Genomic DNA, 288,358 nt, shown 5'->3' with positions numbered 1-288,358 from the left:
GCGTGGTATTCGCAAAACGAGTGCACATGTTCCCATTTATCTGTATCGTTTTAAATTACTAAAGCAGCCCAATTCAAAAAATGGTGAAATCCAGAAGCAGTTTTTCCAGAAGGAAAGTCACCGCAGAATAATTTTAATAACTTTTAAATGGTAAATTATTTCGATGAAGCAATCACGTGACAGTGTTCGTAACTCTGTACATAAACAATCATGAAATGTTACTGCAATTTTAATATGATTTGCTAATAGTTTAATACGCAAAGGGTTAACTCTTGTGGCTGTAAGAGATAACAAACAAGGCTGCTGATTTAGCACTGCAATTATTGACCTTGACATAGTGGAAATAGCAATGGAAAGACTTGAAATGGTGTTAAAAGGAATGAACCCCAAGAACTACAAGCTCGCAATACTCTATTCAGAAAACACCTGGCTGCGAGTTTGAAAACATGACCGAGACAACCTTTCCATTGTGGCCAATTGAATCTGTCAATTCTCAGCTCATCACTAACATCATCTGGAGGCCAATTGGGTGTGAGAGGAGCAGTAATTAGGTAGAAATGGTACTTGTCGTTCCTTGTGCCTGTGACCCATCACGACCTTTCCAAGAGCATTTAAGATCATTAGTTAAATAATTAAAATGTACGTGTATATAGATGACCGAGCAGCGTGTCTGGAAGAGGCTTGCCAGTAGTACCTCTCATCTGCATAATAATCTGTTACCTCTGTTGGCTAACTGTGTTATACGCCTATAATTTTATATTCAGAGAGAATAAAAAGAGTTCCAAGTATTTGCTTCCCTCTTTCAGAAGTCGGGCATTGTCTAAAAGGCTGGTTTACATTCGGACTCTTTACATTTACAAATTGCAACTTACTACACCTATATCCAGCGACCACGCACGACCCCTCAACAGGCAATCATTAATAGAATACTAATGACAATGTAAGTTTCCTAAAAGGATATAAGTTCCTACCATTTAAAAATAATTTGCAATAGCATATTTTTTATTAAATATATTTTTTATTAAATGTTAATCTGTATATTATCCCTGATAAGTTCACCATATTTGTTTGATTAACTGGTTTAATTTTCTGCAGCCAGTAAACATACTACCACTTTTATGATGCATATGTACTGAGATCTGTTGATATTGTATATCTTCTGCTAAGTCCAAACTTTAACTGCCCTGTTTAGAAGAGAGCTTTGAACATGCCTATGCAGCACTCTTCTCCAAAAAATTATGCATTTAAATGTTTAGATTGTGAGACAGAGAGAATCCTTCTTCTCCAAACATTCAAATTAAGATAAGGTAGAAGGTCCCAACAAATTTGATGCTGCACTGGATTTAAACACCATGCAGTATCAAATCAAAGCAATGCAAGACTATCCCTGTCGAGGAGTCTCACTCTGCTCCAGAGAAGGTTGCGCCCTGATTCTGTCTGTAATAAAACAGGGGAGCTGGACACAATCATGCATTGGGGGGAACCAGACATAGTAGGGATTACTGAGACATGGCTACAGAAAAATCAGGACTGGGAATTAAACATTGCAGGGTATAACATATCTAGAAAAGATAGAGAGGGAAAAAGGGGAGGTGGAGTAGCTGTAGTTATTAGGGATAACATAATGGCAGTAGAAAAAAGGGATGTATATATCAGCAAAACAAAAATGGAATCCATATGGATATAGATAAAAGATAATAAAGGATAAATCATACTAATGGGTGTAGTTCTCAGACCACCTAATAGTGGAAGGGAGGTGGAGGAAGAAATATGCCGACAAATGAGAGAAATTAGTAAGAAAACATAGAATAATAATCATGGCGGATTTCAACTACCCCGATATTAATTGGACAGAAGAGGTAGGTAAAGGGGATGAGGGAATAGAGTTCCTACAATGTCTACAGGACTCCTTTCTAACCCAATATGTAAAAATCCCAACAAGGGAGGGTTCGCTATTGGATCTAGTAATGGGGGATGAACCAGAGCAGATAAGAGAAGTAAAAGTAGGGGAACATATAGGCAATAGCGACCATAATATAATATGCTTTAAGATGATAATAGAGAAGGACATAAGTATGACAAAAAAACAGGTTAATAGATTGGAGAAAAGCTGATTTTGAGGGGCTGAGAATAGAACTTGGGAAGATAAAATGGGCAACAATATTGGTAAACAATGATATAGAATGACAATGGGAAACATATAAAATGGTGTTCAACAGAGTGCAGGAAAAATATATTCCGCCAGAAGGAAAGAACAAAATAAACACTAATGAGACTCCATGGATGAATAAAGACATAAGGGAACAATTGAGGATAAGGAAAGAAGCATACATTAAGTACATAGACAGCAGAGGAGTACACGATAAGAGAGAATACGAAGGGATTAGGAGAGAAGTCAAAAAAACAATTAGAAATGCAAAGAGTAACTATGAAATTAAATTATCAAGGAACATAAAACAAAATAGTAAAATATTTTACAGGCATATCAATTAAAAAAGGAAGGTTGGGATGGGAATAGGGCCATTAAGGGATAGTCAGGACAATACCACAGCTAACGACAGGGAGATGGCAGAATTATTAAATCATTATTTTGCTTTGGTATTTACCAGGGATATAGAACAGGTGGACATGACATTGGATGATGAGATGAGTAATGAGATAAGTGCATTTAAAATAAAAAAGGGGATATATTAAATAAACTAATCAAACTCAAAGAGGATAAATGGTAACAAAGATACACAATGGTAATGCAGTAGATGTAATTTATCTAGATTTTCAAAAGCCCTTCGATAAGGTACCCCATAATAGTCTAATGAATAAGGTCAGAGAATACAGAGTCAGCGGACAAGTAGCAGAATGGATTGCTAGCTGGTTTCCAGACAGAAAGCAGAGAGTGGGAGTAATGGGTAGCTATTCACAGTGGCAGAAGGTGGGTAGTGGTGTTCCACAAGGATCAGTGCTGGGACTATTGTTGTTCACAATTTACATTAACGATTTAGACTTTGGAATCAAAAACACTATTTCTAAATTTGCGGATGATACCAAATTGGGTGGGATAGTCAATACTGAGGAGGACTGCAACAAATTACAGGAGGACATTAATAAACTTGCAGAATAGGCAAATAATTGGCAAATGAAATTCAACACAGATAAATGTGAGATTACATTTTGGTAGGAAGAATAGAAAGGTCACTTATCACTTGGAGGGTGCGAGTCTAGGTGGGATAGAGGAACAAAGGGATCTCGGAGAACAAATACACAAATCACTAAAAGTTGCACCACAGGTTAGCAAGGCCATTAAAAAAAGCAAACCAAGCACTAGGGTTAATTTCTAGAGGGATAGAATTGAAAAGTAGGGAAGTTATGCTAAACTTGTATCGAACCTTGTTTAGACCACACTTAGAGTACCACGTGCAGTTCTGGTCACCATATTATAAAAATGATATAGAGGCACCGGAGAGGGTGCAGAGAAGATTTACAAGGATGATACCAGAAATGTGAGGGTATACATATCAGGAAAGGATGAACAGGCTGGGTCTCTTTTCTCTTGAAAAAAGAAGGCTGAGGGGTGACCGAATAGAGGTCTTTAAAATTATGAAATGCTTTGATAGAGTAGATATAGAGAGAATGTTTCCACTTGTGGGGAAGAGCATAACTAGAGGCCATCAATATAAGATAGTCACCAAGAAATCCAATAGGGAATTCAGAAGAAACTTCTTTACCCAGAGAGTGGTGAGAATGTGGAACTCGCTACCACAGGGAGTGGTTGAAGTGAATAGTATAGATGCATTTAAGGGGAGGCTAGATAAGCATATGAGGGAGAATAGAGGGTTATGCTGATAGAGTTAGATGAGGAAAGACGGGAGGAGACTCGAGTGGAGCATAAACGCCGGCATGGACTGGTTGGGCCGAATGGTCTGTTTCTGTACCGTATATCCGATGTAATCCTGTGTACGCTGCCAGTTTAGGTTTGGTACAAAGCTGAAATCGCTTCACATTGATTATAATCTGGCAGTGCACATGTGGTTTCAGACGTGCATCTGTGTGAAAGTAGAACAGACTGGAATCTGACTCCCCACCACTCAAACCAGGGGAAACAAAGGTGCATTTATCCTCCAAAATAACCAACTGCTTGTGAATCGCTCCTGACTTTACTTCTGGTTTGGAGAGGCAATTTACACTGTAAATTGCTTCTTCCAAATCCAATCTTCAAACCCTAGTGGTGAAATCTGTTCTAATCCTTTTGACATTCTCACCTCAAAACATCATCATATTTCGTGTCGCTGACTGCTGAAATATAGTGAAACATAATTATTAAAACAAGACTGTTAATTTGGCAATATTTCAAAATGTGAATTGGTTTGACAGTGATATACTAACGGTGCATTTACACTGTAGCTGTGGTTCTGAGACCAGTTGACTCAGGTCGGGTTCCAGCCAAGTGAAACTGCGGCTCCTGCCTGGCTGGGCCTGTGGCACTTGCCTCGGAGAGAGTTGTGTGTCTGACTGGACACAGATGTGGGCACAGCTCCCTCCTAACAGTTAAAAAAAAACCTTAGAAAGTGAGGAGGAGAGAAGCCCTGATCTTTAAACATTTACTTTGAGATTAGGTGTATTTACAAAGTGCCTAAGGGTTCCACGGCGATGTCAGACCAAAGCAGTGTGAGACGATTCCACTTCCCACCCATATTAAATGCATCCTAAAAATTATGCGTGGGAACTGCGGACTCCACCTACAACCATGTATTTCTAACCCAAAACTGCGGAAGGCTTTTAAACTGTGGCAACGGGAGCTGCGGTTTGGGCACGATACCGCTCCCCACCCACTCACAAACTGCTGGGGTTCACGTTCAGTCTGCCGATACCGACCGTCGTGAGACTGCTTGGTAAACACCGACTTTATTGCCTCAGCAAAGTTGGTGTGTAAATGTCCTCCAAGGCCACTTAGTAACACCAGATGCAGTAGGAGTCCAGCCTACTTAGAAGCCGCGTTTAAAAAAAAAAATAGCCAGGCGCTAACCGGGCCTCTCGGGAGCTCTGCAAACTTGTTTTTTTCTCTCATCGTTAGATAAGTGCTGCTTGGATCAGGTGTAGCGTCAGATTTCTCATAAAAATTAGCAAATCAGATCTCCGTTTATGCTCAATGCCTGTTTGTGTGGCTGAGCTCACTGCGACCAAGGTGGAGCTCACAGTGCAACTCTGCTCGGCCCTTTTGCTCACGCAACTGTAGCCCACCGTCTTCTCCAGCCAGTAATCTACTAGCAGTCTAAAGATTCCACTTCATTTATTTGAATCGCATTTTGCCCTTTCCTGGAGATACAGTCCCCCTCCCGCTCCTCTCCAGTTAAAACTGCTGTAAGGGTGGGGGAGCGAAGGGGGGGGGGTGGGGGGGGGGGGGTGGAGAGACACCAACAGCTGCATCGAGAGCTTTTAGGCTAGAATGCTTCAGGATTAGCCCGAGACTAAAAAAAAAACTAGCTGAAAGTTGTCAGAAATTGAACCGAACTTAAAGCATACATTGGCCTGAACCTTGATGGGAGGTGGCCGTTTTGACCTCTTCCAATCACATGTCTGTCCCAAGTATAGTTGTGTGGTATTGCCTAGAATCTTTCCAGCTGTGTTAAGTATTGAAAAGCTGTTGCTTCCCGCAGTGTCTTGGCACATTTTCTACTAGTGCTCCCACTGTGCCCACAATGACAATGAGGGAGATTTAGGCCTATTAACTGCTAGGGGCAGACACCAGTACAGCCTTAAAGTCCTTGCATCATTGTCTGGAGCTGCTCACTGCAGCCCCTATATTCCCTTAATGAGATGAAGTCTTTCTCCCAGAGATTTAAGTTGATCGCTTTGGTTACGTGTGATTGCTCGAATGATCAGATAATAATTGCCTGTAAATCCTTCATCCAATAACTACTCCACGACTGAAAATGTCACAGTAATTCAAAAGCACTTAGTAAGAATTTAAGGAAGAAGCTTCAAGCAGCTCCCCCACTCCCACCTAAGTGCACATCTTTCATCGAGGCATAGGTTTGAAGTCCGTTTTAGAAGTAACGTGGCGTTCTACACAAAAATGCAACACATGTACTTGTGTGGGTCTAAAAAACGATTTTTTGGGGGGTTGGGTGGGGTGGGGGGGGGGCATAATTGAACCCGGACTGCATATTTAATATCCTAAAGCATCTCTATAGAAATCTATAGGCTGTCCCAGGAAAACTATATCTGGCATAATTTTGCAATAGTTCATGTCAAAACTGACAAAACACTTTACAATAATACAGCATGCGCGCTGGCATCACAGAGATCGTCCTTTTGCTATTTATTATGCCCCTCACTGAATAGTGTGTCTTACACTCACACATCAATGGGACCAAATACAGTACTAACATGGACCATGGGATGGCAGTATAACTGTGTTATATCGGCGTTCATAAACGGTCAAATTACATTTGTCTGTCTGCACTGATTTGTCCACGTTGTGTCGTCTTCACCTAATTTACTTCTACTAAATTTACCATAGATGAAATATGGTAAGAAATCAATGGCATAGAAGAATTTGTACCCGCATCAGGATAGACAGAGTAGATATTTTGAATTAACATAAGAGGTAAAGTACACAAGCCTTCATTATTATACAAGTGTTTTAATTGGGCGAAAGAGTGTTGTTAAAGTTAGTTAAAAGAAAGAACTTGCATTTATGTATCGCCTTTCACAACCTCTGGACGCCCCAAAGCGCTTTACAGCCAATGAAACGCTTATGATGTGTAGTTACTGTTACACAGTGCCATTTCTTGCAAAGGTCCACTAACTGGATTCATCCATACATTTATGGTTTACTCCTCGTTATCAAAAGTTGCTTAATTCTGAATATCTGTTAAATTCCCAGTTTGTTGTGCTATTTACATTTCTGAATTCAAATTATTGAATAATTTAACTTTTAGCGCAAAAAACGACCTGGAATTATTCGGAGTAGACCAATCTTTCCAATGCCAGGCACTCAAATTTCTCACATTAATTGATGATTAAATTGATGATGGAAGCGTTACACAGGCAATTTTCATATTTGAGACTTTTGAATTGCATTTTGTGTTTACTTTTCCTGAAAAGGCAATACTGTACTGTAATCCTAAACGTGTTTTGACGCCAAATTCGTTTGTAACAATGTATGGTATTTACATGTAGTGGGCATCACTATGACCCGTGACATTAATCTAATACTACTAGTTTTTTCACCTGCTTAACAACAACGTTTCATAAAGGTGTAGGGACCAGTTTATTTATAAAACTAGAGTACTTCCCCAAATAACCCTAACCTGAAACAATTAGCCTGCAATTCTCTTTCAGCACGGCGACATAATAAGTGTGTTGTGTTTATTTACCTTTTGTGCTGTCACCGTATGGGCGTGACTGTAAAGACAAATCTGTTTCCAAACTGGAGTCCCAGCCACACCCACGTGGTTGAATACCAACTCTATAAGGTAAAGTATAAACGTTTTACATCACTACAACTTCAGTAATTGAATAGAAATAGGCCCTGGCATGTTCAAATTGAGGTTACTTTGGAAACTAGTTTAAAATAAAGTTAATGTAACGGTATGCACGTTCAAGGCCACTGAAGATTGCACGGAGAAAATGAACAGAATGGCAGAACACCATTGTGAAAAACATCCCCATGTTACAAGGACAGAATTTGACTTGTTTCGTCATCATAACCCAATGGATTTAAACCGACCAGTCGCCGAATGAAATCCCCAAAAGCACCAGTAAAACTCTTGAATCCCATGTAATAAATAAAAGCTGATAGTTTTAGCCGCAGTAAATCAGTGGTCCTATTAACAGCTATGATGAGACCCCATATTTAATGTAGAACAAAATGATTCATTAAAATAATAAACCTTAACACTAAGATATTGTAATTAGTCACAGGCGTAAATAGCAAAAGAAAGCGACAAACATCCTAATTTAATCATTAAAATAAACTCCATCAAAGTTCCTTGATATATTGCAGTACATTTTAATTGTCCATACTCTAATGTGGCGTCCGTAGACTTATTGTTGTTGTTTTACTAAAACGTATTACCTTGTCAAATGTTACATGCAGACTCGTTAAAATGCCTCCGATATTTGTTAAATTCTATTTCTAAGACTCACGTAAAAGCATAGGAATGTGCCTGACTTCTTTTTAAATGGTTAACTTCTGATAAACAAAGGTAATTGCAATTTTTTAAATGCCAAAAAGCCTTTCTGTCCTAATTTCCCTTGGAGATAATTTCTAAGGAGGGATATGAATTAGACTTACAGAATTGCATGATGAGGTTTATTCTTATACACCGTGAGAGCGAATTACGAAGCTGCAAATTTTTATTTGTGACATAAAGAAATTTGTTGGATCACAAAAAACAATTGGTTCTGCATTAAGGCAGTTCCACTTGTTCGTATGATTTAGAAGTTGTTACTGCTTTTAGCGTTGTATATTGTGTCATTACTTTAGGGTATTTGGGTCGATTATTTTGTAGGTCCCAAAGCGCTGCGGAACGTCCAGAAGTAAATATGGGGGAGGATTTCTTCTATGCTTACAAAGAGGTTTAGGATTTGGCAACACAAAGTTCGAAGGTGAAATATTCTCCCATATGTCTCAGCTGCGGAGGAGACGAGAAAAAAACGAAATCAACAATTCTCTTCAACGTAGAGAGATACTCCTGACATTTACTACTTCCGTAAGTCGGTTTTCCGATTCCAACTATTTCAGAAGCATTTGCAATTGAAATTAATAACGAATTCAACAAAATCATGACCTTTCTGTAACAACTGGCACAAATTAAACGAAGATAAATAAAGTTTACTTTGAAAATACAGACTGCATAATAAAGTGAATTGTAGACGGCTTTAACGCAAATGATTCGTGTTGTTGTGTCGGTTTCTTTCTTCGATGATATAACTATTACAAATTCCGTCGCAGCAGTGGTCAGCTGTTAGCTTTTTAAAAAACAATTACAATCTATAAATAGGTAGAAGATTAATGGGAGTCTAATTGCTCAAAAACTAACTTTTGCTTACTATATTTGATTATTTAGTGGGAGTGAGGAATGATAGTGTGAATGGAGGCTGACTCTAGATAAACAAACCCATCTCTAGTCATATCTATACACAAATGGTCTGAGAAAAACAATGGACCGCAAACACAACAATCTGCTCAGACGAAGAACTTCAGCCTTCGAGTCTCTATCCTAACTCAAGGCATGTGGGCGAACTCTGGTAACCATTTAAAAAAAGTTATATGGGGTTCAATTCAACAGCAAAGAAGCTGCCAAATAATGGGCGAAGACACCAAATCCTCTAAAGAAAACTAGTAAATTGGGAAGTATAAACTTAATCTTTGCTAGTATTAAAGGAACTAGCTATAATCTTACTATATACTTTAGCTGTCATCTTTCCTCGTTCTCCTCAATTAGTTTCAAGTAATCCATCATTTGTAACATCAGAAATTTATGTCACCTTGGTTACAGTGCTTCCTCTTGTATATAGGAATTGACAAATTAAAGTAAAATTATTTTAAAAAGATACAGCTCTCTGGCTACGACTGGTTTTAATAACGATACGAAATTGTCCATTAAATATCACTGTATTTCATAATCACCTACTGCAAATGTACAGCACAATACCTATGCTCGTTTGAAGTGATTTTTCACAAACGCAGACTCAAAAGGCTAATAACGTAATTTATATCCAGAACATTATCAAATAGGTGTTATTAAACTAAAACAGTTGACAATAGAAAAAGTAAATCTGATTTGTTAAAAAAAAATCCACATCAATAACAATTAAATGCTCAGAACCGGCACACAGCCATTCCGTACAGTGGTGTAGTTAGGAAAACCGCAAGATACAAAATTAAAACGCAAGCATCTTTCATTATAAAGTGGGATAACGCAGTTGTTTACATAAGTCATTATTTTTTTTAAAGGCCAATCTTTTCCTTTAGTTTATCAAGTCGCCCTCTCTTAATAATCAACCCTGCTCGACCACCGACGCACAAAAACAGGTTAGATCAACTGCTTCGACTGAACAGACTTCAAACAAAAGAAAATTGAATGCGAAAGCAACGGATGTACACATAAATATTGCCGATGCACAGACGGCAAGAATTTACCTGTCCTGTGTCTTAATCACAATTCAAACGCGCAGGTCCACCTCCACGTGCAGTAAGTTATAAACATCAGTTGCTCTGTGATGAAAACGTGATTATTTTCTTTCGGTACTTTGTTCAGGGCAAACTTTTGTATGTTTACTCAGTCTCAAACAGGACAACTCACCTCTTCCTGCCTTTGCCTTGCTGCTGTCCAAGCCAGATAAAAGAGACAATTCTTGGTGTGTTTGACCAGCAGGTGCTCTGGAACAACACATGCTTCCCCAGCTATTCAGCCGTTCCAGTATATGATGAAGCCAATGTTCTGTAATATTTTGATATTGACATATTCCACTTTATTTCCCCCTGCGCTGGTCCCATTGCAGCATTCATTCACACAATGCGTTGTTACAATACTGTCCGCATTTTAAAGAAATCTATAGCAAATAAGGTTAAGACATTTGATTTTATTTCATTTCAATTATACCGTACAAGGACCAATACATTACTGTTTAGTACTCCCTAGGTGGCAATGATACTAACACAAGTTCAACTAAAAACAAACGCAGATTTTTTAAAACGCTCCATGTTATGAATCAGGACGAGGTTAAGATTATTGCAATTCCTCTCAATCCTGATATATAATCAGTTGAGAAAGCGCAAGGAGCTACATTGGCATTTTGGAATCATCTCTACCGTGACAAATTGACTAAGCATAGACTATGCAGACCGGTTACGAGCAGATAAACTGGCCAACTCGTTTTATTCATTTCATATTATATTTTATTTCATAATCCGGTTGTACAAATCGACGCTGTTCTATATGAGGTGTTAGTGATGTGCTTTAGGCATTTACATATCATAAATTTGAGACCTGTAAAGGGGGGGGGGCGAGTACAACAGCAACAACTTGTATTTATATAGCGCCTTTAACGTAGTAAAACTTCTCAAGGCGCTTCACAGGAGTGTTAAAAGACAAAACATTTGACACCAAGCCACATAAGGAGAAATGAGGGCAGGTGACCAAAAAGCTTGGTCAAAGAGGTAGGATTTAAGGAGCATCTTAAAGGAGGAAAGAGAGGTAGCGAGGCGGAGAGGTTTAGGCAGGGAATTCCAGAGCTTTGGGCCTAGGCAACAGAAGGCACGGCCACCAATGGTTGAGTGATTATAATCAGGGATGCTCAAGAGGGCAGAATTAGAGGAGCGCAGATATCTCGGGGGGGGGGGGGTTGTGGGGCTGAAGGGGATTACAGAGACAGGGAGGGGCGAGGCCATGGAGGGATTGGAAAACAAGGATGAGAATGTTGAAATTGAGGCGTTGCTTAACCGGGAGCCAATGTAGGTCAGCGAGCACAGGGGTGATGGAGAATGGGACTTGGTGCGAGTTAGGACAGGGGCAGCCGAGTTTTGAATGACCTCAAGTTTATGTAGGGTAGAATGTGGGAGGCCAGCCAGGAGTGAGTTGGAATAGTCTAGTCTAGAGGTAACAAAGGCATGGATGAGGGTTTCAGCAGCAGATGAGCTGAGGCAAGGGCTGAGACGGGCGATGTTATGGAGGTGGAAATAGACGGTCCTAGTTATGCTAGTACTGGACCTAAAAGCTCACAAACGGTACTGGACGAGATCAGCGGAATTTCAGCCATCCTCTACAAAATTATGTTTCACCTGTCTGTCGACCAAACAGCGTGAAACACGACAAAAAATCCAACTAAACGAATATTTTGTTACAAACAGACAAGTTCGAATCGATGTTTAGTGGTTCATGCACTTTGACAGCAATGCTTCCCAACTGGAGGTTTTTGAATCGCTTCACATAAAGTAATACCACCCGCCGTACAAGCAGATTATGCTGAGTTCTTACTATGTGCCACTTGGTAATCAATACGGAATACAATCGTAAATATGATTAATAAACACGGTTAAACATATAGTCAGATAAAATTCAGTCAACATGGAGAGCCATTAATTATAATCAGGCAAGTTGTAATGTTAATCGTTTAAAGTTTTTTTTCCAAAGCAAGTGCAAAGGCTGCTTTTCAATTCACGATTACTGGTGGAATCCACCTCCTGTGAAATTACAATCATATCATGCTCATTAGAAAACTGCATAACATCAAACCTAACAAATGTACGTTTACACATCAGTAACGTGTTGGCCTTTTAGGCCTACAAAGTGCAACAACCGTGACAAATTTTGGGGGGGGGGGAAATGTCTGCCCCCCCCTTTAAAAAAAACATGCTAATCAATGTAATCGAGACAGCCATTCTCGGATCTTAGAATTTGCTGAAAAGTCTCAAAATGACAAGTCCGTTTCTCTGCAGATGGCGCAACAGTGTTCGTGACAATGATACGGGAACGCAGTCTTGCTTTGAGATAAGGAATGCATTCCATTAGCCTCAAACATGGCCCAGAACAAGGGGTTAAAAGTTCATGGCACGTCGCATGTGATCAGGGTCATAAACTTTGGATTACACAGCGGAAGAAATGCAACACTGCACAAGTGAATGCCTTTATTGTTTCAGGTGCTTGCATCAATGTAGTTTTAACCTTCAATTTTAATCCGCGGTCCATTATAATATGATATACTTAGCTTAACTATTATAAATTTAGAACCCATAGTGTGAGGTTTGTTTTTCGTATTAAAAAAAAAACGGATTTAAAAGCGGCGTTCAAACGACATCGTAAAGCAGACACGATTCTCAATCCTAATCGTCAAGTGGTCCTGGTGTTAATGATACTTGTCGATCAAGTAATTTACCGATTATCGCCGGTATTATAAAACACCACTGTAAGATGTAAAATTGAGAATAATAGCGATCGCCCTATAGATGCGCATGTATTATGGGCTACTTTGATTTAAAGCCGCCTCTGGACACCGCAGACCTCTCACTGGAATTTCACAAGAGATGGATTTCACCTTTAAGCCCACGAAATGCAACAACCGTGAAGCATTTATTTGGGGGGGGGGCGGGGGGACATCTGTTGCCACTCATCGTAAAAAAAAACATGTAATAACCACTGTAATCGAGACAGCCATTCGGGGGTCTTGGAATTCGCTGTAAACATGCTATAATGATTACGGAAGAAATAGCCGCTGATGATGTTATCGTCAGCCTCTGGGGTTCATTGGCCCGTACACTTGTTTTCTTTCAGGAGTCACCACGAACCCCAGTGTCTCATACAGTTACCACCATTATCTCAGACTGCTGCCGTCCACATAATAATTAGACTTTCGCAAAAGAATGGGACGGGAGGAGATTATCGTTTTAACAGACCTGGAAGTAAATGTTCCCGGAAAGCTCACAATGATTAGAAAATCCAAAGACCAAATTTTCCGTTCCGCTAGCGCATGCCCGTACATGGAATCACAGCCGTGGGCAGCGGGGCCAATTTCGGTCCGAAACGGAATGTTTTCCTGTGGGACACTGGAAGAAACAAAGGAATATATGCCCATGAATGTTACTGAGAATTGATGACTATTCAGGTTACCTGGATTTACAGAAGGCGTTTGACAAAGTTCCACATCTGAGGATTTTGAAGAAAGTTGAGGCTCAGGGAATTAATGGAAAATTAGCTAGCTGGGTTAAAAGTTAACGGAAAGCAATACACAGAAGATGATGATAAACAGAAGAGACTTTGGGCAGTGTCTAATGTCATTCCACAGATGATCTGTTCTGAGTTTTCTGCTGCTTAAACAATTATTTCAGTCCCGGAATTTGCAGTCCGGATGACGGTGAACTGGCAGCATTCGCCGTCATTCCTCCTTTGAAACCCACCGCAACTTTGGGATTTGGCACATGCGGAAATCCTGAAGTTGCGGTCTGTCATTGACTGCTCCGACACAGGCTGCGCTGTGCGCCCCCACCCTCCAATGTGAGAGCTCCAATCTTTGTTTTACTCTTAACATTTTTTGAAAGTTAGAATTTTAGGAGCTTACCCACTTCCTGGTTTGCTGTCTGTGAGAATTCTACGTTTGGATTGGCTGCTTAGACAACTTGTTGACACCACAGCAGCTTGCACTTGGGGATCCCCACTATACTTGGTTGATTTGAATTGAACGTCGGAAAACCCAAACTTCTTGACACAGAGATTGCAAGATCTTTGTGCAAAGCTTGCTTGGGGCCAGCGGTGAACACCTTTGCTTCACCACTGACCGCAAATTACAGGCCATTATGGGTTTGGTGGTGATATCAAGCTATACTGCCAGGTAAATAAGATATAACATTCAGATCCAGACATTTTTGTTGTTGAGTGTGGAAGCCAAAAAATATGCTTAGGAGTCTGCTGTCCAAGCTGTTGAGAAATACATACAGGTAGAATTTCTGTTTGATACAGAGTGCATAATCTTTCCCCACAGGATCACATCCCACTGGCATAAATCAAGAGAGTTTAGGATGCAGATTGGCATGAGCAACTCAGAACCTCTACGTGTACACAGGAGTATTGTTGGAATTTAGCCAACTAAATCCATGCAGACTTCCAGCAGAGAACACTGGTAAACTTCCTGCTGCTTCTCAAGCTAGGACCAGCCATGATCGCGTTGAATGGCGGAGCAGACTCGAGGGGCCAAGTGGCCTACTCCTGCTCCTATCTTCTATGTTTCTATGTTTTTATGACCATCCTAACCACTAGACCATTAGTTTGCAGAGATATCCGATGGTGAATAGAAAGAATTCCAGCCCCCCGTGGTGGGTCGACCCTTCCAGGTCTCATTACTGGTTAGCTATCAACAGTGCCGGGGAGTACTGCAGAGATGGCTACTTCAGGTATTGGGTGTCAAGTCTGCCACAGAGGGTTGATTTACCTCCAATCTTCCATCAGCAGCATTCCAGTTATTCATTCGACAACTCACAAGTGCAAATTTAACCCCTTGTTAAATGAACATCATGTACACAGAATTTCTCACAAGCAGCACAGTGAATCTCAGAACCCACTATAAAATGTGATTATGTGATTGGACTCCATCCAAAACTGACCATGGCATGGATACACACCATACCCTTTTGAAAACTGTTTCACCCTATGATGTGGTGCTTCATTACTTGCCTCTCCACAATGCAATTATAATAGGCACTGAAATCTCGATGTAAAAGTGTGTGTTCTCTTACCTGGCCACGAGGTAATGGTCCCAGAGTTTTCTTATCAGCTATACAATAGACATTTACCTTCAACGTGGTGGAAGGACATACACATGACAACTTACAATGTGCTAGCTACCTTGGTCAAAATTGCTAGGCCAAAACCTTATTAAAAATCAATGGAAGTGGGTTTCTCCAGAGCCTTCCAAAATTCCACAACATCATAAAGGCACAACAAAAGACACAACTTGTCCTACATGTTCACGACAGGACCAGCATGTAGTCTTTTCCTTTCTGATTGCTCAAAAGCAACCAATATAGTTATTGTGATGACTTGAAGAATCACTTTAAGAATGAGTAAGAAAATCAAGGTTCTTTGGTTGCACTAGGATCCCCTTACCTGTGGATTAAAATTACAATGCTGCTCTGGAACACTGTGTGCATGGCTCAAATTAAATCCTCAGAAGGACAGCTCCAAGTTAAAGAATAAAAAAAATCTTCCATCGTGGATGGGCTAGAATAGCAGATGGATCTTTAATGCGAATAAGCATTAGCTGATGAAGTATGTACATGGCAACGGTGGAAAAGGAAAATAATTTGGGTGTAGTTATTGACCAGCTACTAAAAGTAGATCAATCCAAAACTAATATCAACAAACATTAAATATATCTTAAGGTTATTCCAGTGTATCCAATGGCCAAGCCAAATGTTGAATATTGTGAGCAAATTGGGAACCCTCCCTTCAAAAGGAAGTTGTGCAGTGGAGTGGGTATGAAGAAAACAGCAATAATTATTCTGGAATTTCAGGTTCTGGGTTATGTGAAATAATGCATAGGGCTGAACTGTTTTTTACTGGAGAAAAAACAATAGGGACGTGACTGATGTCTTCAAAATGATGAGACATGTTGGTAATTTAGTCATAAGGAGGTAATATAACTATGGCTGTGAACACATAACTACAGAACAGGAGTTCTAAATTGACAAGCCTCAAATGAGACTTGAGAGTAAAATCATTTTTGCTCACAGAGTAATAGTTATGAGGACTAATCATCAAAAGCAGCTAATGCACAGTTAACAAACTTGGATTAATATCTCATCGAGAACAGGAATGAAGTTTATGAGGATAAATAAAAACATAGATGATCCAATATTCAACCAAACATGATAGCTCCTCTGCTGTTGGGGCATCTCAGCAATATATGTTCAGGGTTGATAATGTAGATTGTAATGTTAGTTTGATATTGCAGAGCTTTACTAGAGTAGTTAGGAGTTTAAGAAGAAATGCAAAAAGCCTTATTTCTGGATAATTTTAATTAGACAAGTAGGAATTTTAAGCTATTTATTTGATAAAAATTATGTAACAATACAAATTGGTTCATGGACGAAATAGGCTTGATAAGTCAAATGGCCCTTGTTCTTGATCTATATTTTCTTATCTTGTTGTAAAATATGCTTAAGTTGCAGTGTGTATGCCAATGGAGGAAAGAGACAAAGTTGGAGAATTTCCATAGGGGTTCTCCAACCCTCCCACCGAAACTTTGGTGGATTATCAGCAGAAACTTTGGAGACAAGGTATGAATGTTTATGCCATTTCTCCGGGGTTTCCGCCAATTTTCTGCCAAAGTTACAGTGGCAGATTGGGAGAACCCCAGCAGAAATTCTACCCCCAAATGTTTTCTCCTGTTATGACCAGTTCAGTAAAGCTTTTCTTAAGATCTGCTAACCAAATCACTTAACTTCAGATGTGGAATCCCAATTTTCTTCTATATCATTAGTGTCTATCAAGTTCCCTAAATGGTTTTCCTTTTCTGGCCATATTTGGTCAAACATTCTTCCTCTGTGTATTGATCTAAAGATCAGTCCTTTTATATTTATATTATATAGCAAAGGATCTGGCATTACTGAGAAATATAATATATGGGATAAAGAACTTAATTTCCCCATGTACAAAATACTCTTGAAACCCAATTTTCCACACTTATCCTTAATGGAATGATTGCTACACAAATGCAGACAATGGCATAATAAAGTCTTTAACAAGCATTAAAACCACAACAAGAAAACCAGAAAACTGTTGGGACAATTAAAAAAAATACATTTACCTGGCTGTTCAGATTCTGAAGTGATGCCATCTCTATCATAGAGTTGATTGGAATGTTTACTAATCATCTCCTCCGGTCAACTCAATCTTTTTTTCACTTTTTGACTTAATTGGCATGATGATGATAGTTGTTATTGCATTCAGTTTTCATTGAGATTTTCTTGAGGTCATTGACATTTATAACATTATGTTGGATTTTTGAAACGGTTGAATTTAAGTACTGTCATGATCAAAGCCTTCTAGTGCATTTTTTATGGTGGATAAGTTAGATTTTGTACTAAAGAAAGCATCTTACTACTTGATCACTGTTTGACAAGTATATACAGTTCAGCTTCAGAAAAAACACAGATTTTGCTTTGGTCTATATTTTCTGCCTTTTACATTCCTACTCATTGAAGTGATAAATCTGAATAATTTAAAGTAACACTGTCAGTGAGATGCTATGTATCAGAATATGCGGTGCTGATGGTTGGACATAAGTGTATGAATTTATGTGCTACATAACTGTCTAAAGTGCCTAAATGTCCAATAGTCCAAAAATAGTCTGTCAGTAGTCTGAAAAGGACTAAATGAGATGGTGATGAGCGAGTGACTGAGAGTAAAGTGTCATTTTAGAGCATTATTATACCACAGATACCTGTTTGAGACTGACACCTGCTGGGAGTGCTCTAGATCTAGCTGAAGTAAGTTACACTACCGAATGCCAGTGACATTTTAATATTAACAGTCATTTGTCATATAAGGCTCTCTACTGAAATTAAAAAGATTTTAATGTAATTTTTAAGGTATCAATGCAGCCCAAACCACCTTAACATTTTTTAAACATTACTTCCCATCAGGCTGCATTTATATTACAGTTGTTGTGAAGGTGAAGCAGCGTGATTACCGCCTTGAGCCGAGCTTATACCTTGTCCAAATGTGCTTTAGGTGACTTCACACCCAAATTATAGTACGCATTTTGTGTCAAGAGGAAGCTGAAATTAATTTGTGTAATAGCTCACTCTTTAGAATTCTCATAATAGGTTGAGCTGAGGCAACATGTTTGTGATTTTATTGGAATGGTTGTTAAAAGCTTTATTGTGTCTAATTTGGTTTATTGTCCAAAGGCTGAGTAATCTGTAACATATTGTAAGTGCATTTTGTAGTGCAGGTAAAAAGGAGAGTTAATGTTCTCTCACCTATGTATTCCTTATTTCAGTAATAGGACAAAGGAGGCATTGTCTAATCAAGCAACCTTTCCTATATCCAATACAAAAGCAAAATACTGCGGATGCAGGAAATCTGAAATAAAAACAGATAATGCTGGAAATACTCATCAGGTCAGGCAGCATCTGTGGAGAGAGAAACAGAGTTAACGTTTCAGGTCAATGACGAAGGGTCATCAACCTGAAACGTTAACTCTGTTTCTCGCTCCACAGATGCTGCCTGTCCTGCTGAGTATTTCCAGCATTTTCTGTTTTTATATCTTATATCCAATATTGGATGAGTTGCACTTTCCTCCAGTTAAACATTGGAAAGACTGAAGCCATCACCTTTGGCCCCCATCACAAATTCCGAATCCTTGCCAGCGGTTCCACCCTCTTCCTGCTATTGTCTCAGACTGAACCAGATGGTTTGCAAACTTGGGGTCCTATTCGACCCCGTGCTGAGCTTCTGACTTTATTTGCTCTCCGTCGCAAAGAGCACCTATTTCCACCTCTGTAACATTGCCTGTCCCCACCTCGCCTTAGACCATCTACCGCTGAAATCGTCATTCATGCCGTTGATACCTCCAGACTCGACTATTCCAAAGCTGCCCTGGCTGGCCTCCTGTCCTCATCCAAAATTCTGCTGCCCGAGTCATATCCTGCACCAAGTCCTGCTCATCCAGCACCACTGTCCTTACTGATCTACATTGGCTCCTGCTTCCCACGATGCCTCAAATTTTAATTTCTCATCCTCGGGTTGAAACCCCTTCATGACCTTGCCCCTTCCATCTCTGTAACTTCCTCAAGTCCTACAACCCCCACCCCCGAACTCTCCATTCCTCTGACATGGGGCTATTGTGCATCCTCCCTTCCATTCACATAGAACCATAGAAAGTTACAGCTCGGAAGGAGGCCATTTCGGCCCATCGTGTCCGCGCCGGCCAACAAAGAGCTATCCAGCATAATCCCACTTCCCAGCTCTTGGTCCGTAGCCCTGCAGGTTAGAGCATCCCAAGTGCACATCCAAGCACTTTTTAAATGTGGTTAGGGTTCCTGCCTCTACCACCCTTTCAGGCAGCGAGTTCCAGACCCCCACAACCTTCTGGGTGAAAAATTTCCCCTCAAATCCCCTCTAAACCTTCCACCAATTACTTTAAATCTGTGCCCCCTAGTTTTTGACCCCTCTGCTAAGGCCCTTTCTATCCACTTTATCTATGCCCCTCATAATTTCACACACCTCAATAAGGTTTCCCCTCAGCCTCCTCTGTTCCAAGGAAAACAGATCCAGCCTATCCAGTCTTTCCTCATCAGTTTTCTACTCCCAGCAACATCCTTGTAAATCTCCTCTGTACCCTCTCTAGTGCAATCACATCTTTCCTGTAATGTGGTGACCAGAACTGCACGCAGTACTCTAGCTGAGGCCTAACTAGTGTTTTATACAGTTGAAGCATAACTCCCCTGCTCTTGTATTCTATGCCATGGCTAATAAAGGCAAGCATTCCGTATGCCTTCTTAACCACCTTATCTACCTGGCCTGCTACCTTCAGGGATCTGTGGACATGCACTCCAAAGTCCCTTTGTTCCTCTACACTACTCAGTGTCCTACCATTTAATGTGTATTCCCTTTCCTTATTAGCCCTCCCCAAATGCATTATCTCACACTTCTCCAGATTGAATTCCATTTCCCACTGTTCTGCCCACCTGACCAATTTATTGATATCTTCCTGCAGTCTACAGCTTCCTTCTTCAGTATCAACCACACAGCTGATTTTAGTATCACCTGCAAACTTCTTAATCATACCGCCTATATTCAAGCCTAGATCATTGATATATACCACAAAAAGCAAGGGACCTAGTACTGAGTCCTGCGGAACCCCACTGGAAACAGCCTTCCAGTCACAAAAACACCTATCAACCATTACCCTCTGCTTCCTGTCTCCGAGACAGTTTTGAATCCAACTTGACACTTTGCCCTGGATCCCATGGGCTTTTAACTTCGTGACCAGTCTGCCATGTGGAACCTTATCAAAAGCCTTGCTAAAGTCCATATACACTACATCAAATGCACTACCCTCATCTACCCTCCTTGTTACCTCCTCAAAAAATTCAATCAAGTTTGTCAGACACGAGCTTCCCTTAACAAATCCGTGCTGACTATCCTTGATTAATCCATGTCTTTCTAAATGAAGATTTATCCCGTCCTTCAGAATTCTGTCCAATAATTTTCCCACCACCGAGGTTAGGCTGACTGGTCTGTAATTACTCGGTCTATCCTTTTCTCCCTTTTTAAACAAGGGTGCCACATTAGCAGTCCTCCTGTCCTTTGGCACCACACCTGAAGCCAGAGAGGATTGAAAAATGATGGTCAGGGCCTCTGCTATTTCCTCTTTTGCTTCGCTTAACAGCCTGGGATACATTTCATCCGGGCCTGGGGATTTATCCACTTTTAAAGCTGTTAAACCCCTTAATACTTCCTCTCTCATTATGTTTATTTCCTCTAATATTTCACACTCCTCCCTGATAGCAATGTCTGCTTCGCCCTTCTCCTTTGTGAAAACAGACGCAAAGTATTCATTAAGAACCCTACCGACATCTCCCGCCTCCACACACAAATTACCCTCATGATCTCTATTAGGCCCTACCCTTTATTTAGTTATCCTCTTACTCTTAATATATTTATAAAACATCTTTGGGTTTTCCTTGATTTTACTTGCCAAGAATTTTTCATGTTCATCTTGGCTTTCCTAATATCCCTTTTAATTGCACCCCTTTCTGTACTGCTCTAAAGATTCTGGAGTATTTAGCCCTCGGTATCTGTCATACGCCTCCCTTTTTTTCTTTATCCTACCCTGTATGTCCCTAGACATCCAGTGGGCTCTAGATTTGTTCGTCCCACCTTTTTTCTTTAAGGGCACATATTTGGTCTGAACCCTCCGGATCTCCTCCTTGAATAGCTCCCACTGCTCTGACACTGATTTACCTTCAAATAGCTGTTTCCAGTCCACTACAGCTAAATCACCTCTGAGCTTAGCAAAATTTGCTTTTCCCCAATTTAGAATTTTTATTCCTGGTCTATCCTTGCCCTTTTCCATAACTACCTTAAATCTAACAGAATTATGATCACTAGCACCGAAATGCTTCCCCACTGATATGCCTCCTACCTGTCCAGCTTCATTCCCTAAAAACTAAGTCCAGAACCACCCCCTCCCTTGTTGGGATTGCTACATACTGGTTAAAAAAGTTCTCCTGGATGCATTTTAGGAATTCCGCACCTCTATACCCTTCACACTAATTTTATCCCAGTTAATATTGGGGTAGTTGAACTCCCCTACTATTACTGCCCTATAGTTTATGCACTTCTCAGAAATGTGTCTACATATTTGTTCTTCTATCTCCCTCTCACTGTTTGGGGGTCTGTAGTACACTCCCAGCAGCGTGATCACCCCTTTTTGCTTTTCAATTTGACCCATATGGCCTCGTTTGATGATCCCTCCAACATATCATCCCTCCTCACAGCTGTAATAGTTTCTTGAATCAATACCGTGACCCCCCCTCCCTTTTTACCTCCCTCTCTATCCCGTCTGAAAACCCTGTAACCAGGAATGTTGAGCTGCCATAACTGCCCCTCTTTCAGTCACATCTCTGTAATAGCTATAATATCATAGTCCCAAGTATCTACCTGTGCCCTCAGCTCATCTGCCTTGTTCGCTATACTCCTTGCATTGAAATATATACCATTTAGTACAGGCAAACCTCCTTGTTGACTACTGTCTGGCCCTTGATTCCTCTATCCTTCCAATTTACTTTCTACATTTTTGTTTTCCAATTCCAGTTTTTCTTCCCTCCCTATTGACTCTATACTTAGGTTCACATCCCCCTGCCAAGCTAGTTTAAACCCTCCTCAACAGCACTAGCAAACCCTCCCGCGAGAATATTGGCTCCGTTCCTGTTGAGGAGCAACCCATCTGGCTTGTAGAGGTCCCACCACCCCCAGAAACGGTTCCAATTCCTCAGGAATCTAAAGCCCTCCCTCCTACACCATCTCTCCAGCCACGCATTCATTGGCTCTATCTTCCTATTTCTGTACTCTCTAGCACGTGGCACTGGTAGGAGATTACTACCTTTGAGGTCCTGCTTTTTAACCTCTTTCCTAGCTCCCTAAACACTGCCTGCAGGACCTCATCCCTCTTCCTACCTATGTCGTTGGTACTAATATGGACCATGACCTCTGGCTGTTCACCCTCCCCCCTCAGAATGCCCTGCAGCCGTTCAATGACATCCTTGACCCTGGAACCAGGGAGGCAACATACCATCCTGGAGTCACGTCTGTGGCCGCAGAAACGCCTGTCTGCTCCCCTAACTATTGAATCCCATATCACTATTGCTCTCCCTCTCCTTTCCCTCCCCCCCCCCCCACACCTGTGCAGCTGAGCCTTCCATGGTGCTGTGGACTTGGCTCTGGCTGCACTCCCCAGAGGAACCATCGCCCTCACCAGTACTCAGCACCGAATACTGGTTGGTGAGCAAGATGGGCTCAGGGGACTCCTGCACTACCTGCCTGGTCCTGCTCTTCTGTCTGACAGTCACCCATTCCCTCTCTGACTGCACCTCCGCTGTCTGAGCCCCACATTCTGTAATTCTCTCCTTAAACCCCTTTCACCGCTCCACCTCTCCTCTCTTTTAAAGCTGTCCTTAAAACCCACCTCTTTAGCCAAGCTTTTGGTCACCCATCCTAATATCTCCTCCTTTGTCTCAGCATCCATTTTGGTCTGATTACACCTCTGTGAAGTGCCTTGGGATGTTTTTCTACATTAAATATACAATTTCGACTTTGAAATTAAAAACAAAATTTCTAAATTTGCGGACAACACCAAATTTGGAGGGATAGTCAATACTGAGGAGGACTGCAACAAATTACAAGAAGACATTAATAAACTTGCAGAATGGGCATATAATGGCAAATGAATTTCAACATAGATAAATGTGAGCTATTACATTTTGGTAAGAAAAATAAGGAGGTCACATATTACTTGGAACATAAGAATCTAAATGAGGAGCAAAGGGATCCGGGAGTACAAATACACAAATCACTGAAAGTTGCGGCGCAGGTCAATAAAGCCATAACAAAAGCAAATCAAGCACTAGGGTTCATTTATAGAGGGATAGAACTGAAAAGTAGCGAAGTTATGCTCAACTTGTATCAAACCTTGGTTAGACCACACTTGGAGTAGTGTGTACAGTTCTGGTCGCCATATTATAATATAAATATATAGAGGCACTGGAGAAGGTGCAAAAAAAGATTTTTAAGGATGATACCAGAACTGTGAGGTTATAACTATCAGTAAAGGATGAGCAGGCTGGGTCTCTTTTCTCTTGAAAAGAAAAGGCTGAGGGGTGACCTAATAGAGGTCTTTAAAATTATGGAAGGTTTTGATAGAGTAGATACAGAGAGAGTGTTTCCACTTGTGGGGAAGAGCAAAACTAGAGGCCATCAATATAAGATAGTCACCAAGAAATCCAATAGGGAATTCAGAAGAAACTTCTTTACCCAGAGAGTGGTGAGAATGTGGAACTCACTACCTCAGGGAGTGGTTGATGCAAACAGTATAGATGCATTTAAGGAGAAACTAGATAAGCAGATGAGGGAGAAGAGAATAGAGGGCTATGCTGATAGTTAGATGAGGAAGAATGGGAGGAGGCTCGAGTGGAGTATAAACGCTGGCATGGACTGGTTGGGCCGAATGGCCTGTTAATGTGCTGTATATTTTATGTAAATCTATGTAAAGGTGCTGTATAAATGCAAGTTGTTGTTGTCTTGGAAATCGTTTTTCACAGGGACACATGTACACCTCATAGGGCAGACATTTTATTGTAAGGATTCCTTTAAGTCCTTCACCGGCTGTGGATCGAACCTAGGATTTTCACCCTCTGTATGGCTTATTGAATACTCATTGAATAAGAAAGAAAGTCTTGCATTTATATAGCACCTTTCACAACTACTGGACATCTCAAAGCGCTTTACAGCCAATGAAGTACTTTTGAAGTGGAGTCACTGTCATAATGTGAGAAACGCAGCAACCAGTTTGCGCATAGCAAGCTCCCAGAAACAGCAATGTGATAATGACCAGATAATGGCCTAGAAATTCAGTTGGCGCCGCGCCAGGGCTTTAGCGCCGGAAATTTAGCGCCGGCGCTAAGTCCCCCTGCGCGTGCCAAAAATTCAGTAGCGCCGCGCCCAAACGGCTGCCGGCGCTACAGGAGGGTGTCAGCGCCTCGAAATGGGCGCTGACTGCCGCATTGTGGCGCAATTCCGGCACTGCGGCACCCGATGCGGTGCGGCAGGCTGGGGAAGTGCAGGCCTCCTCCTTCAGTTAAGGAGGAGCTGCCTGCACCCGCCCGCTGGCCGTTGAAATCTTGAAAAAAATGAGCCCGGCACCTCGGAGAAGTGCCGGGCTCGCAGGCCAGACGCATCTGTTCCGCGGGGGGTGGGTGGAGGAGTCCGGGGAGGGAGGTGCGGGCAGGCGGCCGGCGGGAAAGCGGCCGGCCGCCGCGCGACCTTAATGCGCCGGCGCTAACTCGCGTAGGACTCTGCTGAAACATCGTTAGTTGCGGCTGCCACGGGCGAGGCGGCCGCAACTCAATTTCGGCGTTGGGGCCCGTCACCACGGCAACCGGGACGCTGTGCACACCGATGACGTCATCGGTGCCGGCGCAGCGCAACCGGTCTAACGCCGATGGCAGGGCCCCACTGAATTTACAAACCGGCCATAACTCCGGCGCTAGGCCCTCTAGCGCCTCAAATGGGGCGCTAACCCTACTGAATTTTCAGCCCAATCTGTTTTTGTTATGTTGATTGAGGGATAACTATTGGCCACGACACTGGGGATAACTCCCCTACTCTTCTTCGAAATAGTGCCATGAGATCTTTTACGTCCACCTGAGAGAGCAGACAGGGCCTCGGTTTAACGTCTCATCCGGAAGACGGCACCTCCGACAGTGCAGCGCTCCCTCAGTACTGCACTGGAATAAGCTCACCAATCCATTGGGAGAGCCCTAAAAGTTGGTTTAATTGCTGGCAAGGATTATTAAAAATTAACTCTCATTATTCGGAAATTGAGGAGTGTGATTTATATTGTAGGCTTGTGGTTCAGAAACTTTACAATGCGCTCTGCCAAGATAAACATTTTGTACTTTTAATTTTAAGTCACTTTAAATGCAAAATGATACAGGCAGTTTCTTTAGCCTTTCTTCAGTGACATTTTTGACTTACATCAGCAAATTACTTTTTATTGTACTGGAAACAACCAATAACTTAGGGTGAAAGCCAATTCTGAAAACATTTCATGGTTGGCAGTGTTTTTACTGTAAGGTGTGAAAAGCTTTTTGCAAGAAAAGGTACCATTTGATGTTGCTTTATAGCACATTGTACAAAAGCTATCTGTACACTGAAAGGGTATTATAAAGAAGCTCTTATTTTTGCCTGATGTGGATGTAGAGCCAACATATATGGAGCATGTTTTCCTCTGTTTGCTAATTTTAGCAAAAAAAGTGAACATAAGCACACATTAATGTTCTCTGCTTTATACTCACATCTATATTTCACTACCAGGAAAACAGAGCCATATAATGTAACTAGTATTTCATTGATTGTGAAATGCATACAAATCTTGTGACCTACATAAAGGATATTGCAAGAACTGTAGACTAAAGAATTTATTCAATGGCAGTAAGAATCTGATAAACTTTGATTTATGAAAGTCTTACTTGTTAGTGGAATAAATACTGTATTTCATAGTACACCGTGGAGTATTCTATTGGTACATTGCAACTGAAAACCTGCAGGGTTTCCACCAGACTTTTGGAATGTACAACTATTAGATTTAGAGGTAGAAGGTGTTAGCAAAACTATTGGCAATATGGGGATCACAGAAAAATAGGTGTGAGCAGAAGATGGACAAGAGACATATGGCAAGAATGTATTTGTCAAGCTAGGCGGAGGAATAGGAATAGCATACTTTCTGAAAGCCTAATAATTTTAACCTAACCCGCTCAGTGGGAAACTGCTAATAGCAAGGGACCAAATGCCTGAAGGACTTAACTTAGTGTGACCATATTTTCTAAACCGAATCCGGGGACACACAGGGTGGGAGCACAGCAAAGTAGCCAGGACGCGTTTCAAGAAAACCGGCATGACAACTTTGTTGCTTCTGCTAGTGGAATACGCGTAGAGACAACACCATTTTCACTTTACACTGAATCTCGAAACTTGCATGTGTTCTGGCAATACTGTTGTAGCATCTATACTCACCCTGAAGATCCTAACTATTAATTTTTCAATTTTATATCTGTTCCAAACTGACTGAGATTTTCCATATAAGGTGTGAAACACTCTCTGTCTCAGAAGGTTTCAGAATCCTCTTCCCGGTGGGAGTATTTAGAGCTTGTCTTATTCATTAAAAAAACCCATGATACTGATCTCTGAGGTAAAGTAAATCCACTCACCCACCAGCTCTCACCGCGCCCTCAGCTTCTCCCGCGCATTTTAAAGATTCCGCCCTCCAGTCAGTCACTATTGGCCGAAACACAGGGTCAGGTGACTCAGAGAAACATAGAAACATAGAAGATAGGAGCAGGAGTAGGCCATTCGGCCCTTCGAGCCTGCTCCGCCATTCAATGAGATCATGGCTGATCATCCAAATTCAGTACCCTGTCCCTGCCTTCTCCCCATATCCCTTGATCCCTTTAGCCTTAAGAAATATATCCAACTCTTTCTTGAATATATTTAATGAACTGGCCTCCACCACCCTCTGTGGCAGAGAATTCCACAGGTTCACCACTCTCTGGGTGAAGAAATTCCTCCTCATTTCAGTCCTAAATGGCTTACTCCTTATCCTTAGACTATGACCCCTGGTTCTGGACTCCCCAGCCATCAGAAACATCCTTCCTGCATCTAGTCTGTCCAGGCCTGACAGAATTTTATAGGTTTCGATGAGATCCCCTCCCAATCTTCTAAACTCCAGTGAGTATAAGCCCAATCGACACAATCTCTCCTCATACGTCATTCCTGCCATCCCAGGTATCAGCCTGGTGAATCTTCGCTGCACTCCTTCCATGGCAAGAACGTCCTTCCTCAGGTAAGGCGACCAAAACTGCACACAATACTCAAGGTGCGGTCTCACCAAGGCCCTGCACAATCCCCCAGTGTGCAGCGCGGTGGAGAAAAGGCCCCATTGAGTGCGGTCCCAGCTATCAATGGGGCCTTTTCTCCACCGCGCTGCATTGTGGGAAGGTGGAGCTGCCATCGTCACCTCCGTTCAACCGGTTCCTCGAATCCATTCCTGAGTGCAAACCGTCTGCGAATGGGATGAGAAACTTCCCCCGGGATTTCTGTACAATTCGTGCTTAAAAAAACAAAAGTTGAATTTTTCCAGTTTATCCAAAAATAAAGTTAAAATCCAACTCCTGCCGACCAGCGGACCAATGAATATGGCTCTATTCTGGGACGAATTTCCTGAACCGGAGACTCAACCAGGGATGTTGTTTGCTCAGGGACACAGTAACTAATCTGGGGACTGTCCCCGGAAAACGGGAATGTATGGTCAGCCTAACATAACAAGCCACTCAACCTCTTACTCTCCGTCAAAAAGGAGTTTTTCCCCATTCATGAACAGCCCCAACTTTAACCTAATTTTAACCTGGCGGGTGGGAGGGAGTTGGATCGGCCACTCATTTTACATTCCACCCGTTTTTACTGAAATTGTTTGTGTGTGTATGTATGTGGTCTTCCTCACAATTGAATGATTTGAATGAATGTCATAATAAAGCAAGTTGTACATGATCTCTGGACTGAATGGGCTTGGTGGACCTATTCTCAATTTGCATATTATGTAGTATGTTTCTGTATGTATCACATTCTTCTACCATGACCCACTGCTCTAACACAATTGGGAAAACAGAAATCTGATGCTTACCGATATCATGATAGTGCTTCTTTACCCATCTTTATCTATATAATATATTAAAAATCTTACATTTCCATATACTTCCTGTCAGGAGTGTGATGGAATACTCTCCACTTGCCTGGATGAGTGCAGCTCCAACAACACTCAAAAAGCTCGACACCATCCAGGACAAAGCAGCCTGTTTGACTGGCACCCCATCTACCACCTTAAACATTCACTCCCTCCACCACCGGCGTACTGTGACTGCAGTGTGTACCATCTACAAGATGCACTGCAGCAACTCGCCAAGGCTTCTTCGGCAGCACCTCCCAAACCCACGACCTCTTCCACCTAGAAGGACAAAGGCAGCAGGCGCATGGGAACACCACCACCTCCAAGTTCCCCTCCACGTTACACGCCATCCTGATTTAGTAGTATATCGCCGATCCTTCATCGTCGCTGGGTCAAAATCCTGGAACTCCCTACCTAACAGCACAGTGGGAGTACCTTCACCACACGGACTGCAGCGGTTCAAGAAGGCAGCTCATCACCACCACTCAAGGGCAACTAGGGGTGGGCAATAAATGCTGGCCTTGCCAGCGACGCCCAGATCCCATAAGCGAATAAAAAAAAACTTACATTACAAATTCCAGTGTCCACATCTATAATGGAAAATGCCCATGAATTCTTGTAAGTACCCCCTTACCTCAGTGCAGGCACTATAGCACCACCACAGACTGGAAGGTGTAATTACAGCACGTTTAAATAGGCAGTTTTCATTATAAATGTCGATATAGGAGTTTATTATAAAAATATAGACAAAATGTATAATTTTAAATGGGGAATTGATTAAATCTGCATGCCCTGGTCCAATTATACCTGACCCTCTAATCCTGCTACATCTTAAGAGTACACTAGGTCTTGACAAAGAATATATACAAACATCTAAATTTTCTTTCTTTTAATTTCAGATTGGAAGGTGAAGCGAACAGCTTTCTCTTGTGGTTTTCAGATTCCTCTATTGGCTAGCTCCATAGGACAGCACCCACATGGTTCCACTTGCACCTGTCCAAACACAGCTAGCTCATCTTGCAGAATGGCGTCTGTTCCTACCTCTGCCCAGTCACCTGTGGAATCCCTAGGGAACTATTCTTAGCTCTCCTCTTCTTCATTTCCATGCTGCCCCTTGGTGGCGTTATCCACAGGCATAGGGTAACTTTGCTACACATGGTGATGACACCCAGCTCTACTTCTCCATCGCTTCCTTCACCCCCCACAACAGACTGTCAAATTACCTGTCAAAGATGAGTCAAAATTTCTTCCAACTTAACATCAAGTGATCATGAAGCTGTCGATTGTCATAAAAACCCAACTGGCTCACTAATGTCCTTTCAGGAAGGAAACCTGCTGACCTTACCCTGCCTGGCCTACCTGTGACTCCAGTCCCATGCCAACGTGGTTGACTCTTAATTGCCCACTGAAGTGGCCCTAGAAGTCACTCAATTGTATCAAAAACCAGTTCAAGAAGAAGGCCCACCATCACCTTTTCAGAGCAACTAGGGCAATAAATGCCAACCTTGCCAGTGACGCCTACATCCCAAGAATGAATATTAAAAAAACACAGAATTTCTGATTGGCTCATCTTTCCTCACAAGCAATTATACACTGGAAATGATTAATTGTTTAACTTAGCTATCAGAATCTAGTGGTATCATTAATTATAATTTTTGCAAGTAAAGAAAATAAATAATCTTTAATCAGAACAGTCATTAAATTGAAGCAATTGGACTAAAGAACACATTATTATATAGTTTGATATGCCAGACCCAACTAGGAAAAATTGTCATATCCTTCTCTTAATTGATTGACCCCTGTCATTCTTTGAAAGATTTACACTTAAACAGAAACCAGATTAAATAGCATAGTATCAAAACATTAAGATTTTTAGCCTGTAATGTTTGTCCAGTGAGTGTTTGTGAAGACAATGGGGTATATTTTTCTGTTCATTAATGTTAGCACAAAGTCAGCATGAATACAAATAGAAGACAATACTTATAAATGTATTAAGCCTAGAAGCTACACAGCATGATACAATATTACACACTATGATATTAGTGTATAAATGTTTAATGTGCACATTCAAAATTACTTAGTATGCAATTTGAAAACAGCTTATCTTATATGGGTTAATAGAAAACAAACTAATTTCATATGAACACAAGCATTTGTACAGCAATATCACGCAGCATAATTTCTAGGTATTACTTCTGTCCACTCTGTTCTCTAAGAAATTCTGTGCTTAGAGGCTCATTTTCTGATTATAATCTAGCAGTCTCATAAAATGAGGTATAATGTCCCTCATTTGCTATTGCAGAATCGCATCTTTCTTGATTCTTTATACATGTGACCTTTCTGGGCTCCACGTGTAAACTCCTTCACTGCCCTCCATGATTGAGGTGGATATAATTTACTTGGCTTTTCAAAATGCATTTTGATTAAATTCCACATGCTGTGCTTTTTTAAAATGGTCAAGGTCATGGGATTAATGGCAAAATTATCTGGATAGAAAAATGGGTTGGCAATAGGAAGTAGGAAGATTATGATGAATGGGAAAAAATGTGCCCAAATCCAATGCAATCTGGGTGGAATTGGCTGAACCAGAGCAAATGATCGGCAAATTTAAAGCATAGGTGAGTTAAGGCCAAAACCACTTAGTTTTGTGTTTTCCACAATCTTTCACGCTGGTTCAAGATTCAATTCACTCGAATCAGGCCACGCCGACAAAAACTGGCCAAAAATTGCGAGATTCCACCGATTGCGTTAGTTCGGGAAGGCTCTTCAAATTGCCTACATTTCTTAAGCACACAGGCATTTTTTAAAAAGTTTTTTCATATCAATAAATACTTAATTTACTAAGAACCGGACTAGTGTAGACCAATGAAACTATTAAATGGTTCAGTATAGTTTTTTTTAGTGAGTGATTTTAAATCAGGTTACTCGCAGGCAGAGGACTGGACGCCCTAATTAAAAATGCTTATTTTTGGTGATAAACCTATTTCAGCTGTATTAATAAAACTGCACTGGGTTACAACTCTTAAATACAAAGAGTATGGTAGGGTTTTTCATTCATCATCGCTGGCACCTGAAGCTACCTAATTCTACGCATTAGGGACATGCGCACTTTCAGTCAGCAACAGAATAATGTTGTTCAGTTTAGCCTCTTAACAAAAGATGAAGGACTACAAGAGCACCTCTGCCCTCACCCCTGCCCCTCCCTCCCGGAACCACGATAGGGTTCCCCTTGTCCTCACCTTTCACCCCACCAGCCTCCACATTCAACGGATCATCCTCCGGCATTTCCGCTACCTCCAAAGTGATCCCACCACCAAACGTATCTTCCCCTCCCCTCCCCTTTCAGCATTCCGCAGGGACCGCTCTCTCCGAGACACCCTAGTCCACTCCTCTATCACCCCAAACAGCCCTTCCCCTTCGCCTGGCACCTTCCCGTGCAAGCGGAGGAGATGTAACACCTGCCCCTATACCTCCCCCCTTCCCACTGTCCAGGGCCCCAAACACCCCTTCCAGGTGAAACAGCGATTTACTTGTACTTCTCGCAATCTAGTATACTGTATTCGCTGCTCACGATGCGGTCTCCTCTACATTGGGGAGACCAAACGCAGATTGGGTGACCGCTTTGCGGAACACCTCCGTTCAGTCCGTAAGGGTGACCCCGAGCTTCCGGTCGCCTGTCATTTCAATTCACCGCTCCATTCCCACTCGGACCTCACCGTCCTTGGCCTCTTGTACTGTTCCACGGAAGCTCAACGTAAACTCGAGGAACAGCACCTCATCTTCCGATTAGGCACTCTGCAGCCTTCCGGTCTCAATATCGAGTTCAACAATTTCAGATCATAACCTCGGCCCCTATTTCATTTTCACTTATATTTTTCCACTCCTTTCCTTTCCCCCCCCCCCCCTTTCCTTTTGTTTCTCTCTCACACCTGGCAGCTATCTTTTGCCCTGCCAGTACACTTTACACCTAATCACAGCCTATTACCATCTCGTCTAGCTTCTAATCTCTTTTACTTCTTTTGGTTCTTTTATTCTTTTGTCCGATCGCAGCCCTGCCTTCGATCTAGTTCCTTTTCTCTCCAGTTTTGAAGAAGGGTCAAACCCGAAACGTCAACTCAAATTTCTCTCCACGGATGTTGCCTGACTTGCTGAGTTTTTCCAGCATTTTCTGTTGTTATATAGAATAATTGGACCACCAGCCAGATAACAGCAGCGTATGTTCTGGTGTGAGCTTTGAGCATGAATTGGACTAATGCTGCAGTTGTTTCATTTTTAAAGTAAGTGTCTGGTTCAACATTTATTAAAAACACAAGATTATTTATGCAAGTTGGTAACCTCACAATTTATATTATCTATATACCAATATGTACATATGCTGGAAAATCCAATCAGTTAAGTTTGGAGGTAACAATTGTTTTAAGTGAAATGTTATTTTAGCTCCCTGCAGTTTTTGTTTCCTCACAGTCAATGCAAATAAGTCAATGTCAGAATGCAGTGATGCAGCAAGGATTTTAAAACGTCAAACAGATTTTACAATCAAAAAGAGCAGTTTAAAGAATAAAATTTGCTATTTGATGTGCTTTTGAAAGTTGTGCAGATTTACATACACAGGTAGTGATCTAGCAAAATACAACTACTCTATCATGGTTTGTTATGTTTTCTTACATGTGCCAGTCATTATGTCAGCAAGACAATGTAAATCTGGTGGTGAAACCAATTTTGAACTAAATAAGCTTTACAAATTGCAACGGTTATTTAAATACTATGGGGGAGAAATTCAGTATTGCCCTGTTTGGGGCGCAATTATCGGCCGGGCGCGATGTTTAGCGCCTGGCGCTAATTATCACCTTCGACTGCAAACTTGGCTTTTATCGCCCCTGGAGGTGATTGGAGCGCTAAATCAGGTGCTGCACACCTGTCTTAAGGTGCAAAGGCCGAGGAGCGAGGTGCTAACTCAGAGCGCGGGCGCAGCGCAGGTGATGTCAGTTAGCGATGGAACACAGACACAATGGCACCGGACAGTTCTTAAAGGGGAGGGTCGATCTTGCTCTCCAGCCACACCCTGCTCATTGGAGCCTTGAATCTCGACCTGGACAGACCTGTGACTACATTTTCCAGCCAAGGACTATGGAGAGGGTAAGAGAACGAGCTCAGTGCTTCAGCGAGCAGGCCTTGGAGGCTCTGGTTGGTGCGGTGGAGCGCAGAAGACCTATACTCTACCCTGAGAGTGGCAGGAGGCCTTTGCCACGCGACTACAGAAGAGTGTGGAGGGAGGTGGCTCAGCACATCTGCTCCAGGAGCATGGTGACCAGGACCCAGACTCAATGTCGAAAAAAGTTCAACGACCTCACTCGGGTCGTCAGGGTGTGTGGCTTTTTTTCAATACCTCTCCATCCCTCCATCTCAACCTCGTTCTATGGCCAGAGGGTCTTAAAACCTCAATGCCCAACACTCATCCAACACCTAGGGCCCTCTCATGAAACATACACGCACATTCCACACTTTGCATACATTAAGGGCTATTCAACTATGGGAGGCACATCAGGCAAGACCATGGCTGCATACATTAAGGGCTTTTCAACTATGGGAGGCACATCAGGCAAGACCATGGCTGTATATTTACTCAGATGCCGTCCTTTTTCTTGCAGGCCAAGCTATCTCATAATAGGAGATAGCAGCAACGGATGGGTGGAGGGCGGCCTCAGCTGCAACCCCTCAGCGATCTTGAGGCGCGCATCCACAGGATTGTGGCAAGCCAGGTGATTGGCCCCATCACCCCTGGAGAGGCCAACCCCATTCTGGACAGCAATGGTAAGGTCATCACCTTTTTATCCTCTTCATTCCCCTTGGCCCTCACAACACCAGCCTTTGACACTTTCAATCCAACTTACTAAATCACTGCACTCATTCCTCCCTTGCTGCCCCCCTGTCCTCACGCTAAAGCCACTCTTGTACCTCCCTGCTTTCAGATGGAGATTCACCAGCTGAGGAGATGGGCCCTCAAGCTGCCAGTGGGAGTGAAGCTGCAGGTGATGAGGAAGAGGAAGCCGGAGCATCAGTGCCACCCTCTCTCGAGGAAGCCCATGCCCACACTGGGAACACGCCTTCCCTGGAGGGGAGCAGGTGGAGAGGGTCTGATGAGGGTGAAGCTCCAGGACCCAGCGGGCTGCAGCAACGCAATGGGGGTAGGGAAGCTCGGGGGCCTTCTCCCCGGAGGGAGAGTAGGCCAGCGAGTCTTGCTGCACTGGACGCAGAGGAGGAGTGGCTCATCGCTGAAATGAAACACCCAGGCAGTGGGCATGCACACTCAGCTCATGGGTGCAGTGGGAAGGGTGCCCGAATGCATTGATGGACTGGCAAGGAGTGTGGAGCACTTCACTGTAGCAGAGGCGGATACCATGCTAAAGCTTAGTGTAAAGTCTGTGGGTTGTGCAGTTAATTACGACACAGACTTCAGGAGTAACATACAACAGGACTTTACTAGTCGAAGGTCAGGGCGAATCTGCCCTATAAATCATGCCACAGCACTTATATACCGGTGTGGTCACCGTCGGTATTACCGTATACAGAAGCCAAACAAGCAGTGCCACACCTAAAATAGTTCTCTTAAAGGTGAACGGTTACATACAATAGTCTCTTAAAGGTAGACGGTTACATACACTACAATCCTCCTTTTTTAGCTTACAACATACTATTTCTCTTAACATACATATATTCAACTTCAGATAAACAATTTACAGATATAGTCTCTGCGGAAAACAGTTCACAGGTTCAGTCTCTGTGGGAATAGTGTATAGATTCAGTCTCTAGTCTTGACTCAGTCCGAACAACATCGCTGTGGTGTAGCCGGTTCACATTGCTAGCGTGACTCCTCCACTAGTATTCCCCTTGACGTAACAGCTTGAACTTTTGTCCTGCTGAACCAGCAATGCTGACTTTTACAACAGCTGTATTGCCTTGGTAATTTTCCTTACTTTCCAACTGATTTATCTCCCTTCGTAGGGCCCACGTGCATGATCTGGTAGGAGTGATAATGATTTTGATGGTTATCATCTTCTGCTTCTTCTTTTTCTTTTCTGCTTCTTGGAGACTCTCGGGGCTCCCTTATCAGCTGCCAGCTGTAGCGCCACCATCTCTCTATGTTCCTTAGACTTTAAGTGCTTCATCCTGATTTCTGCACTTTGGGAGTTTTCATCACAAGCTGGGCAGACCAGATCCTCGTAATATTCAGTGTCACTCAACAGGTCATGGTAATATTCGGGTTCGTCCTGAGTTAGGCCGACGAGAGGACCTTCTCCTTCCTCCTTGCCCATCTGGACGTTAGCCGACTGTTGTTCCAACTGTTGTTCCCTCCCTAGACATCTTTCTTGAAGAGACTTCTTCATGCGTTCATATTCATCCCGCTCTTCCTGGGTTTCCTGCAAACCCTTCACTACTGACCTCATTTGTGATTTCAATACCTTCCCTTCCCTCGGGGATTGATTGATCGGGCTATTCAATCCTTCTACTGAAGCAGCTGTTTCAACATTCTGTTGTTCACATAGACGTGATTCAGCGTACCTTTGGCATCCCCGTAAAGTCTGTGTTGCAACCTCAGCTATTTCCCTCACTTTTGAGAGCTCCGAACTCCTTTCCTTTGAAGATTGAAGCTCGTGTTCCGATTGTTCCCATTGCAGAGTCTTGTCCCTCAGCATATGAAGGAGTTGGCTGACCGTTAACTCTTCCACGGGAACACTGTGGATCAGAGTCTTCTCCATTTCATCCACCTTTTCCTCCAATGTTTTCACCTTCTTTTCCTCTTGTACTTTGGCTTCCAGCGCTCGGAGAAGTTGCGCCTTGATGCTCTCTAACTCATGTTCAGGGGCCATTCTTACAGTCTCTGTGTTTCTTACAGTTTCCTTTTCTTCCACTGAAAGGATTCCCGGTTGAATCTGTTCTTCAAGTTGTTGAACCTCGGTCATTGCCGCCTCATATTTGTCTTGGGTTTCCTTCACTATTTTTATGAGTTCTTGGACATCTTGTCTTCCATGTTCTGCCATGTCTTTCACCTCTAATTTCTCATCTATGGATGGAACTTCTACCGATGAGTCTGTCTTGGTCTTGAGCTCATCAAGAATTTCCTGCAGCCTTTGGACTTCTTGTTCATGTTCAACCTTTAGTTGCTCATATGCTTCTACTGAAACTAGCTTTTCGGAGGTTGCCAAGTTAACCCCCTCCAGAATTGTAGCCTGGGCCTGTTCATACTGTTCTTTCAGCTTCTCACACTCTGCTTGTAAGGAGTCGTAGAGAAGAACTGGAATAAAATCCTGGCTTCCTGAAGATTCCTCTTCATTTGCTTCTTTCGCAATTTTCTGTTGGAGTTCAGCCAAGGCTGCTATGCTATCCACCTCTCGAAGTCTCACTGCCATCAAATCTTCTTTATTCTTGCGGTCTATCTCAGCCATTTCCCCTTTACTTTCATTTAACTGAGTGAGTAGTCCCTTATTCTGGGCTGAGAGATATTGCACCTTCTCCTGTAGACCATTGCACTCCTTCTCTGCTCGACATAGCTGGTTACTGCTGATTTGGTTCTGTGTTTCAAGTTCCAACATCCTTTGCTTAGCTTCTTTCAGTTTCGCCCCTATAAGCTCCTCTTGCAACATGGCCACATTATTCTCATCAGGTAAAGAAGCGTTTCTCTTTTCTATGTCCAAGATTTTTCTTTGCATCTCTTTAAGTGCACACTGCGATTCAGCTTCTCTTAACCTTGCCTGCACTAGCTCCGTCTCCAATTGCAGAACAAAATCCTCAGTGTAGCGTGGTTTGCCTTTATGCTGTATCTCTAGATCATGCAAATATTCTAACTCTTGGACATCATAAGGGAGATGTGATCGGTAATTGGTCATGATGGCTCTATGGTCGCTCTCTGCCTGAGCCAGCAGGTGCTGTTGTCTTTCCAGACTTTCCCATTCGGTGTCATAGAACTTTTTCATTGTTTTCATCTCTTGTACGAGACGGTAACTCAATTGTTCTAATTGTTGTCGTACTTTGAGATAACGTTGAGTCCGAGCTCAGTGTTCTTCCGTCATGGATATGTCCGTAACTTGAACAGGCTCAGAATTTTCTGTCAAACTAGGTTGTCGTTGTTCGGTGGAGTTCTGTTCTGAAACTTTGTTCTTCTCTGGAGCATAAGCCTTTATGCATGCCTTCGTTTTTCCAACCTTCGTCGGCAAGTCCATTTCAGCCTTGTCTTTCATATTTGGGTTGGTCTTATCGTCATCCATTTCAGAATCTGAGCTGCTTGTCTGCACCGAGTTCTCACTCGTTATGGCTTTTAGATAGTGCCATTCCATGTCTATTTTCTTGATCCACTCCCGTCCTAGAAGTGGTGGTCCTCCCTCATGTAGTACGTATAAGTTCATTCTTGGGTGTTCTTTACCCCTATCTCTCACTTTGACTCTTATCTTTCCCATGGGGTATACTTTATGCCCCGTGTATGTCTGCAATACGAACTTGGTATCTCATAAGGGTATATGTGAGAATAGCCGGTGGTAATCCCTTCGATTTATGACTGATAGAGCTGATCCAGTGTCCAACTCCATTTTCACTTGGATTCCAGCTATTTTTAGCATGACCCAGATAGTTTGTAGGTCAGCTTCCTTACTCACATTGTGAATTCTCAGGCTACCCAGCTCCTGGCCGTTTGGGTCTGAGTCTGAATTCTGTTCGTCTGAACTCTTCTCAGCCACCTTGTGTACCTTGTTGTACTTTTCCTGTGATGGCTTCCTTTGGTTGTTGGTCCTTTGGTTGTTGGTCTTCTTCCCTGACCGGCATACCTTAGCTATGTGACCCAGTTTGCCACATTTCCTACATTCCTGGTTCTTAAACCAGCATTGGTTCTGGTCGTGTGTTGTCTTCCCACAACGATAGCATTTTGTTGTTGTCGAGGTAATTTGATCCACACTTAGTGCTGCTGTCTTTAGCTGCATTTCCGCAGTTCCCTTCGCTGCGGCTTCGTGTGATGCTGCAATAAGGACAGCCCTGTCAAGTGTAAGGTCGTTCTCTTTGAGTAGTCGCTTTTGCGTTCCTTCCTTTGCCAACCCGCACACGAACTTGTCTCGCAATGCCTCTGTCAGATTCCCTCCAAACTGGCAGTATTTCGCTAGTCTACGCAGTTCGACCAAGTATTCTGCGTTGCTTTCGTCTTTCCGTTGCGTTCTCACATAGAATTTGAATCGTTCAGCCAACATCAATGGTGTAGGGTTCAAGTGGTCCTTCAGGACAGCCACAATATCATCGAAAGTCTGATCCGCCGGTTTAGCTGGTGCTAGTAGATGCTTCAAGAGCCCGTATGTCTTTGCGCCCATCGAGTTCAGCAAAGTTATAGCTTTGTCATCTTCTTCTATTTTATTGGCCTCACAATAGATCTCAATGCGTTCCACGTACGTGGCCCAGTCTTCTACCTCGGAATTAAAATCGTTGATGTTACCACGCTTAGGCATCTTCCTCTCTTTGGGAACAACACAAGTATTTCTTTAAATTATTATTTCTTTTTTTTTCTAAGATGGCAGTTTTCCCGCGAAAATGGCGGTTTCCCGCTCTTATCTTCTCTCCCCCCCCACTTCAATGGCGGTTTCCCGCTTCTGTCTTCTTCCCCGCCTAATGGCGGCTTCCCGCGTTTCTTCCCTGGCGGGAGGGGCACACTTTCCCCACGGGCGACGGCCGCTGGCTTTCAGGTTCACAGCCTGCACGTCGGCTTCAAGGCTTTCCCTTTTTTTTAAATTTTATGGCAGGGCGACCGGCTCTGGGTACCCCGTTGCCGGCGAACAGGTTCAGCCGCTGGGCTGGCTCTCGCACAGTTCCCCTTGCTCGGCTCTGTCTCTCTCCCGCTCGCTCGGCTCTACTGGCGCTGGGTACACCCCGTTGACGGAGGACAGTTCAACCGCTGGACTGGCTCTCGCACAGTTCCCCTTGCTCGGCTCTGCCTCTCCCGCTCGCTCGGACCCCAATCGCGCCTCCCAGCCCTCTCGCAGTCCGGTGCTTCTCTCCCCGGCTGCAGCTGAGTTTCTCTCTTCCCGCGCCTACGCTCCCGGTCGCAGCGCACCGTGGCTTCGGTCACCGCCCAGCTTTTCCTGCCGGTCGCGGTCTCTCACGACGCCGTTGGACCTGACTTTTTGTCCGGCTCCTTTTCCCCCTCGACCGTGGTCGAGTGCCCAGCCCTTATCCTCCGGCTATTCTTTTCACTTTCCCTTACTCACAGTCACCGTGGCAGAAGGGACAGTCAGTGCCTGTTGCTGATGGAAGTTTTTGTCGCTAAAGTCTTCCTCCTTGCTATTGCTGCAACCTTGAGTTTTCTCCCAGCCGAATGACGAGGGCGGTTGCCTCTTTTCGACGCTCTTTCGTTGCTTTGAAATTATTGTTGCCGCAGGGTACGATCGGACTCGTCGCCACTGTAAAGTCTGTGGGTTGTGCAGTTAATTACGACACAGACTTCAGGAGTAACATACAACAGGACTTTACTAGTCGAAGGTCAGGGCGAATCTGCCCTATAAATCATGCCACAGCACTTATATACCGGTGTGGTCACCGTCGGTATTACCGTATACAGAAGCCAAACAAGTAGTGCCACACCTAAAATAGTTCTCTTAAAGGTGAACGGTTACATACAATAGTCTCTTAAAGGTAGACGGTTACATACACTACACTTAGTGCTGCAATTCAGTCACTGGCTGCCATGATCCCATCTCAGACTGCTCTCATGCAGACTCAGATTGAGGCCACGCAAGCACTGACTGCTGCCTTCGGACACATTTCCCCGGGACTCTCACCGCGCTGCAACAGGCTAGTAATCTGTGCTCCAGCAGATTGCTCCGGATGCTGATGTGCTGCCCCGTGGGAGTGCCAGTGTGTTGGTCGAGCAGGGAGTTGCTGTCCTCTCTCAAGATGACAGCATTCCTGCTGCCACCACTGTCACTTCCCCATTGCACTTGCCACTGCCTGTAGCCCAGACTGCTGCCGCCCATGCAGAGTTGGTGCAGTCTGCAGCCAGGCCCTCCAGGCCTGGAGCTGGTTGAGGCCATCCTTCAAGGGCATCTGCAGTCTCAGGTTCTGACAATCAGCAGCCTTCCACCAGCCTTGCTGCAGCCAAGGGGTCCCATTACAGAGGAGCAGTAGGGTGGGAAGGGGGGAAGTGCGCAAGGGAAGGAAATCACCCTCGAAGGGCAAAAAGTAGGAGGTGTGACAAAATGTTGGTCAATTTTTTATTAAAGGCCGAGGTTCGTGTTCAAACTTTTGTTTAGTGGTTTGGACATTATCTCCAGGTTGTGAGAACCAGTTATGTTAATGAATGATTTTTTTGTGTTTGTTTCTATTAGTTTGTCATGAAGAAATGACACACACAGAGTTTGTAAAATAAATAAGTTTTTGTATTCAAAATGTACGTGTTTGGTCTTTGGAATCATTGCTGCCTTGGCCGGCTTAGGGGTTGCGGGTTGGTTTCATTCATGTTGTTCTCCATGGCAGAAGCCATTTCCTCAGTAGGGTCCTAGAAGCGGCTTGCTATCAGCCGTTGACGGACAGCCCTTGCAGTTTCAACATTGTGGGCCTCCCTCCCGCCTTGGTGCTGCTGATGATCATCCTCTTCCTCTTCCTCCTCCTCTTCCTCCTCCTCCTCCGGTGGTGCTCCAAGGCCTGGTGGCATTGGCTGGGTCCTGAGGATTGCCAGGTTATGCAGCATGCAGCACACAACTATGAAGAGGGAGACTCGCTCAGGCGAGTACTACAGGGCTCCTCCTGAGTGGTCCAGACAGCGGAACTGTTGCTTGAGCACGCGGATCGTCTGCTCAACGATGTTCCTGGTGGCGAGATGGCTCTCATTGTACCGCAGCTCAGCAGGGGTGTTGGGGTAACGGAGTGGTGTCATCAGCCAGGTGCACAGTGGATAACCCTTGACCCCGAGGAGCCAACCACTTGGCTGATGCAGTGCCTGGAAAAGTTCTGGCACAGCAGTCTGGCACAGGATGAAAGCATCGTGGCTGCTGCCAGGATAGCGGGCATTGACAGCGAGTATCAGCTGTCTGTGGTCACAGACCAACTGGACGTTTAAGGAGTGGAACCCCTTGCGGTTGCGGAAATCCTCTGCATTCTCATGCAGTGCCTGCAATGCCATATGCGTGCAGTCAATGGCGCCCTGCACCATGGGGAAGCCCAATATCCTCGCAAAGCCCAATGCGTGTTCATGCTGTTTGGCCTGGGTCATTGGGAAAGTGATGTACTGGCGTCTCCTTTTATAGAGGGCATTTGTGACCTAACAGATGCAGCAATGGACCGCGAACTGGGAGATATTGGCGATGTCCCCAGTAGCTGCTTGTAAGGAGCCGGTGGCATAAAAGTTCAGAGCCACTGTGACCTTCACTGCCACTGACAGAGACGTCCTGGTCCTCAGTAGATGCTGCAGATCTGGCTGCAGCAGGTGGCAGAGGTCAGTGACCACCTCCTTGCTGAAGCGCAGCCTTCGCCAACACTGCTCCTCAGACAAATTAATGTAGGAGAATTGTTCCCGGAATAGCCTGGGAGGGTAAGGTCTCCTGTACAGAGGCCTGTTGGCCCTCCTCCGTTTGGCCATGATTGCCACTCTCTCTCTGCATCTCTGTTGCCTCCGATTCTGCAGGCGCAGGACGACACCCCGAATCAGTGCAGCCCCCATTGTCTCTTGGTAATCAAAGTAATGAAGGTCAAATCCAAAAGTACCTGCAAAGTGATGCTCAGTAGCCAAAACTACTTCACACAGCGTTGACTCTATGCAGAAGTTTCTCCTTCTCTCTCTCAGAATCTCTCTCTGTCAGAATGAGTGGTGCAAAAATGTCTCCCACAGAAAAAGCCAGGAAGAGGCCACCTTTAAATAGCGCCCCCCCAGTCCCACACCGACTGGGAAACATTCCAGTCTACCTGTCGTTGCTTGCGCCAGGCAGAAAGGAGGGGGGCGCCACCCAATATCCGGTCCAGGGCGCCACAAGGGCGTTGCACGCTCGACTGACGTCAAGATCTGTGGGCACAGGAGATCGTGGCGATATTGTTTAGCGCCGCTGCAAAATGTCTGGTCAATTTCATGAGCAGCGCAGACATCGCCGCGCCCGAGCGCTAGTTCCTTTGCGCCCCATTAGCGCCCTCTTAAGGCGCTAATGGGAGGCGCAAACCAACCGAATTTTTCCTCCTATAACTATAGCTTGCAGAGGCTCTGGCCACAATCTTCCAATGCTCCTTAGATATGGGGGCAGTGCCAGATGACTGGGGGATTGCAAATGTTACACCCCTATTCAACAAAAGGGAGAGGGATAAACTACAGGCCAATCAGCTGAACGTTGGTAGTGGGGAAACTTTTAGAGACAATAATCCGGGACAAAATTAATTGGCACTTGTAAAAGTATGGGCTAATAAATGAAAGTCAGCATGGATTTGTTCAAGGAAAATCGTGTTTGAGTAACTTGATTGAGTTCTTTGATGAAGTAACAGAGAGCGTTAATGAGGGTAGTGCAGTTGATGTTGTGTATGTGGACTTTCAAAAGGCATTTGATAAAGTACCACAAAGTATACTTGTTAGCAACATTAAAGCCCCTAGAATTAAAGGGATAGTGGCAGCGTGGATACAAAATTGGCTAAGGAACAGAAAACAGAGAGTAGTGGTGAACGGTTGTTTTTCAGACTGGAAGGAAATATACAGTGGTGTCCCCCAGGGGTCGGTTAGGTCCACTGTTCTTTTTGATATATATTAATGAACTGGACTTGGGTATACAGGGTATAATTTCAAAGTTTTCAGATGACACATAACTCAGAAATGTAGTAAGCATTGTGAAGGATAGTAAAAGACTTCAGGAGGACATAGAGAGACTGCTGCAATGGGCAGACACATGGAAGATGAAATTTAACGCAGAGAAGTGTGAAGTGATACGTTTTGGTAGGAAGAATGAGGAGAGGCAACATAAATTAAATGGTACAATTTTAAAGGGGGTACAGGAACAGAGAGACCAGGGGATGTATATACACAAATCTTTGAAGGTGGCAGGACAAGTTAGAAGACTTCTAAAAAAGCAGGCAAGTTCCTTGGCTTTATTATTTTTTTGATAACACTCCTGTGAAGCGCCTTGGGATGTTTTATTATATTAAATGTGCTATATAAATACAAGTTGTTGTGTTGTTTATTAATTGAGGCATAGAGTACAAAAGCAAGGGAGTAATGCTAAACCTTTATAAAACACTGGTTAGGCCTCAGCTGGAGTATTGCGTTCAATTCTGAGCACCACACTTTAGGAAGGATGTCAAGGCTTTAGAAAGATTTACTGGTATGGTACCAGGGATGAGGGACTTCAGTTATGTGGAAAGACTGGAGAAGCTGGAGTTGTTCTCCTTAGAGCAGAGAAAGTTAAGAGGAAATTTGATAGAGGTGTTCAAAATCATGAATGATTATGATAAGAGTAAATAAGGAGAAACTGTTTCCACTGGCAGAAGGGTCAGTAACCAGAGGGCACAGATTTAAGGTGATTAGCAAAAGAACCAGAAACGACATGCGAAAACATGTTTTTACGCAGCGAGTTGTTATGATAATGGAATGCACTGCCTGAAAGGGTGGTGGAAGCAGATTCAACCGTAACTTTCAAAAGGGAATTGTATAAATACTTGAAGGGGAAACAAAATACAGGGCCATGGGGAAAGATCAGGGGAGTGGGACTAATTGGATAGTTCTACCAAAGAGCCAGCACAGTCACGATGGTCCAATGGCCTCCTTCAGTGCTGTATCAGACTGGTTTAGCTGCAGTTTTTTCAAGATATAGTTTCAAGAAGTGGTGATAAAAAGTATGAGTTCATGTAACTTTAATAAATAATACATTGATCTTTTTCAGCAAAAGACTATTTAATTGCAGCTTCCAAACAAAATCAATCATTTTGATACTAAAATTATTTGGTACTGAAGAAAAATGCACCAGTTTTAGTTCCATAAAATGCCATGTAAGTTTTATATCAAACTATATTAAACATTGTTAGCTTAAATGTTATTCTTGGCCTACTCCTATTTCTCATATACATGCTGACCTGCGGTGACATCATCTGAAAATACATCAGGTTTCACATGTATGCTGACGGCACCCAGGTCAACCTCACCACCACCTCTCTCGACCTCTCCACTATATCCGATTTGTCAAGCTACTTGTCTGACATCCAGTATTGGATGAGCAGAAATTTCCTCCAACCAAATATTGGGAAGACCGAAGCCATTGTCTTCAGTACCCGCCACAAACTCCGTTCCCTAGCCACCGACTCCATCCCTCTCCCTGGCAACTGTCTGAGGCTGAACTAGACCGTTCACAACCTTGGTGTTGAGATCTCTGCGCTCCTCCAATTCTGGCCTCTTGCTCATTTCCAATTTTAATCACTCCGCCATTGACAGCTGTGCCTTTAGCTGCTTAGGCCCCAAGCTCTGGAATTCCCTTCCTAAACGTTATTGCCTCTCTACCTCTCTCTCCTTCTTTAAGATGCTGCTTAAAACCTACATCTTTGTCCAAGCTTTTGATCATCTGTCCTTATGTGGCTCAGTGTCAAATTTTTGTCTGATAATCACTCCTGTAAGTGTCTTGGGACATTTTACTATGTTAAAGGCACTATATAAATGCAAGTTGATGTTGTAAAAATGTTTTAATATACAGGAAACTCTCGATTTAACGGCACCTAAATAACCGGAAATCTCTGTTAACCGGCAAAATTCAGGAGTAGGTTCAGGTAAGTTTTACTTCATATTAGTGGCCGTTCCTGGATCTGTGGCTGTGTAACCGGGGTTCCTGCACCTGTTGCTATGCAACAGGGATGCCTGGATCTTGTGGCCGGGGTTCCTGCACCTGTTGCTAAGCAACAGGGACGCCTGGAACTTGTGGCCAGGGTTCCTGCACCTGTTGCTAAGCAACAGGGAAGCCTGGATCTGTTGCTGTGTACGGGGCTCTCATACGTTTTACTATACCTCTCTGTAATCTGGACTTTTTGATAAACCGGCACCACGCCGGTCCCGTCGGTGCCGGATAAAAAAGAGTTTCCTGTAGTAAATAAACCTAAAATTCTTTTAAAATCTGTTATTCAGTGTTTTCAATAATTATTAAAACAGGAGCTCAGTTACACATATTTAATGAGAAAAATTGTCAGAAATGCTCTGAAAACAGCATCTGACACACTGGAAACAGATGGATCCCAACAACTCCTGTGTATTTCTGAGGCAGTATCTTTCTATCCCCACAAAGCTTGACGATAATTGATTTCCTCTTTGAAACTTTAAAGGCCATGAAATTACCCCATAACATGTTAGAGTACAAACGCTTAACATATTCATTTGAAATTCCTTGCTCTGTAATTTTAGTGGAGGTGTTTAAAATAAATAGATTAGCGTCTTTGCCAAAATAGTATCTTAAGGAGGCAAGGCCAAAATGCCCTGCAAGAGCTGAAGCAGGAAACCTTAATGGTCTTTTTTCTTGTCTCTAGAACACTACTTTTCGTAGCAAGAAATGAATAAATGTCTCAAAAAAATCATGAAAATGGTCCCAAGGAAGCTTTTGGAAATAATTCAAAGGCAGTCTAAATGGGATAAAGAAAAAACTAATTGAAACTTATAAAATTCTAACAGGACTAGACAGACTAGATGCAGGAAGGATGTTCCCGATGTCGGGGGAGTCCAGAACCAGGGGTCACAGTCTAAGGATAAGGGGTAAGCCATTTAGGACAGAGATGAGGAGGAATTTCTTTGCCCAGAGAGTGGTGAACCTGTGGAATTCTCTACCACAAAAGGCAGTTGAGGCCAATTCATTAAATATATTCAAGAAGGAGTTAAATATATTTCTTAAGGCTAAAGGGATCAAGGGATATGGGGAGAAAGCAGGGACAGGGTACTGAATTTGGATGATCAGCCATGATCTCATTAAATGGCGGAGTAGGCTCGAGGGGCCGAATGGCCTACTCCTGCTCCTATCTTCTATGTTTTTATGTTTCTATATGTAAAACACCAATATGAAACTGGCAATGGTAACTTTATGTACTTAAAACTTTATCCATTAATTACAATTTTGACATTTTGGCTATAAAACAGTTTACCACTTTAGTCATTTTCCTGCGCCTACTGAAAACTTTATGGAAAAAGGGAACTGTAGTGGCGCTTCTTAGTTTCCAAACAGGCAGGCCACTGGGCTGTGGGGCTTTTAACATCGAGTAGACGCGTGTCGAAATAAAACGTTCCCAAACGTAGCTTTGTCTTTTAAACGGTTTACTATAACACTTAACAAACAGAATTACAAAGCAAACACGTATAAACGAACACGGTCAAAAACTGTACTGCTCCAAACCTCACAGCTTCTGCCTCTTTCACCACGTGCAGTTTAAAACTGTAAGATGGCTGCACCCATGTGTGGCTTAGGGACTGTTCCATTGTGGCAAGAATGAAGGGGGTGTCGGACTATACTACTGGAGCAAGAAAATAGGGGGTTTCTTAATACAATAAGTCGTTCAGGTAAATTAACTGTATTATGCCATTTAGCCACTATTTTAAAGTATTTTCTTAAGCTTTTATGGCTCTTACATTCCGACCCCTAATTGACTAGGCACATGAAGCATATCAATTACTCAAACATTAAGAGTCATAAACTAATGAGTTCAACATATTTACAATACAAGTGTCCACTTTTTTCTTTCGTTCAGGAGCTTTTCACGCTGCTTCTTGTAGCAGGCAGAGCTTTGTGATCGGTCTCTCCAGGGTACTGGTCTTGGTTTGCAAACAGACGCGATGAACGACGCCTCTGGAGTCTGGCATGGTCTTAATTATTTTTCCCATCAACCAAGAATTTCTAGGGGCTGAATCATCCACAATTAAGACTATGTCTCCGACGATGAAGTTCCTCTTTATTTTGGACCATTTTTGACGCTCCTGTAGCAGGGGTAAGTATTCTCTTGTCCATCTGGTCCAGAAGAGGTCTGACATATACTGAACTTGCCTCCACTTCCGACGGGCATACAGATCTTCCTTTTTGAAGACTCCCGGGGGCATGGCTGGCTGTGTTTTCAACAACAACAGGTGGTTCGGAGTCAGGGCTTCGAGGTCATTGGGATCATCTGATGTCTTAGTTATCGGTCGGTCATTAATGATGGCTTCGACCTCGCACAGAACGGTTTGGAGTCCCTCGTCGTCCAGCGCTTGCTGCTTCAGTACAGAACTGAGTAGTTTTCTTACGGTGCGTATCTGTCTTTCCCAGACGCCTCCGTGGTGGGATGCAGCCGGAGGATTGAAGATCCACTTAATTCCTGTTTGCATCATGGCTTCCTGTATTTTAAGCTGATTCCAACCTTCAATAGCTTCCCGTAGTTCTCTCTCCGCTCCGACGAAATTAGTGCCATTATCAGAACGCATAATGGACACCTGTCCTCTTCTACAGACAAAGCGCCGCAAGGCGTTAATACAGGAATCAGTGTCAAGCGTGTGTGCCACCTCAATATGAACTGCTCTGATGGTCAAACAAGTGAAAAGCACACCATATCTCTTGACAAGGCTCCGTCCTCGCTTTACCTCGAAAGGCCCGAAATAGTCCACCCCTACGTTTGTAAATGGGGGCTTGTCTGGTAACAAACGGTCTTCAGGCAGGTCTGCCATTTTCTGCTCCCCAGCTCTAGCGTGTAACCGTCTGCAAACAATACATTCAGAGAGTATTTTTCTTATTACGGAATTAGCTCCTGGAATCCAGTATCTTTGTCTTAGCTTCGCAAGCACGTGATTCCTCCCACTGTGTCCAATACTCTGGTGTATATGCTGAAGAATGAGAGTAGCAACCCGGAGGTCCTTAGAAAGGATAGCAGGATGCTTGGCCTCCTCTGGCATAGCAGATTTGTTTAGTCTCCCTCCCACCCTCGGTACTCCATCTTGCAGTGTAGGGTCCAGCTTGTAGATATGACTACCTTTCTTGATTGGAGTATTTTGCTGTAGAGCTTCGGTTTCTTCTGGGTATCTTTGTCTTTGACTGAAGCAAACTATCTCCTTCTCAGCCTTGGCCAAATCCTCCACGGTCAATGAATTCTTGCTCAATGTGGTCTTGTGCTGATGCATATACTGCTGTAGAAGCATTCTCTGCTTATCAGGGTTACTTTCAGACTGACTGATAGTGGCTCGGTACTCTTTTCTCTTACCGCTCAGGTGTAGCAGCAACTCTTTCAACCTTAGAAACCATGCAACTGCTTTCCTCAACTGGTGCCATCCTGAGAAATGGTTAACAAGCTTGTTCACTGTGTCAAAGTTCTCTTTCGTAGTTATGAAATTTACTGTGACTGATCTCTTGACTTCGACGTCGTCTTCAGTAATCTGACTTGGCATATCTGGTCTTTCTGGCCATGATCTCTCTGTTTCCAGCAGATAACTTGGGCCTTGTATCCAAGTTTCACTCCTCATGAAGTTTTCAGCCTTCAATCCCCGTGAGGCTTGATCTGCTGGGTTTAATGAGGTGTTTACATACCTCCATTGAGATGGTTGTGTAGCTTCTCTAATGGATGAGATTCTGTTTGCTACGAAGGTCTTGAAGCGTATCTTCTCATTCTCTATATACTTCAGCACCGTCGTGCTATCCGTCCAGAAGACAGATTCTTCTAATGGGAGCTGTAACTCTTTACGCATCACCTGGTCAACTTTAACTGCAACAACCGCTGCCGTCAATTCCAGTCTCGGGATGGTGACCTGCTTCAGCGGAGCCACCCTGGATTTTCCCATGAGGAAGGCACAATGTTTCTGGCCCTGTTGATTTGTCAGCAAGAGGTAGGTAGCCGTGCCATAGCCGTCCTCACTGGCGTCCGAGAAATGATGTAGTTGAGCCGTCTTTGTAACTCCAAAACTCGTGGGCTTGACGCATCTACTGACGTTGAAGCTAGAAAGTTGTTGCAAATCTGTCAGCCATCTGTGCCATCTCTGAGCTTGACCTTCTGGGATATCTTCATCCCATCCTCTCTTGTCTCTACACAGCTCTCGTAGCATCAGCTTCACCGGCAGAATGAGTGGTGCCAGGAATCCGAGAGGGTCGTAGATGGAACTGACCACGGAGAGAATCCCTCGTCTTGTGGATGGTCTTTCGTTCACCATTATCCTGAAGTTGAACGTGTCTGACTCGATGCACCATTGTACACCAAGAGCTCTCTCGATAGGAAGGACATCGTGGCTCAGGTCCAGATCTTTGACTTCAGTGGCTCTTTCCTTTTCTGGGATAGAAGCTAGAACTGCTCTGCTGTTGCTTATCCACTTAGTCAGATGGAATCCTCCATTCGAACACAGAGTTCTAAGGTCTCTTGACAGTGCGATGGCATCGTCTTCTGTTGACACGGACTTCAGACAGTCATCGACATAAAAGTTTCTGAAGATTGTCTCCACAGCCTCGGATGGTGCTTTGCCCTTGCCATCTTCTGCAGTTTTTCTGAGAGCGTAGCTTGCACAGCTGGGAGATGATGTGGCTCCAAACAGGTGTACGGCCATTCTACATTCCACCATTGCTTCACTAACGTCGCCGCCTGGCCACCAAAGGAAACGCAGAAGATCAGCATCTTCGTCAGGGATTCTGACTTGGTAGAACATTGATTCTATGTCTGCCATCATGGCAACAAGCTCTTGTCTAAACCTACTCAAGACGCCAATGAGGGTATTAGTAAGATCAGGACCTTGAAGCAGCTGGTCATTCAATGAAGTTCCTCTGAATGAGGCGGCGCAGTCAAACACTACACGGATCTTTTTCTTCTTTGGGTGATACACCCCGTGATGAGGAATGTACCAGACCCTTCCATCGTCTCTGTTCAACTGTTCTTCGGGCACTTTTACAGCATAGCCTTTCGCTATGATGTTTCTCATGAAGTCTTTGTAGTCTTCGTGAAAGTCGGGGTTCTTGTTCAGCTTTCTCTTTAGACTGATGGCGCGTTGCTCTGCTATGCAGCGATTGTTCGGCATCTTCGCGGTCTGTCTTCTCAGTGGCAAACCAATGTGATAGTGGCCATCAATGAACTGTGTAGACCTTGTCATCAAACCCATGAACTGATGGTCTTCTTGTGACATCTCTGTCTTTTCCTCACAGCTGCGTTCTGAGAAGTCTGCGTTGAACTGCTGTATCAACAGCTCTTCAATGCTTAAGATAGAGATGCGATTAACTGTGACGTTTTGTCGTTCCTCCTTGTTCGACTTGTGGCCATCATCTCTCCTTACCGGTCCATTGATTACCCATCCAAGGGCTGTCCTGACGGCGTAGGGTCCGTCATCCTTGCTGTTTATCACCTGCCATGGCTCCATAGTTTTGTAGGCATTGGTTCCAATTAATAGGCCAATTTCTGCTTCAATGTATGGGAGACGCACCTTTTCTAGGTAGGGCCATCTATCCACATCCTTCTGCAGGGCTAGGTTCCCTATTCTAACAGGAATCTCCCTGTGTGTGAAAACATTAGGCAGGTCTATGAAGTCCTTCTCTTCAAGTCCACACACTTCTAGGTCTGACAGGATATAGCTTTGCATTGACTTCTCATGACCCATGGTGCGTAATAGGATTTCTGTTCTTCTGCCTCTAACGTTCAGCTGTCGCATGAGTGATTCTGTGCAGAACGTTGCTGAACTACCTGGATCCATGAAGGCGTAAGTCTCCACAACCTTCTCACTCCTCTTAGACTTGATCCTTACTGGTACGATGGCAAGAATACAGTCACTGTCACCGGCCCCAGTGAGTCCACAAGTCTCTGGTTCTAGCGACACCAGAGCACTTGAAACAACCTTCTCGTCGGTATTGTTTTCTTCACTCTTCTTAGAGACTTGTTCTTCTTTATGGATATGCAGCAGACTGGGATGTTTCCGAGTGCACTCTCTGCATGTTGTTCTTTGCTTACAGTTTCTACTCAGGTGCCCCTGAGAGAGACATCCAAAACATAGGCCGTTGTACTTCAGGAATTCGATTCTGTCCTTATGTGGCTGTGCTTTGATGTCGCTGCAGAAATCCAATGTATGATTCTTCTGGCAGAATAAGCATGGCTTCTGAAAGGCATTAGCAGGCGTCACTGTGCTGCTCTTTTTGGGAGATGAGTTCTGGGGCCTTTCTTCCTCGGCCTGAGTGACGATAGTTGCAAAGCTGCTTCCCCTGGAACCACCTTTCCTGAGAGTCTTTGATTCAGCAGGCTTGGCTTTCACTCTTCCATCGGTGGTCGGGCTGACATCCTGGATGTTTCCAAACAATGGGTCCCTAGCAATTTTAGCCTGTTTGTCTATGAAATTCACTAAGTCTGCAAACCTGGCTCTACTTTTCCGTCTCTCCATTATCTCAAAGGCTGTTCTTCTCCATTGTTCTCTCATCCTGTAAGGAAGCTTAGAGATGACGATTCTCATAGTCGTAGGATTGTCCATCTCTTCCATGAATTCAACATCCTCCATGGTGTTGCGACATCCTATGAGGAAGAGAACATATGCGTTCAATGCCTCTCCGTCTTCCGATCTGATCTGTGGCCACTTGGTAGCCTTTTCGATATATGCAGTGGCTATCTTCAGCTCGTTACCATAGTGCTCCTGCAGCAACTTCCTGGCTTCTATGTATCCCCAGTCCGGTCTCATGTGTTCACAGCTTCTGACCAGGTCTTGTGGTTTACCACTGGTGTACTGTCCCAGGTAGTACAACTTATCACTGCTGCTCTCTGTCTTGGAGTCAATGGCTTGTTCAAAGGATCTGATGAAGGGCTTATACTTGAGTGGGTCGCCTTGGAACACTGGTATGTCTCTTTGAGGGAGTCGAAACAGATTCTGTTGTTTTACAAGCATCTCTGTAATTTCGTTCTGACGTTGCATCACTCGGTATAGGCTTCTCCCTGTGTCTTCAGGCCTCTGGTGGTCATCAGCAGGGTCTAGTCTAGACCGTCTGACGTCTGGGGTAGCATCACGTACTCCTGTTAGTGGAGAGGCCACTCTTCCACGCTGTAATGCCGGGGAATTGCTTTCGGGCTCTGTTGTAACTCTTGAAGGTGCCCTGGATCCAACTCTATGTGGCAACGTTGACTGGCAGTGGCTCCCGCCGTCCCGTGAGCCTTCATAATCTTCGTACGCACTCAACCTGGCATCTGAGACCTCGGTAGCTGTTTTCATCTCCAGCCGTTCTTTCTTTGCCTGCACCTGGGCCCGCTGGGCCTGCACTTGGGCCTGCAGTTGAGCCTGCAGTTGGGCCTGTTGGGCCTGCAGTTGGGCCTGCAGTTGGGCCTCTTGGACCTGCAGTTGGGCCTCTTCCCGTTCAAGAGCTTGCTTCTCATCTAAAGATGCTGCGCGCGCCATCAACGCCGCCCGTTCAGCCTCCGCTCTCATGCGTCGCGCCGAGCTTGTGGTAGAAGCGACTGACCTGCGTCCAGAAACAGAGCTACCTTCTTTTCGATTTTTGCTCGGTCTGGCGGAAGTCTCTGAAATGCTATCGTCTGGTCCGACTTCATCGTCAACCTTATCTTTCTCTGCTGTATCAGCATCTTGATGAATTTTTAACATCCACTGCTCCGTGGCCTTGATATAGTCCTTAATGCTGGTTGATTTAAGATCAAGCCAGTCGTGCTGATCGGTGTTTCCCTCTTCTTCAGACAGAAGTGCTAATACATCTTCATTGAGTATATTAAATTCTTCATGCAGCTTGGAGAAATCGTAATACATCATGTCTTCAGCTTTCTTAATATTAGCATTATCTTCCATGAGACGATCAATTATCTTCATTTTTCCAGTTATCTGAACTAATTTAGCCTTCCTTGCACCTATGCTTCTATGTAACTTCTCTTCCCTTGCCTTTGGGGTGAGCTTTATTTCCCTCTTTTGGCCAGCAATCCTTCTGGCTGGGGGAAGCTCCTGGCTCCTTAAGGCCTCGGCCATTTTACCCGCAGCTCTTATTTAGCTTCTCAACAGAATGAACAAAGCAAGTAACAGTCACTGTACCTTCGCTTTCTTAAATTGTCGTCTGGCTCCGTGACCATTCATGTATACGTTCGCCGACGATTCCGTCCCTTCCTTCTTAGGGAGCTAGTTTTTGACTAATGTAGTGGCGCTTCTTAGGTTCCAAACAGGCAGGCCACTGGGCTGTGGGGCTTTTAACATCGAGTAGACGCGTGTCGAAATAAAACGTTCCCAAATGTAGCTTTGTCTTTTAAACGGTTTACTATAACACTTAACAAACAGAATTACAAAGCAAACACGTATAAACGAACACGGTCAAAAACTGTACTGCTCCAAACCTCACAGCTTCTGCCTCTTTCACCACGTGCAGTTTAAAACTGTAAGATGGCTGCACCCATGTGTGGCTTAGGGACTGTTCCATTGTGGCAAGAATGAAGGGGGTGTCGGACTATACTACTGGAGCAAGAAAATAGGGGGTTTCTTAATACAATAAGTCGTTCAGGTAAATTAACTGTATTATGCCATTTAGCCACTATTTTAAAGTATTTTCTTAAGCTTTTATGGCTCTTACAGGAACAGAATAGATTGACACAGCAACAAAAATGCATTCTATTGACAACTTCTTTTCTTACAGTAGGCTAGGAAAGGCAAGTGATCTTTGATCTTCTAGGCCTTATATTATATATGGAATTTGAAGAAGTCAGTGAAGCAATTTTCACTTACTGGTGTTACATTTTTAGCCAAGGACATAGTTAAGACAGCAAAAATGGTGCAATTCGGGACCAGTGCCTTCACCTTAAAATTGACAACAGTAGAACAAAGTGATCACAATTATATCAAGCTGGTCATCATCACCAAAAGCAACAAATGGATGATGTTTTACACTTTGTGTACTAGCCAGGCATGGTCTCATCTGATAGTAATACCACAAAGAACATATGCTTTATTTAAGATTAAATGCAATCTGGAATGAAAAAGTAAATCTGTAAAATACGTTTTTCAACATGACGCATTATTATTAGACAGTATACAGTATACCAGAGGGCATAAGGAGTAGTCAGCATAGCTTTAGAAGCAATTGACCATGCTTCAGGAATATAAAAGTTGTATTTATATGGTGCCTAATCACAACAACAACAACTTGTATTTATATAGCGCCTTTAACGTAGTAAAATGTCCCAAGGTGCGTCACAGGAGTATTATAAGTCAAAAAATTTGACACTGAGTCACATAAGGAGTAATTAGGGCACATGACCAAAAGCTTGGTCAAAGAGGTTTGGTTTGAAGGAGCGTCTTAAAGGTGGAAAGAGAGGTACAGAGGTTTAAGGAAGGAATTTCAGAGCTGAGGGCCATCTCTTGCAGAAACATCACAACGTGTTTCACACAGTCACATTGAAGTGCAATCACTGTTGCTGTATGGGTAGGCACGTCAGTCACGTTGTGCATGGCAACGACCAGTTAATTGTGTTGGTTTAGTGTTGACCAGGGCACTGGGCGAACCATAAATGTCAACCTAGAAAACCAGCACCTTCAAAGACGCCACCTCACTTGTGTGTGTGTGTGTGTTTTTTTTTGGAAGAACAGCCCACCCTTTACATGGTGGGGCAAATGTGTCAACGTTAAGGTTGGATAGGTCGACGGCTGACTTGTTGTTTAGCAGCTCCTCCTGCACTGGGCAGTCAAGCTGAGATCATCTAGTTGCAACGCCTGCAACGCAACTGGATCTGGAAGCGATAGCACCCGGAGCGCCGGACCGTGACGTCACGCGCGGCCCGGTGCGCCGGACCGTGACGTCACGCGCGGCCCGGTGCGCCGGACCGTGACGTCACGCGCGGCCCGGAGCGCCGGACCGTGACGTCACGCGCGGCCCGGAGCGCCGGACCGTGACGTCACGCGCGGGCCGGTCGCCCAGCAACGGGAAGGAAGCGGCGGGAGGCGAGAAGGGCCGGACGGCAGTTTGCTTCTCGGACACTTTTCTGCCGACGGCCGCCTTTAAAAAAAACCCAGCAGCGACAGGGGGAAAAAAAAACTTCATCAAAAGTCCTTCGTTTGTTATTTTAAAAAAAGGGATCAAGTAGTTGAGGGTTGATGTCTCTGGATGGAGTCCTCCCCGGGCCCGGTGGCGTCCCCAAGGAGGCTGGCGAGTTCTACCAGCTCAAGCAGCGCGCCGCCGAGTATTACCGGAGCAACGCGGTGCCGCACCGAATGCAGCAAGTGCTCAACACAATGTTTTATGACAAACCCGACGATGTTTACGGGCACCTGGTGGGTATTTCAAAGGGCGCCCTGAGGAGGGAAAGGTGGTGGGGGGGAAGGAAGAGGCAGAACTTCCATCCATATATATATATTTTTTTGGTCAGTGTTCAGCCGGTGGCTCAGTTGGGCAGCACTCTTCTCGCCTCTGAGTCAGAAGGTTTGTGGGTTCATAGGCCCGCTCCAGAGCACAAAAATCTAGGCTGACCCTCCAGTGCAGTACTGAGGGAGCCGCTGCACAGTCGGAGGCGCTGCCTTTCAGATGAGACGTTAAACCGAGGCCTTGTCTGCTCTCTCAGGTGGATGTAAAAGATCCCATGGCACTGCTTCGAAGAAGAGCAGGAGAGTTATCCCCGGTGTCCTGGCCAATATTTATCCCTCAAATAACATCACAGAAAACAGATTATCTGGTCATTATCACATTGCTGTTTGTGGGAGCTTGCTGTGCACAAATTGGCTGCCGCATTTCCTACATTACAACAGTGACTACACTCCAGAAGCACTTCATTGGCTGTAAAGTGCCTTGAGAAAGCATCCAGTGGATGTGAAAGGTGCTATATAGAATCATAGAATGATTACAGCACGGAAGAAGGTCATTCGGCCCATCGGGCCCGTGCCAGCTCTCTGCAAGAGCACTTCAGCTAGTCCCACACCCTCCGCCTGTTCCCTGTAATCCTGCATATTTTGTTTATTCAGATACTTATCCAACTCCCTTTGAAAGCCGTGATTGACTCTGCCTCCACCACCCTTTCAGGCAGTGCATTCCAAACCTTAACCACTCGCTTCATAAAAAAGTTTTTTTCTTATGTCGCCTTTGGTTCTTTTGCCAATCACCTTCAATCTGTGTCCTCTGTTTCTCGACCCTTCTGCCAATGGGAACAGTTTCCCTCTATCGACTCTGCCCAGACCCCTCATAATTTTGAACACCTCTATCAAATCTCCTCTCCAACTTCTCTGCTCCAAGGAGAACAACCCCAGCTTCTCCAATCTATCAACGTAACTGAAGTCCCTCATTCCTGGAATCATTCTCGTAAATCTTTTCTGCACCCTCTCTAAGGCCTTCACACCCTGTCACAGTACTCCAGTTGTGGCCGAACCAGTGTTTTATACAGGTTCATCATAATTTCCACACGTATGTACTCTGTACCTCTATTCATGAAGCCCAGAATCCCATAAGCCATTTTAACTGCTTTCTCAACCTGCCCTGCCACCTTCAACAGTTTATGCACACATACCCCTAGGTCTCTCTGTGCACCCCCTTCAGGATTGTACCATTTAGTTTATATGTCCTCTCATTCTTTCTACCAAAAGGTATCACTTCACACTTTTCTGCATTAAATTTCATCCGTCACGTGTCCGCCCATTTCACCAGCCAGTCTATGTCTTCCTGAAGTCTATCACTCTCCTCCTCACTGTTCACTATACTTCCAAGTTTTGTGTCATCTGCAAATTTTGAAATTGTGCCCTGTACACCCACGTCCAAGTCATTAATATATATCAAGAAAAATAGTGGTCCTAGAACCGACCCCTGGGGAACACCTTCCTCCAGTCCGAAAAACAACCGTTCACCACTACTCTCTGTTTTCCATCACTTAGCCAATTCTGTATCCATGCTGCCCTTTTATTCCATGGGCTTCAAATTTGCTGGCAAGCCTATCATCTGGCACTTTGTCGAACGCCTTTTGGAAATCCATGTACACTTCGTCAACTGCATTACCCTCATCAACCCTCTCTGTTACTTCATCAAAGAACTCAATCAAGTTAATTAAACGTGATTTGCCTTTAACATATCCATGCTGGCTTTCCTTAATTAAGCCATACTTGTCCAAGTGACTGTTAATTTTGTCCCTGATTACTGTTTCTAAAAGCTTCCCCACTACCGAGGTCAAACTGACTGGCCTGCAGTTGCTGGGTTTATCTTTACACCCTTTTTTGAACAATGGTGTAACATTTGCAATTCTCCAGTTCTCTGACACCATCTAAGGAGGATTGGAATATATGGCCAGTACCTCTGCGATTTCCTCCCTCAATTCCCTCAGCATCTTAGGACGCATCCCATCCGCTCCTGGTGACTTAGCTACTTTAAGTACAGCCAGCCTTTCTAATACCTCCTCTTTATCAATTTTTATCCTATCAAGTATCTCCACTGCCTCCTCTTTTATGATGTCTATGACAGCATCCTCTTCCTTGGTGAAGACAGATGTAAAGTACTCATTTAGTACCTCTGCCTCCATGCATAGGTCTCCTTTTCGGTCCCTAATCGGCCCCACCCCTCCTCTTACTATTTTACTATTTATATGCCTATAGAAGACTTTTGGATTATCTTTTATGTTGGCTGCCATTCTATTCTCATACCCTCTCTTTGCCCCCCTTATTTTTTTTCACCTCCTCTGACCTTTCGATATATAGCCTGATTCTCAGGTGTATTTGCCACCTGACATATGCTTCATCATATTCTCTATCTCTTTCGTCATCCAGGGAGCCCTGACTTCAGTTGCCCTGCTTTTCCCCCTAGTAGGAATGTACCTCAACTGTACCTGAACTATTTCCTCTTTAAAGGCAGTCCATTGTTCCATTACAGTTTTGCCTGTCAATCTTTGATTCCAGTTTACGCGGGACAGATCCGTTCTCATCCTACTGAAATTAGCCTTTCCCCAGTTAAACATTTTGGGGGGGAAAATTGGGTCACGCCCCTTTTGGGGCGCTAACATCGCCGGGGCGCTACTTTTAGCACCCCGAAAAAATTAGCGCTCCCATGCCCAAAATTCACTGGTAGCACCCCAAGAGGGACGCGGGGCACTACTGGAAGCGCCCCGCCTCCCTCTTGGGGCGCTGCGAGTGAATATCGCGGTGCTATGCGCGGTACTGCAGGCCTTCCTCCCCTTATATTAAAGGGGAGAGGCCTAGCGCAGCGCGACCCAGGGCCCAGCTGGGCCACCAGGGATCGGAGTACCGTCAAAAGACCCCGGCACTCGAGAGTTGCACAGAAGGCCGGGGACAGCAATGGGGGCCAGCCACAAAAATGGCCACGCAGCACCTCCCCTTTAATTTGCGCCGCCCCGGCCGCGGGTAGGCCCCCCGACCTTGTCGGACATAGCGTCTGCCGGTAAGTCAGGGGGGCTACTGAAGATTGCGGCCGGGGCGCTGTTCACGGCGATGATTTCATCACCGGCGGCACAGTGCCGCGGGGTGCTAACGGTTACTGAATTTCACGGGAGGCGTTGGCAGCGCCGTGCCCAGGCGCTAGTTGCTTTGCGCCCTGTTAGCACCAACAGGAGGCGCAAATCAACCGAATTTTTCCCCTTTTTACTCTGCTACCTGTCCTTTTCCATAGCTAATCTAAATGCAAGTCTTTCCTTCTTTTGCTCAAAGATCTCCAAACCAAGCTACTGAGTATTCCATAGGACAAAAAACAGTTTCCCATTTGCCTGATGCCCAGTGCTCTGCATCTGTCCTTTTCTGAACCTGCTGATGTAAACGTATTTTTTAATTTAAAAAAGTGTAGTCTTGTCTATTTTAGAACACATTTAACAGTTAATAGATTTTTAATCTAGAAAAGAATGAATTTATGCAAAAACTGTGACTATCCCAGTTTGAGTCTTTGACCTGGGTTGAGTTAGCTAATCTTGGCCTGGGGGAAAAAAAGTCAAGGTTTGACCTCTTGTCACTGTCCAATAAACCCCTATGTACATGTACAAATATGAATGTTGGATGAGGACCAAATCCTGGCCAGCTGTGATATCTTCTAATGTTTAATAGCCTGACTGCAGTCACAATAAATGGTGACTTGGGCAAGGTGCCGAATTTAGTGGAATAATACCCCAGCATGAATTGTTGCTGTCAGAAAGAAGGGTAAGGAGAGAAGTTGTTTTGGGCAGGGAACATTGCAATACCTTTCTGTGAAGATAATTATATCAGTTATGAATCTTGCTGTTCTACCTGGAATTTAATTGCAAATGGTTCTTACTGGAAGAGATAATAATTCTAGCTTAATTCCATACACTGCCTAATTTTGGTCTCATAATAACTGCAGATTTAGAACATTATGTACAGAATGATAAGAAATGCTGTGTTCATTGCCTTCTATTTGTTACATTGAGTGGAAAAACACCAATTACAAATTCTTGTATAGTTTATAGAGCATAGTAGTCTCCGGGGGGTGGCTGGGCGTGAGTGCTGGTTCTTCAAATTTTTGTTCAAAAACAACCGGTCCTATGCCTAACTGCAAAAATTCCAGTTTATTGCTAACATAGAAGTACCTCTGACAAAATTGTCTGTTTAACTGTGACAGTACAGACCTTTTTTTTAATGTAGGGGGTTTAGCTGACTAAGGGCCAAATGACCTTAGGTCTGATGTTCCTGTTATTGCTGGTTCCTTAGTTTATGGTGTAGAACTAAAAATGTTCAGATTCTTACAAAAATGTATCTCAACTGAAAAGAGATAATTACATGTATATTATATTTTCGGTAATTGTGCATGATTTTTAGACTAGCAAAGATTATTCTTTTTTTATGGAAATTTAAAGTTGTGTTTACTTTTTTACAGGCAAATTACTTTGCCGGTTTTGCAAAGCCAGCTGCAATAAGCAGGATTGTTGGAAAAGAAGTAGTGGATGCGAACGGTCAGCCAACAGTTGAAGTGGAAGTATTATGTACTATTAAGAATTTTGAGAAGGTTTGAATTGATCTTTTCATACACTGGATGTTTTAATTTTGCCTGTGATGCCGACATTTTTCAGTTGTGATTATTGATGTTCATGGTTGTTTAGTAATAAGCTTTTTATAAAGTACAGTACGTTGATATTCTGTATTAAGTATTATAATACCTTGATATTGGGCTCCCTTGATAGCTCAGCAGTAAAGCATCTTTCTGCAGACCAGGATGATTCAGGTTCAATCCCCAATTTTTACCGTGTTAGATGATCTCACCTGGGCCACAGCACTCCTGGGTCAAAGAGGGGAAAAATGGGCAAAGTTCTCATTCTCAGACCTACTGCAATGCATGTGGATAGATGCCAGTTGAGGATAGGATCTGATGTCCTCTGCATTCAAATAGCACTCTCAAGACTCTCACATAAATAATGGCACTTGGGTGAGGGCAACTGCCAATAGTGAGGGAATCAACATCTGCACGAGTCGAGGGAAGGGCAGAAAAATGGAAAAGAAAGTCAGGAAAAAGAATTGAAAAATGATGATACTGCCATAACTGGTGCTTTCTTACTCCCAATATTGCAAAGTGTAAGGGAAATTCAGAATGTTTCATACTACGGTACTGTGTTGGAGTTGATTGATGTGATGAATTTGAAAATTCAATTATGTTGTTTATATTGTTTGTCGTTCTATGGACTAGTTCATTAATTAGTTACTATCAGAATGTGTTGCCTGAAGGCTGTGAACAAATACAATTAACCCAGGCTGTAAGCTTCATTATTTTATGCAATTTGAAGCTCAACATCTGGGAGAACAAAATAATGATGGAGAGTTTTGGGGAATATCTATGGAATATTTGCCCAGTATGTCAGTCTGCTTCTTTTTCTGCAAATATATACTTTAATTTTTCTTTTTCGTTTTCACTTTTAAGGTGAAGAAAAAATAATAATACAAAATTTAGACATGTTAGTTGCCTATAAAACATCAGCAACTATAGGAACTTTTATCCTCCTTTTATTTCCCATTGTTTAATTAAGATTTCAGTTTGTATACTATAATCATGAGAACGCTCCTGATTTTACAGAAATAATTGTGCTCAGAGGTAAAAAGTAGTCATTACTTTAATATTAATGTTCTTTTAAAATATACACTTCAAAATATATACTTTTCCTCCAAATATTACATTTTACAAATATTTTATTTTATGCCATTTATTAACTTTTCTTCATTTTTAAAGTTTATAAACGTACTTGGTTTTTAATTCCATACTATTCTGTTAAGGGGCCATTTTCAAAATTTAAAAGGAAGTTCTCCACTCCCAATTTTCGGGGATCCAGGCTCCAACCCCGCTCCACCAGTTTCAGCAAGGTATGCCTGATGGCATCAATGTTATGTCGGGTTTTGACTGAGAGTAACAAGCGAAAACTCCCAACTTAGGCAGTCCCTCCCCCTGACCAGTCCCCTCCACGCCAGTGTCCTAGATTTGGGCCAGCAGAGCAAATAAGGCCACTGGGATGGCAGGAATGACGTATGAGGAGAGATTGGGTCGATTGGGCTTATACTCGCTGGAGTTTAGAAGAATGAGAGGGGATCTCATCGAAACATAAAATTCTAACAGGACTGGACAGACTAGATGCTGGAAGGATGTTCCTGATGGCGGGAGAGTCCAGAACCAGGGGTCACAGTCTAAGGATAAGGGGTAAGCCATTTAGGACAGAGATGAGGAGGAATTTCTTCACCCAGAGAGTGGTGAACCTGTGGAATTCTCTACCAAAGAAGGCAGTAGAGGTCAATTCATTAAATATATTCAAGAAGGAGTTAGATATATTTCTTAAGGCTAAAGGGATCAAGGGATATGGGGAGAAGGCAGGAACAGGGTACTGAATTTGGATGATCAGCCATTGAATGGCGGAGCAGGCTCGAGGGGCCGAATGGCCTACTCCTGCTCCTATCTTCTATGTTTCTATTTGTTCTTGAGATGTGGGTAACATCGGCAAGGCTACAATTTATTGCCCTTCTTTGGATGCCCAAGGGCATTAATAGTCAATCAGATAGAGTGAAGGAGTGGCAGAGTGCCTTCCTTGAAGGACATTAGTGCATAAATGATCAGATTTATTGAATTCAATTTCATAACTTGCCATGGTGAGATTTGAACTCAGAACCTCTGGGTTGCTAGTTCATTGTCATACCCACCAGCCTACTGTCTCATGCAGCCAAGGATCCAGCATACCCGAATCGTGCTGGAGTTTCTGGCTGTTCCAGTGGACTTGCAGCAGAATTACAGCAGGACTCTGCTGGAATGGCCGAGCAATTTTGGGACCTAGTCTTCAATTGAAAATGGCTCCAAATGCTGGTTCTTCAGTAAAATGTGTCGACATTTGACCTACATAAGTATTGGAGTGACTAGGTCAAACTTATAAAAAGGAAAAAATGTAGATCTGCAAATAAATGCTGGAGAGGCTGAATTTTCCGGGGTGGTAGCGGGCGAGATCGGTGGCGGGTTGGGTGGGAAAGTTGTTATTTTAGACAGCGGGTCTGGAACCTGCTGTCATCTCGCTCCCACGCGCCTTTCCCCCAGGCGCGTCTGTCATCACGGACCTAACCGGCAGCAGCGGGGAACCCAATTGAGATTATTATCAGGTAGTTTACAGGCACTTTAGAACCTTTTTTCACTTACTTTTTAAATTTCCCTGCATGGCGGGAGTTCCGTAGCCATTGCTCCAGCTGATTACTTGACAACATGGAAAACAAACCAAAATAAAAACATGTTGATTACATCAGCTAACAGATTGATGGAGATTCTGTTCTACTTGAAAAGCTACTAGTAAATGTTAATTCAGAAATTCCTGAAGGGGTGTGAGTGCTGAAGACTCCCCTCCTACCCTGGATGGTGAGGGAAATACATTTTTCACTGGCCATTCTCGGCTGTTGCCTTCCAATTCAACAGTAATTGCAGTGAATTGGTCTGCACTATAAAAAATGACACGTACCATTTAAATACATTTTTGCGTTTCTGATCAAGTTTTTCTCACAGTGTACTGTGATTGTCCAGTTACAGATTAAATCAAGTCATCAACCATAACAATTTCATCCTCATCACTCATTCCATTGGTTCAGTTTTCTTTCAGTCCCTGAATATAACTAATTTAATTTTTCAGTCTGAGACTTTAGGGTAAATTTCTGCAGAGGTTCTCTCACTTGTCCATTGTTAACTTCAATGGAAGTGCTGCAGAAATCCCAGAAACACATAAGCACCACTTACACTGTTTGTCAGGGTTTCCGCAGCTCTTCTGCTGAATTTGCATAAGATTGTAAATCCACCCCTTTACAATTACATTTAAAATCTACTTAATTTTATTTATTACCTATACACACACACATCTTTTATTTGTACCAGCTACTGATACAAAAGTCTATGGCTGGAATTTTCCAGGGGGTCAGCAGGCATATTTGGCAATGCACCTTTCCCAATGGTGCATCTGTGATCTCGGATTGGGCCCGACCTGCAGAGGCCGGCGACCCAATTAAAGCAATTATTGGCTTGTTGACAGACCCTTAACAATGGTTTTAACCGTAACCATTTAACTTTAACTGCTCGTCCACGGGGTCCACGCTACTTGTGGACCACGTCTGTTAACCTGAGGAAGGAGTTGAATGGCCATTGAATCAGCTGATTAGTTGACGGCTTGAAATGTACTATAAAAGCTCCCACCTCACAGCTGTTCACGTTCCAAGTGCAGAAGCTGTTGCTTACTCCATTTGGAACACAGATTGAGCTTTATGCAGGCTGCAAGTGTTTGGAGCAAACTCTCCATCCAGTGTCACCTCATTGGAACAACTTCTCTCACCATTGACAGATTGCATCTGTCATCTCAACTTCACCTGCCATCTATTCCATCAGCCTGGGCACTGTTTATACTGTTTCACCTTGGTCCTCAGATTTTGACCACAATCAGCCCCAACACCGGTAGCACCAGGCACAACAGCAGCACCAACAACAACAACAACCTTCTCCGCAATCACCTGATGCTGCACAGGACAGAGGGCATCAGCACCCAAGCACATTGCTGCCTGGGTGCCCAGGAATGGCCTCACCATGGCCAGATTTACTTCACTTGATGCTGTACACCCTGGTTGCCACATGATGCGCCAAGTTGGCACCACCCGACACCAACACCATAAAGCATCCCTACAATGTCCAAGCCATTCCTTTCACACTCATGACCATTGCGGGAGGAACAGTTATGTTTCACCATTCACTGCAACTCACTAAGCCACTTTGGTGCACATAAATCTGTCCAAGAACGCAAAGTGTTGAAAAAAAGGTTTCAATGTTTGACAGCACATTAAGAGAAAGGGACGAGGACCTCCCTGCGTGCTCTGACTCCCTCTATAAGCATATGGAGGGAGTCATGGGAGAACTTGGGTGCAGCCCTTTGCCTCTGTGCAGTGATTGTCAGTGTTTGCAGCACTTCAATGCTGTAGAACACTGACAGCACAAACGTCAAAAGTAAGGTGGCCATGGTCACTTTAAGGAAACTGGCTCAAGACACGTCATGAATGATGTCACCATCCCGCTCCATCTAATTGGGCCGTGAAATGCGCCGGGCTGGCTTAACAAGCCCCATTGAGGTAAGTTCATTTTAGGCAGTGGGATGGAGCCAGTAGCAGGACCACAACCCGACACCAACACCGGCCGCACCGGCCCCGCCAAGGTGAGCAAAATCTCAGCATATAGATTTGTGACTAAAGCACCAATAACTTCCCAATTAATGTACTTTTTTATTATGTTCTTGATCGTATTTGTAGATGGCATCATAATGATAATATTATTTTAACATTTCTTTGTCACTCATATATAACTTTTATTATATTATTGTAGAATAAAGATTCAACACCCACTTTGTTAGATTAAACTTCAAATGTAATGTGGCCATGGTCCCCTTAAAGATCCCGGCTGAAAACGCGTCATGAATGATGTCACCAGACCAGCTCCATGTAATTGGGCCAGGTAGTGCGCTGGGCAGGCCCCATTAAGGCAAGTTCATTTTCAACAGTGGAATGGAGCCAGCAACGGGATTGGGACCTGACATGGCCACCGCCCGCACCGGACCCGCCAAGGTAAAGACAATGCCAGCTGTAGTTTCTGCTTGTGCGCTCACCAGCTTGCTAACTTTTACCTATTAAATCGAATAAACAGAAAATCACAAGCTGGCGATGGCCGAAGCAGAAAAACCCAGCCAGTAAGTCCATCAACTTTTGTAAAGAGAAAAGAGAGGTTAACATTTTGGGTGTTGACCCTTCATCAGAACTCTAAATTAATGTGCACTAGTAGGTGACAAATGTTACTAGTCTGCAGCAAAATCCATTGAGATCACTGATGCAGTGTGGAGTTATTTTATCAGCCAATATTCTCTAATGTTTCATATATATATAAATAAACTTTATAGTCTGTGTACGGTCCACTGCCTTGACTTTAATCAGCTGCTTTGTTTACGTTCATGGCTGGACAAACATACTTTACAATTTCTTCATGATATCCTGCTGTTACAAATCTGTCTGCTGCCTAAAACTCATTTCCCCTCAAGACCTCTGTTATATCAGCTCAGTCTGTTTAAAAAGCATGAAATACAGCTGTTTTCCACAATGTCCAGATCATTTCCATTATTGTTGTTAAAATAATTTCCCCATGGATCTCTGCTGAAATTGCATTCGCAAAACTAACATTAAAGGTGCTACCTGATCATTTTTGCTTTTAGTAAGTCTCCATATTTTTCTAATTTGAGTTTTCAGCCTCACCCCATTACAGTACATCTCATGCAACTGCTTGTATGTTGATTGCTACAAACTCTTAAATATACAATTTAAAAAAATATTACCATCTAAAACAACATGAGGTGTTACAAACATTTTTTAATTTAAAACTTTTAAAGTGAATGAAAAGAATCAAAAACTATAGGGAATATTCTGCTTCTTTAACATCTTTGATGTGAAGGCAGACAGTTTTTTTGTTTGTGTTTAATGTCGGGACATTTGTAACGCAATTTAAGCAGAGAGCTGAGGGGAGATAAACAAAACCTAAAACAACATTTAAAATCTTGGGATTAAAACTACATATATGTTTCTTAAGTATTGTAGTTAAAAAAGAGATTAAAGCCTGAAATTGCAAGGCTCCACCAGCAGCACGGGTCTGGAAATTGGCCAGGAGACCCATATGCTTGACGCCCGGCACGTTGGATTTTGCAGCAAAGAAACTAGCCAGCTTTCAGGCGGCTACACCACAAGCTAGCCCAAGCTTCATTACAGCCTCAGAAATTATGTCATTGGTTCATTCCAAATTTCACATTCTTCTACAGAGCCCTGGCCCTAATGGTCAACCTGTCCATGTATAACGGGTGCATGACTAACCCATGTTCCTGACTTGCAGTAGCTGGACTTTAAAGCTAGGTTTGTGTTGTAAAAGTCAATCTTAAACATGTTTTTAAAATGTTTTTTGAAGAAACATTGATGTTTAGTGTAGTTTGCTTCATGTATTAGTTTCTGCTTCTATTTTAATGAGATTTTCCTCCAGTATCATTGCTTGCTTTTGCCATCAAAATTGTAACAAGCAAGGTGCTGAAAATGGAATGCCTTTAGGAGTCACTAAAGCACGACACAATTTAGGTAAAGATAGTGGCCGTGAAATTCGGCCCATTTGCACCGGTCATTAAGGCCGATTTGGATGAAAAAATGGTGGCCGCCTCGCTTCCGCCCACTTTCAGCGCGGAATGCGACGGCTGCCATTTTAGGCAGGTTAGCAGCGCTGCCGTTGCCTGCGCTCGCACCAGATATAGAAATGAGTCAGATCGTGATGTCAATTGGTGTGCAACGCTGAATTGACGCACGATTTTGTACTTTGGATGTCACTGCTCCTTTTAAAGCCTTTTCCAAAGCATGCACAGCAGAACGTGCGTGCATCAGTATGACGGAATCCCTACCAGCGCTTCTTAAAGGGACACATACAACTATCAGGTAATTTTAGATTTTTGCTTTGTACTGGTTTCTTTACATTTTAGTGGAGTAGTGGCATGGTGCAATACATTAAAAAAATTGTTAAAGTGCAGGGAGTGCTGCTGGATGTTTGCAAGGCTTTGGCTCTTAAATGAAAGACTCTGAGAACAGCACTTGCTTCCAGTCCTGGGAGCTCTAGTTGCTGTCCCCCTTGGGCTGCAGCATGACATGGAGATGGAGCAGAGGCAGCAAAGGGGACAAGCTGCTCACAGAGGGAGGAGGAGGAGGAAGCGGAAGAGCAGGAAGCGGAAGAGCAGGAACCGGAAGAGCAGGAAGCGGAAGGAAGGTGGCAACTCAGGCAGCCCCTTTCTGGCCAGGATATCCGGGATCGAATCATCCGCCTGCGGTACCAGTGAACACAACCCCAATTCCCCTTTCAGCATTTATCCCACACCTTGCCTTCCCTCTGTTATTGACCATCACAACGTCCTCTTTGCCACAATGCTGAAATAAAAGCCATCACAAAGCTAACTTTCCAATCCAGGTTTATCCATATATGCATCCAATATTATGTCAAAAAGTCAACTAACCACCCTTGTGCAGTCCTTTAGTGAGTATCATGTGTGTGCCTTTGCCAATCTTAGTGTTCTTACGCAGTGCTACCCTAGTATGGCTGGTGGAAGGCTGCTGACTTTCGGAGGGGGAGACTGCAGATGGCCTTGCAGGACAACCTCAAGGAGCTGGTGGCTGGAAGTATGAAATCGAGTGATGGTGTTTCTTTTTCTTCTCCTCCCACTGGCTGGGCAAGCTGGATTTCTTGGGTGTCTGAAATGAGGAAGGCAAAAGGGTTGGGTTGTGGTGAGGGGAGGGAGGTAAAGCAAGAGGTGCATGCTTACTCCTTGTACAGCTTGTAAATCAGAAGAGATTGTGGGATGAGGGAGAAGTGGGATGTGAGAAGGAGGATAACGTATGAGGATACCGGCATCTTGTACTCTTTCAGCCCCACTGCTGGCCAAGGGCTCAGCCATGCCCCTGTCAGCACCATCTCCTCCAAGGGAGTGAGGTGAAGCTAGGAATGTGAGGTGTGCGCCTCGTGATTGGTAGAGACTGTTGATAGTTGAGTGATGCAGGGGTGGGGGGGGGAGGTCATGCATTGAGCAGTGTGTGAGGCTAGTGGTGCAGTTGTAGAAGATGGCTTTTGAAGATGCATTCACTGACCTTGACCACTCATCTGAGGTCATGAAACTTCTTTGGGCACTGGAGCCCAGGTCCTGGGGGCAACACTGCTGGCAGTGACTGCCTCGGTGATCTGGTCCCACATCCTTCTTTCTGGAGGATCTATTAGCCCCTGTGGGCAGTGTTGACCGCCGCCCCCCCCCCCACCCCGCACAAAGCTTGAGCCCTGCATCCGAGACCCTGGGTCCCCTTTCCTGGCCTGTTGAGCCATTTGTGTTAGTGCTGAAGCACTTTTACCATTTTTCATCAGCAGAAGCCAGCTCACCTTTAAGAGGTGCAGACTGCCTTTAAGAGGAGCAGGCTAGTTGTAAGTAAAGCTACCTTGCTCGAACAACGCAAACTTTGGCCCCTTGTTGAGTGCACAGCCTATCAATAGTGCGTTCAGTGCTAGGCTGTGCGCTGCAATCAATACAATTAGCAAGCAACACAAAGTTGATGTGCTGTCTGCGCTCCTTGAACGGGCACGGTCATATCTTGCATTGCGGTGTCCATGTCCTTTTTTTCGTGCTATCGAATTTCTAGGCCAATAAGTTCATGAGGTGAGATTAAATTGAATATGGGACAATACCTGAGGTGTTATGTCCATATCCATTGTTACCAACACCCTTATTTACAGATCTAGTCGTTGCTACATGACATAGAAACATAGAAGATAGGAGCAGGAGTAGGCCATTCGGCCTGTCGAGTCTGCTACGCCATTCAATGTGATCAAGGCTGATCATCCAAGTTCAGTAGGGTTGAAGAAGGGTTCGACCCGAAACGTCAACTCAAATTTCTCTCCACGGATGTTGCCTGACCTGCTGAGTTTTTCCAGCATTTTCTGTTGTTATTTCAGTACCCGGTCCCTGCTTTCTCCCCATACTCCTTGATCCTTTTAGCCTTAAGAAATATATCCAACTCCTTCTTGAATATATTTAATGAATTGGCCTCTACTGCCTTCTGTGGTAGAGAATTCCACAGGTTCACCACTCTCTGGGTGAAGAAATTACTCCTCATTTCTGTCCTAAAAGGCCTACCCCTTATCCTTATACTGTGACCCCTGGTTCTGGATTCCCTGACTATCGGGAACATCCTCCCTGCATCTAGTCTGTCCAGTCCTGCCAGAATTTTATAAGTTTCAATGAGATCCCCTCTCATTCTTCTAAACTCCAGCGAGTACAAGCCCAATCGACCCAATCTCTCCTCATACGTCATTCCTGCCATCCCAGGTATCAGCCTGGTGAATCTTCTCTGAACTCCTTCCATGGCAAGAATATCCTTCCTCAGATAAGGCGACCAAAACTGCACACTATACTCAAGATGTGGTCTCACCAAGGCCCTGTACAACTGCAGTAAGACATCCTTGTTCCTGTACTCAAACCCTCTCGCTATGAAGGCCAACATACCATTTGCCTTCTTAATCGCCTGCTGCACCTGCATGCTTACCTTCAGCGACTGGTGCACAAGGACACCCAGGTCTCGTTGCACTTCCCCGTCTCCCAATCTATTGCCATTCAGGTAATAATCTGCCTTCCTGTTTTTGACAGCAAAGTGGATAACCTCACATTTATCCATGTTATATTGCATCTGCCATGCTTCTGCCCAATCACCCAACCTGTCCAAATCATCCTTTAGTTTCTCGGCATCCTCCTCACAGCACACACGCCCACCCAGCTTTGTGTCGTCTGCAAATTTGGAGATATTGCATCTAGTTCCCTTGTCTAGATCATTAATATATATTGTGAATAGCTGAGGTCCAAGGACCGATCCCTGCGGTACCCCACTAGTCACTGCCTGCCACTCTGAAAAAGACCCGTTTATTCCAACTCTTTGCTTTCTATCTGCCAACCAGTTCTCTATCCAAGTCAATATCTTGCCCCCAATCCCATGTGCCTTAACTTTACACGCTAATCTCTTATGTGGGACCTTATTGAAAGCCTTCTGAAAGTCCAAATACACCACATCCACTAGTTCTCCCTTATCTATTTTACTAGTTACATCCTCAAAAAATCCTCAGAAAATTCCAACCGGAGGACACCTGTCAATGCACCTCGCCTTCACAAGGGTGGCTGTGATAGGACTATGCCTTCTGCTGTAGATTGACGGGTAGACAACTTCTACAACAGGAACTACTCTTTAGCTGTGAAGGTAACCACAGTATTACACCATGGGATCTTTCCAAAAAGGTGCCATCTGCCAAATCAGCTTGTCTGTTGTCCATGGCTGTATTAAGCAAGTAACAGACTTTTGAAGGGAATGAAGCAAGTTGGAGGGATTTAGGTTGAGAGTTCCAGAGTTTGTTGGCAAGATGGCTAATGGCTCTGCCATAAGAAATAGGAGCAGGAGTAGGCCATGTGGCTCATCGAACCTGCTCCGTCATTCAGTAAGATTATGGCTGAACTTCTACATCAACTCCACTTTCCCACCCAATCCCCATATCACTTGATTCCCTTAGTGCCCAAAAATTTATCGATCTTGGTCTTGAATATATTCATCGACTGAGCAACCACAACCCTCTGGGTTGGAGAATTTTACAGATTCACTACCCTCTGAGTGAAGAAAATTCTCCTCATCTCAGTCCTAAATGGCCGACCCCTTAACCTGAGACTATGACGCCCTAGTTCTAGACTCTCCAGCCAGGGGAAACAGTCTCTCAGCATCTACCCTGTCAAGCCCTCTAAGAATTTTAGATGTTTCAATGAGATCACCTCTCATTCTTCTAAACTCCAGAGAATATAGGCCCATTCTACTCAATCTTTCCTCTTAGGACAGCCCTCTCATCCCAGGAATCAATCTAATGCACCTTTGTTGCAGCCCTCTAAGGCAAATATATCCTTCCTTAGGTAAGGAGACCAAAACTGTACACAGTACTTCAGGTGTGATCTCACCAAAGCCTTATCTAATAGTAGCAAGACTTCCTTACTCTTATACTCAAAGGTAGTAATCTCAGGATTGCTACCAGTGCCACGTGCTAGTCAGAGTAGAAATAGAAGGATATTTCAGATGAATACGTGGCTAGAGGAATGGTGCAAGGGGGAGGGATTCAAATTCCTGGGACATTGGAACCGGTTCTGGGGGAGGTGGGACCAGTTCAAACCGGACGGTTTGCACCTGGGCAGGGCCGCGACCGATGTCCTAGGGGGAGTGTTTGCTAGTGCTCTGGGGGAGGGTTTAAACTAAAATGGCAGGGGGTTGGGAACATGAGCAGGGGGACAGAGGAAAGGGAAACAAGGATAAAAGCAAAAGATAGGAAGGAGAAAAACAAAAGTGGCAGTCAGAGAAATCAACGGTTTAAATCAAACATGGCCACTGTAAATAATAATTCTAATAGGTCTAAGAGCATTAAAAAAACAAGCCTGAAGGCTTTGTGTCTTAATGCGAGGAGCATTCGCAATAAGGTGGATGAATTAGCTGTGCAAATAGAGGTAAACGAATATGAGTTGATTGGGATTACGGAAACATGGCTCCAGGGTGGCCAAGGCTGGGAACTCAACATCCAGGGGTATTCAATATTCAGGAAAGATAGGCAAAAAGGAAAGGGAGATGGGGTAGCATTGCTGGCTAAAGAAGGGATTAACACAATTGTAAGGAAGGATATTAGCTCTGATGATGTGGAATCTGTATGGGTAGAACTGAGAAATACCAAGGGGCAGAAAACGTTAGTGGGATTGGTATATAGACCTCCAAACAGTAATGCGGAGGTTGGGGATGGCATTAAAAGGGAAATTAGAGAAGCGTGCAATAAGGGCACAGCAGTCATCATGGGTGACTTTAATCTACATATAGATTGGGCTAACCAAATTAGTAACAATACTGTGGAGGAGGAATACCTGGAGTGTTTAAGGGATGGTTTCCTGGACCAGTATGTCGAGGAACCAACCAGAGATCAGGCCATCTTAGACTGGGTATTATGTAACGAGAGAGGATTAATTAGCAATCTTGTTGTATGAGGCCCCTTGGGTCGGAGCGATCATAATATGATCGAATTCTTCATTAAGATGGAGAATGAAGTAGTCGACTTAGAGACTGGGGTCCTCAATTTAAATAAAGGAAACTACGATGGTCTGAGGCGCGAGTTGGGTAGGATTGATTGGGGAATGTCACTCAAAGGGTTGATGGTGGATAGGCAATGGCAAACATTCAAAGACCGCATGGATGAACTACAGAATTTGTTCATCCCAGTTTGGCATAAAAATAAAACAAAAAAGGTGACTCAACCGTGGCTAACAAGGGAAATTAGGGATAGCATAAAATCCAAGGAGAGGACATATAAATTGGCCAGAAAAAGCAGTAAACCTGAGGATTGGGAGCAGTTTAGGATTCAACAAAGGAGGACAAAGGGATTAATTAAGAAAGGGAAAATAGAATATGAGAGTAAGCTTTCAGGGAACATAAAAACTGACTGTAAAAGCTTTTATAGATATGTGAAGAGAAAAAGATTGGTGAAGTCAAGCGTAGGTCCCTTGCAGTCAGAATCAGGGGAATTTATAATGGGGAACAAAGAAATGCCAGACCAATTAAATACATATTTAGGTTCTGTCTTCACAAAGGAGGACACAAATAACCTCCCAGAGATGTTGGGGAACATAGGGCCTGATGAAAGGGAGGAACTGAAAGAAATCAGTATTTGTAGGGAAATGGTGTTAGGGAAATTGATGGGATTGAAGGCTGATAAATCCCCAGGGCCTGATAATCTACATCCTAGGGTACTTAAGGAAGTGGCCCTAGAAATTGTTGCTACTTTGCTGATCATCTTCCAGCATTCGATGGAATCTGGAACAGTACCCATGGATTGGAGGGTAGCTAATGTTACCCCACTATTCAAAAAAGGTGGTAGAGAGAAAACGGGGAATTACAGACCGGTAAGCCTGACATCGGTCGTGGGGAAAATGCTAGAGCCAATTATAAAAGATGTAATAGCAGAGCACTTGGAAAACAGTGACAGGATCGGACAAAGTCAACATGGATTTACAAAAGGTAAATCGTGCTTGACTAATCTACTGGAATTTTTTGAGGATGTAACTGGTAAAATAGATAAGGGAGAACCAGTGGATGTGGTGTATTTGGTCTTTCAGAAGGCTTTCGAAAAATGTCCCGCATAAGAGATTAGCGTGTAAAGTTAAGGCACATGGGATTGGGGGCAAGGTATTGACTTGGATAGAGAACTGGTTGGCAGACAGAAAGCAAAGAGTTGGAATAAACGGGTCTTTTTCTGAGTGGCAGGCAGTGACTAGTGGGGTACCGCAGGGATCGGTCCTTGGACCCCAGCTATTCACAATATATATTAATGATCTAGACAAGGGAACTAGATGTAATATCTCCAAATTTGCAGACGACACAAAGCTGGGTGGGCGTGTGTGCTGCGAGGAGGATGCCGAGAAACTCCAGGATGATTTGGACAGGTTGGGCAAAAGCATGACAGATGCAATATAACGTGGACAAATGTGAGGTTATCCACTTTGGTGGCAAAAACAGGAAGGCAGATTATTATCTGAATGGCAATAGATTGGGAGAAGGGGAAGTGCAACGAGACCTGGGTGCCCTTGTGCACCAGTCGCTGAAGGTAAGCATGCAGGTGCAGCAGGCGGTTAAGAAGGCAACTGGCATGTTGGCCTTCGTAGCGAGAGGGTTTGATTACAGGAACAAGGATGTCTTGCTGCAGTTATACAGGGCCTTGGTGAGACCACATCTTGAGTATTGTGTGCAGTTTTGGTCACCTTATCTGAGGAAGGATGTTCTTGCCATGGAAGGAGTTCAGCGAAGATTCACCAGGCTGATACCTGGGATGGCAGGAATGACGTATGAGGAGAGATTGGGTCGATTGGGCTTGTACTCGCTGGAGTTTAGAAGAATGAGAGGGAATTTCATTGAAACTTATAAAATTATGACAGGACTGGACAGACTAGATGCAGGAAGGATGTTCCCAATGGTTGGGGAGTCCAGAACCAGGGGTCACAGTATAAGGATAAGGGGGTAGGCCATTTAAGACAGAAATGAGGAGGAATTTCTTCACCCAGAGAGTGGTGAACCTGTGGAATTCTCTACCACAGAAGGCAGTAGAGGCCAATACATTAAGGCCTAGAAATTCGGTTGGTAGCGCCAGCGATTAGCGCCTAAAGAGCCCGAGAATTGGGGCGTTACCCAATGTTTGGGCCGGCGCAATGAAGATAGCGACACCTCCCATATTGACTATACATTTACCGCCTGCGCTAAGTGTTAGCGTGTGCCCGCGTGCGCAGGCAGATCATGACGTCATTTCAGTGTGCAACGCCTTTTAGGCGCCTCTGACCGGATATTCGGTGGCGCCCGGAACCTTTGCGCCTAGCGCTGTTAGTGACAGTTCGATGGAACGTTACCAGGCCCTTCTTGTAGTCGGGGGGGCGCTATTTAAAGGGGACAGCTCTTGTATAAAAGCTGCAGCCACTTGGCCTGTTCATTGTGATCGTTGCTGGAGAGAGTTGGTGAGCTACTGTGGAGCAGATTTCTTGGAATTTAGCCTTAGAATACTTGGGACCTTCAAACCTGTCCGGAGCAGTTGGAGTGCTACACCTAACAGCGTTTTGACCGACTGGCATCGGAATGGGAGCTGCGTTGGAGGGCCACGTCCTCATGGCCGGACACTGTGAAGGAGCAGAGAGACGGCGGGAGAGAGAGCCGGGATTGGCCAGAAGGAGGAGGGGCAATGGAGGTCGGCCAATCCGAGGGTACGCTGCGAGGGCATTCAGGCAGCAGGTGTCATACCTTGCAATGTCGGAGGAGCAGTGTGTGCGAAGGCTCCGATTCGGGAAGGAGGTTGTAACTGAGCTGTGCCACCTGCTTGCTCAGGATCTGCAGCCGCGTCTACGGTGCAGGACCTCTCTGTCGGTGTCCGTTAAAGTGACTGTTGCCCTCAATTTCTATGCCACCGGATCCTTTCAGTCAGCTACTGGGAACATTGCGAATATCTCTCAGTTTGCAGTCCATTGTTGCATCCAGCAAGTTACAGCTGCCCTTTATAGACGAAGGCGTCAATTCATCACCTTCCCTCTGAGCCTGGAGAAGCAGGCGGAGCACACGCAGGGCTTCGCTGCTATTGCGGACTTCCCCATGGTGCAGGGGGCGATTGATTGCACACACGTGGCTTTGCGGGCGCCATTACTGAATCCTGAGGACTTCCGCAACCGCAAGGGGTTCCACTCCCTCAATGTGCAGCTGGTCTGTGACCACCGCCAAATGATCATGGCAGTCAACGCCCAATTCCCAGGGAGCAGCCACGATGCCTTCATCCTGCGGCAGACCTCAGTTTGTGACCTTTTTGAGGGGCCGGCTCGCCCACGAGGCTGGCTTCTTGGGGACAAGGGCTATCCTCTCTGCCCATGGCTCATGATACCACTCCGTTTGGCCGCCACCCCAGCAGAAGAGCTGTACAACAGCAGCCATCAGGCGACCAGGAACATTGTAGAGCACACTATTGGTGTGCTCAAACAGCGTTTCCGCTGTCTGGACCATTCGGGGGGAGCCCTGCAGTACTCGCCGGAGCAAGTGGGTCACATCGTCGTCGTCTGCTGCATGCTCCACAACTTGGCGATTCGACGCACCCAGCCAATGCCAGCTGTCCCTCAAGGTCCAGCAGAGCAGGCGGACGAGGAGGAGGAGGAGGAGGACGAGCAGGCGGACGAGGAGGAGGAGGAGGAGCATGCGGACGAGGAGGAGGAGGAGGAGGAGGAGGAGAAAGATGGGAGGGCTCCTGAAAGTGGAAGGGCTATCCGTCAGAGGCTCATCAGGACTCGGTTCGAGGCCCCTCTGGCGGAATGATGGGTGTCATTCGTCCTGCGCACTTCGGATCTTTGAAAGGTTCTGAAGGCCAGCATGACTGTAAATAGTAACGTGTACCATTGCAAATTAAAACTTTTCTTTATTGTCACAAAAGTCCTTCCTTCCAGCATAACAACGTCATGTCAACAGAAACCATAACTAACAAAATAACAGCTAACTCTTCGGCAAAGCCGCAAAACTAAACAAACCATTTCCAACAATCACAACAGGTGAGGGAGTCCTTGAATTTGGCCAAAGAAATGTCTCAGCACCTCCCTCTACTGCTGGCCCCTTGATGGAGAACTATTTCTCTTTCGCGGTCGGCCCCTTCCCTCCCTGCTGCTCCTACGTAATTGAACCCCAGTGGCGGGGTCAAGGCTGGGGGACGCCTGCTGACTGTGTGGAAGCGCAGAAGCCCCTGAGGGACGGCCTGGCCGACCTCTGGTCTTGGAGGGTGCGGACGCAGGCTGCTTGATCTGAGCATGGCTGGAAGCAGTGTGCCCTGCAGGTGGTGGCAGCTGCACTGCAGATGTACCAGCGGTGGCATGAGCAATGGTCACCTGCCGAGAGAGGACACCTGCACCATGGTCGGACGACACACTGGCTCTCTGAGGGGATCGGTTCGGCTCATCCGCCACAATCACCTGCTCCACTGATTCCTGGCCTTGTATGGTACTGGAAGGGCCCGGGGTGATCCTAGCTGATGCAGATAGGGTGGCTGCAGTGAGAGTTCGCGTTGCCTCAATCTGGGTGTGGACGAGGCCAGCAAGTGACTGCGTGGCAGCAGTGAGGACCTGTGTGGCAGGTGCCAGTGCTTCGGAGAAGCCCTGGACAGTTCTTTCCATTGCTTCGGTCAAGGCCGGAGCAGTCCGTTCCACTGCCTCGGACAAGCCCTGGACAGACCTTTCCAGGGATTGTCTGAAGCTCTGAACAGTCCTTTCCATAGCAGCCTCGAAGCCCTGGACAGTCCTCTCCATTGCTGCCCCGAAGCCCTGGACAGTCCTCTCCATTGCTGCTCCAAAGTCCAACACACTCTTTGCCAGTGTTTCTATCGACTGAGGCATCCTCCCCACTGCAGCCATCAGCTCAGTGTGCCTGAGCCGGGCCTGGGTGCTCATTTCAGCCAGGCTACGCACCTCCTCTGCACTCTGTGCAGCAGTCATCACTCCCTGCCTTGCCCTCCGGGGAGCCGGTGGCCGAACTTGCCTAGCCCCCTCGCGTTGCTGCATGCCGCTTGTTCCGGCAACTGGCTCACCAGCAGAGCTCCCCCCCCTCCCCTCCAGGGAACTACTATCCCCAGTCTGCAGATGTGTAGGCTCCCCTGAGGTTGGAACAGATGCTCCGGCTTCCTCCTGATCCTCGCCTCCGGAGGCACTGGCACTGGCAGCTTCAGGGCGCAGATCCCGAGTTGGTGATGCAGCATCTGAAAGTAGGGAGGTGGAAGAGTGGCTTTAGCAAAAGGACAGGTTGGCGGCAAGGCATGCCAGATTGCGGCAAGGCTCTGACATGGCTGCACACTGAGAAAGCATGCTGGCGGGGGGACCAAGTGGAAGGAGACAGCTGAAAAAGGTGAGAGCCTTGTCGAGAATGAGGTCGGCAGCTGCAGTGGTAACAGGACCACTCAGACGTCCTCCAAGAATCTGGTGCACTCTCTCCTCGAGATCCGTGAGAGTGACCACCTGTGGAGGTCCGCCACCGGTTCGACGCTGGTCCTTGCGGATTGTCGCTAGCTTGGACTGCAGGGGAAAGAAGGGGAAATTCTGTTACATGATGCCCTGAGTGATCATCTCATGCCCCCCATGGTGCAAGAGCCCTTACATGATGCCTTGAGAGATCATCTCATGCCCCCCTTGGTGCAAGAGCCTTACATGATGCCTTGAGAGATCATCTCATGCCCCCCATGGTGCAAGAGCCCTTATATGATGCCTTGAGTCAAATGTCCATGTGTGTGCCCAGAAAGGGCCATGGGTGCTTGCTGACAGATGGCCATTGGGGCATCATGGCAACAGGGTGCGCGAAGTCAGGTGCAGATGGAGGGAATCAGAAGTTTGCATAAACAACACTCACCCTAACGACCCGAGTGAGGTCGTTGAATTTCTTCCTGCACTGAACAGGGCTCCTGGTCGCCATGCTGCTGGAGTTGACCCTCTGAGAAACATCCCTCCAAGCTCGGTGGTAATCCTTTTGATTCGGCCTCCTGCCATTGTCAGGATACAGAACATCTCGACGGCACTCCACTGCGGACACCAACTCCTCCAGAGCCTCAGTGCTGAAGCGCTCTGCTCTCTGTCTCACCTTCTCCATCCTGACCAAGTTTTTTGCGCCAGAGAAGGGCGAGCGCCGATTCTGAGGCCTACAGGGCGTTGAGTGTGGAAGCTGAGGCTGACTGACCCACCCCTTTAAGAGCCGGCCGGCGCCTGGAAGTCTCGTGGTTATCGGTAATTGAGATCACCTGCGCTGCGCCCGTCCGCGCTGATATTGGGTAGCGCCGGAAGTTTTGCGCCTTAGGAGGCCCGTGCAACGTCTGAATTCGCGCCACAATCCCCTTTGGGGGCGATGCAACCCAATATCGCACCAGGCGGCGATAAGTTTCGTCTGGCCATAAACTTTGTGCAGCGCCAGTTCTAACGCCTCAAACGGGGCTATACCCAATTTCTAGGCCTAAATATATTCAAGAAGGAGTTGCATATATTTCTTAAGGCTAAAGGGATCAAGGGGTATCGGGAGAAAGCAGGGACCGGGTACTGAATTTGGATGATCAGCCATGATCGCATTGAATGGCGGAGCAGGCTCGAGGGGCCGAATGGCCTACTCCTGCTCCTATCTTCTATGTTTCTATGTTTCTATACTCCAACCCCCTTGCGATAAAGTCTAACATACCATTTGCCTTCCTAATTGCTTGCTGTACCTGCATGTTAACTTTCTGTGATTCATGTACAAGGACCCTCCAATCCCTCTGAATACCAACATTTACAGTCTCTCAACTTAAAAAAAAATTCTGCTTTTCCATTCTTCCTACTAAAGTGGATAATTTCACACTTCCCCACATTATACTCCATCTGCCACCTTCTTGCCCAATCACTTAACAGGCCTAAATTCTTTGCAGCCTCTTTACGTCCTCCTCACAGCTTAGTATCGTCAGCTAACTTGGATATATTACACTTGGTCCCCTCATCTAAGTTACTGATATAGATTGTAAATAGCTGAGGCCCAAACACTGATTCTAACGGCACTCTACTAATTAGACATCAAAGATAGAGCACAGGGAGGAACAAACGCACAGTAAACACGGTTGGGAAAGCATATGATGCAGCATGGATGTCGGGCTGAAGGAGGTTGAGCTGGAGAAGGTTACCGGGTAAAGAGGACAGGTAGAGATGGAGGGATTTGTAAGTGAGCACAAGGATTTTGAAATTGATGCACTGTGTGTCAGGATAGGATGCGGAAGGCAGAGCTGTAGATGAGTTGAAGTTTACATAGGGTAGAACTTGGGAGGAGGGCATTGGAAAACTCAAGTCTGGAAGAAACGTAGCATGAATGAAAGTTTCAGCAGCGGTGAGAATGGGGAGATATGGTATAGGTCCTCAAAATAATGGAAGATATAGATAAGATACAAGTAAAGAAGCTATTATCCTGGACAATGAGACTCATGGGGAATCAAAGGATATCGGGAAAGTGGAGTTGAGGTCAAAAATCAGCCATGATCTTATTGAATGGTGGAGCAGGCTCCAAGGGCCGTATGGCCTATTCCTGCTCCTAATTCTTATGTTCTTATGTAATGAGCATAGGACTACAGGACACAAGTTCAAAATACAAGCCCTAAGCAAGGTTAGAAATCAGAAAAAACAATTATCCCTCCCTCCACAGGATATGTGAACACACACTCTGAGAAGATAGTTGATTTGGGAAAAATTGGCACCTTTAAAATGGAATTGGATCTCTTCAGAAGTGGGGTTGGGAGTTATATAGATATTTAATAAGGTTGTTTCATTTTTTCAGGGGAGGTCAGGGAAACAAACTGGTGTTCCCTAAAGTAGATCAACAGGTGGTGTGGGGTGGGGGGAGTCCAGGATGGGGCTGAATATCTTTTCTCGCTTTGGATGAATTTTCTTATGTTATGCAAATATATCTGAAAGTGCTGCTCCCAAGTACCCAGATATCTCAATTATTGTGCTAAAAGTTACCATAGGCTATGGAAAGTTGCAATAGTTAAGCAATGCATGCTAGGTTTAGCTATAACCTTTAACAAGAAGAAGCATATTTGAATGATCAAACTAACAATCTTGAAGAAAAATTGTCAAGGGGAAAAATGTAAAAAGCAGCATCCCTTTTAAGTGAATTAACTTTGAATTGTAAAAGCAAACTGAGCCAAAAAATATACAAACAAGATACCATCTTGAGAAAATAAAACAAGAAACCATCTTGTAAAAGATCTAAAAAGCAACACACTTAACTGAAAAATATCAAACTCAATAAGCAGGAACCATATTGGGGACTTATTAAAAAAATTAACTCAGTTTTGACTTTTTTTCCTTTAAAAATTAAATTTCCTTACTTGCTTTTCCTCTCGGTTCTTTTTTCATGGCATTAAAAGTCAATCCTCTCACGTGCCTGATGAGGATTGAATTGTGTAGATTTTCTTTCCGCTCCCATCTCTCTCACCTGTTTTCAGTGTTCCTGTACTAGGCGCAGGCAGGTAATGCAGGGGTCCCCTGTGGACATCCCCCTCTCAAACAGATACACCACTTTGAGTGCTGTTGGGGGGGATGGCTTATCAGAGGAAAGCAACAGCAGCCAACTTCCTGGCACCAGGGGTGGCTCTGCTGCACAGCACGGGAGAAAAAAGAGGGGTAGAGCTGTAGTAATAGGGGATTCTATTGTAAGGGGAATAGATAGGCGTTTCTGCGGCCGTAAACAAGACTCCAGGATGGTGTGTTGCCTCCCTGGTGCAAGGGTTAAGGATGTCTCAGAGCGGCTGCAGAACATCTGGGAAGGAGAGGGTGAACAGCCAGTTGTCGTGTTGCATATAGGCACCAACGATATAGGTAAAAAGCGGGATGAGGTCCTAAAAGCAGAATACAGGGAGTTAGGAGGTAAATTAAAAAATAGGACCTCAAAGGTAGTAATCTCAGGATTGCTACCAGTGCCACGTGCTAGTCAGAGTAGAAATAGAAGGATATTTCAGATGAATACGTGGCTAGAGGAATGGTGCAAGGGGGAGGGATTCAAGTTCCTGGGACATTGGAACCGGTTCTGGGGGAGGTGGGACCAGTTCAAACCGGACGGTTTGCACCTGGGCAGGGCTGGAACCGATGTCCTAGGGGGAGTGTTTGCTAGTGCTCTGGGGGAGGGTTTAAACTAAAATGGCAGGGGGGTTGGGAACCTGAGCAGGCAGACAGAGGAAAGGGAAACAAGGATAAAAGCAAAAGATAGGAAGGAGAAAAACAAAAGTGGCAGTCAGAGAAATCAACGGATTTAATCAAATGTGGCCACAGTAAATAATAATTCTAATAGATCTAAGAGCGTTAAAAAAACAAGCCTGAAGGCTTTGGCCTAGAAATTCAGTTAAGGCCCGCCAGCAGGCTAACGCCCAAAAGTTAGCGCTGCGCGCGGAGCCAGGTGCACCCGTCAGATATTCGGCTTTTGCGCCCCAAGTCAGAACCGGGCGCTATTCCAGGGTGTGCCCGCCCCCGCTTGGGGCGCTGAAACTGAATTTCTGCGCTGTAGGCCCCGCTGCGCCACCCGCTGCGGAGCGGCAGGCTGCGGTACTGCAGGCCTCCTCCTTCTCTTAAGGGGGAGGTGCCTGCAACAGCGAGATCGCCGCTGGATTGTGCCGGCAAATGAGCCCGGCACCACGGAGAAGTGCCGGGCTCGCGCAAAGCAGCCGGCAATGCCGCGGGGGGGTGGTTGGAGGAGGCCGGGGAAGGAGGTGCGGGCAGGCGGCCGCCGAAAAAGCGGCTGGCCGCACCTCCACCTTAAAGCGCCCCAGTAGCGCAGCAGTACGGCCCCGTTTTTCAATCGCTGTTCGCGGCCGCTGCAGAAGAGGCAGCCGCAACTAAATATGGGGTTTGGGCCGGAAGCGGGGCGGAACCGGGGCACTGCGCACACCGATGACGTCATCGGTGTCGGCGCAGCGCTACCGGCTACCGCCGCCATTACCGCAGCGCTGAATATCAGCGCACCCTCTTACACTGGCGCAGAAACCCTATTTGGGCGGTAACTGGGCGCAAAGCCCACTGAATTTCTAGGCCTTTGTGCCTTAATGCGAGGAGCATTCGTAATAAGGTGGATGAATTGGCTGCACAAATAGAGGTAAACGAATATGATTTGGTTGGGATTACGGAAACGTGGCTCAAGGATGGCCAAGACTGGGAACTCAACATCCAGGGGTATTCGATATTCAGGAAAGATAGGCAAAAAGGAAAGGGAGGTGGGGTAGCATTACTAGTTAAAGAAGGGATTAACACAATTGTAAGGAAGGATATTAGCTCTGATGATGTGGAATCTGTGGATAGAATTGAGAAATACTAAGGGGCAGAAAACGTTAGTGGGAGTGGTATATAGACCTCCAAACAGTAAGGCGGAGGTTGGGGATGGCATTAAAAGGGAAATTAAAGAAGCGTGCAATAAGGGCACAGCAGTCATCATGGGTGACTTTAATCTACATATAGATTGGGCTAACCAAATTAGTAACAATACTGTGGAGGAGGAATTCCTGGAGTGTTTACGGGATGGTTTCCTGGACCAATATGTCGAGGAACCAACCAAAGATCAGGCCATCTTAGACTGGGTATTATGTAACGAGAGAGGATTAATTAGCAATCTTGTTGTACGAGGCCCCTTGGGTCGGAGCGATCATAATATGATCGAATTCTTCATTAAGATAGATAATGAAGTAGTTGACTCAAAGACTAGGGTCCTCAATTTAAATAAAGGAAACTACGATGGTCTGAGGGGCGAATTGGGTAGGATTGATTGGGGAATGTCACTCAAAAGGTTGACGGTGGATAGTCAATGGCAAACATTCAAAGACCGAATGGATGAACTACAGAATTTGTTCATCCCAGTTTAGCATAAAAATAAAACAAAAAAGGTGACTCAACCGTGGCTAACAAGGGAAATTAGGGATAGCATAAGATCCAAGGAGAGGACATATAAATTGGCCAGAAAAAGCAGTAAACCTGAGGATTGGGAGCAGTTTAGGATTCAACAAAGGAGGACAAAGGGATTAATTAAGAAAGGGAAAATAGAATATGAGAGTAAGCTTGCAGGGAACATAAAAACTGAGTGTAAAAGCTTTTATAGATATGTGAAGAGAAAAAGATTGGTGAAGTCAAGCGTAGGTCCCTTGCAGTCAGAATCAGGGGAATTTATAATGGGGAACAAAGAAATGGCTGACCAATTAAATACATATTTAGGTTCTGTCTTCACAAAGGAGGACACAAATAACCTCCCAGAGATGTCGGGGAACATAGGGCCTGATGAAAGGCAGGAACTGAAAGAAATCAGTATTTGTGGGGAAATGGTGTTAGGGAAATTGAAGGGATTGAAGGCTGATAAATCCCCAGGGCCTGATAATCTACATCCTAGGGTACTTAAGGAAGTGGCCCTAGAAATTGTTGATGCTTTGCTGATCATCTTCCAGCATTCGATGGAATCTGGAACAGTACCCATGGATTGGAGGGTAGCTAATGTTACCGCACTATTCAAAAAAGGTGGTAGAGAAAAAGTGGGGAATTATAGACCGGTAAGCCTGACATTGGTAGTGGGGAAAATGCTAGAATCCATTATAAAAGATGTAATAGCAGAGCACTTGGAAAGCAGTGACAGGATCGGACAAAGTCAACATGGATTTACAAAAGGTAAATCATGCTTGACTAATTACTGGAATTTTTTGAGGATGTAACTGGTAAAATAGATAAGGGAGAACCAGTGGATGTGGTGTATTTGGACTTTCAGAAGGCTTTCGATAAGGTCCCGCATAAGAGATTAGCGTGCAAAATTAAGGCACATGGGATTGGGGGCAAGGTATTGACTTGGATAGAGAACTGGTTGGCGGACAGAAAGCAAAGAGTTGGAATAAACGGGTCGTTTTCCGAGTGGCAGGCAGTGACTAGTGGGGTACCGCAAGGATCGGTCCTAGGACCCCAGCTGTTCACAATATATATATTAATGATCTGGACGAAGAAATTGGTAATATCTCCAGATTTGCAGACGACACAAAGCTGGGTGGGAGGGTATGCTGTGAGGAGGATGTCGTGAAACTGCAGTACGATTTGGACAGGTTGGGTGATTGGGCAGAAACATGGCAAATGCACTATAATAATGTGGATAAATTTGAGGTTATCCACTTTGGTGGCAAAAACAGGAAGGCAGATTATTATTTGAATGGCAATAGATTGGGAGAAGGGGAAGTGCAAAGAGACCTGGGTGTTCTTGTGCAGCAGTCGCTGAAGGTAAGCATGCAGGTGCAGCAGGCGGTTAAGAAGACAAATGGTATGCTGGCCTTCGTAGCGAGAGGGTTTGAGTACAGGAACAAGGCTGTCTTGCTACAGTTGTACAGGGCCTTGGTGAGACCGCACCGTGAGTATTGTGTGCAGTTTTGGTCGCCTTATCTGAGGAAGGACGTACTTGTCATAGAAGGAGTGCAGCGAAGATTCACCAGGCTGATACCTGGGATGGCAGGAATGACGTATGAGGAGAGATTGTGTCGATTGGGCTTACACTCACTGGAGTTTAGAAGATTGAGAGGGGATCTCATCGAAACCTATAAAATTCTGTCAGGCATGGACAGACTAGATGCAGGAAGGATATTTCCGATGGCCGGGGAGTCCAGAACCAGGGGTCATAGTCTAAGGATAAGGGGTAAGCCATTTAGGACTGAAATGAGGAGGAATTTCACCCAGAGCGTGCTGAACCTGTGGAATTCTCTGCCACAGAGGGCGGTGGAGGCCAGTTCATTAAATATATTCAAGAAGGAGTTGGATATATTTCTTAAGGCTAAAGGGATCAAGGGATATGAGGAGAAGGCAGGGACAGGGTACTGAATTTGGATGATCAGCCATGATCTCATTGAATGGCGGAGCAGGCTCGAAGGGTCGAATGGCCTACTCCTGCTCCTATCTTCTATGTTTCTATGTCTATGTTTCCTCAATGTTGCAGGCTACCGCAGGCACTCTCTATGCCATCCGTACAGTAAAGGAAGACCTAGGGGTAGGGAATGCTTTTTCACCAACAGTCATGTGCTACTTTAAAAAAAAAATGTAATATTTAGTGTGATTGGGTAGAACATATGTGCAATATACCAGCAAAAATCAATGCAAGTAATGGAATAATTATTAATCAATTTCATGTCAATGCCACTGGCTCTAGAATTGATGAGCACTTAGCAAAATGTGGAGTGCTTTTCCAGATTCCCCTTGGCTACTGCAGTATATCACTTGCCTGTTGACATCTCTGTCTCAGAAAGGCTCTTAGAGAAGCCTGTCATAAAGTAGGTGAATTTAGGGCACAGCTAAGGAGCACTGTAAACGTGACAATTACAAAAAAATAATCAAAAATGATTGCCGTGCATTGTACCTACCTTTGAAATTTTCTTTTTTTTAACAGAAATTTACTTTTTCCAACTACAATAGAGACATAGGGCTGGATTTTTCCAAACTCGGCGGGTCTGGGGCGGGCGACGTCGGTGGCGTGTGGGGATCCCACATCTGTGTCGATCCCGGCCTCCAACAAGATATTCCGACGATGGGGCTTGTTAAGCCTGCCCTGCGAGGATCCCGGTCAATTAATAGGAACTGGGTCTGATGGTGTCATTTGATGACTCGTCTTCAGCGGTTTCCTTAAAGGGGCCATGTCCAAATTGATTTTGACAGTTCTGCTGAGGTGCTGCAAACACTGCACAAAGGTGCACGGTTGCACCCAGGCTCTCCCATGACTCCCTCCAAATGTTTATGGAGTCATGAAGTACTGAAGGCTGAAGCTTCTGTTATTGGATAGTGACCAGCTGCAAAATGGTAGCTTTTCTACCACCTTTGCAGCTGTGACCTAATGAAAGAAATGGAGAGTTGTTCAGAACCCGACATACTTACCTGACCTGATCCCCGAGCGACAGGAACCTCGAGGAAAACTTGGGAAAATGATTTGGACGTGGTAAAATGTTGATTCAATTGCTTTAACTACCCTGCTAACTATCAGAATTGCCTGATCCACGGCTTAGTGCCGGGTCTGCAGAGCGCAGGCAGAGCTGGCACTAGGGAATCCCACAAGGAGGCAGGTTCAGAACAGGATACTGGCCCGCTGTCAATCTTACTGATTTTGACAACGGACCTGCCTCCAAACCAGCCCTCTGAGCGCCGGCAAAATTCAGCGCATCGATTGTGACCACAAAATAGTTAGCATTGCTGTTATACAGGGAATGTATAGAAATTTATTTTCAATCAATTTGAAACGTTGCTGATTTAGAACTACACTTACAAAATGATATATAAACTAAGCACGTGAAAATAATTCCACAATTCAGGATTCAGGCTTTCTTCAATCCTTTTCAAGGACGCTTATTGTCAACAGCAATAATAAGATAGGTACTTTAAACCTTTTCATTTGTACACCTGAAGATCTTGAGAAAGAAATTACAGCTGACATGTTTTGGAAATAATTATTTAGGATGGAGGCTGTCTTTTCTTACTAAACATCAAAATGGAAACTGGAGATACATTATCCAAGGGAAAACAGACCAGAATGACTAATCTGGTACTGTAATTAAGTAGATAAGGAAGGCTTTGTTCTAGCTGTAAGGTTTTCCTATAATCGTCAGTTCAGTTTCACTAGGATCTAAATTGACAACTGGATTCTGTGGGCAGGAGTATTGTCTCATCCACGTTCAAGAATCACTTTGGGTAGTTTACAAAACACTATTTCCTCCAAAGTCATACAGATTATCTGCTGGTGTGAAATATGTTCTGAAGAACTTGCTTAACCCTTGTGACCTGGCTGAATTGTTGTTGAGCCATAATTTGCTGTAGCAGGGCATCTAACGGAGTCGACCATTAATTAGACTTGCCCTTTCACGTTTAGGTTTTTAATTTTTTGCGTGGCAAGTTGCTGAAACTGCAAACTGATAATGGTGCAGCGAGGGAAACTGCCCTCCGGGGCCTGAGTGAACAGAACAGTGTATCTCATTAACCAATCAGATTGAAGGATTGGGAAATCAACAGCGCAAGGACTGAGAAGGAAGTGTAAATTAGAGAGGGTGAATTCAATGTCAAATCAGGTACAGAAAGAAGTAAAGAAAAGGAAAGAAAGATTAGATTAACAGAGAAAAGTGACAAAGGAAAAGTTTTTTTTTTAAATTTTAATTTGGCATTTTTATAATCTCCAACATCAATTAATACCTGAAGAAATGAGACTCCACGCGTAATCATTAATTTTCAGTGCCAGAGGTTGATTGGCAGTAATTAACAATTATCGCATCATTAAAAGGGTACTTGCACTTGAAATGACAAGACTTAACTTTCTGTGGTGAATTTAGTTTGTATCTGCCACGCAAATATAGCAACTTCACGCCATTCAATGCATTTCAATGGTGAGACAGACAGCAAGATGCCATTTTCACAAAGCTAATGACAGAGTGGTGCAACTCGGACAGCAACATCTGGATATCCGCATTTAACTGTGAATCTGCCCCTTATCTGAAGTTGCTGTACCATTTGTGCGTAAATAACGGTGAGCGCCATTAGCCTCACCATTATTTTGATAGCAAATTCTAGGCTATTATTTTCTAAGTATTTGAACCATCAATATTTTTGTGTGTTTTTCCAGTTCTGTGTAATTGTCTCACTTGTAAATCAATCTATCGGGTTGAATGTACTAGTCTGAGCGTATGGTGCTTACTATCTTTCAGAGGAGACAGGAGAGCAGGATTGGCTATATTATACTATAATTAAACAATTATTATTAGTCCTGCAGCACACTACTACCCTATTCAGTCTTATATAAGGATGCAGGTTTCGGTTTGTGAAGACCCGGTCTGCTTATAGAAATTGGGTTTTTGCTGTGAACACAAAGTAAAGGTAGTGAGAGAAAGCATGAATCAAAACAGCATGTATAATTTGAATCCTTTTGTAATATTAACTGTTTTCAACTTTCACCCTTGTAATTTATTGCAATTTAATAGGAATACAGTAGCGGTGGAGTGGAACTAATAAGAAATGAGTGTTCAAATTTGGCAAGTTTTATGCTGTGAATAGTTCACTGGGGGTTAGAATTACGGAATCATAGAATTTGACAAAACAACCACAACTTGCATTTACCGAGCACCTTTAACGTAGTAAAACGTCCCAAGGTGCTTCACGGGAGCATTATCAAACAAAATTTGACACCGAGCCACATAAGGAGATAGTGGCCCAGAATTTGTGGTTGGGATGACAGCGAACTGGCAGCGTTCACCGTCATTTCGCCTTTGAAACTGACCGCAACTTCGGGATTTGGCCACGTTTTTGACCACTAGCCAGTGAATCATAGAATATTACAACACAGAGGGAGGCTATGTCGTTCACATTGCCTGCAGTGACTCTCCACTTAGCCCCATACCTCATAACCCATACACTTTTACATTTTACTTTTTCCAGTATTTATCCATTTCACTTTTAAAAGCCTTTATAGGATTCACCTTCCATTACTGTTACTGGTAGGGCGTTCCTGTACTAACTACCTTTTGCTGACGATTTAGCCCTGTAGTTATTGAAAGCTACCTCCTCACCTATTTCCAAAGATATCACTGTGTTTTTGTGAAAACGTATACCTCCTTTCTTTGTTGTGTCCATTATAATCATTTGTTTCTATCTACCACCGTTTTCTTAAACAAACCTCCTTGTTTCAAATGATCTGAGTTCAGCAATCCTAGTAACTGGCTGTTTTGATTGTTCAGGACAAACATAGAAACATAGAAACATAGAAGATAGGAGCAGGAGTAGGCCATTCGGCCCCTCAAGCCTGCTCCGCCATTCAATGAGATCATGGCTGATCATCCAAATTCAGTACCCAGTCCCTGCTTTCTCCCCATATCCCTTGATCCCTTTAGCCTCAAGAAATATATCCAACTCCTTCTTGAATATATTTAATGAACTGGCCTCCACCGCCCTCTGTGGCAGAGAATTCCACAGGTTCATCACTCTCTGGGTGAAGAAATTCCTCCTCATCTCAGTCCTAAATGGCTTACCCCTTATCCTTAGACTGTGACCTCTGGTTCTGGATTCCCCCGCCATCGGGAACATCCTTCCTGCATCTAGTCTGTCTAGTCCTGTTAGAATTTTATAAGTTTCAATGAGATCCCCTCTCATTCTTCTAAACTCTCGCAAATATAAGCCTAATCGACCCAATCTCTCCTCATACGTCATTCCTGCCATCCCAGGTATCAGTCTGGTGAATCTTCGCTGCAGTCTCTCCATGGCAAGAACATCCTTCCTCAGATAAGGCGACCAGAACTGCACACAATACTCAAGGTGTGGTCTCACCAAGGCCCTGTACAACTGCAGCAAGACATCGTTGCTCCTGTACTCTCATCCTCTCACATTTATCCACGTTATATTGCATCTGCCGTGCTTTTGCCCAATCACCCAACCTGTCCAAATCATCCTGGAGTTTCTCGGCATCCTCCTCACAGCACACACGCCCACCCAGCTTTGTGTCGTCTGCAAACTTGGAGATATTACATCTAGTTCCCTCGTCTAGATCATTAATATATATTGTGAATAGCTGGGGTCCAAGGACCGATCCCTGCGGTACCCCACTAGTCACTGCCTGCCATTTGGAAAAAGACCCGTTTATTCCAACTCTTTGCTTCCTGTCTGCCAACCAGTTCTCTATCCAAGTCAGTACCTTACCCCCAATCCCATGTGCTTTAACTTTGCACGCCAATCTCTTATGCGGGATCTTATCGATAGCCTTCTGAAAGTCCAAATACACCACATCCACTGGTTCTCCCTTATCTATTCTACCAGTTACATACTCAAAAAATTCCAGTAGATTAGTCAAGCATGATTTACCTTTTGTAAATCTATGTTTTCCACTCCAAGGGGGTGATTTTGCCAATGGGGAGCTTTTGGAGGCGGGACTCCCAATTGTCGGGTTTCAGTCCCGCCGCCATCAACTTCTGGCCAACCCACGCTATTTTCCCTTGATGGGCTTAGCAGGCCAATTAAGGGAAAGCCGGTTGCAGAGAACATCAACGTATGACGTTTCATCTGTCAATTTTTGACATGTATTGTAATCGTTTGACAGCTCTGTGAAGCTGTCAAACAGTGACATTATCTGTAGTTTGATGTGGTCTTGAATTCAAGACCTCATCAAACCTTTTTGTTTTGCAGAAATGAGATGGTTGTTGCATTGGAGAATGCAACGGCCATCTGTAATCTCTACCGTGGAAGTGCGAGACTCTCCACATACCCACCGACTGAAGCCTGCAGGAAGAAACAAAGGTAAGTACACTTTTTTTAACACTTTTTTTTTTCACAGATTCACAGAAACCCCACAGTGCAGATAGAGGTCATTTCGGCCCACCCGATCCCCGTAATCCCTACACCAACACATATCCCACCCTATCCCTATAACCCCACGTATTTAATCCCCCTAGCACTTAAGGGTCAATTTTATCATAGCCAATCAACCTAACCTGCACATCTTTGGACTGTGGGAGGAAACCGGAGCACCCGGAGGAAACCCACGCAAACACGGGGAGAATGTGCAAACTCCACACAGACAGTCACCCGAGGCCGGATTTGAACCCGGGTCCCTGGCGCTGTGAGGCAACAGTGCTAACCACTATGCCACCGTGCTGCCTCAGATACTCACCTCTCCACACTTGCACCCATCACTCACCTCCACAGCACACTTTTGGACCCCGCAGACCCTCTACTCACCTCGCTGACCTGGCGGGTTTCATAGCCTTCGGGAAGCTCGCACTTGAGGGCAAAAAGAAGATAATCCTATTTTCTGCCTGTTAACTACCTGTTAACAAGCAGTTAATTGGCTTTAATCCCTCCCCGCCTCCAAGGAGATGGGACCCGGCGCGGGACGGCTACATGCCTCCTGGCAAGATGGCATGGAGGCGGGTTGGGGGCAGGTTGGGCACCCACCCCCAAATTCTGCCATTTTCCCGGCAGTCCCACCTCCATACCCGCCTCCCCAGGGCTGGCAAAATCGCCCCTCTAGTTTAAACCACTGTCTTCGTTTAGAGAGAAAAAAACCTGAATACTCACCAACCAATCACCTACCTGCTGTCCTGTGACGTCACACCTTGTTTTTTTTTGGAAATCGTGTTCCGCCGCTGCCTCCAATTGGGTCTGCGCTGTTCCTTCATTCTCTCCTTTATTGAAACTGTCAGTGCTCGTCGTCATTACTGTGTAAAACTGGCAGCAACCTCTGCAATCTGCACATGCCCAGTTAAATGCGGAAATCTGGATTTTGCTGCCTGTGATGCCCTGCTCCTCCACAGGGTGTGCTGTTGCAGTCTTCGCAGATGAAATCAATACAGAATCAGTGATATGATGTGAACTTCAACTTTTTACACACTATTCTCACTGTAAAAACTATTGAACATGTTAAGCCTTGTTGAATGAGGTGTAACTGAGCTGTTAATGGCATACTATGTCATAATTACTGCTGAACAATGTCTCTGCCCCTAAAAAAATAATTTTACAAATGTGGAGTGTCATTCCCTCAGAATAACATTTAAAAATTCCATGATTTTTAAAATAATAAAATATTTTTTATTTTTTTTTAAGTTGGTTTATACTGTAATATTTCAGCTTCTACCTTAATCCCATGTGTATGTCCCAATCTTTATTTCGCTTTCTGTAAAATGATTAAAAAGTAAATTACAATCCGTGCTTTTTACTTACTGGTTTGCTGTCGGAAAATTCTTCAATCTGATTGGCTGATCAGCCTGCTTGATGACATTACTGTTGCTGGACACCACAGATCCGCTATAGGTGGCGCCAGATTGAAAGTCACGTCGGAATAGAGGAAATCAACACTCTAGAGCCCGCTAAATCTTTATGGGCAGCCTTTTTTTCAAGGCTAGCAGCGAGGGCCGTCCCTTCACCGCTGACTGCCAAATCCAGGGCATTATTTGCAGAATAAACCGTCAACTTTAAAACATTTTTATTTACTTGCATTAAATGTGCACTAACACAATTTGCTTCATTTCAGAGTATATGTTTTACTACAATGTCTAATTGTTGTAGTGACCCGAACTATTCTACCCAAGATATCGGGGATAAATATAATGAACAAAAAAATAAATCTGTCCAGATTGCCTTGGAATGGATTAACGAACCATTGAACTCCTTGGTGAAAGGGCTTTTGCCAGCTAACCAGACAGAAGTGGACAAACTGCTGAGGTACCGTACTTTGAATTTGTAGTACTTCCAAATCTCTCATAAAATTTCTTGTATCTGACCTTTACATTATGATTGTTGTGTATGTTAACACTGCTGCATCTGTCTGTCAATTTTGTTCTTCCTCTTGGTTAAGTCTTTTCCTTTATTTTATCTTATTTATTTTATTGTATTTTGAGCTTAATTTACTTCATTTTAGCTGTTTGAAATTTGGAGTTGTTTAAATTTGTTTATTTGATGCCTGAACTATAGGCTGCTTTGAGCTTGTAAAATGAATTGGTTAAATAAGTGCGACTAGCTCAATTAGTTAACCAAATGTGATCATTCTGAAAATGATATGACTCCCGTTTCCAGGTTTCTGAGCATCCTGGATTGTTTGGAGGGGAGGGGGGAAATGTCCTCATGATTTTTAGTGAGTCCAGGGCATGATGGTACCATGGACATTTTCCTGGAGCATATTTTAGGGTGGAATATGTTCTTGTGGGTTTCCACCCCATTTTGTCCCTAACACAATTTCTAGTCCGGGTGGGCTGGTCCTTCTAGCAGAACTGAGATTGAAAATGTATGGAAATTATAGGAGGGTGTCAGTCCTGACATTTCTGCCCCCATTGCGCGCCGTCTAATTTATGACCAGTGGCATTCCTAAGATCAGGTGATCCTGTCAGAACTGCTACACTTAAAGTTGCTCCTTGCCTGGACAACTTCTGGCCAAATCTCAGGTTTGTGCTTATTTCCATTTTTTCCCCCTTGTGGAGCTACTGAGGTGGACTTTAAACTGCCAGAGTGAGGGACTCTCTGATCACTTATAAATTGATGACCCCGCCCACAGTACAGCATTCTACTGAACAACATAGCTTCCCAACCACTGATTGTGAATGGTCAGAAATCTAGCTCTCGTTTTGATGGAAAGACAATGAGTACGTGAAATTTTCATTCAGCATGCAGTGGCCATTTTTTTCCATTTCAGTAAAATTTAATGGTGGCATATGAAATTTTGGTACTATGTCCATTTGAACTGTGTAAAACTCCCAGCAGTGCAATTAAATGTTGTCCTTAGAAAATTAGATTGTGTGTAAAAAAAAAGAGCATTGTGTGCCATATGACCAGTGAATTACTGGTGATGGTTTTAATGGAGCAACTTGAGGTGATGATGAATTGAGGGTATAGCTGTATTGCCACTTTTATGTTGATCTGAAGCAGCTTTGGGTGCATATCAGCATAAAAGTGACAGTATAATTGGAGCCTACAGGAGGCACTGAAGTGTGAAGTGAGAGATACCCACAGGAAGGCCATCTAACACCAATTTGAGTTTGTACAGACTGCAATATACCAGTCTAAGAGTATCAATCAAGCAGTGTATTGGCATAAATTTAAGTGTACTGGTTTAAATGTAATTTTTGCTATAGTGTATTGGTACCAATATGCAATATAAGCATAGTGCCAATTCTGAATTTGAATTGCACAGTGAATACTTTCAAAGAAAAGTGGAAGAAGATGAAGAGCAAAGGAAAATAGATGCTGAAGCAGAGGAGACAACAGAGCCTGAAATATCCCTTTCAAATATCGCTGTTCCTGTTCTAGACAAGAAAAACAAACCTCTTAAAGGTTGGTGTACATTTTACTAATTTTGAAAATGATTTCTACAAACATATTGGCCTCGATATTAACACCCTTGCAATGGTTAGGTGAGGGTTGGGGGGTTTAAAAATTAGAAAATGAGAAACGCGTCCCCAACCCCCGCTTACATGGCCATTGCCTTTTTACAGCAGCGGGTTTCGTGTCGTGTAAGTAGCCCGCTGTTGAGAGGCGAGGCACTTCATTAACATATTTAAATCAGGCTCCCACAGTACAATTGTTCAATAGACCTTTATCAAACAGAAGTTCCAAAAGATGGAAGTCCTGATCCTTACTTTACAAATATGTTGCATCTTCAACATTTGGGTAGATTAGGAAATGGACCTTCAGAGTCCTTCACACATCTCACGTACCACTTTTCTATGCCTGCAATAGATAAATAACCGTTGAAAGTTTTTAATGCGGAATTCCACACTGTTCTGCCAAGGGAATCTGTAAGCTTATGGATAAGCATTATTATAACCAATCTAAAATCATTGGGCTGGATATGAACTCGGAGGCGGGGAGGGGGTGGGTGAGGTTGCTTTGAGGCTGGGAACCCCGGAAGAACGAGTTTCCCGCAGGTCTTGACGAATTTAATGGCAGGACCTGATTAGCATTTTTTATCTCCGTTTCCCGGCTGCAGCCAGCCACATTGAGGCACTTACCTCCTGGATGCAGCAGTCTTCACTTCCCTTTAGCCTCCAGGTTTCCTGGGGCCCGGAAAACTCGGCCGGCCAGGGATAAATTTTAAATGGTGGTTAAATATGAAGCACGCAGCCTCATTATAATATCAGCGCTTGTTAGCAAGGGCAGCTCGGCGATTCTAGTGAGGCCCAACAATGAAAACATATCGAGCTTTCGGCAAGCTTCATCAGGCAGGCATGGGCTCGCTCCACCTACCACCTGCCCGATGAACAGGGTGACATGAAAATTCTCCCTGTAAGTGCATCTTTCTAGGAAAATGAATTTGCAGAGGTCCTAATTTAATCATCTACATATCAAAAGTTTCTAGAATCAAATCTGTCAGGGAGACATAGAAAAATTAATTGTTTGCAATAAAGGCAAGAGATTTCACATACAAACCATCGGCGAAGTGACAGCGATCACCGCTGACCTTGAAGAAAGGTGCCCACAGAGATGTTGTGATCTCTGTGGCTAGAACTTTCGCTTCCCTGGTGTGAAATTGATTGTAGTGCTGTCAAAAGGGGAACTCCAGCGAACAGCAACTGTGATGTCATCAAGCTCTCTAAGCAGCCAATCACATTGAAGAATTCTCACAGACAGCAAACCAGGTAATAAAAAGCACTGATAATCTGCACTTTTGAAAAATGTTAGAGAGTGAAATAAAGATTGGGACATACACACGGGGTTAAGGTAGAAACTGAAATATCATGAACAAACTTTTAAAAAAGTAATTTTTTTTTTAAATCTAGTAATTTTTATCATAATGGAGAAATTTGATATTCCAAAAATATTCAGGTCCAGAAATATTATTTAGCAGTCAATATGCTGTTAAAACCCCAGTTACACCTATTACAAAGCTTAACATTTAATGGGGCATTTAACCACAATATTAGCGCGGAAAAGCTTAAGATTTCGTCAGTTCCACTGAATATCACTGATTGCTGGGGGGTGGGGGGGGAGGTGATCCACAGCGCAGCCTGTGTCGGAGCAGTGAATGACTGACCGCAACTTCAGGATTTCCATGTTTAGCTGCGCATGCACTAAGACCTGAAGTTGCGGTCAGTTTCAGAGGGGTAATGACGGCAAACGTTGACAGTTCGCCATCATTACCACCGCAAAATCTGGACCAATATCTGTTGCTCGATGTCTATTTAGAACACAGATATTTTTTCCTAAATACACTACAGTAACCAAACTAACACCATTACAATTATTTTCACACTACAGCTTCTCTGTACTGATTGAATGCTTTGAAAGAGCTGATTGTTGTAAATAGATCAACTTAAAAAGCCACTTGTCTTCCTACATACGAGCATACGAAAATGAAGGCTAGGAAAAGATCCACTGGTCCATCTAGCCTGTCCTATATAGTCGTAATGCCCTAGGCATCCAGATACAGACACTTCCTACCCACCAATTAGGGGGGGGGGGATATGGAAAATGTCTCCTCCGCCCTGTTAGACGATCAAAATTAATCTAGAAGATCATATTGATCGTGATTTATATTACAGGCAAGAAAAGTATTGCTCCAGAGAAACCAATCAAGCCCCGTGAACCACCAGAACCATTTTTTCCTGGTAGTGTGGCTATTGGTGTAGTATCACTGGCGGTGGCCAAGGCTGCAGCCAGACTTCAGAATACATTTTTGTATTTACATATTGCTTCACTGAATCAAGAAGAGGTAGGTGGACTTTTGAAATATTATTCTTTATCAGCTTTTAAGTTTATTATATTCATAACTACTGTAAAAAAATAATACAAGCTGCAACAAAGTAAAAATCAAAACTGCAACTTTTAAGCCATGCAGCAGAATGGCAAAAGGTCACTTACTTTGGTGCAGAGACCACATTCTCAGGTTATAAAGGTTTAACTTTGTACCACACTTTAAATTAATGCATGTTAATAACATACTTTCTATTGGTGTTTCATTTTTTGAATATTTGTGAAATTGTTTAGTATTTACTGTGAATTATACTTAAAAGGCAATGCTACACATACCTTTAATAGTTAGATTGTATTGGATTTTTGGATGGATAAGGATGAGGTAAGTGAAGACCTTATGGAGACTGAACCAAAAATGATAAGGGAAAGGAAAGTGAAGCAAATAGTGATGGCATCCTGGGGTGAAATGATAAAAGTAATGGGAGGACAGGGCATAGGTTTAAAAAGCATTGTAATAGGGAACATGTATTAACATTGTCATTAACATGTCATCTCTACGCAGCTCACTATTAGCCATTATAATAGTAAGTTCTGTACAGATGAAATGTTAATAATGTTGGATATTGTTTCCCAAGGGTAAGGAATATAGCAAAAACACCTGCTGAGCTAAGTGGGGGAGGGAGCTAAGACAGTAATATTATTATTGTTAGATCCGTGTATCTTAATGTTGTGTACTTCGATAATCAGACAACAGATTGCAGGGAACGATTCAACAGGTGTTTACTGAATGAGGGTTACTCCAGAACTAATTGTACAGATCACTACTCAGGGTTTATATACAGGTGTGGTCACTGCTGGTACTACAGTATACAGGAGCTGTAAAAAGTAGTTCTCCCCTTAAAGGTACATACATTACAATTCCTCCCCTTTTAGATTAACAGTACCATAACACTCATTTAACAATTAAATATCAGCTAATTACAATTAACACTTTTAACATGCAACATTAGCTGAAAATAGTCTATTTACAAATTCAGTCTTTGGGGAGGCTTCCTGATCCTTTCTGGATAGCGCCTTTCCCGAGTGTCTTGCTCTTGGTGCGGAGGCGATTCTGGCCCCCTGTCGTCAGTTTGTTCATCAGCTTCCGATGCTACTGTTTCTGGGGTAGATGCTACCTGTACGTCGGGTTCATCACCAGGTACGTATGGGCGAGGCATGGGGTTGACTCTAGGATCTGGTCAGCATGGCGTCTCACGATGCTCTCCCCAACGTCCACTGTGTACATTAGTGGGCCCTGCTGTGTGCATATCGTTCCTGGCTGCCATTTTTCTGTTCGGTAGTCGCGGGCCAAGACTGGTTGCCCTACATTGAAGCTCCTTGTTGGCTTCTCATGGATGTGCTGGAATTGCTTACTCTCAACATCTCTTCGTATGTTTGGTCTGAGCAAATCCAGGCGAGATCTTAACCTTCGGTTAAAGAACATCATGGCTGGGGCCTGGTTGGTGACTGCATGTGTCGCATTCCGGTAGGCGAACAGGAAATTGTCCACCTTGTGCTGCAGCGGAATATTGTCATTGTACATAGCCTTTATTGCCTTCTTAAAAGTTTGTACGAACCTCTCAGCCAATCCATTTGTGGCTGGATGATACGGGGTGGATGTGTAGGCCTAGAAATTCAGTCGCGTTTGCGCCCACTTATGGGCTATAGAGTGGTTTGCGCCGGAAGTTTTTTCGCACCCGAAATTCAGTTGGTCCGTAACATCGACGTTAGCCGGTAGCGCTGCGCCGGCACCGATGACGTCATCGGTGTGCGCAGCGCCCCGGTTCCAATGCAATTCCGGTCCGACCGCCAAATTCAGTTGCGGCCGCCTCTCCCGTGGCGGCCGCAAACAGCGTTTGCAAAACGGTGCCTTGCAGCTCCGAGAGGCCGGCGCATAAAGGTGGAGGGGCGGCCGGCCGCTTTCCCGGCGGCCGCCTGGCCGCACCTCCCTCCCCGGACTCCTGCACCACCCCCCCGCGGCATTGGTGTGTCACTCCCGCGAGCCCGGCACTTCTCCGTGGTGCCGGGCTCATTTGCCGGGGGAATCCAGCGGCGATCTCACGGCTGCAGGCAGCTCCTCCTTAAGAGAAGGAGGAGGCCTGCAGTACCCCAGCCTGCCGCACCGCATCGGGTGCCGCAGCGGCAGCTGGACGCCTGAAACTGACATTCTTCGCCCCAAACGAGGCGGCCAAACCCTCCAATAGCGCCCGCCTCCGTGTTGGGGCGGCGCAACTGAATTTCAGGCGGGCGCTACGGGAATCCGGCCGAGCGCTAAATTTCGGGCGCTAAAGACCTGTCGGGGCTATACCTAATTTCTAGGCCGTAATGCCTTACCCCATTCCTTTTCATAAATCTTCGAAACTCTTCGGACACAAACTGTGGTCCGTTATCAGAGCAAATCTGCTCTGGCAAGCCGTTCCTGGCAAAAATGGTCCGTAGGACTGCAATAGTTTTCTCCGTGGTGGTGGAGGACATTTTGATCACCTCAGGCCATTTCGAGTGCGCATCCACGGCTATTAAAAACATTGAGTCCATGAATGGACCAGCAAAATCAATATGCACCCGTTGCCATGGAGATGAGGGCCACTCCCATGGGTGTAGAGGGGCATGTGGTGGTGCATTTTGGACCTTCTGGCATCCTGAGCAGCTCTTTGTCAGGTCCTCGATTTGCTGATCGATCCCCGGCCACCACACATAAGCCCTAGCAAGGCTTTTCATTTTCACCCCTCCCAGATGACCTTCGTGAAGCTCATTGAGCACTCTCTCCCTTAATTTGGGTGGAATTACCACTCGGGATCCACACATCAAGGTCCCCTGGCATACTGACAGCTGTTCTCTTCTGGATGAGAATGCTGGCAACAGTGAGTCGCCATGGGCTGGCCATCCCTTCACCGTCAAATCATATACCCGAGACAGTGTCGGGTCATTTCGGGTCTCCTTCTCTATACCAGCGTTAGTTACTGGCAAGCATTCAATTATAGTCGAATGAAATATTTCGACAGGATCCACTGCTGGTGCTTGCAGTAGGCAGTGGCAGGCGTGATAGCCCATCAGCGTTTCCATGCTGTTTCGTGCCCTTATACTCGATTTCATATTGGTGCGCCCCTAGAAAAAGGGACCATCTTTGTAGCCGTTGCGCAGTCATCACCGGAACGCCCTTCTTTGGATTAAAGATGGAGACAAGTGGTTGGTGGTCAGTCAGCAAGGTGAACTTCTGCCCGTGCAGATAGTGATTGAACTTTTTCACTCCCCACACTAGGCTGAGGGCCTCCCTGTCAATCTGGGCGTAGTTACGCTCGGCTGAGGTTAGTGATCGTGACGCAAAGGCTATTGGCCTCTCTGAGCCGTCCGAGAATTTGTGCGACAGCACCGCTCCAATGCCGTAGGGTGACGCATCACATGCCAACCGAATTGGTAATGCCGGGTTGTAATGGGCCAATACCTCTTTCGATGTGATTAGTGTTTTGCTCTTCTGGAAAGCTCGTCTACATTCGTCACTCCACTTCCATGGCACCCAAGTTTGCAGTAGGGTGTTCAGTGGATGTAGTATTGTAGACAAATTTGGCAAGAACTTATGGTAGTAGTTTACCAGCCCGAGGAACGACCTCAGTTGAGATATATTTTCCGGTGCTGGAGCCTTGACTACTGCCTCAATCTTCTCTGGGGTCTTATGTAACCCCTCTTTATCGATAACGTGGCCACAATACGAGATCTGTTTTCTAAAAAACTCGCATTTGGGGCGGTTAGCTCGGAGCCCATATTCCTGCAATCTAGTGAGCACCTGCTCCAGGTTGGCAAGGTGATCACTGTCATTTTCGCCCGTGACGAGGATGTCGTCCAAATAACACTGGGTCCCTGGGATCCCTTGCAGGACTTGTTCCATTGCCCTCTGCCAAATAGCCGGAGCTGATGCTACCCCGAATACCAGCCGGTTGTATTGGTAGAGACCTTTATGGGTGTTGATTGTGAGGTATTTTTTTGATGCTTCTTCTACCTCCATTTGCAGATATGCCTGGGCCAGATCAATCTTAGTGAAGCGTTTCCCTCCAGATAGCGAGGCGAAAATATCTTCAATCCGCGGAAGTGGATATTGTACGGTGTGAAGGACCGGGTTCACTGTTACCTTAATGTCCCCACAGATGCGAACCTTCCTTGGTTCCCCAGGCGTGCTGCTCAACAACTTTTTCATCACAGGGACGATGGGTGTAGCCCACTCACTCCAGTCTACCTTGGACAGTACACTTGAACGTTCCAGACTCTCCAGCTCTGCTTCGACGGCTGGGCGGATTGCATAAGGTACCGGTCTGGCCTTAAAAAATTTTGGGCTTGCGTTTTCTTCAATTTTAATCATCGCTGTCATGCCTTTTAGTGTTCTGAGTCCTTGCTGGAACACTTCTTTCGCGTCAGTTAGGATCTTTGACAGTCGCCCAGGTGTGACGTCGTCATCCTTTTTGTCAGCCACAGTCAGTGCCTGTATGGAATGCCAATCTAGCTGTATCTTCCGGATCCATTCACGTCCTAGTAGTGGTGGTCCTCCACCTGGCAATACATATAGGTCCATTTTTGGTGTTTCCTTGCCGTTATATATAACGTTCACCCTTATTTTTCCTTTGGGGTAGACTTTTTGCCCCGTGTACGTCTTCAAGACAATCTTTGTATCTCTCAAGGGTATATGTGAGAATAGCTGCTTGTAGTCCCTTCGGTTTATGACTGTTAGGGCTGATCCTGTGTCCAATTCCATTTTCATTTGGACTCCTGCTATCTTGAGCGTGACCCAGATAGTTTGGTGATCCTCCGTTTTGATCACATTATGTAGTTTGAGACAACCCAGCTCCTTGCTTCCGGAGTCTGTATCACTCTTCTGTTCGTCTGAACTACTCTCCGTCACCTTATGTACCTTCTTGTACTTCTCCTGTGGAGATTTCTTGCTGCTGGTTTTCTATCCCGACCTGCAGACTCTTGCTATGTGTCCTACTTTTCCACACTGTCTGCACACTTTGTCCTTGAACCAGCAATCATTATGGTCGTGTGTTGTTCCGCCGCAGCGATAGCACTTCACTGTTCCGTATGACATTTCATTTGTGCCATATTCTTGCGGTCTCCGTTGTATCTCTGCAGTGCCCCATGCTGCTGCTTCGTGTGATACTGCAATGCTGAAAGCCTTGTCCAGCGTAAGATCCTTTTCTGATAGAAGCCGTTTCTGGGTTCCTTCACTTTGAAGCCCACACACAATCTTGTCCCTTAAAGTATCTGCTAGTCCCGTTCCAAACTGGCAGTGTTTCGATAGCTTGCGCAGTTCCGTTAAATACTCAGCATTACTTTCATCTTTATGCTGGTTCCTTTTGTGAAACTTAAATCTTTCTGCTATCAGCAGCGGTGTGGGGTTTAAGATGTCCTGTAGGATTGACACTATGTTTTCAAAATCCTTTTCTACTGGCTTCTCTGGGGTTACTAGGTTTCGTAGTAAGCCATACGTTTTTGCACCCATTGAATTCAACAATACCAGCGCTTTCTTGTCATCTGGCACTTCATTTGCCTTGCAGTATACTTCTATGCGTTCGACATATGTCGTCCAATCTTCGACTTCATTGTTGAATGCTGTGATACTGCCACTCTTCGGCATTTTTGGGTGTGGTTAGACTGGCTTAAAATGGCGTCTCCCGCGCTTTCCTTTCTTCCTCGCTGTGGCTTAAAATGGCGTCTCCCGCGCTTTCCTTTCTTCCCCGCTGCGGCTTAAAATGGCGTCTCCCGCGCTGCTGCCAACGCCGCTCTTGGCGGTCCTCGTGGCAAATGGCGACGCCCTGTGGGTTTCGTGCGCTGCTCCTGTGCTGCTGCCAATGCCGCTCTCTGCGGTTCTCGTGGCAATGGCAGCGCCTCGCGTTTTCCTGTGCGCCTCTCTCCCCCGTTGACGCTACTTGGCCCTTGAACACCGGCTGCGCTCTGCTCTCTCTCATCTCTCTCCCCCGTTGACGCCGCTCGGTCCTGAACACTGGCTGCGCCCTGTGCGCTCTGCCCTCTCTCTCTCTCCCGTCGACGCTGCTCGGCCTTTTTCTGTGCTGCTCGGTCGGGCTCTAGCCCGTCGCTGTCCGGGTAGGGTCTGCGCAGTACCTGTTGCCAGCCCGTTTCGCTGGACCACCGTGACTGGAAAGCCAAGCCTGGCTCTCAACAGCCTCCCCTGCGATGCTCAAATCTCCGCTGGATGACTGGGCGGTTGCCCGTGGTCGACGCCTGTGCTTCTGGACTCGACCTTCTTCCACTGTTCTCCAGGAGCGAATCCCTGGGAGGTGATGCAGAGTTGCAGGTAGGTTCGAAACTACCTCGTCGCCAATGTTAGATCCGTGTATCTTAATGTTGTGTCCTTCAATAATCAGACAACAGACTGCAGGGAACGATTCAACAGGTGTTTACTGAATGAGGGTTACTCTAGAACTAACTGTACAGATCACTACTCAGGGTTTATATACAGGTGTGGTCACTGCCGGTAGTACAGTATACAGGAGCTGTAAAAAGTAGTTCACCCCTTAAAGGTACATACATTACAATTATGAGGACAGAGGCTAACATGGGAAGATGATGTGAGGTACTAAAGAAGAAATATAAGTAAGGCAAAGACTGCAGTCATGTATTTTATGAGGGCACAGCAAAAATTAGTATGATAAATATTCTTTTTTAAAAGATCTATACTTGAGGGAATTAACTTTGTAGATAACTTATGTTTTTCTAGATATAAAGGCTGGAATTTTAATTTGGAGGTGGGGCTGAAAAGCGGTCAGGAAACCCGGGAGAATGGGTTTCCCACAGGCCCTGCCAAATTTAACGGCAGGGCTTGATTAGCATTTAGAATCACTGTTTCCCGCCTGCAGCCAGCCAGATGGTAGGGGGGGGGTGGTTGTCGATTGCGGGTTGGCTAGGCAGGAACGCTGGATCCAGCAGGTAAGTGGAAAGACACTTAACTCCTGGATCCAGCAGTCCTCGCCTCCCTTTAGCTGGCAAGTTCCCCGAGGCCTGAGAAACCTGCCCACCCACAGTTAAATTTAAAATGGTGGATCACCATGAGGCACAGCGCCTCATTATAATATTTAAAGTGCCAACCCGCCTCCTGCGATGTTGATTGAGGGATAAATATTGGCCGGGGATAACTCCCCTACTCTTCTGTGAAATAGTGCCATGGGTTCTTTTACATCCATCTGAGAGAGCAGACGGGGCCTCGGTTTAATGTCTCATCCGAAAGACGGCACCTCTGACTGTACTCCCTCTGTACCGGAGTGTCAGCCTAGCTTTATGTGCTCAAGTCTCTGGAGTGAACTTGAACCCACAACCTTCTGACTCATAGTCGAGAGTGCTACCAACTGAGTCACAGCTGACACTGCATTAAGAATGTACAGAGGTACACACTGGGAAAAATATTGATATTATTAGCATGAAACATGGCTGCATGACAGATGGACAACAGATGGAGCTAAGAGGGTATAGAAAGTCTTTGCAAGGACAGGAATATTAATTCAGATTTGTGTCATCTCCAGAGACTTCCAAGCTCTCTAATCCGAATGTTTTTTTTTAAAGTTTTCTGCGCACATACTTAGATGCTGAATCAAAACCCTAGCATTACAGTAACAAGGTGGGGAATTTTTACTTACTGATGCGCTAGGGGCAGGGGGATTCAGTATCATGCAAGAAACCCGGAAGTCTGGGTCTCCCCGCATTTTGTGGAGATTTAACTCCACATCGTGTGTCTTTCATCATTGACAGGTTCCCCGTATGGAAGTCAGCCTGATTGACAGGCTTGGCTTTTAGTCAGGCGGGGAGCACTCCAGAGGAGGCCGCAGGACCAGATAGGTCCGATCCCTGACCGGGGTGGGGGGTTCCGATTCCCGACCCTGGGTGGAGGTTTGCATGGTGGGGGGGGGATGGGGTGGAGCGTTCTGATGGTGGGGGAGCCTGGGAGGCCAGGAGGAAGCACTCCTGCTCCTCCTGGCCTACAAGAAGTGCTCCCCGAGGCTGTCCTCGCCTTGCTGCAGCTGATGGGTTTCCTGAGGCTCGGGAAACCCAGCTGGCCACCGTAAAACAATCACAGCAGGTTATATCCGAGGCTTCCAGCCTACTTAACATATTTAATATGTCAACCCGCCTCCTGGTAGTGGGTTGGCTGCCAACCCCTTGTCCTGCCTCGGAGCCGGCTTCCTGACACGCCTCAAAGTTTTGGCTATTTAACCCCCCCTGCTGCACCTGCTCACCCATGTTAAAATTCCCCCCAAGGTTACCCAAATGTCAGGAAGAACTATATTATTCCAAGTTGGGGCTTTATTCTTTAGAAAACAGAACGTAGTGGTGACCTGATAGAGGTCTTTAAAATTATGAATGGGTTGGACAGGGTAGATGTGGAGAGAATGTTTCCACTTGTGGGAGAATTCAAAACTGGGGGCCATGAATAAAAAATAGTTACTAATAAATGGAAATGATGAGAAATTACTTCACTCAGAAAGTGGTTAGAATGTGGAACTTGCTACTACAGGAAGTGGTTGAGGCAAATAGCTTAGATACTTTCAAAAGGAAACTAGACGAGTACATGAGAGAAAAGGGAATAGAAAGATATACTGAAAGGCTGCGATGAGGTCGATGGAATGGGAGGAGACTCGTGTGGCGGATAAACACCAGCACAGACTAGTTGGGCTGTGTGGTGATTATTCCTTGTTTAGTAAAAGTATTGTGATTGGTTGTTTGTTAACTGCCTTGGGATATATGTTGTAATCTCATTGGTAGTTGATGATCACATGATGTGTTGTGGCCACCTTAAATTCAGTTCTTTTCCAGCTTTGGTTGGGACTGGATGTGGGAAGATGTGCTGCAGATTTTAAAGTTAATAAAGCCTAGCTTTGGAAGGCAAATCTATTCTTTATCTCAATTTATTAACTTTATGTTAGAATGGAGCGATATCTTCAACCAGAACGATTCAAGGCTGACCCCAATTCTGCTGGAGTGGATGATAAATGGAAACATTGGTATTGTACATTAAAAAACTTTTTGGGCGTGTTGGATCAAGAGTCTCTAAATAAGCTGAATATGCTGATCAATTACATTGCTCCGGATGTATATAAATATATTTTGGACTGTAAAACTTATGAAGTGGCTATTTCTACATTGGAAAAGATTTTTGTTAAACCAAAGAATGAGGTATTTGCACGTCACCTTCTATCTGCCCGTAGGCAGCAGGTGGGAGAATCTTTGGATACTTATTTACAAGCACTTCGGTGCCTTAGTGTTAACTGTAATTATAAGGCCGTGACGGCTGAAGAATATAAGGAAGAATCGGTACGGGATGCTTTTATTAATGGATTACTGTCTAGATCAATTCGTCAGCGGTTGTTAGAAAATAAGACTTTGGATCTTAAAACTCCTCCACTACCTCCTCTGTGACTATTCAGCCTTTAGATAGGGCGTTTATTGCATCAATTTCTGCTGCATTTGCTCATGGCCTAAACAAAGCTATAGTTACGGCTCAAGTTAATGGGTTGGAAGTGAAGGCCCTTATAGATACGGGCAGTACTGAGAGTTTTATAAGTCTTCAGTTTGCGAAGGAGAAGCATTTGAAAATTTCGCCTGTTACGTATCAGGTGTGTATGGCTCAGACGACCCTTACTTCACAAATAGCTGGTTGTTGCTTTGTGAAAATGATTCTTCTAGGTAATACGTATACTGATATACGCCTATCTGTTTTGCCTAATCTCTGTGCGGATATTTTGATTGGGCATGATGTGCTTCAGTTACATGAGTCTCTTAGTCTTTCATTTGGAGGGACTAAGCCACCTTTATCTATTTGTGGATTAACCTCTTTATCTATTTCTCCATTATCACTTTTTTCCAATTTGATGTCGGATTGTAAGCCAATTGCTACCAAGTCAAGAAGATATAGTAGTCAGGATAGAGAATTTATTAATTCTGAAGTTCAACGTCTCTTATTGGAAGGAATCATTGAACCTAGTTGTTCGCCTTGGCGAGCACAGGTAGTTGTCACGACTAACGAGAGACACAAGAAACGAATGGTGATAGACTATTCCCAAACTATTAATAGGTATACTCAATTAGATGCGTACCCTTTGCCTAAGATTGATGAGCTTATCAACAAAGTATCTCAGTATAAGGTTTTTAGCACTATTGATTTAAAGAGTGCTTATCATCAGATTCCTATTGTTAAGAAGGATCAACCATATACGGCCTTTGAGGCTGGTGGAAAGCTGTATCAGTTTTGCCGAATACCATTTGGTGTTACTAATGGTGTTGCTTGTTTTCAACGGGCAATGGATGCTTTTATAAGTGATAACTCCCTCTCTGACACCTTTTCATACTTAGATGACATCACAGTGTGTGGCAAATCAAGGGTGGAGCATGATTCTAATTGAAAAAGATTCCTTCAAGCTGCGGAAAAAGTTGGTTTAACTTTTAACAAAGAGAAATGTATCTTTTCGACTACTGAGGTAAATCTATTGGGGTATATTATCTTGGGAAACAAGATTAAACCAGATCCAGAACGTCTGCGACCATTGATTGATTTACCTTGTCCTACTAATTCTAAGGCTTTGCAACGAGTTGTTGGACTGTTTTCTTATTATTCTAATTGGATTGCAAATTTTTCACGGAAGATCCAGCCTCTTATTCGGGTTACGACATATCCTCTACCATGGGAGGCCAGGACATGTTTTGAGAATTTTAAAAAGGATATTTTAGGAGCAGTTGTGCATTCTATTGATGAGCAGGTTCCCTTTGTGATTGAGACGGATGCTTCGGATTTTGCAATTGGGGCTACTCTGAACCAAAATGGAAGACCTGTGGCCTATTTCTCACGTACTTTGAACAATAGTGAAAAAAGACATTCTTCAATAGAGAAAGAGGCATACGCAATAGTAGAAGCATTGCGTAAATGGAGACATTATTTATCGGGGCGACATTTCACGTTGGTAACTGATCAAAAATCTGTCCTTTATGTTTGATGTTAAACATTTTGGAAAGATCAAAAATGATAAAATAATGAGATGGAGGATTGAGTTGGCATGTTACCATTTTGACATAGTTTATCGTCCGGGGAAGGATAATGTTGCTGCTGATGCACTGTCGAGGGCTTATTGTTCTGTGATTCACAGAGATACGCTTATTAATCTTCACAATGCCTTATGTCATCCTGGGGTTACGAGGATGATACACTTTGTACGCAGTAAGAACTTGCCTTTTTCAGTTGAAGATGTCAAGCGGATGACTTCATCATGTTCTATCTGTGCTCGGTGTAAACCGAATTTCTTTAAGCCTCAACGAGCTCATCTTATAAAGGCTACTTCTCCGTTTGAACGTTTGAGCGTTGATTTTAAGGGGCCTCTTCCTTCAACTACTCAAAACCGATATATATTTACTGTTGTGGATGAGTTTTCAAGGTTCCCTTTTGCTTTTCCTTGTGCAGATGTATCAGCTGCTACAGTTATTAAATGTCTGACTCAACTTTTTGTCATCTTTGGGATGCCTGCGTATATCCATTCAGATCAGGGAAGTTCTTTTATGTCTTCCCAGTTGAAGGAATACCTTCAGAGTCGGGGAATTTCTACTAGTAGAACTACCCCGTATAATCCCCAGGGTAATGGACAGTGCGAACGATACAATGGGGTGATCTGGAAGGCAGTTATGTTGGCTTTGACATCCCGGAACCTTAAGAATACACAGTGGGAAATGGTACTGCCTGATGCCCTGCATTCCATTAGATCATTGCTTTCAACGGCTACTAATGTGACCCCCCATGAAAGGCTCTTTAACTATCCGCGGAGATCTACTACGGGATATTCGGTACCTTCATGGCTTACTATGCAGGGACCTGTGCTGCTTCGACACCATGTTAGATTGTCAAAATATGATCCTTTGGTGGAGGAGGTGGAGCTGTTGGAGGCAAATTCCCAATATGCTCATATTCGATTCCAAGATGGGAAAGAAAGTACTGTTTCAATTAAAGACTTGGCTCCTTGTGGGGGCCAGCCCTCTTCTGAGGATATTAACAATAGTCATGATTCAGATAATGTGGATGCTGTTACAGATACTACGAATATTTCCAATCCGATTGCAGATAATTATACTTCTATTAGTCAGCCCTTGATAGATGTTTATGACCGTCCCAGTTTACCTTCTGATGGGATTTCTAATCCGGAAACCGTGGAAAATCGGGATATGGATAGCCTTCCTGCTGAAGATACTTCTGTGCCTTCTGGTGTGGGAGGGCAAGGAATTTCACCAAGGTTAAGAAGGTCGACACGAACAAGATATCCGGTCGACCGATTGAAAATGGACTTTTAAATTGATAGTAATGTTTTAAAATTGTTGAAATATTATAGTATATTGTTTTAGTTGAGATACTTAATACTTATGTGCAATGTTACTATTTGTTGTTGTTCACTTAGTATTGTGTCATGTGAACAGTTTTATTCTTGTGCATAGTTTTAGTTGTAAATAATTAATTATAAATTGTAAAGGTTATTTAGGTTGGAGTATATTTTAAAAGGAGGGGTGAATGTGGTGATTATTCCTTGTTTAGTAAAAGTATTGTGATTGGTTGTTTGTTAACTGCCTTGGGACATATGTTGTAATCTCATTGGTAGTTGATGATCACATGATGTGTTGTGGCCACCTTAAATTCAGTTCTTTTCCAGCTTTGGTTGGGACTGGATGTGGGAAGATGTGCTGCAGATTTTAAAGTTAATAAAGCCTAGCTTTGGAAGGCAAATCTATTCTTTATCTCAGGCTGAATGGCCGGTTTCTGTGCTGTATATATTCTAGTAATTCTATGTTCTGTCAGCTAAAGTGTGGGTTTTTATAACGAAAATCATAATTCCAAAACTGAAGAAAATATCTCCCATCATCAAACATCTCTGCAACAGGATTTATTGCTACTAAAGAGCTCCTTCTATTATATTGGGCAGGCTTTTCATTGGGCCGTGGAGGCGGGATTGGAGGTGTGTGGGGGGCTATAATCCCGAAATCGGGGGGCACGAACCCATCCTGCCCCCAACCTGCCTCCATGCCAGTTTCAAAGGAGGCAGGTACCCGACCCGCACTGGGACCTGCCTCCCCGAGGCGGGAAGGGGATTAATGCCAATTAACTGCCTGTTAACAGGCAGTTTTTAGCCTAATCCCTATTTTCATTGGTGAAATGTGGGATTCCCGATGGCTCCAAACCATGCCAAGTTAGCGAGGCGGGCTGTTGGGATGAAGGGCTTGGAGGGTTCGAGATGTCCGGTGTTCAGGTGAGTGATGAAGTAAGTGTGTTTGGTGTGTTTAAAGTGTCTAAAGAAATTTTACTTTACAGCCTTCCTTCCTTCAGGTCTCGGGAGTCCCTCATCTCACCGGCACAGAAAGCAGAATGGCCGCAATCTGTCAAAAATTGCAGCATTCAGCTTTCTGTTCGAGAGATCTCTAAATCATCCTGAGAGGAAGGAATTAACTTAGAGGACAGATTGTCAGTGTTTGACAGCTTCAAACAGCTGTCAAACGCTGATATTTCATCTGTCAAAAGGTCTTGACAGATGAAATATAAATCTGTGACATCACCTGTTGCCGGGTGGCCCTTAATTGGCCTGCTGAGCCCGCTGGGCGGGCTCAACAAGGTCAATCAAGTCAAAATTGCGTGGGTTGGCTAGAACTCGATGGAGGCGGGACTACAACCCCGAAAGTTGTAGTCCCGCCTCCTACCCGCCTCCTCAATGAAAATCCAACCCATTATGTCTAACATTAGGAGTTGTCATCTAGAATTTCCTTCCTTATTCAGAGGATGATACAGTCTTTTGAGGATGTCGCTCTTTTAGGTTAACTTTTACCACATTCCTGATTTTGTGTTCTCTCTGATATGTGGAGATTCACATAAATAAGAGATTCAACTGCCTCCTGTCACAAGAAATATAATGCAAAATAAACAAGCAATAAAAAATTTCAAATGCAAAGTTTCATTTGTCTCACTAGCACCTCGGTCCTGCAATCAAAAATTGGTCTCTGTCATTACCTTCAAGCAGGGAATGTAGTACATTGTTTGTGCTAGATTAATGTTCATTTAATGTCGACACTTTACTATGTGTAGGTCCAGATGCTTCAGTCTCTATACTGGTGTCTACTACAGTAGCATTTATGGTTTGTCCTGGTTGTAGTGTAGTGTGTTGGATTTAGATGGTCTAAGTTCAGCAATGAAAAGAGCTCATATTAGGAGTATATTAAACAACTTTCATAGTTGTGAAACTCAACTAAATATTCAAGGGCAGACAGGTCTGATATAACACATCAACATTGACACTTGTATTTTTCTGTTATAAATACCAACACTCTAATTATGCAAGCTTTCTATGAGGCAAAGCGTACAATCATGATGCCCCTTGCTTGTAATTGACCATCTGTGGCATGTAAATATATCAGCATTAACGTGATGATGTGTTGGAAAATTATCATATTTAATGCAAGTTACGCTGGTACTAGAAAAATACTTTACAATTATATGTAAGAAAACCATCTACGATTTTAAATACAACCTAAAACTCTCATTTTAAATTTTAGGAGCCCCCAAAAGAAATGAGAATGCCACTTCCTATGGTGAGTTTACTTAATTGTGGGAAGTCATCCGGAGGAAAATTAAAAATGCTGAAGGAAGTGATAGCAGTTCCAAAACCTGGTCTCAGTTATAAACAAGTAAGTCATTTCCGTATTCTAACCATTGTAAAGTTTTTCCCCTTCACTGTGCAGGAGTACAGGTAAGACGGGACAGGCTTGATGGATCAGCTGGTCTTTTCCTATGTATGTAAGACTGTTGCAGAGGTAATGTTTCCTTATTACTTGACCAATAGATATTCTCTTACTCAATAATTGATGTACAGGAAACTTTCAATTTACCGGCACCTAAATAACCGGAAATGTCGGTTAACCGGCAAAATTCAGGAGTAGGTTTTACTTCATATTTATTTGACTTCTTCCATCTGTGCTGTGCAAGGGTGTGGCTGCAGCTGTTGCTAAGCTACAGAGATGCTTGAAACTTGTGTTCATTGTTCTACAGTTGTTGCTAAGCAACAGGGTTTGTTGCTTTATACGGAGCTGTCAGCTCTCCCTATCTTTTACTATAGCATTCGGTTATCCGGAATTTTTGATGAACCGGCACCACGTCGGTCCCGTCCGTGCCGGATAAAAGAAAGTTTCCTGTAATAAGATGGACTTCTGTTAGTTTCTGAGATTGATTCATGTTAGTTCCCCAGAATAGGGATATTTCCAATGACAGCCAGCACCCAAGGACTGATTACATTTTATACATATAGCATGTAGGTCACAGGGGTTTATCTCTGGTGCAATTCAGGTATATTCAGGTTTATAGACACAGCTATTGTTTCATTACTAAGTTAAGCATTCTAATTATTGTTAGGAGGATAGATATCAGAGATCAATGAAAAATAAACACAATGGCCTCAAAAATCTGCAGGCCAGCAATCCTCGTACTTATACTGGGATTGTGCCCACTGGGAATGTCAATCACTGACCCGGTCAAAGTTTCCAGAGTCAGGGGGAGTTTCTATAATTTGCCTGCAAGTGGCAGGTGCCTGCGCCACTCAGAGACCAACTATGACACAAGCCATATAAACCAAGCCAGGAAGTCCAATGTAAGTGCCAGGCCACTTTAAAAATTGTGTACTAAATCTTTGAGGGTCTAAACCACAGTCCTGACCTGAACCCTCAGGAGTCTCCACATTTACTGGTGGTTGAAGAGGTACTTCTGGTCTGACTAGATGTACCTCCATCATCTGGCCCCAATGAAGGCCCAGGGTACTCTAATAATCAGAGTCCCCGACCCGACCCCATCCTCTCCTACATTGATGTCCATGATTGGGGCAGGCAGAGGCTCAAACCCCAAACAGGCCATGAGAAAACCAGTGGTAGGTCAGAACTAACGTATTCAGATCACAGTATAGTTTCCTGCTGATCCGGCATACTCCCGCTGAAATTAGGGTGGGAGTACGCTGGAATGGTTGCGGATTTTCAGGGCCGATATTATAAAACCGGTTCGGATGAAGGCTCTTCAGCCTAGTTAATTTCATCATTCCAGAATACCTACCTTACCATTGCCCTTGAACCTAAACAACCTGAACCTGTGCCTCATGTCATTGTAGCCACATGGCTACAATGTATAACTCACAAGCACCACAGGCATGTATAAACTATGCTGTAGTTCCACAAGTAATTTATTTTCTGTAACCACTGATTCCTAGCATATGTTCTAGTTATACAATAGATCATAACAAATAGTGATGTTTTAAATATGGTTTAAACTTATTTTTGTATTAGTTTGTTGCTGTTTTTGGGTGTGCTTGCTAGTTAGGTGTAAAGTGATGCACTTGGTAAGGCCTGCTGATGCAATCCTGAATGCTGCTTTTAATTTTAGTACCGGTTTGTTGAGTCTGAATATTTGGAGAATGAGGGCACAGTAAAAATCAGATTAGCTTTGGTTCAATTGATATTTTTGAGGAAATATTTTTCAACTTTTAAAATGCTGAATGAGGTATCAGGCAGAGATAACAAATTCCCACCTATCCCCATTTTGGCAACACAAAAGAGAGAGAAAGAGGAAGAAGGTAATTCATGCAGTTTTGTTTTATAATCAAATGGCTTTTAATGCTAGTTAATTCTTAACTTTTGGTTTTTGCCTGCTAAGTAAGTTTTTGTTAGAAGGCTGGAAAAGTCGGTTTCGTTTACCAGACAGAGACTTTAGCTGATAACCATTCAGCTACAAGCTTTCTTTGTCTTATCAGCTGTCCTCTTAGGGATTAACTCCTCCAAGGACACATCTGCACAAGGCAAGTGATAACTCACCCAGTTGAATGATTTGATTGACAACTCAGTCAAGATAAAGCTTGTGTGAGGTGTATGGGAGGCCTACTTGTTAAATCTGAAATTCATTAAATAAATTAAGTGGATGAGGTAATAATTTGAAACATACAGATCCTCACGTAGCTACAGTGGAAGAAGGGTATAAAGAGTGGTGTTAGAATAGATACTTCCAGCATTCGAAAAGGCTTGGCCAGCCGATCCCCTCAAGCTCGAGAACTGTAACGTGAATTCTCTGGATCATGTGTCTCAAGTATATGTGTAATTATTATTAGCAATGGTTATCATTGTATATTTGTAATTGTTGTAAATAATGGTTATCATTGTATGCTTAATTTCTATGAAAGCCAATAAATGCCTTTGAGCCTTATTATCTTGTGGAATAACTTGTACATTTATAAGTGAGAACATCCACTCCCTAACTATGGAATATCACCATCCAGGAATAATTTAAGAATGTAATCATGACTGTTTGAAACTGTCTTACAGAGTCTTAAGATGATGATGGATCTTCAGCAACAAATTACCAAATTGATCTTCGCAGCAAAACCTGGAGTAAGAATATAATGAAGAGTAATGCATTACATTATCTATCCCAATTAAGCACCCAAGAAATCAAATTTATTTTATGTTCAATGTTAAGATTAAAATATTAGAAGAAGGTCAAGAAGCCTTATCGTCTCTGGTAGGGTTAAATCACTTAAGGCTAAAAATTGGAGCATGCTGGAAACCTGCCGGTAACTGCAGCGGCTAAGGATAACGGCCACCAGCTGAGTCCTGGCATTTTGGTACTGCCTGCTCATTAACATCAGTGTGGCATTGATTTTTCTGGTGTAATGTGCTCTTTGCAGCGCTAATCTCAGAAGGAGGCCAAAGGTCGCCTCTGTCCCCCCGCTTGCAGTGTAGGGGAACAGGGAAGAAAGGAGCGACCCGAAGAGTTGCCGTATTGCTCCAAAAATATTAGCTGCCACCCGATGTTTGTGGATTTTTTAATAGTTTATGAAATGAATGCATCTGCGTTCTCAGTAACACGAATCTTTCCCCAATGGTTACTCTTGAAAGTGTTTAAATGTGTAGTCATCGTGGCAGCTTTTAGTGGGTCTTGCATACTCGACACAAAATAATTAGTTGATAAATAATCGGTTATGGAATTTTGAATAAATTATTATAATTCCTTCAAATCCTAAGCTGTTGAGTTCAGTTTTGCTAGGGGCTGACATTCTGGTGACGCTATCATAAAGATAAAAGAGATCTTATCAGAGATCATCTTCAGTCGCTGCAATGGAGTTCACCCCTTGATTTACTGACCAAGAAAAACTGTAGGCCTCCTGGAAAGCTGCCAGAAAATGCAACCCCCAATCCCTGCCACTGCAAAAAATGAAAGTTTAAAAGAAGAACTTTGGCAAAGGAGGTATTTGAAGTTCCGGCATCCATCTGAGGTGTTTTCCACTTGTCAGTGTCCATCCTCGTAAGTCCTGTCACACTCCTCATGGCTGTTATCGCTGCTGAAACACCTTTTAGCGGTAGCATGGACTGGCGTGATTTAGAGTGGGTGGCAATAGGAGCAATAAACTCCAAAATGGATGAGCTGGCGTCAACTTAGCATTGCGCGTCGATTGACGTCACGCTCCAACTCATTAAAATACTTTTGCCGATCACAGGCAACTGCAGCGCTGCTGACCTGCCAAAAATGGTGGCCGCCGCGGGACCCGCCACCAGCTGGCAGATGAGCGCCGGCCGCCGTTTTTTTTGCCATTTCTAGGCCTTAATCTTTTAAACAAAGCAAGCAAACAAAATAACTTAACTGTTCCTGTTTATTACATTCAGCCTGTAGCAATGTCTCACTTAGGCTGCTGGAAGAAAGGATTTGATCGTACAGAACAGCCTTTTGAGGTGATCCAAGAGGCTTGTAACACACTAGAACTGACACTGGGGGAAGATCTACATTTGATGCTCAACTGTGCTGCTCATGAACTGATGGATTATGTGAGTTAAAATTAAACTTACATAAATTTATATAATTATTAAAATCTATATATCTTCAAAATTCTTATCCTCGTATACAAAACCCTCAGTGGCCTCATCCCTTCCTATCTCTGGCATTCCCGATCTAAACCTCTGCGCCTCTCTACCTCTCCACATTTAAGATGCTACTTATTATCTATCTCTTTGACCAAGCTTTTAGTCATGTGTTCTAATGTCTCCTTCTTTGACCCGGCGTCAAGTTTTGTCTGGTTATGCCCCTGTGAAGTGCCTTGGACCATTTTATTACGTTAAAGGTGCTATATAAATGTAAGTTATTGTATATATTTAGTATTCATTAAGGTGATGAATAACTTTGCTGCGAAATGAATTGTTGGGCTATAAATTAAGTTTCCATGCACTGTTGATTCAGGGAGGTGGAAAACTGGGGCAGAGGCCTTGTGCCTGAAGTGCACTGAAAATGTGTTTGCTGGGAATTTCCACTCGGGCAGCTATTGAGATTAGGAGCCTTGTGCTGCTCCATGATGCAAACCTCATTAGGCTCACTAATTTCCTCTATTTCTGGTTGGACTTCTCAGCCCCATAATTCCCACTGCCTCATGCCAATTGCCTGATCTCTTTGCTGTGCACTTGTATAAGCAGACTCACAGCCTCCACAAGGCACCTCTGGTTCTTCTTAAAACTGTGCTGGGTGACATTTTACATTAACTCTGACCTTGACTTTGAAACATTTTTGGTTTATTTGGATTAAATTACTGCCATAGAATTGTTTGTTTTAGAATCAATATTTAATTTATCCATGCAGTTCTTGTCTCTTTTTAACAATTACCTTTCAAGATAGTTTTGCTGAGAGAGGCAACAGCCTTCTCTGCATTGCATGGTCATTACTTAGGAAATTCCTCTTCCCCACTGGGAGCTAGAGGACAAGGAGGATTTCCAGAGGATACATCAGAGGGAGATTTGTCTGTAGCGGAGATGGGTGGCATAGACCTATCATGGCCCAGGAAGGCTGCTTCCCAGACCCAGTCAGAGCTCCCCAGGCATAATGGAGGATACTTGGCAAGGATGGCCATTGAGATACCATCTTGTATCAGCAGAAAAGTCATCTTGAGAGTTAGAAGTTGAAGGAGAACATGCACAATGACAGACATGTGCAGAACCCGCACACCAACCTTAGTGTAAGTTTTTTTTTTATTCGTTCATGAGATGTGGGCATCGCTGGCAAGGCCAGAATTTATTGCCCATCACTAGTTGCCCTTGAGAAGGTGGTGGTGAGCCGCCGCCTTGAACCGCTGCAGTCCAGGTGGTGAAGGTACTCCCACAGTGCTGTTAGGGAGGGAGTTCCAGGATTTTGACCCAGCGACAATGAAGGAACAGTGATATACTTCCAAGTCAGGATGGTGTGTGACTTGGAGGGGAACTTGGAGGTGGTGGTGTTCCCATGCGCCTGCTTGTCCTTCTAGGTGGTAGAGGTCGCCTGTTTGGGAGATGCTGCCGAAGAAGCCTTGGTGAGTTGCTGCAGTGCATCTTGTAGATTGTACACACTGCAACCACGGTACACCGGTGGTGGAGGGAGTGAATGGGCTGGATTTTGTTAATGGGGACGTGTTGGAGGTGGGACTCCTACTTTTTGGGTTGTAGTCCCGCCTCCATCGATTTGACCTTGTTGAGCCCGCCGAGCGGGCTCAGCAGGCCAATTAAGGGACACCCGGTTACAGGTGGCGTCAGGGATTGACATTTCATCTGTCAAGAGCTTTTGACAGATGAAATATCAGCGTTTGACAGCTCTGTGAAGCTGTCAAACACTGACAATCTGACTTCTAACTTGAGTCCTTCTCCACAGACTCAGTTAGAAATCTCTCCAGAACAGAAAGCTGAATGCTGCAACTTTTGACAGCCGGCGGCCATTCTGCTTTCTGTGCCGGTGAGATGAGGGACTCCCGAGACCTGAAGGAAGGAAACCTGCATTAGTAAGTAAAGGTAAGTAAAACTTATTTAAACACTTTACACACACCAAACACACTTACCTCTGTACTCATGCACCTGAACACCGGACATCTTGAACCCTCCAAGCCCTTCAGCCCGACGGTCCGCCTCGCTAACTTGGCGTGGTTTAGAGCCGTCGGGAAGCCCACATAGGGATTAGGCCAAAAACTGCCTGTTAGCTACCTGTTAACAGGCAGTTAATTGGTACTAATCCTCTTCCCGCCTCGGGGAGGCAGCTCCCAGCACATGTCGGGTACCCGCCTCCTGGAAAACGGGCATGGAGGTGGGTTGGTGGCGGGAAGGGTTCGTGCCCCCCGATTCTGCAATTTTAACACCCCACACGCCTCCACGGCCCTGGGAAATTCGAGCCCAATGTTTAAGGTGGTGGATGGGGTGTCAATCAAGCGGGCTGCTTTGTCTTAGATGGTGTTGAGCTTCTTGAGTATTGTTGGAGCTGCACTCATCCAGGCAAGTGGAGAGTATTCCATCACACACCTGACTTGTGCCTTGTAGATGGTGGAAAGGCTTTGGGGAGTCAGGAGGTGAGACACTCGCTGCAGAATACCCAGCCTCTGACCTTGTTGCCACAGTATTTATGTGGGTGGTCCAGTTAAGTTTCTGGTCATTGGTGACCCCCCAGGATATTGATGTTGGGGGATTCGGCAATGGTAATGCCGTTGAATGTCAAGGGGCGGTGGTTAGATGCTTGCTTTTTGGAAATAATCATTACCTGGCACTTGTGTGGCGCGAATGTTACCTGCCAATTATCAGCCCAAGCCTGAATGTCGTCCAGGTCTTGCTGCATGGACTGCTTCATTATCTGAGGAGTTACGAATGGCACTGGACACTGTGCAGTCATCAGCGAACATCCCCATTTCTGACCTTATGATGGAGGGAAGGTCATTGATGAAGCAGCTGAAGATGGTTGTGCCTAGGACACTGCCCTGAGGAATTCCTGCAGTGATGTCCTGGGGCTGTGATGATTGACCTCCAACCACCACAACCATCTTCCTTTGTGTTAGGTATGACTCCAGCCAGTGGAGAGTTTTCCCTCCCGATTCCCATTAACTTCAATTTTACTAGGGCTCCTTGATGCCACACTCGGTCAAATGCTGCCTTGATGTCAAGGGCAGTCACTCTCACCTCACCTCTGGAATTCAGCTCTTTTGTCCATGTTTGGACCAAGGCTGTAATGAGGTCAGGAGCCGAGTGGTCCTGGCGGAATTCAAACTGGGCATCAGTGAGCAGGTTATTGGTGAGTAAGTGCTGCTTGATAGCACTTTGCTGATGATTGAGAGTAGACTGATGGGGCGTTAATTGGCCGGATTGAATTTGTCCTGCTTTTTGTGGGCAGGACATACCTGGGCAGTCTTCCACATTGTCGGATAGATGCCAGTGTTATAGCTGTACTGGAACAGCTTGGCTAGCGGCGCAGCTAGTTCTGATGCACAAGTCTTCAGCACGACAGCTGGAATGTTGTCGGGGCCTACAGCCTTTGCTGTATCCAGTGTGCTCAGCCATTTCTTGCTATCACGTGGAGTGAATTGAATTGGCTGAAGACTGGTTTCTGTGGTGGTGGAGACCTCGGGAGGAGACCGATATGTATCATCCACTCGGCCCTTCTGGCTGAAGATGGTTGCAAAAGCTTCAGCTTTATATTTTGCCCTCACGTGCTGTGCTCCACCATCATTGAGGATGGGGATATTCATGGAGCCTCCTCCTCCTCCCGTTAGTTGTTTAATGGTCCATCACCAATCAGGACTGGATGTGGCAGGACTGCAGAGCTTTGATCTGATCCGTTGATTGTGGAATCGCTTTGCTCTGTCTATAACATGCTGCTTTCGCTTTTTAGCATGCATGTAGTCCTGTGTTGCAGCTTGCCCAGGTTGGCATCACATTTTTAGCTACGCCAGGTGCTGCTCCTGGCATGCACTCCTTATTGAACAAGGGTTGGTCCCCTGGCTTGATGGTTGTGGTAAACCACGTTCACTATCGTAGCACTGTTCACCACTGTTCGTTATAACTGTATCACTGACCACTATTGTATCACGGTACGAGGTCGCCTCTTGCCACACTGCTATACCTGGGATGACCACTGCCGACTCCGCCTTGGCTCCACCCACCAGGCCAGGTATAAAGGTGAGCGACTGGCTGGTATTCCTCCTGCTTGGATCGGATCACCCACGAGAGTGGGCTGTTATTTAGTCAATAAAAACCTTTAGTCACCTTCGTAACTCTTCGCCTTTTATTGGAGGAATTGATAGGTATATCAATTTTATTGACTAAATTTAATGATGTCCGACAACGAGTCACAACCGGCGGAGGAGCCACCAGCGCAGCTCCCAGGAGCACAGCCACACCAGCCAGCTTGGCTGCGAGCCCTCAGACCGCCGTACCTGGACCTGAACCCACGAGCAGCAAACTCAGCCGCAGACTTTAAACACTGGCTGGTCTGCTTCGAATCATACCTGAGAGAATCCAGCGTCCCTCAGGCATCCAAACTAAGTGTCCTGCAGGCACAACTGAGCCCGAGAGTATACACTCTCATCGAGGACATGACTACCTACGAGACCGCCATCAACCTGCTGAAACAGAAGTACCGGACCCCGGTAAACTACATGTACGCTAGGCACCTCCTAAGATCACGGCCGCAACAGCCAGGAGAATCAGTAGCCGAATTCTCACAGGCGCTATATGCACTCGCCAGGAACTGTGACTTTAAATCGGTGTCGGCAGCCGAAAATACTGAAGATAATATCCGCGACGCATTCCTGAAAGGCCTACGGTCCGAGTACTCACGGCAAAGACTGCTGGAAGCTAAAGACCTCAGCATGGAAAAAGCTGAAGCCCTCGCTATCTCCCTGGAAGTGGCCCACCAAGATCAGGAAGCATTCACCAGGTACTGCTCGCGACCCTGGGACTCGGGCCCGACCCCTACCACAGCACCCTTCCCAGCGCCGCCCCCGGGACCTACCTCTGCGTCGGCGTCCCGGACCCGACCGGCCCCGCCACCCCCGGCACCGGCCCCGACATCGGGCATCCGCGATCGGGCCGCCGGCTGTTTTTTTTGTGGCCAGGAGAAGCACCCGAGGTCGCGCTGCCCAGCCAAGAACTCCATATGTAGAACCTGCCTGAAGAAAGGCCACTTCTCCAAGGCCTGCAGGAGCGGATCCTCAGAGGCCAGCAGTGCCGCATGCGAACTATGGGGGCGGCCATCTTCGTTTAGGGCAACTGAGGCCAGCATCCCCACACATGAGTCATGGGGGCGGCCATCTTTGTTTAGGGCAACTGAGGCCAGCATCCCCACACATGAGTCATGGGGGCGGCCATCTTTGATTAAGGCAACCGACCCCAATAGTGCCTCATGGGGCCCTACCTCGTGGGAGACGCCATTTTACTCACCACGCCCGACCGCCTCGCCCGCAGATGACAACGACTCGCTCAGCTACACACTAGCTTCCGTCACCCTGGACCAAGCCCGCCCGCACCATCTGTCCAAGTCAATGATGGACATCAAAGTGAACGGCCACGCCACGACCTGCCTGTTCGACAGCGGAAGCACGGAGAGCTTCATCCACCCAGACACGGTGAGCCACTACTCCCTCTCTGTCCTACCAACGCGCAGCCGAATCTCGATGGCATCGAGGTCCCACGCCACGGACATCAGCGGCTACTGTGTCGTGACCCTGTCGGTTAAGGGCACGGAGTATAAAAACTTTAAACTCCTCGTCCTCCCCCATCTCTGCGCTGCCGTCCTACTAGGGCTGGACTTCCAATCCCACCTCCAAAGCGTAACCCTAGCATACGGTGGACCCCTCCCCCCACTCACAGTCAACAACCAGCAAACGTTAAACCGCCCACCGCGTAACACCTGCAGCCTCTCCACCCTCAAGGTCCCGCCACCCTCTCTGTTTGCTAACCTTACCCCTGACTGCAAACCCGTCGCTACCAAAAGCAGGCGGTATAGCGCCGGGGACAGAGCCTTCATTAGCTCTGAGGTGCGGCGCCTCCTGAAAGAGGGCATTATCGAGGGGAGCAGCAGCCCCTGGCGTGCCCAGGTCGTAGTCGTAAAGACCGGCGATAAAAACCGCCTGGTCATCGACTACAGCCAGACCATAAACAGATATACCCAGCTGGACGCATACCCCCTCCCCCGCATATCTGACATGGTCAATCAGATTGCACAGTATAAAGTATTCTCGACCATCGACCTGAAGTCGGCCTACCACCAACTCCCTATCCACCCTGAGGACCGCCAGTATACCGCCTTCGAGGCGAATGGGCGCCTATACCACTTCCTTAGGGTCCCCTTCGGTGTCACTAATGGGGTCTCGGTCTTCCAAAGGGAGATGGACCAGATGGTTGACCAGAACGAACTGCAGGCTACATTCCCCTACCTAGATAACGTCACTATCTGCGGCCGCGACCAGCAGGAACATGACGCGAATCTGGAGAAATTCCTCCGTACGGCCCAACGGCTGAACCTCACCTACAATAAGGAGAAATGCGTGTTTAACACCACGCGCCTTGCCATCCTCGGCTGCGTAGTGGAGAACGGAATCATCGGCCCCGACCCAGAAAGAATGCGCCCCCTCATGGAGCTACCCCTCCCCCACTGCCCTAAAGCACTTAGGAGAACCCTGGGGCTTTTCGCCTACTATGCCCAATGGGTACCCAATTACGCGGACAAAGCCAGACCCCTCCTGAAAGCCACTTCCTTCCCCCTCACGGAGGAGGCGTGCGCGGCCTTCTCCCTCATTAAGGGAGACATAGCCAAGGCCACGATGCACGCAGTGGACGAGTCCATCCCCTTTCAGGTGGAGAGCGACGCCTCCGACTTCGCCTTAGCCGCCACCCTAAACCAGGAGGGGAGGCCAGTGGCCTTCTCAAGGACCCTACAGGGCCCCGAGATCCGACATTCGTCGGTCGAGAAAGAGGCCCAGGCGATCGTGGAGGCAGTACGGCGCTGGAGGCACTACCTGGCAGGCAAACGATTTACCCTCCTCACCGACCAGCGTTCGGTGGCTTTCATGTTTAATAACAAGCTGAAGGGCAAAATCAAGAATGACAAGATTTTGAGATGGAGAATCGAGCTCTCCACCTACGATTATGAGATCTTGTACCGGCCAGGCAAGCTGAACGAATCCCCTGATGCCCTTTCACGAATGACATGCGCCAGCGCGCATATCGATAGGCTTCAGACCCTCCACGACCAGCTCTGCCACCCCGGAGTCACCAGACTCTACCATTTCATTAAGGCCCGCAACCTGACCTACTCCATCGAGGAGGTCAGGACCATGACCAGGAACTGCCAGACCTGTGCGGAGTGCAAACCGCACTTCTATAGGCCGGACCGAGCAAGCCTGATCAAGGCCACCCGCCCCTTCGAGCGCCTGAGCATCGACTTTAAGGGGCCCCTCCCGTCCTCTGACCGTAATGTGTACTTCCTCAACATCGTTGATGAGTACTCCCGTTTCCCCTTTGCCTTCCCCTGCCCCGACATGACCAGTAGCACGGTCATTAAGTGCCTGAATGCCCTCTTCGCCTTGTTCGGGTTCCCGAACTATATACACAGCGACCGGGGCTCCTCCTTCATGAGCGAGGAACTCCGGCAATTCCTCCTAGAGAGAGGTATTGCAGCAAGCAGGACCACCAGCTACAACCCCAGAGGTAACGGTCAGGTGGAAAGAGAGAACGCGACGGTATGGAAGGCCGTCCTCTTAGCCTTAAAGTCTAAGGGCCTCCCAACCTCCCGCTGGCAAGAAGTCCTCCCGACAGCGCTGCACTCCATCCGGTCATTACTTTGCACGGCCACTAACACCACCCCCCATGAACGAATGTTCGTTTTCCCCAGGAAGTCGACTACGGGAACCACTCTACCAACCTGGCTGACCGCCCCGGGGCCGGTCTGGCTGCGGAAACACGTGAGGACCCATAAAACGGACCCCCTGGTCGAGAGGGTGAACCTCCTGCACGCCAACCCCCAGTACGCCTACGTGGCGTACCCAGACGGGCGGGAGGACACTGTCTCCCTACGAGACCTCGCACCCTCAGCCGATCCGGAAACACCGCCACCACCCCCCCCAACCTCAGTCCAAGTAGACGGCATGCCGGAACCCCACGAGCCCTCGCCGACCACGCAAACACCAGCATCAACACCGGATAAGGCACCAGCACCGGATAAGGCAACACCACCGCTGCGGCGATCGGAGAGGCTTACGAAGCCTCCGGACAGACTGACCTACCAGAATTGGTAGTACACTTCACCCCGCCGGACTTAATTCTAAACAAGGGGTGAATGTGGTAAACCACGTTCACTATCGTAGCACTGTTCACCACTGTTCGTTATAACTGTATCACTGACCACTATTGTATCACGGTACGAGGTCGCCTCTTGCCACACTGCTATACCTGGGATGACCACTGCCGACTCCGCCTTGGCTCCACCCACCAGGCCAGGTATAAAGGTGAGCGACTGGCTGGTATTCCTCCTGCTTGGATCGGATCACCCACGAGAGTGGGCTGTTATTTAGTCAATAAAAACCTTTAGTCACCTTCGTAACTCTTCGCCTTTTATTGGAGGAATTGATAGGTATATCAATGGTAATGGTAGAGTGAGGGATATTCCGGGCCATGAGGTTACAGATTGTGATGGAATACAATTCTGTTGCTGTTGATGGCCCACAGCGCCTCATGGATGCCCAGTTTTGAGCTGCTAGATCTGTTCTGAATCTATCCCGTTTAGCACGGTGGTAGTGCCACACAACACTATGGAGGGTGTCCTCAGTGTGAAGACGGGACTTTGTCTCCACAATGACTGTGCAGTCATCGCTGCTACCAATGCTGTCTTGGATAGATGCATCTGCAACAGGTAGATTGGCAAGGATGAGGTCAAGTAGATTTTTCGCTCGTGTTGGTTCTCTCACCACCTGTCGCAGGCCCAGACTGGTAGTTATGTCCTTCAAGACTCGGCCAGCTTGGTCAGTAGTGGTGCTACCGAGCCACTCTTGGTGATGGACATTGAAGTCCCCCACCCAGAGTACATTATGCAGCTAGTTTATTTCACAGTGAGTTGAGGTGTTATGGCCTTGGAAGATGTGAATGTGGCAAAGTTTTCATTTATATGTTGCATGTTGAAGGTATGCCCTTCTGAGCTTTGAGATACATGGTTGTGAGGGCTTGGCATGGATGACAAATACACATGGAAGAGGCAATACTTTGTGGTAAGAAATCTTTGGGTCATCCATGAGATACATGGTACTGTCAGGTGCTGTTTCCTTTAAGTGTGCTGTTGTCTTCTGCATCTGTTTCTACACTGAAACTGGATAATTTTCCTTTTATATCTTCTAGGAAAAGGAGAAATATGAAATTATGGGTGGAGTATTAAAACAGCCTGATGAAATGATAGAACTGTACACAAGCCTGGTAGAGAAGTACCCGTCAATTATTGGTCTGATAGACCCTCTTCGGAAAGAGGTTAGTAACTGTCACTTAAGTTAGCCTGCAAGTTGATCATTAATCTCAAAATAAAGTTGAAAGATTATCAAAGCTGTAGAAATTTAAGTGGGATAAATTTAACGTGAATGTAGAATGTGAACTGAGGCTAATTTAGGAAAAACTTCAGGAAATTCTTTTACAACTTTCTAAGACAATTAAGCAAGCTCCATTTCCACAGATTATGCATATCTACAGGGACTCCACCCCATTCATTTATTTTTTTGTAACATTTAATCAAATTTTCATGCTGCCTGTAGAGAAGGATCAATAAATAATTGCTGCAGCATTTTCATTGTGAAAACTAATGGCAAATCTGCAACTATCACATCCATTATTCTGTTATGTATCTTTACTCCTGTTTTTTAATAATGTGTAATTTGTATTTCCGAACAAACATGAAAATATGCAACAATTTTCCATTCATAATGAACTTCTCATGGAATGTTTTCTAGCTTCACTACATCTGGGAAAACTTTTTTTTAAAATCCAGAACTGTTCCTATCCACATTCTATTGCTATTGTTCCTCACTTTTCTTATTTAAAATTTTAATATGAGGAGAAGGAAAGTGGCAAGTGACCACAATTATTTCAAAGTTAATTTTAAGAAGAAAATAAATACATAATTACATTAAAATATTCCTCTATTGTCTTAAATGCTGTCCTGGCTGACTTCCCACCTTGCACCCTCTATAAATTTGAGCTCACCCAAAACTCTGCTGCCCGTATCCTAACTCACAGCAAGTTCCGTTCACCCATCTCCCCTGTGCTCGCTGACCTATGGCAACACCTTTATTTTAAAATTCTCATCCTTGTTTTCAAATCCTTCCATGGCCTCGCCCCTCCCTATTTCTGTAACCTCCTCCAGCCTTATAACCTTCCGAGATCTCTGCGCTCCTTCAATTCTGGCCTCTTGCACATCCCTGATTTTCAAACCTCCACCATTGGAGGCCGTGCGTTCAGCTGCCTAGGCCCTAAGCTCTGGAATTCCCTTCCTAAACCTCTCCGCCTCTCTACCTCTCTCTCCTCCTTTAAAATACTCCTTAAAACCTACCTTTTTGGACAAGCTTTTGGTCACCTGTGCTAATAGTGGTTAGCACTGTTGCCTCACAGCGCCAGGGACCCGGGTTCAAATCTGGCCTCGGGCGACTGTCTGTGTGGAGTTTGCACATTCTCCCCGTGTTTGCGTGGGTTTCCTCCGGGTGCTCCGGTTTCCTCCCACAATCCAAAGATGTGCGGGTTAGGTTGATTTGGCTATGATAAATTGACCCTTAGTGTTAGGGGATTAAATACGTGGGGTTACGGGGATAGGGTGGGATATGTGTCGGTGCAGGCTCGATGGGCCGAAATGGCCTCTATCTGCACTGTGAGGATTCTGTGTGTGAATATCGCATGTGGCTCGGTGTCAAATTTTGTTTGATAACGCTCCTGTGAAGCACCTTGGAACATTTTACTATATTAAATGCGCAATATAAATACAAGTTGTTATTTAATTATGAGTTAATTGAGAAAATTAATCTTCACTTATTCTACAACAAAGTGATATCCATTTGTTCTCTTACTCAGGATGAAGAGCAATGGAGTAAGCTGTGTGATCTTCTTAGTCCCCGGTGTTACTTCTTGGCTGATGCAGCTTCAAGGCCAATAGAAAAGCTCCTAACAGATGGCATAGGTGAAAACCAATACAGTGGTTTGGTCTTGAAACACACCAATCAAACCACAATATCCAACTTTGTTCAAGTAGCTAAACTAATTGAAGGTATGTGATTTATAAACTATGAACACATAGTGGCCCATAGAAGTTATTACCATTATTAGTTTTCTAATATTATCAATGAGCTCGATGAATTCCAATTTTTTTAAATTAGGGAATTCAGGACCCTGCTCTAGAATAAGAACCAACAATACTAAACAACAGCTTGCTTTTATGCAGCACCTATAAAACAGAAAATGCCCCAAGGAGGAATAGAAGTGGAAGGTGGCCAAAAGCACAGTTGAAGAATTAGGTTTTATGAAGGCTTTTGAAGGTGAGGAAAGATGTAACAAAGTGAAGGAATTCAGGGAGGGAGTTCCAGAGAGTGGGGCCATGATCACATGATGGTACAGTGGAGGGATGGGGTAATGCATAGCAACCACAGTTGGAAAAGTGGATGATGTGGGCAGGGGCCCAGGGCTGAAGGAGGTTACAGAGCTAGAATGGGGGAGATCAAGGAGGCATTTGAAGACAAAAACAAAGATTTTGAAATCAATGCATTGAGGCACTGTAAGCCAAAGAAGGTTAGCAAGGATCAGGGGGATAGATGAATGCAATGTTGTGTTGTATAGGATATGAGTAGCAACATTCTGGATGAGTTGGACCTTATGTAAGTTGAAAATCGAGAGGGAGCTTGATGTTTTTTTTAAATAAAGGGATAGAGGAAGATGGTAAAGGAGTAAACAGCACTCATTTATCTCTATCTGTGGTGTAGCCATTCTACATCACAATAAGTAACCTTAGTTGAATTTTCATAGCTACTCATTGTTGGCTACCTCACATTAGTTTCCAGCACATTCATCATGGTTAATAATAGAGTAGATAAAAATTATGGGTAAGGTAGATTATGCATTAAATCTAGTTGTAGCAAACTGGATTATTATATAATAAACTGTATTTTAGTAGAACTGCCACTAACTGAGGAAGCATAGGTAACCCGTGTTGTGTGTGTGTGTGCGTGCGTGTGTGGTTAGTTATAGCTTGTAGTAGCTACTTTTAGTTCTACTCAACACAAATTTAAGAACTAACAAGAGGTCATTTTTCCTATGAATTGGTCTCCAAGACTTTGCACACAAGCACAAGAAAACCTAAATAATGCAACTTAAAAGGTTAACCTATCACTGATTTAAAGTTGGAAAGAATAGCCATAGGTTTATTATGTGAATGTAATCTTATAACTGCAAAATTATGAAGTATTTTCGTTTTAAAAAACACAGCTAGATTAAAATGTATTCACTAATAAACATTTTTACAGATTGAGACCAGAACGGAATAGGCAGATAAGGACTGCTGTGCGCATGTTGCTGGGAGGGGTTAATTGAAAACCTATTCCTATACATACATAATGTTTATGGTGGGAATTATTTGGATTTTAGTAGATATGGTACTATATTTAACAAGGTACCACCCAGGTACATAAAAAACTTGATATATAATCTGAAAATTTGCATGGCTTTGGTGGTAAAACATATATTTCTATAGCCACCATTTCCAGAACACGAGTGGTTAAACCTAAATTATGAATAAAATCCCTAAATTTGTATTACTCCAAACATTACCATAAATATAATTGCTAATAATTCCAATAGGGAATTCCTCCTCCAGCCCTACAACCCTCCAAGCTATCTGCGCTCCTCCAATTCTGGCCTCGAGCATCCCCGATATTAATCGCGCCACCATTGGTGGCTGTGCCTTCAGCTGCCAAGGCCCTAAGCTCGGGAATTTCCTCCCTAAACCTCCTTCGCTTTGCTGCTGACTGCAAATTCCAGGCCTATGTTTTTGTGTGTTATGTTATGTTATGAATTTACATTTACGTTTATAGAGTCCACTGACTCAATAAAAAGCATGGCCACTGAGAGAATTCAGAAAAATATGCATGTGCAATTTATGGTCGTGTTCATGAATGGGAGTGTTTTAAAAAAAACGATGAAGTGATTGCTTGAGTTTCTGCTTGTTACATTTACCTCATTGGTTTGCTTTGCTACTTTTGCTTCATTTACATTTAGTCAGTGGAGAAAATGGAGGGGAAATTTGCCTTGGGCAGTGGTGCGAAAGAGGCGATAACGAATTGACAGCCCTTTTTACACTCAGCCCGATTTTCTTTTCCATTGAAGTCAAAGGAAAGGAAAATCAGGTGGAGTGAAAAACGCACTGCCGATTCGCTGTCTGCGCTAATGCCCAAGGCAAATTTCACCTCCAACATGTGGGTAAGCCGAAAGATTTTTGTGAATTATTTATGGACCAGAATTTGGGGTCGGGATGACGGCGAACTGACCGTGTTCACAGTCATTCCGCCTTTGAAGCTGCGGTCTGTTATTGACCGCTCCGAAACAGGCTGCGCTGTGCACCCCCTCCCCCCACAGAGCCAGCAATCTGTGTAATCACCCAAATTAAGGAAACTGACAAAAACTTTGGCTCTTCCGCAGTAAGTACGCCGTTAAATTCCCCACTAAAAGTTAGACTCAAAGGGATTAGGTGTAACTGGGGTTTTAACAGCGTATTGACTGCTAAACAAAGGTCAAGGGCCTGAAAAACGAATTTTAATTTTGTGCACTGTGAAATTTGTCCATTTTAATAAAAACTAAAATTTTTACAAAACTAAGTTTGTCCATCTTTATTTTAGGTTTGCCTTTTCCCCATAAGAGTGCCCCAATCTTTGTTTTGCTCTCTCTAACGTTTTTAAAAAGTTAGAATTTTAAGAGCTTACTCATTTCCTTTTATTGCTACTTAGACAGCCTGTTGACGTCACAGCAGTTCGCACAAGGGGATCCCCACTATACGTTGTTGATTTGAATTCAATGCCGGAAAACCCGAAGTTCTCGACATGGGATCGCGAGATCCTTGTGCGAAGCGTACTTCGGGGCCAGCGGTGAATACCTTCGCTTCGCCGCTGAACGCAAATTCTGGGCCTATGTTTTTGTGTTATGTTTCGTTATGCATTTACATTTACGTTCATACAATCCACTGACTCAGTAAAAAGCCTGGCTACTGAGAGAATTCAGAAAAACGTGCAATTTGATTAATTTTGTAGCATTTGCTAGTTTATGAATGGGAGTGTTTTTTTTAAATGAAGTGATTGCTTGGGTTTTTGTTTGTTGCATAGGTCTCATTGTTTTTTTTTGCTACTTTTGCTTCTTTACATTTAGTCAGTTTGATTTGATTGACAGATAAGAGATTATTTGAACCAATCACAAATTTCTGATCCATGGACGTGACTATTTGGAGATGATGCCTTTGAAAGGTTGATGGGCATTAGACACAATATTTTCATTATATAGGTAGTAGAGTATAAATATATTCTCTGTAAAGTACCATCACTTTTAAGATAATCAAATTGATGTGTACAAACCAGGCAATCTGCTTTGGGACAATTATTTAAAAAAAGTAAATTAACACTTAAATAAAATCTTTTTTTTTTATATTCCAGAACAAGGCTGGAGATTTATACCAGGCCTGACAGATGTAGAGACCATCGATGACAGCATAGCTGACATTGTAAGCTATATGAACTGCCATCATAGAATATAAAACCACTTCATTCTTAGATAGCTATCTACGTTCTTGTCGTTTACCTGCTACGACTTTAACCTTCAACCATTTGTAGGGAATATTATTCTTGTTTGAAAATTCCCCCTCTGGTTTTGATTAGTGGAGGCAGAAGATAGGATCCATAAGATAGAATAGTTGTGTTAAATTCAATTCTTATCGAGTTATTTTCTTTTCTCTTGGCCACGTCTAAGTTTTTCAAAGTGAGTCTTTTCTTGCTGAACTCAATTTATATACATAGGTCATTGATGTGATTCCTAGAATATTCTGGGGCTATAACTTTAGGGACTTCAACTTTCTTTGCAACGATACACTGATAGGTTTTAGCTAGTGATCATTTAGATTTTGTGCCCAGAGAAATTGAAAAATTCCAGTTTCTGCTTGAGCCCAGGTAAGAAATTATATTGCACTGTTTAGTGCCTATACAGATTGGTGAAAACAAATTTAATTTACATAGGTCAACTGGCTCAGTTTACCTAGTTTAAATCTATTGAATTCACTTGCTGCAGCCCAATGAATTGTGACAATGTTTTATTTATTCGCTAGGGAAAATATGATAGGACTTTGTGTCACTCTGGTAAAATCAAGGTGGAAAATGGTGGGTGAATCAGTAACATTTCAATAACATACTTTAGAACTTAAAAAACACACTTTTGTGATGTTAGGATTTTCTTCAATAACTTCAAAGTATATAAATCAATTTTTGCAGGATAGGGTGGATCAATAGGCAGTTGTCTGCTATTACGGCTCAATGTGCTTTTCAGTAAATTAATTTGACAACAATGCCTGTCCATTTCCTTTATGCTCCTTCTGTAGTGTCTTTCCCTTTTTAATTTTTTTACATATATATATGTCTATAAGGACTCTCCCATGTATTAATACTTGTTTCAAACTAAGATTTCAACACTGACTATAGTTTAAAATGAATCCACTGTCATGAAACAGAAGCAGACAAAAGCTGATTAATAAAACTTCCAACTAAACACATTTGTCTGTTTTCATTCCTTCAGGCTGTTGGTCTGGGGGCCAGGTTCATCAAACTGGGAGGTCTATGTCATGGAGAGCGGGTGGCAAAATACAACCGTCTGCTGGCTATAGAGGAAGAATTGGCTCAGAGGGGAGCATTGGGTATGAGCTGCTTCATTTTATTTCTTTTCAGTTTGCAGAGAATGGGAGACAAAGATTATGGGAGGAGTGACAGAAATTGCGCAGCTAGAGGGAATGAGAATCCTGTGAGTCAGCAAATCACACTCTGTCCAAAAGAAAAGAAAGCATCTGGCAAAAGCTGCATTGGTCCACGTAACTGACAACTTAATGGTACTGGATGCGCACATAAAAACCAATCGGCTTCAATCAGCAGACTATATCTACACTCATTTTATTATTGTACAACTGAATTTAGTACTTTCACGTCAATAATAGTCCCCTAATTTGAAAGCCAGCATTATTATAATTGAGTTTCCAATCCTCAAACAGCTGTAAATGTTGAATGCTTTATATTTTTCAATTGGAGTGTTCAGTATAAACCAATATTTACTTAAATACTGCAAAAGGAAAGGTCAGTTAAAATTGTAGCATATTAAATAATTGATCAAATATGTAACAAATCATTTCATGAGCTAGGTTTTAATAATCAATACATATTTACTACATTTTTTAAAATCTGACCTAAATTTAACAGGCATTAATTTGTTAGTTTGTTTGTAGATAATACTATAGATGACTGTTTATATTGCAAAACATGAATCTTCAAAGCATTACATTACCTAATCCCTACTTAGGTTTAACTTATTATGTTTTACAGGTCATGCATTTGAGCATCAATTTCCTGTCATCAGTAAAGAGCAGCAAGATCTTAACCCAGTAAAGCCAGAATCTGAGCAATTAAATTAGACTTTAGGTGCTCTATTTAGAGTTTCAAACAGAAGTCACATTATTTCAAAACATTATTTTATTTGAAAATGAAAAAGAATAATCTTTGACCCTTTTGCAAGAAAAAGCATTCCAAGGTAATACGAATGTATGCAAAGCAAGCTGATTGTTGACAAAATTATATAAACTAATTCCACTGATATTGCAGTTAGCATTTTTATTAAACTATATCTTCTTATGGTAATCATTCTCATTATCAGAAGACAACATTAATAAATTATGTGAACTAACAGGATTTTCCATGCTGAACATACATAAATAGAATAAAGTTGTTTAAAGTGGAGATTTTTGCCTTTGCTACATTGGAGGAATTTCAGGGTGCAGTTACACTGTCACTTTCATGTTGATGAAAATTAGATTTAGCTAACCATTAATGCAAAAATGACAATTTAACTCTGGAATCGGTCTTGATCAGACTCCCAAATACATTAAAGCCAAACATTAGGGCCGCGATTTTGCCTACCGGGGCGCGACCTCGCTGCTGGCTCCAGCCCGCTCTGTGAAATGCATTTTACGCTGATTGAGCTCGTTAAGCCTGCCCAGCGCATTTGCCAGCTAATTGAAGGAAGCGGGTCTGACGACGTCACTTGATGACGTGTCATCAGCCGGTTTCCTTAAAGGGACCATGCACAAATTGATTTTGATGTTTGTGCTGTCGGTTCTACAGGATTGAAGTGCAGCAAACACTGACGAGCACTGCACAGAGGTGCACTCCTGCACCCAGGCTCTCCCATGACTCCCTCCATATGCTTCTGGAGGGAGTCACAGCATACAGGAAGGTTCTTTTCCCTTCCCATGGGCAGAGGAGACCTCCCCAGGAGATCAACGCAGCCTAGTTGCACAATGCACAGGAGGACACAAGCAGGGATGTCGTCAGGAGGACCAGGCTGCAGTGGCGCAAAGCCACACTCGACCTCATCCTGCTGTGCCACTCATCACATCCCCATCATTCTGCCTTCCCTTGAAGGGATAATTACTAGTCCTAGCCCCTTTAGGGCTACTCCATATCAGACATTCACTTTCAACTAAAGTTTGAGGTAGCCGAATCCTAAAGACGCTTAATTGAGTCTAACGGTCTGGACCATCTCTCCCTAAAGGAAAGGAACAACCTGAAAATGTTACTGTCCTCCAGATAGCACTTTTAGTAAGTTTAGCTGGACTGTAACGTTCCGGATATTATGAGGGGCCGGAAAACTCCCCCAGAATTCTGCAACTCCTCACCAAAGAGTGTACAGAAATTGAGTTCGCGAGTTTGATACAGAAGTCTTGTGAGACAATTCTAAAAATATATATTTATTAAAGAACCGACATGCAGTTTACAGTTGGTGAGTCAATTGCAACATTAACCGTTCCAAAAAGAGAAAGCTTACAATTCTATTATCAGAGAACCTTACTCTCAAATCTCAACTTCTCTACAGTTTTACAGTTCTTAAAGTTCTATTCAGGATATCCACCAAAATCAAATACCTTTGATCCCCGAGGTACAAAGAGCTGGAGACTTACAGAGCCGCCTCTGAAGCCGAGAATCGCTTTGCCCCTTTAAAGCGAGACTACTATCCCATTTGAGAGTTCAATATTTATACCCTTTTCCAGTGTTATTTCCTTTAAGGTTTTCTGCTGATGTAAGCTAATTATCTCTAGTCATTTTTCTGCTGACCCCTGCAATTCTCACAGTCACCTCAGCTGGTAGCATTACAGAATTATGTCTCTTCTCTAGGTGTTCTAAGTTTACCATAAAAAATGGTGTTACGGCAGGTGTGTTTTTTACTTGATGTAATTTTTACGAAGTCAGCTGTTTCTTACTTTTATGTGCTTCTTTACGAAGTGTAACTTAGAACACCTTGTCCAGGGTGAACCTTTGTTTCATTCCGAAATGTTCAGACTACCGGAGCCTTTAACCTTCTGTTTCAGTAAGGTTATTGATTCAATGTCAACAACTATCTTATCTCTATAGCCAGAATGCTTTCACAGCTTTTTCATAGGTTTCTAGATTTCCAGACCCAGTTTGTCATGTTTTAATAAGGCCAGAATTCTTTCATAGAATGGTGTATTTTTCTGAATAGATTATATGGCTTATTCCTTCACACCCTACCCTACACAACCTTACTCACACCAACTTAACTGGCACCTCCACCCATCCCTCGCTATCTACATTATCACTTCCCCCATCTCACTAGCCACCCATCACACTCACCCTCATCCTAGTCCAATCATACCAAGTAACAACACACAAGGGTAGGCACTTGGGTGTTTTAGCCAATGTTCATATGAAGTTGGAATAAACGGGTCGTTTTCCAAGTGGCAGGCAGTGACTAGTGGGGTACCGCAAGGATCGGTCCTAGGACCCCAGCTGTTCACAATATATATTAATGATCTGGACGAGGGAATTGGATGTAGTATCTCCAAATTTGCAGACAACACAAAGCTGGGTGGGAGGGTATGCTGTGAGGAGGATGTTGTGAAACTCCAGTACGATTTGGACAAGTTGGGTGATTGGGCAGAAACATGGCAAATGCACTATAATGTGGATAAATGTGAGGTTATCCACTTTGGTGGCAAGAACAGGAAGGCAGATTATTATTTGAATGGCAATAGATTGGGAGAAGGGTGTTAGGGAATATATATTTTTTCAACTGCTGGAGGATTTCATCCACCGAGATTTCAGGTGGAGCCCGTCCTCGCTTAATAGTCGTAGGTTTACAAATCTATAACAAAGGGGAAGTGCAAAGAGACCTGGGTGTTCTTGTGCACCAGTCGCTGAAGGTAAGCATGCAGGTGCAGCAGGCGGTTAAGGCGGCAAATGGTATGTTGGCCTTCGTAGCAAGAGGATGAGAGTACAGGAACAAGGATGTCTTGCTGCAGTTGTACAGGGCCTTGGTGAGACCACACCTTGAGTATTGTGTGCAGTTTTGGTCGCCTTATCTGAGGAAGGACGTTCTTGCCATGGAAGGAGTGCAGCGAAGATTCACCAGGCTAATACCTGGGATGGCAGGAATTACGTACGAGGAGAGATTGGGTCGATTGGGCTTGTATTCACTGGAGTTTAGAAGATTGAGAGGGGATCTCATCGAAACCTATAAAATTCTGTCAGGCCTGGACAGACTAGATGCAGGAAGGATGTTCCCGATGGCCGGGGAGTCCAGAACTAGGGGTCATAGTCTAAGGATAAGGGGTAAGCCATTTAGGACTGAGATGAGGAGGAATTTCTTCACCCAGAGAGTGGTGAACCTGTGGAATTCTCTACCACAGAAGGCAGTTGAGGCCAATTCATTAAATATATTCAAGAAGGAGTTGGATATATTTCTTAAGGCTAAAGGGATCAAGGGATATGAGGAGAAGGCAGGAATGGGGTACTGAATTTGGATGATCAGCCATGATCTCATTGAATGGCGGAGCAGGCTCGAGGGGCCGAATGGCCTACTCCTGCTCCTATCTTTTATGTTTCTATAAGTTTCTGTTAATGTGCCGTGAAACATTGAAATGTTTATTTTCAGCACTTTGCATTCTTGGACAGATTTGTGTGCACCTTTGGAAGTGGCTTTGTGAGTTGCAGTGAATGGTGAGACATAACGGTACCCCCCGCAATGGCAATGAGTGTGAAAGGAATGGTTTGGGCATTGTAGGGATGCTTTATGGTGTTGGTGTGGTGCCAACCTGGCACATCATGTCGCAGCCAGGGCGTACAGCGTCAAGTGAAGTAAATCTGGCCATGGTGAGGCCATCCCTGGCGTCCCGGGCAGCAATGTGGTCAGGTGCTGATGTCCAGTGTCCTGTGCAGCACCAGCTGATTGCGGAGAAGGTTGTTGGTGCTACTGGTGTGCCTGCTGGGGCTGATCGTGGTGGAATTCTGAGGACCAAAGTGAGATATTTTCAAGGAACCGATGCTGATGGAATAGATGGCAGGTGAGGTTGAGATGACAGAAGCGATAGGTCAATGGTGAGAGAGGTTGTTCCAATGTGGTGACACTGGATACAGAGTTTACTCCAAACACTTGCAACCTGCATAAAGCTCTGCCTGTGTTCCAAATGCAGCTTTTAACCTTGGAAAGTGAACACCTATGAAATGGGAGACCATTTGCAGCTGTCAAGTTAAAAAATCATACCATGCTGACACAACACACGACCTCCTTACCTGACGTGATCCCTGAGCAGCAGGGAAGCCATTGGCGAACTCTTTAAAACTATTTTAAGCTCACCTTTAGATTTTAAGTGCCTGTTAATAAGCTCTTAATAATCTAAATTGCCTCCCCCGCTGTTTGGTGTCGGGTCTGTTCAGCGATGACAGACCCGACATCTGGGAGACTAGCGTGGAGGCGGGATGACAGCGGGTTCCCTACCCACTGTCAAAACATTTTTTCCCAGCCAACCCGCCACCAAACGCGCCTGCTGATCCCCTGAAAAATTCCCCAGAGTAGACTATATCCAGAAGGTAGTTGCACACTGTTTTGTACCAGGTGCACTATAACTACAGCCAAGTGGAAAACTGGACCTGCTGGGGACTTTATATTTACTTTTCAATGCTTTAAATGTTATTTCTTCCATATGCCCTAATATTAAAGAAGTGTCATCTGGGGAGGTACAGTAGTATGTTTATGCAGACTTTGTCACCAAATCAGTGCAACACACCAAAGTTAAATTGGCAGTATAACTCCAGTCTGCCAGCTGTGTATTGCACTTCATAGATACCAATCTGAGACCAGTATCTGCAGTATAACTGCAGGCTAAGAAAAGAATATACCATTATAACATCTTGTGCATGTGTCGTTCTGTATTTTGCATTTCCATATCAGTAAAAATCGTAAATCATAACCATTGACTTTGTTCTATCTACAAGACATAAACATGTAAGTGCGACAGGCACCAGGTTTTACAGTTTTCCTTCAGGAATTAGAGACAAAAGCTTACATTACATTGTGAAGTGAATTCTCATTTAATTTATACAAGTTGTTAAAACACTATTGTGCACATTTCACATTAAGAACATTAAAAAAAAAAGATTTGTTTTCCTTGCTCACCCATCCTGATCATTAGAAAAGTATACCATTCACATTCATGGCTGTACATCTCTGCTTTCCAAATGTAAAATAAGAATAATTTTTCATTAATTTTTTTTTTACAAAAGCTTGAAATTATCCAAAGAAATCAGCAAAAAGTGAGATGCATTATATTTTTAACCATGATTTTTCTCAACTAGATGAGAAATTTACATCATGTCCTCCAGATGTCCCAAAGCACTTCACGGCCAATTAATTTTTTTCCCATGTATGATCTGTCATTTTGTAGCCAAATGCAGCAGCCAGTTTACACACAGCATGGTACCGCAAACAGTAATGAGAAGAATAACCAATTATTTTGTTTTAGTGGTGTTGGTTGAGGGGTGAATGTTAGCCAGGACACTGAGAGAACTCACTGCTCTTCTTCAGAAAAGTGATACAGTGTAGGTATTCGGGTTCACCTAAGTAGGTATTGGACGAATGCCTACTAAATAATCGAGTTCGACTTCAGGAAGTTCTTTAATGCAGGAAACAGATGAAATACAGCGACAATATAGATGGATGCAGGAGAGCCAATAGGTAGGTCTTAACCCAGCGGGGATGCCACGAGGACTGACTAGGCAGTCCGGAGGTTTGTGCGATGACGTCATTGCGTTTCCCGTGCTTGGGGCAGTCACGTGATGTGCGTCGTGACGTCATCGCGTTTGCCCGCGCTTGGGCGGTCACGTGACCCGCGTCGTGACGTCGGCACGTCTACCCGGCACTGTAGCTGGCCGTTGCGGCCGAAGTCACGGGAGCGGGAGGCCGAACCGGGCCGGCGGCCATCGCGGGCGCGGGAGGCCGAACTGGGCCGGCGGCCACCGCAGGAGCGGGAGGCCGAGCTGTGCCGGCGGCCGTCGCAGGAGTGGAAGGCCGAGCTAGGCCGGCTCGCATCTGGGTGAGTCACGTCATGCACGATGTGACGTCAGTGCCTTAGGTCGCGTTCTTAAAGGGGCAACAGCCCGAACAGGTACGCTATATATATACATAGTTAAGTTAAAGGGAAGTATGTATTATAAGTAAGGGACACCCGGTGGTACCGCTACAACAGGATCTTTTACGGCCACAGGTAGCCAGGACCTTGTTTTAATGGCCTGTATTTTCCGATGCCTACAGGTGTGTGTGAGCTGTGTACATGTCCGTAGGGACCTTGCAAGTGCTGGTGTCAAGCATGCAAAGCGCATGCGCTGAAAACCGGCACCTCCGATCTGTGAAGAATCCTCTTGACAGATCCTCCGCCTGCCCTAGAGAAGGGCCTCTGCGGGTGGAGAGTTCTGCTTTCTGCAGAACCTCCGCCCGCTGAAAACCTCTAAAAATCTTATGCCTGGTAAAAGCAGGCATAAGGCCTGCTTTTACCAGCATAATAGTTTAAAAAAGTAATTAAAAAAAAAAAAATTCCCACTCATTTATAATTTTAAAATACTTTTAAAAAGGTATGTTTATTTTTAGCCCCGTAAAAAGCTTTAATTTGTTTAAAATATAATTTAATGTAATTTAAACTAATTTTAAAAATGATTAAAAAAAATTTAAATTGTTTTGATGTGTTTTTTCAGTGATCCCCATTCATACTTTTGACAGATCTAAGCTATGAAGCGGGATTCCCTTCTTTCATTGGTTCCCCATGGCCTACATGTTCCCAGGGACGCTTGCGAACCGCATGTGTCCCTTGGATACCTGGGCCCTGTGCATTTCATAGAGCAGAGGCCCAGGAGCGGAAATGTCCGAACCTCCGGTAAGGCCGTAGATTTTTTCCAGATCGGAGGCCTCTGCACGCAGGAAGCCTCCGATCGGAAAATACAGGCCTGTCTCGTCCAAACGATAGCACCTCTGTCAATGTAGCACTCCCTCAGTAATTGAATTTCATCTATTTTAGGAAGTCAAATCAACCTTTTTTTAATATTATTGACAAAACTCAGCAAAAATAGTCACCTATGATATTGGAAAATACAAATGTGACCAATTTAAGTGAATGCAGTACATCATTTAGTCACAAGAACTTTAAAGGATTTCAATCACTATTGTAAACATGTGCTAATTTATTTTATAGTTTTATTCTCTGCTAGATATTCAGCAAGAGGCTTTTGAAGAATGCTCCCAATTTCCACAGCTCCTGAAAAGTACTGACTTCTGCTGGGATGCAATACGTCAACCTTCCAGTACCTAGCCTAAATGGTCATTCTAAATGTGAGACTAGACAGTGAGTGGCCATCCGAGAGCAATTCTATCCTCACCCAATGTCCGGGTTCAGTTTCCAGCAGAGACCACTTGTAGCAAATCTCCTGCCATCCTGAGTAGATAGTTAACTCAGCACAGATAGAAGATCAAACTTTGCATCTTCTTGGTCGATGTAGCCAAGGCTAATTTAAATAGTGCACATATTAACAGCCATCAAAAATCTGCAATCGCATTGAGTTTAAGCAGACTTTGCTAAGTGGCAGAAAAAGTCTTTTAAGTGCATTTACTGAATTTTAGTGAGTAAATAAGTGAATTATTTGAAGTAAGTTAAATTTTTTTAGAGTAAATTAAGCTGTTGGGGAGTTGAAACCGGAAGTAGAATCCGGGTATAAAAAGGGGTGGGCTTAGTGCGGTAGCGCTGAGTGTGGTCGCATTGAGTGTAAGTAGAGTTTGGTAAGTGGCAGAGTTCGGGCAAGTGGGAGGTGAGGGGATGCTTGTTGCTCTGTTTTGCTTCCCTCTCTCAGGCTAATCCAACACTGCGAACGTGGAGCAGTGAGACAATTCAACCGGATATGTCCCCCAGACAGCTTCCACGAGGGAGGTTGGTGATCAACTGGTTGGTAGGTTCTCTTCCATCTCTTCTATTACCTTTAAGTTGGTAAGTCCTATTAAATAGTGGTGTAATATTATCATCTATATCGGGGCAGAGGGTCTTCATAATTAATAATAAGAAATTTAATTAATTACACAGATATGGGTGAACAGGTGATGTGTCACTGTTGCGAAATGTGGGAGCTGGTGGACCCCATTGAGGCTCACGGTGATTACATTTGCGATAAGTGTTTGCTGCTAGAGGAACTCAAGCTCCATGTTAAAGAGCTTGAGACCGAGCTTCAGACACTGCGACACATCAGGGAGGGGGAGAAGTTCCTGGACTCTATGTTTCAGGAGGTGGTCACACCTATGAAATTAATTACTGCAGATGTAGTCCGTGGTCAGGGACAGGACGGTGTGACTACGAGTGAGGAAGGTACAGGGATCCAGGATGTAGTGTTGAAAGAGCCGCAGTTCTTACTCACTGTGAGGGCAGGAGCGGGGACTGCAGGGAGGATGAGCAACCTGGCCACAGCACCATGGTGCAGGGGGCCATTCAAGTGGAGGGAGTAAAAAGAAATGTTGTAGTGGTAGGGGATAGTATCATTAGGGGGATAGATAGGGTTCTCTGCAGTCAAGGGCGGGAGTCCCGAAGTCTGTGTTGACTGCCCAGTGCCAGGGTTAAGGACGTCTCTTCTGGGCTGGAAAGAAACTTGGAGTGGGAGGGGGAGGATCCAGTTGTCGTGGTCCATGTCGGTACAAACAACGTAGATAGGACAAGGAAGAAGGTTCTGTTAAAGGAGTATGAGCAGCTAGGGGTCAAATTAAAAAACAGAACCTCAAGGGTAATAATCTCTGGGTTATTACCTGAGCCACGAGCGAATTTGGCTAGGATAAATAAAATTAAAGAGTTAAATGCGTGGCTCAAAGACTGGTGTGGGAGAAATGGATTTTGCTTCTTGGGACACTGGCACCAGTACTGGGACAGGAGGGAGCTGTTCCGTTGGGACGGACTCCACTTGGCCAGTGCTGGGACTAGAGTCCTGGCGAATCATATAACTAGGGCTGTAGAGAGGGCTTTAAACTAATTAGTGGGGGGGAGGTTCCTAGAGAGCAAATAACAGAAATGACAACGGAGAAGGTCATAGACTTAGGTAGCAGTGGGGAAATTAAAAAACAGAACGTGTCAGGAAGGGACAGAAGGTATGGAGTAAAAGGTAAAGTAGTAAAAGGGGAAAAAACAGGAACTAAGTGTCACAAAACATATTTGAAAGTTCTTTATCTGAACGCACGTAGCATTCGTAACAAAATGAATGAGTTAACGGCACAAATAATGACATATGGGTATGATCTTGTGGCCATTACAGAAACATGGCTGCAGGGTGACCATGACTGGGAATTAAACATACCAGGTTATTTAACAATCAGGAAGCACAGGCAGGAAGGGAGGGGAGGTGGGGTGGCTATGTTAATAAAGGAAGGAATCACTATAATACAGAGAAATGATATTGGGTCAAAGGAGCAGGATAGTGAAATAGTTTGGGTAGAGATAAGGAATAATAAGGGGAAAAAAACACTAGTGGGCGTAGTCTATAGGCCTCCGAACAGTTGCAACTCTGTTGGACGGAGTATTAATCAGGAAATAGTTGAGGCTTGTAATAAGGGAACAGCTATAATTATGGGGGATTTTAACTATCATATTAACTGGACAGATGAAATTGGGCAGAGCAGCCTTGAGGATGAGTTCATTGAGTGTATTAGGGATGGGTTTCTTGAGCAGTATGTAACTGAACCGACCAGGGGGCAAGCAACCTTACATTTGGTCCTGTGTAATGAGACAGGATTAATTAAAAATGTCCTAGTAAAGGATCCCCTTGGAATGAGTGACCATAACATGGTTGAATTCCATATTCAAGTAGAGGGTGAGAAGGTTGGATCTCAAACAAGCGTGCTGAGCTTGAATAAAGGAGACTATGAAGGTATGAGAGCGGAATTGATTAGAGTGGACTGGGAAAATAGATTAAAGGGCAAGACGGTACATGATCAGTGGTGTACATTTAAGGAGTTATTTTACAACTTCCAAAAAAAATATATTCCACTGAGGAAAAAAGGGTGTAAAAGAAAAGATAGCCATCCGTGGCTAAGTAAAGTAATTAAGGATAGTATCCGACTAAAAACAAGGGCATATAAGGTAGCCAAATCTAGTGGGAAGATAGAAGATTGGGAAGTCTTTAAAAGACAGCAAAAAATAACTAAAAGATTAATTAAGAAAGGGAAGATAGATTATGAAAGTAAATTAGCAAAAATTATAAAAACAGATAGCAAAAGTTTCTATAGTTATATAAAAAGAAAAAGGGTGGCTAAAGTAAATGTTGGTCCCTTAGAGGATGAGACTGGGAAATTAATGGTGGGAAACATGGAGATGGCAATAACGCTGAACAAATATTTTGTATCAGTCTTTACAGTAGAGGACACTAAGAATATCCCAACACTGGACAAACAGGGGGCTCTAGGGGGAGAGGAGCTAAATACGATTAAAATCACTAAGGAAGTGGTACTTGGTAAAATAATGGGACTTAAGCCGGATAAATCCCCTGGACCTGATGGCTTACATCCTAGGGTCTTGAGGGAAGTGGTGGTAGGGATTGTGGATGCATTGGTAATAATTTTCCAAAACTCCCTGGACTCAGCAAAGGTCCTGGCAGATTGGAAAACTGCTAATGTAACACCCTTATTTAAAAAGGGTAGTAGGCAGAAGGCTGGAAACTATAGACCTGTTAGCCTAACATCTGTGGTTGGTAAAATGTTAGAGTCCATTATTAAGGAGACAGTAACGGGACATTTGGATAAACATAATTTAATAGGACAAACTCAGCATGGTTTCATGAAGGGGAAGTCATGTTTGACAAATTTGCTTGAGTTCTTTGAGGAAGTAACATACAGGGTGGATAAAGGAGAACCAGTGGACATAGTGTATTTAGACTTCCAAAAGGCATTTGACAAGGTGCCACACAAAAGATTATTGCTCAAGATAAAAAATCACGGGATTGGGGGTAATATTCTGGCGTGGGTGGAGAATTGGCTCTCTAACAGAAAGCAGAGAGTTGGGATAAATGGTTCATTCTCAGACTGGCAATCAGTAACTAGTGGTGTTCCGCAGGGGACAGTGCTGGGTCCCCAACTCTTTACAATCTATATTCACGATTTGGAGGAGGGGACCGAGTGTAGCATATCAAAGTTTGCAGATGATACAAAGATGGGAGGGAAAGTAGTGAGTGAGGAGGACATAAAAAACCTGCAAAGTGACATAGACAGGCTAAGTAAGTGGGCATAGATTTGGCAGATGGAATACAATACTGGAAAGTGTGAGGTTATGCACTTTGGCAGGAAAAATCATAGAGCAAGTTATTATCTTAATGGCAAGAAACTGGAAAGTACTGTAGTACAAAGGGATCTGGGGGTCCTGGTGCACGAAACTCAAAAAGTTAGTATGCACGAAACTCAAAGTTAGTATGCAGGTGCAGCAAGTGATCAAGAAGGCCAATGGAATGTTGGCTTTTATTGCTAGGGGGATAGAATATAAAAACAGGGAGGTATTGCTGCAGTTGTACAAGGTATTGGTGAGACCGCACCTGGAATACTGCATACAGTTTTGGTGTCCATACTTAAGAAAAGACATACTTGCTCTCGAGTCAGTACAAAGAAGGTTCACTCAGTTAATCCCGGGGATGAGGGGGTAATCCCGGGGATGAGGGGGTGGTCATATGAGGAGAGGTTGAGTAGATTGGGACTCTACTCATTGGAGTTCAGAAGAATGAGAGGCGATCTTATTGAAACATATAAGATTGTGAAGGGGCTTGATCGGGTGGATGCGGTGAGGATGTTACCAATGATGGGTGAAACTAGAACTAGGGGGCATAATCTTAAAATAAGGGGCTGCTCTTTCAAAACTGAGATGAGGAGAAACTTCTTCACTCAGAGGGTGGTAGGTTTGTGGAATTTGCTGCCCCAGAAAGCTGTGGAAGCTACATCATTAAATAAATTTAAAACAGAAATAGATAGTTTCCTAGAAGTAAAGGGAATTAAGGGTTACGGGGAGGAAATTGGACATGAGTCTAGGTTCGGAATGGTCATGGCCCTGTGGGTAGTGGAGCGGGCCCAGGGGCCGTGTAGCCTGGTTCTGTTCCTACTTCTTGTGTTCTAATTCTGTGTTAGATTTCAGGAGATGGTTTTATTCCTGTTCCTGGCTGGGGTGGAGATCGCCTTTACAGAAGGTAAGTACTGTAGAAAATATAGGGACAGAGTGATCTCCTGGAAGAGTTTCGATCGCCTAAATGGGTCGGAGAGGAATTTCCCAGATTTTTTCTCCCAAATTGGCCATTGGGTTTTTTATCTGGTTTTTCGCCTCTCCTGGGAGATCACATGGGTTCGGGTGGGATGGAGAGTGATAGAAGATTTGAGGTTAGGATCAGATCAGCCATGATCTTATTGAATGGTGGAGTAGGCTCGAGGGGCCGATTGGCCCACTCCTGCTCCTATTTCTTATGATGGGTACAGTTTCCCAAAACCTTCAGTACCTAACCCAAATGGCCATTCTGCATGAGTGTAGACAATTTTTACTTTGTGATAGTGTAAAATGGGTGATACTGAATCAGCAGTCGGTTTTACATCTCTTCCAATTTTTATTTCCATTGATATCATTTGACAAAGCCAAAATTACCCACTTAGTGTTGTAAAGCTATTTTATCATCGGGGACATGCTAATACAGTATGGCAAATTTGTCCACCAGCCTCCTTAGGATAGTATCAGTGAGCAGCAAGCGCGGTTGCAAGGGCAGCAAGATCGGCCAGCCAAGAGGCTGAGAGTGTCTCAGGTGAGCCTGGGACAGGTTGGAGGCAATCGGAAGAGGAGCGAGCGGTGGCCGGCAGTGGCCCGCGGTTTTAACGTGGAGCTGAGAAGAGCACACCTGCTCCTCCAGTCTCCACAGTAAGGTAAGTAAAACACTTTAAATTTGTCTTTTGGCTAGCAGCCTCCACTGGTAGCTTTAACCAGCAGACTGCTGGCTTAGCTGTTGTTTGCGTGAGAAAGCTGACCATAGCATGCATGGTGCAATTTCACAAAGGGGCCTAAAATAGACGTCGGTCATATTGCTTATGCAAAGGGGGGGCCTAATTTCAGGTGTGCGTGCTGGGCGACTACAGGGTGCACTAACCAATATTGCAGAAGCGCACTTCTGCTTCAGAATCAGCATGCGTACGTAGGTCACACGCCATATTGGGTCCTACAGCACCCGTTCTTCACCCGAATTACATCAATTTTCTAGACCTATAACTCCACCTGACACAGGATAATACAATTACAAACTAAGCTACTTAAATATTAGTTCAGATAAAAAGTAAGTGAATACAATTTTTCAGAAAACTACCTTCTATTGAGAGTTAACCACAATCCTAGAGATGAAACAGGTATAGAATGCACACACAAATTTAGAAGCTTTCCACAAATGTGGTTCCCTTTGTTATACGTAGTTGTACTTGGTGTTCTTCCACTGTTTATAAATTGTCAACGATGAGCTATATACCAACATCATCCTCTATGCAACCAAAAATGTTGTGACAAGTGAATAGAGTTGGAGTGGTTTGGTTGAAAAGATTTTCTTTCTTGGCATTTTGCCTGCATCTTTTACCTATAAAGAGGTGAAGGTTGATTTAATTATTTTTCTTAAACATTTCTACAAGATGCACAATAAACATGACAAAACTATACCATCAAATACATTTTTGGCCAGTTATTTTCCCCATTAGCCATTACCCCAAATCTAACAGCCCTCCTGTAACCCGAACATTGAAAACGCTGCTCCTTAGTTGAGCCATTTAAAAGAGAATACTTTTAAATATTCCATGATTTGAGAGAGTCTGGTAAACATATCCTCTAGGTACACCTGAAATATGAATATCATTCAAGGCACGGGTAGAAATTTGACGCCTGTAAAATGGTCGCAATGAGGCCCAATGTCATGGCCCCCAGTGACATTTTGAAATCGTCCAACTCGAAATTGGGTCAGGTCAGGCCATTTTTCAGGCGTTCCCTGCGGCTACCTAAAACAGGCGTTCGGCCCCTTACATATGTAATTGAGTTGCGGTGAGCTGGGCAAGTATTGGGCAGTGACCGCCAACTAAAGGTAACACACAAAAAAAAACTAAATTTACAGATAGTTAAGCATGCATAATAAAAATTATTTATACCCTCTGCTCATCTCCTGTGGAAGATAATTGCTGCAATGAGGAGTCATTTCCCCTTTATGTAAAATGGGAACATGCCAAAGAATGTCAGCCAATAATCACAGTTGGCAAACTGTACAGCAATACTCTACAATCATAGGCAAACCATGAAACTCTTACAGAGGTAGCAGGTAGCAATAGGAGACTGGGATGGGCTGGATTGAAAGAGAAAATTACCATGAAAAGGCTGATTGTTTTTACTATTATTCATTCAATAATAAAGCAGTGACATTGATTAATCCATTTTAAAGGGTGGGTATGCATTTCTTGGTAAAGATCTACAGGATATTAGTAAAATTTCAATTACACAGACCATGTACAACATGGGGAGGCAAAGAGGAGAAAGTAAATTCAACTGGAAGAATAATATTAATAGTATGGCCATCTCTAAAGGTAATTTTATTCTAATTTATACCGCTATTGGCATTGTGTGAATTAATATATATTCTGTAAATGTTAAAATAGCCAATTAATGCAATTGTACATACAGTGGCTTTATTTTCAAAATGTGACAAATTTCAAGAAATTCTAATTAATTTTCAGCACTGCTCCTGTAAGATATTTTGCTTATCCACAACAGAATTATTTATGGGGAAATTTTGCACGGATAGCTTTTAACTTACAGTAATATTGTGCCATAAGTCTAGCTCTTATCCAATTCTAACGCCTTTCTGAGGGATTTCCATACTATTCTATATTTAATGTTCATCATAGAAACATAGAAGGTAGGAGTAGGCCATTCGGCCCCTCGAGCCTGCTCCGCCATTCAGTGAGATCATGGCTGATCATCCAAACTCAGTACCCTGTCCCTGCTTTCTCCCCATATCCCTCGATCCCTTTAGCCTTAAGAAATATATCTAACTCCTTCTTGAATATATTTAATGAATTGGCCTCAACTGCCTTCTGTGGTAGAGAATTCCACAGGTTCACCACTCTCTGGGTGAAGAAATTCCTCTTCATCTCTGTCCTAAATGGCTTACCCCTTATCTTTAGACTGTGACCCCTGGTTTTGGACTCCCCCGCCATCTGGAACATCCTGCATCTAGTCCTGTTAGAATTTTATAAGTTTCAATGAGATCCCCTCTCATTCTTCTAAACTCCAGCGAGTATAAGCCGAATCGACCCAATCTCTCCTCATACGTCATTCCTGCCATCCCAGGTATCAGTCTGGTGAATCTTTGCTGCACTCCCTCCATGGCAAGAACATCCTTCCTCAGATAAGGCAACCAAAACTGCACACAATACTCAAGGTGTGGTCGCAGCAAGACATTCTTGCTCCTGTACTCGAATCCTCTCGCTACGAAGGCCAACATACCATTTGCCTTCTTAACCGCCTGCTGCACTTGCATGCTTACCTTCAGCGACTGGTGCACAAGGACACCCAGGTCTCGTTGCACTTCCCCTTCTCCCAATCTATTGCCGTTCAGATAATAATCTGCCTTCCTGTTTTTGCCACCAAAGTGGATAACCTCGCATTTATCCACATTATACTGCATCTGCCATGCACCTGCCCAATCATACAGTGGCTGGGGGATATTATTCATTTTCAAATCCACATTTACTGCAGTGCATGTATGTAGATCTAGTTTGTTCTGTTGTTTACTGGATAAATATGACGTACAATTGTCACATTGCATATTGTATGTCCTGAGGATAATTTGTAGAACACCTTTGATCTTGGGTGTTGAGACCTATCTTTTTTTAAGAATGGAGAGTGGCAGAGGCGATTTCCTGATACTTTAGTTTCCCACTTCACACGGCCTGTTTCAATGTGCCTGTAAAGACAGGGTTTGTTAGGGTCACCACTCAATCATGGAATCGTACAGCACAGAAGGAAGCTAGTTGGCCCATCATATCTGTGCTGGATCTTTGAATGAGATATCCAATTAGTCCACTCCCCCTACACTTTCCCCATGTCCCTGCAAATTTCTGCTTTTCAAGTATAAATCCAATTCCCTTTTGAGAGTTACTATTGAATCTGCTTACACAGCCGTTTCAGGCAGTGCATTCCAGATCATAACTCGCTGTGTAAAAAATAAAGTCCCCTTGAATTTTTTGCCAATTATCTTAAATCTGTGACCTCTGGTTACCAACCATCCTGCCAGTGGAAACAGGTTCTCCATATCATTTGAACACCTCTATTAAGTCTCCCCTTAATCTTATCTGTTCTAAGGAGTACAATACCAGCTTCTATAATCTCTCCACATAACTGAAGTCTCTCATCCCTGGTACCATTCTAGTAAATCTCCTCTGCACCCTCTCCAAGGCCTTGGCATCCTTCCTAAAGCGTGGTGCCCAGAATTGGACACAATACTCCAGCTGAGGCCTAACCAATGATTTATAAAGGTTTAGCATAACTTCCTTACTTTTGTACTCTGTGCCTCTATTTATCAAGCCAATAATCTTGTATGCTTTTTTAACAGCCTGATCAACATCTTGCCACCATCAATGATTTGTGTATATGAATCCCAGGTCTCTTGGTTCCAGCACCCCTTTAAAATTGTATCATTTAATTTATAGTGTCTCTCTTCATTTTTTCTTCCATAATGCATCACTTCACACTTTTCTGCATTAAATTTCATCTGCCTGTTTCACCAGTCTGTCTTTGTCCTCCTGAAGTCTACTATATGCTCCTCACTATTTACTACATTTCCAAGCTTTGTGTCATCTGCAAACTTTGATATTATGACCCCTATACCCAAAGTCCAGGTTACTGATATACATCAAAAAGAGCAGTGGTTCTAATACTGACTCCTGGAGGACACAACTGTATACTTCCTTCCAGTCTGATAAACAACCATTCACCACTACTCTCTGTTTCTCTCTCTTAACCAGTTTTATATCCATGCTGTCACTGACCCATTAATCCCATGGGCTTCAATTTTGCTAACATCTATTGTGTGGCACTTTATCAAATGCCTTCTGAAGGTCCACATACACAAATTCCTTCTGAAGTCAACACTAGAGGACAATCCTGACAAACTAGAAGATATCACTGCAGCAATAACTTTGCAGCTGTGGCGTACCGATCACAGAAAGGACACAATCCGCTTTTCGGTCCGTAGACTATAAATCAGGCGTCATGCCTTTAAGAAGGATCACACCTTTAAGAAACTCGATCTGCAACATAGTTAAGCCCAGAGCGGGAGAGGAGCAGTCGAAGCTGTGGACTGGGGAAAGGCAGTCAGACTTGGTGTAGTCTCCGACACCATTTTTGTGTTCAACATGCAGTCTCAACAATTAAACCTTTTCTGTTGAACCTCTCCGAGTTCAGTATTTTTTGCTAGGAGTACGTAGACTCCTACATTGGTGACCCCGACGCTCAGGACGACTCCTAAGCGTAACCATGGCTGACACAAACGCAGTTTCTGTGAAGCTGCCGGAGTTCTGGGAGAACCTAGCCACCGCCTGGTTCCTTCAAGCCGAATCGCAATTCCGACTCCGCGGCATCACCGCCGACGCAACGATGTACGACTACCTCCTCGCCTCCCTGGGCAGCTCCACAATCACGAAAGTCTGGACAACACTACAAAACCCTTCTTGGAAGGCAAGTACGCACATCTCAAGGCCGCGCTCCTTAAAAAATTCACAGCCTCCCAATTCGTGCGCAACTGCCAGCTCCTCGACCTCCCGGGCCTCGGTGACTCCACGCCGTCAGACTTGCTCTCACACATGCTTGCTCTGACCGATGAGGAACCGCCCGGCTCCCTCTTCCGCATGCGCTTTATCCGCCAACTACCTCCCAGCATCCGCCCAGCGATCGTGGCGTCCAGCCTCACAGACCTCGAGGCCCTGGCCGACGAAGCCGATAAGCTCCTGTCCGCCGGCTCCAACCACGCCGTCACCCCCGACCTGGCCTCCGCAGCGTCAGCGCGCGCTCCACCCTCTATCGCGCGGCCACACAGCTCGGCCACGAGGCCCCCCAGGCCCTCCGACCCAGGGCTACTGCTACTTCCATACCCGGTTCAGCGCACGGGCACGCCGCTGCAGCCATCCCTGCAAGTTTCCAACCGCCCCCACACCGGCCTACACGATGGCCGTGGGGCAAGCAGGTGCGCTGCTGTACGTTACGGACAGCGCCTCCGGACGCCGTTTCCTATGCGACACGGGCGCGCAGCGCAGCATCATCCCCGCGGCCGCGGCCCTGCGCTGGCTGCCGCCAACGGCACCGACATCCGGACGTACGGCACCCGCACCGTCACCATCGACCTTGCAGGCCGCCGCTACCACTGGGAGTTTATCACCGCCAAGGTGCTCTCCCCGCTCCTCGGTGCGGATTTCCTGTGCGCCCACGGCCTGTTGGTCGACAAGCCTCGGCGCCGCCTCGTGGACATGAACACCATGTCAACTATCCCGGGCGCCATGGCCCCCCCCCCCCAACCCGCCGAAATGGCATGGCAGTGCCGCGCCCGCTCAACGGACGACTACTCAGCACTCCTGGCTGAGTTCCCAGCCCTCACCAACCCGACCTTCTCCGCGAAAGTTGCTAAGCACGGGGTAGAACACTTCATCCCCACCACAAGCCCACCGGTGTATGCCCACGCCCGCAGGCTGGACCCGGCCAAGCTGGAGATCGCGCGGGCCGAGTTCGCCACAATGGAACAGCTTGGCATCATCCGCCGCTCCAACAGCCCCTGGGCCTCCCCACTCCACATCGTCACCAAACCCGACGGGGGATGGCGCCACTGCGGGGACTACCGGCGCCTAAACGATGCCACCACGCCGGATCGGTACCCCATACCGCACATTCAAGACTTCTCGGCTAGACTGGCCGGCTGCTCAGTCTTCTCCAAAGTCGACCTGGTGCGCGGTTACCATCAGGTGCCAGTCCACCCCACGGACATTCCCAAGACGGCCATAATCACCCCTTTTGGGCTATTCGAGTTCCTCCGAATGCCCTTCAGCCTCAAAGACGCGGCCCAGGCCTTCCAGCGGCTCATGGACTCAGTCCTCTGGGACCTGAAGTTCCTCTTTGTCTACCTGGATGACATCCTGGTAGCTAGTTCCTCCAAGCAGGAACACATCGAGCACCTCCGCACCCTGTTTCAGCGGCTCAGTGAGCACGGGCTCATCATCAGCCCAGCCAAGTGCCAATTCGGCCTCAGCAGGATCGAATTCCTCGGCCACCACATCACGCAGGATGGAGCCATTCCCCTGCCCACCAAGCTGCAAGCCGTCCAGCAGTTCCCCCGGCCTACCACCATCAAAGGCCTCCAGGAGTTCTTGGGGATGATCAACTTTTACAACCGCTTCATTCCCGGAGCGGCCTCCCTCATGCGGCCCCTATACGAAGCCCTCCGGGGTAAGAAAGACAGAATGGCGATCGAGTGGTCGGCGGACATGTTGACCGCTTTTGACTCGACCAAAAAGGCGCTCGCCGACACCACCATGCTCGCTCACCCACAGCCCAACGCCAGGGTGGCCCTCACCACGGACGCCTCCGACCACGCGGTCGGCGCCGTGTACGAATAGTGGGTCGACGGGGCCTGGCAACCGCTGGCCTTTTTCAGCCGCCAACTGCGCCCCCCCGGAGGCCAAATACAGCGCTTTTGACCGCGAGCTCCTCGCACTGTACCTGGCAGTCCGCCATTTTAGATTTCTTCTGGAGGGCCGCCCCTTCACCGCGTTTGTCGACCACAAACCCCTGACATTCGCAATGGCAAAATCTGCGGACCCGTGGTCAGCCAGGCAACAACGCCAGCTCGCCGCAGTGTCCGAATTCACCACGGACATCCGGCACGTCTCCGGTCGAGACAACGTGGTGGCCGACTGCCTATCCCGCCCCGCCGTCCACCGCGCCCACCTGGCAGTGGACTATGCTCAACTGGCAGCGGAGCAACGCACCGACCCCGATCTGCTCTCCGCGCCCACAATCCTCCCAGGGCTGCAACTGACCGACGTCGCCTGCGGCCCATCCGCCATCACAGTCAAATGCGACACCTCCTTGGCGCAACCCCGCCCCGTAGTCCCGGCGTCCTGGCAAAAACGGGTGTTCGACATCGTCCACGGCCTCTCACACCCCGGCACCCGCGCGTCCATTAGACTGGTGGCCAACCGATTTGTCTGGCGCGGCCTGCGCAAAGATGTGCGCATCTGGTCCAGATCCTGCATAGCTTGCCAGCGTGCCAAAATCCACCAGCACGTCAAAGCCCCACTCGAGGATTTCACCGTGCCAGAAAGAAGGTTTGACCACGTCCACATCGACCTCGTCGGCCCCCTGCCGCCATCACAAGGTCACACGCACCTGCTGACAATCGTGGACCGTACCACCCGCTGGCCTGAGGCCATTCCACTGACGTCCACCACCACCGCCAACATCGCGAGGGCGTTCATCGGTACCTGGGTCGCTCGGTTCGGCGTCCCCTCCGACATGACGTCGGATAGAGGCCCGCAGTTCACCTCTGATCTGTGGGCCGCCATCGCCCGAAACCTCGGGGTGGCCGTTCACCGCACCACGGCTTACCACCCCCAAGCCAATGGACTGCGAGCGATTCCACAGGTCCATGAAGGCGTCCCTCCGCGCCAGCCTCGAGGACGAGGCTTGGATCGACCGCCTCCTGTGGGTGCTACTTGGCCTACGCTCCGCGGTCAAGGAAGACCTGCAAGCCTCGGCGGCGGAACTCGTGTACAGCCAGCCGCTGCGCGTACCCGGAGAGTTCCTGCCCACCGCCACGACCCCCTGGTCGGCTGACCAGCAACGCCGCGCTTTCGCCAACCGAGCACAACAGTTCGCTCCGGTACCCACCGGCCAGCACGGCGAACCAGCAACCCGCGTACCACCTAGCCTGCACATGGCCAAATTTGTTTTCGTGCGCCATGACGCCCACCGAGGACCTCTACGGCCCCCATACGACGGACCCTACAAGGTACTCCAGACGGGGAACAAGTTCTTCCTCCTCGAAGTGGGCGGCAGAACTGACAAGGTGTCGGTCGACCAGCTCAAGCTGGCGCACCTAGAGCCCGACGAACCCGTTCAAGTGGGCCAACCCCCACCACGGGGCAGACCGCCTAAGAGCCTGACGCGTCCGACCGCCCCGCTCCCGACACCAACCGCCAAGAGCCGTTCCGGCCGTGCCATCAAGCCACCACGCCGGTTCGTACACTCCCTACTAACGGATTCTGGGGGGGAGCTGTGTGGCGTACCGATCACAGAAAGGACACAATCCGTTTTTCGGTCCGTAGACTATAAATCAGGCGTCATGCCTTTAAGAAACTCGATCTGCAACATAGTTAAGCCCAGAGCGGGGGAGGAGCAGTCGAAGCTGTGGACTGGGGAAAGGCAGTCAGACTTGGTGTAGTCTCTGACGCCATTTTTGTGTTCAACATGCAGTCTCAACAATTAAACCTTTTCTGTTGAACCTCTCCGAGTTCAGTATTTTTTGCTAGGAGTACGTAGACTCCTACACAGCCAGCAATAGTAGTATTCAAAGCTAGTAAAGATGCATTTACCTAAATGGCTGAGTTATCTGTTTCACTAAAAGACCTGTTCACCTGTACAATGCAGTGGCCCAATACACCATCCTCAACATTATCCTCTGTCCTCATCTGAGAATGGGGCAAGTACAGAGGCAGGCATCGTTGCATCGGTGGAAATAAGCAGCCTTAGTGAAAGGATATCAGGGTTCAATAAGACATTGGGCCAGAATTTACTGTAAAAATAATGGTGAGACTAATGGTGCTCACCATTATTTATGTGTAAATTGGACAGTAACTTCAGGCGAGCACCTCTGTGGCACTGAAAATTAACTTTTACAACATTCCTTCAGATTTTAATTGTTGTTGGAAATTTCTTTTTTTTAATGTAAATTAATGGTCCAGATTTTGCTGTACTATTAACGCGAAGCTGTCAGTGCTCGCCGTTATTACAGGGTAAAACTGATAGCAACTTCTGGCGTCCGCACATCCAGTTAAACGCAGAAATCTGGAAGTTGCTGTCAGTGATACCCTGCTCCACCACAGGATGCGCTGTTGCAGTCTTCACCAATGGAATCTGCAGAGAGATCACTAATAGCATGAACTTTCACCCACTAGTACCACTAAAGACCGATGAAAAAGTTAGGTCTTGTACAATCGGGAGTAACTGAGTTTTTAATGGCGTAATAAGTGATAATTACTGCTGAACAACTTCTCTGGTCTGAAAAATTAATTTTATAAGAGCACATTTCTAAAAAAATAAAAATTGTGTTTTTTTAGTTTTTCTGTTTTGCTCATATGTTTCTCCCTTAATCCCAAGTGTATTTCCCAATCTTTATTTTGCTTTCTATACAATGAATTAAATGTAATTTATATTTCCTATTTTTTTACTTCCTGCTTTGCAGTCTACATGTCTGTGAGGATTCTTCAATCTGATTGGTTGAAGAGCCTCCCTGCTACTTTATGCTGCTCACAGACGCCACAGATCCCCTGGACATGATGCTGCATTGGATAAGATGCCCAAAAACTAGAAACCTCCACTGACAAGCCCGAGAAAGGTCTCTGGGCAACTGTGAGGTGAACGGCAGCCATTCCGTAAACGCTCACGGCAAAATCCGGGCCAATGTTTTCTTTCAACTTTTTATTTGTCTCTTTTTTCTTTCTCTCTTAATCCATTCTTTCTCTCCCTTTATTTTGCTTTCTGTATCTGATTTGACATTGAATTCACTATTCTAACTTACACTTCCTGGTTCAGACTGCGCTGTGTAACCCTCAATCTGATTGGTTAAAAAGACACAGTTGCTTGCCCTGTTTGGATCTACAACTTCCAGTGCAAAAGGTCATAGAAATTAAATGGGCAAGGGCAAGTCCAACGAATGATGGGTGCTGTTCGGTTGACAGCTACTGTAAATTCTGGCCCATTGAGTTTGCTGGAGGAGGGGATGGAGTTGGAGGTACAGAGTTCTTGGCAAGAGCAGAACAGGATGGTTCCAGTCTTGCTGGTGTTTATTTAGAAACACTGACTGCTTGTCCAACATAGGCTTCGATGTCAATCCAATCTTAAAGCACAGTGGTGATTGTGGAGTCAAGGGTGGTGGTAGGAATTTCCAGAGAGGCGGATATGGGTCTCATCAGCACAGATGTGGAAGTTGACCCCATGGCTAGGATAATATCACTGAGGGTTCACATATAAATGACGATAAAGAGGATGGGTGTGCAAGGGCAGGAAGAGATCCCTTTTAGAGATGTGCTGGGTACCTTGGAACAGATAGGAGTGGAATCAAGGGAAGGCAGTGCCATGGAGATGAATAATGAAGGAGAAGCAATGGAGGAGGATGGAATGATCTATTGAACACTGCAGAGAGGCCAAAGTGGAATTGCATCACAGCTGCAGTCAGAAAGGAAATGTCCTTGATGACTTTGACCAGGATAACCTCAATGCTGTGGATAGGGGAATCCAGAATGAAGAGATTTAGGAATGGAGAGGTTAGCACAGAGGTGAGTGATGATAATGTGTTCAAGGACTTTAGAAAGGAAGATGCTCAAGATGTAGAGACAGAGGGAGCAGAAGGGGTTGATAATGGCACCTTTGAATGGGAGGATAAGAATACCTCTGCAAAGGGAGTTGTCAATAATGTTGGTGAACATTGGGGCAAGCAACGGTAAGAGTATGATCAGGAGTTTGGTCAAAGGAGGTTAAAGAAGCAGGTGGTGGATTTCATTAAGTAAATTAATCTGCTATGGACTGGGGGATATGCTACAGATATGGGGTCAGGGTATGTGTTAGGCAAGGATTGGGATGGGAGGAGCAGTACAGAGCAGCTGAACAGAGGGCCGGATTTTGTTCTCAGCGGTGAACGGTGTTGGAAATTCATTACACTTGCACTTGTCCACTGACTTTCCATGGGATTTTGCATTAGAACATACTGTAAATTAGAGAGCCAGAACAGTGCAGTGCCCTCTACAGGGGATCTGGGACCTGTGTGACTAGGACACACAACTCTGCATCTCCTTAACCAAACAGATTGAAGAATCATTAATGAGCAGCCCAGAGTATGAACCAGGAAGTGTCAGTTAGAATAGTCAAATCATGTACAGAAAGTGAAATAAAGAGGGAAAGAAAAAATGGGATAAGGAGAGAGATATAAAAGAGACAAAGAAAAATTTAAAAGCATTTTTACTTAAATTATTTTATTTTTTATAAATTTCAAAAATCAATTAAAATCTTAAGGAATGAGACTCCACACTTGTAAAAGTTCATTTTCAGTGCCAGAGAGGTTGTTTGGCACTGTGGCTGCAATGTGTACCATCTACAAGTTGCACTGCAGCAACTTGCCAAGGCTTTTTGACAGCACCTCCCAAACCCACGACCTCTACCACCTAGAAGGACAAGGGCAGCAGGCACATGGGAACACCATCACCTCTAAGTTCCCCTCCAAGTCACACATCATCCTGACTTGGAAGTACATCGGCCATTCCTTCACTGTCCTTGGGTCAAAATCTCCCACCCTAACAGCACTATGGGAGTACCTTCACCTCACGGACTGCAGCGGTTCAAGAAGGCGGCTCACCGCCACCTTCTCAAGGGCAATTAGGGATGGGCAATAAATGCTGGCCTCATCAGTGATGCCCACATCCCAGGAACGAATTTTTTAAAAATTAAGACTTACCACGTCGTTAAAAAGAGTACTTACACTGGCATGGATAAGTCCTAACTTTTTCTAGTGAGTTTAATGGGTTTCTGTCATGCAAGTACGGCAACTTCACGCCATTGCATGTATTTGAATGCCAAGTCTCTCGGCGAGATACTGGTATCGCACAGCTTCTGGAGGAGCAGGGCAACTCGGACAGCAACTTCTTGATTTCTGCATTTAACTGCACATGTGCAGTCGCCAGAAGTTGCAGTCCGATTTACACTTTACAGGAAACTTTCGATTTACCAGCACCTAAATAACTGGAAATCTTGGTTAACCGGCAAAATTCAGGAGTAGGTTCAGGTAATTTTTATTACTTGCCTTCCTCCATTTGTTGCTGTGCAAGGGTGTGGCTGCAGCTGTTGCTAAGCTACAGAGACACTTGCAACTTGTGGTCATTGTTCTGAAGCCAACAGGGTTTGTTGCTTTATATGGAGCTCTCAGCTCCGTATCTTTTACTACAGCGTTCGGTTATCCGGAATTTTTGATGAACCAGCACCACGTCGGTCCTGTGCGTGCCAGATAAAAAAAAGTTTCCTGTAATAACAGTAAGAGCTGTTAGCCTCACCATTCTTTCTATAGCAAAATCCGGCCCATTGGCTCAGAAACTAATCCGTATTCATCTGATTTGTCCAGGATTACTAATATCCATTATAAAAATCTGGCCCATTGTCTCAGAAACTAATCCGTGTTCATCTGATTTGTCCAGGATTACTAATATCCATTATAATCAGGACAGTGACCACCAGTGCTTGCTCAGTGACAGCTACTCTAAATCTTAATTTAAAAAACAATGTTCTCATATAGTTGTTTGTCAGTTTTGTTGATCAGTTAGCTGAATAATTTCTGATGTAGAATAGTTACCATAAACAGTAAATATGAAAACTGCAGATTATTGACCACAGATTTTGATTAAGAGCTCAAACACCAGAAAAAGTAATATACACCATTTAAGCAGCATGCTGAAGAATGGTTCCAGGAACAGTCCAATCATGATTCATTTATTGACACTTCTTGCAATTTCAATTCAAGTTAAGCTGGAAAAAAATGCCCAGATAAACTGATATTCCATTCCACTATAAGTGATAATACATGCATTACTTTTAATATATGTTTGATGTGGAAATAGAGTTTTTGAATGATTTACTCAATTACCCACAGACTATCCCTGCTTTAAGTACAATGCACTTTTTGTTTTGCTTGCATTATAGTACAAATTGTGGGTAAATATGGCACTTAGCCATTGCTGAGAAAATGCTACACATTTGGAGAATCAAATCCCAACTATATTCTCACAGCAGGGAGCTTGCATTAGTGCATGGCAGTAATCCAGGTATTGATGGATTGCCAAAATAGGCCTTAATAAATGCTTTCAGCTACCATTTCTGATTGAAAATGATAGACCTAAACTATAATTCATCTACAAGAAATGAAAATATAATCATCACTGCTGCCTTCAAAGACAATGCTGGTCTTGTTATGCTAAAAATTAAATGCAATCATCATGATAAATATCCATGTTACTGTATATTCTGGCAAGCAACAATCTTTCATGTAATATTTTTGAATATGAATGTGGCTTTTTATTATAAAAGGCACTGAATGATAACATAAATAGCTCTTTATTTCTCTTCAGCTTTGGTAATGTAGACAAAATAGCCAAATCATCAACAGTTACAGCTGTCATCAGATTAGAGTACAAACCTTGTCTGATCACAATTATTCAGTTATATTTAGAATGCTTTTAGACTACTCTTCGGTTTAATCAAATATTTTGTACAAACAAATGCAAAAGAAATATAGGTCGGAAAATAATCTGATGGCTCAAGAGGTAAAGTCACCATCTTTGAGCCATGCAGAACAGTAAGGTTGCATGCTCAATCCCCTGTTTATGCTAAGTTGGTTGATCTCGCCGAGGGTTGTGGCAGGTTTGCTACAATGTACTATGACAGCCTTGGTTAGGAAAGGGAGAATTAAAAAAAAAATCAGCCAAGGTTCCTGATCACTGTGTTACTGCTGGAAGTACATGTACATGGCTGCTGGCTGAAGAAAGGATCGGGCTAAGCTACAATGTCCTCTACAATCAAACAAAGAGTGATTGCCAGCTGTGGAACCACACTCCGGTGTGGAATTCAAAGCCTTCAGGTGGGGAGGGGCATAAAAGGGAGAAAATAATAAAAACAAAACAGAGAAGCCATCAGAAACAGGAGTTTTAATCAGACAACCACAGCTATTTGGCTCAAAGTAGGTGTCTAAGTCTATTTTAATTTCCCAAAAGACATTTTACCTTCAGATAAATTCAGCTCCAAAATAACTAGTATATCTTGTTTAAGTAAAACAATTGAATGGTTCTCAGTTCTGAAGAAGAGTCCACACCAGAAATGTAAGCTTGACTGTTCTCTGGTGCTGATTTTCTAGTGTATCCAACATTTTCTGATTTTGTTTGATTTTCAGAATTTGTTTTAATTCTAATTGTTGTTCTTGTAGTTCTGAAAAAGTCTTTACCTCAATAACTGTTCCTGAGTTTTTGTCTAAACTAAACGGAAACATTTCAAGATTTCAAATCTTGGGTTTTTTCCCTACGTCAAACACTCCCACATTTTCCCACAATCCTGTCAAGATTGTAATTTCATATGATTGGCCCTTTAATCTTGAGTAGACACTAGCAATATAAAGCATTTTAGTGTAACTATTGAAAACATTCTGTAGAAGTGTTGAAATTATATATACAGCAAATAGAATGTTGAACTATATAGCCAAGCAGTAGTGTACAATTCATAGGGAGTCATGCTAAACCTGAATAGCCCTCTAGTCAGAGAACATATTCAGTACTATATCCAGTTCTGGTTACTGAGACACGAGGGATACACTCAAGTACTGGAGACCATTTGGAGAAGAGCCATGAGGCCGATCCTGATTGTCAGAGATCTGAGGTATGAAGACATATAAAAGAAACCTGGGCTTCACAGCCTGTAAAGGAGGCAGCTGAGAGGTGATCGTACAGCGGTGTGCAAGACAGTAAACTATGGAAAAGGTATCTCAAAAATTACTTCAAATTAAATTACAAGAGTAGGACATGAGTTCAAACTAGTAAAAGACATATTTGAGGGGGATGTCAGGAAGTTCTTCTGCACACAAAAAAATCATCAACACATTGAATGGATTTCTTGGTATAATAATGGGGGTAAACACCCTGGTATGGCGGAACCACCAGAGGATTACAGACAATTGTATATAATTCCTTTTATAGCAATGTAGTACAGCTGGGGGCTGAACCTTCAATGTATCTGTTAACTGTACTAGGGCTTCGTTCCTGCACTCCGCGTGATGACGTCATGCCGTCCGTCACGTGCTCTCTCAACGGCAGGCATGACGTCAGAGCTCGGAACCTTCTAGTAGTAGAGCTCGGAACCTGCTAGCAGTTGAGCACGGAACCTTCTAGCAGTTCCAGAGGGGCTTTCAAGCAGACCAGACCTATTTGCATTGTATCTTACAGTTTCCTGTACAGCTTAGTTTGTTCATTAAATTTTATTGTTTTTGATTTTCTGAGTCGATCTCAATTCTTCGGCTAGGAACCCCAGTTCCTACATTGGTGACCCCGATTTCTTCGAACAATTTTCGTTGAAGTTACATCATGGACACGAATGCCATCACCCTCAAACTGCCGCAATTTTGGGAGCAACAACCGGCCGCGTGGTTTTTCCAGGCGGAAGCCCAATTTGCAATCCGGGGAGTAGCAGCAGATTCGACCAGTTATTATGATGTGGTCTCCGCCCTCGACAGCACCACGGCCTCACGGGTCATCAGCCTCCTCGAGAGTCCACCGAACGATGGCAAGTACGAAGCTTTAAAAGCACGTTTACTGCAGATTTTCGGTCTGTCCAAGTCGGAACGCGCTCACAGACTTATCTCCATGCCCGGCCTCGGGGACTCAAAACCCTCAGAGCTCATGAGCCAAATGCTCACGCTTTTGGGCTCGGAATCGCAATGTTTTCTGTTCCGCGAGCTGTTTCTCTGTCAACTACCAGAGCCAGTACAGACAGCCTTGGCCAATTCCGCGATCACGGATTGTGCTGAACTCGCCGTGGAAGTGGATAAAATATTCACCATCTCACAACAATCTTGTGCAGCCACGAGGCGCCAAAACTATGCTGAACTCGCCGCAGAGGCGGATAAAATATGCTCCTGCACACAGCCATGTTGTGCAGCCACGAGGCGCCCATCCCCCACAAGAGCGAATCCGACTCCTCCTCCTGCAGGCTGGTGTGCATACCACGCTCGTTTCGGCGCGAAGGCCAGAAATTGCCGTCTGCCCTGCAGTTTCTCACCAAAAAAAAAACCTACCTCAAACCAGCGGTTTCTGAGAAGATCAATAAGGCCTAAGGGACGCGCCGGAGTTGCGATGGCCGTCGGGTCCGCAGGGAAACTCCTATACATTACAGACTCCCTGTCAGGGCGACGTTTTCTCTGTGATACTGGCTCCCAGTGCAGTATCCTACCAGCGTCGAAGCTAGATCTTCAATCCGGCGGACAAGGTCCCCTCCTCGAGGCAGCCAATGCTGCGGTCATTCGCACGTTCGGAAAGCGTAGGGTCCAGTTGAGTTTTGGCGGCCAACGTTTTGTTTGGGAGTTCATCACGGCGAAAGTCTCACAGGCCATCCTGGGGGCAGATTTCTTCTGCGCAAACGGGTTTCTCGTCGACGTCCGACACTGCCGGCTAATCAGTGCCTCCACTTTTCACTCGGTCCCCTGCCACCGAAGCACCGCGATGTCTTGGTCAGTTGCCTGTGCAGTCCCATCTCCAAATGAGTTCTCTCGTCTTCTCAGCGAGTTCTCTGAGCTCACCAGGCCCACATTTTCTTCTTCAGTCGCGAGGCACAGTGTGGCGCACCACATTACCACGACAGGATCCCCCGTTTATGCGAGAGCTCGAAGATTGGAACCTAGTAAACTCGCGGCCGCCAAGGCGGAGTTCCATACAATGGAACGCCTGGGTTATTCGATGTTCGAATAGTCCTTGGTCCTCGCCATTACACATTGTTCCTAAGCCAGGCAGTGGATGGTGACCATGCGGCGACTACAGACACCTGAATGAGGCTACCACACCGGATCGGTACCCAATTCCTCACATTCAGGATTTTTCGGCCCATCTGGCAGGGAATTCCATCTTTTCCAAAGTAGACCTCGTCCGAGGCTATCGGCAAGTGCCCGTGCATCCTCAGGACGTCCCCAAAACTGCCGTCATCACACCTTTCGGGCTCTTTGAGTTCCTTCGTATGCTGTTTGGGCTGAAGAATGCAGCACAAGCTTTCCAACGTCTCATGGATTCCGTGTTGCGCGATCTGCCGTTCATCTTCATCTACCTAGATGACATCCTTGTTGCCAGTAACAGCACGAAAGAACACATCATGCACTTGCGTGCCCTTTTTTTCTCGTCTCAGCCAACATGGCCTTATTATCAACCCGGCCAAGTGCCAGTTTGGGTTGCACAGCATTGATTTTCTGGGACACAGAATCACCTCAGAAGGTGCCATCCCGCTGGCCACGAAGGTGGAAGCAGTCACCTCGTTCCCTCTTCCTCAGACCGTCAGGGCCCTCAAGGAATTTCTGGGAATGGTCAATTTTTATCATCGGTTCGTCCCCAAGGCGGCATTGTTGATGCAACCTTTGTACGAGGCCCTCAGAGATAAATCGGGCAAAGACCTGATCGATTGGACACCCCAGATGGACCAGGCTTTCCTCGACACTAAGAACGCTTTGGCTGCTGTGACCATGTTGGCACATCCCCTTCCGGGCGCAACCATTGCCCTTACCACCGACGCATCTGATTATGCCATCGGGGCAGTACAGGAGCAGTGGGTCGATGGCACATGGCAACCACTGGCTTTCTTCAGCCGCCAATTGCGGAAGAACGAACGCAAGTATAGTACTTTTAATAGGGAGTTGTTGGCATTGTTTCTGGCCATCTGCCATTTTCGCTTCCTACTGGAAGGACGCCCATTCACGGCTTTTGTAGACCACAAGCCACTTACTTTTGCTATGGCCAAGACAGCGGAACCATGGTCGACACGGCAACGACGTCATCTTACGTACATATCTGAATTTTCAAACGACATACAACATGTCTCGGGCAAAGACAACCTGGTGGCGGATTGTCTCTCCCGCGCTCAGCTCCACGCAGTACACCTGGGAGTCGACTATGTTGGTTTGGCAAAAGAACAGAAGGCAGACCCTGAAGTGCAGGCATACCGGACCGCACCTTCCAGCTTACAAGTGGCTGATGTCAGTTTCCAGGCCGCAGGGACCACACTCCTGTGTGACATCTCGATGGGCGTCCCACGTCCAATCGTTCCAGTCGAATGGCGCAGGAGAATTTTTGACACTATCCACGGGTTGTCACACCCTGGTTGGTCCTCTCCCTTCCTCTCGCGGGTACACTCACCTCCTCACCGTGGTAGACCGCACCACCAGGTGGCCAGAGGCAATTCCTTTGGTTGCCACCACAGTGGCAGACGTCTCCAGAGCCTTCATCTCATCGTGGGTAGCTCGGTTCGGGGTACCGGCTGACATCTCCTCCAACCGGGGGCCTCAATTTACCTCTGAGCTTTGGAACGCCGTAGCTCAAGGTTTGGGTACCAAGCTTCATCGTACCACCGCCTACCATCCACAGGCGAACGGTCTGTGTGAAAGATTCCACAGGTCCCTTAAAGCCGCACTGCGTGCTAGTCTCCGTGGGCCTAGTTGCGTGGACAGGCTCCCTTGGGTGCTGCTCGGTCTTCGCACGGCGCCTAAGGACGACTTGCATTCTTCTTCAGCAGAGCTGGTTTACGGCCAACCACTCAGAGTGCCTGGCGATTTTCTTCCTCCTCGCACGGAACCCTGGTCCCCAGCTCAGCAGCTCGTCAGCCACCAGGAAGCGGCTAGGAATTTTATCCCAGTGCCTACGTCGCATCATGACCTGCAGCGCTCCCATGTCCCGGTGGATCTTAAGAGCGCAGAATACGTGTTCATTCGGCAGGATGCTCGCAAAAACCCGCTAAAACCCGCTCAAACCGCCTTACACAGGTCCGTTCCGCGTCATCTCGTCAGGTGACAAGTCCTTCACAGTCGACGTCGGCGGTAAGCCTGACCACATCTCCATCGACCGGTTGAAACCGGCGCATCTGGATCCGAGCGAACCAGTCGTCGCCGCTCAGCCGCCTCGTCGTGGTCGTCCACCGTCGACTGCCGGTCCAGTACAGCCACAGTCATCCGCCGAGTCGCCAGTGGCCGCCTCACCGGGTTGACCACAGCCGGCCTCCTCTTCTCCTCCGCCTGCGGCGTCATCCCAACCACAGCCAACAGCCAGTTCGTCTTCTAGCGCTCCGTTCCAGCTGCTGGGGTATCGCAGTCGGTCGGACAGACTCGTCAGACCCCCTTCTCGCCTTACCTTCTCTGTTAAAAGCAATTCTGGGGGGGCTCATGTGGTGGAACCACCAGAGGATTACGGACAATTGTATATAATTCCTTTTACAGCAATGTAGTACAGCTGGGGGCTGCACCTTTAATGTATGTGTTAACTGTACTAGGGCTTCTTTCCTGTACTCCACGTGATGACGTCATGCCGTCCGTCACGTGATCTCTCAACGGCGGGAATGACGTGATGACGTCAGAGCTCGGAACCTTCTAGCAGTAGAGCTCAGAACCTGCTAGCAGTTGAGCTTGGAACCTGCTAGCAGTTGAGCTCAGAACCTTCTAGCAGTTTCCAGAGAAGCTTTCAAGCAGACCAGACCTATTTGCATTGTATCTTACAGTTTCCTGTACAGCTTCGTTTGTTCATTAAATTTTATTGTTTTTGATTTTCTGAGTCGATCTCAATTCTTCGGCTAGGAACCCCAGTTCCTACACTGGAATCATTTAGTAAACATATTGGAAGGACTGTCGGGTCTTTCTAGATGGATGAACTACAATGAATTGAATGGCCTACCTCATTCATATTTATCTTGTGATCTTATAATATGATGAGCACGCCACCAATACCAGGCACAAATAACAATGGAAACTGGAGCCTTACAATGCATGTGATTCAGAAGCTTGATACCGCGCCATCCTATTTGACCTCAAACTGAGCTTCCGACCCCAACTCCTCTGCATTACAAAAAACACCTACTTCCACCTCTAACATCGCCCGTCTCTGCCCTTGCCTTTATCTACTGCTGAAACCCTTATCCCCGTACGAATAACCTTCAGACTTGACTATTCCATTGTTCATCCTGGCCAGCCTCCACCCTTCATAAACTTCAGGTCATTCAAAACTCTGCTGCCCGTTTCCTATCCCACACCAAGTCCCACTCACCCATCACTTCTGTGCTTGCTGGCCTACATTGGCTCTCGGTCCCCCAAAGGTTTCAAATTTAAAATTCTCATCCTCATGCTCAAACCCATCCCTACCTCGGTAATCTTCTCCCTCCTTCAACCTCTCAGCTTCTCCACCTCCTTTAAAACTCTTTTTAAAACCCACCTCTTTGACCAAGCTTATATTCACTCCTTTTGATATCTCTTTATTTGACTCGGTGTTGATTTTTGTCTGATTATGCTTCTGTGAGGCACCTTGGGACATTTTTCTATGTTAAAGGTGCTATATAAAAGGCAAGTTGTAGTAATAATCGCAGCTGCCCATTGATAACAGAAACAATCCACTATTTTCCACAAACCTCAAGCTCAAAAATTGATAGCTAAACTATCAATTCTCAGCAACAACAATAAATGTGTATTTATGCAGAATGCCGAGAGGACTTTATAAATGGAGGGCAGTGCAAACTGAGACATGCAACTGCATATCATTCAAAGGAGGTAATTTATTGCCAAATAAACACCTATCAACCTATATTAAAAGACTTGCATGGAACATAATTTTCCTGTAAGCTTCAAACTTACTTCCTGTCACATTTTAACCATCACACTTGAGAGGTCACACTTTAACATATCCTCTGATTCACCATGAACAGTGCCATGGAAGGTCTGCTAGTATTTCTAAATTTCTAATAGTTAATTTTTCAAAATAATAATTTGAATAAGTTTCTGGTTGTTTTCCTAGTGATGCCTGCGTCCCGTATGTGTAAAAAAAAACCATCACTGCAGTACTAGGACAGCAGTAGAGGAGAGAGCAAATCCTTTAATTGCATAAGATCATCAGATTAATCAGGCATCTCCATGTGGTCTTTTCTGTCAATTGAGTCCTTAAGTGGCAAAAAGCAAATGTTTACCAAGTGCTGCAATAGCAACAAATATATTGGTAAAACCTTCTAGCTAGAAACACCACAGGGAGCATGGGAACTTTGTCTTTTTCTACTGAAACATTTCCTATCTCTGCTGGAGGGCTGGTGTGCTCCCATTCAAAATAGAGTCAAGCTGAGATAACTGCTTTCCATAAAATCTGGAATGGCGTCTTCACAACATACAGCTCACAAAAGGGGATACTGACAAACAGGAATCAGTAGGATATAAGGCACAGGAAAGGTTTATAATTCCTGCCCTGTGATTAATGCAACACTATTCCTTTAATGGTCCCTTTTACATCTCTCCAGTACAGCTGGAAGGAGCACTGAAACATGAATGGGTCACCACAGCTACGACTAGATTTGCCTCAAGAAGTGAATGCTTGCTGCTCCCACAGGATAGGGTCATTTTTCTGGTCATAGATAAGCTGACCTTACAGATACTTGTACAAGCCACTGCTGCAACTTTTACACTGAAAGTGTGCCAAAGGGCTTTCCCAGCCATCATGGATGTCCACAGACAAAAATTAAAGTTGAGGTTTTTGAATTTTAAGTAGCTACACATGCACAAGATTTGTGTTCCCACATGATTGATCCTTCTTTGCTGGCGATGCTATAGCCCACAAGCCATATGGGACAGATTCCACATCAGCAGCCCCAGGGTGTCACATAAGCTTCTTTAAATTGGAAAAATTAAATTTAAAAATACGGTCTTTCACCTTAATTAAAATTAAAATCACAAATTTAAATTACTCCAAAATAATTGTTATTTAAAAGGAACATTAGTCATCTTTTGCATCTTCCACAATGTTTTTCTCTTTTCCCCCTGCTCTCCTGGAGGTAACTGAAGCAGGGATATAATTCTCAGGGTGCAGGCAGCCCACTGGTACCTCAGAGTGGTTATTTGATTGAGGAAAGGGGGATTCAGGGCATCATTGTCACGCCACATCCAGTCCTTACCTAATGTCTACTATGAAGACCCATGTAAGAACCAGATAATAGGGTTTTCAACTTCTTCTAAACAAACTCCAAACAGTTGTGTACATAGAACAATCCATTGACGTCTACTGGAAAAGTACATACGTGCAACTCAATGATCCTGGGCTGAGGAAAGGCTAAGTTGTGGTTCTTCTTGCCCTTGAAGAAAGGGATGAGGAAATTGGGTATAAGTGTAACTTATGCACATTCAAGCAAAGCTATTGATTGTGATGTGTGAGATTTTATAACACTTAGAGAAGTAATGTTCTGCTAATAGGTTAATAATTTGTTTGAGACCCAATATTTCAGTGTTATGCTTCTGGATATTTTGAACATTTCTCCACAGAAATGTTCAGTAGGATGACAGCCCTGGGAAAGAAGCTGTTCCTAAATCTGGTCGTACAGGTGCGAATGCATCTGTAGCGTCTCCCAGATGGCAGGAGGGCGAACAGACTGTGGCTGGGGTGGGTAGGGTCTTTGATGATGGTCCGTGACCTCCGTAAACAGCGTTTCTGGTATATGTGCTCTATGGTCGGTAGCCGGGTGCCGGTAATGCGTTGGGCAGTTTTGACTACCCGCTGCAGGGCTTTCCGGTCATAGTAGCTACAGCTGCCATACCATACTGTAAGAAGTCACACAACACCAGGTTATAGTCCAACAGCTTTATTTGAAATCACAAGCTTTCGGAGCGCTGCTCCTTCTTCAGGTGAAGTGGAGAAATGCATAAAGATACAGCTTATATAGTCAGAGAATCATGTCACTACAGACAGTTACCCGCAGATCCGACCAAAGAACACACCCGCCAACTCAACAGACTGATCAAAACCTTCGATCCAGACCTTCAAAGCATCCTACATGCTCTCATCCCACGTACTCCCCGCGTGGGAGACTTCTACTGCCTCCCAAAGATACACAAAGCCAACACACCTGGACGTCCTATCGCATCAGGCAACGGAACCCTGTGTGAGAACCTCTCTGGATATGTCGAGGGCATCCTGAAACCCAGCGTACAGGGAACCCCCAGCTTCTGTCGCGACACTACAGACTCCTTACAGAAGCTCAGCACCCACGGACCAGTTGAACCAGGAACACTCCTCGCCACGATGGACGTCTCGGCACTCTACACCAGTATCCCCCACGATGACGGCATCGCTGCGACAGCCTCAGTACTCAACACCAACAACAGCCAATCTCCAGACGCCATCCTACAACTCATCCGCTTCATCCTTGACCACAATGTCTTCACCTTCGACAACCAGTTCTTTACCCAAACACACGGAACAGCCATGGGGACCAAATTCGCACCCCAATACGCAAACATCTTCATGCACAAGTTCGAGCAAGACTTCTTCGCTGCACAGGATCTCCAACCAACGCTATACACCAGATACATCGACGACATTTTCTTCCTATGGACCCACGGCGAAGAATCACTGAAAAGACTACACGATAACATCAACAATTTCCATCCCACCATCAAACTCACCATGGACTACTCCTCAGAATCGGTCTCATTCCTGGACACACGAATCTCCATCAAAGACGGACACCTCAGCACTTCACTCTACCGCAAGCCCACGGACAACCTCACGATGCTTCACTTCTCCAGCTTCCACCCTAACCACGTTAAAGAAGCCATCCCCTATGGACAAGCCCTGCGAATACACAGGATCTGCTCAGACGAGGAGGAACGCGATGGACACCTACAGGCACTGAAAGACGCCCTTGTAAGAACGGGATATGACGCTCGACTCGTCGATCGACAGTTTCGACGGGCCACAGCGAAAAATCGCATAGACCTCCTCAGAAGACAAACACGGGACACAACCAACAGAGTACCCTTCGTCGTCCAGTACTTCCCCGGAGCGGAGAAACTACGCCATGTTCTTCGCAGCCTTCAACATGTCATCGATGACGACGAACACCTCGCTAAGGCCATCCCCACGCCTCCACTACTCGCTTTCAAACAGCCGCCTAACCTCAAACAGACCATCGTTCGCAGCAAATTACCCAGCTTTCAGGAGAACAGCGACCACGACACCACACAACCCTGCCACAGCAACCTCTGCAAGACATGCCAGATCATCAACACAGATACCATCATCACACGTGAGACCACCCACCAGGTACATGGTACATACTCATGTGACTCGGCCAACGCTGTCTACCTCATACGTTGCAGGAAAGGATGCCCCGGAGCATGGTACATCAGCGAGACCATGCAGACACTGCGACAACGGATGAACGGACACCGCGCAACAATCACCAGGCAGGAGTGTTCCCTCCCAGTCGGGGAACACTTCAGCAGTCAAGGACATTCAGCCTCCGATCTTCGGGTAAGCATTCTCCAAGGCGGCCTTCGAGACACACGACAACGCAAAATCGTCGAGCAGAAACTGATAGCCAAGTTCCGCACCCATGAGGACGGCCTCAACAGAGATCTTGGGTTCATGTCACGCTACATGTAACCCCACCTGACGCAGGGTCATCCAGACTCGAGTCGACATTGGCTTGTTCTCTCTACACAGATGCGGCCGGACCTGCTGTGATTTCCAGCCAAAAAAAATGTTTTTTGTCTGTTTTTTTGTTTTTCATACAGACCCCAGCATCTGCAATATTTGACCCCTTGTGACCCCACCTCATTGTTCTTTGATGTAATGTTTCCCTGACTGACCTGTTTGGACACCATTCACACCTTTGACTGCTGTGATTATCTCTCTGCCGAGGTGTGATAAATGGCAGTTGGAAAGGTTACCTGTAAACATCTGACATGATTCTCTGACTATATAAGCTGTATCTTTATGCATTTCTCCACTTCACCTGAAGAAGGAGCAGCGCTCCGAAAGCTTGTGATTTCAAATAAAGCTGTTGGACTATAACCTGGTGTTGTGTGACTTCTTACATTTGTCCACCCCAGTCCAACTCCGGCATCTCCACACCATGAATACCATACTGTGATACAGTTTGTCAGGATGGACTCTGCTTGGGTGGAGGGCAAATAACCAATTTGGACTAAAAGATGACACTGGAGTATGTTTTTTTTTTAAATCACGGACATCAAAAAGTCAGTTAGGTAGCAGAATGCAAAGAGAAGGTTAAAAAGGACAGGAGACTGCAAGGGGAATGATCTTGCCTCAAGCTGAATGACAGGAAGCAGAGGAGTAATTCTGTTTCACCAAAGTGGAATAGAGCCACATATTCTTTATTTTGTATGATTACACATATATAAGTTATACTGATTGAATGAGAGGTGAAACTAGAACTAGGGGGCATAGTCTTAGAATAAGGGGCTGCTCTTTCAAAACTGAGATGAGGAGGAACTACTTCACTCAGAGGGTGGTAGGTCCATGGAATATGCTGCCCCAAAAAACTGTAGAAGCTACATCATTACATAAATTTAAAACAGAAATAGACAGTTTCCTAGAAGTAAAGGGAATTAAGGGTTACGGGGAGCGGGCAGGAATTTGGACATGAGTCTAGGTTCGGATCGGTCATGGCCCTGTGGGTAGCGGAGCGGGCCCAGGGGCCGTGTAGCCTGATCCTGCTCCTATTTCGTGTGTCTAATTCTGTTAGATGCAGGAGATGGTTCTGTGATAGTGGATTGGCGGTTAGGATCAGATCAGCCATGATCTTATTGAATGGCGGAGCAGGCTCGAGGGGCCGATTGGCCTACTCCTGCTCCTATTTCTTATGTTCTTATTATGTTCTTATGATTGACAGGGTAGATGCTGAGAGGTTGTTTCCCCTGGCTGGAGAGTCTAGAACTAGGGGGCAGAGTCTCAGGATAAGGGGTCGGGTTTTTAAGACTGAGATGAGGAGGAATTTCTTCACTCAGAGGGTTGTGAATCTTTGGAATTCTCTGCCCCAGAGGGCTGTGAATCTTTGGAATTCTCTGCCCCAGAGGGCTGTGAATCTTTGGAATTCTCTGCCCCAGAGGGCTGTGAATGCTGAGATATAGATTTTTGACTCTAGGGTAATCGAGGGATATGGGGATCGGGCGGGAAAGTGGAGTTGAGGTCGATGATCAACCATGATCTTATTGAATGGCGGAGCAGGCTCAAGGGGCCGTATCTTATTTCTTATGTTCTTAACTAATTGATGTTGATCATACCTGCTATTTTGAAGAATGAAGGGAATGAGTGGGCACATGGGATTACTGCTCAAGTCGAGGATAAACACCAACATGGACTGGTTGGGCCAAACAGCCTTTTTCAATGTTGCAATTTCCATGCAATTAGCTAGAATGTGCATGAAGTAAAACAGTTTACAAATCAAACCAAATTTGACCTATCTTTTGTTAACTTGGTCCACCATCGGAGAGTAAAGAAATATACATGCAAAAGACTATCTATGGGGGTTCCATTGTTATTCTCCTGGGTCTCATTACAGTATTAGTAGATATAGGGCAGCACGAGTCAATCCCTATAAAAAGTTACTCGCTCAGATCACTAATGAGAGCGACTGATACCACTGAACCCAAGAAGGTGTGTATGGCAGACTTGAATTAATAAGAATCAGCCACAACCTGGTTACATTTTATATAGTCACAACGAACAATAAACCCAGTTAGTTGCAGTTGCTGACTTGTATCAATGCTACAGATTATTATAATAACCCGTTGTAGGAGTGCTTGAACTCCTAACGAAAGTACTGAGACTGAAATTAGCAGTTAACCAAACGTGGTTTAATGCACTAGTAAAAGTTACAAACAAAAATGCAGGAGAAACTCTACAGGTCTGTACACCAACTGGTTCTACCAGGACCGAGAGGGAACGCCTCTCCCCTCTGACGTCATCACGTTTCCCGCCGTTGGGAATGTCACGTGACCTGCGTGATGACATCATCGCGCTGGATCGCCATTTTACCAAACCTGCGCTGTTTATACAGAGCAAACACTTAAAGGTAACAAGCCCCTGTTAAAGGCAATTATATACATTACTGCAAGAGTCTCTTGGTGGCTTTGCCACACTGTAACATTAATACAATAGCACTTGGTCTTTCACCTCTCTTTCCTTTCACAGAACCTTCTGGAGCTTGACTAAGAAGCCTATTTCCAGCTCCGTAACATAGCCCGACTCCGTCCCTGCCTCAGCTCATCTGCTGCTGAATCCCTCATCCATGCCTTTGTTTCCTCTAGATTTGACTATTCCAACGCACCCCTGGCCGGCCTCCCACATTCTACCCACTGTAAACATGAGGTCATCCAAAACTCTGCTGCCCGTGTCCTAACTCACACCAAGTCCCGTTCACCCATCACCCCTGTGCTCACTGACGTACATTGGCTCCCGGTTAAGCAACGCCTCAGTTTTAAAATTCTCATCCTTGTTTTCAAATCTGTCCATGCTCTTACCCCTCCCTAGCTCTGTAATACCCTCCAGTCCTACAACCATCCAAGATATCGGTGTTCCTCTAATTCTGGCCTCTTGAGCATCCCGGATTTCAATCGTTCCACCATTGGTGATCGTGCTTTCAGCTGCCAAGGCCCTAAGCTTGGAATTCCCTGCCTAATACTCTCCACCTCTCTTTCCTCCTTCAAGACGCTCCTTAAAACCTACTTCTTTGACCAAGCTTTTGGTCATCTGCCCTAATACCTCATGTGGCTCGGTGTCAAATTTTGTTTTATAACACTCCTGTGAAGCACCTTGGGACGTTTTACGACGTTAAAGGTGCTACATAAATACAAGTTGTTGTTGTTGACGACATACCCAACTCCTTCTACCAGCCTCCCCAACCCACCCACACCACCACAAGGAGGGAAGAGCTACAACGCCACCAGTCGCTCAGGAAGGACTGACAAAACACAGTATTACTACTTTGGACAAATTAAAAAATATATAACAACCTGCTGTCATCGTCCATTAAAATCTGCCGAAGCCAATTGTAGGACTCCCCTAACCACTGCATCATCTAACTCAGCAGAAATCAGCAATCAAACTTGCATTTTTCCATTTCTAATGGCTTAGCGAAACCTAAAGAAAACAGCTGACTGAATGAATAAAGGAAAGACAACATGCACAATAAAGAGGTTTCTCTGATAACAGTTCTGTACTTCGCCAGCACCTGTCACTTCAACCTCTGGCCTAATAAGTGCTTTGTTTTCTTGACACCTGCTGATTCAGAGATGAAAAAGTAGGAAGCCTCAACCTCCTAATTAGCAAGCACAAGTGGTGATTTACAATGACACAAGGCTCCCAAGTCTCTTCACAGAAACACAGTCTAGTAGGTGCTCATTATCATTTAGGGGGAAAAATAGAGTCACGGCCAAATGTTGTGAACATATCCTGGTTAACAGTCATTTGCAGATAGGTGCAAATAACTGGGTTTATTGTCCAAAGTCTAATGTGTTCCCTATTCTCAATTGTTGGGAGGAGGGAAGAGTTGATGAAAAAAGCTGACATGACAAAATAAAATTCATCCAGGTTGTGGCTGATATATTAACTCTCAAATAAATTATTAACCTATCAGTAGAGAATCGCACCTCAATAGCTGTATTAACATTTCATACATCACAAACCGTTTTTTTTATTTGAATACGCTTAAGATACATATATATTCAGATCCTGAAGCTGAGGAAAGTGACTTGAGGGCAATTGTAAGCTTGAAATTCACTGTTCATATGCAAACATGGCATTGAAACCCTATTCTGCATATTTTCTGTGTTTAATAGCACAATCTACTCCAGTTAAGTACAGTTTCATTACCCTAAATATGTGTACATGTATGCAATCAGTGCACAATTAACCAGCATATTAATGCACCTCTTTCTCACCTTTAGAAATATTAAATGTTCATCCAAACATGTTTATGTTACTTTTCACCAATTAAGATGTGCCTGTATATTAGTGCCCATCTCTCATGTTATGGTTAATATTTTCAAACTAAGTACTTATGTAAAGTGGTCACTGCTTTATTTTTTTTAAATATCCGTTATGAATTATTTATTGCTTATTTCTGAAATCAAGAAGATAGTTGAGCATAACACGGTTAGGGCACGTGATTAGCTTTGGCTCAAATCTGCTAAGAATCCTGCATTTAACTAACTTTTTATGCAAAATTGCCGTACTCAGGCAGTAAATATGCTACATGGCAAGCATTGGAACAAATCACTTGCCCCAAGTATGGTGGCCTGGTGCATTGGAGTAAAACCACACTGTACACAGTGTGATGTCTGCCATCTCCCAGGACTTTCACATCTCAGGTGTGCCAGCAGGGAACAATGTTTGTGAAACCCAAGTGCTCTCCACTGCGAGGGAGGGAAGAACACAAATTACAGAGAGACTGATGTTAGGTTCCTCTCATGCACTCCCTAGGGGTCAGCTTAAGAGATAGACCGGTAAAAGCCTGGGGATATTACATCATCATGGAATCCTCGAAGGAAAGAGAATAAAAGAAAATAAATTGCAAAAATGGTGGAAAGAAAGTGAAATAAAGAGAACGAGTTGCAAGATAAAATATTCAGATATAATTTAAAGATAAACAGGAAAAACAAGGAACACCTAAGTTCTGATAAGCAGCTAACCACATTGTTTTGTGTTCTAGCGCTTCAAACAGTGGACACGTGCCAATGCAATGATTTCTATTTTCAAATGGGTGCCCTGAAGTGCGTTCATGTCACTACGAGCACAGCCACAAATGTAGATTTAACCTTGAGCGAAGCTATCTGCCGACAGCTGAGACTTCAAATGGCAACTTAAATCTTTTTTATATATGAAGAGGGCGCACTATACTATTTTGGAACCTATTAGGATACAAGAACTGTACTACACAAGGTGTTTTGCTCCTTCAATCTTTCCCACAAGAATAAAGTAATAAAGATAACACTACATGAGGATTATAAAGAAAGTTGAAAGTCAGTACAGTCGACAATTATATGTTCCATTACAGTGTGCAGAATAAAACTGCCAGAAGTCATGGGGGGGGAAATTCAGTTGGTTGCGCCTCCCATTAACGCCTTAAGAGGGCGCTAACAGGACGCAACGCAACTAGCGCCTGGGCACGTCACTGCCCACGCCTCCCGCAAAATTCAGCGGGAGGTTAGTGGTGGTGCTAACCGGTAGCGCCCTGCGGCGCTGCGCTGACATCATTGGTGTGCGCAGCGCCCCGCTCACGCCCCGGCCACGATCTTCGGGAGCGCCCCCTGACTTACCGCCGGACGCTATGTCCGACGGGATCGGGGGCGTACCTGCAGCCGGGGAGGCGCAATTTAAAGGCGAGGTGTGGGGTGGCCCCAGGTCGCGCTTGCACCAGGCCCCTCCCCTTTAAGAAGGGGAGGAAGGCCTGCAATACCGCGGCGCGATGTGCCGCAGCGTGTGGCGCTGTGGCACATAATGCCGCAATATTGACTCACAGCGCCCCAAGAGGGATGTGGGCGCTTCCAGTTGCGCCCCGCTTCCCTCTTGGGGTGCAACCACTCAATTTCTGGTGCAGGGACGCTAATTTTTCCGGGGCGCTACTCAATTTTTAGCCCCAAATCTCTAAAGGTCCATGAGCAATGCCATGAAGCGATAGCTAGAGTGAATAGGGTGTTGGAGTGCATTTATAGGGCAATTGATTATAAGACAAAGGATACTATTTTGTCCTTGTACAAGCCTTTGTTCAGGCCTCAGTCAGAATGCAGTGTCCAGTTTTGGTCTCCTCACATGGTGGGTGATATTGAGGCTTTGGAAAGGGTGCAGAGGAGGGCCACTACACTAATTCCCAGTTTAAAGCATCTTAGATATCAAGAAAGGCTAAAAGAGCTAGGACTCTACACTTTAGAGAAACGTAGACTCAAGGGTGATCTGATCGAGGCTTATAAGATGATGATGGGAGTAGATTGTGTTTGAGTTAACAGTTTGTTCCAGTTAAATAAGTTAGAGAGTACCAGTGGTCACGATTTTAAGTTGTACAAGACCAGATATAGGTTAGATGTCAGGTGGTGATTCTTTTCCCAGAGAATAGTGGACCTCTGGAACAGGCTACCGGCTCCTGCAGTGGACGGCGATTCACTGACTTCCTTCAAGCGAGAGCTGGGTTTGTTTCTAGCTGGAGCGGAGATCATGCCGTACAAAAGGTAGGTACTGCAAAGAATTATCCGGGCCAGAGTGATCTCCTGGACTGGTTTCGATCACCTAGGAGGGTGGGAGAGGAATTTCCCCCAAAATGGCCGGCGTTTTTATCTGGGTTTTTGCCTCTCCCAGGAGATCACATGGTTTTCGGGTGGGGTGGAGAGTGTATGTATTGTGGATCCCAAGGAAGAAGAATCCTGTATATTCTTTCTTTCAACAGTAATCAAGCATAGATCCCAGAAAGGAGGGGCAGCTTTGCAGTACTATAGTGCAGTCACACATAACATCCACTCGATCTAAATAATGTCATTATATATTTCTACAATTGGATAGTCTTCTCTGCTATACACTGAAGACAAAGAATACTTGTAATTCAAAGGATTACAGGCAGTAAGTAATGTTCAAACCATTACGTTTTTTTTTTAAACTGAACTTCTCAATTTCTTTGTAAGTAAGATATTGGTTCAACGTAAATTATTTAAAAAGAATGCTCTAACCACATACGGAAACTTCCTTGCTTTAGATCAATTTGACATATCAACAGAACTAATTATAACTCCACAAGGGCATGTTGGCTTTTCAGTGGAAAAACCAGAGCGCCAATCAATATTCACACTGTTGCTCCTTATGAGGAAGCAGATAAAAAGCTGGTCAGGGAGAGGGCCCATCTCCCACATGGTACAGCTTGAAGATGGTTATTGACAAAAATCCATGAAGTTCATCAGAAAGCTTGATTGTTTCATGCTCTTCACCAAGAGTATTTTACGTACAAAAAATGTAGAATATAAAATGTTGCATCTTACACTACTACTGTAAAGTAGGCTTGCGCTAAAAGCTTTGAATTTGGATGTTTCACGGAGTGTATTATAATGAAGGTCATGCTATAGTTTCATAACAAAAGGAACCATAAGCAATACATGCATCAAAACTCATGAGGACGCAAAAACAGCACCACACAAGATGCTTCTGTCTCCAATCTTGCTCACTACACGTGGACTTTACAGGAAGTTGAAACTCAGTACTCAGCAAAAAAGTAAAAATTCTATTATAACCAGTGGAATAAAACTGGCAAAAAAAAACATGGTCTTCATAACCAGAGATCCTAGGGGAGAAGAATCATTCATATTATTTCTTTCAACTGTAATCAAATAGATCCCAGGGAGAAGCAACATCCCAGAACTGCAGTACAGTCACACATTACCACCCATTCTAGAGAGCAATATTTTTATTTCTACTGTTTTAATCTATTTGAACCATGTCGTTAAAAGAATATACAGATAATGAGAATATTGGGTCAAAATTGTACTTTTAAAAATGCCAGCAGTGCAACAGTTAATGGAAAACAGAGGAAGTGCTTATTTAACAGCAAAGGATTTATCCTGAAGTATCATTTTTCATCGGTTAATAAGCAGGCAGTGGACAAAATGAGAAAGTTCGCATAACTCTTTTATTCCACATAATAACCATGACTGTGCAGAACACTAAAATACAAAGTGCTTTTCAGTTTCAATTTAACATGCATTGTGCCTGAATTTGCAGAGGTTTATTTCATTTCATTTCCTTTCCGTTAAGGTAATTTTCACTTCATTTGGCAGAATAGATTATATAGAGCTGGTACCTTAGCCGCTTTGAGATAGTTAATAAAACCTAATCTTTAAAGAGTAGGCAAAAAAAACCTGTGGCACATTGACAAAAGGCAGCTCCAAGAAACTCTCACTTACGCAAATTAAATTTGCTCCTCTTATTTGCCCACTGTACAACAGTATTGTTGCTCGTAAATGAACTGTGAAAAAAATTTAGTCTAAAAGACAGAAAATGGCACAATTCTATCTCGTACATCCTACGACTGCTTCAATGACCTTGTTCAACAAAACAAGTTCAGTAGCTACAAAACTTGCTCATAGATACAAATATGAACTCTCTGCTTTTGGCCTTGCTTTAATGATTCATCCCATATTTCGAGAAGTGATCACGTGTACATCAAAAATACAGGTTGCTTCAATAGAATGTAACACCACTATAACAAGACTCGGATCAGAAAGTAATTTCCGTTTCTATTTGTGCTGACTTAACCCCTTTTAACTCCCCTGTAATCTTTGAGTGGCACACACCTGTAAAAGCTAGATTTATTTCACAACAGTACAAGGCATCAAAGCTTCAATTACCGATGACTGCACCGAAGCAACAAGCTGATCCCATTTATTTAGCACTTTTTGTGTTGATAAATTATCCAAAATCCTCACACGTGACAGATGGAACAAGTACTCTCCCATTTTACTTAAAAACAAACAATTTATCTTTGAAAGAAACGTTAATGCTTCTAATACAACCCTACTGAAATGTTCACCTTTAAGTTGGGGTTAATATGACACTTGAAGTCACAACACATGTCACAACATTCATTTTTCCTAGCTTCTTAGATTCATGTTAAGTCAACAAAACTTACACTCCGTGGGTTTTGGCATGTATTGTATATTTTATTAAGTGGATATTCTAATGCTCATTGGATTAAAAAATAAATATTCAGTTTCTTTTCATGCACAGCCTCACTGTAATTTATTTTTAAATTGAAAATGGTTAATGGCTAGAAAATGATTTATAACTGCAGTTAGTGCTTTCTAGTGTGCCCATAAGATTTCCAAGGGGAAAAAGTAGTTTGGGATCAGGCTTCGGTGTTGGATTCTCATTTCTCCGTTTTCTATATACAGGTTCGGTAGCAGGAAAAGTGAAGCAGAAAAGGCACATTTTACTCTGCTCAGAAATGGGATATTGTGCAAGAAATATTGCTTGCGTAAAACTGGCTGAAAAAAATCAGGAAAACTCACCACAAGGGAGACAGGATCAAATGGACACTAATTGGAGTCAAAAAAACCTCTGCTATTAAGTCTATCACCATCATCATGCATTTGTAGCCTGAACATTCTGTACACAAAACAATCTTTGGCTCAGAGAATGAAAGATGGTAGCACAGTCCAGATTTTATACCAACATATTGGGAAGTTTCAAGGGTAAAATTTGGATGTTTTGAAAACACAAGTACATAGTTATTAAAACAGCGGTGTACTTGCATGCCTGCTAACACAGTATTAATTCAGACAACCAGCTGCCATTTCTTTAAGGCGGCTTGCAGGCAAGAAGTGCTGATGATAATGCTCTGTTGTAATACTAGGCTGTCAATAATTACCTTTACTTGAAAAAATACAAAAGCATCAAATATTCTATATTTGAAAAAAAAGCTTTTTTGAAGCCAAAAACAAATCCTTATTACAATGAACAAAACTGAGCAGTTAGCAACTCTAACACACCAGTGCAAAACCAAAAGATCTCAAATGCATATAGTAGTACTCACAGACTGTTAACTTCTGAGCAGTCCGCCTATTCCTTTTGATTTGAATAAGAACTGGGAACCGAAGTCTTTGGAGTTGCATGCTTGCTTAGCTCCCTTCGGAATGGTACTCGATTAAACTTATTTCTGATGAGTTCATTTCTTGAACTTAAGGCAGGCACGGATTGCATGATTACATCCACTGTGTTGGGTCGTAAACCTGAAATAAAAAGCATCCATTTTTTTCTGCGCATTTGCTAGCTTATTTCGCATTCCAACAGACTAGTACATAAAGTAACAAAATGTGGCATAACTTCAAGTTATTCAGTCAGTTGTTTGTGAAATTAATTGTTGGCTAATTTTGAAAATTATGAAATTAATTGAGTACGTATTTTTGACTTTTACATTCATTTTTACACTAAAAGCAGTTCATTTATAAATGAAAAAAATCTGGTTCTGAATACTTTAAATCAGAAAATTGCTGCCTTTATATTAGAAAATAAACCCTACATTCCCAAAGCTGAAAACTAGATTTGAGTTTTTAAAGGTTACAAAAAGTACATAAAAGAAAATGTTAGTGATGAAAGATTTTTTATTCACAGGATCACAAGTGGAATAAAATGGCCTCACTTCTATAATAACTACCAGATAACCAAATGCTTAGGGACATATAGAAGGATCACTAGCTATAGATTATAAGCAGAGGACTATTGAGAACTTGCCACCAGCATCAGTTTCTGCTGCTGCCTTTCTGTGCCGTAGGACTCTTTCCAGCTCATTTTCTTCAGTAACCTGAGTAATGGTTGCCAGTGTTCCACCTTTACTAGTTTTCTTCAGAAGAAAGAAAACAAATCCATTACAAAAAACACAATTTAAAGTTAGTGCACAACAACATGGGTAGCTTCATGCTCTGGACAAAATAAGCAGCTTCGGTTCCTGAAAGTATCGGTTAACTACCTTCATTAACTGGTAGCAAAAACCTCAAGTTACACTTCTGATTGCAAACCAGTAAGAGGCCACATTTAAGAGTCTGCCTGCAATAGTGGATTGTAGCAATTTGCGAATAAGGCTTTCGGACAAAACAAGTTTCATTTTCTGGAACATTTCCTCCCTTAAAGGGGACCTCTCGCATATTTAAAGAAGGATACAGGAAACTTTCGTTTAACCAGAGGTTAAATGTCCGGAAAGCTCTATCCACTGGCAAAATTCAGGAGTCGGTGCAGATAAGTTTTTTTACTTTTCGTCGCTTTTTTTCTCCAGTCAGGCTCTGCAAGTGTCTAGCTGAAGCTGTTGCTTAGCTACAGAGACGCTTGCAAGCTGCGCCGACTGTTTTGAAGCACAGGGTTTGTTGCTTCAGACGGAGCTCAGAATGTTTTAACATTGGCGCTGGTTTCTACGGCAGTTTTGATGGGACGGCACCAGCTCGGTCCCGTCAGTGCCGGATACCAGAAAGTTTCCTGTATTTATAGTTTCATTACAAGCGAGACCCTGTGCCATATGTTCTGAACAAGAATAATTTTTTAAGTTACATTCTCAACCCATGAGGGGCAAGGGATGCCGTGTTGCTCCCTCCTTACAATGCATTTGGGAATTAAGGTAACAATCAGTATGTCCAGCTTGCACATTTGTAGCTGTGCTTCGTAAGTCTCCACAGAATATTACATCACACAAAAAAAATCAAATTTGGTGAAAAATTACAGAGTGCAAGCTGGTCCCAGCAATGCTGTCTTACCTGGAATAAAAGAACAATAATGGCATTTCCCACAGCAGTGTAACAACCTGGATTTCTCCACAATATGGGAGAGCACAGTTCGTAAGGATATAGGGCAGGATTTTGTGAAATCATGATTGAAATTTACAACTGACCAACTAAAGCAGTTTTATTTTACAAATGAGCATAGTGGGCATCAAGGATTAACTTGCAACACACTTAAGACCAAAATTATACCAATCAGTTAGATTATTTCATTCTGACCCATGTTACGCCTGCCATCAAAGATTGCATGGATGAACTACAGAATTTGTTCATCCCAGTTTGGCATAAAAATAAAACAAAAAAGGTGACTCAACCGTGGCTAACAAGGGAAATTAGGGCTAGCATAAGATCCAAGGAGGGGCAGCACGGTGGCATAGTAGTTAGCACTGTTGCCTCACAGCGCCAGGGACCCGGGTTCGAATCCGGCCTCGGGCGACTGTCTGTGTGGAGTTTGCACATTCTCCCCGTGTTTGCATGGGTTTACTCCGGGTGCTCCGGTTTCCTCCCACAGTCCAAAGATGTGCAGGTTAGGTTGATTGGCTATGATAAATTGACCCTTAGTGTTAGGGGGATTAAATACGTGGGGTTACGGGGATAGGGTGGGATATGTGTCGGTGCAGGCTTGATGGGCCGAAATGGCCTCTATCTGCACTGTGGGGTTTCTGTGATTCTGTGACATATAAATTGGCCAGAAAAAGCAGTAAACCTGAGGATTGGGAGCAGTTTAAGATTCAGCAAAGGAGGACAAAGGGATTAATTAAGAGGGGGAAAATAGAGTATGAGAGTAAGCTTGCAGGGAACATAAAGACTGACTGTAAAAGCTTCTATAGATAAGTGAAGAGAAAAAGATTGGTGAAGTCAAGCGTAGGTCCCTTGCAGTCAGAATCAGGGGAATTTATAATGGGGAACAAAGAAATGGCATACTTTGGTTCTGACTTCACAAAGGAGGACACAGCGGCGGCAGGCGAGAGGCGGGACCTGCGGGAGACTCGGCGGCGGCGAGCTACAAAAGCGGCAGCGAGGCCAGGAGAGGCCTCAGAGCAGCGGCGGCAGGCAGCGAGAGGCGGGACCTGCGGGAGACTCGGCGGCGAGGTACAAAAGCGGCAGCGAGGCCAGGAGAGGCCTCAGAGCAGCGGCGGCAGGCAGCGAGAGGCGGGACCTGCGGGAGACTCGGCGGCGAGCTACAAAAGCGGCAGCGAGGCCAGGAGAGGCCTCAGAGCAGCGGCGGCAGGCAGCGAGAGGCGGGACCTGTGGGAGACTCGGCGGCGAGCTACAAAAGCGGCAGCGAGGCCAGGAGAGGCCTACCAAACTCCAGTCTGCGAGCTCGGTAGTTGCAGAGAGGTAAAAAGTAATCGGGGTGTGACGTCACCAGGGAGCAGGTAAGTGATTGGTTGGTGAGTATTTCTCTCTTTTCATTACAAGCTTGAATTCTGTGGTGTTAAATTTCTAGGGGCTCTGTTGTGGTGAGGACAGTTGGTAAATAAAGCGCCCTAGAGTATACCTGTAACTGGGGTATTGAATAAATTTTTAGATTAATTAAAGGAGTAAGTCATGGCAGGAGAGCTCAGACCCGTGTTCTGCTCCTCCTGCACTATGTGGGAAATCAGGGACGCTGCCAGTGTCCCTGGCGACCATGTGTGCGGGAAATGCATCCAGCTGCAGCTACTTGTAGACCGCATTGTGGCGCTCGAGCTGCGGGTGGATGAATTTTGGAGCATACGCGATGCTGAGAGGCTCGTGGATAGCACATTTAGCGAGTTGTTCACGCCTCAGGGTAGGGCAGCACGGGGGGTGACCATCAGGCGGAGCAACAAAGGCAGGCAGGTAGTGCAGGGAACCCCTGCGGACATCCCCCTTTCAAACAAGTATACCGCTTTGGATACTGTTGAGGGGGATGACTCACCAGGGGAAGGCAGCAGCAGCCAACTTCCTGGCACTGGCGGTGCTCCTGCTGCCCAGGAAGGGGGGAAAAAGAGGGGGAGAGCAATAGTGGTAGGGGATTCTATAGTAAGGGGAACAGATAGGCGTTTCTGTGGCCGTAGACGTGAATCCAGGATGGTTTGTTGCCTCCCTGGTGCCAGGGTCAAGGATGTCACGGAGCGGCTGCAGGGCATTCTGGAGGGGGAGGGTGAACAGCCAGTGGTCGTGGTCCACATTGGTACCAACGACATAGGTAAAAAGAGGGATGAGGTCCTGCAGCAAGAATTTAGGGAGCTAGGTGAAGGATTAAAGAGCAGGACCTCAAGGGTTGTAATCTCTGGATTACTCCCGGTGCCACGTGCTAGTAAGTATAGGAATAGGAAGATAGAACAGATGAATGCGTGGCTAAAGGGATGGTGCAGGGGGGAGGGCTTTAGTTTTCTGGATCACTGGGTCTGCTTCTGGGAAAGGTGGGACTTGTACAAGTCGGACGGTTTACACCTGAACCAGAGGGGAACCAATATCCTTGCGGGGAGGTTTGCTAGCACTGCTGGGGGGGGTTTAAACTAACTTGGCAGGGGGATGGGGTACAGAGTAGAGCTATAGTAGGGGGTGATTTACAGCCAAATACAGAGGGAAAAACAAGTCAGCTGGGAAGGCAAAGCAAATATGTGAAGGCAAAAGAGAATATGGCAGGGCTGGAAGGCATTTATTTTAATGCAAGGAGTCTTGCAAATAAGGTGGATGAACTGAAGTTGTTGTTGAACACATGGGAGTACGATATTGTTGCTATCACGGAGACATGGTTGAGGGAGGGTCAGGACTGGCAGCTCAATATTCCGGGGTATAGAATCTTCAGGCGAGACAGAGGGGGGTGTAAAAGGGGAGGGGGTGTTGCAATATTAATTAAGGAGTCAATTACTGCTGTAAGGAGGGATGATATATTAGCGGGTTCCCCTAATGAGGCCATATGGGTAGAACTTAAAAACAAAAAGGGGGCAAGCACTTTGCTGGGAGTGTACTATAGGCCCCCAAACAGTCAGGGGGAGATAGAGGAACAGATATGTAGGCAAATCTCAGAAAAGTGCGAAAATAATAGGGTAATAATAGTGGGGGATTTCAACTTCCCCAATATAAATTGGGATAGTCAGAGTGTGAAAGGCTTAGAGGGTGCAGAATTCTTAAAGTGCATCCAGGAGAGCTTTTTGAGCCAACATGTAGAAAGTCCTACAAGAGAGGGGGCGGTACTGGACCTAATTCTGGGGAATGTAGCCGGGCAAGTGGTGGAAGTGTCAGTAGGAGAGCATTTTGGCGACAGTGACCACAATTCGGTGAGATTTAAGGTGGTCATGGAAAAAGACAAAGACGGCCCGGAAATAAGGGTTCTAAATTGGGGGAAGGCCGATTTTAATATGATAAGGCAGGATCTGGCCAAATTGGACTGGGAGCAGCTACTTATAGGAAAATCCGCATCAAAACAGTGGGAGACTTTCAGAAGGGAAATAGAGAGAGTACAACGCCAACATGTTCCTGTAAAGGTCAAGGGTGGGACCAACAAGCAAAGGGAACCTTGGATGACAAGGGATATACAAAAATGCATTAGAAATAAAAGGGGGGCTTTTGGCAGTTACAAAAGACTAAAGACGGAAGAAGCCCTAGAGGAGTATAAAAAATGCAGGGGCATACTTAAAAAAGAAATTAGGAGGGCGAGGAGGGGCCATGAAATAACACTGGCGAGCAAAATAAAGGAAAATCCTAAGATGTTTTATAAGTATATTAAGGGCAAGAGGATAACCAGGGAAAGGGTAGGGCCCATTAGGGACCAAAGTGGCAATCTGTGTGTAGAGCCAGATGATGTAGGCGGGGTTTTAAATGAATTTTTTGCATCCGTGTTCACTATGGAGAAAGACGATGCAGACATAGAAATCGGGCAAGGGGGCTGTGACATACTTGAACATATTAGCATCGAGAGGGAGGAGGTGCTAGCGGTTTTAGCAGGCCAAAAAATGGATAAATCCCCAGGCCCGGACGAGATGTATCCCAGGCTGCTGTGGGAGGCAAAGGAGGAGATTGCAGGGGCTCTGACACAAATTTTCAGAACCTCTCTGGCCACAGGGGATGTACCAGAGGACTGGAGAACAGCTAACGTAGTACCATTATTCAAGAAGGGTAGCAGGGATAAACCAGGGAATTACAGGCCAGTGAGCCTAACATCTGTGGTAGGGAAATTATTGGAAAAAATTCTGAGGGACAAAATTAGTCTCCACTTGGAGAGGCAAGGATTAATCGGGGATAGTCAGCATGGCTTTGTCAAGGGTAAATCATGTCTGACAAATCTGATTGAATTTTTCGAGGGGGTGACTAGTGGGGTGGATGAGGGAAATGCTGTGGATGTGGTTTACATGGACTTCAGTAAAGCTTTTGACAAAGTCCCGCATAGGAGACTGGTCAAGAAGGTAAGAGCCCATGGGATCCAGGGTGCCTTGGCGCGTTGGATCCTAAACTGGCTGAGTGGCAGGAGGCAGAGGGTGATGGTTGAAGGTTGCTTTTGTGACTGGAAGCCTGTGTCCAGTGGGGTACCTCAGGGATCGGTGCTGGGTCCCTTGTTGTTTGTGATCTACATAAATGATTTGGATGAGAATGTAAAAGGTATGATCAGTAAGTTCGCAGATGACACGAAAATTGGTGGGGTGGTAAATTGTGAGGAGGAAAGCCTCAGGCTACAGGACGATATAAACGGGTTGGTCAGATGGGCGGAAAAGTGGCAAATGGAATTTAACCCTGAAAAGTGCGAGGTGATGCATTTTGGACGGACAAATAAGGCAAGGGAATACACAATGAGTGGTAGGACCCTAGGAAGTACAGAGGGTCAGAGGGACCTTGGTGTACATGTACATAGATCCCTGAAGACAGCGGAACAGGTAGATAAGGTGGTTAAAAAGGCATATGGGATACTTGCCTTCATTAGCCGAGGCATAGAATATAAGAGCAGGGGGGTTATGATGGAGCTGTACAAAACGCTGGTGAGGCCACAGCTGGAGTACTGTGTGCAGTTCTGGTCGCCTCACTATAGGAAGGATGTGATTGCTTTGGAGAGGGTGCAGAGAAGATTCACCAGGATGTTACCTGGGATGGAGCGCCTCAGCTATGAAGAGAGGCTGGACAGGCTGGGGTTGTTTTCCTTGGAGCAAAGAAGGCTGAGGGGGGACCTGATTGAGGTGTACAAAATGATGAGGGGCATAGATAGGGTAGATAAAGAGGAACTTTTCCCCTTAGTAGGGGGGTCAATAACAAGGGGGCATAGGTTCAGGGTAAGGGGCAGGAGATTTAGAGGGGATTTGAGGAGGAACTTTTTCACCCAGAGGGTGGTTGGAATGTGGAACTCAATGCCTGAAAGGGTGGTAGAGGCAGGAACCCTCACAACATTCAAGAAGCATTTGGATGAGCACTTGAAATGCCATTGCATACAAGGCTATGGACCAAATGCTGGAAAATGGGATTAGACTGGACAGGGATGGATGGGCGGCGCAGACACGATGGGCCGAAGGGCCTCTTTCTGTGCTGTAAAACTCTATGACTCTATGACTCTATGACAAATAACCTCCCAGAGATGTCGGGGAACATAGGGTTTAATGAGAGGGAGGAACTGAATGAAATCAGTATTTGTAGAGAAATGGTGTTAGGGAAATTGACGGGATTGAAGGCCGATAAATCCCCAGGGCCTGATAATCTACATCCTAGGGTACTTAAGGAAGTGGCCCTAGAAATAGTAGATGCATTGCTGGTCATCTTCCAAAATTCGATAGACTCTGGAACAGTACCCATGGATTGGAGGGTAGCTAATGTTACCCCACTATTCAAAAAAGGTGGTAGAGAGAAAACGAGGAATTATAGACCAGTAAGCCTGACATCGGTAGTGGGGAAAATGCTGGAGTCCATTATAAAAGATGTAATAGCAGAGCACTTGGAAAGCAGTGACAGGGTCGGACAAAGTCAACATGGATTTACAAAAGGTAAATCGTGCTTGACTAATCTACTGGAATTTTTTGAGGATGTAACTGGTAAAATAGATAAGGGAGAACCAGTGGATGTGGTGTATTTGGACTTTCAGAAGGCTTTTGATAAGGTCCCGCATAAGAGATTAGCGTGCAAAGTTAAAGCACATGGGATTGGGGGCAAGGTACTGACTTGGATAGAGAACTGGTTGGCAGACAGAAAGCAAAGAGTTGGAATAAATGGGTCTTTTTCCGAGTGACAGGCAGTGACTAGTGGGGTACCACAGGGATCGGTCCTAGGACCCCAGCTATTCACAATATATATTAATGATCTAGACGAGGGAACTAGATGTAATATCTCCAAGTTTGCAGACGACACAAAGCTGGGTAGGTGTGTGTGCTGTGAGGAGGGTGCCGAAAAACTCCAGTATGATTTGGACAGGTTGGGTGATTGGGCAGAAACATGGCAGATGCAATATAATGTGGATAAATGCGAGGTTATCCACTTTGGTGTCAAAAACAGGAAGGCAGATTTTATCTGAATGGCAATAGATTGGGAGAAGGGGAAGTGCAACGAGACCTGGGTGTCCTTGTGCACCAGTCGCTGAAGGTAAGCATGCAGATGCAGCAGGCGGTTAAGAAGGCAAATGGTATGTTGGCCTTTGTAGCGAGAGGGTTCGAGTACAGGAACAAGGATGTCTTGCTGCAGTTGTACAGGGCCTTGGTGAGACCACATCTTGAATATTGTGTGCAGTTTTGGTTGCCTTATCTGAGGAAGGATGTGCTTGCCATGGAGGAAGTGCAGCAAAGATTCATCAGACTGATACCTGGGATGGCAGGAATGACGTATGAGGAGAGGTTGGGTCGATTGGGCTTGTACTCGCTGAAGTTTAGAAGAATGAGAGGGGATCTCATTGAAACTTATAAAATTCTAACAGGACTAGACAGACTAGATGCAGGAAGGATGTTCCCGATGGCCAGGGAGTCCAGAATCAGGGGTCACAGTCTAAGGATAAGGGGTAAGCCATTTAGGACAGAGGTGAGGAGGAATTTCTTCACCCAGAGAGTGGTGAACCTGTGGAATTCTGTACCACAGAAGGCAGTAGAGGCCAATTCATTAAATATATTCAAGAAGGAGTTGGATATATTTCTTAAGGCTAAAGGGATCAAGGGATATGGAGAGAAGGCAGGGACAGGGTACTGAATTTGGATGATCAGCCATGATCTCATTAAATGGTGGAGCAGGCTCGAGGGGCCGAATGGCCTACTCCTGCTCCTATCTTCTATGTTTCTATGTTTCTATCCCACCAGGTATAAATTTCACAATCACATTTGCACAATTGTTCCTAATCTCAAGAATCCAACAACTTCACAAATATATTTTTGGAATACAAATTTTACATTTGACAATCTGGCCACTATTCAACAGTTAATGTGTCTACTACCATGGCAGATTTTTTTTTTTTAAATTGAGTGGACAACGTTTCAGGGAACAAAATGTGGAACAATTATTATCGGAGTTTGAAAGTATCCATGTTAGAGATGGAAGGAGACTGGATGTCGGATATCTTGTAAAACACGCTGTGGCATTGGTGAAGAGCAAAGCAGAAGTGATTTGACAGCAGCTGTACAGCAGGCCAGGTAATGTTACAAGTGCGAGCATCCATACAAGGGTTTTTAAACAGATTTACTGCTGAATATCAGCAGCGGCTAGATTGTCAAGTGTGTGGTTGTTTGATTCTTGAGTTTAGAAACAATTGTGCGTGTTTATTTAAGAAATTTAAATCTGGTGTAATGGCGGCATGCCATGATAGTGAGACTCTTCACTTTTCACTAACATAACACATCACAATTCCTAGCATTGTAACTGCTGCCGAGAATCAGTGCTGAGAGAAACAGTTAAGTTGCGGGTAAAATTTGTGAAAATTGACTAAAGAGCATAAACAACTGGTGATGATATGCAAGAAACAAAACATAACTATGAGATATACAGGTTATAATAAGGCTCTTTGCCACAAGAAGTTTAAAGTTAGAATGCAGTTGATACTCATTAGCATATAGATGCTGTTAACACTGATCGAAAAAGAGAGACATTTTTAAAAAAGAGGGAAAAAAGTAAAGAAAATGCACAAGTTTTAATTTATATAACATGTTACTATATCTCTCAAAATGTCTCAAAGCACTTCAGTTATAATGAATTACTTTAGGATCAGTAATGGTTATGTAGTTGAACACAGTAGACATTTTGTGCACAGGAAGATCCCTCAAACAGCAATAGATGAATGACCAGTTAATCTATTTCTTGGTGATGCTGTCTGAAGGAAGATGTTGGCCAGGACACTGGAAGAACTCCCTGTGCTCTTCAAGAAGTGCAATGTGATTGTTAGCGCCCACTTGAACTACGAGAACAGGCAGCTGAGGCCTTGGTTTAATGTCTTATCCAAACAACGCAAATACAAACTAGGACTGAATACAACTACCGAATCCAAAACTAGAATTCCGATTTTGATTTGAATGTCATTTTTCATTTCTTTACGCCCTCCTTTTCCACTCCTGAAGAGGTCAACTCCTGCTGGGATATGGTTCCACTGGCACCAGGAGTACTCCAAAAACTCGCCAACTGGTCATTCCTTATGTACCAGTCTAAAAATAATTGTTGATGGACTATTCAATCATAAGGGGCTTCACAGCTAATCCCAATCCTGTCCTCATCTGATATCTGGATGCATGCACTTTTCAGCAATGATTCCTGGATAACAATCAGGAGTGAGAACTTGGAATGATTTGTCCTTCATAGCCGATGAAGGTCAACTGTAATGTGTCCACTGCCACCCTTCCTAAGACGAACTAATCGGCAAATTGAAACTGGAACCTTGTGTTCTGTACACCGTCACTGGGAGAGCTGCATCTTCCGAGCTTGATAAACCCCCTCCTTACACACAACAATCCTTTTTTCCAATTGTGTTTCATTTTTTTCAAGCTGCAGCACTTGTGTTCAAAAACAGGAAGCTACACCTGTTTGAGTCTGTCAGTATTTATTGTACAAAGCAGGGAATCAGTTTGGACTGTGGACAACACATCAGAGTCCAAACCTAATACACAGCATCTGTTGTCTTTGCGCCCAACAGTCAACAGTGGTAATCCTCTTTACCTTGTTTATTCACAACCATTAGGTCAGACTCTCACATTAGGCTGGTTAGGCAGATTATGTTGCTTTATAAGGAATCAAAACAAAGCCCATAGTTATCCAACAAAGTCACTTCATTTGACTTCCTGGTCTCTTATACTGCTGGTCCATGTGAGGAATACAACGAGAGGTCAATTAGAGGGTGGGAGAAGCCCACATACAGAAAAAGGGCCAAATTGACCCAGGTCACCCTTGGGCATTTTTAACTATACCGGTTGCAGGGATGTGTGGACAAGTTGTATGACTGGCCGCACAGTTGGAGAGGAAACCTAAATAGATGAAGAGAAAAATTATATTTAAAAAAAATACATGGGAATTAAATTCAGGACTTACCAGCATTCCTTTGAGCTCCTGTAAAGCATTATCTTCTGGAGGTTTATTCTTAATCAATGGTGTCTAGAAACAAACAAATGGAACGTAATTGCGAAGAGCAAACCACCCAAATACAAGACTGATTAACTACATTAATGGTTGCAACCAGCAGTCTCTAAAGGATTCTGAACTAAATAATCTGTACTGTTCTATTAGGGAAATGGGGACAATGAAAGAAAACAAACAGATGAACTTTGGTGAAAAGCCTTTTCAGGGACTAAAACAATAGGAGGAAGTAACATTTGTCAGAGTTAATTATATGCTTATGAGCTGCAATTTACAATGACTTTTAAACTGTGCAAAATCTTGACTAATCTGGTAGTTACTGAATTAAACAAAATTATGTCTATTGGTACAAAGTTGATTTAGTACAAATCGAGGTACATATTTGAAAAAAAAACTAAACAAAACAAAGGAGGGATGCAAATGTTACTTTGCTTAAGAATCTCAAATGCTTCTGTAGATTTATATAGTTAAGAATTTTAACAATAGCCTAGATTAATTTATCTCATCATTCAGATATAATGGCACATAATTACATTTATTCGGAGTCTGGTAAAATCTTGATATTATAAAAATAGATGTTGCCCAACCCTGTACTGGATTGATGCAGCCAGGACTACAGTGGTTAAATCCAGTGACAGCATCGTGCACCTTAGCACTGTAGCTGTGTAACAATCCTGAGGGCTGGGCTGAGGGAAGATGAGTTGCAGCTCCTCCTACTCCCGGGGAAGCTGAGTACATATGTGGGGAGAAGGGGTGATAAAGATGGATGGATGAAAGGTAAAGTGCTGCTGCATTTGCTGACTTGAATCATTGCTACCAGTTATTATTATATCAACTCTGTTCTATATAAATAACTGTTGGGGATTTGTCAGGAAGAAGTTGAACACCCAGTTGCCTGGAGTTTCTGTGGTCTTCATATTTGGTATCAACTGGAAAAATCACAATCACAGAAACCCCACAGTGCAGATAGAGGCCATTTCGGCCCATCGAGCCTGCACCGACACATATCCCACCCGATCCCCGTAACCCCTACACCAACACATATCCCACCCTATCCCCGTAACCCCATGTATTTAATCCCCCTAACACTAAGGGTCAATTTTATCATAGCCAATCAACCTAACCCGCACATCTTTGGACTGTGGGAGGAAACCGGAGCACCCGGAGGAAACCCACGCAAACACAGGGAGAATGTGCAAACTCCACCCAGACAGTCACCCGAGGCCGGATTCGAACCCGGGTCCCTGGCGCTGTGAGGCAACAGTGCTAACCACTATGCCACCGTGCTGCCCTTTATTGCACCAGTATGGGATTTCCATTTCCCTCATTACCAAGGAGACTGATCATTAATTCTACATATGTAGTTGTAAAAAAATTATGTCTGGTGGATACTCACTTGAGATTGCCCAACCTCATGTAAGACTATTATTCTATCACTTTGTGTATAGATTTCATACTTTCAAAAGGAAGAGAAATGCATTACAAGTTTCTAATAAAAATAAATTGCAATAATTATTGTGTTACCTTGTCAGTACGATTAACTTTCCTAAGGTGAACACCCTTCTTAATTCTCTCCATCATTTCATCAACTGCCTGTTTCTTCAGGTCTTCTAAAGGCTCTCCTGTAGGTAAATTTACCTCATGGATTTGAAGAGTAATAATTCGGAAAACAAATTTCTCACACATGCTACTGGTGTGTAACTTTATCATATACTGCACACACGTTTATAAACATTGTGCTTCACGCTTGTGGAGGCTTAAAACTACAGAAGCATTTAGTATAATTCACAACTTCTGCACCCTAGTTGCTGAATAAAGTCATTTCAATATCTGCAATGACTTCCTTATTTTAAAGTAAAATAGGTACACCAGGGCTGATTTTTTTCAAATTACTATAAAAGCGTGCAATCGAATATCAATGACAGCTGTAACTAGCCTGTGGCATTGCCCACAGCCAGCTGATGAATATAAGTTTTTCTTGTATACAAGAAGGTCACACAGCTAGGGGGGGCTTCAGAACCTCACTTCACTGTGCCACCAGAGCCTGCAACTACATTGTGATAGTTGACATAGTAAAATTGAATGGGAAAGGTGAGACAAAAGGAGGCAAACCTAACCCAATTGGTTACAAAGCATATAAGGACGGTCACAGTGTGGTTAGAAGAAAACTTGCATTCATAGTGCCTTTCACAACCTCAGGACGTCCCAAAGCATTTTACAGCCAATTAAATACTTGTGAAGTGTAGTCACTGTTGTAATGTAGGAAATACAGATAGAATACAGTACAAAGATGTGCGGGTTAGGTTGATTGGCCATGATAAAAAAATTGGCCCTTAGTGTTAGGGGGGATTAAATACGTGGGGTTATGGGGTTACAGGGATAGGGCTTGGGTGGGATGGCTGTCGGTGTAGGGACCAGGTGCTAGGGTTTGGATGATCAGCCATGATCTCGTTGAATGGCGGAGCAGGCTCGAAGGGCCGAATGGCCTACTCCTGCTCCTATCTTCTATGTCTATGTCTAAATGCAACATTAACAGCAGTTTTTTAAAAATTTATTCATTCATGGGATGTGGGCGTTGCTGGCAAGGCCAACATTTATTGCCCATCCCTAATTGCCCCTGAGTAGGTGGTGGTGAGCCACTTTCTTGAACCGCTGCAGTCTGTGTGGTGAAGGTACTCCCACAGTGCTGTTAGGGAGGGAGTTCCCAGATTTTGACCCAGCAACAATGAAGGAACGGTGATATATTTCCAAGTCAGGCTTGTGTGTGACTTGGAGGTGGCGGTGTTCCCATGCGCCTGCTGCCCTTGTCCTTCTAGGTGGTAGAGGTCGCAGGTTTGGGAGGTGCTGCCGAAGAAGCCTTGGCGAGTTGCAGTGAGTGAATGTTTAAGGTGGTGGATGGGGTGATGATCAAGTGGGCTGCTTTGTCTTGGATGGTGTCGAGCTTCTTGAGTGTTGTTGGAGCTACACTCATCCAGGCAAGTGGAGCATATTCCATTACACTCCTGACTTGTGCCTTGTAGATGGTGGAAAGGCTTTGGGGAGTCAGAAGGTGAGACACTTGCCGCAGAATACCCAGCCTCTGACCTGCTCTTGTAGCCACAGTATTTATGAGGCTGGTCCAGTTAAGTTTCTGGTCAATGGTGACCCCCCAAGGATGTTGATGGTATGGGATTCGATGATGGTAATACTATTGAATATCATGGGGTGGTGGTTAGACGATCGCTTGTTGGAGATGGTTAGTGCCTGACACTTGTGTGGCGTGAATGTTACCTGCCACTTATCAGCCCAAGCCTGGATGTTGTCCAAGTCTTGCTGCATGCGGGCACGGACTGCTTCATTATCATGCCTGATGTTTTGTTAGCTTGAATGAAGCAAAATTACAAGTACAGTTCTTTATAAAAGCATGGGGCCAGTTTGGCTGCAAACAGATGACAGAGGTGTACTAAACAACTCAACTATTAATCATCATTTTAAGAAATTATGGGCTAGAAATTCGGTATCGCCCCGGTTGGAGCGCTAAATTTAAAAAAGTTGGAGAATTAGCGCCAGGCGCTAATCCTTCTGACCTCCCGCTAAATTGATCATTAGCACTCCAAGAAAGAACTGGAGTGCTAAATCAAGCGCTAATCACCTAACTTAGGGCGCTACTCACAGAGAGCGGGGCTACACACAGAGAGCGAGGCGTTACCCACAGAGAGCGGGGCGCTACCCACAGAGAGCGGGGCGCTACCCACAGAGAGCGGGGCGCTACCCACAGAGAGCGGGGCGCTACCCACAGAGCGATAACCAATTTCAGGTGCACTCCAATCAGGACTCATCGCGCACACCGGCACCTTCCAGTTCTTAAAGGGGAGGATCAATCATTCTGCACAACCTCATTCTCAATATTGCTGACTCTGAAGACGACCTCCAAGCAACTCAACAGCTACATCTATTATCCTCATGGCTGATCCCAGTCCCAGGGAGAGAGCTCGCCGTTTCAGCGACCAGGTATTGGAGGCATTGGTCGCGGCAGTGGAAAGAAGGAGGGTAGTGCTGTTCCCAGCCACTGGCAGGAGGCCATTGCCCCAGGACTTCAGGGCAATGTGGAGTGAAGTGGCCCAGGATGTCTCGGCCAGCAGTGTGGTCTTCAGGACCTTAACACAGTGCCGTAAAAAAATTCAACAACCTCACTCGGGTGGTCAGGGTGAGTACATGCTTCAACAAGGGGTCACCATCTGAACCTCAGTCTGTACACACTGCACAAACCACCACACCACCCCTGACCACTCACCTGTAATGATATCAGCAAATAGTGATGGTATTTGCCTGTTTGATTATGATGCCTTACCAGCATATTTGCCTGATTGATTATTTATGCCTGACCAGCAGAGGGCATGTGAGAGACAAGCAGTTTAGTTTTAGTTTCGTTTTAGAGGGATCTCTAAGATGGTGTCTCCTGTAATGCTGTTAACTGAGTTGAACAAACTTTAGATTAAAAGACATTCTCTTTCATAAATGTCTCGTCATTGAACCCACATACAAATCGATACATCACCCACCAAGCATCTCCACTACTAAAACTCACATCCACAGCCATGCCTTGCCTACAATCACAGCTATTCAACTATGGCAGGCACATCTCCCAAACACATAGCTGCACACTCACTCACACACTTTCCTTTCTCTTGCAGGCCAAGCTGGCCCACAATAGGAGGGAGCAGGAACAAACAGGTGGGAGTGAAGCGGACACCCAACAGCTTACAGACCTGGAGTGATGAGAGTCATTGTGTTGCAGGTGGTGGGCGCCGTGGCCATTGGTGACAGCGACCTCCTTGGGGGCAAGAATGGTATGATCATCCCCTCTCCTTCTCTCATCCCACTTCCCCCTCACACCACAAGCCTTTCCCACTTTCCAGCTCCTGATACTGTCTGCATTCCTTGCTCCCTTCTTGTCCCCCTGCCCTCACCTTAACACGAGTCTTGTGCCTTTATGCTTTCAGGTAATCAGCAACCAGATGACCAGCCTGTCCCTGAGACTCCCACTGAGAGCGAGGCGGGAGAAGAGGAGGAGGAAGAATGCACCACATCACTACATGTCTCACCCGCAGGCACCACTTCAGATACTGGGACTACGCAATCTTTAGAGGCAGGTTTAGTAGAGGGGTCTGCACTGGGTGATGCACTGGGGACGAGCGGGCTGCAGCAAGGCCAGGGGGAAAGGGTAGCTTGGAAGCCAGCTCCCCGGAGGGCGAGTTCGCGCACAAGTTCTGCTGCACAGGGCTCAGATGAGGACTTCAACGGGGAGGCCTTCACAAGAAGGGTGATGGGCATGCACGCAGAGATGATCGGTGCAATGGCAAGGGTGCCAGGGAGCCTATCGGCAATGGTAAGGTGCGTGGAGAAGTCCACCTCCAACATGGCACAGAGCTCTGCGCACACCATGGAGCCCATCCTTGGCAGTCTGCAAAGGATGGTGGGCTCCGAGAGACCGTGGGGACCCAGACCTCATGCCGTGTGTCATGGGTGGTGTGGCAGCATCCATTGCAGCACAGGCGGAAGCCACACAGCGTCTTAGTGCTGTAATGCAGTCAATGGTTGCTGCCATCGAGTCTCAGCCTGCTCTCATGCAGTCTCAGCTTGATGCCACGCAAGCTCTGACTGCTGCCATTGTCGCTGGGTCCACCACAGTCCACCGGGGATCTCACGGTGTCGCAGCAGGCCAGCAATCTTTGAAGCAACAGATTGGTAGGGATGCTGTGGTGCTGCCCAGGGGGAGTGGCAGTGGGTCAGTGGAGCAGTGAACCTACTGTCCTCTCTCAGGATGACAACATCCCTGCTCCCACCACTGCCACTCCACCATTGCCCTTGTCGCTGCCTGTCATCCAGCCAGGCCAGACTGCTGCTGCCAATCCTGAGGTGGTGCAGTTTACAGCCGGGCCTTCCAGGCTCAGAGCTGGTTGAGGGCGTCCTGCAAGACCATCTGTAGTCTCTGGCACCGACACTCAGCAGCTTCCACCAGCCCTGCTGCAGCCACTGGGGAGACACTACGTAGGAGCAGTCGATTAGGAAATGACACTGTAAAGAGTGGAAGTAAGGGTTTGTACAAGGGTGATTAGTTAATATTGTTGTTGTATATATGTGTTTATTGAATGTTGATAAATTTATTAATTGAATTTTGCAGAATTTGTAGTGTCTCTCATTTCAGCTTTGTGCTCTGATGTGGCAAGCAAAATGGATGGAATGATGGGGATGTGGTGAGCAACTGGGATGTGGGGTATAATTTATTGGAACCGCAGTCTGATGAGGCGGTCACGGACCGCCCTTCCAGAAGGCCGATTGAGTGGCTGCCTCCTCCCTCACTGCTGTTCCTCCTCCTCTCCTTCTTCCTCCTCCTGAGGTGGTCCCGTTGTGCCTGGTGACAATGGCTGGGCCCTCATGATGGCCAAGTTGTGCAGCATGCCGCACACCACGACGAAGAGGGACACCCGCTCAGCCGAGTACTGGAGGGCTCCTCCCGAGTGGTCAAAGCAGCGGAACCGTTGCTTGAGCACTCCGATGGTCTGCTCGATGATGTTCCTGTTGGCAGCATGGCTCTCATTGTATAAGTGCTGGGCAGGAGTGTTGGGGTTGCAGAGGGGAGTCATGAGCCAGGTGGAGAGCGGATAGCCCTGGTCTCCGACCAGCCAGCCACGAGCTTGATGTGGTGGCTGGAAGATAGCTGGCACACCAGTCTGGCGCAGGATGAAGGCATCATGGCTGCTGCCAGGATAGTGAGCATTGGCGGTGAGGATTCGCTGTCTGTGGTCGCACACCAACTGCACATTAAGTGAGTGGTAGCCTTTGCGGTTACGGAAGATCTCAGGATTGTTATGGGGTGCCCGCAAAGCAACGTGGATGCAGTCAATGGCGCCCTGCACCATGGGGAAGCCAGGTATCCTGGCAAAGCCACATGCACACTCGTCCTGCTTCTCTCTGGTGATGGGAAAGGAAATGTAGTCCCTTCTCCTTCTGTAGAGAGCATTTGTGACCTCCCGGATGCAGCAATGGACGGCAAACTGCGAGATGTTAGATATGTCTCCTGCTGCAGACTGGAAGGATCCGCTGGTGTAGAAATTGAGGGTGACAGTGACCCTGACTGCCACTGAGAGAGCCGTGGTGCTCCTGATCTCAGGCTCGAGGTCTGGCTGCAGGAGGTGGCAGAGCTCTGTGACCACCTCCTTGCTGAAGCGGAGTCTTCTAATACACTGGTCCTCAGTGAGGTTGATGTAGGAGAGGTGCTCCAGGAATACCCTGGGAGGGTAAGGCCTCCTGTTGAGTGCCCTGTTGGCCCTCCTCCCTCTGGCCACATTTTCCAATCTTTGTCTCTGCCTCCGACATTGTTGCTGGAGGGCGAGGTCGAGCACCAGTACAGCCCCCATTAATGTAACCAAGTGTAGGAGTTTGAAATCTCAGCACAATGAAAGTGACAAATTTTTAGCAGGCAGAACACTCCTGAAAGTAACAAACATTTAACTCAATGAAAACGGCTGTTTTGCAATGTGAAACTGAGAAGGCAGCAATAATTGGCCACTAAAATGAAAGCGGATGTTGATGCCTTTAAAGAGCGCTCCTACAGCGGCCATCCGAATCGATAACACCACCGCTTCCTGCCGTTGTTCAGGCCAGGCGCTAAGGCAGGGGGCGACAGTCAATTTTGTATCTAGACCGTTAACGGGGCGTTCCACCATCATTAACTGCCAGGCGCTAAAGGCCTAGGCGCTAACTGTTAGCGGCAGTGTTAAATCCTGGGTGAATTTCGCGTGTGCTGTTGGATTCGCCGTGCCCTGCCGCAAACCCATTAGCGCCCCTCCAGGCACTAACGGGAGGCACTAACAAGCCAAATTTCTCCCCCATAGGGTCCACATTTAGAGATCCGAGATATATTTTAATCAATATTTAACTTATTTGTTAAAACCATAATTAACCATACACAATGGCAATGCTTTAGATACTGTTGCTCACCTGGTTCCTCAGAAAGGGCTTTGTCAGCCCCAGACAAATTGGATGCTTTCTGTCTTTTACAAATGATCATCATAAGACTTCTGTTGAAATAGAAGTGTATTTTTCTTAAAACCTCTATTCAGATGCCAACACAAGTCATTCTGCAAAATGTACAATACCTAACTTCTCTGAACCTGCTCACAGATAATGAACTAATGATCATGCTAACGATTCTGGCTAATGCTGCCATCTGTGGGGAAGCCAGACTCTCGGAGTGCAGAGTGGAGAAAGGACAACAAGATGGGAGGTGATTCTTTAACTGGCATTCCCTGTGAGCGCAGTTTCTGCTGGGAGCGCAGAATCACCCCCATTAGGTTTCAGAAGTCACAGCTGAAAAAAATCTATACGCATCCTATTCAAGATTGCATCAAAAGTATAATATTTACTTGTAATGTCATATTTTTCAAATCATTTGAAGTATTTTTCTTATGGCAAGATTAATTGTATTGCAAAATGTTTGGAAAAGAGTAATTTCCACAAAAATGCATGCTAACCCCAAGAAAATATCCTGATCTGGTGCCCAACACCAGACATTTAAGGAATAATTTTATGAATACTCCCTTGCAATGGGGAGCCTCGCCCACCAGCAGCACAGGCTTGTGAAATGACCCCTTCAGTGGTTGGAGAACTGTGGGCCGGGTGCACCTAAATTTTCAAAATATGGCGCCAGCAGATAAGATAACCACAGTCAACGACCACTGAGTTTCCAACATGCGCTGCCAGCAAGTGAGGCTCTCCACCAACAGTGCAGACTCGTAACGTTACTGCCTTAGAGTACATCTCTCAGGCTGGAAATTACTATTGGTGTGATACCTGGAGATTACCAAGTAGTAATATCAGGACTGCAGAACAGCGCACATTTCCTGACTGTTTATCGCATTGTGGCAAATTCTGTTAAGAGTAAATGGTTCACTGCGTGCTACTGCATGGAAGATGCACATTAGGCTAGTTTAGCTTGTTACTGCTGGCGTAACAGACGCTGTCATATTGTGCACATCAATTGGGCATTGTATCAAAGGCTTGCTTGAATGGAAAAGTAAACTGCTGCACTGTCAACCTTCTAGATTCAGAACTCTCACTGCAGTTGGATTGTGGATGAGCTGAAGCTTATGCAGGGTTGAGGCCCTGGAGCTATCTTCCCTGCAGCTTTGCACCTCCCTTCCCATTGTCAAAAACCTCTCACTACAACAGGTATTGCATTCAGTGCTCCCCTAGCACTGTCTGAAGACCATCAAGAGCAGTAATGGTGCTGCCAGAGATGTCCAGTGGCACACACAGGCACACCCATCAGATCAATCATTCCAGCCACAAGTAGCTTAGAAGGATGAGGCTTTACAGGGAGATAGTGACGGAGCTATGCAGCCTCTCCAGGTTCTCATGATTGTGTTACAATCTTACAATATGTATAATTGATTCCCTTTGTGACAAATTAACTTTACTGTATAATGTTAATGTATGAAATATAGTAAATGGAATACTCTAGCATTTATTAATATATACAGTTAAAATGTGGCCAAATCTTGTTGCAAGACACCCATTCTATTTTGAAACTCCAATGCACAGTAAACCTAGTCTACTTCATGCAATAAAATGTTGGTATCTCTAAGATTCAGAAGAGGAGAAAAAATAGTTTTATTACTTGAGAGGATTTGAAGAAGGTGACGGCAGTGGAGGAGGAGGTGGTGGAGGAGGTGGAGGAGGAGGTGGTGGTGATGGTGTTGGTTTTTCTGCTTGCTGGATGCGCTTCTGCAGTTCATCAACTGTAACAGAAGTACCAGAGCATAAATCCTACATTACTAGTACTTGCAAGTCATGGCAAATAATGATGACATTTCTGTATTTGTTAAAGAGACACACCAATTAGATCTGAATCACTGAAGTGAATACCTTTGGTAGTTTCCAAAATAATTATCCTCTCCCGTTTGACTGAGCTCACCTCCCTCCGCCACATTTGCTCCCTAACCAAAACCACTTTCTTCCAACTGTTCAACATTGCCTGTCACCACCCCATCTCTGCGCTTGCTGAAACCCTTGTCCATTTCTTTACCACTTCAACACTTTCTCTCTCCAGTACCTTCCTAATATCCCTGCTTCAACTCTGCACAACCATCAGTTTATCCAAATTGCTGCAGGCCACATCTTTCCCTGCATCTAGTCCCACACTCCCATCACATCTGCCCTCTTCCAGCTTTGCTGCCTTCCTGTGCCCCCAGCAAGTCAATTTCAAAATTCTTGCCCTCATTTTCAAATCATGGTTTGTCCCACTCTACATGCAAGATCCCATCCTGTTCTCTGCCCCCGCACAGATGCTCTGATCACTTAACACAGTGCCACATCTTGGCCTAGAAATTCAGTGCCCTTAGCACCGATTTTGCGGCGCTAGAGGGCCTAGCGCTGCAATTGGCGCCGGTTCCTAAATTGCCTGGCACCCTTCCGCGGCGGTAGACCGGTAGCGCTGCGCCGGCACCGATGACGTCATCGGTGTGCGCAGCGTCCCGGTTGCCGTGGTAACCCGGCCCCAAGCCGAAATTCAGTTGCGGCCGCCTCGCCAGTGGCAGCCGCAACTAAGACTCCGGCAAACGAGTGTTGCCGGAGTCTGCGCCGGCGCTTTAAGGAGGCGCGGCGGCCGGCCGCTTTCCCGCCGGCCGCCTGCCCGCAGCTCCCTCCCCGGACTTCTCCCCCCCCCCCCCCCCCCCGGAACAGATGCAAGCCCGGCACTTGTCCGAGGTGCCGGGCTCATTTTTGAAGAGATTTGCGCGGGCCGCGGCCGGGTGCAGGCAGCTCCTCCTCAACGGAAGGAGGAGGCCTGCACTTCCCGAGCCTGCCGCACCGCAGCGGGCGCCGCAGCGCCGGAATAGCGCCGCAATGCGGCGCGTTGCGCCAGTTTTCAGGCGCTAAAACCCTTCAGTAGCGCCGGCAGCCGTTTGGGCGCGGCGCTACTGAATTTTTGGCGCGCGCAAAGGGACTTAGTGCCGGCGCTAACTTCCGGCGCTAAAGCCCTGGCGCAGCGCAAACTCAATTTCTAGGCCCTTGTCTCTTGTTCTCTCCACTCCACAATCGATGGCCATTCATTCATGCTCTGCGCTCCAGCCCCTCCCCTGGAGCTGTTCTTCCTCCAGCTTGCCACCTCCCTACCTGCATCAAAAACCTCCTCAAAACCGTCCTTCAGTTGCCCATCCTAGCGTCTCCATTTTTTCCTGTTCCTCATGCCCATGTCCACTGAATCCCTCTCCTCCTTATTGTAAAGAGCTCTAAGAATGCCTGTCTGAACGTGAGGAAAGCAATATAGATGCGAGTTGTTGTTGCATAAATGTAGAAAAGCAGGTAAAAAATATTTCATGGAAAACATGCAGTACTGCTGCATCACAGAACCATAATTCACAATATCAGAACAAGTTGGGAAAGATGTTAAGTTTTTATGCTGGCACAACAACTCAGATTCCGTACAGTATTCAAAAAGCCAAAAGTGCCTTGAACTTTGTTGAGGGAGCCGTCTACAATATTATGTTTTCAAAAGGGTTTTGCAAATAATTTTGAGAATTCAAGCTAGGTCTGTGCAGTCCAGCACAAAGTTAAAATGGATTATTATTAATCTATATTACATTGCAGTGCGGAATACTTACTGGTGTGTCTCAGTTCCTTCACTTGCTGGTGAGAATTTTGACATTTAACTTCGAGTTCTTCTTTGTCTTCTTTGAAAAGCTGAAGCTGCTTCATCAGTGAGTTCACTTCTTTCTTAAGGGTAGAATTTTCTAGTTGTTCTTCCATCTCCTTTAACTGACAGCACAAGAAGGAAAGGCTTACCCTGGATTTGTACGTGCGTGCTACACTGTCTGTGTCTTGTAAATGCCTTTAATTTCTCCCATTATGTCTCCTACTAATATCACCTGAAATGTAACTATCGCCTGTTTTCCACTAAAGCACGTTAATGCATTGTGTCTTCACATCTATTCATTCTTATGTTTAATATTAGTAAGTTAACCATTCGGAAATTAACTAGTCAATACAAATAACTGTGTGTAGATAAGATTAGTGTCTTTGATCATAACTTTTAGTTCATAAGCAGAAAAAAAACTGAACAACATTTGTGGTGCTGAAAGTTCATGCATATGTAAGTATAATGTAGTGGATCTGTCACTGGACTAGTAATCCAGACTGGATTCATACACGGGTTCAAACCCCACAGTGGCAGTTTGAGAATTTGAAATCCGTTAAAAAAAAAATTGGAACTAAAAATACTGGCAACAGTAAAAGTGACCATGAAGCTGTCGGATTGTCGTAAAAACCCACCTAGTTCACTAATGTCCTTTAGTGGAGGAAACCTGCTGTCCTTACCTGGCTTGGCCTATATGTGACTCTAATCGCACACCAACGTGGTTGCCTCTTAACTACCCTCTGAAGTGTCCTAGGACGGAAGTCCCAGACCATCTTTTCACGGGCAAATAGGGATCAGCAACAAATGCCAGCCTCACCACACCACACCCACATCCCAAGAATTAATAAAAATACATTTCAGATGTATTCAGATGTATACAGAGCAAGTTATTATCTTAATGGCAAGAAACTGGAAAGTACTGAAGTACAAAGGGATCTGGGGGTCCTGGTGCACGAAACTCAAAAGGTTAGTATGCAGGTGCAGCAAGTGATTAAGAAGGCCAATGGAATGTTGGCTTTCATTGCTAGGGGGATAGAATATAAAAATAGGGAGGTATTGCTTCAGTTGTACAAGGTATTGGTGAGACCGCACCTGGAATACTGCGTACAGTTTTGGTGTCCATACTTAAGAAAGGACATACTTGCTCTCGAGTCAGTACAAAGAAGGTTCACTCGGTTAATCCCGGGGATGAGGGGAGGTTGAGTAGATTGGGACTCTACTCATTGGAGTTCAGAAGAATGAGAGGCGATCTTATTGAAACATATAAGATTGTGAAGGGGTTGGATCGGGTGGATGCGGGGAGGATGTTCCCGATGGTGGGTGAAACTAGAACTAGGGGGCATAGTCTTAGAATAAGGGGCTGCTCTTTCAAAACTGAGATGAGGAGGAACTACTTCACTCAGAGGGTGGTAGGTCCATGGAATATGCTGCCCCAAAAAGCTGTAGAAGCTACATCATTACATAAATTTAAAACAGAAATAGACAGTTTCCTAGAAGTAAAGGGAATTAAGGGTTACGGGGAGCGGGCAGGAATTTGGACATGAGTCTAGGTTCGGATCGGTCATGGCCCTGTGGGTAGCGGAGCGGGCCCAGGGGCCGTGTAGCCTGATCCTGCTCCTATTTCGTGTGTCTAATTCTGTTAGATTCAGGAGATGGTTCTGTGATAGTAGATTGGCGGTTAGGATCAGATCAGCCATGATCTTATTGAATGGCGGAGCAGGCTCGAGGGGCCGATTGGCCTACTCCTGCTCCTATTTCTTATGTTCTTATTATAGGGACATTTATTTCTTACATGACTAATCTTAGAAGATGTGCTTAGGGCATTTTACCTTTATCTCATGCAGAATTCTCTCCTCCTCTATAGTCTCTGTCACAATAGCAAGGTCATCAAGTGCTTTCATGAGTTGCTCATTCGGCACCATCTTCTGAATAAGAACCTGACTTTGCCTTTTAAGTTTCTTTTGTTCCACAAGCATCTGCAATAAAGACAAATCATTTTAAAATGCAATAAAATTTCTGACCAAGTCTCTATTTTAGTTTTCAGCATGTCCACTGGTGATCTTGTTCCCTATGTTATGCATCTTTGGAAGTTTGTTCTTGAACACTTTGGCCGGAAATTTCCCCTAAAAAAAAATGGGTGGGTTTGGAGCATGGGGGTAGTTAAAGTGTTAAAAATGGGATTCCCAACCTGATCCCGCCTCATTCCGGTTTTAACGGAGGCGGGACAGAGGCGGAACGGTGGGCGGGTGACCAACCCGCTCCCAGGGGACGGAACGTCAATCTATATATATATAAATCGGTACTTCTGTCATTCTGTCTTTCTGTCTATCTGTCTATCTGTCTATCTGTCTATCTGTCTATCTGTCTGTCATCGCGTGTGCGTTGCGGGTATGCACTCGAAAGTTACAGGGCGTACCTACGCGCGCGTTACCTCCAAAGAAAGCTTACGCTTCCGAGACAGTTTTAAGCGTATTTACGTTTCGGCCGGGCTTAAATTGCGCCCGCGGTATCCCAAAAACCTTCAACATTCCGCTCATTAGCATCTCATTATCCGCTCATTAGCGACAGTGACCTCGAGCTCGACCAATCGTACGCCGGGTTGCTGGCGTGTGCCGCCGGGCCAATCGGTGCGCGTGTGGCCGGGCTTTATCGTTCTGAACCGAGGTGAGTCGCCGCCATCTTGATTCCAAACTTTTCCTTTCTTTTTCCCGCTTTCTGCGTCTTAAAAAAAAACGTTGCTTTTAAAACACATATTGTTTTTTAAAAAAATGATTTAGAAAGTAATTAACTTATCTAATCTCATTAATTTTCCTACCTTTCCCCGTTTTTCCAGGTAGGCCTAGAAGCCTCGGCGTCTCCTCCGCACCCACGCCCGAGCTAGGCACCTCCCGGCCCCACTCGAAGGCTGGAGGGCTGAGCCTCAGCCCAGCGCCGCTAGGGTGCGCGCGCAGCAGGAGCTGAGACGGCTCTCTCTGCCGGGGCTTGCTGAGCGTCCAGCGTTACCCTGGCAACGGGCGCAATCGGCGGTCTTCACCTTGGGGGGAGGGGGGGGCGGCCGCGACCCTCGGGGGGGGGGGGGGCCGCGACCCTCAGGGGGGGCCGCGACCCTCGGGGGGGGGCCGCGCGCGCAGCAGGAGCAGCTGAGACGCGGCGTCTCTCTCTCTGGCTTGGTCAGCGTCACGGTTGCCCTGGCAACCGGGCCCGCCGGCCGAGAGAGGCGCCGCGTCTCAGCTCCTGCTGCGCGCGCAATCGGCGGTCTTCACCTCGGGGGGGGGGGGGCGCCCGCCGCCCTCCCTCCCCTCCGCCCTCCATCCCCCCTCCCCTCCCCCGCCCTCCCTCCCCCCCGCCCGCCCTCCCTTCCCCTCCCTCCCCTCCCCCCCGCCCTCCCTTCCCCGCCCTCCCCCTCCCTTCCCCGCCCTCCCTTCCCCTCCCCCCCGCCCTCCCTTCCCCTCCCCCCCTTCCCCTCCCCTCCCCCCTCCCCCTCCCCTCCCTCTCTTCCCCCCACCCCTCTCTTCCCCCCAGTCGCTCTCTCTCTTCCCCCAGTCGCTCTCTCTCTTCCCCCCAGTCGCTCTCTCTCTCTCTCTTCCAACAACAACATGCCCTCGAAAAAGCCTCAGCACCGCCGGGCACTTCAGCTAGTTTAAATATAATGAGGCTGGTAGCCTCTTTTTTAACCTCCATTTTGAATTTAACCAAATGTGGACGGGTTTCACACAATTTATGAAACCCAGCAGTTAAACCGAGGTGGGGACTGCTGCATCCAGGAGGTAAGTGGCTTTATACCCACCTCCTGGATCCAGGGCCCCAACCATGCTCACCCCCCGTGATTGGAGACCCCGCCATGATGCCTCCAATCGCCTTGCCACAATGATGCCCCCCCGCCAATCCCAGGCTGACCCCCTGATCCTCCAGCTCCCCCACCCTCCACCCCCCAATCCCTGGCCAATCCCCACGACTCCCCACCCTTCCGCAATCCCCGATCTAGCCCATGCCGATCCCCGACCCCTCCATCCCCGATCCTGCCTTTCTGCGATCCTCCCCTGCCGATCCTCTCCCTCCGTGATCCCTCCCCCAGAGCGACCCCTCGCTCCCTCTCTGCCTACCTGCCCACAGCCAGCCAGCCTCTAGTTTCTTTTCAAATCACACTAATTGAGTTGTAGCTTATGGCTCATTTTCCAACTCTTTTCCATCAAGTTAGATGTTCCTAAAGACTGTATTCTCTCCCCACTCTGTTCTTTTTTCTTATCCATGATTTCCTCCAGTAATATATCCAACTCCATCCACTCGCTCGCTGATGGTTTCACTCAACATTCATCACATTCCTCGATATTGCAGGCCCTCAGTGTTCACATCCTCCAGTTCTCCCACAGCTCAATGGCTGAATCACTACATTTAAATTCCCCGATGCCATTGAATGGGGCAATCAAAATCTAGTTCAATTCTTCAGACACAGTTATTTCTTGTCTCTTTCAAGTACAACCAATGAAGATTATCTTTAATGTTTCTATCTTTAGCACTTCTTCATCTATCAACATTCAGGCCAAATTCATATGCATGTTATTTAGCAAAGCGGTTACCTGGGTTATTGGTTATTATATGCTCCCAACAACCAAAAGCCTCAATGTTATGAGGCAACTGTCCTTGTTACCGTTTTACAATTACCTCCAACTGCAACCTGTTGTACTACAAAAAGTGGAAATCTCAAACCTATAAAAGCCACATAACCTCTCTGGTTAAAGTTATGCAGACTTCCTGTTAGTCTAATCACGCGGTGATTAACCAGACCGTAAGTGGCCGGTGCATCCTGGCAGTCAGGCTCACCAAACCCAGGCAAATTGCTACATCCTACACTTTCATTTCTTGCTCGTTGGTTTGTCCGGATTTAATGTTGTGAGTCAGAAGGTTTGGAAATGGTTGTTCTTAGTGCTGTAGTCACATTGGTGGACACATTCTAAATCAGAACACTGTTAGTAATTGGCAGCCAGCGATAGATGGAAATTCATGTGAACATTGATTTAAGCGATATAGGTGGCCTGAAAGGCTCCATCGCATGCACTTGCCAAGACAAAGAGTTTGGACACTCCAGTCCTAGAAAATGATTGACGAGCTGGCATATACTAGGGAACAGGTCGTCTTTCTGGCATCTCAAGCAGGAAATTGTACATGGAAAGATAAGAAAATAACACCAAAAATTCTAAATGAAATGGGAAATTATTGTTTTATTGTGTGCTTATCTGATGATATATGCAATTTAATTAATTGGTTTATCTGATTTTAATGGTTATATTTTGTCTATGTACGTGGGAAGAGGAGAATGCTAGTTATCATGTTACTAAATAACCTATTGATGAATAGCAAGCTTTCAAAGGAGCGAATTTATAATTGTATACAATTCTGAGATTGCACCATATTTTTTTGTAGACTTGAAAGTGTCTGTAACTGTTCAGATATGCTGCAGTTAAAACAAATTGTTGTTGATTTTCATACCTCGTGGGCAAAGGACTCGGCCTCCTTTCGGAGATCTTGCTCCAGCTCCAGACTTTGTTCCAGGCCCTCGTATTCCTCCAGGGCCAAAATGGAAACTCAGAAAAACACAAATATTTAACATTTTGTAATAGATGTATTATATAGTTACAGCGTTACATTTTGAAGCAAAAGTAATTTTCTCTATTAGTGCATCTTTTACACATAAATACAATAAATATGTGTGACACGTCATTTAAACCTAAGTGAAAACTTAAGGAATATTAGTATTATTTGTGTACTTGAATGCCACTAATTGATTATTAAATGTTGCAGGTATAGATTAATTTGAATCTATATTGATTACTAGTACTTACTTTAAAAAAAAATCCTGTCCAAATTATATCCCTTTTGAAATGAAAAGCAGAAAAAATGTTTAAAGTGTCTGTAGCTGAAACATTTCAGCACTTGACTCTACAGAAGGTTATGAGGCTCAGTTCCTGGCTTTGAATAACATGAGGAAAGGCCACATTCTTATTCATAATTAACTCAGGTTATTTGCTTTAGTTGAGCAGGTTTTGCTGGTTCTCAGTCACATCACTAGATGGAGCACCAGATTTTTTTTTGATGGCGGTGAGGGTATGGGTGGACGAATTGGGTGGACACTGTCCAGCTCCCTCACTTGAACCGAATATATCATCTACACTGGTCATGGAGAAGAAGTCTGCAGATCAGACGATTCCAGCCTCTCAGTTAAAGAACAATAGACGTTCTTCAAAATGACCTGGCGAGAGAGAAAACGGGAAGGAACACTGTTGTATTCCGGATCTCTCGGTTTCTTCTTTGATTCCATTCATGCACAGCTGCAGGTGAAGGGTAATGATTCACAGCTTCTGTCATAAAATGCTATCTTTTCAATGCAATAGGGGGAAAAAAACAAATTGGAAGTTTGCTGTGGTTTCTTTAAAAAAAAAATAATAGTAGCATTAACTACCTTCATCAAAAAAAACATTTAACTCTTAGATTTTCAGCAGGTTGAAAGAAGCCCAACTCCCTGGGCCACCCCATGTAGTAAGGTTTCAGCTCTTGCACGATTACTAAAAGGAATCCTAATATTCCACTAATAAGGCTACTCAGTTATTATTAAAAACTTTGCTATGGTAATACTAACCTTAAAGTACTAAGTTAAACCATAATTTTACATAAAATGAAACATTCAAACACTTTACCTTTTCTTGCCCCCTATTCCTTGTCTGTCATTTTTCTTATTTTATAATAACTTCAATTTTACTCTTTTTTACATTCTATACCCTATTTTAAGTTTAAAATCATTTGTTTATCTTCTGCCTCCCTACTCCTATCATCAATTTTGGAGACATTTAAAAATATAATTTTCAACGGTTGAAAGACAGCTTTAAGAGCTATCTTTGCGTCCAACAAGAATCCAGATTCCATGATCACATCACAAATTCAACCAGCTCAGTCTCCGCCATGAAAATTGTTTCACAACTGGGAAGTGCCTGCGTTGGAGACAATTTTCATACAGTTCTTGGAGTCAAACAGCAGCCATGAGCGTGGCACATTGGTGGTGCAAAAAAAACAATCACAATACCTGTACTTTGCAGCAAGTCTATTCAAAATTTGCATAACTTTGGCCCATGTAGATTCCATGAATGGAAAATCTTAGAATGGGTATCAAAGCTCTGCATAAAACAGCCACTTTCTTTAAATGGTAGGAGATTACATTTCAGTGTGATCTGTTTACTTGCTCTACCGATTTATATGCACTCCAATTTAAATTTCAGTAAAACTATAGTTACTATTTGATTACTGCAAATCTACATGTGTTTTCTATAGATTTCCCACGCCCAAAAAAGTAACTAAATTAAGGGACAGGTCCTAACATGTCAATAACAGTTTTATTCAACGTTTATCGATGGACATCTGAAGTACACGTCACACTTCAGCTGAACTTTGTTGAACGCCAATTTGTTTGTTACTGTAATCATATTAAGTTTGGTGATTTACTACAGGTTCTCTTTTTAGTTCTGGACCAATTTATAAAACTTTATGACTCATTAGTTACTCCTCCAAAAAACGTTATGGTGAAAAGGGCAAAGGTTTTCCACTTCCCCAATACCACAGAGATTTAGGGAAGTAATTTGCTGTGCACACATTTTACAGTTTGAGTGCACGCAAATGCGTGACACTTTTTCAGCCTTTAAACGGAGAACAGTTACTAAAACGCTAGGCTACAGGCATCAGAGCAACTAAAATAAGAGAGGATTTTGCTACTTTAATCACCCAATGTAATGAAATGAGGTAAATAGTTGTCAAGTTCACATATGTGAGGCTTTTGTGAAGGAAAGTGATTGTAAAATGTTGAGCAGTAAAATATTAGATACACGAATTATGCGGATAGAGACAGATATTTACAAAACAGCAATGGACATCTAGGAGTGATTAAAAGCTCAGGGTTATATCGAAGTGTTCAGGTGATAGCCAAGAAAAGCACACATGACCTTTTTTTGTTTGCAAGCACAACCTGAACATTGAGAAAAGAATACATTGTTGAAATCACTTCTGTGCATTAAAAAAAAAACTAATATAGATACATTGTGGAGGTCATAGGAATGGTTTATTCTATGTTGGTGTTTTTTGTGCCAAATGATCTTGAGGCAGACACCAATGGCCAATGTAATCTGTGTAATTAATTGAGAATGATGTCAACAGTGAAAGATTAACGATCAGGCAACAAGCACAGCAAATTTCGCCACTAATAATCCACGGTTGAATATTACAAAATAACTCTGTATATACAGGATTGAAGATAAATCACTGATTTTTATCGAGTGTTGCTATTGCTAAGACTCAAACACTTTACGTCAATTCCTACGTATAATTACATTTTTGTACAGAAAATCAGTAGTTGTTAGATCTCTAATTTAACAATCATTGTTCTAGTCCAATGGGTTTATCAGAGAAAAGAAGTAAAACCTTTATTGTACTTGGCCAGAACTTGATTTTGCTCATCAACTTCTGCAGCCAGATCAATATTTCTCTGTTCTTCCTTTTGTAGCTAGAAATAATAATAAAAATAAATTCTATCACATTAAATACAAGCATCACTTAAGTAATAAGACTTACTTAAATCCACTTAAAGTATATTTGGTAACTTTATTAAAATATTAACCAGTCTTTTAAAGTGAGGATTCAAGGATGAACATTATCGGTTCTACGTCCCATGTAGATAGTTAGGAGCATAGGAGTAGGCCATTCAGCCCCTCGAGCCTCTTCCGCCATTCAGACAATGGCTGATCTGTACTTCAACTCCATTTACCTACCTTTCTTCCATATTCCACCTTGATACCTTAACTAACAAAAACTCAGTCTTAAATTCCAATTGACTCAGCATCTACAGCTTTTTGAGGAAGAGAATTCCATATTTCCACTACGCTTTGTGTAAAAGATAGTGCTTCCTGATTTCACACCTAAATGGTCTAGCTCTGATTTTAAGCTTGTGCTTCCTTATTCTGAATTCCCCCACCAGGGGAAATAGGTTCTCTCTATCTGCCCTATTAAATCCTTTTATCATGTTAAACTCCTCAAGGGAATACAGGCCAAGTTTATGCAATCTGTCCTCATAATTTACTATCATTCTGGTGAATCTGTGCTGCACCCTCCCCAAAGTCAATATATCCTTTCTGAGGTGTGGTGCCCAAAACTAAACACAGTGGGGGAGAAATTGGGTGAGTAGCGCCACCTGTTAGCGCCTAAAGAGGCAGTCAGTGCCTGTAGCGCCACTGGCTGCGTCTCCGGCGATATTCAGTAGGGGCGCTAATGGTGGCGTTAGGCATTTGCGCTGCGCCGCCACCGATGACGTCATCGGTGTGCGCAGCCCCCCATTCGTGCCCCGTTCGCGATATTTGGTAGCGACCGCCGCAGTTGCGCCGCTCGCTACCCGCGCCCGGTTCACGGGGCCTTACTGTGCCGGCAGCGGCGCAAGTTAAGGTGGAGGTGCGGGGCGGCCGCTTTTTCGGCGGCCGCCTGCCAGCATCTCCGTCCCCGGCCTCCTAATGCCCCCCCCCCCCGCGGCATTGCCAGCTGTTTCCTGAGAGCCCGGCACTTCTCCTTGGTGCCGGGCTCATTTGCCGGCACTCGCGATCGGGGCTCGCGCTGTTGCAGGCACCTCCCCCTTAACAGTGGGAGGAAGGCCTGCAGTACCGCAGCATGCCGTGCCACAGCGTGTGGCGCTGCGGCACGTTGCGCTGCGATAATCAGTTTCAGCGCCCTAAGAGGGACGTGGAGAGCCTCGAGCCTTGCCCCGTGTCCCTCGAGCGGCACTGAAACTGAATTTATGGCGATCGGTATCACTCCGATCGCTGCGCTAAATCCTGCGCTCAGGCGACTTTTGCGCCACTTTGGCGCCCCAACCCAATTTCTAGGCCAGTACTTCATACTCTGACCGAGGCGCTGTATAACTTAATCTTAACTTCATCTGCTATTCCAGCCCCTTTGAGATAAAGGAAAACATTCCATTAGCTTTTTGATTACTTTTAGTGATTTGTATACCGGGACACCCAAATCTCTTTGCTCCTTCCTAGTCTCTCGCCATGTCGTCCTTGGATCCAAAGTGGGTGACCTCACACTTCCTTACATTAATGTTTTGATTTTTTTTTAAATGCAGGCACACACTTAACTAACTTCTCCATATATTACAGATTCACAAGTAATTTTTTTTTATATACTCACTATAAGAACATAAGAAATAAGAGCAGGAGTAGACCATTTGGCCCTTTGAGCCTGCTCCACCATTCAATAAGATCATGGCTGATCTTCTACCTCAACTCCACCTTCCCGCACTATCCTCATATCCCTTAATTCCCTTTGTTCCCAAAAATTTATTGACCTCTGTCTTGAATATACTCAACGACTGAGCATCCACAGCTCTCTGGGGTGGAGAATTCCAAAGATTCACAACCCTTTGAGTGAAGAAATTTCTCCTAATCTCAGTCCTAAATGGCTGACCCTTTATTTTGAGACTGTGACCTCGTGTTCTAGATTCCCCAGCCAGGGGAAACATTTTCCCAGCATTAACCCTGTCAAGCCCCTTAAGAATTTTATAAGTTTCAATTATATCACCTTTCATTCTTCTAAACTCTAAGGAATATAGGTCAAGTCTACTCAATCTCTCTTGATAGGGCAATCCCCTCATCCCAGGAACCAGTCGAGTGAACCTTTGCTGCACTCCCTCTAAGCCAAGTATGTCTTTCTGTAGGTAAGGAGACCAGAACTGTACACCGTACTCCAGGTGTGGCCTCACCAATGCCCTGTATAATTGTACTAAGACGTCTTTACTCTTATATTCTAATCCCTTTGTAACAAAAGCTAACATACCCTTTGCTTTCCTAATTGCTTACTGTACCTGCATGTTAACTTCCTGTGATTCATGTACAAGGACACCCAGGTTCCTCTGAGTGTAAACATTTCTCAGGCCTAGAAATTGAGTTGACGCCGCGCCAGGGCTTTAGCGCCGGAAATTTAGCGCCGGCGCTAATTCCCTTGCGCGCGCCAAAAATTCAGTAGCGCCGCGCCCAGACGGCTGCCGGCGCTACTGGCGGGCGTGAGCGCCTCCCAATGGGCGCTGAGTGCCGAATTGCGGCGCTAATCCGGCGCTGCGGCACCCGATGCGGTGCGGCAGGCTGGGGAAGTGCAGGCCTCCTCCTTCAGTTAAGGAGGAGCTGCCTGCACCCGCCCGCTGTCCGTTCAAATATTGAAAAAATGAGCCCGGCACCTCGGACAAGTGCCGGGCTTGCAGGCCAGACGCATCTGTTCCGCGGGGGGGGGGGGTGGAGGAGTCCGGGGAGGGAGGTGCGGGCAGGCAGCCGACGGGAAAGCGGCCGGCCGCCGCGCGACCTTAATGCGCCGGCGCTAACTCGGGGAAGACTCGGTTGCCAGAGTCTTAGTTGCGGCTGCCACGGGCGAGGCGGCCGCAACTGAATTTCGGCGCTGGGGCCCGTCGGCATGGCAACCGGGACGCTGCGCACACCGATGACGTCATCGGTGCCGGCGCAGCGCTACCGGCTTAACGCCGACGGAAGGGCCCCACTCAATTTCCCAACTGGCCATAACTCCGGCGCTAGGCCCTCTAGCGCCTCAAATGCGGCGCTAAGGCTACTCAATTTCTAGGCCTCAGTCTCTCACCATTCAAAAAATATTCTGCTTTTTTGTTTTTCCTACCAAAGTGGATAACTTCACACTTCCCCACATTGTATTCCATTTGCCATGTTCTTGCCCACTCAGTCAACCTGTCTATATCTCTCTGCAGCCTCTTTGCGTCCTCCTCACAGCTTACTTTCCCACCTAACTTTGTATCATCAGCAAACTTGGATACGTTACACTCAGTCCCTTCATCCAAGTCATTAATATAGATTGTAAATAGCCCAAGCCCAAGCACTGATCCTTGCGGTACCCCTCTCATTACAGCCTTCCAACCTGAAAACGTCCCATTTATTCCTACTCTCTGCTAATATATTACCCCAATACATGAGTCCTAATCTTGTGTAATAACTTATCGAATGCTTTTTGAAAATCCAAATACACTACTTCCATTGGTTCCCCTTATCCATCCTACAAATTACATCTTCAAAAAACTCTTAACAGATTTGTCAAACACAATTTCCCTTTCATAAAACCATGCTGACTCTGCCTAATCATATTATGATTTTGTAAGTGCCTAATAATAGATTCTAGCATTTTGCCTACTACTGATGTCAGGCTAACTGGCCTATAGTTCCCCGTTTTTTCTCTTCCTCCTTTCTTAAACAGAGGGGTTATGTTTGCTACCTTCCAATCCTTGGAGAATGTTCTAGAATCTAGGGAATTCTGGAAGATTAATACCAGTGCATCCACTATCTCTGCAGCTACCTCTTTTAAAACCCTAGGATGCAGGTCATCAGGTCCAGGGGATTTGTCGCCACTTATTCCCATTAATTTCTCTGGTGCTATATCTTTACTTATACTGATTTCTTTAAGTTCCTCATTCTCTCTAGACCCTTGGTTCCCCATTATTTCTGGAATGTTTTTTGGGTCTTCTAATGTGAAGACAGATACAAAGAATTTGTTTAATGTCTCTGCCATTTCCTTATTGCCCATTATAATTTCTCCTGTCTCTGCCTCTAATGGGCCCACATTTACTTTCACTAATCTCTTCCTATTTACATACCTATAGAAATGTTTACAATCTGTTTTTTTCTCTTGCTAACTTACTCTCATATTTTTTTCTCTTTCTTTATCAATTTCTTGGTCCTCCTTTGCTGAATTCTAAAATCCTCCCAATCCTCAGGTTTACTATTATTTTTGGCAACAGTATAAGCCTTTTCCTTTGATCTAATACTATCTTTAACTTCTCTTGTTAGCCACGGTTGGACCACTTTTCCTGTGGGTTTTTGTGCCTTAAAGGAATGTATATTTGTTGTAAATTATGTATTAATTCTTTAAATGCTAGCCATTGCTTGTCTACCGTCATAACTTTTAATGTAGTTTCCCAATCTACCTTAGCCAACTCGCCCCCTCATACCTACGTAGTTTGCTTTGTTTAGATTTAAGACCCTAGTTTCGGATTTAACTAAATCATTTCAAACTCAATATAAAATTCTATCACATGGTTACTCTTCCCTAAAGGCCCTTTTACTATAAGGTTATTAATTAACCCTTTCTCATTGCACAATACTAGATCTAAAATAGCCTGTTCCCTAGTTGGTTCCTCAACATACTGATCTAGAAAACTATCTTGTATACATTCCATGAATTTGTCCTCCACACTATTACTGCAGATGTGGTTTGCCCAGTCTATATGTAGATTAAAGTCCCCCATGATTACTGTATTACCCTTGTTAAATGCACCTCTAATTTCCTGATTTATACACTGCCCTACATTACAGCTACTGTTTGGGGGCCTATAAACAACTCCCACCAATGTTTTCTGCCCCTTGCTGTTTCTTAGCTCCACCCAAACTGATTCTACTTCTTGATTTTCGGAGCCAAGATCCTTTCTCTCTGCTGTCTTTATCCCATCCTTTATCATCAGGGCTGCTCCTCCTCCTTTTCCATTTTGCCTATCTCTTCTAAAAGTTAAATATCCGGAATATTTAGTTCCCAACCTTGGTCACTTTGCAACCACATCTCCGTAAAGGCTATTAGATCAAACCTATTCATTTCTATCTGTGCTATTAATTCATCTATTTTGTTGCGAATGCTTCGCGCATTCAGATATAATGCCTTTAGCTTTGACTTTTTTCTATTTTTCCCTGATTTCACCTTAGTCACTGATGCCCTATTACCTTTGTTACTCTCTCTGTCCATTCCTGACCCACTCTGCTTATTCTTACCCCAAACTCTACTCTGCTCTAGAGCCTTGACATTTCTCTTGCTGCTTTTAAATTTACTCTTTCCTGAATCCTCTCACCACCCCCCTTCAATAGTTTAAAGCCCTGTCTACTGCACTAGTTATTCGACTTGTCAGGACACTAGTTCCAGCCCGGTTTAAGCGGAGCCGTCCCAATGGAGCAGCTCTCTCTTTCCCCAGTACTGGTGCCAGGGCCCCATGAACTGAAACCCCTTCCTCCCACACCATTCCTTGAGCCAAGCATTTAAATCTCTGATCTGCTTGTCCCTATGCCAATTTGCACATGGCTCAGGTAACAATCCAGAGATTATTACCTTTGAGGTTCTGCTTTATAATTTGGATCCTAGCTTCTCAAACTCCCTCAGCAGAACCTCATTCCTAATTCTACCTATGTCATTGGTTCCTACGTGGACAACAATAACTTGATCCTCCCCCTCCAAGTTCTTCTCCAGCCGCGAGGAGAGATCCGTAACCCTGGCACTGGGCAGGCAACACAGCCTTCGGTACTCCCTGTCGTAGCTGCAGAGAACAGTATCTATCCCCCTGACTATACTGTCCCCTTCTACTACCACATTCTTTTTTACTCCCCCCACTTGAAAGGCCTCCTGTACCACAGTGCCGTGGTCAGTTTGCCCATCCTCCCTCCAGTCCTTGTTCTCATCCATACAGATAGCAATTATATCGTACCTGTTGGACAAGGTCAAGGGCTGAGGCTCCTCCATCACTATATCCTGGGTCCCCATACCTTCCTGACTCGCAGTCACACCCTCCTGTCCCTGACCATTGACTTACTCTAAAGTACTGCTTAATCTAAGGGGTGTGACTGTCTCCTGGAAAAAAATGTCCAGGTAACTCTCCTCTCCCCTTCCCTGATAGAAACATAGAAGATAGGAGCAGGAGTAGGCCATTCGGCCCCTCGAACCTGCTACGCCATTTAATGAGATCATGGCTGATCATCCAAATTCAGTACCATGTCCCTGCTTTCTCCCCATATCCCTTGATCCCTTTAGCCTTAAGAAATATATCTAACTCCTTCTTGAATATACTTAATGAGTTGGCCTCAACTGCCTTCTGTGGTAGAGAATTCCACAGGTTCACCACTCTCTGGGTGAAGAAATTCCTCCTCATCTCTGTCCTAAATGGCTTACCCCTTATCCGTAGACTGTGACCCCTGGTTCTGGACTCCCCCGCCATCGGCAACATCCTTCCTGCATCTAGTCTGTCTAGTCCTGTTAGGATTTTATAAGTTTCAATGAGATCCCCTCTCATTCTTCTAAACTCCAGCGAGTACAAGCCCAATCGTCCCAATCTCTCCTCATACGTCATTCCTGCCATCCCAGGTATCAGCCTGGTGAATCTTCGCTGCACTCCCTCCATGGCAAGAACATCCTTCCTCAGATAAGGATGCAGTGCAATGTCTGCAGCTCGGACTCCAGCTCAACAACTCTGAGCTGAAGTTCCTCGAGCTGCCAGCACTTACCGCAGATGTGGTTGCTCGGGATCTCGCTGGTCTCCACAAACTCCCACATGCTGCAGTTATGACACACTACCTGCCCTGCCATCTCTATCAACCTTATTTTATTTATATAATTATTAAGCTAGTTTAAGTTATTAATTTAATAAAGTAATAGCGGTTATTATTCTCCCAGCTCTTAGTTTAACCCAGTTCCCTTACTTAGAGAGGGGAAAAAAAAGCTGTACTACTCACCAACCAATCACCGACCTGCTGTCCTGTGAGTCACTCCTTGATTTTTTGATTCCTCTGCTCTGCCACTCCCGGCGAGTTTGTTTATTTAATTAAACTTCAATTTAAATTAGGTAGACAGCTTTTGTTTAAAAAAAAAGCAAATGACTTAGGCCCAGTAATTCGGGTCCCAACGCGTGAGTACGGACGGGGTACTCACGCGTGGGCCCGATGGAAGTGCCGGTTTTCAGGATGCACAGCGCATGCGCTGAAAACCGGCATTTCCTGTCCTCTGAAGCAAGGGGTTAAGAGGCGGAACGCGTGCGACGTTTCAGGCAGCGCGTGCGCGCTGAAATTCCTTTTTTTTTAAAGAGTTGCCCGTGCGTAAAGGCCTCCGGTTTTTACGCGTGAAAAAAGCAGACGTAAGTACTTCGTTTTCAAAGGTAAGTGGTCTATTAATAAAATCTAGAATTTTTTTTCCCACAGGTTTATTATGTTAAGAATTTACAGTAAGGTAAGTGTATTTTTAGACCCGATTTGTTAAAAAATTATTTTTTTCAAAAATTTGATTAATTGTTTAAAATAGTTTTTTTTACAGTTATTCATAGTTCATTTATTTAGTGGGATTTTTTTTAACTTTTATTTGAAGTTTAAGTACTGTTTTGGGCGCCCTGAGTTTTCATGAGTTTGACAGTTCTTACTATCAAACTCATGAATGAACTTTTGCAACCTCCGATTGGTTGCCCAGTGCTCACGTGATCCCAGCCAGCTCATCGAACTAACTACGCCGCTGGATCACGCAAGCACAGCGCTGGACCGGGTCACAGAGCGGAAATCCACGCAGGCCCAGGCCTCAAATGTCGGTGCGATAGGTAAGTGTAGGTCGGGGGCTTGCACCCGCGGGAAGGCCCCGACCCGAATTTCTGGGCTTTGCGGTTTACTCACCAGGTTTACTCAGATTCCGAGTTGCTTCTTCGTGCTCTCGTGACTTCATTTTGTCGAATTTTCCCTTTCGTTCGTTTCACTGCCTGCTCGTCTTAAGCTATTTTTTTATATTAGTTATCAATTATTCTGAAGATTTATTTAACGATTTATTTATAGTTAAGTTAAAAATAAAAAATTAACACCAAAAAGCGTGTATTAAAGTAGATTAAATACTGAGCTTAATCCCCTCCGGATCCACTGCCGATTATGACATCACAGTGATTTTATTCTTTCGTTTTGTTGCTCTCCCGCTCTGCTCACTGCTCCCGCTCTTTTTAAACTGTTGCCGCTCTTTTTAAACAGCCTAAGCAGGTCGTCCCATCCTCTGTCGTCAAAATACAGTATGCAGACGACGCTTGCATCTGCGCACACTTGGAGGTCGAACTCCAAACCATCGTCAACGCCTACACCGAAGCGTACGAGAGCATGGGCCTTACACTAAACATCCGTAAGACAATGGTCCTCTACCAACCTGCCCCCTGCCCCAACCCCACCCCCCCAGATTATCAAAATCCACGACGAGGCCTTGGACAACGTGGACCACTTTTCATACCTCGGGAGCCTACTGTCAACAAGGGCAGATGTAGATGACGAAGTCCAACACCGCCTTCAGTGTGCCAGTGCAGCCTTCTGTCGCCTGAGGAAGAGAGTGTTTGAAGACCAGGACCTCAAGCCCAGCACCAAGCTCATGGTCTACAGAGCAGTAGTGATACCTGCCCTCCTGTATGCCTCAGAGACATGGACCATGTACAGCAGGCACCTCAAAGCACTGGAGCGGTACCACCAACGCTGCCTCTGCAAGATCCTGCAAATCCATTGGCAGGATAGGCGCACCAACATCAGTGTTATCGCTCAGGCCAACACCCCCAGCATCAAAGCTTTGACCACATTCGATCAGCTCCAATGGACGGGTCACATCATCCGCATGCCCGATACGAGACTCCCAAAACAAGCGCTCTACTTGGAGCTCCGACATGGCAAGAGAGCCCCAGGTGGGCAGAGGAAACGCTTCAAGGACACCCTCAAAGCCTCCTTGAAAAAGTGCAACATCCCCACCGACACCTGGGAATCCCTGGCCCAAGACCACACAAAGTGGAGGAGAAGCATCCAGGAAGGCGCCAAACACCACGAGTCTCTTCGCCGGGAGCAAGCGGAAGCCAAGCAGAAGGAGCACACGTCAATCCAAGCACCCCACCCACCCGCCCCTTCAACCACCATCTGCCCCACCTGTGACAGAGACTGTGGGTCCTGCATTGGACTCATCAGTCACCTGAGAACTCATTTTTAAATGTGGAAGCAAGTCATCCTCGGTCCCAAGGGACTGCCTAAGAAGAAGAAACAGTACTATATACCAGTCTGCTGAAACATTAACCTATCTTTATCTTTCAGGTGCTGACTGACCTGCCCTTTTAATTGTCAGCCATTTCTGTATTTATTTTACTGTATACTTGCTTACTTTGAGCTAGCTGAACAGCAGTTACCAATTTGATTGCAAAATACTGTGGATGCTGGAAATCCGAAATAACAACAGAAAATGCTGGAAAAACTCAGCAGGCCAGGCAACATCCGTGGAGAGAGAAACAGAGTTAATGGGGTCGATTTTCCCGAAGCTGTCGGGAAGAAGGCGGGACTACAACTTTCGGGTTTTAGTCCCGCCTACATCGACGTCCGGCCAATCCGTGCGATTTTCCCTTGATTGACCTTGGCCAATTAAGGGCCACCCGGCAACAGGTGACGCCACAGACTGCAATTTCATCTGTCAAGAGTTTTTGACAGATGAAATATCAGTGTTTCACAGCTGTTTGAAGCTATGAAACACTGACAGTCCGAGTTCTAACATGAGTCCTTCTACACAGACTCAGTTAGAACTCACACCGGCACTCAAAGCTGAAGGCTGTCACTTTTCACAGATCGCAGCCGTTCAGCTTTAAGTGCCGGCTGAGTGATGGGCTCCTGACGGCTTCAGGAAGAAAAGCTGTGAAGGTAAGTACAGGTAAGTAAAAGTTCTTTACACACTTTAGACACACCAAACACACTTACCTTTGCACTCATGCACCCATCACTCACCTGAGCGCTGACATCACGACCCCTCCAACTCCTTCAACCCGACGGCCCGCCTGCTCTAACCTGGCGTGGTTTGGAGCCGTCAGGAAACCCACACGAAACCCCTCAAAATAGGGATTAGGCTAAAAACTGCCTGTTAACTACCTGTTAACAGGCAGTTAATTGGCACTAATCCCTTCCCGCCTCGGGTCGGCGGGTCCCAGTGCGGGGCGGGTACCCGCTGCATCCGAAAGTTGCATGGAGCGGAGTTTTGGGCGGGATGGTGTCGGGACCCCCAAAATCGGGATTTTGCCCCCCTCCCACATGCCTGAAACCCCGCCTGACGGCTCCACGAAAATCGACCCCAACGTTTCAGGTCGAAACCCTTCTTCAGAACTGAGAAAAAAAAGGCAGGAAATGAAACATTAAAATGAAATAGATTTAATCTGTTTCATTTCCTGCCTTTTTTTTTCTCAGTTCTGAAGAAGGGTTTCGACCTGAAACGTTAACTCTGTTTCTCTCTCCACGGATGTTGCCTGGCCTGCTGAGTTTTTCCAGCGTTTTCTTTTGTTATTTAGCAGTTACCAATTGTTGCTCTTTTCATTACTGTGTTCTACCCATATGTGTTCTGCCATCTTCCCTCCTGCTGTTAAACTCACCTTTTTGATGGTGATTATCCTCTGATCAATAATGTCAGCACTCTATCTAGCTTAATTGGTCTGTCTTTAAGAAATATTCAATATCCTCTTAGATCCGTCTTTTGTTCATCTTCTGTTCGCAGCCATGATTCTGAGATGTCAATAATGTCAATATTTTCACTATCTATGTATATCTCAAACTCAATTTAAAGTTACAAAACTGAATTGATGGCAGGATTGCAACATTAACAAGAGGAAACCACATTCAGAAGAAAACTGAAGATGATGCACTAAAATGTTATGAAAGGCCTGATGTTCAAAATCCTTCACAGACAAAATATTAGGAATGATGACATTTAGGTTTTTTTTTGTTGCATCAACAGAATAGCTTCTTATATTAATCTAGCCACATTTCTGTCTGTGGACAACTGCACGGACGTCGATTTCTGCCATGCTATTGATACACTAAATTGGTAAAACTACACTAAACCTCAGGGCATCCCAAAGCACTTTACTGCCAATAAAATACTTTTGAAGTGTAGTCACTGTTGTAAGGTAGGGATACGCAGCAGCCAATTTGCACACAGCAAGGTCCAAACATACAGCAATGAGATATATGACCGGATAAGGTGTTTTAATTTGTTGGTTGAGGGATAAATAATGGCCAGAACACCAGGAGAACTCCCTTGCTCGTCATCAAAAAGTGCCATGAAGATCTTTCATGTCCACCTGAGAGGGCAGCACTCGCTCAAGTGCTACACTGAAGCGTCAGCTTAGATTATGTGCTCAAATCTCTGGAGTAGGGCTTGAACCCATGACCTGCTGACTCAGAGGCGAGAGTGCTACCACTGAGTTAAGGCCGACACTACTCCGCTAATAAAATCCAGAATAATATTCACTAATAAAGTTGCGATCATAATTATTTCAAGTATCTTTCATTATTTGACAGTAAAATTTCTTCTTTTGCATCTGATACTTACTTTATCAGTCAAGCCTTCCCAATGACCTCTCAGGTTTTCCAACTCAAAAGATAGCTGCTTCTTCTCTTCCAGTGTTGATATCAGTGTGTCTCGAAGCTCTATGTTTTAGAAATACTTTAAGTTACATAAATGGCAGCTTTCTTTTCTTATTTTATAATTTTTGGTGAACCTTTAAAATGGTCAGGATGAGGGATCTCAGTGTAGAGGAGTGGAATAGTGTTAACATTGCACATTTCCAGATTGGGTATGTGTGGGTTAGATCTACAGTGAAATTCTTTGCTCCAAGAATGGGCCATAACCCAAACCAAAGCACTACTTACTTTACCAGGGTAAATTTAGCCATTCCTGCACCAGTCATTTTTGCGTACAAAGAGTGTTGTACATTAGATGTGCCAGTTTGAGATTAGTAACTATTCAGCGATGTGGAACTGGGACAGTCAAGTTACACCACCTGTTTGGCCACAGAAAATGAGCCTTTGTGCTCTGTGCAGCAGCATCCAAATTCTGATTCAATTTTGTTATTATAGGGTAGAAGTTACTAACATTAAAGCAATTTAAAATGAAGTTTATATAGATCTTAATGGACCTCCTGGAAACTTTTTAAAACCACATTATTTTCAGTTATACAGCAGCAAATAGAAGCCAATGTGATGTGAGAATAAGTCCTTGAGGTGGTCTCAGACAACTGATCCATGTTCTGTTTCAGTTTTCACAAATGAAGCGCAGCATGCAGTTTATGTCGATGCAAAGATGAAAAACCAATCTCCGTTAAGATATAAACTATGATCACCAATATGTAAATACTTTCCAAGAACTAGGACAATACTAAAACATATAGAACCATACAATAGTACAGCCCAGGAGGAGGCCATTCGGCCCATCGAGTCTGCGCTGGCTCTTTCGAAGAGCAATCCAGTTAGTCCCAATCCCCCCCCACCCCCACTCTTTCCCAATATCCCTGCAATTTCCTTCTCCTTCAAGTATTTATCCAATTCCCTTTTGAAGGCTACTACTGAATCTGCTTCCACCACCCTATCAGGCAGTGCATTCCAAATCCCAACCACTCGTTGCGTAAAAAAGTTTTTCCTCATGTCACCTCTGGTTATTTTGCCAGTCACCTTAAATCTGTGCCCTTTCATTATCGACCCTTCAGCCATTGGAAACAGTTTCTCTTTATTTACTCTATCTAAACCCTTCATGATTTTAAACTCCTCTAGCAAATCTCCTCTTAGCCTTCTCTGCTTCAAGGAGAACAACCCCAGCTTCTCTAGTCTATCCACATAACTGTATTCCCTCATCCGTATTTTTAATAAATATTTTGCTATTTTTAATAAAGCATCATTCTCTTTACAATACCTCACCTTGGATTTGCTGTTGGCATTCAACTGAGGAACATCTGGCATCTTTGTCTAATGGTATATTTGTCACATCAATTGCTGAATCTTCGTCCAAAGATAGCTCTACAGGGATAGTCTCTGTTCCCAGTTTCGCCATGTACAACATGCTGATTCTTTTAAGAGATGTGTTGTCTTTATTCAGCTGAAAGTGAGAATTTCTGCAAAATTGAGCACATTTTCACTGAACACTGATCATCAAAGTAATTTTCTTCCCCGAGATACTTTTTCCTAGGTGTAGAATGAATTCAGCTTTGAAAGGATCAATATTCAGCTTATCATTTTTATACATTACTATCAGATTTCCAATGGTGTTGCTCAGGAAACAGGAATAACCCAGAAAACTATACGCCGTTAGTGCTATTTCAGTTGTTGATAAACTACTTGATTCCATAATGTGGCACAAAATTATGAAGCACTTGAAGAAACATGAATTAATCAGGAACAGTCAGCACAGATTTCTAAAAATAAACTGGACCAATCTTGTAAAATTCTCTCAAGAAATAAAAGAGAGCATAGATAAAGGAAATGCAATGGTTTCATAGAACACAGCATATTTTTTTAAATTGCTAGTTTCTCAGTTTTGTACTGGAATGCAGTGAAGGAGAAGCAGCTCATCAGGAGCCAGGGGTAGGGAAAATGGTGCCCAGGTCGGGGGAGGTGATAGAGGTGAGCATGTGGAATGAGGAGGAAGAGCATGAGGTCAAGTGGACAGTACACACATATAAATACACTCCTTGTATTGTACAGTTATAACATTGCATTTTGAGGCAAAAGTAATATTTTTTATTAGTGAATTTGAACAAAACCAATCACACACACAGACACACACACACCCTCAATATTCCTTGGTGTTATGCATTGGGATTCGAGATCGATATATCTTAAAAGCTTAATCTCGATATTCCCAAAGAATGTGATGATAGTACACTTTAAAATAGTGAACAACAGAAACTGCGAGAACAACATGGAGATTGAAAAAGACTGAAAATCAAAACTGGAGAACTTAAGCTAGAAGAAAATATGTTTTTTGGCACCATACAATCACAGCAGGAAAACAATCCACACAAATCAACAAAAAACACACATGCATCATGGCTCACTTACCTAACCCTACTTTACCAGAAGACTACACTTTGTCCTGACTTCCCATGTGCTGTATCATGGGTGATTGATACTGACTCCATCACCCTCCCTGCTCTATTGAGCCCCAAGCTGAACTTACGGCCCCATATCGTCTCCATCACAAAGACCACCTACTTCCATCCCGCCTCTATTCCTACGGCAGCCCATTTTCCACTTAAGCCCTCATCCATGATCTTGTCACCTAGAAACCCGAGCTCCTGGCCGGTCTCCTATCCTCTATCCTCTGTAAACTTCAGTTCTTCCAAAACGCTGCATCCCAACATCTCAAATTTAAAATTCAATTCTTTGTGTTTAATTCTCTCCATGGCCTTACCTCTTATTATCTCTGTAACCTCCTCCAGCGTTCCAGCTTCCCCCTTCCCCCTTCCAAACTCTCCATTCCTCAGACCCCGGAATCTTGTGCATCCCCCCTCCACTGGTGGCCAAGCCTTCAGCCCCCTGCTCTAGAATTCCCTTCTTGAACTCCTCCGTCTCTCCTCCTTCAAGATCATCTTTAAAACCCAATTCTTCAACCAAGCTTTAGGTCACCACTCCTAATATTTAGTTTGTGGACAGGCCTTTAGCTTAAATGTGCAATTTTTCCCTTACTCCTATGAGAATTGCCTCAGAATGTTCTTCTGTCTGTGTTAAAGGCACAATATAAACGTAAGTCGTTCACTGATACATTATCTCTATCCATTATGTTGCTCACAGTTAATCAGGGGATACAAGGTTTTACAACAATAGTGTTCTATGCAAGGCCAATGATTTATGATAGCATGTCAAATTCTGGTGTTATTTCTTAGTATCTGGAATTTCTATTGAAGCTTTGGGAATCAATATCTGCAACGCTGTTCATTATTCTGTGAAAACCATAAATGAGTGGCTTTTATGTTTAATATGTACTAATCATCTCCTGTGACATCGCACAAACCAAATTAAGACCAAATGTAGTCTTCAAAAAAAGCAAGATTAAAGGGCAGGGGATAATTGACCCAAAACATACAAATATAATTTAGTCCCCATTTTTAGTCATACATTCTGACCTTATTTTTATACTTCTATCATAAATTCCTATGTTCATATTTGTAATGGAAACTATGCTGTAATTACACTCTACTGCCAGTGGTGGCATTGCAGCATCTCCACTGGCAGCAGGATGTACAGTGGAAAAAGTCGACAGGAAGTGCACACAAATGACTACAGTCAATCTCTTGTGGCATTGCACACAGGGAGTAAAGTCTATGTGCAGTATTCAGGTCAAGCTGGGTTAGGGGGCAGGTGATAATTGAATTTGACAAAATATGGTAGGGGGAAGGATGAAGGACAAGTGGGGAGGCAGAGGGAAGGGAGGAAGGGGAAGAGGAAAGAGAGAGAAGGGGTGAGAAGAGGAAGGGAGGAGAGAAGGAAGGAAGGGAGAGAAGGAAGAGAGGGAGAGGCGGGAAAAGAAAAAAAACTTACATTTATATAGTGCCTTTCATGACCATAGGGTGTCCCAAAGCGCTTTACAGTCAATGAAGCACTTTTGAAGTGTAGTCACTGTTGTAATGTAGGAAATGCAGCAGCCAATTTGTGCACAGCAAGCTCCCACAAACAGCAATGTAATGATGACCAGATAATCTGTTTTTTTGTAATGATGATTGAAGGATAAATATTGGCCAGGACACCGGGGATAACTCCCCTGCTCTTCTTGGAAACAGTGCCATGGGATCTTTTACGTCCACCTGAGAGAGCAGACTGGGCCTCGGTTTAATGCCTCATCAGAGAGGCGGCAGCACTGCACTGGAGTGTCAGCCTGGATTTTTGTGCTCAAGTCTCTGGAGAGGGCTTTGAACTCACAACCTTCTGACTCAAAGGCAAGAATGCTACCAACTGAGAATATGATCATAATATGATTGAATTTTACATTCAGTTTGAGGGAGAGAAGAGTGGGTCGAAGACTAGTATTTTAATCTTAAATAAGGGCAATTATGAAGGCATGAAAGCAGAGCTAGTTAAAGTGAACTGGCAAATTAGGTTAAGGGATAGGTCAATAGAGTTGCAGTGGCAGACATTTAAGGGGATATTTCAGAATATACAGAATATATACATTCCAACGAGAAAGAAAAATTCCAAGGGGAGGACCCACCATCTGTGGTTAACTAAAAAAGTTAAAGATAGTATCAAACTTAAAGAAAAAGCATATAATTGCACAAAGATGGGTGGCAGGTCAAAAGATTTGACAGAATATAAAAAATAGCAAAGAATGACTAAAAGATTAATAAGGAGAGAAAAACTAGAGTACGAGAGAAAGCTAGCTAGAAATATAAAAACAGATAGTAAGAGTTTCTATAGATATTTTAAAAAGAGTTAAAGTGAGCGTTGGTCCTGTAGAAAGTGAGTCTGGGGAATTAATAATGGCCCAGAAATTTGGGTCGAGGGCTTCCCGTGGGTGTAAGCCCCCGACCTGCACTTACCTTGCGCGCCGGCCGTTGAGCTGTGGGGCCCCGTGGAATTGCGATCCTGGGCCTGCTCCAACTGCCGGTGCGCAGTGCTTGCGTATCCCAGGGGCGCAGTTAGTTCGATGCGTCCCCAGGGATCACGTGGGCCATGGGGAGCCAATCGGAGCAGGGAATGCTTCATTCATATGTTTGACAGGAAGGGCTGTCAAACTTATAAATACTATAAGCCCCAAAACATCACTAAACCTTCAAATAAATTTTTTAAATCACATTTTTTAAATAAACTATAAATTACATGAAATAACTATTTTAAACACTGGCCCAGTAATTCCTGTCACAACGCGTGAGTACGGACGGGGTACTCACGCGTGTGCCCGGAGGAATTGCCGGTTTTCAGCGTGCACAGCGCATGCGCTGAAAACCAGCATTTCCTGTCCTCTGACCCAAGGGGTTAAGAGGCAGAACGCGTGCGGCTTGTGATGCAGCGCGTGCGCAGTGGAATTCCTTTTTTTTCCCCCCAGAGTTGCCCGAGTGTAAAGGCCTCCGGTTTTTACGCGTGGAAAAAACAGACGTAAGTACTTAGTTTTACAGGTAAGTGGTCTTTTAGTACAATTTAGAAAAAAAATTTCCACAGGTTTATTATTTTTAAAGAATTTACAGTAAGGTAAGTTTAGTTTTAGACCCTATTTTTTTTTAATTTTTTTTTTTCAAAAATTTGATTAATTGTTTAAAATATTTTTTTAAACTTATTTATAGTTAATATAATCAGTGGGATGTTTTTAAAAATGTTATTTAAAGTTTAAGTAGTGTTTTGGCATCCCATACTTTTCATGAGTTTGACAGTTCTTACTCTCAAACTCATGAATGAGTTTCCCCTCCCCTGATTGGCTGCACAGTGCTCACCTGATCCCAGCCGGCACATCGCACTAACTACGCCGCTGGATCAGGTAAGCACATCGCGCCGACATCTGAACCGGGCCAGTGACAGGAAATGCAAGCAGGCCCGGGCTTCAGATGTCGGCGCGCCGGGTGAGTGCACATCGGGGGCTTGCACGCGCGGCAAGCTCCCGATCCTAATTTCAGGGCCAATAATTTAAATTTTTGAAATTTTATTTTTTATTTTCTAACGGGGCTAAAAATAAACTTACCTTTCTTTAAAGTATTTAAAAATAATAAACCTGTGGAAAAAATGTTTTAATTTTAATTAATTCACCACTTACCTTGTAAAAAGCAGGCCTTGCGACTGCTTTTTACATGTCTAACTTCTGGTGACTTACCCTCCCGGGAAAACCTGCAAAAAAAACGTAAGCTCGATGCGCACGCGCAGCCTCTCCTGCGCACGCGCTCGAACTCTGAACCCCTTCTTTCAGGGGAACGGAAGTGCCGGTTTCCCGCGCATGCGCAGTGCATGCAGGAAACCAGCACTTCCATTGGGCTTACGGGTGAGTACCCCGAGCGTACTCACCCGTGGAAACCCGAATTTCTGGGCCAATGGAAAATAAGGAGATGGCAGTTGAATTGAACAGGTATTTTGCATCGGTCTTCACTATAGAGGATACAAGTAACATCCCAGAAATAGCTGTAAATCAGGAAATGGAAGGGAGGAACTCAAGAAAATTACAATCACCAGGGAAGTGGTACTGAACAAATTGTTGGAGCTGCGGGCGGACAAGTCCCCAGGTCCTGATTGGCTTCATCCTAGGGTCTTAAAAGAAGTGGCTCGTGAGATAGTTTATGCGTTGGTTTTAATTTTCCAAAATTCCCTAGATTCGGGGAAGGTTCCATTAGATTGTAAAATAGCGAATGTAACTCCTTTATTCAAAAAGGGAGGGAGACAGAAAGTAGGAAACTACAGGCCAGTTAGCTTAACATCTGTCATAGGGAAGATGTTAGAAGCTATTATTAAAGATGTTATAGCAGGGCACTTAGAAAGGTTCAAGGTAATCAGGCAGAGTTAACATGGTTTTGTGAAAGGGAAATCATGTTTAGCCAATTTACTGGAGTTCTTCGAGGAAGTAACATGTGCTGTGGATAAAGGGGAACCGGTGGATGTACTGTACTTAGATTTCCAGAAGGCATTTGATAAGGCACCACATCAAAGGTTATTGCGGAAAATAAAAACTCATGGTACAGGGGGTAACATATTGGCATGGATAGAAGATTGGCTAGCTAACATGAAACAGAGAGTAGGCATAAATGGGTCATTTTCTGGTTGGCAAGATGTAACGAGTGGTGTGCCACAGGGATCAGTGCTGGGGCCTCAACTTTTTTACAATTTATATAAATGACCTGGATGAAGGGACCGAAGGTATGGTTGCTAAATTTGCTGATGACACAAAGATAGGTAGGAAGGTAAATTGTGAAGAGGACATAAGGAGGCTACAAAGGGATATAGATAGGTTAAGTGAGTGGACAAAGATCTGGCAAATGGAATATAATGTGGGAAAATATGAAATTGTCCATTTTGGCAGGAAGAATATAAAAGCATATTATCTAAATGGCGAGAGATTGCAGAACTCTGAGATGCAGAGGGATCTGGGTGTTCTAGTGCATGAATCGCAAAAGGTTACTATGCAGGTACAGCAAGTAATTAGGAAAGCTAATAGAATATTATTGTTTATTGCAAGGGTAATTGAATACAAAAGTAGGGAGGTTATGCTTCAGTTATACAGGGCATCGGTGAGACCACATCTGGAGTACTATGTACAGTATTGATCTCCTTATTTAAGGAAGGATGTAAATGCATTGGAAGCAGTTCAGAGAAGGTTCCCTAGACTACTTCTACGCTCGCTTCGACAGGGACAACAGGGAGCCGGCTACCAAAGCCTTGCCACCCCCGGAAGATCAGGTGCTCACTCTGTCGACCTCCGACGTAAGGGGTGTTCTACGCGGAGTGAACACACGTAAGGCTGCTGGAACTGATAGCATCCCTGGACGGGTACTCAAGGAATGTGATCAGCTGGCTGATGTCTTCACCGCCATCTTCAATCTGTCATTGGCCCAGGCAGTAGTCCCTACATACTTCAAGACCGCTACCATTATTCCTATGCCAAAGCAAACGGCTGTGACGTGTCTGAACGACTATCGACCTGTCGCACTCACACCCATCATAATGAAGTGTTTCGAGAGACTGGTCCTGGCTCACATCAAAGCCAGTGTTCCCGCCTCTCTTGACCAACACCAGTTTGCCTATCGTGCAAACAGATCAACGGAGGATGCAATCACAACTGCTCTACACTCTGCACTGAATCACTTAGATGGTAAAGAGACCTACATCAGAATGCTGTTCATAGACTACAGCTCAGCATTCAACACTATCGTCCCCAACAAGCTGCCCACCAAACTCCACACTCTTGGCCTGAACACTTCCCTCTGCAACTGGACCCTGGACTTCCTAACAAACAGACCCCAGTCTGTCAAATTAGGTAACCACACCTTCCCCCCCTGACCCTGAACACGGGGGCCCCACAAGAATGTGTGCTGAGCCCCCTCCTCTACTCCCTCTTCACCCACGACTGTGTGGCTGTTCATGGTTCCAACACCATCATCAAGTTTGCGGATGATACCACGGTGGTAGGCCAGATCACCAACAACGATGAGTCAGCCTACAGAGAGGAGGTCCAGCATCTCGTGAAGTGGTGCGCCGATAACAACCTGGCCCTTAACATCAAGAAAACCAAAGAAATCATTGTGGACTTCAGGAAGTCTAAAGGCGGAAGTCACACCCCCATCCACATCCATGGGGCTGTGGTGGAAAGGGTGGACAGCTTTAAGTTCCTCAGAGTCCACATCACGGAAGACCTCTCCTGGTCCCTCAATACCTCCTCTCTAGTGAAGAAGACCCAGCAGCGCCTATATTTCCTAAGGAGGCTGAAGGGATGTAACCTGTCACCCCTGATCCTCTCTAACTTTTACCGCTGCACAATAGAGAGCATCCTGACGAACTGTATCACAGTATGGTATGGCAGCTGTAGCTACTATGACCGGAAAGCCCTGCAGCGGGTAGTCAAAACTGCCCAACGCATTACCGGCACCCGGCTACCGACCATAGAGCACATATACCAGAAACGCTGTTTACGGAGGTCACTGACCATCATCAAAGACCCTACCCACCCCAGCCACAGTCTGTTCGCCCCCCTGCCATCTGGGAGACGCTACAGATGCATTCGCACCCGAACGACCAGATTTAGGAACAGCTTCTTTCCCAGGGCTGTCATCCTACTGAACTCCACAAATAAACTCTAAAGCCTGCACATCTGCCAATGCACTTTATTATGGTTATGTTTATGTTAATGTATTACAAGCCAAATGAATGTTGAATGTTTAAATGTCTTAATCTAAATGTACACTCTCGGGAGCCGCAAGCCTACATTTCGTTGTACTGCACTTGTGCACTAACAATGACAATAAAGTTGATTATGATTATGATTATGATAATACCTGGAATGGGCAGATTTTCTTATGAGGAAAGGTTGGACAGGCTAGGCTTGTATCTGCTGGAGTTTAGAAGAGTAAGAGGTGACTTGATTGAAACATATAAGATCCTGAGGGGTCTGGACAGGGTGGATGTGGAGAGGATGTTTCCTCTTGTGGGAGAATCTAGAACTAGGGGTCACTGCTTAAAAATAAGGGGTCACCCATTTAAGACAGAGATGAGGAGAATTTTTTTTCCTCAGTGGGTTGAGAGTCTTTGGAACTCTCTTCGTCAGAGGGCAGTGGAAGCAGAGTCTTTGAATATTTTTAAGGCAGAGGTAGATAGATTCTTGGTAAGCAAGGGGGTGAAAGGTTATTGGGGGTAGGCGGGAGTGTGGAGTAATCAGATCAGCCATGATCTTATTGAATGGCGGAGCAGGCTCAAGGGGCCTACTCCTGCTCCTAATTCGTATGTTTGTATGTAACTGAGCCACGTCTGACACTACAGAGAGGTGAAGATGAGGAAGGGAATGGGGAAAAGGAGGAAAGGTTAGCTCCAAATCAGTAATGTGATGGTCGGTGAAAAGGGAGGGAGAAAAAGAGAGATGCGCTCAGGTGAGGAGTCTGGGCTCCAGTCAGCAAATGATGCTCAGTGGGTGGGGGATGTTCAGCTGGTCAGTGTGTTGGGGTGGGGGGAGGGGGGAAAAGAGGAGAGATGGACCCGGGTGAGGTATATGGACTCCGATCACCAAAATAGTCAGTGTGGGAGGGGGGTTGGCACCAAACAGCTAGGTACTGCTCAGTGGTGGTGGTGGGGAGGGGGAAATTACTGGAGTGCGGCTTTCTGACTCTGAAGTTGCATTCTTAAACTGATCCATAACTTTCTAGGCATTGCTCTCTCCACTACAACAAATCCCTTTCCTTTTGTAAACTACCACATTAAAGAACATTTCTCTAGCCTATTGGAATTTTCAAAAAGGGTAACTACAGACCAGTCAGTTTAACATAACAACATAAGAAATAGGAGCAGGAGTTGGCCATCTGTCCCTTCGAGCCTGCTCCGTCATTCAATAAGATCATGGCTGATCTTCTACCTCATCTCCACCTTCCTGCACTATCCCCATATCCCTTGATTCTGTTATATTCAAAAATCTATTGATCTCTGATAGGCATCTGTGGTAGGGAACATTTTAGAATCTTTAATTAAAGAAGAAATTCCTAAATATCTAAGAGAGGAGAAGGAGGAGGAAGAAGCCAACATGAATTTCAGAAAGGAAGATCGTGTTCGACAAACCTGAGAGTTCTTTCAGGAAGTGACAGATACGGTGGATAGGGAAACTGCAATGGATGTGGTGTACATGGACTATCAGAAAGCCTTTGACAAGGTGCCACACAAGAGATTATTTGAGATTACAGGATAAGGCAGCAAATAGGATTAAAAACTGATTAGAATGAAGAGGTAGGGATAGGAGTTAAGGACAGTTTCTACAAGTAGATGGAAGTGAGTAGCAGCATTCCAAAGGATATAAAAGATTAAGGGGTGATCTAATTGAAGTGTTTATGATGATTAAAGGATTTGATAATGTAGATACAGAGAAAGTATGTCCTCTGGTGGGGGAATCCAAAACAAGGGGGCATAACCTTAAAATTAAAGCTACATTCAGAGGTGGTGTCAGAAAGCACTTCTTCACACAAAGATTAGTGGAAATCTGGAACTTTTCTCCCCAAAAAGCTGCTGAGGTTAGGTCAGTTGAAAATTTCAAAACTGAGATTGATAGATTTTTGTAGGGTATTAAGGGTTACCGAACCAAGGCGGGTAGATGGAGTTAGAGATACAGGCCAGCAATGATCTAACTGAATGGTGCAACAAGCTCAAGGGGTTGAATGGCCAACTCCTGTTGCTATGCTTCTACAGGATTCTGTTCTGGGACCACTTCTGTTCACTCTGTACGTCAATGATATGGATATAGGGCTAGAAGATGTTTAACATTGTCGGGATGGTTCTGTAGTGTGGTAATACTGCAGTTGGGTCCTCGAGTTTGGCAGCATGGGTGTGAAGGAATTATAATAATAATAATCATAATAATAATAATAATAATAATCAACTTTTATTGTCATTGTTAGTGCACAAGTGCAGTACAACGAAATGTAGGCTTGCGGCTCCCGAGAGTGTACATTTAGATTAAGACATTTAAACATTCAACATTCATTTGGCTTGTAATACATTAACATAAACATAACCATAATAAAGTGCATTGGCAGATGTGCAGGCTTTAGAGTTTATTTGTGGAGTTCAGTAGGATAACAGCCCAGGGAAAGAAGCTGTTCCTAAATCTGGTCGTTTGGGTGCGAATGCATCTGTAGCGTCTCCCAGATGGCAGGAGGGCGAACAGACTGTGGCTGGGGTGGGTAGGGTCTTTGATGATGGTCCGTGACCTCCGTAAACAGCGTTTCTGGTATATGTGCTCTATGGTCGGTAGCCGGGTGCCGGTAATGCGTTGGGCAGTTTTGACTACCCGCTGCAGAGCTTTCCGGTCATAGTAGCTACAGCTGCCATACCATACTGTGATACAATTCGTCAGGATGCTCTCTATTGTGCAGCGGTAAAAGTTAGCGAGGATCAGGGGTGACAGGTTACGTCCCTTCAGCCTCCTTAGGAAATATAGGCGCTGCTGGGCCTTCTTCACCAGAGAGGAGGTATTGAGGGACCAGGAGAGGTCTTCCGTGATGTGGACTCCGAGGAACTTAAAGCTGTCCACCCTTTCCACCACAGCCCCATGGATGTGGATGGGGGTGTGACTTCCGCCTTTAGACTTCCTGAAGTCCACAATGATTTCTTTGGTTTTCTTGATGTTAAGGGCTGTGTGGTCTGGTATCATAGTGGAGAAGGAACCTAAGGTTTAGCAGAATTGGGAGTGGAATGTGAGGTTTAGCTCCTTGATAGATCCCTGGGGAGTGTCAGGTGTGGAGAGGGGAAGGCACAGTTATGGCAGTACTTGGGTGGTTGTGGGGGGGGGGGGTGGGGGGTGGAGGAGGATACTGGGTCTGGTTGCAATAGTTTGTAAGTTTCTAAAAGATTTCTGCAAGCTTTGAATTATGTTTTCACATTTTCCAATCCTCAACAAAACATGGCTATGGTAATCAGTGCTTTTCTGTTTGCCTGAGAAATTTTTAAAATATGTGTTTTTTATTGTTGGAAAGTTTAAAAGAACTCAAATTAGGATGAGCAAAGGCACTTTATTTCACTCTATCTTTCTCACTGTCTTAGTTTGATCATTTCTGAGGTAAAAGGTGTTGATGACAGTACTATCAAGTGGCACTTACTCACCAATAACCTTCTCACCGATGCTCAGTTTGGGTTCCGTCAAGACCACTCAGCTCCAGACCTCATTACAGCCTTGGTCCAAACATGGACAAGAGAGCTGAATTCCAGAGGTGAGGTGAGAGTGACTGCTTTAATGGGAAACAAGGAAATGGCAGAGACTTTGAACAAATATTTTATTTCTGTCTTCACGGTAGAAGACACTAAAAACATCCCAATAATAGTGGAAAACCAAGGGGCAAAAGGGAGGGAGGAAGTTAAAACAATCATTAGAGAAAAAGTACTAGGCAAACTAATGGGACTAAAGGCTGACAAGTCCCTTGGACCTGATGGCCTGCAGCCGAGGGTCTTAAGAGAAGTGGCTACAGAGATAGTGGATGGATTGGTTGTAATCTTCCAAAATTCCCTAGGTTCTGGAAAGGTCCCAGCGGATTGGAAAACCGCATATGTACCACCCATATTCAAGAAACGAGGGAGACAGAAAGCAGGAAACTACAGGCCAGTTAGGCTAACATCTGTCATTGGGAAAATGCTGGAATCCATTATTAAGGAAGTAATAGCAGGACATTTAGAAAATCATAAGAAAATCAAGCAAAGTAAACATGGTTTATGAAAGGGAAATCGTGTTTGACAAATTTAGTAGAGTTAGAGTCATAATGGCACAGGAGGAGGCCATTCGGCCCATCGAGTCCATGCTGGCTCTCTATAGAGCAATCCAGTCAGTCCCATTCCCCCGCTCTATCCCCGTAGCCCTGCGAGTTTATTTCCCTCAAGTGCCTATCCAGTCTCCCCTTGAAAATATTCAGGCCTAGAAATTCAGTATCGCCACGTTCAGTCGAGCGTGCGCTAAATTTAGCGCCCGGCGCAACTTAGCACCACCTTCACCGAAATTGAGTTGCATCGCCCCAAGAGGTTGTTGCTGCGCTAAAGCAGGCGGTGCACGACTATCCTAAGGTGCTAAGCCGGTGAGCCGAGGCGCTACCACCGAGGGCGGGCGCAGCGCAGGTGCGGCCAGTTAGCGATTACAGGCAGACACGCTGGCGCCGGTCACCTCTTAAAGGGGGTGGGTCGATTTGGCTTGCAGCCACGCCCTGCACATTGGAGCCCTGATTCTAGGCCTGGACAGACCTGCTGCGACATCGTTACGCCTACGACCGTGGAGAAGGCGAGGGAGCGAGCACAGCGCTTCAGTGAGGGGGCCCTGAAGGTTCTGGTTGACACAGTGGCATGCAGGCGACCTATCCTCTTTCCTGACAGTGGCAGGAGGCCGCTGCCCAGCGAATATAGAAAAGCTTGGAGGGAGGTGGCACACAGAGTGACCTCCAGCAGCATGGTCCCTAGGACCCCAATGCAATGCAGGAAGAAGTTCAACGACCTCACTCGGGTTGTCAGGGTGAGTACCCTTTCCAGTATCCTCTTCATCCCTGCATGTGCACCTCACTTTATGGCCAAAGGGTCCTGAAAGCCCCAATGCCCAGCCCTCATCCAACACCTATGGGACGCTCATGAAAATCACATGCACATTCACCACTTTACACAGTCAGGGCTATTCGACCATGGGAGGCAGTGCAGCCAAGGTCAGGGCTTGACACTGTCAGGGCTATTCGACCATGGGAGGCAGTGCAGCCAAGATCAGGGCTTGACACTGTCAAGGCTATTCGACCATGGGAGGCATTGCAGCCAAGATCAGGGCTTCACACTGTACTGAGAGCCCATCCTTTCTCTTGCAGGGCAAGCTTGCCCACAATAGGAGGCAGCAGCAACGGACCGGGGGAGGCCGTCCTGAACTTAAAGACCTCAGCGATCTGGAGCAGTGAGTGGAACGGATTATGGCAGGCCGGCTGATTGGCCGCGTCGCCACTGGAGATGCCGGCCCCGTTCTGGACAGCAATGGTAAGGTCATCGCCTTTTTAACCTCTCTCTTTCCACTTGTGCCTCACACCAGCATCCTTTGCCACTATCGAACCAACGCAGTGCATTGCAGCACTCATGCCTCCCTCGCTGCCGCCCTGTCCTCACACTAAAGCAACTCTTGTACCTCCCTGCTTTCAGATGCTGATTCGCCAGGTGAGGATGCGGGCCCTCAAGCTGGCACTGTGAGTGAATCGGAAGGCGAGGAGGAGGAAGAGGAAGCCGGAACATCAGTGCCACCCTCAGCCGAGGCAGCCCAGCGCCATGATGGGGACATGTCTTCCCTGGAGGGGAGCAGGGGGGGGAAGGGTCTGAGGAGGGTGAAGCTCCGGGGCCCAGCGGGCTGCAGCAACGTGGGGGGTGGGGGGGGGGGGGGGGGGGGGGAGGTAGGGAAGCTCGGCGGCCTTCTCCCCGGAGGAAGAGTGTGGCCTCCAGTCCTGCTACAGTGAGCGCAGAGGAGGTGCGGCTCCTTGGTGAAATGGGCGCCCAGGCGGAGCGCAGGCACACTGAGCTCATGGCTGCAGTGGCAAGGATGCCTGACTCCATAGAGTCACTGGCAAGAAGTGTGCAGGAATTCGGGGCAGCACAGGCAAGGAGTCTGCAGGACTTCGGGGCAGCACACGCGGCTTCCAGCCAAGTGCTTAGTCGTGCCATGCAGTCACTGGCTGGTCTGATGCAGACACAGATCAGGGCCACATGAGCACTAACTGCTGCCACCCTCGCTGGATCGGCCAGGATTCACCGGGGCCCTCGCTGCGCCGCAGCAGGCCAGCAGTCTGTACTTCAGCAGATTTCTGCGCATGCTTCAGTGCTGCCCCGTGCGAGTGCCAGTGTCTCGTCCGACCAGGGAGTGCCTGTGCTCTGTCAGGTTGGCAGCATTCCTGCTGCCAACACTGTCACTCCTCCACTGCAGCTGCCACCACCCGTAGGACAGACTGCTGCCGCCCAAGCAGGGTTGGAGCAGTCAGCAGCCGGGCCCTCCAGGCCCAGAGCTGGTCCAGGCCGTCCCCCAAGGGCATCTGCCAACTCACCATCTGACCCTCAGCAGCCTTCCCCCAGCCTTGCTGCAGCCACTGGGGTCCCATTGAGGAGGAGCTGCTGGGCGGGAAGGGGCCAATCTCCCAAGCGAGGCAGATCATCCTCGCAGGCCAAAAAGTAGGAGGTCTGGCAAAATGTTGTGGTTTTTTTTTGTGAAGGCCGAGGATCATGGTCATTTTTGTGTAACTCTTTTGTTCATTGTCTCCATGTTGTGAGAGCCAGTTATGTGTCTGACTTTTTTGGGGGGGTTTCTCTGTATTTGTTTGTCATGCAAGAAGGGCACAGAGTTTGTTAAATAAATAATTGTCTTTATTCGGATTGTGCATGTTTGCACTTTGAATTATTTGTTGCCTTGACCGGCTCAGGGTTTGCGTAGCGGGTCCATTCATGTTCTTTCAATGGCACAAGCCATTCCCTGAGAGGAGGCCTAGAACCGACTTGCAATAAGCCGCTGACGGACGGCCCTTGCACTTTGTGCCTCCCTCCCGTCTTAGTGCTCCTCCTCTTCTTCCTCCTCCTCTGGTGGTCCTCCAATGTCTGCTGGCAGTGGCTGAGTCCTGAGGATAGCCAGGTTGTGCAGCATGCAGCACACTACAATGAAATGGGAGACTCGCTCAGGCGAGTACTGTAGGGCTCCCCCGGAATGGTCCAGACAGCGGAACCATTGCTTTAGCACACCGATTGTGTGCTCAATGATGTTCCTGGTCGCTTGATGGCTGTCATTGTATCGCTCTTCAGCAGGGGTGGTGGGCGCACGGAGCTGGGTCATCAGCCAGCTGCACAAAGGATAGCCCTTGTCCCTGAGAAACCAGCCTCCTGGGTGAGCCGGTGCTTTGAAAATGTCTGCCACAGAAGTCTGGCGCAGGATGAAGGCATCGTGGCTGCTGCGTGGAAAGTGGGCATTGACAGCTAGTATCAGCTGCCTGTGGTCACACACCAACTGCACGTTCAACGAATGGAACCCCTTCCGGTTGCGGTAATCCTCCGCATTCTCTAGAGGCGCCCGCAAGGTCACACGTGTGCAGTCAATGGCGCCCTGGACCATGGGGAAGCCCGCTATTCTTGCAAATCCCATTGCACGCTTTTGCTGCTTGTCCAGGGTCATGGGGAAGGAAATGTACTGATGTCTCCTTTTGAAGAGGGCATTCGTGACCTGGCGGATGCAGCAATGCACTGCGAACTGGGAGACAGTGGCAATGTCCCCAGTGGCGGATTAGAAGGAGCCGGTGGCATAGAAGTTGAGAGCCACTGTCACCTTCACTGCCACCGACAGAGATGTCATGCTCCTCAGCTGAGGCTGCAGATCTCTCTGAAGCAGGTGGCAGATCTCAGTGACCACCTCCCTTCTGAATCGAAGCCTCCGAATGCACTGCTCCTCAGACATGTTGAGGTAGAAGTGCTTGCGGTATACCCTGGGAGGGTAAGGCCCCCTGTGCCGACGCCTGTTGGCCCTCCTCCGTCTGGCCATGATTGGCACTCTCGGCGTCTCTGAGCCCTCTTAATGCAATGGAGAAACCCAACGTTTCCACCCATTGCAGCCCCATTATATGTGGCCACTCAAGGCTATGGCACTGAAAAATAAATCCAACTGCAAAGCTCTGGACTGAAGCCAGAAGTATCTGTGCGAGCGCTGAGTCAAAGCAGAAAGCTCTCTCCCTTTGTCTCTCTGCAAATCTCGCTCTCTCACACAGGAGTGGTCCAAAATGGCTACCACAAAGAATGCAGGAAGAGCCCCCTTTAAATAGCGCCCCCCAGCCCCACAGCGACTGGGAACCGTTCCACTCAACCAGTCGCTGGGAGCGCCAGGCGGAAAGGGGGGCGCCACTGAAGTTCCGGTTCGGGGCGCACCAAGGGCGTTGCACCATGAAATGATGTCAGGATCTGCTCGTGCAGCTGAGCGGGCGTTGCGGTTTTGCGCCACCGCTAAATCTTCACTCAAGTTCGCGAGAGGGGCAGATCGCGCCGCGCCCGGATGCTAGCCGCTTCGCGCCCCACTTATCGCCCTCTTAAGGCGCTAGCAGCTGGCGCTACCAACTGAATTTCTAGGCCTCAGTGTCTCCGCTTCCACCACGTCTGTCGGCAGAAAGTTCCAGATCATCACAGCTCACTGTGTAAAAAAGCTTTTCCTCACGTCCCCCCTGTATCTCTTGCCCAAAACCTTAAATCTGTGTCCCCTAGTCCTTGTACCATCAACTACTGGGAACAGCCTTTCCCCGTCTAGCCTATCCAAACTCGTCATAATCTCGTACGCCTCTATCAAATCACCCCTCAACCTCCTTTGCTCTAATGAAAACAAATCCAGCTTCTCCAACCTGTCCTTGTAGCTAAGATCCCCCATCCCCGGAACCATTCTGGTAAATCTCCTCTGTACCCTCTCAAGGGCTTCACATCCTTCCTAAAGTGTGGTGACCAGAACTGGACACAATACTCCAGTTGTGGCCTAACCAGCGCTTTATATAGGTTCAACATAACTTCTCTACTTTTATACTCAATACCTCTATTTATGAAGCCCAAGATCCCATATGCTTTGTTAACCATTCTCTCAATATGTCCTGCCACCTTCAGGGACCAATGCACATGAACTCCCAGGTCCCTCTGTCCCTGCACACTCTTTAAAACTGTGCCATTAAGTGTATATTGCCTCTCCCTGTTCCTTCTGCCAAAATGCATCACCTCACACTTCGCTTTATTAAATTCCATCTGACACGTCTGCCCATTCTGCTAGCCTTTCTATGTCTTTTGCAATCGATTGATATCATCTTTGAGGATGTAATGAGCAGGGTGGATAAAGGGGAACCAGTAGATGTAGTGTATTTGGATTTCCAAAAGGCATTCGATAAGGTGCCATGTAAAAGGTTACTGCACAAGAGAAAAAACGGGGAATTATAGACCGGTAAACCTGACATCGGTAGTGGGGAAAATGCTAGAGTCCATTATAAAAGATGTAATAGCAGAGCACTTGGAAAACAGTGACAGGATCGGACAAAGTCAACATGGATTTATAAAAGGTAAATCATGCTTGACTAATCTACTGGAATTTTTTGAGAATGCAACTGGTAGAATAGATAAGGGAGAACCAGTGGATGTGGTGTATTTGGACTTTCAGAAGGCTTTTGATAAGGTCCCGCATAAAAGATTAGCGTGTAAAGTTAAGGCACATGGGATTGGGGGTAAGGTACTGTCCTGGGTAGAGAACTGGTTGGCAGACAGGAAGCAAAGAGTTGGAATAAACGGGTCTTTTTCCGAGAGGCAGGCAGTGACTAGTGGGGTACCGCAGGGATCGGTGCTAGGACCCCAGCTATTCACAATACATAAAAAAATGATCTAGACAAGGGAACTAGATGTAATATCTCCAAGTTTGCAGATGACACAAAGCTGGGTGGGCGTGTGTGCTGTGAGGAGGATGCAGAGAAACTCCAGTACGATTTGGACAGGTTGGGCGATTGGGCAGATGCATGGCAAATGCAGTATAATGTGGATAAATGCGAGGTTATCCACTTTGGTGGCAAAAACAGGAAGACAGATTATTATCTGAATGGCAATAGATTGGGAAAAGGGGAAGTGCAACGAGATTGGGTGACCGCTTTGCGGAACACCTCCGTTCAGTCCGTAAGGGTGACCCCGAGCTTCCGGTCGCCTGTCATTTCAATTCACCGCTCCATTCCCACTCGGACCTCACCGTCCTTGGCCTCTTGTACTGTTCCACGGAAGCTCAACGTAAACTCGAGGAACAGCACCTCATCTTCCGATTAGGCACTCTGCAGCCTTCCGGTCTCAATATCGAGTTCAACAATTTCAGATCATAACCTCGGCCCCTATTTCATTTTCACTTATATTTTTCCACTCCTTTCCTTTCCGCCCCCCCCCTTTCCTTTTGTTTCTCTCTCACACCTGGCAGCTATCTTTTGCCCTGCCAGTACACTTTACACCTAATCACAGCCTATTACCATCTCGTCTAGCTTCTAATCTCTTTTACTTCTTTTGGTTCTTTTATTCTTTTGTCCGATCGCAGCCCTGCCTTCGATCTAGTTCCTTTTCTCTCCAGTTTTGAAGAAGGGTCAAACCCGAAACGTCAACTCAAATTTCTCTCCACGGATGTTGCCTGACTTGCTGAGTTTTTCCAGCATTTTCTGTTGTTATTTGAGATCTGGGTGTCCTTGTGCACCAGTCGCTGAAGGTAAGCATGCAGGTGCAGCAGGCGGTTAAGAAGGCAAATGGTATGTTGGCCTTCATAGCGAGAGGATTCGAGTACAGGAGCAAGGATGTCTTGCTGCAGTTGTACAGGGCCTTGGTGAGACCACACCTTGAGTATTGTGTGCAGTTTTGGTCGCCTTATCTGAGGAGGGATGTTCTTGCCATGGAGAGAGTGCAGCGAAGATTCACTAGACTGATAACTGGGATGGCAGGAATGACGTATGGGGAGAGATTGGGTTGATTAGGCTTAGGTTCGCTAGAGTTTAGAAGAATGAGAGGGAATCTCATTGAAACTTATAAAATTCTAACAGGACTGGACAGACTAGATGCAGGAAGGATGTTCCTGATGGCAGGAGAGTCCAGAACCAGGGGTTACAGTCTAAGGATAAGGGGTAAGCCATTTAGGACTGAGATGAGGAGGAATTTCTTCACCCAGAGAGTGGTGAACCTGTGGAATTCTCTGCCACACACGACAGTTGAGGTCAATTCATTAAATATATTCAAGAAGGAGTTGGATATATTTCTTGAGGCTAAAGGGATCAAGGGATATGGGGAGAAAGCAGGGACCGGGTACTGAATTTGGATGATCAGCCATGATCTCATTAAATGGCGGAGCAGGCTCGAGGGGCCGAATGGCCTACTCCTGCTCCTATCTTCTATCTTTCTATGCAAGAGCTCATGGTGCTGGGGGTAATATATTAGCATGGATAGAGGCTTGGCTAACTAACAGAAAACAGAGAGTTGGGATAAATGGGTCATTTTCAGGTTGGCAAACTGTAAATAGTGGGGTGCCACAGGGATCAGTGCTGGGGCTTCAACTATTTACAATCTATATTAATACTTGGATGAAGTGTACTGTAGCTAAATTTGCTGATTATACAAAGATAGGTGGGAAAGCAAGTTGTGAGGACACAAAAAGTCTGCAAAGGGATATAGATAGGTTAAATGAGTGAGCAAAAAGTTGGCAGATGGAGTATAATGTGGGAAAATGTGAGGTTATCCACTTTTTCCCACATTACAACAGTGACTCCACTTCAAAAGAACTTCATTGGCTGTAAAGCGCTTTGAGACGCCCGGTGGTCGTGAAAGGCGCTATATAAATGCAAGTCTTTATTTCTTCTTTCTTTCTTTGGTAGGAAGAATAGAAAAGCAAAATATTATTTAAATGGAGAGAGACTACAGAATCCTGCGGTACAGAGGGATCTGGGTGTCCTCGTACATGAAACACACAAAGTTAGCATGCAAGTAATTAGGAAGGCAAATGGAATGTTGGCCTTTATTGCAGGGGGGATGGAGTATAAAAGTAAGGAAATCTTGCTACAACTGTACAGGGTGCTGGTGAGACCACACCTAGAGTATCACAGAATCACAGAAACCCCACAGTGCAGATAGAGGCCATTTCGGCCCATCGAGCCTGCACCGACACATATCCCACCCGATCCCCGTAACCCCTACACCAACACATATCCCACCCTATCCCCGTAACTCCACGTATTTAATCCCCCTAACACTAAGGGTCAATTTATCATAGCCAATTGCGTACAGTTTTGGTCTCCTTATTCAAGGAGGGATACATTTGCATTGGAGGCAATTCCGAGAAGGTTCACTAGGTTGATTCCTGGGATGAGGGGATTGCCTTATGAGGAAAGGTTGAGCAGGTTGGGCCTACACTCATTGGAGTTTAGAAGAATGAGAGGTGATCTTATTGAAACATATAAGATTCTGAGGGGGCTTGACAGGGTAGATGCTGAGAGGATGTTTCCCCTCGTGGGGGAATCTAGAACTGGGGGCATCTAGAACTGGGGGCAGAGACTCAGGATAAGGGGTCGCCCATTTAAGACGGAGATGAGGAGGAATTTCTTCTCTCAGAAGGTCGCGAATCTTTGGAATTCTCTACCCCAGAGAGCTGTGGAGGCTGAGTCACTGAATATATTCAAGGCTGAGATAGACAGATATTTGAACTACAGGGGAGTCAAGGGTTATGGGGAACAGACAGAAAAGTGGAGTTGAGGCCAAGATCAGATCAGCCATGATCTTATTTAATGGCGGAGCAGGCTCAAGGGGCCGAATGGCCTACTCCTGCTCCTATTTCTTATGTTCTTATGTTCCCTTGACATCAAGGCAGCGTTTGAACAACTGTGGCACCAAGGAGCCCTTGCAAAATTGAAGTCAATGGGAATCAGGGAGAAAATTCTCCATGAACTGGTCTCATACCTAGCACAAAGGAAGGTGGTTGTTGGAGGTCAATCATCTCAGCCCCAGGACATCGCTGCAGGAGTTCCTCAGGGCAGTGTCCTAGGCCCAACCATCTTCAGCTGCTTCATCAATGACCATCTCACCATCATGGCCAGAAGTGGGGATGTTCGCTAATGATTGCATAGTGTTCAGTTCCATTCGCAATTCCTCAGATAATGAAGTAGTCCATGCCCACATGCAGCAAGATCTGGACAACATCCAGGCTTGGCTGAGAAGTGGCAGGTAACATTCACGCTACACAAGTGCCAGGCAATGAGCATCTCCAGCAAGAGAGAATCTAACCACCTCCCCTTGACATTTAATGGCATCATCATTATCAAATCTCCCACCATCTACATCCTGGGGGCTACCATTGACCAGAAACTTAACTGGACCAGCCACATAAATACTATGGCTACAATAGCAGGTCAGAGGCTGGGTATTCTGCGATGAGTGACTCACCTCCTGACTCCCTTTCCAACAACTACAAGGCACAAGTCAGGAGTGTGATGGAATACTCTCCACTTGCCTGGATGAGTGCAACTCCAACAACACCCAAGAAGCTCAACACCTCAACACCATCCAAGGCAAAGCAGCCCACTTGATTGGCACCCCATCCACCACCTCAACCATTCACTTCCTCCACCACTGGCGTACCATGGCTGCAGCGTGTACCATCTACAAGATGCACTGCAGCAACCCGCCAAGGTTTCTTCGACAGCACCGCCCAAACCCGTGACCTCTACTACCTAGAAGGTAGCAGGCACTTGGGAAGTTCCCCTTCAAGTCACACACCATCCTGACTTGGAAATATATCGCTGTTCCTTCATCGTCGCTGGATCAAAATCTTGGAACTCCCTCCCTAACAGCATTGTGGGAGTACCTTCACCGCACGGACTGCAGCGGTTCAAGGCAGCGGCTCACCACTACCGGCCCGACGAGGAAGGAGGCATTGCTGGATCTGGTTCTGGGGAATGAGGTGGGTCAAGGAGAGCAAGTGACAGTAGGGGAATATTTAGGGAACAGTGATCACAGTATCATAAGGTTTAGATTAGCTATGGAAAAGGACAGGGCGCAATCTAGAGTAAAAATACTTAATTGGATGAAGGCCAATTTCAGTGGGTTGAGAATGGATCTGGCCCAGGTACATTGGAATCAAAGATTGTCAGGCAAAACTGTAATCGAACAATGGGCTGCCTTTAAAGAGGAGATGGTTCGGGTACAGTCGAGGTACATTCCCACGAGGGAGAAAGGTAGGGCAACCAAAGCCAGAGCTCCCTGGATGACGAAAGAGAAAGAGAGTAAGATGAAGCAGAAAAAGGGGGCATATGACAGATGTCAGGTTGAGAATACAAGTGAGAACCAGGCTGAATATAGAAAGTTCAGAGGGGAAGTGAAAAAGGAAATAAAGAGGGGCCAAAGAGAATAGATTGGCTCCTAACATAAAAGGGAATCCAAAAGTCTTCTATAAGCATATAAATAGTAAACAGGTAGTAAGAGGAGGGGTGGGGCCGATTAGGGACCAAAATGGAGACCTACACATGGCGGCAGAGGGCACGGCTGAGGTACTAAATGAGTACTTTGCATCTCTCTTTACCAAGGAAGAAGATGCCTCCAATGTCATAGTGAAAGAGGAGGTAGTTGAGATACTGGATGGGATAAAAATTGATAAAGAGGAGGTTCTAGAATGGCTGGCTGTACTTAAAGTAAATAAGTCACCAGAACTGGATGGGATGCATCCTAGGACGCCGAGGGAAGTAAAGGTGGAAATTGCAGAGGTACTGGGCATAATCTTTCAATCCTCCTTGGATATGGGGGTGGTGCCAGAGGACTGGAGAATTGCAAATATTACACCAAAAAAGGGTGCAAGGACAAACCCAGCAACTACAGGCCTGTCAGTTTAACCTCTATAGTGGGGAAGCTTTTAGAAATGATAATCCAGGACAAAATTAACAATCACTTGGACAAGTATGGATTAATTAAGAAAAGCCAGCATGGATTTGTTAAAGGCAAATTGTGTTTAACTAACTTGATTGAGTTTTTTGATGAAGTAACAAAGAGGGTTGATGAGGGCAATGTGTTTGATGTGGTGTACATGGATTTCCAAAAGGCGTTTGATAAAGTGCCACATATTAGGCTTGCCAGCAATGTTGAAGCCCATGGAATAAAAGGGACAGTGGCAGCATGGATACGAAATTGGCTAAGTGATAGGCAACAGCTTCCCTTACCTTGGAGACTAAGCTTGAAGTTCCCCCTCAGAGATAAGCAAAATTAGTTGAAGTACATTATAATGGCAGAAAGAAGTGACAGAAACAGGCATGACATGAAAAAGTGCGACAGTTACAAGAAGTGCACACACTTTTTATATGCTTAATTTAGGAAATAAGAAATTTAATAACATTAAAATTTCCAGTAATATTTATGTTCTCATTGGGGATGATGAATGTTATCCTACCGTTAGATATTGCGAGTAATTTCATGAGACAAAATTAAGGAAAAGCAATAAAACTTGGCTCATGTTATAAAAAGAAAATTCAGCTTTTGCAGAGTCTCATGGCAATGCAGAAAACAGTCACAGTTACACAATTAAAGTGCCATTTTCAAAAGAACTTTTCCTCCCCAAAGCAGCTTTTTAAACTGGAATTTTTTTAATGTTTTAAATTTATTCATTAATGGGATGGGGGCGTCGCTGGCAAGGCCAACATTTATTGCCCATCTTTAGTTGCCCTCGAGAAGGTGGTGGTGAGCTGCTGCAGTCCGTGTGGTGAAGGTGCTCCCACGGTGCTGTTCGGTAGAGAATTTCAGGATTTTGACCCAGCGACGATATATTTCCAAGTCAGGTTGATGTGTGACTTGGAGGGGGACTTGGAGGTGGTGGTGTTCCCATGCGCCTGCTGCCCTTGTCCTTCGAGGTTAGTGGCCGGCAAAATACGGCCCGCGGGAGTAGAGGAGTCTAGCAATGGGCCTTCGAGACAGGAGGCGAAGATATGGAGAGCAGCGGCTGAGGAGGATAGAAGGCGGCCGGGAGTTGCAGATTGGGCCATGGCCCCCAGGTGAGGGCCTTTTACCGACAGCAGCGTGGCCCCTAAACTGATTTCTTGCCGGGTCTTTGTTTTTGCCTCTTGATGGCTGTGTGCAACACTGAAAGTCAGTCACATGAGAAATGAAATCCACTTTTATCCCCATTGCTTATTTAACCGCAACCAATTCCGACCATCCCTTCGTAACAAATCGAGTGCAATGCCAGGCCAAGCAAGAGCTTGGGCATCAGCTCACAAGCAGAAAAAAAAATCATTTTTCTTGTCAGTTGTGGTTGAAGTTTATTTGACATGTATAAAAAGTATCCGAAGGTGAAATCCATCCCCTCATTTTTTTTTCTCAAAGAAAAGGGGCTGGATTTTCATTGAGGCGGCGTGTAGGAGGCGGGACTACAACTTTCGGGGCTGTAGTCCCGCCTCAATCGAGTTGTGGCCAACCCACGCGATTTTCACTTGATTGACCAGCGGGCTCAGCAGGCCAATTAAGGGCCACCCGGCAACAGGTGACATCACAGATTGACATTTCATCTGTCAAAAGCTTTTGACAGCTGTTTGAAGCTGTCAAACACTGACAATCTGTGCACTAAGTTAATTCCTTCCTCTCAGGATGATTTTGAGATCTCCCTGGAACAGAAAGCTGAATGCTGCAACTTTTGACAGCTCGCCGCCATTCTGCTTTCTGTGCCAGTGAGATGAGGGACTCCCGAGACCTGAAGGAAGGAAGGCTGTAAAGGTACGTAAATGTAAGTAAAACTTCTTTAAACACTTTACACACACCAAACACACTTACCTCTGAACTCATGCACCCATCACTCACCTGAACACCGGACATCTCGACCCCTCCAAGCCCTTCAGCCCGACGGCCCGCCTCGCTAACTTGTCGTCGTTTGGAGCCGTCGGGAATCCCACACTTCAGTAATAAAAATAGGGATTAGGCTAAAAACTGCCTGTTAACTACCTGTTAACAGGCAGTTAATTGGCACTAATCCCCTTCCCGCCTCGGGGAGGCGGGTCCCAGCACAGGTCGGGTATCCGCCTCCTTTGAAACTGGCATGGAGGCGAGTTGGGGGCGGGATGGGTTTGTGCCCCCCGATTTCGAAATTTTAACCCCCCACACGCCTCCAATCCCGCCTCCATGGCCCAATGAAAATCCTGCCCAAGGTGTTTTCTCCCCTTCCACTTTTGGTCTTTATGGTCAATACTATTTGTTCAAGTTATAAAGCAAAGTATTCGCAAACATTCCACGCGTGCATCAGAAAGAGCAATAATTCCTCATCAAACTTTGCTGATATGGTGACTTGATCAAAAAAGCGCAGATTGACATTTAATGAGGTCAAATTATACAATAAATAAACCCGTCCCCTTAATCTATCAGTGCTCCACAGTTAAACCTGTCCCAGTTTGAGCCTTTTATGAAGCAGCCTCCCCTCACCCGCCACCACCCCCCCTCCCCCCACCTTCCCAAAAACAAATATGCACACTCATGCTCTCTCTCTTTCATTTTCACATCAGCACACAAGGAGAAGACCAACTTCTTCATGCTTAGGTTTCTGGTGGAGTTTTTTATATAGCAGTGAGGAGCCCTTAATAAAGTTAGCTCATGCAAACAAGGAGGAAAAATTGCAAACAGGAGAGAATTTTTTTTTTTTTTTTGAACTACATGCTCTGAGAAAATGTACACCAAAATATTACATATTTTGCAATGATAACAGGAACTTAAAAAAAGTGAACAAGTAAGGTTTTAAATGGGATCATGTACTCCAGACAAAGCTAGTTTTACCATTCGGTAACTGGTTGGTATTGCTGGAAGATTTCAAAATAGGAGTCGAAGGGTCTCTGCAAATAATTTGGGAAAGCAAAAATCTCTTCCAGTGGTGGGAGCCTGCGCAGGACCCTGAGGTTGGTGGGCGATCGCACACCTTAGGGGAAACACTGACGTGCGGCCCTCAACAATTCACCGAAACTTGTTAAGTGGCCCTCCAGCCCAAATAATTGGCCACCCCTGTTCTAGGTGGTAGAGGTCGAGGGTTTGGGAGGTGCTGTCAAAGGAGCCTTGGCGAGTTTCTGCAGTGCATCTTGTAGATGGTACACACTGCAGCCACGGTACGCCGGTGGTGAAGGGAGTGAATGTTTAAGGTGGTGGATGGTGTGCCGATCAAGCCGGCTGCTTTGTCCTAGATGGTGTGGAGCTTCTTGAGTGTTGGTGGAGCTGCACTCATCCAGGCAAGTGGAGAGTATTCCACCACACTCCTGACTTGTGCCTTGGAGGTCGTGGAAAGGCTTTTGGAAGTCAGGAGGTGAGCCACTCGTTGCAGATTATATACATAGGATCACATAGGTTATACGGCACAGAAACAGGCCATTCGGCCCAACCAGTCCATGCTGGCATTTATGCTCCACTCGAGCCTCCTCCCATCTTTCCTCATCTAAATCTATCAGCGTATCCCTCTATTCCCTTCTCCCTCATATGCTTGTCCAGTCTCCCCTCTGACTACCATCTGGCCTGCTCTTGTAGCCACAGTATCTACGTGGGTGGTCCAGTTAAGTTTCTGATGACCCCCATGATGTTGATGGTGGGGGAATTGATGATGGTAATGCCCTTAAATGCCATGGGGAGGTGGTAAGGCTCTTGTTAGAGATGGTCATTGCTTGGCACTTGTGTGGCGCATATGTTACTTACCACTTAGAGCCCCAGGTGGGCAGAGGAAACGCTTCAAGGACACCCTCAAAGCCTCCTTGAAAAAGTGTAACAGCCCCACCGACACCTGAGAATCCCTGGCCCAAGACCGCACAAAGTGGAGGAGAAGCATCCGGGAAGGCGCCGAACACCAAGTCTCTCCGCCGGGAGCAAGCGAAAGCCAAGCGCAGGCAACGCAAGGAGCGCACGTCAACCCAAGCACCCCACCCACCCGCCCCTTCAACCACTGTCTGCCCCACCTGTGACAGAGACTGTAGGTCCCGCACTGGACTCATCAGTCACCTGAGAACTCATTTTTAATGTGGAAGCAAGTCATCCTCGGTTCCCGAGGGACTGCCTAAGAAGAAGAAGGAGAACTTACCACTTAGCAGCCCAAGCCTGGATGTTGTCCAGGTCTGGCTGCATACGGGCATATAGTAAGGTTCTTTAGATGACAAACTAGCTACTCGAAAATTCAGACTCTCGACTGCTGCAATTGACATCAATGTTTTGTCTCAAATGATAAATTTGGCTAATATGGATTCGATTGACTGAATTTGCAAATATATTCAGGTTTAAAGTCTGTATGTTAACACAACAGCTTCTAAGTGCATAAAATTCTAAAAACTAAAGCACTATTTTCAGGGTGGGATAATAACCCTGTACCTTTTCATAATTTTCCTTGATAACATTTGAATTAATTCCAAATAATTATATTGTGAAGACATGTTAATAGGTTGTGATATATTATTACAATCAAAGAGCGGAGTTAACTCCTTGTGAAAGAGTGCAGCTAATACCATCAAATCTAGCTTCTGGAAGGTATGATTTCTACAATATCTGAAAAATAAGCTCAGAAATGGCATATATTAATGAAATTTGCCCTTTCAATTGCTTCAATCCATTTACTGATGAGTAAGCTAGAGTGCATTCATGTGCAATCAACAGAACATACTAGAGATAAAAATCACTTATAAAATATTGCATCTCTGATGAAGCAGACTATGTAAAATAACAGACTTTTTAAAAAATTCATCAGTGACTGGGAGCAGAAGTCATCATTAATAAGTCATAGTTACAAACTCTTGTTTACAGTCCACGCAGTAAAAATCAATGTTCCTCATGCAGCAATTTATATTCAATTTTCTGAACAAATCATTTTTTTTTAAACTAATCAAAATTCTGGGCATTGCATTTATACGGCGAGTTTGAAGTGTTAGTAAATTGTGCCGGTGTCAATCATTTTCATTACATAACTTTTAGGATCATTTACACTGCAAAAATGAATAAAGTTGGCCAAGTCCTATTATGTCCACCAGGTCTGTTCTTTCTAAATGGGTAATTTTTGGTGACTTTCTGCGTTCATTAAAGTGAGGGATGCTTGGAAATGAAATGCTGTTTTACATTTACACCTAGTCTCTGAACCAAGTACTCCCAGAAAGGCGAAGTAAAGCCAGATTTAAAGCAACACTCTTCGTGTATTTGATTTTTTTGTTCTGCATGCATGTCACTATGATTGCAAACATGGCACTAAAATGAAGTATGGATTGCCAGCACATACCATTGTTAACCGTTATTGACGAGAGCAACCAGAATGATCGAGGAGATGGAGGGATTAGATTATGAGGTGTGATGATGTGAATTGGGCATGCTCTCACGGGAAAAGAGAAGGTTGAAAGCTGATACAATTGCTGTTTTTAGGAATCTAAAGGGACTAGATAATGTAGACCATGACAAATTGTTTCACATTGTCTAGAACCAGAAGAACTAGTAGAACTAGAGGACATGGCCTGCAATTGAGGGGGTGGCTGCCTAGAGGAGGGCAGTAAATTTAAAACCAATCTGTGGAAACATTATTTCAGTGAGTGACTGGTAAATCTATGGAACATACTCCCTAGGGAACAGTATTGATTAGTTCAAATGCAAGTTAGATTTCTTTCAGACAATAATATTTTGGGATACAGTATATGAACAATTTGAGTCATGTCATACGATAAGTGTAGCATGCTTGGGAGGAACAGGTAACTTTGGACCTATGGGGGGTGATTTTTGCCAATGGGGGCATGTTGGAGGCGGAACTGCTGCTTGTCGGGTCGTTGTCCCGCCTCCATCGACTTGTGGCCAACCCAGCGGGCTTAGCAGGCCAATTAAGGGGAAGCTGGTTACAGAGAACATCAGCGTATGACGTTTCATCTGTCAAAAATTTTTGACAGATGAATTGTCATCGTTTGACAGCTCTGTGAAGCCGTCAAACACTGACATTCTCTGTTGTTTGATGAGTCCTTGTATTCAAGACTCACCAAACCTCTTTCTTTAGCAGAAATTAGATGGTTGCGTCATCTCTGCCGGTGAGATTCTCCGCATCCCCAACTGTTGAAGCCTGCAGGAAGAACAAAGGTAAGTAAACATTTTCTATTACTTTTCACTCACCTCACATACTTACGTCTCCACACTTGCACCCATAACTTACCTTCACAGCACACTTTTACACCCCTCCGACCCCTGCAGACCCACTGCTTGCCTCGGTGACCCTGGCGGGGTTTCCCGATGTCGGGAAGCCCGCACCTCTGTTGGAAAAATGGGGATAATCTTCTTAACTGTCTGTTAACAGGCAGTTAAGTGGCTGTAATCCCCTTCCCGCCTCAAGGAGACGGGACCCAGCGTGGGTCGGCTACCTGCCTCCTGGGAAGATGGCATGGAGGCGGGTTGGGGGCGGGATGGACACCCGCCCCCAGATTCTGCCATTTTCCTGGCAGTCCCGCCTCCCCAGGGCTGGCAAGATCGCGCCCATGGTTCCCAAAGCTGTCCACCAAGTGGAACAGAGTGACTGAAGACTTGGAGAAATTTGAGCTGATTAGAGAGAGCCAACATGAATTTGTAACGGGTAGGTCATGTCTAACGAACCTAACTGAATTTTGAGGAAGTAACTAAAGTAGTAGAAAGGGAAATGTCTATGAATGTAGTTTATATGGACTTCCAGAAGGCATTCAATAAAATTCCACTCAAGACTGTTAGCTCATGGAATTGAAGGCAAATTATTGATCTGATTACGATATTGGTTAGGCGGTAGAAGACAGGTTGTAGGGATGATGGGTATGTACTCACATTGGGAGGAAGTGACTAGTGGTGTCCCACAAGCATCTGTGCTGGAGCCTCAAATATTCACTATATTTATTAATGACTTCCATAAAGCAATAGAGAGCCATATATCCAAGTTTGCCGATGACAGAAAGATTGGTGGCATAGTAAGTAGTGTAGACGGGAGCATAAAATTATAAAGAGACATTGATGGATTAAGTGAGTGAGTAAACCTGTGGCATATGGATTTCAATGCAGGTAACTGTGAGGGCATCCATCTTGGATCCGAGTATTTTTCTAAATGGTGAAAAGCTAGAAATAGTGGAGGTCCAAAGATCATTAAAAGGTACAAAAAAAGTCAAAAAGGCTAATAGGATGTTAGCCTTTATAAATAGAGGGCTAGAATATAAATGGGAGGAAGTTTTGCTACAGCTATACAAAGCCTTGGTTATACTACATCTGGAATACTGTGTACAGTTCTGGGCACCGCACCTTAGAAAAGATATATTGGCCTTGGAAAGAGTGCAGCGCAGATTCAGGGAGATGAGGCTCAGTCTTCAGGGAGAAGCAACGCCACCTGACACCTGTAATAAAACACATTATGCAACAACGCACATCACAGACCGACATGAACTCTCCCTCCCTCGAGTTTGTGTCTCTCTCTCCCTCCCTCCAGTGTGTGTTGCTCTCTTGCTCCTCAGTTTCGGTTTCTCTCGAGCCTCCCTCCCCCCCTCCCCCAGTTTGTGTTTCTCTCTCTCTCTCTCTTTGCGTATACAAGGACCGTTTCTCCCGAGTCACCAGCAGCAGTGCTCGGGATTCCAATCGCCCATTCCAGTAGGTTGGCAACCCTAGAGCTAGGCCAGTCAGGAGAGAAGTTAGGAAACACTTCTTCACATAAAGGGTGGTAGAAGTGTGGAACTCTTTGCCACAAGACGCAGTTCCAGATGCTAGTGCAATTAATAATTTTAAATCTTGAGATTGATAGATTTTTGCTAGCCAAGTGTATTAAAGGATATGGAGCCAAGGCAGGTGGATGGAGTTAGGATACAGATCAGCCATGATCTCACTGAATGGCGGAACAGGCTTGAGGGGCTGAATGGCCTACTCCTGTTCCTATGTTCCTATCATGCGACTACCAGGATGGTAGAAGACAAACTAGATGGACCTTGGTCTTTTTTCGTCCAGCAAATCCTATGTTCCAATGCAAGTTCCTAAATCCATCGTGGTTGGCTGGAGAGACAAAAGCCAGCAGCCTACAGCTCCCAGCACACACCTGTGCCTACAACTTGTAGGATTTTTTTCTGATTGACAACGATTGGCCATTTACTGAGTCTGAACTAAATTGCAGTTTATAATCCCTGACCCCACCAATGGAAAATTACTGAGAGTGAAATGGTCCTCCCTATTCCCCAGAAACCATTTTTAGTAGTTACCAGTATTTGCTGTTTTTGGATAAAACTTTAGAACAATGTACAGGATGAACTTTTTTCCTGGGGGAACTTTGAAAGCAGAGCGTGTATGCTATATATTGGCTGAAGTGATTAACTGTGGTCAGCAAGTACGGTAAAATTGCCAAACACAGATACAACCGAACAGAAAACCCAGTGAATGAGAATTGACTCAAAACCAGTCTTTCTATTTTGTAATGGTTACACGAGCTGCACCTCTTTTACTTATGTTTGTATGAACAATGGTTGTTGTAATTCAACAACTTTTGTAAGGGTTGTACTATTATTCTAGTTTGCGAAGCCTTTCACCTCTGGGATCTGCATTCAAATTCAACTCCGACCAATGAGGTGAAAGTCTCTTCTATCTGTTGGCGGTAAGGATCCTGTGTGAAATGAGCTGGCCTGTCTCAATTCAGTTCCCAGTGGGCATGGGCGTACAGCACAAAACTGCCCCTAACGTGTCACTAATCGGCAATCTCACTCAGAGAGGCTACAGGATGGCTGATGTGTTTAATGGAAAAATTGTCACACTGGTGCAGTAAGGGGTGGCCTTCCAAGATTAAGGCAGAGTACAGAAACTTCTAGCTGTGTTATACCGGGCATGGGAATGCGTTACGCTGACAATGGGTGCCTGAAATGTAAAGTGTTCCATTACTCAGCACTAATCTCCCTCACCTTGGTGAGAACAAACAAAAAGCACATTTTCATGGATATAAATGTTACATTTAAAATGTTTACCAAAAGGTATTGCTTGAAAATACTATTCATGATTTGGTAAAGGAAGAAAGATGTAATAAAGTAAAGATTAAGCTGAAGTTTTATTCATTTCTTGGCCTTCACTATAAAAAGCCATACCCTAAGCAGATGGACAAGAAAGGCAATACGCTTCTCCCTCCCATTACATGAACATTTATTTTTATTTCTCCTTTATCTACCTGCAGTTGGAAGGAAATGGCTATTTATGTATTTTGCAGGACCCATTCAAAAAACACATACTTCACCATCTCTGAGAAGATCTTTTACAAACAATTCATATACTCTCACTGGAGATATGCATCTCCCCTCAATACCTTCACTTGTAACAAATAAGCTCTGAATCACTGTGAAGAACATGATGGAGATCTGCTGGTGTTTTCAAAAGCTGCTTCCATCTCAAAATGGACAGTGTGAGCTTCAAGAAACAAGGTAAGTAAACCATTTTAAACTTTACAAAATTAGGGGGGGGAGAAAAGGGTTGGAATGAGGTAAAATAGGTTACATTAGTCAGAAATGGGTAATTAAAACATAATTATCTTCAGGATAGAGAGAAGAAAGAGACGACAGTAAAATGATAAAAGGGTTGTGCTGAGCACAAGCAAAGTATTTCATTCTTTTTATTCTTCTACTTAAAATAATGTTTTAGTAATTAATTACTGTTGCAATAAAGCTACTCTTGCTAGTTTAGTTGCTTTATTACAGTCATACAAGTCTTAAGCATCACAGTGCATGAGCTGAAAACTGGCCAGTCCATGAGACAGAAATTTCACTGGACCTGCCAACAGTCCAAAGGTGAAAATTTCAGGCAAAGAAACGATCATAGTTCAAATTTCATATATTATAGAAACAATAAAATAAAAATCTAGATGAGGCAACACCTTTTAAAATATAGTTGCATTATCTAATTTAAGTTATTTAGTACAATCCAAGTGCACTTAAAAATTAAAGACTTTATTTTAGGAAATTTGAAATTCACATTAAAATCAAATTGGAGTTAATTAAAGGGAACATCACATTTTCCAAGCTAATTCTGGGAACTGAATGATTAAATCAACTTAAAAAGCTCCTACTACACCAATATACATAGTTAACACTCAGTATAGGATTCCATTACTTCAAAGTGTTTCTGTTAGAAAAGGAGAACGTGTGTTTCGGGGGTATTGCAAATTTTATCAATATTTTTTTACATTGAGCATCTTGGGGGAAGGCTCAAGACCCAAAGTGCATGGCATCACCAAAGCTGATGAGGGTAAACGGAGAGAGCCAGTAAGTTGTGGTTAAGTAATACCTGGCTTGGTTCTTAGAAATCTGAAGATTGTAGGAGGGAGGAAAGTCTGAGAGAGATAAGGAGTTCTACAGTTTTGAGAGCCTGGAAAAGGAGTTAGTGCAAGATACTGCACGATATATAATGTACCTTTGAAGCAAATATTTCGGCACTTTCACGGCAACTTTTCTCAATGTTAAGGTGGCTTTGTATTGTACTGACTTCCTCAATCACCATTTGTGAAACTGTAAGAAAGAAACATTCACCTGTGATCATTTCACTTACAGAAAACATCCAAATTGCTGCAAGTTAAACAATTAACTTTAAAAAAAAAATATTTACATCACTCAATTCAAAGTATATTAAAAGAAAAGTTTCCACAGCAAAAGGTGACTAGAAAGCGTCTGTAACCTTGACATTTTCAGAGGTAATCATAAACTGCAGCAAACACAGGCCAACTGAATCCACTTAACTAATTAACAGATGCTGTCACAGAGAAAACATGAATCAACACTGTTATTACAAGTGGCACATTTGAGTGGCATCTAATTATGACTTGATGAGCTTGATACTTGCATTATAATCACTACCACCGCATCCCATCAGAGACTAAAAGCCTCTGATGGTGCTGACTTCCAATAACTCCCCCTAAACCTTCACAGTTTCTGGCAGTCTCTTTGGCAGGGCCCCCTTCTCAGTTAATGACATGTTAAGTATAATTACTGGTAGGCATTGTAAATAAACAGGATTGGAACCGAAATTGTACAAGTGCATAAGACAATCTGACACATTGAAAGTGGCAGGCTTAATTGAGAGTTTCTCTGACTGCTGGAGATCATTTAACAGCATTTCTCTTAGGACAGTGATTATAACTGTGGAGACGGGCAGCATAATGGTATCAGACAAATGTGAGCATTGCTGACAGTGTAGTGAATTAAATTGTATCTACTCTGTGAAACGCCTTGATGAAAAGTACAAATGCCTTGGTGGTCTTATCATTATAACACAATGGTCATGTTGTCATCAACCTTGCCACCGTCAATTGAAAAGAAATGATTGTGTTGAGGCTTTCTATTGCCGACTGTGAATAGAACCAATTTTCAGAGATCTATGAAATCATGTAATTGGCTATAGAATGCAGCTGCTTCACATACAAACTGACCTCAGTAAACAGGAGTTGCACACAATATTTGTTCATGCCTAAATACAAATCAAAACTGAACAGAACCCAAGATAATTTAGAAGTAGAAAATAGCTGGAACTCAGATCGCAGAGTTGGAATTTGACCAATGTCGATTTTTTTTTTTCATTTCCAGCTTAATTATTATAGACCAAGGTCACTTCTTAATGCTGAACTTCTGATTTCTGCTCTCATCAACTTTAAGCCATGCGCCTGCGTAACCCCGAGCAGAAGGCCGAACAAAATACTTTCAAGACCACATTCAACTCTACTTACGTTTGCATTGTTTTGGTTTCTCTTTGTGAATTGTTATATGAATGTTAAATGTATATATTTATTTGAAAAAGATGCAGTTCAGTAATATTCTTACCTATTGTATATCCTGAGTTTCTGCTAATGCCATTGACTCAGTAAGTACTTTGTGCTGATTGCATTGGTTATGTGAATTATATTCAAACTTTCCAATCTTCATTCTGGTAACACCCTAGTGACAAGCAAAATGTTCCCAAGTATCCAATCCCTCCTATTAAGGAAAGGCTAAACCCATGGAACATATAGAAAATATATAGCTGCCTAAAACAAAACAAAAGTGCTGCCAGCTCAAATGCATTTGCTTCAATCTCAAGTATAGTTAATTTACTGAAATTTTAAAAATAATTCTGCTAAATAATTAAATACATTCAAAACCAGAATCTTACTTCAAAGGACGAGTTACAAAGCAGACAATGAAGTATGCAAAATGCTTTGGTGAAAGGACTAATGATTCAGCAAATAAGGATATCAGGAAGGACGGAAACAAGCTACATTTGCTCAAAGTATCGTTTTATAAACTTAGAATATGACGCAGGTGCTTCTGTTTAAATGGGAACTTGAATTCTGAAGTACCACTAAATACTGGGATTTGTGAGTACTTCACAATTCTTTATTAATGATTTTAGAGGAACATGTTTTCCAAAAATCATTCCATTTCAAGGCCTCTTCTGTGACGCTCTCTGTGTAACCTCCATTTCAGTTAGAATAATAGAATTGTGCAGCATAGAGGGCGGCCATTCAGCCCACATGCTTCTGCTGGCTCTTTGAAAGAGCTAACCAATTAGTCTGACTCCCCTGCTCTTTCCCCATAGCTCTACAAATATCTCCTCTTCAAGTATTTATCCAATTTCCTTTTAAACGTTACTATTGAATCTGCTTCCACCGCCCTCTCGGGTAGAGTATTCCAGATCATGACAACTCGCCGCCCAAAAAAAATGTCTCCTAGCTTCCCTCTGGTTCTTTTCCCAATTATCTTAGATACTAAACAATGAAATGGCCAAGCCACAATGGTGCAATAGATAAACAGAAATCCCCTTAGACCATGCCTACTCATCATTGCTGGTAGTGTAATGTTGCTGTTTACAAATGGATAAATTTTTATTTTAGGCTAAGGGTTGCAGCTTTGGTAAACAAAAGAAAGGAAGTAACAGAAAGAAAGACTTGCATTTATATAGCGCCTTTCACGACCTTAGGACGTCCCAAATCGCTTTACAGCCAATGACATACTTTTGAAGTGTAGTCACTGTTGTAATGTAGGAAACACGGCAGCCAATTTGTGCACAAGTTCCCACAAACAGCAAATAACCTGTTTTTTTGCGATGTTGATTGAGGGATAAATATTGGCCAGGACTCCGGGGATAACACCTCTGCTCCTCTTCGAAATAGTGCCATGGGATCTTTTACGTCCACCTGAGAGAGCAGACGGGGCCTCGGTTTAACGTCTCATCCGAAAGACGGCACCTCCGACCGTTCAGCACTCCCTCAGCACTGCACTGGGAGTGTCAGCCGAGGTTTTTGTGCTCAAGCCTCTGGAGTGGAACTTGAACCCATAACCTTCTGTAGTGACTTGCCCTCCCATTTCCAATCTTTCAGAATTTCCTTGGCTGCTTTCGTGCTGTACCTGATTCCCCAAAGCTTATTGTAGCTATTCATCTAAACCAAAAAAGGTATATGTATTCCACTTAAAGATTTTCCCCCTTTTGCTCTTCCACTCAGCTTTTGGATTGTTTGTGTGCTTATTAGGATTTGGGTTAACAGTAGATTTAAAATCCTCGCCCTGGTCTTCAAATTCCTCCAAGCCTCACTTCACTCTGCATCCGTAACCTCCTCCACCCTTATATCTCCTCCTGCATCCTTCGGTCTTCTGACTTGGCGTTTTGTGAATTCCTCACACTGCTTCACCCACTACTGAAGGCAGAGCTTTCAAATGCCATGGCTTCTTTCTCCGAAACTCCCTCCCTAAATCCCTCTACCTCTTCACCTCTTTCTCCTTCAAAAACTTACTTAAAACCCTTCAATTAAGCTTCTGGTCTCACATCCTGATTTCTTTTTCCATGTTCCTCTACCATTCTCCATTTGTGAAGCACCTTGGGATTTTGTACATTTAAGGTGCCATATAAATGTTTTTCTGTTGCGAGGAATTGGAACATTTTCCACATTTTACATCTGACATTAGAATCAAAGAAACTTCAAATTAGATACAATTTGAATTAGACATAGGCCCAAAACTCTACCCCAGGGTATAGCCCCCGCTATAGTGCCACAACAATACATTTTTACCCCAGCCCTATCTCTGAAGGGTACTTTATTGAACTAGAGTGGCATCTCTATTTCCTCTTCCAATTTCAACAGAAAATGTCAAATTTGTGCCGCTACTTAAACAGAGAGCTGGGAGCTTGCGTGCATGCAGGTCTAGGAAATCTATATAAAAAAGCCCCAAGAGACACCATTTTACATTTTATATGGCTTGATCACATAATATTGTATAGCGCCAATTGGACTCGAGTTAGCGTACATCCAGAAGGTGTGCAGGATTAATCTTCCTACTATAACCTGCAGCATTCTGCTGGGACCTGAGGGTTCTCCTTGTGCAGATCGCCAGTGGTGTGAATCTTCATTTTGACTCCAACTTTCGTTTAAAACTTCAGCATTCAGAAGCATCTTTTCAGTATCCTCCTTCTACATATTTTACAATTTTTCCTTTCCCATTTTCCTTAACTTGTTTAAAATAGACCTGTGCTTACTTTTCAGAGTGATATACAACAAAATGAATCAGTATCTTCAGTGACATTTCACTGGTCTGTTATAACACTTTGAAGAGACATAAAACAGTCTGTAATAGGTGATTAATGCATGTGTAGTAGAATCAACTTTCTTTGAACTACTGATGATTGCAGAAAGGGGTAGGGGTGGGGAAAGTTATTGAAGTATGTAAATAACCAATTAACCTTGTTTTACAGACTACATTCGAGAAAGCTAATTATTTGAGAAAGCAGTTAGCAAATCGGTGCTCTTGACCTTTACCTATTGTTCCCTCTTCCCTCCTTGGTTCCGGTTAATTCTATAAATGGGCTCGATCCCTGCTCTGTACCAGTTCTAATAATAAAATGAAATTTCAGCAGAGAAGGTCATTTGGCCCATTGTCGAAGGCTCACAAGTTGAGACATTAGCTTGTCTCGTCACGCCAGTTACTGACAGACCTGGTTTGCGTTTCCTGCATTTTCTGTTTTGAATTTCAGATTTCCTGCTGTAGTTCTACACATTCCTACATTAGATCTGATAGAGGCTGTGAATTCTAGAATGCTATCATTTTGTAGCTACTGTAGCACTCAAAGAGATAATATCAATATATTAAACATATTGGCTCACCTCTATGAAACTCCTTCACTTGCTGAATAGCATTATTTTTTTCTTCAATCAATCTTGCATTCTGTTCATAAAAAGGAAAAGAAAGCAAAATGAATAGTTTTATTCGGAAAAGTGTGCACCAAATCCAATTCATCAAACATGTGCCTCAGTTTCTGTTAACTATTTTGGATGCAGTGACACTGTCATGCATTGAAGCAGAACAGTTTCTGGTGCACGTTTTTTTTTTATTCGTTCCTGGGATGTGAGCGTCGCTGGCAAGGCCAGCATTTATTAGCCATCCATAATTGACCTCGAGAAGGTGGTGGTGAGCCGTCTTCTTGAACCGCTGCAGTCCGTGTAGTGAAGGTACTCCCACAGTGCTGTTAGGGAGGGAGTTCCAGGATTTGACCCAGTGACGATGAAGGATCGGCGATATACTTCTAAGTCAGGGTGGTGTATGATTTGGAGGGAAACTTGGAGGTGGTGGTGTTCCCATCCACCTGCTGCCCTTGACCTTCTAGGTGGTAGGGGTCATGGTTTTGGGAGATGCTGTTGAAGAAGCCTTGGCGAGTTGCTGCAGTGCATCTTGTAGATGGTACACACTGCAGACATGGTGCGCCAGTGGTGGAGGGAGTGAATGTTTAAGGTGATGGATGGGGTGCCAATCAAGTGGGCTGCTTTGTCCTGGATGGTGTCGAGTTTCTTCAGTGTTGTTGGAGCTGCACTCATCCAGGCAAATGCAGAGTATTCCGTCACACTCCTGACTTGTGCCTTGTAGATGGTGGAAAGGCTTTGGGGAGTCAGGAGGTGAGACACTCGCTGCAGAATACTCAGCCTCTGACCTGCTCTTGTAGCCACAGTATTTATGTGGCTGGTCCAGTTAAGTTTCTGGTCAATGGTGACCCTCAGATGTTGATGGTGGGGGAGTCGGTGATGGTAATGCCGTTGAATGTCAAGGAGCGGTGGTTAGACTCTTGCTTGTTGGAGATAGTCATTGCCTTGCACATGTGTGGTGCAAATGTTACTTGCCACTCATCAGCCCAAGCCTGAATGTCATCCAGGTCTTGCTGCATGCGGGCATGGATTGCTTCATTATCTGAGGTGTTGCGAATGGAACTGAACACTATGCAATCATCAGCGAACATGCCCACTTCTGACATTATGATGGAGGAAAGGTCATTGATGAAGCAGCTGAAGATGGTTGAGCCTAGGACACTGCCCTGAGGAACTCCTGCAGCGATGTCCTGGGGCTGAGATGATTGACCTCCAATAACCACAACCATCTTCCTTTGTGCTAGGTATGATTCCAGCCAGTGGAAAGTTTACCCCCTGATTCCCATTGAATTTAATTTTACTGGGGCTTCTTGATGCCACACTTGATCAAATGCTGCCTTGATGTCAAGGGCAGTCACTCTCACCTCACTTCTTGAATTCAGCTCCTTTGTCCATGTTTGACCAAGGCTGTAATGAGGTCTGGAGCCAAGTGGTCCTGGCAGAACCCAGCTGAGCATCAGTGAGTAAGTGTCACGATAGCACTGTCGACAACACCTTCCACATTTTGCTAATGATTGAGAGTAGGCTGATGGGGCAGTAGTTGCCCGGATTGGATTTGTCCTGCTTTTTGTTGACGGGACATAACTGGGCAGTTTTCCACATTGTCGGATAGATGCCAGTGTTGTAGCTGTACTGGAACAGCTTGGCTAGAGCCGCGGCTAGTTCTGGAGCACAAGTCTTCAGCACGACAGCCGCGATGTTATCAGAGCCAATAGCCTTTGCTGCATCCAGTGTGCTCAGCTGTTTATTGATATCAAGTAGAGTGAATCGAATTGGCTGAAGACTGACATCTGTGATGTTGGGGACCACAAGAGGAGGCCAAGATGGATCATCCACTCTGCGCTTCTGGCTGAAGATGGTTGCAAATGCTTCAGCCTTATTTATACTGTTTAAATATTCTGAGAATGGAGCACCTTAGTCACTAAGTTAGTACGAGGTCAATATAACTCAGATATACCAACTGTATATTATAATGTGCAGACACCAGTCTCAGATGAGTGTCTATAACAACACCCCAATATATTGGAGAATCTCAACAGCTAAATTAAAATATTGTCTAAAATCAGGCTATTTTCAACTGGATTTGGTGAATACTGAAATTTACTAATGCTGTAGTTTTCTCCAATAAAGAATTAGAAAGTTAACGTCTTAAGAAACTAGATGTTGCAGTTGGACAGCACAATATCCATTCATTCACTGCCCTCCTATCCTCCCTTAATCTCTCCCTCCTTATAAACCCGCCGACCCATATTCACAGCCACCCCCCTCGACCTCGCCATCTTATGTGACCACCTCCGCTCCCATAAGTCCAAGGGAAGCAGACTTGAACGTTCATGGTGGACAACTGGTTTAGTCATTCATCGCTAGATCGGGCTGGACCACATAAAGCACTGTCAGGTCCTGCTCTCCTCGGCCAAAACTGCTCACTATTCCAGGATCAGCCTGGAATGCAAAGATAACCCCCAGCTTCTCTTCTCCACTACAAACCATCTTCTTAAACAAACACCTCTCCCCTGCTCCCTGCTCCCTGGCCTCCAACAAGTGCGAGGAGCTCGTGGACTTCTTTGTCACTATGATTGAGACCGACCATTCAGCTGCCTCTGCCACTTCCCTCCTTTCCCCATGGTCACCCGGCCAAAATTCCCCAAAGGTTCCCCCCTGCCCCAGCCCTGAACTCACAGCTTTCTCTAGTTTCTCTCCCATCTCCCCTCATGCCCTCTCCGAGCTCATCTTGTCCAGCAGACCCACCTCCTGCTCCCTCGACCCTGTTTCCACTAAACTGCTGGCCACCCAACTTCATATAACTTGTTATTTATTTTAAAAACAAACCAACAAAATTCTCATTTACATAACGTCCCACTTCCCTTCCTGGCACCCATGTTAGCTGATATTGTTAACGGTTCCCTCGTCCTCGCCTCAGGTACTGTCCCCCTCCCCATCAAACCTGCCATCACCCTCCTCAAAAAAAAAACACCCTCGACCCCTCTGTCCTTGAAAACTACCGCTCCATATCCAATCTTCCTTTCCTCTCAAATCCTTGAATGTGTTGTCACCACCCGAATCCGTGCCCATCTTTCCTGCAACTCCATGTTTGAACCCCTCCAATCAGGTTTCCGCCCCATCACATTACTGAAACGACCCTTATCAAAATCACAAGTTACATCCTATGTGACTGTGACCACGGTAAACTATCCCTCTTCATCATTCTCGACCTGTCTGCAGCTTTTGACATGGTTGACCACACCATTCTCCCCCAATGTTTCTCCTTCGTTGTCCAGCTGGGTGGGTCTGCCCTCATCTGGTTCTATTCCTATCTCTACAGTCGTAGCCAGAGAATCTCCTGCAATGGCTTCACTTTCCACTCGTCACTGTTACCTCTGGAGTCCCCCAAGGATCTATCCTTGGCCCCCTCCTACTTCCAATCTACATGCTGCCCCTTGGCAAAATCATCCAAAAACACGACATCAGGTTCCACATATACACTGACGACACCCAGCTCTACCTCACCACCGCCTCCCTCAACCCCTTCACTGCCTCTGATTTGTCACGCTGCTTGTCTGACATCCAATATTGGATGAGCAGAAATTCCCTCCAATTAAATATTGGGAAGACTGAAGCTTTGGTCTTTGGTCCCTACTACAAACTCCATTCCCTAGCCACCGACTGAGGCTGTACCGGACTGTTCGCAACCTTGCCGTCCTATTTGACCCCGAGCTGAGCTTCCAAGCCCATAGCCTCGCCATCACCGAGACCACCTGCTTCCAGCTCCGTAACATTGCCTGTCTCCGCCCCTGCCTCAACACATCTGCTGTTGAAACCCTCATCCATGCCTTTGTTAACTCTAGACTCGACTATTCCAATGCACTCCTCGCTGGCCTCCAGCCTTGCAGCCTCCGTAAACTTGAGCTCATCCAAAACTCTGCTGCCTGTGTCCTAACTCGCACCAAGTCCCATTCACCCATCACTCCTGTGCTCAATAACCTACATTGGCTCCCAGTCCAGCAACGCCTCAATTTTAAAATTCTCATCCTTGTTTTCAATTCCCTCCTTGGCCTCCTCGCTCACAATCTCGAACCTCCTCCAGCCCTCCAGCCCTCCAACCCTCTGAGATCTCTGCGCTCTTCCAATTCTGGCCTCTTGTGTATCCCCTATTTTCTTTGCTCCACCATTGGCGGCCGTGCCTTCAGCTGCCTAGGCCTTAAGCTCTGGAATTCCCTCCCTAAACCTCTTCCCCTCTCTACCTCTCCCTCCTCCTTTACGATGCTCCTTAAAACCTCGCTCTTTAGCCATCTGTACCTATATCTCTTTATGTGGTTTGGTATCAAATGAAGCGCCTTAGGGTGTTTTACTATGTTAAAAGTGCTATATAAATGTTGTTATGTATGGGACCTGGTTCCTCTTTCCAGCTCCCAATGGGCTCAAAGCATAAAAGTACACCTAATTTGGAAATATTATTCAGAGAAGGCACTGCTGTGAGAAATCCAAATGTGCATATGAAAAAGCTGGCTCATACAACTTTCTGCTATTATATTGTTGGATTTGGGATCAATGTCAGTTTACTGAGCAGTTCTGTTATATTTTACACATCGTACACTGTGATCTAGCATTTTTTCACCTATGGGTGTCCTGATTTATTTTATAGAGGGCATCAATGGGACACAGCGCACATGGTGTTGCCAACACAGTCAAAACCTATGATCACTGGAACGCTTGAATGTAATTATGATTCTGTCCGACCCAAAAGTGTTTTAGGTTTACTCAGCCCACTCACTAGTTCTGGCACGTGGATCTGACCCTATGATTGGACACCCTTGCTGTGCCTGATTTGAGCGTGCTTGATGTTGACACTGAGCTGAGCACCTGAAATAGGAAACGGTTTAATTGCCCAGTCTGTTGTAAAGCCAAGTTTAAAACAAATCGATTGGAAAGCCTGGAGATATCTTAAATTTTGAATATTTTAATGTTACGAGTGTACAGATACTGCAATCACTCTCCTAACAATAAATTTTATTGGCTGGCAAACAGAGCTCTGCACAAGTGTGCTTGTAACCATGCCACTGGACAAAGTGTAACATACAAAAGGCAGTAAAACACAGGGCTGCCAACTGTGCATTGCACTATACAAGTACCATTTTGAGACCAGTATCTGCACAACACCATCCCCAACTGAATTTAAAATTTAAAGAGAAAGGGAACAATCTATATCAACACATCACTAAAATTTGAGCTATTTTATCAGGGTTGTATTAGAATGTTTAAATGCTCTATTTTGCAGCAAGGTCTTTGAATTGACGAGATCCCACCTGCTTCTGTAAGCAGCAGTAGTGTTTGTCTTGCGGGGCCCCGTGCAATATTTGGTTTGGGGGCCCCTACATTTGACTAGACAATGATACCAAATACAAACTACTTAATCTGGTGTCAAATCCGCACACCTACGATCGTGAATAGTCATGTTTGCAATAGGGAATATAAAAATAGTTGACAAAGTGATCAGGAATCAGCAATTACCACTGCGTAGGTGACCTTTCACTGGAGCCACTCAGGGGGCCCCCGACTAGCTCGGGACCCTGTGCAATTACACAGGTCGCACAGTCCTAACACTGCCCCTGTCTGTAAAAGCTACTAAAAAATGACAACACTATTTTTTAAAGACTATCTTTCTTAGAAATGATGGTGTTGGGAGAGAACACGTTAACAGCAATGGGGACAGATGATGCGCGTGCAGACAATTTTTGGAAAGGTTGGCAGATAATTTGCCAAATAGGGAGAAACCATATTCTTAAGAAGTAGTACAAAATGTACAGCTTCAATACTGGTCTCAATCATCACTTAAGGAAGAGAAATCCTACACATAAAGGACATTTATCTGCAAGGAACCATAGGAACGGAATTTCCTGCTCAACAACTTATGTTATTGTGAATTCAAAATTATATTTCAGAAACATAATGTTTAGATTCATTACAATTAACTGAGAAGACAATAACAATGCTACACATAATTATGGGGAGGTCAGTTTTATTTTGAATACTTTAGTTACCACATAAACTTGACATAGAATGCAAATTTAATTCTAAACAAAATTTACTTTTAGTCTGGACAAAGACCAATGCACAATTTACTTTAACAATTGGTTCATTTCATGCGCTGCTTAGTGACGCTTTTGGTTAAAATGATCTGATTTTCAGTTAATTTTTAGTTTCAGTATTCATTTACCAAAGGGAACATATATTACCACAATATTACATATTTACATTAAACAATTCAGGAAGATAGAATATATTTTATGCAACACATGTCAGAAAAGCCCATTGCAAATTATCTACATGATCCCTGCCCGAGATTCATAATACTATGATGCATGATCACATTCGTTAATTATATCTTAACCCAATTACAATGGATTTCCATCAAAATCACAACCTATTCACACAGGCACTGTTTGAGTGGTTATTCCATTAACTTAGAATCCACTGGATAATCAATCATTTTCAATTAAATAATTAAACTGTGTAACACATTCAACACATTAATGTATTAATAGGACAATAAATGAACAGTAATTCACAGAATTAACAGAAGTTAATGAAAAAAATTGCATTATTGCAACAACGTCACCAATGATCTGTAGCGCACGGTCTGAATAACCAAAAACAGCTCCTTACCTCAGCTCTATTGTCCATCTTAAATGATAATAAAACAATCATATAACTTGAAATTTATTTTAAAAACAAACCAACAAAATTTGCATTGACGTAACATCCCACAGGGGAAAATTTCCTGTTTGCTTTTTGTAGCAAAATTCTAAACGTTTGTATAACAAAACGTAATTATGCTACAATACCTAATCTTACAGCAGACCATTTTGAGCTGCAACGTTTCTATAAATGCCATTGAAATTTATAATTAAGAAGGAGCTGAACAGGCCGGTTGTAATTAGTAATTAACTAGTCAATCTCCATGGTGTTTCACACAAGGAGTTGAGAGCAAGTGAAGTATTCTGGTGAAGCAGCACTAGAAGGAAGATAACTGGACGCAGATGGGAAGGGAGAAAAGGGGGGGGGAAGGAAGGAGAATGGAAGGGAGTGGCGAGTGGAGAAGAGAAAGGAGAGAAAGGAGGGGGGTGATGGGAGAGAAGGGGATGAGGAGAATGGGGAGAAGAGGAAAGGGGCAGGAGTGGGGAAGGATAGGTAGGCAGAAATGGAGATTACATAGGATTACATAGGATGGGGAAAGAGAGAGAGAGAGAGAGAAAGAGAAGCATGACAGGAGGAGAGCGAGGAGTGAACAAGCAGAGAAAGGGAGAGGAAATTGAGGATGATGGAGGGAGGCGGACAGCGAGAGGGGGAAACATGAAGGGGAATCGGGTGGAGGGAGAAGAGGAGGAGGGTGAGGGAAGCATATGGAGGAAGGATGGAAGGGGAGAGTTAGGAGGCTGAGGAGAGGGAAGAGAAGAGAGAGTGACAACTGAGGAAGGAAAAGGTGATGGAGGATGTTTGGATAATTAGCGGTGGGGGCAGAACAGACTTTGAGGGCCCGTTTTGATGCCCTGTGGAGGAGGATTGGGCAGTTGGCCAGTAAAAATATACTTGACCAGCGGAGAGAGGAGGTTGCATTGGCTTATTCCCCTGTTTAGTGAATGATGACAAGGGCTGAAATGTCTCTCATGAAAGGGTTTGGGGGTGGCGGGGGGGGGGATAGAAGAGGCATAAAAGCTTGTCAGTATGGAGGTAGCAAGACTGATCATCTGGTCAATGCAGGGGGTGGTGGGAGCAAAATGCTAGTAGTGTGGGAGGTGGAGACCCAAAATGACTCAGTGGGGTGGAGCAAATAATTGGAGGAAATGGATATCATTTTGTAGGAGAAGCTATAAATAGGCTACTTATTTTTTGCAAGCTATATTATTTCACTCTTTACAAAAAAATTACAATGCATCCGTCATATCCACAGAAGGGTCTATGTAGTAGATACTATACAGGTGTGTAATTTCTAGGATCCACAAATCAATTATAGAGTTTTATCCCATAGAGTATAGTTATTTAGTTTAGAACTATTGGAAAAATACTAACCTCCTCTCTTATCTTCTCATTTTCTTTTATAAGTTCTTCATATTCATCAATTGCTACAACAGAAGAAAAAGACATTTTCACATAAGAATTGAGTCAATGCAGTTTTCAATTATTACTACAGTAGCTCACAATATAGTGCTACCACTGCCTAGTCATAGATCTCAAAATGCTGGAAAGATGTGGAAAGGTCATGTCCAGTAGGGGATAAAAAGTGCATACAAAGAATTAAAGGTCAGGTTAGAAAACATTATAGATAGGGTGAACAGAATGTGGAATTGTCTGCCACAAACCATAAAGTCTTTGAAAAAGGAATTATATAGTTGCTTGAAAGAGAAATATGCTAGCTGTCAGCATTTTACATTGATACTCAGCATTTGTATTCCTATGTCCACTTGTCTGTATAAAACAGCGTGGGATTTGAATTTCCTGTGCTGTGTGAACATTCCCCTGAAGTTGCCCCAGAATACTTTGACAAAGCCTTGTGCAAAAGTACTCATGTGTGGAACTTTTGCACAATCAGGTGACTCTCATGCTGGTTCCTGATCAGGCAGAATAATGACAGCTTAAAACTCTGCTCATGTATGTCTGCTCACAGAAGCTAGGTCAGCTCCTGTTTAGCTTCCGCAGTGCGGATTGATTTTCCTTGCAAACCAATATTATCCATTGATCTCTAGGTAGTGCTGCAGAATTTATTTCACATGCAGTTCTCAGTCAAAGAGGTTGTCTTTTCAGTCACTGGGTCTACTCTCTATCCTTTGCCTCTAAAGGATATGTCTTATTTTGCTGGGGCAGAATGGGATTGGATAAGTTGGTTTATATGGAGAAAAACACTGGTGCATTTTTGATGGGAGAAATCGCCTGTACTGTAAAATTCTATAAACTGTCAGTGCACCTTTCCTCTTCTAAGCTTGAACCCATGGGGGGTGATTTTTAACCCTCCTCGCTCAGCAGAAACCTGGCGGGTGGGCAGTTAAAATCGCCCTGGCTCTTACTTGTCCGAAAGCCGCCATGATCGCAATGTCTGCAATTTTAACCTGCTCTCCTGAGCAGGCAGCAAGGACACACACCCGGAGCCAACAGGGTCCTTCTTTACATATGTACGGTGGCCCGATGACATCATTGAGACCCGACTAATTTTAACTCAGGCCTGAGTGGGGCATTCACCTGGAGTTAAAAATCAGGGCCCATGTCTCCTGATTCTAGACTGTGACAATCCCAAATATAATATAAGGAAACAATCTATCATAAGGATCTTGAATAATATCACCCCATAAACTTCTCTTCTCTAGAGTAAATAATCCCAGACTTGTCAACCTCTCTTCAGACTGTTAAATCTCAACTCATAGCTCAGGTGCCTTAAGTTTGGTTTGGTTTGGTTACCCTTTCCTGCATCATCTGCAATACCTGGTTATCCTTGCTGTAGTCGTGATCAGAACTGTACAGATGTGGCCATATCAGTGACATGTACAGACTCATTATCATCCTGGGGTTAATGCTTTTTCCCTCGTGTTGTGTCCTATAGTTTGCAGTCATTTAGTTTATCTTGCCACTGTTTATTTCCTTTCTGTAGTCTTATTACCTTGCATATGTCCACATTAAATGCCATTTGCCATGCATGAATCCACCTTATCTCAAAGAAATCTCTTTCCATTTAGCTTGCCCGTTTCCCATTGTTTGACCCCCCCTCCTCCCCCATTAGGTATCATCTGCAAACTTAACTTTGTTTCTGTCCTGAGCAACAAGTCATTTATATTCACTATAAACAGCAATGACCAAGTGCTGATTCCTCTGGCACCTTGCTAATGGCCTTTTGCCATTTTGATACCGCTCTATTCACAACCATTGTTTGCTTTTTTCTGGTCTAGACAATTTTCAATCCATTTCAGAATCTCACCTCTTATTCCATTGCCATCCTACCATGTAAACTAATTGCTTGCAATGTATCAAAATCCTTGCTGAAATCTAAATACATCACATCCATGGAATTTGTGTTCTTAACAAGGTCTGTCATTTGCTTGATGACCTCCTCCCCATAAATCCATGCTTATCCCCACTTACCACACCTAGGTGTTTCACGATGCCTTCCATTGCTTCACCCACAACAGATGTTAGGCTCGCTAGCTTATAGTTCTCTATGTCAGCTGTGGCTCAGTGGGTAGCACACTCGCCTCTGAGTCAGAAGGTTGTGGGTTCAAGTCCCACTCCAAAGACTTGAGCACATAAAGCTAGGCTGACACTCTAGTGCAGTGCTGCACGGTCGGAGGTGCTGTCTTTTGGATGAGACGTTAAACCGAGGCCCCATCTGCTCTCTGTCAGGTGGATGTAAAAGATCCCACGGCACTATTTTGAAGAAGAGCAGGGGAGTTATCCCTGGTGGTGTCCTGGCCAATATTTATCCCTCAATCAACATAACAAAAACAGATTCTCTGATCATTATCACATTGCTGTTTGTGGGAGCTTGCTGTGCACAAATTGGCTGCCACATTTCCCACATTACAACAGTGACTACACTTCAAAAAGTTCTTCATTGGCTGTAAAGTGCTTTGAGATGTCCAGTGGTCATGAAAGGTGCTATATAAATGCAAGTCTTTCTTTCTTTCTTCTGGATTGTTCCTGTGCCCTTTTTTATGTTAGCTACTTTCCAATCCTCCATTACTACTCCTATTTCAGATGATTCCCCAAAGAGAGTGGCAAGAATGTGACCAATTTTGCTAGCCACTTAAGTACCCTTGTTCAAAGTCCATCTGAACCTTGTGCCTGGTCTTCTTTTCCTCAGCTTGTAAATGACTATCTTTCTAAAAGTGCTATTTCTTTCAGTGCTTCCTTTTTAACTCTCTTGACCAGTTTCTTAATCTTCTTTACCTTGTTTTTATATTAGTCTCAGTCCACCCTGCTACCCACAAGACCATCAACAATCCCCTAATCCCCATGTACCCTGCTACCCACAAGACCATCAACAATCCCCTAATCCCCATGTACCCTGCTACCCACAAGACCATCAACAATCCCCTAATCCCCATGTACCCTGCTACCCACAAGACCATCAACAATCCCCTAATCCCCATGTACCCTGCTACCCACAAGACCATCAACAATCCCATAATCCCCATGTACCCTGCTACCCACAAGACCATCAACAATCCCCTAATCCCCATGTACCCTGCTACCCACAAGACCATCAACAATCCCCTAATCCCCATGTACCCTGCTACCCACAAGACCATCAACAATCCCCTAATCCCCATGTACCCTGCTACCCACAAGACCATCAACAATCCCATAATCCCCATGTACACTGCTACCCACAAGACCATCAACAATCCCCTAATCCCCATGTACCCTGCTACCCACAAGACCATCAACAATCCCCTAATCCCCATGTACCCTGCTACCCACAAGACCATCAACAATCCCGTAATCCCCATGTACCCTGCTACCCACAAGACCATCAACAATCCCCTAATCCCCATGTACTCTGCTACCCACAAGACCATCAACAATCCCATAATCCCCATGTACCCTGCTACCCACAAGACCATCAACAATCCCGTAATCCCCATGTACCCTGCTACCCACAAGACCATCAACAATCCCATAATCCCCATGTACCCTGCTACCCACAAGACCATCAACAATCCCGTAATCCCCATGTACCCTGCTACCCACAAGACCATCAACAATCCCGTAATCCCCATGTACCCTGCTACCCACAAGACCATCAACAATCCCGTAATCCCCATGTACCCTGCTACCCACAAGACCATCAACAATCCCGTAATCCCCATGTACCCTGCTACCCACAAGACCATCAACAATCCCCTAATCCCCATGTACCCTGCTACCCACAAGACCATCAACAATCCCGTAATCCCCATGTACCCTGCTACCCACAAGACCATCAACAATCCCCTAATCCCCATGTACCCTGCTACCCACAAGACCATCAACAATCCCCTAATCCCCATGTACCCTGCTACCCACAAGACCATCAACAATCCCCTAATCCCCATGTACCCTGCTACCCACAAGACCATCAACAATCCCCTAATCCCCATGTACCCTGCTACCCACAAGACCATCAACAATCCCATAATCCCCATGTACCCTGCTACCCACAAGACCATCAACAATCCCCTAATCCCCATGTACCCTGCTACCCACAAGACCATCAACAATCCCATAATCCCCATGTACCCTGCTACCCACAAGACCATCAACAATCCCGTAATCCCCATGTACCCTGCTACCCACAAGACCATCAACAATCCCCTAATCCCCATGTACCCTGCTACCCACAAGACCATCAACAATCCCCTAATCCCCATGTACCCTGCTACCCACAAGACCATCAACAATCCCCTAATCTCCATGTACCCTGCTACCCACAAGACCATCAACAATCCCCTAATCCCCATGTACCCTGCTACCCACAAGACCATCAACAATCCCGTAATCCCCATGTACCCTGCTACCCACAAGACCATCAACAATCCCATAATCCCCATGTACCCTGCTACCCACAAGACCATCAACAATCCCCTAATCCCCATGTACTTCTCTTGTTGTCAATATTGATCTTTTCCTTCTGTTAACTTGTGACTGATCACCTCTTCCTTTAAATGATTATGTGGCTGATATCCAGGCTAGATAACTAGACCTAAAAATTACTACCATACAGAAAATATTCATTTAAGAATTAAGGAAACTATATTTCACAAATTCTGACAGTTATAACATATGGTAAATCTTTTATGTTGGTGCACAGTGACTTTCCCTGTACCCTGCTGCAAACTCAAAAGTCCATCCCTTACAGCATCAGTGAGACATTTCCATTTTCCACCTCACTATCTTTCTGGCATTTGAGAGAGCTGATGGAATTAGTGTCCAATCTCACACCTGGGGTTAAGACTACCAAAACTCACTTCATTTAAGACCCTTACAGATGAACTGCAGTGACCTTCACACCATCAGCTCAAGCTGGTGTCCTATCCAAGTCGCAGAGCTGAAATTTAACCTACTGCACCATCCAAATCTCCAAATTTGGAGAATTAAAAAATCAATTCTCCAATCTTGCCAGATCGCACCCATTTTACCGTTGGTAAAGCGTTACGTACAATAATAGGCCTGTTGCATCTGTCACTGTACCTCATTGAAATAGAATACAATGGCTGCACTGGAAATTAGGTCAGGCTGTAGTTTGTTGATCCCGGTAAATACTTAAGATGACTGCCTCACTACATAGCAGGAATGCTGCTCTATTTATATATGTCTTTTGAAACAATTAGTTTTGGCAAATTGCTTATACTAGGATTACGTAAGTAGTGATTCGATCACTTACAAATTAAGGATATCATTCATTACTGCCTATATAACATTTAATCTCTGCTAATAATTACCATTAAAGGTTGGATCTTGACACTGTCGATGAGTAATTGTCACTCAAATGTACAGAACTATGCAAGATCCATCTCTACTGCAAACACAATTTATAATGCAGCATGCACTCAATAATGAGGCTGAGGTCTGTAATGTAGTTTATTCAAAAACTATTGAAACCAGTATCCAAAGGTATCGTTCATATAAGAAAGAAAGACTTGGATTTACATAGCGCCTTTCACGATTACCGGATGTCTCAAAGCACTTTACAGCCAATGAAGTACTTTTGGAGTGCAGTCACTGTTGTAATGTGGGAAACGTGGCAGCCAATTTGTGCACAGCAGGCTCCCACAAACAGCAATGTGATAATGATCAGATAAACTGTTTTTGTTATGTTGGTTGAGGGATAAATATTGTCCAGGACACTGGGGAGAACTCCCCTGCTCTTCTTCAAAATAGTGCCATGGGATCTTTTACATCCACCTGAGAGAGAGCAGACGGGGCCCTCGGTTTAACATCTCATCCAAAAGACGGCACCTCCGATAGTGCAGCACTCCCTCAGCACTTGCACTGGGAGTGTCAGCCTAGCTTTATGTGCTAAAGTCCCTGGAGTGGGACATGAACCCACAACCTTCTGACTCAGAGGCAGGGTGCTACCCACTGAGCCACAGCTGTCACAAGTTTACATTAAGGCGCCCAAATAAATTAATTGCATTAAAAGCACAATTGTTTCACATATATGCCCTTAAACTGCCCGCATTATCTGAAAAGTACAGCTCAGTGCCAAAGGCTGTCCTTAGTGTGCCCACAAAAAAAATCACAAAGCACTCGTTTGACAAGACACTTATTAACTGACAGTTCATATTTTAAAATGTATCCCTGTCAAAGCTGCCTAGTTTGGAACTAAGTGGAGGGAACTAACTTTTTCATCCATTTGCCAAACATTTAAAATCGCTTCAGTGTTTTCATCTTTAACACACGCACCTTGATTCGACAAGTCTTTCAGGGTTTTCATGTGTTTTTCTTCCTCAGAAGTGGCCATTTTTGCTGGGAGCGGTCGAGCCAGCCTCTCCGTCCCGGAGTTCACCTGTTAACAGGAAGTCTGCAGGTCGCCCTCCCAACCGGCGCTGGCGCCGCTCCAGCTGTGCCTGGCGAGCCCGGCTTGAACTGCAACGAGGTAACTTTGAACACACCCTGAATACAAAGCCGCAAGGAATGGGGAACAAAGTACTGTTCTACCAAAAGGAACTAGGTCGCTCGAGGTGGTAATTATAATTCAGAACTATTGTGTTTCTGTTTCAAAAGTAAAGGTAGGACCTAAGGTTCTAAGGAAGCCAATTCTGACGAAGGATCATCGACTTGAAACGTTAACTGTTTCTCTCTCCGCAGATGCTGCCTGACCTGTTGAGTCTTTCCAGCAGTTTCTGTGCTTCTTTCGGATTTCCAGCCCCCGCAGTATTTTGCTTTTGCCCAAGGAAGTCTAACCGTTCACTTTTTCCTCCTTGGCTTGTGAAGACGTTCAGATTTTTAATGGGAAATTGCTTCTGATCACGATATTCCTGGGTGTGTCTATCTCCAATATTATGTAGTTGTGCACTCCGACAGGGAAAGGATGTTCTATAAAACATGTTCTATATACCTTTCAGCAACCAGTTAGCAAATTCCACATCTCATCAGAAACGATTATGCTCATTTCAAATTTGCCAACAACTCGGGAATCAAAGGACAGTCTTTCGAAAGTTGTTCCCACCTCCAGACTGGAACGCACAGATACAAATGTATACTTAAAATATGTTTTATGGTAAAAGGGGTGGGATACAATAGGGCAGGGGTGACCTACCTGAAGCCCCAGACGCAGGCAAGTGTTTATTTTTTTGTTTGTTAGATTGAATTTTCCAGCCCTGGAGTTTTGGAAATGCCTACTTCTAATGCTGTTAGTATGAGCAACTTCAGATGTATACAAATCAATGGAAACGTGGATTTAAGCTTCATATGTGGCCACTGACACGCCGTGGTATCTATCTATTGCAGCCCACAAAGGCAAAAGCTTGCGCGCCCCCCCTGCAATAAAGTTTTACTACATTTACAGTCGGAGACCAGTAGCGGCATTGCTAATACCCTGTTAACACTGCCTGGCTGAAACTCTGGTTCATCTAACCAGGAGAGAGCATTGTGCGTGCTCAGGTCAGTCCTGATTCTGGATTTCCATTACAATTGTTGGTGTGAAGTGAAAGCTACTAAAGTTGTAGTGTAAAACTTCATTTTATCATAAATACCAGCTGAGATAGCGAAAGGAAGTTTGAGTATCAGGTACCTTCAATAGATAGCCAATGTCGGTTTGTTGTCTGGGTCGCTCATCAGAGCTTTAGTTGCACCTAATTATTATTCAAAGGGATTCTTTTAAAATTGTGGTAGGGGCAAAGGCTCTAGATAATCTCGGATGGTTTCAGAACTAGTGTTGGACTTCGGTAGAGTAGGTGTAAAATTGGCTAGAGACTTGATTTACTTTGCAGGGAAAAGCACACCGGCAGGATCACTTGTTACCTTTCGCTTGGGTTCAGCTGCATTTGCAGAGTATTGCTTTATTCGGGCATAAGGAATAGGCCACTTGGCCCCTCTAGCCTGCTCCGACATGCAATAAGATCATGGCTGATCTTGGGCTCAAAGCCACTTCCCTGCCCGCTCCCCATAACCCTTCACTCCCTTATCTTGCAAAAATCTGTCTATCTCCACCTTAAATGTATTTAATGACCCAGCCTCCACGCTCTCTGGGGCAGAGAATTCCACAGATTTACAACCCTCTGAGAAGAAATTCCTCATCTCAGTTCTAAAAGGGCGACCCTTTATTCTGAAACTGTGCCCCCGAGTTTTAGATTTCCCCACAAGGGGAAACATCCTCTCTGCATCTACCTTGTCGAGCCCCCTCAGTATCTTATATGTTTCAATAAGATCACCTCTCATTCTTCTAAATTCCAATGAGTATAGGCCCAACCTTTCTTCATAAGTCAACCCCCTCATCTCTGGAATTAACCTAGTGAGATAGAAATTGTGAATAACATGATCCAATCTTGTTTCATAATGCAAAATATAGGCACAGCTCCTGGGTTTAAGTTTGTGCTGATACTTTATAGGCTGATCAGTCCAGCAGTGTGAATTGGCCCTTAAATGTAAGGAAAGAACTTGCGCTCATATAGTGTCTTTCACAGCTTCAGGATGTCCCAAAGTGCTTTACAGCCAACGATGTACTTGTCACTGTTGTAATGTAGGAAACACATTTTGATCTCACAATAGACCTAGTGTCAGCTGCGGCTCAATTGGCAGCACACTTGCCTCCGAGTTAGAAGGTTGTGGGTTCAAATCCCTCTCCGGGGACTTGAGCACATAAATCTAGGCTGACGCTCCAGTCTTTCGGATGAGATGTTAAACAGACTCTGCTCTCTCAGGTGGACGTAAAAGATCTCATGGCACTATTTCACAGAAGAGTAGAGGAGTTATCCCCAGTGTCCTGGCCACTATTTATCCCTCAATCGACAGAACAAAAACAGATTATCTGGTCATTAGCACACTGCTGTTTGCAAGAGCTTGCTGTAAACAAATTGGGTGCTAGGTGACTACACTCAAAATACTCCATTGGCTGTAATGCGCTTTGAGATGTTGTGAAAGGCAAGCCTTTAATTTTCCCGAATCGGACAGCACGGGAAGCCATTTGGCTCATCGTGCCTCTGCCGGCTCTTTGAAAGAGCTATCCCATTAGTCCCACTCTCCTGCTTTTCCCCATAGCTCTGCAACTTTTTCCTTTTCAAGTATATACCCAATTCCCTTTTGAAAATGACTAATAAATCTGCTGCCGCTACCCTTTCAGGCAGTGCATTCCAGATCATCAGAACTTGCTGCATAAGTTTTCATCTCCCTTCTGGTTCTTTTGCAAGTAACCTTAACTCTTTGTCCTCTGGTTACCGACCTTCCTACCAGTGTAAAACTCTTTATTAACTCTATCAAAACCCATCATAATTTTGAAAAGTTCTCTTAAATCTCCCTTTAACAATCCCAGCTGCTCTAATCTCTCCATATAATTTAGGTCCCATATCCCTGGTACCATTCTAGTAAATCTCCTCTGCACCCTCTTTAAGGCCTTGACATCTTCCTAAAGTGCAGTTCCCAGAATTTAACACAATCTCCAGCTGATGTCTAACCAGTGATTTATAAAGGTTTAGCACAACTTCCTTGCTTTTGCACTTTAGGGGCTTGATTTTCCAAGCCCCGAGGAGGCGGGTTTGGAGGCGGGAAAATTGCAGAATCGGGGGACAGGATCCCATCCCGCCCCCGTGCCAATGTCCCAGGAGGCAGGTAACTGATCTGTGCTGGGAGCCGCCTCCCCGAGGCGGGAAGGGGATTAGTGCCAATTAACTGCCTTTTAACAGGTAGTTAACGGGCAGTTTTTTGCCTAATCTCTATTTTTAGCCCTGAAGTGTGGGCTTGCCGACGGCGCCGAACCACGCCAAGTTAGCGAGGCGGACCGTCGGTCTGCAGGGGTCGAGATGTCCGTTGTGCAGGTGTGCAGAGGTAAGCGTGTGAGGTAAGTGTAAAGTATTTTAATAAGTTTTACTTACCTTTACTTTCTCCTGCACGTTTCCTTCCTTCAGTTCTCGGGAGTCCCTCAGCTCACTGGCACAGAAAGCAGAATGGCCGCTGAACTGTCAAAAAGCTGCAGCCTCTGCTTTCTGGTCTGGAGAGCTCTCTGAGTCTGAGTAGAAGGACTCAAGTTAGAAGACAGATTGTCAGTGTTTGACAGCTTCAGAGCTGTCAAACGCTGATTTTTCATCTGTCAAACGCTCTTGACGTCACCAGTAACCAGGTGTCCCTTAATTGGCCTGCTGAGCCCGCTAGGCGGGCTTAACAAGATCAATCAAGGGAAAATAGCGTGGGTTGGCCACAAGTCGATGGAGGGGGGACTACAACCCAAAAAGTGGGAGTCCCGCCTCCAAGCTCCCCATTGACAAAATCCAGCCCCAGGTCTCTTTCTAAAGCTCAGAATCAAGTTCATTTATTTTGCAAGTACTGCACCTTATTTGGAGAATTAAATTGAATAAGTGTAACTGTCCTTGTGAGCTAATTGTCTCACCATCATTGAATGAACTCACAAAGCTAGCTGGCTAACAGTAAAGAGATGATGGTAAAGTTAGTGTTCTGGAAGAACGAGATCAATTCAGCTGCAGGCCTTCATCCAAACTGATTCTTGAAAAATAGTTGCAAGACAAACAGAATTATATTTTAAACCAATGGTGAACAAAAGCTGGTGCTAATGAGGAATAGGTGAGATATCACACAAGTTAGGACCAACAGCCATTGGAATTTTTTTTTCAATTTTCTGTACCAGCCTTACTAGAATTAGTATGGCACCAATTGTTAATAACCACACAATCAACTACAGTATTTACAGGGTTGGGTGCAATATCTGACACCTCTGCCTAGGTGATTGTTTGATGCCACATCTGCTCATATCTTTTGAACTGCTCATATCTTTTGAACTACTCATAAGATCATGGGAAACAGACACAGATCCTGTTCGGTATATAAAGTTCTTGCACTGTTGACCTGATGTAGCTTCAATTCTCCAGCAGAAACACAGGAGCTGTTCAGTAACACAAACATTTAGTTCCAGTCATCCCCTATGCTTGGCCTTGGGGTGATCCTGTTTTTTTGCCTCAGATTAAGTGACTGATGGTGGGTATGTGTGCTGTTGGGAATGGGTGCCTAATAGTGATGCTCCAGGCCGCGCAGTTCCGTGGGGTAGACTTGATGGACCATTTTCTGCCTGTCAATTTTTTTATGTTCGTATAAACAGGGACAGTATGACTATATATGTATATAACCAATCTTAGAGCACAGGGCACAATGGCAAGACATTTTGATGTGTATGCTCACTACATAGATTCTTCACAAACTACATCAAGCTAGGCAATACTCCTACGATAGATGCAAAATGAGCATTTTTTTTGTGAATAGAATTGGATTCTTTGCTCCACAGTTAATATATTATAGTAGCATTTACAGTTGAATCTTAAGCAAGCACTTGAGCTGGAACTTCTAAATGCAGTGATTTGAAATTTGATCTTAACTGCAGTGGTATCAGGCAATACAACGAATGCCAAAACATGCCCCACTGAATCAAGTCACATTGTTTTATAACCACAGGATTATGATGCCACATAATAATCTTCTGAGGTATTGTTGCTGGAGGAAAAAAAGTAACAAAGTTGTGTCTTTTTATACAACTGCCTCATTGTCTTTTTCTATACCTGTCTATAGCTCACTTTTCTCTGATTTCTGCATCTAACTTATTCCCCTCATTCACTTCATTTATGGAAGTCTCTCTTTCATGTGTTTGTGAAAGCCTCTCCTTCAATGTATCTTTATCCATCTCCCAAGCACTTGGGACATTTTATATCAAAGGGAAAAATGCAAGTTATTTTTCTTCATGGCTCCTGCATGTGTTTTTTTTTTAAAAATAGCAAAAGTGTAGGATATACAAAATAGTAGGCAACATCAAAGGGTAGGAAGTGACAATATGGGAAATGGTGAAACGTGACAGTGGGGAGGCATAGGCTGGCAGTAAGGTGGTTACTGGAGTACTGATAGTGTAAATATAGCAGCGCTGGAGAGTTCCTGTAAGCATTGCTTGGGGTCCTGCATTTTGGTAGCGCTGGGAGATTATTTGTGGGCTTGGTTGGCAGTATTGTGGGAGATGGGGGTCTGGAAGCACCAGGCAATTGAGGGGTGAAGATAAAGGGGATTCTGGGATTGGGAAGCAATACAGAGAAAGAGTTTCACAGCGATTCGGAGGGAGAGGATGGCTCAAGTTCCAAACTGAAGAGCAAGCCTCAGCAAGAAAAAGATTTCCTGGGATTTATGACACTGTACATACAAGCAACTAAATAATATGCACGTCATTCAGATTTTTTTGTGCAGGTGTTAGTTAAACACTATCTTTACTCATACATTTTTCAGGTGAGTTAAATATCCAAGTCTGTGGCTGAAACCAATCACAACATTAAATCATTTAATTGATCAACACCTTTTACTTGTCAGTTTGGGATTGATGGGCTTTAAAAAAAGTGGATCAATTTGATTGCAGAAAATGCTGGAAACACTCGGCAGGTCAGGCAGCAGCCATGGCAAGAGAAAAACCAGAGTTAACGTTTCAGGTCGACGGCCCTTCGTCAGAACTGGAAAAAGTTAGAGGTGTAACAGATTTTTAAGCAAGTGTAAGGGGCAGGGAAAGGGAGGTGGGGAGGAAAGAACAAAAAGGTCTATGATAGGACAGAAGGCAGGAGAGATTAAAAGACAAAAGGGATGATGGGACAAGTAAAGAAACAAAAACTGACTCTGGATGAGGTGTAAATGGCAATGGCAGAATCATCAACAGCTGCCATGTGAGGAAAAAAAAAATCAGGGCAGAGGTTATGATCTGAAATTGTGGAACTCAATGTGTCCAGAAGGCTGTAAAGTGCTTAATTGGAAGATGAGGTGCTGTTCCTCGAGCTTACGTTGAGCTTCATTGGAACAGTGTAAGAGGCCAAGGACGGAGCAATCAGAGTGGGAGTGGAGCGGAGAATTAAAGTGACAGGCAACCAGAAGCTTGGGGTCACGCTTACGGCCTGAACGGAGGTGTTCCGCAAAGCGGTCACCCAATCTGCGTTTGGTCTCCCCACTGTAGAGGAGACCGCACCATGAGCAGTGAATACAGTACACTAAATTGCAAGCATTCGCAGATTCGAATTGTGATTAATGTGACAACTATGTGTAATAGATGCAAAATTTAGTTTAGTTAGAATTCTGTATTTGTTGCCTCTTTGTAATAATTCATTCTTGAATCAACTTTGTGACATGTTTCTACTGATTCCTGCTCCCCTTCACAATAAAAGTAAACATAGAAATGAAAATCAGAATCTAGGTGACAATATGGAAGAACACAAAATAGCTCAAAGTATACAGTACTGCATCTTTAAAACATCAATAGACTACATACAACTATTACATTCATCATGATTTAGAACAGTAAGAGAACAGAATTTATGTTTTTAACAAAAGTTACTGATACAAACCAAAGCATGCTCAATATTCCTTAAGACACTCCATTCAATTAATTTTCGCATGAGTCTAAAATGTAGTAAATCAGCAGCAGCATAGAAATAAATTCTAAAGACTCAGGCATGCAGATTACATGTATATTTACAGCATTTAAAGTACCAGTACATTAAATAGATGAATATTTTGACCAACAGAGCAAAGGCAAAATTAGATCCACCTTGGTGCCCCCAAACAGGTATCGTGATGCGCTAAAGTAGCAGTCTAGTTCTATAATAATCAATATGTTCACATTATGTTTTATATTGTATCCATGGCAAAAAGAATTGCACTGTAGCAAAGTTTAACATTTTCTGATGAGACTACCATAAGCATTTAGAAGTCTAACATTTCCTTTTTGGATCTTTATTGCCAATTTAAGTTGCACAAATATATAGAATACAACAGCAGTGTACACACAAATTCAATCCTCTACAATCTAATTTTCAAAACAGAAGTTTACATGGAAATACTCAGTAATTTTGACACTTTTATAGAGGAGGTTCAATGGGTAAAAGTTTGCTTTTAAAAGAACATTTAGTCAGAAGGAATGTAAACTTAGTGGAATATTATTTTCTTGTATAATGTACACAGATCAAAAGTTACAAAAATTAATTTGGATCAATATTCAGATCATTATCTGATCTTCCCACACAAGAAAAAAATAGCAGATTAAAGTCCACCATACTTACTTTCATAGTTTTCTACTTTTAATTGTAATCAAGTGGAATGCATCTCCATACCATATATTTTGGCCTAATTAAATAGTCAAGTTAATCACCAACTTTGATTCAAATGATTTTTAATTAAACTATTTTTCACCATTATTATAGCTATAACCACAGAAGTTAAAACAATCCAATTTCTGAAGGCTGGTACATAGGAAGCAAGTGCAGGACATAATTAAAGCAGATCTATTTGCTTGTATTAATTTCTCTAACTGACCAAGAAAAATCATAATGCAGTGCCTTATGTCATCAAAACATCTTTCACACAGTTAATTATTTTTGAAATACATGACTTGTGTAGGCAAATACACTTGAAACACAGGTGTTGATTTTTTTTGATGTTCTTGGTAACAAGTTATACTAGAATAACATTTAATAAAATTTGACCATATTTCCTAATTTTAAAAATCCTAATAATTTCCTAATTAAGATAAATTAGGCTTGGTTGGTCAATGCAAATTGTTACATTAAATCCTCCAATATTCAGTTTCTCTTACTTTTGAGATGAAAATTTTGCCTTTTTGATCAGTTGAACTGATTGATCTCATCTCCAATTGATACGGATGATAAATCTAATTATGTTTTATTCACACTGGTAAAGAGAATGTAAACAAATAGATTTCAATTGCTGTAAACAGATTTCTGCAAGTTTCAGCATGCTCACAGATAAACCAATTCAAATCTTTCTTGCAACTAGTTGGATTTTGTAGACTCCAATAGAATACTTTGATCTTTGTATCTTTAAATCTTTACAATACAAAAACATGGATATATGTAAACAATTGCTGGAGTGTGTATAGACTGCTTCAGTACTAAATATGTGCTCTTATAAAGTTTGAAAAAATCTTCCACTCTCTTTTACTGATGCTTAGCAGAATCTCTTGGGTAAAACTCTGCCAGTACACTTTGAGGAATACGTTTCAACATCTCCTTAGGGAAAATTCGAAGCAGCTGCCAGCCAATATCCAAGGTTTCAAATACGGTCCGGTTATCATATGAACCTAAGCAAAACAGAACAAATTTTTCCCCCTTATCTGAACTGTGGTTTGAGTGGTTTAAAAAAAATAAACTTTAAATTGTAACATATTTAAGTGCTAGCATTATGCATTTAAATGTCACTTAAAACAAAACATCAATAAAATGTTCTTGCAAATTCTTTTGTTAATAAATACGTACTATTCTAAAGCTGAATGATCCATACAAATTATCTGATTAAATCAATGAATATTTTCAGGCTTGCTTATTTTATTGTATATATTTATTATTATAAACATACCTTGTGCAATGAAGTTCTTCTCAAATTTGTGCAGAAATTCTAAATATAACAGATCATCAGGTGTGAGAGCTTCCTCACCAACCACAGCCTTCATGGCTTGGACATCTTTGCCAATGGCATAGCAAGCATACTGTGGAGATAGAACATTTCACAACCTATTTAGTAATACCTAACTGAAATTGGTTGGTTAAGATATAAAAATAAACAAGTTATTAGAACATTAAAAGCTAAATATAGCTAGGCTAGGTTTAAGTATTCCACATGTCATTTGGTTTTGTTTAAACTTCAATGCCTTCACACACTTCATATGCAAAATATTTAGAAGGCAGATTTAAACAATTAAGGGTGAACTTTATGCCCCAACCGCTTCTTTTCACCATGGACGTACAATCCCCACCAGGATGGCCTGAGGGCGCTCCGCTTCTTCCTTGAACAGAGGCCCGACCCGTCCCCATCCACCACTACCCTCCTCCGCCTGGCTGAACTTGTTCTCACATTGAACAACTTTTCCTTTAACTCCACTCATTTCCTCCAAATCAAAGGTGTTGCTATGGGTACCCGCATGGGTCCTAGCTATGCCTGCCTTTTCATGGGCTATGTGGAACACTCTTTGTTCCAGTCACAGAATCACAGAAACCCCACAGTGCAGATAGAGGCCATTTCGGCCCATCGAGCCTGCACCAATACATATCCCACCCGATCCTGGTAACCCCTACACCAACACATATCCCACCCTATCCCCGTAACCCCACGTATTTAATCCCCCTAACACTAAGGGTCAATTTATCATAGCCAATCAACCTAAGTCCTACTCCGGTCCCCTCCCTCACCTCTTTTTCCGATACATTGATGACTGTATCGGTGCTGTTTCCTGCTCTCGCCCTGAACTAGACAATTTCATTCACTTTGCCTCCAATTTCCACCCTTCCCTCACCTTCACATGGTCCATCTCTGACTCTTCCCTTCCCTTCCTCAACTTCTCCGTCTCCATCTCTGGGGATAGGTTATTGACCAACATTCACTACAAGCCCACTCACTCCCACAGCTACCTGGACTACACTTCCTCCCACCCCGCCTCCTGTAAGGACTCTATTCCATTCTCCCAGTTTCTCCGTCTCCGCCGCATCTGCTCCAATGATGCCACCTTCCACACCAGTGCTTCCGACATGTCTTCCTTTTTCCTCAACCGAGGATTTCCCTCTACCGTGGTTGTGTCCGTTCTATCTCCCGCACTTCTGCCCTCACCCCTGCCCCTCCCTCCCGGAACCACGATAGGGTTCCCCTTGTCCTCACCTTTCACCCCACCAGCCTCCACATTCAACGGATCATCCTCCGCCATTTCTGCCACCTCCAAAGCGATCCCACCACCAAACGCATCTTCCCCTCCCCTCCCCTTTCAGCATTCTGTAGGGACCGCTCCCTCCGAGACACCCTAGTCCACTCCTCTATCACCCCCAGCACCCCTTCCACCTTCCCGTGCAAGCGCAGGAGATGTAACACCTGCCCTTATACCTCCCCCCTTCCCACTGTCCAGGGCCCCAAACACCCCTTTCAGGTGAAACAGCGATTTACTTGTACTTCTTGCAATCTAGTATACTGTATTCGCTGCTCACGATGCGGTCTCCTCTACACTGGGGAGACCAAACGCAGATTGGGTGACCGCTTTGCAGAACACCTCTGTTCAGTCTATAAGGGGGACCCCGAGCTTCCGGTTGCCTGTCATTTTAATTCACCGCTCCATTCCCACTCAGACCTCACCGTCCTTGGCCTCTTTCATTGTTCCACGGAAGCTCAACGTAAACGCGAGGAACAGCACCTCATCTTCCGATTAGGCACTTTACAGCCTTCCGGACTCAATATCGAGTTCAACAATTTCAGATCATAACCTCGGCCCCTATTACATTTTTACTTTTATTTTTTATCCACACCATTGTTTTGGTTTCCCCCCCCCTCTCCCACATGGCAGCTGTCTCCCATTCTGCCATCGCATTTCACACCTAATCTAGAGCTGTCTTTTGTCTCCACTAGTCCCATCACCATCTCGTCTCGTTTTGAATACCTCTTAATGTCGCTTCTCTTTTGTTCTCTCCCAGCCTGGCCTCTTAATCTATTTCATTCCCTGTGCCTCTTTAGTCTTGATAAAGGGTTTTGACCCGAAACGTCGACTCTAATTTCTCTCCACAGATGTTGCCTGGCCTGCTGAGTTTTTCCAGCATTTCTGTTGTTATTTTGAACTTTATGCTTGTTGTGGTGATATCCGCCCCTGGGGAAGTAGTTCCATTTATGTAACGGTACAAGTGGGAAGTATCAAGTTAGTCAGGCTACACTCATCCTACAATTTACTCTGTCCTCTACTGCCCTTTTACATTTAAGGACTAGTAATACATTTGAGGCAGTTGTGGTGTGTGGACTCTCATCCACTGGAAACTAGGCCAAGACTGGTTAAACTAATTTTTCTTAGTATGCCTACAGTTAGCATACAGGAGATTTTGATTTCAAACTTGGGTTCCAGAAGTGAAAAAGTAGTATCGTAACCCATTATTAGGTCACCTGCCAGTGAACTATTGTGTAAAGTAAATCAGTCTCATCGACCAACCCCCCGCCCCTCAACAAAACACAAAGTCTTCTTTAACTGCATTAAGTACTGTGTAACTTTTAAATTCAAATTTAACTCTTGTTCTGACATATGAGCAGCTCAAAAAGTAGCATGCTGAAGTATCTGTTCAGTAATAGGATCTCTCAATTTTGAAACACTTGATTTTAGGCATTTATTTAACAGTTTAAAAACCTTACCAGCTGATTAGACACATCAGGATGATCTTTCCGTGTCATACCTTCCCCTATGGCAGACTTCATTAAGCGA

General features: G+C 44.6%; 3 protein-coding genes across 4 annotated transcripts in view; 1 reads left to right on the top strand and 2 right to left on the bottom strand.

The window, feature by feature from the left end:
* Positions 1-55,265: 55,265 nt before the first annotated feature.
* Positions 55,266-132,423, top strand: eno4 (enolase 4). The gene is made up of 13 exons (XM_085994408.1): positions 55,266-55,678; positions 60,213-60,341; positions 92,525-92,715; positions 94,178-94,317; positions 96,525-96,694; positions 111,280-111,411; positions 114,079-114,144; positions 115,417-115,575; positions 124,909-125,034; positions 126,619-126,811; positions 130,233-130,300; positions 131,362-131,479; positions 132,156-132,423. The coding sequence occupies exons 1-13, from the start codon at positions 55,502-55,504 to the stop codon at positions 132,242-132,244; spliced, it is 1,758 nt and encodes a 585-aa protein (XP_085850534.1). The 5' UTR covers positions 55,266-55,501; the 3' UTR covers positions 132,245-132,423.
* A 12,320-nt stretch (positions 132,424-144,743) lies between these two features.
* Positions 144,744-277,574, bottom strand: shtn1 (shootin 1). 2 transcript variants are annotated; one of them, XM_085994409.1, is made up of 17 exons: positions 276,349-277,572; positions 269,989-270,041; positions 261,889-261,949; positions 257,178-257,272; positions 224,055-224,232; positions 222,694-222,791; positions 210,955-211,036; positions 207,982-208,076; positions 204,324-204,470; positions 202,463-202,616; positions 200,479-200,599; positions 198,801-198,880; positions 192,342-192,439; positions 190,773-190,835; positions 180,304-180,412; positions 179,606-179,801; positions 144,744-145,772 (listed from the first exon to the last, which is right to left on the bottom strand). In XM_085994409.1, exons 1-16 carry the CDS (start codon positions 276,404-276,406, stop codon positions 179,632-179,634), a joined length of 1,662 nt encoding a protein of 553 aa, XP_085850535.1. In that variant the 5' UTR covers positions 276,407-277,572; the 3' UTR covers positions 144,744-145,772; positions 179,606-179,631. The 2 variants fall into 2 exon arrangements, with proteins under 2 accessions (XP_085850535.1, XP_085850536.1); XM_085994410.1 differs by lacking the exon at positions 144,744-145,772 and having other exon boundaries at positions 179,604-179,801; positions 276,349-277,574.
* A 5,780-nt stretch (positions 277,575-283,354) lies between these two features.
* atp6v1ba (ATPase, H+ transporting, lysosomal, V1 subunit B, member a) overlaps positions 283,355-288,358 on the bottom strand; it is a 74,800-nt gene continuing 69,796 nt past the window's right edge. The window contains exons 12-14 of the mRNA XM_085994407.1: positions 288,289-288,358; positions 285,496-285,625; positions 283,355-285,220 (exon numbers count right to left, since the gene is read on the bottom strand). The exon at positions 288,289-288,358 is cut by the window's right edge and continues 35 nt beyond it. Coding sequence (XP_085850533.1) covers positions 285,078-285,220; positions 285,496-285,625; positions 288,289-288,358 — 343 coding nt within the window. The 3' untranslated portion in view covers positions 283,355-285,077. The remainder of the gene's footprint in view (positions 285,221-285,495; positions 285,626-288,288) is intronic.

This window comes from Somniosus microcephalus, chromosome 8, assembly GCF_052327205.1.
Source record: "Somniosus microcephalus isolate GS21.2 chromosome 8, FLI_Smic_1.0, whole genome shotgun sequence".
Lineage (NCBI taxonomy): Eukaryota > Metazoa > Chordata > Chondrichthyes > Squaliformes > Somniosidae > Somniosus > Somniosus microcephalus.
The sequence above is the reverse complement of the archived record's forward strand: the minus strand, read 5'-3'. Positions and strand labels throughout refer to the sequence as shown.

What these genes read in the sequence shown, in the direction of transcription:
- eno4 (XM_085994408.1), top strand. Translation starts at nt 55,502, where the DNA reads ATGTCTCTGGATGGAGTCCTCCCCGGGCCCGGTGGCGTCCCCAAGGAG. An exon ending in GAAAAACAAACCTCTTAAAG is followed by an intron (nt 94,318 to 96,524) that starts GTTGGTGTACAT and finishes TTTATATTACAG; the next exon opens with GCAAGAAAAGTATTGCTCCA. An exon ending in ATGACAGCATAGCTGACATT is followed by an intron (nt 130,301 to 131,361) that starts GTAAGCTATATG and finishes TCATTCCTTCAG; the next exon opens with GCTGTTGGTCTGGGGGCCAG.
- shtn1 (XM_085994410.1), bottom strand. Translation starts at nt 276,406, where the DNA reads ATGGCCACTTCTGAGGAAGAAAAACACATGAAAACCCTGAAAGACTTG. An exon ending in GAAAGACTTGTCGAATCAAG is followed by an intron (nt 270,042 to 276,348) that starts GTGCGTGTGTTA and finishes CTTCTGTTGTAG; the next exon opens with CAATTGATGAATATGAAGAA. An exon ending in CCGAAATATTTGCTTCAAAG is followed by an intron (nt 224,233 to 257,177) that starts GTACATTATATA and finishes TCTCACTTTCAG; the next exon opens with CTGAATAAAGACAACACATC.